Here is a 288,358-nt window from a genome sequence, read left to right on the forward strand (position 1 = left end):
ATGGCTTCCTGAAACATGCCCAGCTTTTCTTTAATTCAGTGGCACAGGTCCAGGGAAGGGACTGGATACAGGCCTGGATCGGAATCTTTGTTAGTTACCAGAGCTGGAGATTCTATTAAAAAATGGCTATTTTGCTGAAGATATTACATTTTCAACACTGGTTTCATTTTATACACATCTTTAGCACCTATAAAGGATAAATTTGACAAAAACTCCGCTTCTATTTCCTCAACATCTGTGTCATGAAAGGCTGCATTTCCCAAAGCATAGGATTAGCTAGGAGAGATCTTCTGTAGGGACTAGGTTACAAATGCTTTGGGAACCAAACACATGGGCATTTTGCCTAGTTCAAAACCGCTTACCATGGAATTCTCTTCTCAGATCATCAGAGACAATATTGCCTTAAACAACTGAAATACACTGTGATCAGATGCACTTCCTTCAGTTAGTTGGGGTTCTGCTGTTGTTCACCATTTCTGAGTGGAGATTTTAAATCACTGCTATTTCTTTGTTAGCCTGTCCAGTAAATTAGAGAGTTCTCTCCTGTTGATAGAACTGCACTTCAACTTTCTCCATGTCATCATGGAGGGATGGGGAAAAAGCAAAGCTGAAATCATAAATGAGGCCTTTAGCAAAGGGTCATTGTCTTAAATTCTTCAATAAATCTGAGCTACAGCCTATCAAACTGAACTAATATCCAATTGGGTGACCAAACAGCCTTCAGGAAAGATAGAAACCCGCATCACAGAGAGACAATACATGACAAAGAAAGTGTCAAGTGAAATTCCAGAGCAGGTTACATCTGATTATTCAGAATTGGGACAAGAGATTTTCCCACCACATTGTCCTCTGATCCATTCAAACCTGCTTCCCTCATCCCTGTCTCAATAGTCAGTTATGTTATTTACAAATTTTTTAGTATCCTAGCATGCTCATAATGAGGAAAAACAGCCCTCTTGCTAGAAGTGGCTTTACAATAGATGGAACCTGGAATTTAAACTCTAAATGATCACACTGTATTTGGAATCCATTTGAATTCCCCTTCCAGGTCTTTGACACTTTCATCTCCAGTCATAGCGACTCTGATATAGGATTAAAGAAGTCAAAACATCATCTGCAAGCACAGACAACGGAGAATGCTTCATCACATGACACTTTGAGAAGTGGATGGATAGAATGTGATGAAGATAAACTACTTGGCTAAGGCAAAGGTAACATTTCTGCAGTGAAGGGGAAGGAGGGAATCTTTGAGTCACCCCATCTCCTTCCAGTGTCACAGAAGCTGAAACTATACTTTTTTTCTGCCCCTGCTTCTCTTCATTTACATATAATTTGAAAAATTCCCAAGATAACTGCTCTTCAGCACAACCCAGAGCAACGTGAGAACAACTGACAAGGATACAATCTGTATCACTGGTGACTAACAATAACTTTGCAATAGGAGGAATGGTATAAACGTGATGCTCCCTGGTTCCTCATAGGAAGGGCACACTCCAATTACTTGTGGGACAATAGAAAGGACAAATAGGTCCATCTCAAAAGGCAAAAATGGGCCACTCATCTGGACAAGCTGAGGGATAACGGTGCTGCAAACAGTTCAAAGAGCTTTAAAAGTTACTATGTGGGAATCAGGAAAAGTATTAAAAAAACAAAGTATTGATAGCCCTAGAGGTTTTTACAATGTTGATCTCTCTTGCAGAGTCTCTGATGGCTAACATGGGATGAGTGCCAAGAGAAGGTTTTCCCACACTCATGGCATTCATAGGGCCTCTCCCCTGTGTGGATTCTCTGATGCTGAGAAAGGGCTGAACAATTAGTGAAGCATTTTCCACACTCACAGCATTTATACGGCCTCTCCCCCGTGTGAATTCTTTGATGGCTAATAAGGTGCGAGCTGCGATTGAAGGTTTTCCAGCATTCACTGCATTCGTAGGGTCTTTCCTCTGAGGATTGTTTGATGACGAATAAGGTGCGAGCTGCAACTGAAGGTTTTACAACACTCAAGGCATTCGTAGGGTCTTTCCCCTGTGTGGATTCTCTGATGAACAGAAAGGGCTGATATTTGAGTGAAGCTTTTCCCACACTCACGGCATTCATAGGGTCTTTCCCCTGTGTGGATCCTCTGATGTTTAGAAAGGGCTGAGCTGTGAGTGAAGCTTTTCCCGCACTCACTGCATTCATAGGGCCTCTCATCTGTGTGGATTCTCTGATGAACATAAAGGGCTGATATTTGAGTGAAGCTTTTCCCACAGTCACGGCATTCATAGGGCCTTTCCCCCGTGTGGATTCTCTGATGAACAGAAAGGGCTGATCTTTGAGTGAAGTTTTTCCCACACTCTCTGCATTCATAGGGCCTCTCATCTGTGTGGATTCTCTGATGAACAGAAAGGCCTGATCTTTGAGTGAAGCTTTTCCCACAGTCATTGCATTCGTAGGACCTGTCCCCTGTGTGGATTCTCCGATGTCTAGAAAGGCCTGATCTGTAAGTGAAGGTTTTCCCACACTCACGGCATTCATAGGGCCTCTCCCCCGTGTGGATTCTCTGATGTTGAGAAAGGGCTGAACTCTTAGTGAAGCATTTTCCACACTCACAGCATTTATATGGCCTCTCCCCCGTGTGAATTCTTTGATGGCTAATAAGGTTTGAGCTGCGATTGAAGGTTTTCCCGCACTCACTGCATTCGTAGGGTCTTTCCCCTCTGTGGATTGTTTGATGGCTAATAAGGTGCGAACTGCGATTGAAGGTTTTCCCACACTCAGGGCATTTGTAGGGCCTCTCTCCTGTGTGGATTCTCAGATGAACAGAAAGGCTTGATCTGTGAATGAAGTTTTGCCCACACTCAGTGCATGTATTTTTTCTCTTTCGCCTAAGGATTTCCTGTTGTGTTGTGGTTTCCATGAGGACCTTCTGAGTTCCCCAACAGGAAATAAATTTACCCAATTTCTCCTGGCTGGTTTCCTTGCTCTGTTTCTGGTCTGTGCTGAATCTCCCAGGAGTTTCCCTGCTCAGGACTCCTGGACACATTCCTTTTCGAGCTTTGTGATAATGCTCCGTGTTTATCCACTTGCTCAACATTTTTCTGCTGAGAATTCCACTCCTCTTTCTCACGGACCATTGCATCACCTGCTGTGACAGAGACAGACACCTCAAACAGGGATGGAACAGGAAAGACCAAACCAAAACAAGTGCTGGAGGGAGGTCAAATAAAAATCAGGAGCTGAACTCCCCCAAACTCTTCCCACAGACAATCCAGGAAGTTTCTAGAAAGTGTAGGGGACAATTTCCTGGTGCAAGTGCTGGAGGAACCAACTAGGGGAAAAGCTCTTCTTGACCTGCTGCTCACAAACAGGGAAGAAATAGTAGAGGAAGCAATAGTGGATGGGAACCTGGGAGACAGTGACCATGAGGTGGTCGAGTTCAGGATCCTGACACAAGGAAAAAGGGAAAGCAGTAGAACAGAGACCCTGGACTTCAGAAAACCAGACTTCGACTCCCTCAGGGAACTGATGGGCAAGGTCCCCTGGGAGAATAACATGACGGGAAAAGGAGTCGAGGAAAGCTGGCTGTATTTTAAAAATCCTTATTGAGGTTGCAGGAACAAACCATCCCGATGTGTAGGAAGAAAAGTAAATATGGCAGGCGACCAGCTTGGCTTAACAGTGAAATCCTTGCTCGTCTTAAACACAAAAAAACAGCTTACAAGAAGTGGAAGATTGGACAAATAACCAGGGAGGAGTATAAAAGTATTGCTCAGGCATGCAGGAGTTAAACTAGGAAGGCCAAATCACACTTGGAGTTGCAGCTAGCCGGAGATGTTAGGAGTAACAAGAAGGGTTTCTTCAGGTATGTTAGCAACAAGAAGAAAGTCAAGGAAAGTGTGGGCCCCTTGCTGAATGAGGGAGGGAACCTAGAGACAAAGGATGTGGAGAAAGCTAGTGTATTCAATGCTTTTTTTGCCTCTGTCTTCACAGACAAGGTCAGTTCCCAGACAGCTGTACTCTGCAGCACGCTATGGGGAGGAGGTGACCAGCTCTCTGTGGAGAAAGTAGTAGTTCGGGACTATTTAGAAAAGCTGGACGAGCACAAGTCCATGGGGCCGGATGCACTGCATCCGAGGGTGCTAAAGGAGTTGGCCGATGAGATTGCAGAGCCATTGGCCATTATCTTTGAAAAATCATGGCAATCGGGAAGGTCCCGGATGACTGGAAAAAAGCTAATGTAGTGCCCATCTTTAAAAAAGGGAAGAAGGAAGATCCAGGGAACTACAGGCCAATCAGTCTCACCTCAGTCCCTGGAAAAATCATGGAACAGGTCCTCAAGGAATCAATTCTGAACCACTTAAAGGAGGGGAAAGTGATCAGGAACAGTCAGCATGGATTCACCAAGGGCAAGTCATGCCTGACTAACCTAATTGCCTTCTATAATGAGATAACCGGCTCTGTGGATGAGGGGAAAGCAGTGGATGTGCTATTTCTGGACTTTAGCAAAGCTTTTGATACAGTCTCCCACAGTATTCTTGCCAGCAAGTTAAAGAAGTATGAGCTGGATGAATGGACAGTAAGGTAGATAGAAAACTGGCTAGAAGGTCGGGCTCAACGGGTAGTGATCAATGGTTCCATGTCTAGTTGGCAGCCGGTATCAAGTGGAGTGCCCCAAGGGTCGGTGCTGGGGCCGGTTTTGTTCAATATCTTCATTAACATACTGGAGGATGGTGTGGACTGCACCCTTAGCAAGTTTGCAGATGACACTAAACTGGGAGGAGTGGTTGATACACTGGAGGGTAGGGATAGGATACAGAGGGACCTAGACAAATTAGAGGATTGGGCCAAAAGAAACATGATGAGGTTCAACAAGGACAAGTGCAGAGTCCTGCACTTAGGACGGAAGAATCCCATGCACTGCTACAGACTAGGGACCAAATGGCTGGGCAGCAGTTCTGCAGAAAAGGACCTAGAGGTTACGGTGGACAAAAAGCTGAATATGAGTCAACTGTGTGCCCTTGTTGCCAAGAAGGCTAATGGCATTTTGGATTGTATAAATGGGCATTTCCAGCAGATCAAGGGATGTGATCATTCCCCTCTATTCAGCACTGGTGAGGCCTCATTTGGAGTACTGTATCCAGTTTTGGGCCCCACACTACAAGAAGGATGTGGATAAATTGGAGAGAGTCCAGCGGAGGGCAACAAAAATGATTAGGGGGCTGGAGCACATGACTTATGAGGAGAGGCTGAGGGAACTGGGATTGTTTAGTCTGCAGAAGAGAAGAATGAGGGGGGATTTGATAGCTGCTTTCAACTACCTGAAAGGGGGTTCCAAAGAGGATGGATCTAGACTGTTCTCAGTGGTAGAAGATGACAGAACAAGGAGTAATGGTCTCAAGTTGCAGAGAGGAGGTTTAGGTTGGACATTAGAAAAAAACTTTTTCACTAGTAGGGTGGTGAAGCACTAGAATGGGTTACCTAGGGAGGTGGTGGAATCTCCTTCCTTAGAGGTTTTCAAGGTCAGGCTTGACAAAGCCCTGGCTGGGATGATTTAGTTGGGTTTGGTCCTGCTTTGAGCAGAGGGTTGGACTAGACACCTCCTGAGGTCCCTTCCAACCCTGAGATTCTATGATTCTAAATAAGAGAGAGGAGGATCAATTCAGCCTTCACATCCCATCCAAATACGCAGGGGGAAGGGAGGAAGCTACTGCCTGGTGTCTGCTAGGATCTATAGGAAGCCATGGGTTATATTTACCCTGAGGATATGACCCCTGCTAGGGACAATAATGAACTGAGACACCTCCCCAAGGGCTTTGTAGGGCATCCCAGATGTTTCCTTCAGGCAGTTACAGATTCTGAGGTGGTTTAATGTTTCCTCACCTGTGCGGGGAGCTCTCAGGATCTCTCTTTCCTCTGAACCCTGGAGGTCTGGGACCCATGGCTCTTCCCCTTGTTCCAGCTGGGAGATCACATCAGGCTGGGTAACAGGAAACCCTGCTCAGATGAAAGAAAAAAGGAATTCAGTTGATTTCATAAGACTTTGTCATAAAAAACATTCTATTAATTTAACTTCAGTGCTTAGTGTGACCTGGTGGGCCAGAGGCAGGTCTCACTGAAAATGCCAAGATCAGAGCAGGCTGAAAAAGGGATCACCCACTTGGGTTATCGAGAAGCTGAAAAAAGAAATCACACGGCCCCCTTTATTGCATCCCAGTTCTCTGACTCCTAATGAGCACTTAGGTCCAGTACAGTGAGAGGTTATTTCAAAACTCTGCTCACATAAACAAAATGATCTTCTGACCCCAAAGGTCAGCCACGTTACCAGGTCAGTATAGGTTTGGATCTTACCCAAAATACCATACTGCCAGCCAATCCTTAGCATCTAAACTAAAGGTTTAAACAAAAGAAAGAAAGAAAGAAAGAAAGTTAAATGGGAAAGCAGTCAGATACATTCCAAAATGGATATATCAGGTTCTTAGCAGTATTGGTGAGTTGCCGGTGTGAAAATCTGCCTGGAACACATCCACAGCTTGGATGGATCATTCAGTCCTTTGTTCCAGGGTTCAGTTTGTAGAGAAGTTGCTCCAGAGGCAGGAAAGGGGATTGAAGACAAAATGGAGATGATGCAGCTGCCCTTTATATTTCTTTTGCTATGTGGCTTGTACTTCCTGTGTCCCAAACACAAGATTCACAGCATGTGGCATGGAAAAGCCTTCGAGTTCTCATTACACAGGTATACCCCGGCATGTCTTGCTGACTCAATAGGTGTATCCCCTTGGTCCTTTCCATGGGCTCATTGTACAGCTGATGACCCTCAATGGGCCATCAAACAGGCTAGGCAGTGTTGATGTCAATATGTCTGGGGGTGTCACCCAGAAACACTGCACAAGTCTGGAAATACAGATATACCCTACATATCTATAACTCACAATACAAAGGTGATACAGACATAGAAACAAAATTATCATACTTGGCAAATCATAACATTTCCCCTGACACCTTACATGGCATATCTAGCATGATTCATTTTAATTTGATAAGATTATATTATTTTATTATTAATACCAAAGTGTCTCACAATTCCATACAGTGTCACACTTGGTAAACCAGTGAATTTCCAGGACTAGTTCCCCAGGTCCTTGAAGATGCCGAACACTAGGCTTATGAGGGACTGAAATACCCACATATCTGCTGGGAACACACACACAGACACTGTGTCAGTCTATACCCCTATGTTCACTCTTCTAGAAAATTATGATCAATTTTGTACACAGTATGGCTTGTGAGGTATCATTTGAAAATGCATAATCTACTGAATATTATCCTCCTGTTAAAATGTATAGTAACACTGTATGTAAAGTTATGAGATTTTACAGTATGAGATTACGGAAAAAGTTACAATTCTGGGGAACACCCACAGAGCAGTTCCTCAGAGACAGCAAGGCAAACAGCTGGTCGAACAGCCATTCTCCTGCAGGGGGAAGGTGTGAAGACGACATTTACATTCCATCACAGGGACCTCTTGAAGCTGTTGTGGAAAACAACCACACGATTGATTTTGAATCAGCTCAGCCTGAGGCTCTTTTCTTGGTTAAACGTGCGCAGGGGCAACAGCTATTGGAATACTGTCCCCCTGAGCTAAAAACCACACAAGCCTTTTAAAGCTTAAAACCACAATCAATGGCACATACATTGCACATTAATTACCTTATTTGGAATATATTGCAAAATATGATGCAGGTCAAAAGCAAGCTGAACAAGCAGTTTTCCATATTCGCCTTTCCTGTTATTGTTATTCCTAGTCTAGTTCGTGGTTTGACTTTTCTAACACTTCCACTGTGGTTATGTTTCACAAGCTCAGTTACTGCAAATCAGTGTGTTTGGGGACTTTCCACTATACCTACTTAGGCCCCTTATGCACACAAAGCCATTAGTTCCCCAATCTGGGGGATTTTCCATTCCACTTTGCCTTTCTATGCCCTTTACACAGAGAAGCAAGCTCAGCTAATACTTCAGGCCTTCTAACTTGACCAAAGCTCTTTCTGTAGACTTTCCTCCCAATTCTCATATCTCCGACAGACAGCCTGGCACCATGACTCAGCTGAGAACTGAAGTTGTTTCTAGTACAAAGGACTGATTTATAAAAAGAGGTGAGGAAAATGCTTGAGACTCTCTCTCTCCCCTTTCCCTCTGCTCATGACAACTCCTGAAGAGCTGAACGTGGGAGGCAGGGGCAGGTTAGGGGGAGTCCTGGCTGAAAGGAAAACCAGCCTGTCTCAGCACATGGTGAGAGAAACATTTGCCTTGAATCCGTTTCAGCTGGTTAACTTAGATGTTAGTTTGTGTTTTATCTTTGCATTTCTTTTGTAAACAATTCTGAGCTTTATGCCTCATTATCTGTATCTTAAAATATTTTTTTGATAGTTAATAATCTTGTTTTATTCTTTATCTAACCAGTGTGATTGGATTAAAGTGTGTTGGAAACTCCATCTGGGATAACAAGGCTGGCGCATGTCATTTTCCACTGATGAAATGACAGACTTCATATGAGCTCCCATTGTTCAGTAGTGTGCTGGACAGCGAAAGATGCACATTTCTGGGGGAAGTCTGGGAGCAGAGAATTTTCTGGGGTTCTCCTGTGTTGCACTGTAACTCGTGAGTCACTGACTAGCAGCACTCAATACTGTGTAGCTGGGAGCGAGTTACATGCTGGAGACTGCGTGTGAACTGCCCAGGAGTGGCTGCTTTCACAGTAGAGCAGTGTAAAAGGCACCCCAGCCTGGGGAACTGAGGGGACACAGCTGTTCAACAGTCCAGGTTGCACTGTGCTTAATGTCACAGACACTCAATTTCAAAGAGTCTCCTAAAACACACAGAAAGTAAATCCATGTCCCAGAAATCAAAGACTCCAGAGAAAGGGCAAGTCTCCCCGGCACTGCTTCTTGCTCACAGAGAGGTCCAGAGACAGAGACAATGAGAGAGTCCTGGGGAAGCTGGAAACAGCAAGCATGGGCTGGTGGGGTTCAGTGGAGAAAGGGAACAGGAAGGGCAGGGATATCACTGAATGCAGGATCTCAGCAGTACTAGATGACAGGATAGCACATATTGCAGCCCATTGGAAAACATAATCCCAACTATACATACAGAATGATGGGGTCTAAATTAGTTGTTTCCACTCAAGAGACGGATCTTGGAGTCACTGTGGATAGTTCTCTGAAAACATCCACTCAATGTGCAGCGGCAGTGAAAAAATGTTGGGAATCATTAAGAAAGGGATAGATAAAAAGACAGAAAATATTATATTGCCTGTATATAAATCCATGGTACGCCCACATCTCGAACACTGTGTGCAGATGCATAGACAGCTGCAGCGGCACAGCAGCCAGCAAACAGAGCTGTAAACAGGGGAGTTTCAGAGGGAGTTTACTTGGGAGACTAAGAGACCTAGGCAGAGGAACTGACAGGCTAGTGAAGGGAGTGGGTGGTAGTCTGCCAGTGTTCTGGTGCCTTTTGGGGGTTTGTTTTGTTTTGTGTTTCTTGGACTAACAGGTTTTAGGTGGGAAGGCTATGACCGATACAGAGGCAGCAGGGAAAGACACAATGAGGATGACTGGATGTGGAAGCTGCGGCATGTACACGATCCTGGAGGGGGTACCTGAAAAGAGTTTTGTCTGCATGAAGTGCCACCTGATAGAGCTGATAAAGGTAATAGGTAATAAAGGTAATAATTGGAGATATACCAATCTCCTAGAACTGGAAAGGACCTTGAAAGGTCGTCGAGTCCAGCCCCCTGCCTTCACTAGCAGGACCAATTTTTGCCCCAGATCCTTAAGTGGCCTCCTCAAGGATTGAACTCACAACCCTGGGTTTAGCAGGCCAATGCAGGTGGAAACTCTGGTCAAGTTTAGAAGGGGGTTCGAGCAGATGATGGAGCAAAGACATGAGGAGGCTGAAGGGATAAGCTCAGACTTGCAGATGGCAGCAGGACCAAAGAACTCTGAGGGGAGACTGCTGGGTGAGGAAAGTGGACGGTGGAAGCATGTGACTAAGAGAACCAGGCAGAGGAAAAGACAGGCCAGTGACGGAGAAATAGAGCTCAGGGACAGGTTTGCAGAGCTGGAAAATGAAGAAGGGACACAGCAGGTGGTCACTGAAGGTGAGAGGGCAAGGAAAAAGAGAAGAGCTGCTAGTCCTACAGGAAGAGGGGAAGAGTCAATGGAGACAACACCAAATATGAGCCCCAGGAGGATATGGAAAGGGTTGCGGAGGATTGCAAGGGTGAATAGGAATCGAGAGGACTTGCAGCCAGTGGGAGCAGGGGATAGACCGGAGAATCACACTGTCATCAGGAAAAGGCAGGTCTACGTGATTGGGGACTCCCGACTGAGAAGAATAGACAGGCCTGTAACTAGAGCTGATCCAGAGAACAGAAGGGTGTGCTGTCTGCCAGGTGCTAAGATATGGGATGTGGACCTGAGTCTGAAAAGGATCCTAAGGGGAGCGGGAAAGAATCTGTTGATTGTCCTTCATGTGGGAACAAATGGTACGGCTAGATTCTCGCTGGAACGTATCAAGGGAGACTATGCCAGCTGGGGAAGACGCTTAAGGAAATCGAGGCTCAAGTGATCTTCAGTGGGATTCTGCCGGTTCCCAGAGAAGGACAACAAAGGTGTGAGAAGATTATGGCGACCAACAGATGGCTCAGGCAGTGGTGCTATAAGGAGGGCTTTGGGACGTACAGCCACTGGGAAGCATTCATGGATAGAAGACTGTTCTCTCGGGATGGACTCCACCTGAATAAGGAGGGAAATAGACTTCTAGGATGGAGGCTGGCACAACTGATTAAGAGAGCTTTAAACTAGGAATTTGGGGGAGATGTCCAGGTAATCTCCACACCAGAATTTAACATTGAGAGGGAAGAAAACAAAGTAAGAGAGGATACAGCCGTGGGCAGAAGAATGGACATAAGGAGGAAGGGTAGTGTAGATACCAGTCTAATAGGTGATGCTGGTGGTAGAATGTCTGTGCCTAACCCCCGGGGAAAGAATGTCAGTGAAGCCAAACAGCAGGAATTAAGATGTCTGTACACTAATGCGAGGAGCCTAGGTAACAAAATGGAGGGACTAGAGCTACTGGTGCAGGAAGTGAAACCGGATATTATAGGGATAACAGAAATATGGTGGAATAGTAGATCATGACTGGAGTACAGGTATTGAAGGGTATGTGCTGTTTAGGAAAGACAGAAATAAAGGCAAAGGTGATGGAGTAGCATTGTATATCAATGATGAAGTTAATTGTAAAGAAATAAGAAGTGATGGAATGGATAAGATAGAGTCTATCTGGGCAAAAAACACACTGGGAGAGAAAGCTACTAGAGCCTCCCCTGAGATAGTGCTTGGGGTGTGCTACAGACCGCCGGGATCTGATTTGGAGATGGACAGAGACCTCTTTAATGTTTTTAATGAAGTAAACACTAATGGGAATTGTGTGATCATGGCAGACTAACTTCCCAGATATAGACTGGAGGACAAGTGCTAGTAGTAGTAGTAATAGGGCTCAGATTTTTCTGGATGTGATAGCTGATGGATTTCTTCACCACACAGTTGAAGAACCAACAAGAGGGGATGCCATTTTAGATTTGGTTTTGGTGAGTAGTGAGGACCTCATAGAAGAAATGGTTGTAGGGGACAACCTTGGTTCGAGTGATCATGAGCTAATTCAGTTCAAACTAGAAGGAAGGATAAACAAAAATAGATCTGAGACTAGGGTGTTTGATTTCAAAAGGACTAACTTTAAAGAATTAAGGAAATTAGTTAGGGAAGTGGATTGGATTGAAGAACTTGTGGATCTAAAGGTGGAGGAGGCCTGGAATTACTTTAAGTCAAAGCTGCAGAAACTTATCAGAAGCCTGCATCCCAAGAAAGGGGGAAAAAATCACAGACAGGAGTTGTAGACCAGGGTGGATGAGCAAGCATCTCAGAGAGGTGATTAAGAAAAAGCAGAAAGCCTACAAGGAGTAGAAGATGGGCAGGATTAGCAAGGAAAGCTACCTTATTGAGGTCAGAACATGTAGGGATAAAGTGAGAAAGGACAAAAGCCATGTAGAGTTGAACCTTGCAAAAGGAATTAAAACCAATAGTAAAAGGTTCTATAGCCATATAAATAAGAAGAAAACAAAGAAAGAAGAAGTGGGACTGCTAAACATTGAGGATGGAATGGAGGTTAAGAATAATCTAGGCATGGCCCAATATCTAAATAAATACTTTGCCTCAGTCTTTAATAAGGCTAATGAGGAGCTTAGGGATAATGGAAGGATGACAAATGGGAATGAGGATATGGAGGTAGATATTACCACATCTGAGGTAGAAGCCAAACTCGAACAGCTTAATGGGACAGTCGGAGGGCCCAGATAATCTTCATCCAAGAATATTAAAGAAACTGGCACATGAAATTGCAAGCCCATTAGCAAGAATTTTTAATGAATCAGTAAACTCAGGGGTTGTACCGTACGACTGGAGAATTGCTAACGTAGTTCCTATTTTTAAGAAAGGGAAAAAAGTGATCTGAGTAACTATAGGCCTGTTAGTTTGACATCTGTAGTATGTAAGGTCTTGGGAAAAAAATTGAAGGAGAAAGTAATTAAGGACATTGAGGTCAATGGTAATTGGGACAAAATACAACATGGTTTCACAAAAGGTAGATTGTGCCAAACCAACCTGATCTCCTTCTTTGAGAAGGTAACGGATTATTTAGACAAAGGAAATGCAGTGGATCTAATTTACCTCGATTTCAGTAAGGCATTTGACACAGTTCCACATGGGGAATTATTAGTTAAATTGGAAAAGATGGGGATCAATATGAAAATTGAAAGCCGGATAAGGAACTGGTAAAAGGGGAGACTACAACGGGTCGTACTGAAGGGTGAACTGTCAGGCTGGAAGGAGGTTACTAGTGGAGTTCCTCAGGGATCAGTTTTGGGACCAATCTTATTTAACCTTTTTATTACTGACCTTGGCACAAAAAGCAGGAATGTGCTAATAAAGTTTGCGGATGACACAAAGCTGGGAGGTATTGCTAACACAGAGAAGGACCGGAATCTCATACAGGAAGATCTGGATGACCTTGTAAACTGGAGTAATAGTAATAGTGAAAAGTGCAAGGTCATGCATTTAGGGATTAATAATAAGAATTTTAGTTATAAATTGGAGACACATCAGTTGGAAGTAACAGAGGAGGAGAAGGACCTCGGAGTATTGGTTGATCACAGGATGATCATGATGTGATATGGCTGTTAAAAAAGCTAATGCAGTTTTAGGATGCATCAGGCGAGGTATTTCCAGCAAAGATAAGGAGGTGTTAGTACCGTTATATAAGGCACTGGTGAGACCTCATCTGGAATAACGTGTGTCGTTCTGGTCTCCCATGTTTAAGAAGGATGAATTCAAACTGGAACAGGTTCAGAGACGGGCTACTAGGATGATTCGAGGAATGGACAACCTGTCATATGAAAGGAGACTCAAAGAGCTTGGCTTGTTTAGCCTAATCAAAAGAAGGTTGAGGGGGGGGATATGATTGCTCTTTATAAATATATCAGAGGGATTAATATTAAGGAGGGAGAAGAATTATTTAAGCTTAGCACCAATGTGGACACAAGAACAAATGGATATAAACTGGACACTAGGAAGTGTAGACTTGAAATCAGACGAAGGTTTCTAACCATTAGAGGAGTGAAGTTCTGGAACAGCCTTCCAAGGGGAGTAGTGGGGGCAAAAGACATATCTGGCTTTAAGACTAAGCTTGATAAGTTCATGGAAGGGATGGTATGATGGGATAGCCTCATTTTGGCAATTGATCTTTGATTATCAGCAGGTAAGTATGCCCAATGGTCTGTGATGGGATGTTAGATGGGATGGAATCTGAGTTACTACAGAGAATTCTTTCCTGGGTGCTGGCTGGTGAGTCTTGCCCACATGCTCAGGGCTTAACTGATTGCCATATTTGGGGTCGGGAGGGAATTTTCCTCCAGGGCAGATTGGCCGAGGCACTGGAGGTTTTGCCTTCCTCTGCAGCGTGGGGCACAGGTCACTTGGAGGATTCTCTGCAGCTTGAGGTCTTCAAACCACAATTTGAAGACTTCAATAACACAGACATAGGTTAGGGGTTTGTTATAGAAGTGGATAGGTAAGATTCTGTGGCCTGGATTGTGCAGGAGATCAGACTAGATGATCATAATGGTCCCTTCTGACCTTAAAGTCTATGAGTCTATGATGTGGTCACCCCATCTCAAAGAAGTTTACTGGAGCAAATAGGAGATATTTGACACTGTGATACTGCTCCTGTGCGCTGTTCCCAAAGTGTTCTGCAGCACGGGAGGGTCTGTGACAATGTGTGTGTGTCTCACTGGCATATTGGGGTGATGCAGAAACACGGCAGAGTAGAGGTGGCATTGTGGGGCTGGCGTGAACTTTATCTCTTCATTTCCCCTTCCAAGAACTGAAGGGACAGGAACCCTTACCCAGCGAGGTCACATTCTCATAGTTCTCCTGCATGACGTCTCTGTAGAGGGCTCGCTGAGTAGGGTCCAGCAGAGCCCACTGCGTTCCTGGTGAAATACACAGCCACCTCCTCGAAGGTCACCGGCCCTGAAAGAGCAGGAGTCCAACATTCAGTACCTGTTGCCCCACTCACACTATTCGTGGAGGAGAGGAGCCAAACAAATGGAAGCTCTGGGTGGATCACAGGCAACAGAGTCCCACCCCCATCCCGTTCAGAGCATGCTGGAAACACCAGGGTGAGGGGACGAAGAGGAGCCCTCCTCTCTCCCAGCAGAGCCATCACCCACCTACTAGCCACAGACTGATACAGGAGATGGAGCCCCTAGCAGGGACCAGGAGCTCTCCTGGTCGGAAACCCAACACCCTCCTCCTTGTGAGGAGCTGGATGTGAAGGGCGGGCAGCTCCCTAAACCTCACTGCTGGGTGCCCCTTTGATATCTCACAGCAGCCACTGGTCAGTCAGGTCGGGCTCCAGCACTGGGAGTCTGGTCAGCTTTCCTAGCCCCATGTAGGAGGGTTATTTTCTGTTTCACAAATTAGGGTATTTCCACCTCCTAATCTCATGGGTCTGTTCCTAGAATCTAGGGCACTTAATAAACAACTCCCAGCAGGTTTGCCACACTCTGTCCTCCTCCCTTCCCACCCAGTGCATTTCCTGCCCCGCTCCAACCTCCAAACCAGACTGCACAACCCTTTCCATCTCCAGTGTATTTGCTGTCCCTCTTCTCCAGCAGGAACCCACCAGCAACCCCGATAATCTCTACCTGAGTTGGCTCCACTGCAGCCATTTCTCTTCCCTGTCTCACGCCAGGCTGGGATGAGCTGGAGCAAAACATGGACGCCATTCTGCAGCCTGTCTGGGGAGAAGGGCAGTTGTGGGGTTTCAGAACCGGTTTTAGTTAATTACACATCATGACAGACATCCTAGATTCCTGGGAAAATGCCTGATCTCTTTATTACAATGTAGACCTGGCCCCTCCTGCCAGGTTAAGCCCACAGAGAGATTTTTAACCTCCCTTCTCCCACCCCTCACCCCCAGTAACAAAGTCTCTGAACACAAGGCTAGAAAAGAGCAGAACCAAAGGAGTCACTGTGGGGGATTCCCTCAGACACTGACCCCACGGCAGCTACACCCCAGCAGGGGAATATGGAGTCAGGAACTGGCTTTTCCTCTCTGATCCTTGTTTTGTTCACTGGAAAGTGGTTCTGCCCAGGGATGCAGCAATACATGTGTCTGGGTGGATTAGAGAGATGGAAATCTCTCCCCCCTCATTTATCCCACTGCCCCTTTCAGACTCTCCTTCCCCTGTCCTCTCTCCCTGCCCCTCTGGCTGGGACAGTCCCATTCCTGGGGGCTTTGCTCTCCCAGGGCTGGATTTTCTCCTGGCAATTGCTACTGGAAGGAGAAATGAGGAGGGGCTGTTTGTGCAGAGTCACTTTCTTGCCAGTCCCCAGCACTTTCCCTGACGTCTTTCAGTTACCTGGAGACTCTGGCTCAGAATTTAGTATTAACAGGGCCCAGGGCTGCCCTAGGGGGCTAGGACCAGCTGGAGAAAGTCATCCCCTGGGCCAGGCAGAGAAGCAGCTTTAATTAAGGTCACTTCCCAGCACAGAACCCCGCTGGGGGAGCAGCAGCTGCTAAGCCTGGTCTCCCCGATCACAATGGAGGCTGCAGCGTCTGACCCAGGAAGCTGAACCCCAATATCCTGAGCAGAGAGGGACAGAGTGTTTGAGCAGCTTCCCTCCTTTAGCTCTCTGGGGAGAGCAGCTAATGAGAGCCCCTCCTCCCAGGGAGAATTGCTGATCTCATTCGCCCCACTGTCGATCCAGAGTCACTCCTTGTCTTTCCATACAGTGACTCTGGATTAACAATGGTCTCAGTGAAACCAGAGTTCAGAAAGAATGAGTCCAGAACGCTGTGGAAGAGACCATTGTGTGGCAGTGCTGACCCCCCTCCCACCTCCCTCACCCCCCAGATCTAGGACCAGGGCTGGGGTAACAAATTTTCCCTACGGAACCAGAAGTTCCTGCAGTTTTCAAGAGAGGAGAAATGCAAAATCTGTGATTTCACCTCACAGTGTTTGATAAGTGGACAGAAAGTTATCACGGTGACAGGGCCTGTGGCTGGGGAATGTCGGGCAGTGCTTGGAGCCAGGACTCTGGCACAAACTGATCAGGGAGAAGGATCATGGTTAGTAGCAGCCCCCAGTACCCAGACCCCACAGGCAGGGTCCCCAGACATCCCCACAGCCCCACCGGCCACAGTGAGAGCTGGCCACTGGCGAAGGGAGAGAAAATGGGGCACAATCGGGGGACAGGGAACTTCTCAGGGGTTGGGGAGGGGGTCACCTGGGCGCTGCTCGTGGCTCTCTAGGAGAAAGGGGGCAGGGCGGGGAGGGGGTCCCCACGGGAGGGGGCAGCGGTAAATCCGAGGGGATCTCAGCCCCCTTTCTCTCCCGCTCCTCGGGGTCACCTGCCCCGGGCCCTGTCCGGGCTGCACAGACATTTCCCCCCGAGCCCGGTCTCACCCCAGCCCCGCCCGGCCCCACGCAGGGACCCTGAGGTTAATGAAGGGCTCTCCCGCCGCGATCTGCGCATGCCCAGAGCCCCACCGGCACCAACCCTTCTCCGGCCCGAAAGAGGCTCCAACGGCCCCGCGCGAGCCAGGCAGAGCCCCAGCGCCCAACACTCCTTCGCAAACCGGCTCCGTCTCCCCACGTGACGTCACTTCCGCTTCGTGGAGAATCAGGAACTACAACTCCCAGCGTGCCCCGAGGGCGCTTCCACCTCCTCCCCGCAGCCCAGGTAAGGGAGGCCCCATCTCATCCCCGCTCCTCGCAGAGACCCCGCCCCCAGCCGGCGCCTCTCAGACCCGCCCCGCCCCAGGAGCAGCGGCCCCGCCCGGAGCCCCCCTCCCCGTGTGCCGGTCCCTGCCCGCGGCCGGGGCGCGTCCCCCTCGCGCCAGAGACCGCGACCCGCCAGCTGCCAGTCACCCGCCCCCTGTTGCTGCTGCTGTCCTCTGCCCAGCGCCCCCAGCTGCCAGTCACCCGCCCCCGCTGCTGCTGCTGCCCCTGCCCAGCGCCCCCAGCTGCCAGTCACCCGCCCCTGCTGCTGCTGCCCCCCTGCCCAGAGCCCCCCCAGCTGCCAGTCATCCGCCCCCCCTGCCCAGCGCCCCCCCAGCTGCCAGTCACCCGCCCCACTGCTGCTGCTGCCCCCCCTGCCCAGCGCCCCCCGAGCTGCCAGTCACCCGCCCGCTCCCCTGCTGCTGCTGCTGCCCCCACCGCCCAGCGTCCCCCCAGCTGCCAGTCATCCGCCCCCTGCCCAGCGCCCCCAGCTGCCAGTCACCCGCCCCGCTGCTGCTGCTGCTGCCCCTGCCCAGCGCCCCAGCTGCCAGTCACCCGCCCCTGCTGCTGCTGCCCCTGCCCAGCGCCCCCAGCTGCCAGTCATCCGCCCCTGCCCAGCGCCCCCAGCTGCCAGTCACCCGCCCCGCTGCTGCTGCTGCCCCTGCCCAGCGCCCCCAGCTGCCAGTCACCCCCGCCCGCCCAGCGCCCCCAGCTGCCAGTCACCCGCCCCTGCTGCTGCTCCCCGCCCAGCGCCCCAGCTGCCAGTCATCCGCCCCTGCCCAGCGCCCCAGCTGCCAGTCACCCCTGCCCTGCTGCCGCTGCCACCCCTGCCCAGCACCCCCCCAGCTGCCAGTCACCCACCCCCCCTGCTGCTGCTGCTGCCCCCCCGCCCAGCGCCCCCCCAGCTACCAGTCACCCTCCCCCCCTGCTGCTGCTGCCCCCGCCCAGCGCCCCAGCTGCCAGTCACCCGCCCCTGCTGCTGCCCCACCTGCCCAGCGCCCCAGCTGCCAGTCACCCGCCCCTGCTGCTGCTGCCCCCTGCCCAGCGCCCCAGCTGCCAGTCACCCCTGCCCTGCTGCTGCTGCCACCCCTGCCCAGCGCCCCCAGCTGCCAGTCACCCGCCCCTGCTGCTGCTGCCCCCGCCCAGCGCCCCAGCTGCCAGTCACCCCGCCCTGCTGCTGCTGCCCCTGCCCAGCGCCCCCAGCTGCCAGTCACCCCGCCCTGCTGCTGCTGCCCCTGCCCAGCGCCCCAGCTGCCAGTCACCCGCCCGCCCTGCTGCTGCTGCCCCACCTGCCCAGTGCCCCCAGCTGCCAGTCACCCTCCCGCCCTGCTGCTGCTGGTGCCCCCACTGCCCAGCGCCCCCCCCAGCTGCCAGTCACCCCCCCACCCTGCTGCTGCTGCCCCCACTGCCAGGGAGTTTTCCTGCTCCATACTCCCCTCACGTAGCCTCTTAAAGCACCTCCCCAAAGGGCTCCCTGCTGCCCCTGTGAAGGGTGGGGGTGGGGGGGGCAATTATTACTGTCTGTTTATGGAACTTTCATATACAATCTCGTCACACTGTCCAACTACTGTCACTTACTTGGTATAAAATCTCTTCAGAACCGGGTGCTTTTCTCTCATTATCAAATATTTCTTTTTAGACCTATTTCTTCCCCAGTTCTCAAGGATAGATTTAAAATATCCCGGGTGCGGTGCTGTAGTAGCCATGGTGAGCCCAGGATATTCGAGGCTGCCCCCGTGATTTATATACAAATGTTCCGTGTTATTCTCCATCCCATTCCTTATGGATCTGAACACGTTCGCTTTTCTGCTGGCAGCTGTGCAGTGAGTGGAGCTTTGCATTGATCTGGCTACAGCAGTGCTTCCCAACCTTTTTGTGGCCAGTAGCACATTCAGGTTTTCAGAAGAGTGTGGCGGGCGCCAACCATTTTTCAAGGCTTATTTTCTGTTTGTACATTAAATATACAAAAAAAGTCATTTAATATTACATAATATATGAATCCATAAGACAAAAACGGTAATTTTATATGTAAAAGGTATTAACTAAATTATTCGGCAATTACTCTTTCACCTTCCCATGTCAATTTGCTCTTTTTTATCTACAAAATATTTTACAAAATAAATATAAACAATTTTCATCTTCTTTATTTTTAAAAAAGTAAAACATTGCTGAACTGCTGGTCCAAATATATTTATTATCCTTCCTTTAACATAGACTGAAGCCTGCAGCCCCAGAGTTCTCTGTTCCCGGCCGGGGCTGGGCTGCAGCTTCTCTCCAGCTTCAAAGCCGCGACCCCGTGCCTGCCAAGGACAGAGAACGCCGGCGCCTGCAGCTCCAGAGAAGCCGGAGAGAAGCTGCAGTCCCACGCCTGCCAGGGACAGAGAGCACCAGCGTCCGCAGCCTGCAGCCCCGGAGAAGCCGGAGAGAAGCTGCAGCCCCGCGCCTGCCAGGGACAGAGAGCACCGGTGCCCGCAGCCTGCAGCCCCGGAGAAGCTGCAGTCCCGCGCCTGCCAGGGACAGAGAGCACCGGTGCCTGCAGCCTGAGTTCTCTGTCCCCGTTAGGCGCAGGGCCACAGCTTCTCTCCCCTGCTGGGCAGTAGGTGGGTGCACATAAATGCCCCAGCGGGCGCCATGGCGCTCGTGGGCACCGCGTTGGGAGCCACTGGTCTACAGCCACGTGCAGATCCCTTTCTTTAGTTGTGTAGCCGATATGTTCTGCTGACGCTGCTAGGTGTAATGCATGTTCAGTAGGGGTTTCTCCCTTACTAATGCTGCAGTGTCCTTCTCCTCTAGGTTAGTATATTAATGATCTCATTTTGGTGTCACGTGTGTCAGTTCGTTGCCATGGCACTCATGTGCTCAGACATCTGAGGGCTTGGCTACACTTACAAATTTGCAGTACTGCAGCAGGGTGTGAAAACACACCCTCTCCAGCGCTGCAAATTGCGGCGCTGCAAAGCGCCAGTGTGGTCAAAGCCCCAGCGCTGGGAGCGCGGCTCCCAGCGCTGTCCGTTATTCCCCACAGGGAGGTGGAGTACGGACAGTGCTGGGAGAGCTTTCTCCCAGCGCTGGCGCTTTGACTACACTTAGCGCTTCAAAGCGCTGCCGCGGCAGTGCTTTGAAGTGCTAAGTGTAGCCACAGCCTTAGGATGCTCTGCAGAAAAGCTCCTTGAGTGGGGTGATCCACAGGGAGTAGCTCAAACCTGCAAAGTGCCTGGCCAGGGGCAGGACATTGGCACAGCAAGGGAGGGGTGTGGCAGTGATATCACAAAGGCCTTTTGCAGGACCTCAGCCTATTGGTCCAAGGTGGTGGGGAGGTGGTGACCTCACAGAGAGATGCTGACATCAGCCAGGCAGGACAGGGGCGAGGGGCCAGGGAAACCTCAGAGACCCCTGTGGCTTTGCTTCAGCAAGTCTCCTTCTCCGGGTCTCTCTTTGAGGACTGAGGGAGTATTCGGGTTCACGGACTTGAGCACCAGGAGGAACCTCTTTCGAGTTTTCTCCTTCCCTTTCAGTGATTTTACTAGAAAACAGCCATCCCTGTTTAGAAGGTAAGAGCTTCCTCGAGGTTTGAAACCTGTTCAGTCTGATCCATCTGGTGGGAGTTGAATTCTAGGCATGGAAAACACAAGCTTAAGGAGGCAGAATTTTATTGCACACCTGGGATTTTGTCCCTTAGAATCATTGGGGACATTAGGGTTTGTCCTTTTTGTTTCACCTTTTCCTCCATCCCTCCCTCCCTCCTTTCGCTTCTTCTCTTGCTTCTTTTGTCCTTTCTCCTGTTCCCCTCCCAACACCAGGAGGTAGGATGGGGTGGGTGTGTGTGTTGCGGGGGAGGGCTTTGCAGCTCCCACTGTGGGAGGTCCACCCAAAAATGTGGGGCTGAAATAGTGCTCAGGCAGTCAGGACCAGATTAACCTTCTGTGGGTCCTGGTACCAAACATATTTGTAGGCCCCTATATAGTCACTGTGGGCCTGGTGGGGCAGTGCCATTGGTGCCATAGGATACCCGCTACTGAACCTCAGAGACATATTTCATTTTGATCACACACCTCTCCATGACTATATGCATTGCTATACACAGCTCCCTCAGCCCCCAGGTTTTCTTATTGAGCTGTACACCCATGTGGGTTTACCAGTGTCCACAGTGAGCAGAACTTTCATAGCGATCAAGGAAACTCCCCACAGATTTATCTCCTTCCTCATTCAGACCTTCTCTAGCCATGTCTCCAGTACCCACCCCCCCATGTCACCAATCACGGCATTGCTTGAACCTTGCAACGGCAGCACTAGGGACTCTAAATCCTCAGCCCTGGCCCTAGGCAGCTGCAGACTCTGCAGTTAGGCACTTCCCTCCTCTAGGCCATGGCTTTAAATACCTGCGATTCCCATCACCTGCAGCAGAGGCCACCAATTCCCATGCCCCCCTCAGCCAGCACCTAGTTGTGCAGAAAGTGAAGCCTGGATGATTTTGGAGGCTGGGATGCCAGGAGATTCCCGTCCCGGAGCAGCAGCTCTGCAACAAGCTCACATGCCCCCCCTCCGCTGTGAGACCAGGACCCTGTGAAGACAGTGGGGTTACCCCGTGTATAACCAGTTCTGGCCAAAGCCTGTTGAAGTGAGTCGGAGGCTTTTCATTGTCTTTAATGGGCTGTGTATAGACGCAAAGGCCCCATTCTAGACTCCAGGAGCAAAGTGCCTGCTGTGCAGCACTGGTTTACTAGTGTAACAGGAAGGTCTCACATCACCTAGTGAATAAGCAACACCTCCTACAGCACCTAACTTTTTCTGAGACGCTTCCCACCCAATTACTAAATGTGAACCTGCTTCCCTTACAAGGGCTGAACATATCAGGTGAGATGGTCACAAAAGAGATGGTGAGATGGTGATTCTGAGTTCAGCAGGGATTTTGGATGCGCACAGAACACAGACAGGACTGGTTCCCGCATGGTTACTGCAGTAAAGTGGAATAATTTTCAGCTTGTGTGATTGGAAGATGTCTGGATCCATCTTATAAGACTGTCCTACATAAATGAGGAAAACTTGAGGTGCCTTTATTATTCTTTTGTTCCATTCTTTGTTTCTATGGGGGATTTGCCAGTGCAATATCACTGTCTTCCTTTTAAACAAGCAAAACTTTAAAAAAAGGTAATGGCTGTTGAAAATAGCAATTCCAGCCCTAGTGAGCACTGGGAAGACCCCAGCATTTGTTGCTCAATTTTATCCTACTTTTTCTACAGCAAATGATAGTGGATCAGCATATTTGATTTGGGAGAAATGAAGTAACAGCTGCCCAAATTGAGCTTGAGCACTCCTGAATTTTGAGGGTGTTCAAATCTGGAAGGCAGGCGCTAGATTCCCTTTCTGAACATTAGCTAAATCTGGAAAGGAAAAGTCAATTTCTATTTTCATGGCTCAGAAGTGGAAATCCTCCTGTGCTGTTTCTGAAGCTGCCCAGGTCCTCTAGTAAAGCCTCCCCTCCCTTACTTACCATTTTAACTTCTGGTGGGATCCACATACCTCCCTTGCCAGGCTTCAGATAGAAGGGGACACTGTCCATTTAGTCCACCCAGTTCCTTCCTTGGGGGCTGCCAGGCGAGGTCACACCAGCATCCCTAAACCAGTCTGGGGAAGTCTTCTGAGGGTGCTACCTGGGCCAAAGCCTTCTACTCCTTGGGCACACTTGTTCCCCATTCACACTGCCACCCCCTTCTAGCAGCCAGCTCCCCAGCCACAGCAAGCTGCAGCGCATGGAGTCTCGCAGCTTCCCCCCTCCCTTTCCTGTTGATAGCAGCCAAGGGAATGCTGGGAAATGTAGTTCCTTCCCTGCTCCAAGGCAGGGAGCTGGCCAAGGAACTACAGCTCCCAGGGCCCCGTGGAGTCTCAGCTCCCATGCTGGATCCGGGCTGCTCTTTCTGCAGAGGGGAGGATGCGAGTGTTACAGGCCTGGAAAAGCCTTGGCGTTCTCGTTACACAGGCATTCCCCGGCATGTCTTGCTGACTCAATCCGTGTATCCCCTTGATCCTTTCCATGGATTCATTGTACAGCTGATGACCCTGGATGGGCCATCAAACAGGCTAGGCAGTGCTGATGCCAATAGATCTGAGGGTGTCACCCAGAAACACAGTCCACAGTCTGGAATACAGATATACCCTACGTATCTATATCTCACAATAGAAAGGTGATACAAACAAAAAAAATGATCATACTTGGAAAATTATAACATTTTCCCTGACACCTAATATGGCATATCTAGCACAATTCATTATTCAATATGATAAAATTGCAAAGTAATAATAATAGGAAGTGTCTCACAATTCCATGCAGTGTCACACTTAGTAAACCAGATCCTTGAAGATGCAGAACACTTTGCTTAGGAGGGATTGAAAAATCCACATATCTGCTGGGAACACACACACAGGCCCTGTGTCAGTTTGTAATCCTATGTTCACTCTTCTGGAAAATTATGATCAATTTTGTACACAGTATGGTTTGTGAAGTATCACTTGAAATCACATAATCTACTGAATATTATCCTCCTGTTAAAATGTGTAGCAACACTGTATGTAAAGTTATGAGATTTTACTGTAGGATATTACAAAAAGTTACAATTCTGGGGAACACCCACAGACCAGTTCCTCAGAGACAGCAAGGCAAACAGCAATTCGCTGGCAGGGGGAAGGTGTGAAGAAGACATTTACATTCTATCAGAGGGAGACCTGAAACTCTCATCTCCAACAGACAGCCTGTCACCATGACTCAGCTGAGAACTGAAGTTGTTTCTAATAGAAAGGACTGAATTATAAAAAGAGGTGAGGAAAATGCTTGGGACTCACTCTCTCTCCCCTTTCCCTCTGCCCATGACAAATCCTGAAGAACTGAACTTGGGAGGCAGGGGCAGGTTACGGGGGAGTCCTGGCTGAATGGAAAGCCAGCCTGTCTCAGCACATGGAGAGAGAAACATTTGCTTTGAATCCATTTTAGCTTGTTAACTTAGACGTTAATTTGTGTTTTATCTTTGCATTTCTTTTGTAAACAATTCTGACTTTTATGCCTCATTACCCTTAGCCACTGAAAAGATTTTTTTCCGGCAGTTAACAATTTTGTTTGATTGTTTTACCTAACCAGTGTGTTTGGATTCAAGTGTGTTGGAAACTCCATTTGGAATGACAAGGTTGGCACATGTCATTTTCCACTGATGAAATGACAGATTTCATATGAGCTCCCATTGTTCAGTAGTGTGCTGGACAGTGCAAGATGCACATTTCTGGGAGAAGTCTGGGAGCAGAGAATTTTCTGTTCTCTTGTGGGGTACTGTAATTCGAGAGTGAGTTACATGCTGGAGACTGTGTGTTACCTGCCCAGGAGTGGCTGTTCTCACAGTAAAGCAGTGTAAAAGGCACCCCAGCTTGGGAACTGAGTCTCACAGCTGTTCAACAGTCCAGATTGCACTATGGTTAATGTCACAGAAACTCAATTTCAAAGAGTCTCCTAGAACACATAGAAAGTAAATCCATGTCCCAGAAATCGAAGTCTCTAGAGAGAGGGCAAGTCTCCCTGGCACTGCTTCTTGCTGACAGACAGGTCCAGAGACAATGAGAGTGTCCTGGGCGGAAGTGGGGGACGGGCAGGTGACTGGCAACTGAGGGCTGGGGGAAACTGTGTTGGTAGTTTGGGGTCAGCGGGTGGGATTGGGAAACTCGGGTCTGGGCAGTCTCCATGGGGGACACGTGCTTTTCCATCCCCGCCTTGGCAGAGAACGGGCATCTCCTCCCATCCCCACTCCAGGGGCAGCCATGTGCTGGGGAATGACTCAGGGCAACAATTTCCCACCTAAACAAGGACAAATCGCTGCAGATAAAGGGGGATGGGGGAAGCTGCCCCACCAGAGAGATTTTAAATTGACACTTGAGAAGTAGAGAGAGACCAGGGGGAAATCAGGGGCGGTTAGAGAGCTCATCATTGGGGAGAATCTCCTGGATTTTCTAGCCACGTGTGATAAGGGGGGAAAAGGGTAAAAGCCGGAGCGACTTTGTTGGGGGGCGGACGGGGCAAAAACAGGGCAGGTTTCATTGAACTCACCTCCCCCCCCCCCCCAACGGGAATTTCCTGGCTGCACAAAACAGTTCAAATGTCCCGCCCCAATGACCTTCCCCGCCCTTCCCTTTAGCCCCCAGCCCCGCCCCCACCTGCCTGACCACCCGCCCATCAATTCCTTGCTCAGCCCCGCCCCCTGTTGCTCCTCGCCCTCCCAGCGGAACGTTCCGGCTGATTCGGGCGGGGGGAAGGGCAGCGGCTTCTGCAGCTGCTACTGAGCATGCGCAGTGCCCGGGAGCAGCACAGCGCTATGGGGAGCGATTTAATGCACCGCCTGACCCCGGCCCCATCCCAGCGGGGGCGGATCCTGCTGCGGCTCCGCTGGGGCCGAGGCGGCTCGAGGCTTCTCCCGGGTTCCCGGGGCAGAGTCACGTGCCCGCCCCCAGCGCCCCCGGGGTCTCTCACCCCCGGGGCTCCGGGCGGCTGGGGCGGCAGAGCCTGGGCTGCCCGGGGGCGGGGCCCAGCTGGAGAACCCCGGCCGGGCCCCGCACAGACACCCCGGGAGCAGCAGCGGCTCAGCCCGGGCCCGGCTCATGCGGAGGCGGCAGCAGCAGCAGCTTTGTTCTCCCAGCCCCAGCGGGGCTCGTACGGAGCATGCGCGATTTTACCTGCTGGAACCCTCCCTTCCCTGGGCTGGAGAGAGCGGAAGCGGCCCCGGGGCAGGCTGGGAGATGTAGTTCCTGACTCTCCCTGGAACGGAAGTGTTGTCAGCGGGGAAGCCGGAAACGGGCTGGCTCGCGCGGGGCCGTTGGAGCCTCTCCCGGGCCGGAGAAGGGTTGGTGCCGTTGGGGCTCTGGGCATGCGCAGATCGCGGCGGGAGAGCCCTTCATTAACCCCCCCGGGCCCTGCCCCGCTGGAGCCGCCCTGGGGCCGCCCCGGGCTCCGCCCGCCCCGCTGCGGAGCTGCAGCCTCCAGGCCCCGGAGCGAGCCCCGGGGGCGGGGCCGGGCGGTGACTCTGCCCCAGTGCCCGGGGACCCGGCATCTCGCAACGCCGGATCTGCTCCCGGGGCAGCGCCCGCGGGGGCTCGGAGCTGCTGCCCCGCAGGAGCCCAGCGCCCCCGGGCCCGGCCAGGCTCCGCCCTGGGGCCCTGCGGGGGGTGCCGGGGGGAGGGGCCCGGCCCACTGGGGTCCCTGCGTGGGGCTGGGGGGTGAGACCGGGCTGGGGGGGCGGGCGGGAAATGTCTGTGCAGCCCGGCCTTGGCGGGGGGGGGGCAGGTGACCCCCGAGGAGCGGGCAGAGAAAGGGGGGGGCTGAGATCCCCTCGGATTTACCGCTGCCCCCTCCCGTGGGGACCCCCCTCCTCCCCCGTCCTGCCCCCTTTCTCCCTAGAGAGCCACGAGCAGCGCCCAGGGTGACCCCCCCTCCCCCAACCCCTGAGAAGTTCCCTGTCCCCGATTGTGCCCCATTTTCTCTCCCCTTCGCCAGTGTCCAGTTCAGGTCTCAGGTTTGGGGGTTTCCCCCATTCCCACCTGCAGGGATTTGTCCTTGTGCGGGTGGGAAATGGTTCCCCCGAGGGATTCCTGAGCTGGGCAGAGGGTGAATGGGCAGAGGCTGGGGGGGCCCTGAGACAGGAACACCTCTGGGCTGGGCTGGGGGCCACTCTCTGCGGGCAACGGGGCCTGGGAAGGGCCAGGGAGGGGAGGGAGGAGCAAGTGTCCCCCCCATGGAGATGGCCCAGCCCCAGGTTTCCCCTCCCAGCTACTTCCCCTCCCCCAACCTGCCCAATCCAGAAGGCCCCCCCCCCCACCTGCTAGTCACATTCCCAGACCCCACTGCCAGCCCCTCCCCACTGATCCTGACTTTCTCACTCCAGCCCCCTCCTTTCCCCTGTGACAAGGCATCACCCAGGGCTCCCTGCCGGCCATGTGAGTGTGAGACAAGAAGAATCCCTCCCATTCTGTTGTTGATTCAATATCCCTGTATAATCCCCTCCAATTTCCCATCTTTTCTCTTGAACCTTTAAATGGTGACACAAAATCTCCCAGATGTTGGTGCTTCTCTTTTATATTGGCAAATATTTAGTTTGTGCCCCATTTTCTCCTCAGTTCTGAAATACTGAGATCTAATGCTCAAAAATCTTCCCGCTTTTCTCCCCAGGTGTGTGACTGAGATCAGGGCTCTTATCGTACTGAGCGTGGGCCTGTTCTGACAGCTGCTGCAGAGACCCCAACTGAGATCTGGGCCCTGTTCTGCCAGGTGCTGAAGAGACCCCAGGTGAGATCAGACCCCACTGTTGTGCCAGGTAAAACTGAGACCTGGACCGAGATCACGGCCCCCCTTGTCGCAGGCAGCGAGCGATCATGCGACCCAAAGCGCTGCCTCCATTGTGCTGGGCACTTCAGAGACCTCGACTGAGATCTGTGTCCCCGTTGGGTCTGGCACTGCACTGACCCCGACCCAGATCACGTTGCACCACTGTACTGGGCACTGCACAGACCCTGACAGGGATCTTGGCCCCACAGTTTCCCAAATGCTGCAGGGACCCCAAACAAAATCAGGGATCCTGTAATGCCAGGAGTTGCAGAGCCCCCGACTGAGATCAGGCTTCCTGTTGTACAGGGCTCTGCACAGACACTGACCAGGATCAGGGTCCCCATTGTGACAGGTGCGGAACAGACACCAAGGGTATCTGTACCCTGCCGTTAAAACCCCCCAGCTGGCCCATGCCAGGTGACTCAGGCTCACAGGGCTCAGGTGAAGGGGCTGTTTAATTGCAGTGTAGATGTCTGGGCTCGGGCTGGAGCCAGGCTGTAGGACCCTGCGAGGTGGGAGGGTGCCAGACCTTGGGCTGCAGCCCTAGCTGGACCATAGACACCACAATTAAACAGCCCCACAGCCTGAGCCGTGTGAGCCCAAGTCAGCGGGCACAGACCAGCCGCCGGTGTCTGACTGCAGTGTAGACATGCCCACAGGGACAGAGAGTCCTTGCCACAAAAAGCTCAAAGGCTAAATAGGCCAATGGTGGGAGGCGACTCTCCATTTTACAGATGGGGAAACTGAAGCTCAGAGAGCTGAAGTAATTTGCTCAAGTTTGCATGGAGAATTTGGGGCAAAACTGGGAACTGAACCCAGATTGTTTCAGTTCTTGCCTCTCCCCTTAACCCCAAGCCCAGTGTGTGTGTGTACAGCGTTGTTTTGGTCTGTGTTTGCCTTGCATTGGCTTCCAAGGGAGGCTGTGGAATTTCCTTCATTGTAGGTTTTTAAGGCCAGGTTAGAGATACACCAGTCTGGGAATGTCTAGGGATACTTGGTGTTAGGGGGCTTATTCCTTCACCCTCTCACTTCCCTGGTCCTTCTCCCATGAACAGAGAGCAGCAGTACCCCAAGTCCAAAGGCGCAAATAATTCGATGTTTATTGGGGTGAACTTCCAGCAAGCATGATTCCAGTTTCCTTCCTTACTGTCCCCCTTCCCAGCTCTGACACCACAGAGCCTTGCCTGTGTCCCTGTCCCTGTTCCCATCCCCTGTTCCCATTTCCCCCTTTAGCAAAACATGATCCCAATTCCCCCAGTCCCTGTTCCCATTTCCTTCCCCCCCCCATTACTTCCTGATTGACTGCAGACTATATAGTAAAACCTGAGTTTTGCTTAGCTATTTCTTAACCAATCATTTTACTGAAATTTAACTATCCAATCCTAACATATTGTAACATGGTTATTTAACCAATTATATTCCACCACCTTCATTGGTTTACACCCAACAAAATTAATTGTACAGCAGACAGAAACAATCACAGAACCAGACAGAGACCATGCAAATAAACATACAGAACAATACAGAAGTGAGGATTTCACAACTACATTCATACAGACATAAGGGTTTTCCAGCTGTGTCTATTGATAAGTGAGTTTTTGCCAGACAGGACGCTATCAAACCAGGTTTCCTTTTACATCTTCTAGGCTCTTCTCTTTCTCTGGAGGTGACAGGAATATCAGGGCAGGATTGTATTCCTAACAGACCAATAGCACCTTATTTCAATGTGACTAGTTTGGAATGTGAGGATGTGACCAGACACTTCCCAGCGTATGGCTGCCTAACTACATCTTGGCTGAAGGCCTTAGCCTGTCGCAGTAAGAGAAGGCCATTCCACAGACAGTGATCTTTGATTCCTTCTTTTATACCTCTATAACTAGCGAAGTGATAAGAATACACCTACATTCTTACAGTCCAGGCCTTTGCAGACAGGCCTGAATAGCTCTATCCTAACACTCCACCCCCTTTTTTTTTTCTTTTTCTTTTGAGATCCTCCTGCCCAGGTATCCCTGGAAAAGCACAGGACAGATGGCGACACATTTTCTGATAGGGCCAGGCATCAAGGTGGAAGGTGTCGATATTCCATTTGTCCCACTGCCCCTTGTGTAGTCCCGTGCCCTGCACCTTCTCTCATACGGGCATACCACACCTAGTCCAATTAGTGTCCCAGACTTCCCATTAGATTGGGCCCGGGTTGTCTTGCACACTGCGGGGTGGGAAGGGCTTACTACGTTACTTATAGGTTATCTGCACATGCAGCGTGACACAAGTGCTGTTAACAATATACAATGCACAGCAACACCGAGTCCTGACCACTGCAGTATGGTCCCACGTCCGAGCCACGACCGAAACACTGCCTCTCCTCCTTCGACAGGGTCAGGATCTTAATGTGTCCCGTTGCTGGCAGCTGCAGCAAGCTGCCCCTGCAGGTTTTACGTGCTTTTGTCCATATTATAAGTCCATTGAATGTCCACAGAGAAATGGGTTATTGTCCAAGCCAACGTAACCACTTGGTATGGAATCAGGCGGTATGCCCCGGTTCAGTTATTCACAGCAATAAGATTTACAGATCCATTTGTGCACCAAAGTCCAGATAGCAGCATGTAGATGTGTGTAGTTTGGTTGGGGCTGGTGTAATTGTGCCCCCAGAAATATGTACATTTCCAGCAAAACCCCTCCTACACAGTACACCCAATTGTCCACCCCTTGCCACAGGACATGGATCCTGCTCCTGCATAGTCATAGGAGAGGGGCACGGCCAAACATTTCCTTTGATGTGCACCATTTTTCACACCCCTCCATTGATTCCCAGTGAGCTCCTCCCCTGCTGATTATTCCCATAGGGCTTGTAGGGCCCACCTTAGTTGCCGTTCTATTTCCAGGCACCATAGTAGCCATTACACAGGTGCTGGCATCCCAGTTGAGCATTTTGCATTCCCATACACATCTCCCCCTCCCCCCAGGTCAGCCTTTTGGAGCCATCCACATCATGCTAGCAGCAAGACCAACACCACAGACAAACAACACAAAACATAGATCCATTGTATTCTGGGTTATTCTTCCGCTGGCGCCAGCATGGTTGTAGAGTGTCTGAAAAACAAAAGAAACAATTTCCACCCCCCTGGTGGGGACAGATTATTTCTTAATAATAATACCAATTCCTTTTACAAATTTCCTTGCTAATTGCAGGAAAAACAGAAAAATTACCTCCAGGCTGTCCTTGTTTTGTTCTAGAGTCAGGCTAGTGACTTATCTCACTCACTGATCATTGATGAAATTTATGAGGTGGCGTGCCTCAGTTTCCCACAGCTTCAGATTTCTGCTCTGTACACACACACACTCTCTCTCTCTCTCTCAGGGTTAACCTGTCTCCCTTATTTTCAGGTTTGGCTTGTTTTTCCACCTCCCTTTTCTGGAGGGCCATAATCTGAGTCTTCTAGTATCTATTGGGTTTCCTGATGGAAGCCCGCCCTCTGCCAATGGATTCCCAGCCTAAGGGGAGGATCTACAGGACCTCAGAACCCCACTAATTTCAGGGGACAACTCATAAAAGAACAGTACTTTGTGTGCTGACCAGATGTGTTCATTATTCTCAGGTTCTTTGTGCTGCAAATTGCAGTTTCCTCCTTCCCCCATCAGCTGGGTAATTTGCATCCACACAGAGTCTTTCTTGGCTTGCCTCTGGATTCAAAGCTATCAGCAGCTCAGAGACTGTTTCAAAAGGGACACATTTCCGATCTTCTGGAACTGGAAGGGACCTCAAAAGGTCATCAAGTCCAGCCCCCTGCCTTCACTAGCAGGATCAATTTTTGCCCCAGATCCCTAAGTGGCCCCCTCAAGGATTGAGCTCACAACCCTGGGTTTAGCAGGCCAATGCTCAAACCACTGAGCGATCCCTCTAGACATTGCCTGAGACTTCCAAGAACTCCACCATCAAAACCAGGGAAAGAAAAGCCTTCTCATGCTTTCTTTCTCCATCGTAAAGAAAGAAAAAGGTGTACAGACCCACTTGCTCAAAAATACTCTGCAGGTCACCTGTAAGGTAGTGTAGCAGTGCGGCACTCACCTGCGGCGCCTCCTGCTGGTCGTCTCAGGGAATTAGCTCATCCAGCCCTTGAAGCTCCCTCTGCAGGCCAGTGGCCCCTATGTCCCTCCTGGACCCAGTGCCCGTTTTCTTTGGGGTGCTGCCCCCTGGCAATACCCCCACCAGTCTCTATGGGTCTCCCGCCTCTGGGAAACCCTCAACCTCTATCCCCACTTCCACCAGGGTTCTTATTACTGTTCACTTTCCTCTTCTGCTTCAAAACACTGCTCAGAAGATCTGAAAAAGCAGCACAATCTACTAGGGCTCCTTTGGAGCCCTACCAGGATATTAATTAAGTGCCATGTTTTGTTTGCATTTATTTTACCCCTTTTCCAATATACACTGCACCCCGCCCCCCCCACCTGCTAGTCACATTCCCAGACCCCACTGCCAGGCCCTCCCCACTGATAGTGACTTTCACTCCAGCCCCTCCTTTCCCCTATGAAAAGACATCACCCAGGGCTCCCTGCCGGCCATGTGAGTGTGGAGCAAGAAGAATCCTCCCATTCTGTTGTTGATTCAATATCCTTGTATAATCCTCCAATTTCCCATCTTTTCTCTTCAACTGTTAAATGGTGACACAAAATCTCCCAGATGTTGGTGCTTCTCTCTTATATTGGCAAATATTTAGTTTGTGCCCCATTTTCTCCTCAGTTCTGAAATACTGATATCTAATGCTCAAAAATCTTCCCTTTTCTCTCCAGGTGTGTGACTGAGATCAGGGCTCTTATCGTACTGAGCATGGCCCTGTTCTGCCAGGTGCTGCAGAGACCCCAACTGAGATCTGGACCCTGTTCTGCCAGGCACTGAAGAGACCCCAGGTGAGATCAGACCCCACTGTTGTGCCAGGTAAAGGGATCTAAGAATTGCAAAGCTGAATGAAAGATGAACAAACAGAACCATTTGACTGTTGGCCCAGAGCTGGTAGAATGTTACCTAGTGACGGTCGGCTGTAATGACCGGGTTCCCTACAGCGTTTTCTGGTGGGGCGGATAAAGCAACGACAAAGAGCCAAATGCGCGTTTTAGGGCGAAAGGGCTCGTCAGGTGTTTGCTCTCTAAGGAGCATGTCACCGGCCAGGGCCTGCAGTCTGTCAGGAGAGGTGCGCTGGGGGGTATTTAGGAATCTGAAAATAAAAGGTGAAGACGGCTGGGTCACAATATCCAATGAAATCTTGCAAACAATTATACAAATGGACCCTACTGCTGTTAAAACAACATGGTATTAATACTGATTCAAAACTGACATTAAAATTAGGAGAGAAACGCATGGGAAATGAACTGACACCTACTTACCATTTCTTAATGCCTAAAATTTTGACACTCCCTCACAGCATCTTTTTTTTCAAAGCGATGCACAGCACACAGTCAAGTTAATGAATGGAAGCACACCCATTATTGACTGCTTTGTGCTGCATGAGCATCTGATTAAGCACCTAATTACAACTGTACCACTGTAAGTGGAAATGCATCAACCCAGCTTAGCTCCAAGGTGTTTAGATGTGAATGAAAAGTTTCCAAGGCTTTGGCTACACTTAGCGCTGGGAGAGAGCTCTCCCCACGCTGTCCGTACTCCACCTCCCTGTGGGGATTAACGTACAGCGCTGGGGCCCTGATCACACTGGCGCTTTGCAGCGCCGCAATTTGCAGCGCTGGAGAGGGTGTTTTTTCACACCCTGCTGCAGCGCTGCAAATTTGCAAGTGTAGCCAAAGCCCAAATGGGTCACTTGCTGGAGGATTCTCTGCAGCTTGAGGGCTTCAAACCACAATTTGAAGACTTCAGTAACTCAGACATAGGTTAGGGGTTTGTTATAGAAGTGGATGGGTAGGATTCTATGGCCTGCTTTGTGCAGGAGGTCAGACTAGATGATCATAATGGTCCCTTCTGACAAAGTCTATGAGACTACATGGCAGAATGGTTAATGAAGAAAATACACTGAAATGCCTCTACCCAGTCCTGTTGACTTCTTCTCCCAACCCCCCCATGAGTTCTGGTCTCTTGGTCAACTCAGCTCCCAGTCCCCCATCAGCTGTGCCCTCTCCCAACCTAACCCATTTCTACTGCAATTCTTCACCCTCCTCATCCAGGCAGGGGGTTGGCGCCGCAGCCCCTAAGGTACCTGCGTTAATCACTGTCTCTCATACTGGGGCTATTTAGATTTCAGGGAACGATTCAGAATTACTGACTCTGGGAGGTGGGAGAGAGGAGAGGCTGAGAGAGCGTTTGCTCTTACGGCCACGTTCAACTCTGGTAGCCTCCATGTTACCTCATCCTCCCCCTTCCCCCATGTGTCTCTGCTCATGTCAGTGTGTCACCTGATCATAATGCCACTGGCTTCAGCAGAGCTCCTAGACAGGAGCTACATCACGAGGGGGTTACAGTACTGAGAGTAAAATACATCACAGGGAGGGTGTAATTATCCTGAAGTGAAACATTCCAGTCTAGGAAGTGAAAGACTTCAAGTACTTCATTACTTAAAATTATGCTTGAAAGGATTGGATTTTTATGAATAAATTGCAGCAAATGTTAATTTCACTGTACACACACACACACGAAAAAATATTTATATAGGTAATATACAGAAATGCTTCTGGAGAAAGTGGAGTTTGATTTAAGGATATTTACACTGTATATTTTGGGTGTGACATTGACAATTTCTCTTTGAACAGTTCTATGATTTGGCTTTTGGAATCTCAACAGTTACTGTTATTAAATAATTGTTGTCTGACGACCCCCATAACTTCCCACAGCTCTGAACATTAAAATTGTAAACATTGAAAAAAGGGCTTAAAAATAAAGATCGCTATCTATTGAAATTAAAAGAAAGAAATAGACACAATGAATTTTGTCAAACCCACTTAACAGCAATTGCAATATGCTAGGGGATGGAAATTCACAACTAAGGCACCAACCTTAATTCTGCCCTTTAGTAACACCAGGCAATTGCTGTAGGGCTACGAATTAGGCATTTTAGTGTATATCGTTCCAGCTTACAAATTGGTATGATCTAAAGACACATGAGATCTTTTCCTCAGGATATCACCGTCACTGGGTTGTTTCTCTTAGTGGTAATTCCCAGAAGTGAACAGATTAGTAACATTATCAGTTATGAAGTGGCCATTTCAGATTCCTGAGGAGTGTTGTATTTTGCACTAGGGGCCAGGTCCTTGGAGAGACGGAACCTTGGTTTCATTTTAACTTCTCCATGCTCAGCAGCTCCTGGAATTTGGTTCAAAGTATTTACATGTTTCCCTGCCCTGTTCTTAAAAGTGCTGCTTTAGAAAGTGAGGAAGGGCAGGAACTGACTGCAGGATCAGTAGCCGAGTCCCTTAGATATTTATAGCTCATCGGAAGCAGGACGGGGTTTGGTGGGTGTCTGGGGATTTAATAATAAACACACAAATATCATTGTTCTTAGTGAATTTTCATCTTCTAATTCCCATAACCCACTAATTATCCCTGGCTGCCCCCGGGAGTCTGGGGAGAGAGAACTAGTGAACTCCTGTGGCCAGTGTGGAACCGAAGGCACAAGGATCTTTCAGTGGCTGGCTAAAAGTCACCCAGAGTGAATTTCACTTCACTGGATAAAGCCCTAGTTGCTGAGCTCTGTAGAGGGGTGGGGAGGTGAATTCCATCCCCCATTCTTGAGAATGGACTCCCCTCCAATTCTCACCCTGATCTCAGACACTACCCCAACCTTCCCCTGCAGTGATGGACCCACTTGATGCTGCCAGAGCCATCTGCCATGGGAGCTAGAGAGGACAGAGGCCCAGCTCCAGAACTGCTACCCATGCCCACAGCCCCCAGGCTCTGCTGGAGTTGCCCTATATCTTCCTTACGACTAACCCAGGCCAAGCAGCTGGGGATCTCTTCCTTTTGCCTAGAAACTTTGCCCCCCCAGAGTCCAAGCAGCATACAGATAATCAGTTCCTTCTTCTACAAGGGTTCGCCAGGGCTCGACCCTCCGGGGCGGTGGGGAACCACACCGGCTCACTACCCACAGTTGATCCCGGGGAATTAGTCCGGCCATGGGGGTCTCCCTCGGTAGCCCTTGCTGTAACCGGCAGAAACCTGGTCAGCCCGGCCCCGGCTCAGGGCGGGGCAACAAACACTGAGTCAGGGGCTCAGGCCCTCAGGCAGGGCTGAGCAGTAACAATAGGTCCCAGCCTTTTCAGGCCAGGGAGAGGGAGAGTCTTCCACCCAGGAGTTGGGTGGCAGGGGGGACGCAGGCCCTCCCACTCCACTGCATCCCAGCCCGGGGCACTAGCAGCAGAAGACCCAGTGCGTAGTCAGTGGGGATCCTGGCCGCAACACACCGACATAGGCTCTGGTAGTGCTGCAGCCAGACTGGGATTGGCTGCCCCCGGGCTATTTCCACACTCCCCCTCGGGCCCAAACTGGGTCTTGGTGTTGGCCTCTGGGGGATCCAGGAGCATGGGTTCTTCGGGGCAGGGGTTGATCGGCAGGCCTGGCAACTCCTCTGGATAGCGGGCACAGGGCCGGTCTGGCCAGTCTGGGCGGCCGCCTTGGGCTGCGGGGGTTTCCTAGTCATGGGTTCCACTAGGGACGTCTGTTCTCTCCGGCGGCTGGGCTCCTAGTGAGCTCTGAGGGCCGGCCTTTATAGTTCTGGGTCGCCGCCTGACCCTCTGAGGGGTGAGCTCAGCGCTCCCTAGCTCTGCCCACTCCAGCCTCCGGATGGGCTCTTCCCCCTCTGGGGCGGCGGGGAGCCACACCGCCTCACTACATTTCTGTATGGGGTTTTTTACCCCCTTCCTGCCATGTGATCTGATCTGTAAACTCAGCTACTGGGAAGTCAAGAGCACAACAACAGTCTTGTGTCGTCTTTAACATCCCGTAATGGTCCATCTGGTGTTGATGGACCTTTCCTCCCAGGCAGGGTGTAATGGATTCTGTTGCCAATCAGCACTTCACATAGGTAAAGTCTCTCTCCTCTGGTGATTTACAGAGCCACAGAGGCTCACAATACAACTAGTCAGATATTATCCCAGGCAGCAACTCACAAGCATTTAATGAAGTCTAAACACATTCTTATAATTCTAATACCTCTTAACAATACTAACACAGGTGAGTCAGACTGATTCCAGCGATGCGTTTGTCCCTGTTCAATGAAGACATGGGGGCTTTTGCAAGAGCTAACACCTCATCTGCCAGTGTCACAGGCAGGCTGGGCAGGGATGGTGTCTCTAGCCTCTGTTTGCCAGAAGCTGGGAATGGGTGACAGGGGATGGATCACTTGATGGTTACCTGTTCTGTTCATTCCCTCTGAAGCACCTGGCATTGGCCACTGAGCTAGATGGACCATTGGTCTGAGGCAGTGGGCTCTTCTTATGTTCACAGTCTGTATGAGGCTGTGGGACTCGCTGGGGAGCCACAGAAAGGAACAAGATGTGCTGAGGCAAGAAGGCCCAGTCTCAGCACCCCCGGGGTCACGCTTGTCAAAAGCTAAAACTAGGCCCAGCCCTTGAAAGGGGCACTCCCAGGAGAGACTGTATAAAGGCTGGAGCATCAAACAGCTTTGTAAACCTGAGAGAGCTGCCTTGGGGACAGTGACAGGGAGAATCCCCAGAGTGACTCCTTTGATTCTGCTCTTCTCTGGCCTTTGGTTCTTAGAATCATAGAACTGGAAGGGACCTCGAGAGGTAGCTAGGCCAGTCCCCTGCCTTCAAGGGAGGACTAAGTATTATCTAGACCATCCCTGACAGGTGTTTGTCCAGCCTGCTCTTAAAAATCCCCAATGATGGAGATTCCAGAACCCCCCTAGGCAATTTATTCCAGTGCTTAACCACCCTGACAGTTAGGAAGGTTTTTTTTCCTAATCTCCATCCTAAACCGCCCTTGCTGCAATTTAAGCCCAGTGCTTCTTATCCTATCCTCAGAGGTTAAGAACAACAATTTTTCTCCCGCATCTTTGTAACAACCTTTTATGTACTTGAAAACTCTGATCATGTCCCTTCTCAGTCTTCTCTTCTCCAAACTAAACAAACACAATGTTTTCAATCTTCCCTCCTAGGTCATGTTTTCTAGATCTTTGATCATTTATTTTTGCTCTTCTCTGGACTTTCTGCAATTTGTCCAAATCTTTCCTGAAATGTGGCCCCCAGAACTGGACACAGTACTCCAGTTGTGGCCTAATTAGTTCGAAGTAGAGTAGAAGAATGACTTCTTGTGTCTTGCTCACAGTACTCCTGCTAATATATCCCAGAATGTTTTCTTTTTTTGCAACAGCGTTACACTGTTGACTCATATTTAGCTTGTGATCCACTATGACCCCCAGATCCCTTTCCGCAGCACTCCTTCCTAGGCAGTCATTTCCCATTTTGTATGTGTGCAACTGATTGTTCCTTCCTAAGTGGAGTACTTTGCATTTGTCCTTATTGAATTTCATCCTATTTACTTCAGACCATTTCTCCAGTTTGTCCAGATCATTTTGAATTTTAATCCTGTCCTCCAAAGCACTTGCAGCCCCTCCCATTTTGGTATCATCCGCAAACTTGATAAGTGTAACACAGAGACTCTGCTACTGGGAGGGTTTCAGAGGGTGTCAGAGGGTTACACCCTGGTAGGAGGGGGCTAGACCTGTACTGGGATAAGGTCACTCTGTGCTTCAGAGTGTGGCAGAACCTAGAATGTCTATTAGCAGGGAAAAATCCTGGGGGGAATCGGCTTGTGGAATGGACAAAAGCCCTGTCTGAATTCTCTCACATTGCCCTTCTCGCCCTGGCAGGCTACAAAATAACGTCCATGTTTGTTCCAGATTATCCCATCCTCCCATGGGGAAGGAAATGGCTGCAATGGAGCTGGCTCAGGTAAGAGGTTATCAGGGAGCTGGTGGTGGGCTCTGCTTGGAGGGAAAGGAGCAGTAAAGGCATAGGAAGGTGGTAGCTGCTACAGGTGGTGGGAGGCAGGAAATACCAGGATGTTACAATCTCGCTGGGACTTGTGTAGTCTAGGGTGTGATGGGTTGTCACCCCGGGGTGCAGTCTGGGGAGCTTCTGGGAACCGCTGTGCCCTCTAACCCTCAAGCTAGGCTGGCCCTTCTCACACTGCTTTGCTGGAGATTCAGCCAGCCTCTCCAGGGCCTGTTATCACCCAACACGACAGCAGGTGGCGCCATACACCCAACTAAGCTACCTGAGTGCTTTACCTAAGCCGCTCAAGGACAGATAGACGACAGCAGCCAATTTCCCAGCTCCCCAACCTTGCACACTTGCTGTAGTATAAATTCAGAATTGTATCATCTTATAGTGCACCGGGATCTCTATAATGTCAGCTCATTAATATAATTTGCCTTCCCCTTGATACGGGAAAGATGTGCACGGCGAGCTTGTGCTAACCCAGCTCAGATTTTCCCCAGACACTTCACTCAAAATACTTAACACTGGTTAAGATAAAGCATAAAACGAGTTTATTAACTGCAGAAAGATAAAGTGATTTTTGTTAGAAGAATAGAGGAGCAGGTTGACCCGGAAGCAGATACGAGTACAGCCTTCTTTATTGCGATGCTTGTTCCCCTCGACCCAATTGTGGAGAAAGCACTGGATTAGTTACATCACACTCCTTTTATCTAACTTAGTATGTACACGCCTACATCCATTACAACACCCCCAAAACCCTTATTAAGTAATAGAAACACCCATACTGTTAGTATACCCACCCCTATCTGTTAGTCACAGGATTATGCATGTTATACAGACATTTTTACCTTGAAAATACAGTACTTTGTATTAATGTGTTGCTACAAATTTCCTTAATCAGCAGTTCTCGGGAGGGAGGAAGAGGCCATAAGCCAGGGCTTGTTTATGTAGCTGGGAAAGGAAGGGAGGGGGAGGTAACATTTCTTTTACCTTCTTTCACACAAAGGACATTCATTCTGACAACTACATTTCTCATGCAGCTGCATCCTTATCAATTCTTACAAGCAACAGGGAAAGGAAAACTATGGCAGCTTATTTATTAAGCAAAGAATTCCTGCCTGCTTATGCCTTTGTCCCCTAATCCCATGTCTGCACATTAGCAGTTCCCTGCTCTTTTACTGAACCATAACATGTCCCAACAATTCTAAGTGGTAGCAAACAGATCAAAGCAGATTACTAAGCAAATAACCAAAACCTCAAACTAAGCCTAACATACTAGATGGATAGAATCTGAATTAGCAATTTCTCACCCTGACTGATGGCACAAGCAGTCCCCCAAGTTTCCATACACAAGCTAGAAATCCATTTACCCTGGGAGCAGCACTTCCCCCACTTCAGTCTTTGTTCCTCAGGTGTTTCCAGGAGTTCTCTTGTGTGGGGAATGAGGCCAAGAGATGACGTCACACCCCACCTTATGTAGCTTTTCCATATGGCAGGAACCCTTTGTTCCAAACTCAGTTCCCAGTCCAGTTTGTGGAAAAATAGAGGTAACAAAATGGAGTTTAGTGTCATGTGGTCTGGTCACATGCCCCTAGCATGGCCTGCTGAGTCGTAGTAGCCATGACACATAGACTGGCTGAAACATTCACAGGAAGGCTAAGCTCTTCCACAGTCCATTGTCTTTGTTGATGAGCCATCAGCAGTGTCTGGCTTCTTCATTGTTGTACCTGAAAGGCTCGTTGTGGGTGTTACCCAGAGTAAGCACCTTTGAAATACAGATACATAGTTGTAGAGGAGTCAGACTCACCCCTGCGGCGCCTCCTGCTGGTGACTACCGGGAATTAGCTCAATTTCCAGCCTGGAGCGCCCTCTGCAGGCCAGTGATCCGCCTGTCCTCTGGCCGCGAGTCCCTCCCTGGACCCCAGTGCCTCTGGTAACTGGCTCTCCCCCTCCCAGGGGAATTCCCACCCCACTATCCCCACTTTGCCTCAGTATTGGCTACTGCCCAGTCTCCATCTAGCCCCTGTTCACTGGGGCAGGCTGCAGTATCAGCCACTCATCATAGGCAAAGGGGTTTGGACCTGCTGCCTTTGCCTACCCATGGGCTGCCACTTGCCAGCCCCAGGACCTCTTGGCCTAATGCTAGGCCGCAGCCTGGGGCTTTCCAGGTGGGAGCTCCTCTGCCTTTCCCCAGCCCTGCTCCACTCCAAGTCCCTTGTCTAGCTCCGTGCAGCCAGGCCCTTCTCCCTCTACAGCCAGAGAGAGACTGACTGGGCTCCTGGCTCACTGCCTCTTATAGGGGCCAGCTGGGCCTGATTGGGACCTGGCCACAGCTGAGCCTGCTTCCCCCAATCAGTCCAGGCTTCTTGCCCCAGCCCCAGCCCTCTCCTGGGCTGTTTTAAGCCCCGAAGGGCAGGAGCAGGGGACCACCCTGAGACAATAGTCAATATTCATAACTTCAGAGATAAACGTGCTCTGTGCACACAAATAGGAGAATCCTATTCAGCAAATCATAACGTTTCCAGTGACACTGCACATGACACATCTTGCACATAAAGAACAGGAGGACTTGTGGCACCTTAGAGACTAACAAATTTAGTCCACAGCCCACTTCTTCGGATGCATAGAACAGAACATATATTGAGGAGATATATATATAGATAGATAGATATAGATATACACACACACACACACACACAGAAAGCATGAAAAGGTGGGAGTTGTCTTACCAACTCTGAGAGGCCAACTAAGTAAGAGAAAAAAACTTGTGAAGTGATAATCAAGATAGCCCAGCACAGACTCTGAAACCCTGTCATCTTGCACATAATGCATCATAATTATGACCTAATCCTATTATAATTGTACTGTTGCCGGCACAGAGGGCCCAAGGAGGCAACAGCGGGGTTCGTTGTCCGGTGTGCTTCGCACCAATGAACACACCAGGGTGGAGAAGCAGACAAAGTTTATTTGAGATCTCAAAGCGGTGCAAGGAGACTGGCACGTCTCAAATCAAGCGCCCAGATACAAGCCGCTTTCCCTTCTTATACTCAAGTCGTTTGTTTCAGCTTAGTTTCCCCCCCCCACTTTCTTCCCCCCTCCCCCGTTTCCTTCCTCCCCCCTGTAGCAGCTACAGTAAGCAACCTTGGCCGCTGCAAAGGTAGCTTGTTAGCAAATTTTCCCAGACCTGTTATCTTGTCCTTCACAGAGGCATGTAGGCTTCCCTTATCACTACCGCTTCAGACTGCCTTGAGCTGTTAGCTGACTGTTACACATTTTGTTTTGCAGCTACTTAGGTTGGTTAAAGTTCATCATGGAGGAGCCTTGGTTCACTTAGGCCTAGAGCAGGGGGGGCTTCATCGACACTCGTGGTGTTCCACCCCCCCCCCCCCCCCGAGTTACCTAGAGTTATGCCTAGTGACACCAACATGTGTGTGTGTGAATGTGTGTGTGTATAGGTATTAGGTATAATGTGTGTGTATAAGGATTAAAATATTAGTTATTAGTCATAAATTATCATAATAAATGTGGCATCTTTGTCTTGCCCCATGAAAAGATCCCGTGTAGTTTTGTCTGTACAACAAAACAGCACCCACTGTGTGCGGGTATTTGATCCTGCTCAAGTAGTCCCCACTGTATAACACTATCGTTCAGAGGTTCCTGTTGCACACAGTTCCTGGGGTAAGCTTTATGTCTTTGTGCATTCCTTCAATAAGCCACTAACATTGTCTGGCCTCCTCCAACAGAGCACCTTTGAAATACAGAGACATGGTTAATATTTCTAGCCTCAGGTACAAACGTTACATGCATACAGGTTGGATTAACACAGTCAGTAGGTCTTAAGTTTTGCAATGATACCTCACATCAGCCATCTTGCATAAAGTATATATTAGCTATGTCATATCCAGATCATAAGCATATTTTCATAAAGACTGTAGAGTATAACGTATGTTTGCTGATCTGCAAATAGGAAAGGAGCATGCACCTTTGGGTGCAAACGCTCATGACAATAGTGCAGAGCCATGCAAGCTCCATGGTTCTGTGTGAGATGGCAGACAGTGAGGAGGGCCAGGCAGGTTTGTGGGTTTAGAAAAAAACGGTGTAAACATTATGTATACGTTTATGTAGGGGACACATATAACATTAGTGGCTAGTTAACAATGCGTTCTAAGAAGTTGGATCCCATGGCCACAACCACCCCTGACTAAGCTGTTTGGTACCCAGCATACACTGCCAAACCAAAGTGTCCCAAAATGCAGTGGGTGGACAGAGGGAGATCTATTCATGGTGCACCTCACTCTGAATCTATACAAGTGGTTCTGGTGAGTACCCTGACGGCTGAGGCAAGGAGTCCAGGAGGCATGCGCACCAGTGACATAGTAACCGTAAAAACAACAAGGAGTCCGGTGGCACCTTAAAGACTAACAGATAAGGTGCCACCGGACTCCTTGTTGTTTTTGTGGATACAGACTAACACGGCTACCTCCTAATACGTGGCATAGAAACCGTAGTGACTCTGTGCTGACATAACTTGAGTTAACCCACCCTTAAAGTGTAGATATGGCCTTAGGTATATTAAATGTTTGGGAGAGGTAACAGGAACAGTCTGGGGTAGACAAAGATTCATTCAGATGTTTCGGCTCAAGGCATTGGAACTGGCCTTACTGCACCCTACAGGCTCAGGAACAAAGAGGCACAAAAAAGATCTCATTTATTTATTACAATGTCTTGACTCAAGGGTGTATCACTCGTGATTTTAGAATTCTTGTGGTTGTCAAGGTATCTTGGGGTTGTAGATGCATGTTCATTATATTTTGAAAGGCAAAACTATGAATGGGTTGAACAAAGAATTAGATCAGTCCCTCAGGATAAGTAGACTGGCTATTAGCCAAGATCATCAGGGATGCAGGCCCATGCTCTGCATGTCCCTAAACCGTCCTTTGATTGCCAGATGCTGGGAGTGGGCAATGGGATGGTTCACGGCGTCATTGCCTGGTCTGATCATTCCCTTAGAGGCACCTGGCATTGGCCACTGCCACAAGACAGGATACTAGATTAGGCGGACTATTTGTCTGACCCATGATGGCAGTTCTAACTTTCTGCAAAAATTACAATAGATTTTTTTTCCAGGGAGAAAGACATTATAGGCGATAGTATCCTGTCTTTATTGAATATTTGAGAATCAAGCTGTACACAACGGCATGTGGAAAAACACTAAGGGCTAGACTGAGGCAAAATAACAGTTGCAAAAATGCAATCCCCAGTGGTGGATTGACTCAAAACAAAGTTTTGACACTAGGCCAGAAATTCTGTCAGCTCTAAAATGAGAAGAAAAAATTAAATTTAAAAATTCAGGGAATTCAGGTTATCCCAGCAGCAGATAAAACAACTTAGGAAACTGCTTGGAGACTCTATGCGTTCAGATACAGTGAGAAGGGATTCTTTGTTTCTGAGGGGATCTGTGTAAAATGCTTTACTGAATTAAGTCTCAGGGATTATCTACACTGGCAGGCTAAAGCGCTCGAACTCGCTGGCTCAGGGGTGTGAAAAATCACACACACACACACATATCCCAAGCGCAGCAAGTTTCAGCGCTTTAAGCGCTAGCGTGGACAGGCTCGGCTCCCAGTGCTCAGAGCGCATCCCCTCGTGGAGGTGGATTACCAGGCGCACCGGCACCCACCGCAGCGCTCTGAACTGTGTAGTGCAGACAGAGCCTCCGTAGGTTGGATCAGACAGAGGGGAGCTGCACTGGCTAGGCAGGGGGATGCCTGTGTCTGTAAGAACCAGCCCTGGGAAGCCCCTGCCGAGCGGTGCTGTCTGGGGGAGGGGAAATTAAAATAAAAAAAGCTGCTTTGCCCCCCACCGTTTTTGCAAACACTGGGGTCACTGCTGCCCCCTGTGTCCCGCCTGTGCTGGGTTTTGCCCTTAGTCACCCTCTGCCAGAGCCTCACTCCTGGGCTTCACTCCTGCTCCTCCCCCCAGCCCTGGTTTTGTCCTTTACCCCTCTCCTGCCCCTGCCTCCAGCTGCCTGACCCCCCAGCCCGGGCAATTCCCGCCCCCTGCTCAGCCCCGCCCCTGTCACTCCCCCCGCCCCGCTCCCGCCCCTGGAACGAGCAGAATGTTGAGCTGATATGGGCAGGGGGAAGGGCAGCGGCTTCAGCGGCTGTCACTGAGCATGCGCAGTGCCCGGGAGCGGCGCATGGCTGCAGGAGGCGCGTTAATACGCTGCCCGGGGGCTCCTTAGTCTGATGGTTCAGCAGCCCCGCCCCGCCCCCGCTTTTCCCCTGGGGGGCCCTGCCCCCTCCTGCCCCCTCCGGGCTGAGGTGGGTCCCCGCGTGTCCCATCCCCCTGCGTGGGGCCCGGGGGCGGGGCCAGGCCCAGGCCTGGGGAGGAGCCGCCCCTTCCCGGCCCGGCCCCCGCCCCCGCCCCTTTGTGCGGCAGCAGGGCCGGGGCCGGGAGCGCAGCGCGGGGCTGTTGCAGCACCGTGGGGCAGCGCGGTGGGGCCGGGGCAGCACGGGGACACGGGGCGGACACGCTCCTGCCGGGAGGCCGGGCCCGGCTGCCTGGTTCGCCCCTGCCCGGGGTCCCCGAGCTCCGCGCGGCCAGAGTGGGGCTGCGGGGCAGTGGCGGGGCCGGGGCGACGGAGCCCGGGAGCGGCTGGGCCCGGAACGCGGCTCGGCTGCAGAGCCCGGGGCGGGGGGGGAATCTGGGTTGTTCAGGGCGGGGGGGGGAGCTGGGAGTGCGTTGGGGGGATCAGAGCCGGCTGGGGGGGGGGCGGGGGATGGGGGCTGTGGGGAGCTGGGAGTTTGGGGTGTGCTGTGGGGATCAGGGCTTGGGGGGAGCGGCCGGGGATGGGGCTGTGGGGAGCTGTGAGTTTGGGGTGCACTGGGGGTCAGGGCTGGGAGCGGCTGGGGATGGAGGCTGTGGGGCTGCTGGGAGTTTGGGGTGCACTGGAGGGTCAGGGCTGGGGAGCGGCTGGGGCTAGGGGAGGTGGGAGTTTGGGGTGTGCTGGGGTCGGGGCTGGGGATGTTTGGGGGCTCCATGTTCAGATCTGGCCCTGAGCTTTGGGGCTGGCGCTGGGGAAAGTGGGGCAGTGTCTGAAGTTGGCTGCTTGGGATGTGGGTGAGGCCCCGGGGAGCTGGGGGTTGGGCTGCACCCCTGTCCCTGCAGCCTGGGGCCCTGCGTTTCCTCTGGAAAAGCTGCTCCTTGTTTCACCAGCTCCTCTCAGTCTGAGTCCCAGGGACCCTGCACAGGCGTCTGCAGGGCAGGATGGGCCCTGAAATCTGGCAGCTGGGAGGTTTGCAGCAGTTTCTAACCCTCCCTCCCCTGCTTCTTCCAGGAGGCCCCACAAAAGCATCTGGCCCCTCTGGGAAAAGAGAGAGAAGCAGCCAAAGCCGAGGAGGAGCGGCAGAGCGAGGAGCTGCTGGTAGGTGCCCAGAGCCCCCCGCCACTTAGGTTTGCCGGGCATAAGAATGACCTGGTGAATGCAGGGCCCACCCTGCCAGCCTCAGCCAGGGACCCATCCCCGCTGGAGCCCAGGGAGCCTGCAGGGTCAGACACGGGGGTAACGTGATGCCCTTAGGATGCAGGAGGCTGCTGGGCAGGAGAGGGTCAGTCTGTGTTAGCCCAGAGGCCCTGCCCACGGGCTGTCTGGATGTCACAGTGACCAGGGATCCTTTCTAGCTCCTGGGGGGATGGGGAGGAAGGAGATGAAATGTGGGCTGCAGAGATGGAGGATTTGGCTCAGTGCACGTTGATGAGGTTTTGGGGAGAAGTGTCCCTCCTGTAGGTGATGTACAGCTCACCCCGGTCCTGATCCCTCCTCCCTTCCTGGGATAAATGAACTTCCCATCCCCCACCACCAGAGATCTTGTGTTCTGGTAAATAACTCTGCCACCCGCCCCCAGGTGCATTTATGATTTTCTCCTGTTATGGAGCAGATGAATTTCAATGTTGATAAATGCAAAATAGTGCACATTGGAAGAGATAATATCAAATGCACATAAAATGATGAGGTCTAAATTAGCTGTTACTGCTCAAGAAAGAGATTTTGGAGTCACTGTGGATAGTTCTCTGGAAACATCCACTCAATCTGCAGCAGCAGTCAAAAAAGCAAACAGAATGTGGGAAATCATTAGGAAAGGGATAGAGAGTAAAACAGAAAATATCCTATTGCCTCTATATAAATCCATGGTATGTCCACATCTTGAATACTGTGTGCAGATCTGGTCGCCCCATCTCAAAAAAGATACATTGGAATTGGAAAAGGTTCAGGGAAGGTCAGCAAAAATGATGAAGGATATGGAACAGCTTCCACATGAGGCGAGATTAATAAGACTGAAGCTATGGCTACACGCCGCAGCTTTTAGCCACACGGCTGTGCCGCTACAGCCGTTCTGCTGCCAGGCGCGCAGTGTAGCTGCTCTTTGTTGGCAGGGGAGAAGTGCCAGTGTAGACAAAGCCTGAGACTGTTCACCTTGGAGAAGAGACGACTAAGGGGGGATATGGTAGAGGTCTATAAAATCATGACTTGTGTGGCGAAAGTAAATAAGGAAGTGTTATTTCCTCCTCATAACACAAGAACTAGGGGTCATCCAGTGAAATGAATAGGCAGCAGGTTTAAAACAAATAAAAGGAAGTATTTCTTCACCCAACACACAGTCAACCTGTGGAACCCCTTGCCAGGGGATGTTGTGAAGGCCAAGACACTAACAGGGTTCTAAAAAGAACTAGAGAAGTGCATGGAGGACAGGTCCATCAGTGGCTATTAGCCAGGATGAGTGGGATGGTGTCCCTAGCCTCTGTTTGCCAGAAGCTGGGAATGGGCGACAGGGGATGGGTCACTTGATGATTCTCTGTTCTGTTCATTCCCTCTGGGGCACCTGGCATTGGCCTCTGTCAGAAGACAGGATACCGGGCTAGATGGGCCTTTGGTCTGATCCAGTCTGGTCATTCTTATGTTCTGTGTTCCCCCGTTACTGAGCCGCCCTCTCCCTGATGCAGAAACAGACGGAAGCCGAGAGGCAGAAGATCGTCTGGGAGTGGCAGGAGCTGCGAGGGTTTCTGGAGGAGCAGGAGCAGCGGCTGCTGTCCCGGCTGGAGGAGCTAGAGAGAGCCATTGTCCAGCGAAGGGATGAGGGCGTCTGCAGCCTGTCCTGGCAGATTTCCCTGCTCAGCGGAAGGGGAGGAGAGAAGGGGCAGCAGCCGCTGAGCCAACCCCTGCAGGTCAGGCTGTCATTGCAATGATCATATGCAGCGTTTCTCTAGGCGCTTCTGAGCCCTAGACCCCAAAACACTTTACAGAGTGGGGTCAGGGGCATTATCCCTATGGGACAAATGGGGAAAGTGAGGCAGAGGGAGGGGCAGAGCCCTGCCCAAGGTCACCCAGTGAGTCTGGCAGCGGCGCCAGGGATGGGCCCTGGGAGTCCTGGATGCTGCAGCCCCAAGACCTTCTCTCCTGGAAATGTCTCTCTGCATTTGCACTTGGAGGGTGAAATCCCCTCCCCCACCATGCTGAGGTCCCGAGCCAGGCCCAAGGCCCCTGTCACTGCAGGTTAATGGGTTTAGTGGGGCCAGGGGCCTTCTGGGTCTCTCAGCACTGGGGGGAATTTGATTCTCAATGCAGAGAAATATCTTCTGCCTGTAAAGTGCCCGGGGAGAAGATTTCCACAGTGGGACCTGCCCGCAGGGTTTGCTGGGGCTGGTAGGGGGGCAGCTGCTCTGGGAATGTAAACCTAAAATTCCCCTACTGCCCGAGGCCTCAATGGTGACCCCTGCAGAGCAGGAGGCCTCCTCACCCAGGGACTCTCCCCCTGACGGCCTCCTCTTTCTCTCCTTTTTAGGGTGCTGGGAGCACTGGGGGCAGGTAAGTCCTGGGCTCCATTTCGCTCCCCTTCATGGGCCGCTAGGTTTGATAACTGCACTGAATAGGAAGCTGCCCCCTGCCCTGGGAGCGTGTGAGTCTGTCTCCCCTAGTGGCTGACTCGGGCAGGAGACAAGCCGGTTACTGTCTGGTCGCTCATGAGGTCACAGCAGGGCTGCTAGACCCAGGGCCGATGGGACAGACCAGACCTGTCTCCTGGACTGACGTGGCCGCGTCACGTACTCAGAGAGCGCAGAATCTCAGCTTTCGCATTTGTTACAGTGAGTTGCCGGCCCTCAGCACCTCTCCAGTGTAAACGGAGACAGTGTTGCCTTGCTGGGGCTGCCAGCAGCCTGAAGCCGTAGCTCTGAGAGCGTGAACTCTCCTGTCCCCTGTTAATGTCATCGGGGTGTCAACTGAAATGGCAGCACTTTGATGTGAACATTTAAACGTTCCCTGGCTGATCACTCGAGCAGGTGGAACGGGGAGAGGGTGGGAGTGAAGCCTTTGTGGGGTGGGAATAGGGGGTTGCTGTAGGGAGGGAAGAACAGAGGAGAGACACAAGGACAAGGAAGCGAGAGAGAAATGGAGAAAGGAGGGTGGGAAAGGCAGGGAAACACAGGGAAGAACCAGCAGGGCCTACAGGGGTGTCCGGGAAGGGGCTGTTTTCCTCCTGAGTGACACTGAGTGTGACAGACAAAGACTTGGCAAAATACTAAGAACTAAAATTTTATTTCCCATACGAAGGGCAGATTCCCCCTTGTTCTTCGCACGTGGGTATCCCATGGAGAGCAGTGGGTGTTCTGCTGTGAATGGAGCAGGGCACAGAGTCCTAACCCGATGCCCTGGCCACTGGCCGTAACGGACAGGGCAGTGTGGCCCTCTCTGCCAAATGAGCTGGACGCCCCAGGGTTCCTGCTTCAGCTGAAGGGTTCGGGGGTTTTGGCATTAAAGGACCCACGTTCAGTCCTGCTGGAGCCCTGGGCTCTGTCTGTGGCCACTGTCAGCATGTAGGACCTGCCCACTCTCTGGTCTGTTTCTCCTCCTTTCCACATAATCCCCGTGCTGGTGCCCCTTGTTCCTGCAGTAAACCAGCGTAGGGGTGGCTCTGCCCCAGAACCAGAGCGTCCTGAGAAAGCCCCTGAACAATGTCTCCGTTCCTTGCTGTAGTGTCTCCCCACTTCCCGTCTCTCTGGGGAGCACAGGGCTGAGGTGACTCACCCTGACATTGACTATCTCAGGCTACAAAGCTCAGATCCAGGTTTTGTGAAGTTTGGGGTTGCTGGGCTCAGGGTCTGGGGCTCAGGCCTATTTCTCACCCCTCCTTTCCCCAGCAGGGAGGACGGACGTTTCGGAAGCCAGAGCCGTCGTTTGGAGCTGGAGAAGAGACTCAGCGATTTCTCTCTGCTAAGTGCCCTGCTGCAGGAGGTGCTTCTGGGATTCAAAGGTGAGTTGGAGTCTGGGGGTGGCGTCTCCTCTGGTTAGAGCGACCCTGACCCTGGGAAGGAGTCGAGGACTCTAGTGATGTCACTGATCCTGGGCTCCATCTCACAGCCCAGCTCAGCGAGTCGCCTTCCCATGGAGCAGCCCTGTGGGGCTGGCTCTGCCTGCAGCGGCTGCGTTATCGGCCTCTGATCTCTGTCACCATCTTGTCGTTAACAGCAGTTCCATTAATAAGCAATGGGGTTTCTCCATGAATGTGAGGGCCTGAATTTTCACCTCTCCGTCTTCTCCTTCCCTAGAGACGCTGCGACGGAGCTGGGGAGCGACACAGGTGCGTGTCTGTCTCTGACTGGCCAAGGGGAGATTTCAGCCCAATAACCATGTTAACGACAGGGGATTGCAGCCTCCAGCACCTGGAAGCCGTGTAGCAATGGGAAGCGATGTTACTTTGTTCTTGCACCACTGTATTTTCTACTGACTTGTCTCTTAAATATTTTAGCTCAGGGATCAGCAACCTTTGGCACGCGGCTCACCAGGGTAAGCACCCTGGCAGGCCAGGCCGGTTTGTTTACCTGCGATGTTGGCAGGTTTGCCCGATCGCAGCTCCCACTAGCCACAATTTGTCACTCCAGACCAAGGGAGGCAGCAGGAAGTGGCAGGCAGCACATCCTTCAGCCTGCCGCTTCCTGCATCCCCATTGGCCTGTGACGGCAGACCGCGGCTAGTGGGAGCTGCAATCGGCCGAACCCGCGGATGTGGCAGGTAAAGAAACTGGCCCGCCCACCAGGGTATGTGGATTGGAATTTCCTCAAGGTCCTTTAAGTGTTTCTTGATTGGGCACTTGATTTGCAAATTCCTTTCTGAAGAAGCTGACCTAATGCTTTACTAAGGCTACTTCAGAATCAAAACACATTGATGTACAAGAACGTAGCCAATATTCATAACTTTGACTGCAAAAATGATACACCCACACAGATAGTATCATCATCATCAGCAGCAAATTATAATCTTTTCATAGGCATCTTACACGACAACCGTTGTACAACATTTGCTGCAAATATAGAACAGTGGTTGCACCAATGAACTACACAGCCACAGGTTATATTAATAACATCACAGCCAGGGCTGGTGTTAGGGGGTAGCAAACAGGGCAACTTCCTGGGGCCCCAGACCCCCACAAAGCTACATTGCTTCAGCCCTGGGTGGTGGGGCTCAGGGGCCCAGACTTCAGCCCCATGCGCTGGGACTTCAGCTTTCTGCCCTGGGCCTCAGCGAGTCTAATGCCGGCCTTGCTTGGCAGCTCCCTGAAAGCTGCTCACGGCCCCCCCAGGGGCCCCAGACCCTGGTTGAGAACCCCTGCCTTACCCCACGAGTCACAGCAACGTTCAGGTTACTGCCAGGCCCAAAGGACCAGTCACTTCCGTAGGTCAAATGACTCTTAGATCTCCCAACACAGACAACACTTGTAGCCAGTCCTGTCACAACCTGTATTAAGATTTATTTGAAAGGAAATGAGAGTTGTTTACAATGTTAAAGCAGTGTGACAAAGCTCTGTCCTTGTCTCCATGGGCCCTGCATTTCCTGGTGGATTTCGCTAGCCTCAGGCTCACTGTGACCCTCCACGTAGCCCTTCTCTCTAGGGAGAAGTGTCACAGCCCACTGAGCCATTTTCATCATAAGCCAGTGAGGGAGGGGAGGCAAAGCTACCCTCCCTTGCAAAGTCTCTGTTGTCTCCCAGTCTCAGTGATTAATCAGGGGAGCAAAGGGGGAGGCCAGGACCCCCCTCTACTCTAGGCTCCAGCCCAGGAACCCTAATAGTATCAGCTGTGGTATCTGACCTTTTAGAAACAGGACACACACAATTCCCTGTTCTACTTCCCCACAGCAGCCCCACTTCCTCAGGCTCCACTTCACCCTTACCTCAGGGCTTCCTTCCTTGTGTCTGATCTGGTGTGTACTGATCAGTCGCTCCCACAGCTCCTGTTCTGCACACCCACCTGCCTAACTGGGAGCTCTTTAACTAGTTTCAGCCAGCCCCTGATTGGCTTCAGGGTCCCAATCGACCTAGCTGTCTCCACAGCTTTCTGGAAGGATGTTAATTGGCCCCAGGTGTCTTGATTAACCTGGAGCAACTGTCATTTGGTTACCATGGTAACAGGGATTTGTTTAGCCTGGGGCTAACATACCTGTTTCTCACTACTTTCCTATAGCCAGCTGGCCTTGCCCTGTCACAGCAGCTAATCATCCAGATGCAGACAAATTACAGTCTTAAATTTCAAAGGTAATAGAAGCTTCTCTAATAAGCAAGCTCTGCATCGTCTTTAGGACTAACCCGGCTAAGCAGCTGGGGATCTCGTGCTTATGCCTAGGAACTTTGCCCCCCAGAGTCCAAGCAGCATACAGCTCATCAGTTCCTTCTGTGTGGGGTTTTTCATCCCCTTCCTGCCATGTGCTCTGAGCTGGAAACTCAGCTAATGGGAAGTCAAGAGCACAACACCAGCCTTGTGTCTTCTTTAACATCCCATAATAGTCTCTCTGGTGTGGATGGACCTTTCCTGCCAGGCAGGGTGTAATGCATTCGGCTGTCAATCAACACTTCACCTAGGTAAAGTCTCTCTCCTGTGTGGTGATTTACAGAGCCACAGAGGTTCACCATGCAACTAGTCAGATGTTAACCCAGGCAGCAACTCACAAGCATTCAATAAAGTCTAAGCATGTTCTTAGAATCCTAATACCTGTTTTAACAATACTAACACAGGTGAGTCAGACCGATTCCACTGTGTGTTTGTCCATGTTCAATTAAGACATAGAGGCTTGTGTAAGAGCTAACACCTCGTCTGCCAGTGTCACAGGCAGGATGGGCGGGGATGGTGTCTCTCGTCTCTGTTTGCCAGAAGCTGGGAATGGGTGACAGGGGATGGATCATTTGATGGTTACCTGTTCTGTTCATTCCCTCTAGGGCACCTGGCATTGGCCACTGAGCTAGATGGACCATTGCTCTGATGCAGTGGGCCCTTCTTATGTTCACAGTCTGTATGAGGAGTATCTACTCATTGGGACTCACTGGGGAGCCACAGAAAGGAACAAGATGTGCTGAGGCAAGAAGGCCCAGTCTCAGAGCCCCGGGTCACACTTCCCAAAAGCTAAAACGAGGCCCTGCCAATGAAAGGGGCACTGCCAGGAGAGACTGGATAAAGGCTGGAGCATCCAACAACTTAGTTAACCTGAGAGAGCTGCCTTGGGGACAGTGACAGGGAGAATCCCCAGAGTGACTCCTTTGATTCTGCTCTTCACTGGCCTTTGGTTCTTAGAATCATAGAACTGGAAGGGACCTCGAGAGGTCATCTAGGCCAGTCCCCTGCCCTCAAGGCAGGACTCAGTATTATCTAGACAATCTCTGACAGGTGTTTGTCCAGCCTGCTCTTAAATATCCCCAGTGATGGAGATTCCACAACCTCCTGGGCCATTTATTCCAGTGCTTAACCACTCTGACAGTTAGGGAGTTTTTTTTCCTAATCTCCATCCTAAACCGCCTTAAATCCATTGCTTCTTGTCCTATGGTCATGTCTCCTCTGAGTCTTCCGCAGTTTTTTTCAATCTTCCCTCATAGGTGATGTTTTCTAGATCTTTAATCATTTTTGTTGCCCTTCTCTGGACTTTCTCCAATTTGTCCACATCTTTCTTGAAATGTGGCCCCCAGAACTGGACACATTACTCCAGTTGAGACCTAATCAGTGCGGAGGAGAGCGGAGGAATTTCTTCTCGTGTCTTACTTACAATACTCCTGCTAATACATCCCAAAATGATACTTGCTTTTTTGCAACACTGTTGACTCCTATTTAGCTTGTGGTCCACTAGGACCCTCAGATCCCTTTCCGCAGCGCTCCTTCCTAGGCAGTTATTTCCCATTTTGTATGTGTGCAACTGATTGATCCTTCCTAAGCGATGTACTATGCATTTGTCCTTATTGAATTTCATCCTATTTACTTCAGACCATTTCTCCAGTTTGTCCAGATCATTTTGAATTTTAATTCTATCCTCCAAAGTCCTTGCAACCCCTCCCAGCTTGGTATCGCCCGCAAACTTGATAAGTGTAAGAGAGACTCCGCTCCTGGGAGGGTTTCACCATGTGTCAGAGGGTTACACCCTGGTGGGAGGGCGCTAGGCCTGTACTGGGATAAGGCCACTCTGTGCTTCACAGTGTGGCAGAACCTAGAGTGTCCATTAGCAGGGAACAATGCTGGGGGGAATCGACATGTGGAAAGGACAGAAACCCTGTCTGAATTCTCTCACATTGCCCTTCTCACCCTGGCAGGCTACAGAATAACATCCACATTTCGCCCCAAATCATCCCCTCCTCCCAGGGTGAAGAAAATGGCTGCAATGGAGCTGACTCAGGTAAGGGATTCTCAGGGAGCTGGTGGTGGGTTCTGCTTGGAGGGAGAGAAGCAGTAAATGTATAGGAGGGTGGGAGCCAGTGATGAGCTGCCAAAATATTAACAACAGGTTCCCTCCTCCTCACCACACGAGGGGTCATGCCCCCCTCCCGGGGGGTCATGCCACATCCAACCCCCTGTGTTCCTTGACACCCCCCCCCCGGGACCCCTGACCCATCCCCTCCTTCCCTGTCCCCTGACTGCCCCCTGCCACCCCATCAAACCCCTCCTCTCATTCTTGATGCCCCCCTGGAACCTCTGCCCCATCCAAACACCCCTTCTCTGTCCCTGACTGCCCCCAGCACCTCATCCAACCCCTGCTCCTTCCTGACTGCCACCCAGGACCCCCATTCAACCCCCTTGTACCCTGCCCTCTGACCGCCCCGACCCCTATTCAGCCCCCCACAACCCACCGAACACCCCCTCCCTGTTCCCTACCCCCTTACCACACTGCCTGGGGCCAGGACCGCAACTGGCGCCACAGGATCAGACTCTCCGATCCGGGCTGGAGCCACTCGGCCGGGACCGGTGCTGCAGGGCCCGTGCTGGGCCGGATCGGAGCCGCTCGGCCGGGATCAGCCCGAGCCAGGGGTGCTTGGCCGGGGCCAGGGGGAGCCGCTCAGGTGGAGCCGGACTGGGCCGTGTACGCGGTTCCCCCCCCCCAGCCCGGCTTACCTGCCTGATGCTTGTTTCAGGCTTCCCGCAAATATTTGATTTGTGGGAAGCAGGGGAGGGGGAGGAGAAGGAGGGTGGAGCGTTCGCAGGAGAGGGGGAGGTGAGCTGGGGCCAGGGGCCGGGTGGACAGCTGCCCGAGCCTTTGTTAAATTTAAAAGCTTTTTCAGAACCGGTTGTCCTGGAACAACCAGTTCTAAAAAGGCTTCTAAGTTTAACAACCGGTTCATGCGACCCGGCTAGAGCTCACCACTGGTGGGAGCTGCTAGAGGTGGTGGGAGGCAGGAAATATCTTGGGTGGAGAAAGGGAGGGGACAGGATGTGACAAACCTGCTGAGACTTGTGTAATGTAGGGTGTGATGGGTTGTCACCCCGGGGTGCAGTCTGGGGGGCTACTGGGAACCGCTGTGCCCTCTAACCCTCAAGCTGGGCTGGCCCTTCTCACACGGCTTTGCTGGAGATTCAGCCAGCCTCTCCAGGGCCTGTTATCACCCAACACGACAGCAGGTGGCGCCATGCAGCCAACTAAGCTACCTGAGTGCTTTGCCTAAGCCACTCAAGGACAGATAGAGACAACAGCCAATTTCCCAGCGATAAGTGATAGCAAACAGATCAAAGCAGATTACTTAGCAAATAACCAAAAACTCAAACCAAGCCTAACATACTAGATGGATAGAATTTGAATTAGCAGTTTCTTACCCTGACTGATGGTACAAGCAGTCCCCCAAGTTTCCATACACAAGCTAGAAATCCCTTTACCCTGGGACCAGCACTTCCCCCAGTTCAGTCTTTGTTCCTCAGGTGCTTCCAGGAGTTCTCTTGTGCAGGGAATGAGGCCAAGAGATGATGTCACACCCACCTTCTGTAGCTTTTCCATATGGCAGGAACCCTTTGTTCCAAACTCAGTTCCCAGTCCAGTTTGTGGAAAAATACAGGTACCAAAATGAAGTTCATTGTCATGTGGTCTGGTCACATGTCTTTGTTGCTGAACCATCAGCACTGTCTGGCTTCTTCATTGTTGTACCTGAAAGGCTCGTTGTGGCTGTTTCCCAGAGTAAGCACATTTGAAAGACAGATACAGAGTCAATATCCATAACTTCAGATACAAACATGATCCATGCACATAGGTAGAATAATCATTCAGCAAATCATAACTTTTCCAGTGACACCGCACATGACTCATCTTGTACAAAATGCCTCATGTCCTAATCATATTATAATCCTGTCACTATGCTGAATATGGGCTGTAGTGTCAGCTAGGGCCTAATTTCAAGGCACAGGAGTTGGGAATGAAACTTCCGTCTTTGTGGAACAGGAAATAACCCCCCAGCCAAGGATGGGAAAACTTCCCAGACTCCCAGTGCTGGAGCCTGAACCTACTGACACTTCATTAGGTACCCCCCACCCCCAGTCTTTGTGGCAACTGCAAACGTTATCGGTGATGATTTTATATTCTCTTCCAGGTCATTGATAAGAATGTTAAATAGCACAGGGCCAAGATCCAATCCTTGCGGGAACCCGCTAGAAAGAAATCCACTCGACTGTGGTTCCCTATTTAAAATCCCAGTTTTTAATCTATTTAATGTATGCCGTGTGTATTTTGTACCTTTCTAGTCAAAATATTGTGCTGAACCAACTCATATGCCTACATATATTACATCAGTACCGTTAGCTGCAACCAAACTTTTGATCTCATCCAATAAAGCTATCCAGTTAGTTTGATAGGATCTATTGTGTCTAAACCTTTTTAATGGGTACTAATTATATTACCCTCCTTTCTTTATTAATGAAATCCAGTATTGGCTGCTCCATTCTCTTGCCCAGTATCGATTTCAGACTGACACACTTGTAATTAGCTTGGTCATCTCTTTTACACTTTTTAAATATTGGCACAGCATTAGCTTTATTCCAGTCTTCTGGAAGTTCCCAAGTGTTTCAAGTCCTAATTAAAATCAACATTAACAGTCCACCATGCTCCTCCAGCAGGTCTTTCAGAACTCTAGTTATCTGGACCCACTGATTTAAACACATCTAACTTTAGTAGCTGCTGTTTAACATCCTCGTGAGTTACTTTTGGAATGGAAAGACTGTCAGCGTCAACATCTTATGATATGAGTTACATCATCTGTTTTTCTGCAAATCCAGGAGAGAAATATTTTGTACTTTTAAAAACTTCCTTCTTATTTTCATTGGTTGATCATTGATTTCTGTTAGCTTCCCTTGCCAACTTTCTACAATTCTGACCTTTGAACTTAGATTCTTTACTATTGAGTTCCCTTTTCTTCCATATATTTTATTTGGAGAGTGTTGGGATTCCTACCAGGGAGCCACCAGCAGGGTCCAGAGCCAGCCCCATCTTTTATATTAAGCTCTGGCTAGTAGGTACGTGATAAATGTGATGACCCTGCCTCCGTCTGTCAGCTGGGAGACACAAAGGTTCTCTCTTTCTACCCTCTGATGCCATCTGGCTGCTCTAAGCAAGGTGGGGTGGGACTCTGTTAACATGTGCCTCCCAGAGCTTCCATTTCCCTGGTGCTGCTGTTCTGTGAGTAGTGGGGCTGTGAGTGGGGCAGCAGGTACTGAGTGTTGGACTCTTGCTCTTTCAGGGGCCGGTGACCTTCGAGGAGGTGGCTGTGTATTTCACCAGGGAGAGGGGGCTCTGCTGGACCCTGTTCAGAGAGCCCTCTACAGGGATGTCATGCAGGAGAACTATGAGACGGTGACCTCACTGGGTAAGGAGTCCTGTCCCCTGGGTCATTAGAAGCTGTGGGGTCTCTAAAGAAGCTGAGCAGTAATAACTTTATACCTTTATTCATCATCCAGGTTTTGACAAGTTTCTTTGTCCCCTTTTTTCCTTATCTCCCATACACTAGCAGGCAGCAGGGAGGGAGGAGGTTGTGAGACGAGGAGGGAACACAAGAAGCTCCCAAGGCGCCGGGAGGTGGTGCCAGCTGCCAGGAATGGGAAGAAGGAGAGGGGAGTGTGGAGGAAGGGCACCCAGGAAGTGGGGTGGGTGGGTCAGTGGGAGGGAGGAGAGGTTTGGGGATCTAGAGCTGTGGGGGATCCCAGACCTTTAACCCCTAATCCCGACCCAAACCTCAGGTAAATCCCAGACTTCAGCATAACCACTCTCACAAAGCCTCAGCTTAATATAAGACCCTGAACTGTAGCAAGCTTAGGCTACGTTTACTAAATCGAATCACTAAATCGACCACGGCTAGATCGATCTCAGAGCGTCGATCCCGGCTGTAGTGTCGACCTGCCCTTAATAACCCATTTATCTATGTTCACCTCCTTGCCCCTCCACGCATGGTCCAAGCTAATAAGCAATTCTCTGGTCATGACATCTTACCTCTAGGGAGTATGAAATTGCCCACAAGACGTGAGACTGGGTCATAGATTGTAAAATCAGGTCGGGGTCAAGAAGAGTGAGAGTTTGCAGAGAGTTTTGTCCCCCCTCTCCCCATCTGCAGCAGCCACAAGCTGTCTCCCTCCCGGCTCCTTGGATCTCTGAGCCTGTCCCTCCTGAGGCTGCGTGGCCCAGTTCTTGTTTCTGATCTTCTCCTTTTCCGGAAGAATTAGAGGCTGTTGCTCCTGAATGTTAGTGTGTAATTCCCCAGCCTTCTCCTCCCACTGGGGGAGTTTAATTCTCCCTCCCATTACCCCTGAGTCACTAGATTTCCTAATTCCCCAAAATGTGCTTTTGCAGTGTCACAGTTCAGGGATAGCGAAGCCTTTCACCTGCCTCCATGGTCTGCTCAAGGAATGGCCTGTCAGGTATCAGGCCTCTAGCCAGCCCCTCTCTATGGGCAGGGACCCACATGCCTCTCCTTTTTGACCAGGGTTTGAGGATTGCAGCTTGTCCTCCACTGTGTTCACTGGACTAACGTCCAGTTCCTGTGCTTTGCTTTCTCTCCAGGGGCTGTGAGCAGTTTGTCTGAGACAGATGTGGGACTTTTGGTGATACTTGTATGATGCCAATACACACCTCAGTTTCCTGCTGTGATTGGTATTGCTGTGATTCTAAAGAGCAGGAGACATGAGGTGTTTTGTCACGTATCTGTCATGGGGTGATATGAATGGGTCATTAAGGACTGGCTGGGAGTAACCTACATCAATGGAATACCCGACAGAGACAAGGGAATGATTGTCACCCAGGGCCGCCCAGAGGATTCAGGGAGCCTGGGGTCTTCGGCGTGTCCCCTTATCCGCTCTCACACGACAGAGCTTTTTCCGCGTTTGCCGCTTACCTGCTCTGACACTGCAGAGCATTTAGCCTGTGTCCCCTGCACCCCCTCCTGTTTTACTCAGTTATATCGTAATATTCTCAGCTATGTCTTTGCTTAACCAATCATTGTACTGAAATTTAATTAACCAATCCTAACACATTGAAACATAATTCTCTAACCAATTGTATCCCACTACCTAATTAACTTACACTAGCAAAATTAATTGTACAGCAGAGAAAAACAATTAGAGAACCAGACTGATTAACATTGTAAAAGTGGTGGCCATAAAGATAGAACAATACAGAAATGAGGGTTTCACAACCACAAGCATTGAGAAGTGATTTCTTGCCAGACAGGCTGCTGTCAGACTAGGTTTTCATTAACCATCTTAAGATCTGTTTCTTTATCTGGTGGTGATGGGTGCTATCAGGACAGGATCATCTTCCTAACAGCCCAATAGCACCTCATTTCAGTGTGACTGGTTTGGGATGTGAGGATGTGACCCTTCGCTTTCCAGCTTATGGCTGCCCCTGCTGCTTAGCCAAAGGCCTTAGCCTAAGAACAAGGCCTCAGATGGTCACAGTAAGAGAAGGCCCAGTCACAGGCAGACTGTGATTTTGATTATTTGTTTTCACACTCCTGTAAGTAGCTAAGTGATAAAAATACCCCTAAGTTCTTAAACTATAGGCTTTACAGGCAGGCCTGAATATCTCTATTCTAACAGTGGGGTCTATCCCTCCCCCCATTCTGTGTCTGTCTTGTGTATTTAGATTGTAAATTCTTCAGGGCATGGGCCATCTACTATTCTGTGTTTGTACTTGTCCTAGCACAATGGGGACCCACTGTTAGTTGGTCCTTAGGCACTAAGGTAATGAATATGATTTATAATCATAATAACTCTCCTGCCACTTTGAGCCAAGGAAGCTGGCCTTGGGATGTTACTGCTTAAAAATGAGCATGGACTATTCTTTGTGACAAGTATCCCACAAATTCCACTGACCTCCCTGGTTTTCTTTGCCTACAGTAGGGTTTCCAGTTTCCAAACCTGATGTGATCTCCCAGCTGGAACGAGGGGAAGAGCCGTGGGTCCCAGACCTCCAGGGCTCTGAGAAAGAAGTGCTTCCAAGAGCTGCCTGCACAGGTGAGGACTTGGTTAAACCAACTCAACAACTGTGTGGGAATGCAGGAAACATTCGGGATGCCCTACAAAGACCCTGTGAGCTCTCCAAGTTCAGGATTGTTCCCTGCAGATGTGGAATCATTATGGCAGATGTCACTCATGGCTTCCCTCCTATTCTGACTGACAACTGGCAGCAGGTCGCTCCCCGATCTCTCTTTCCCCTGAGTGTTCTCATGAGATGCAGACCAAAACTGATCCCTTCCTCTCTCCTCTGGGGAAGGTTTTGGGGAAAATCAGCTCCTGATAGGTTTGATTTCTCCCACACATATTTTGGATTCTTCATCCCTTTTTCCATTCCTCTCTCTGTGATTTTCTTTCTTTCCGGTGCAGGTAGTGATCTATGTCTGGATTCTCTCTGTCTCCCATCAGGTGAAGGGATGGTGAGTCAGAATGAGGAGGAGAAACCCCAGCAGGAAGATGCTGAGCAAGGAGAACCACATGGAACTTTATCAGGAAGATCCAAAGGGCATGTTTCCGGGAGTTATGCACTCCCAGAAAAAACAAAAGCCTGTGAGACTCAGGGGAGCCCAGAGGGAAACTTTAGTAGCCTCTCAGACCTGATAACAAGGGACAGTATCAACTTGGAAGAGACACGCTACACATGCCATGAGTGTGGGAAAAGCTTCAATCGGAGCTCTGCCCTTATCAGACATCAGAGAATCCACACAGGAGAGAAACCTTATGAATGCTCTGAATGTAGGAAATGCTTCATCGATAGTTCAACCCTCATCTCACATCAGCGAATCCACACAGGAGAAGCGCCCCACACATGCTCTGAGTGCGAGAAAAGCTTTAGTCGGAGCTCACACCTTATCACACATCAGAGAATCCACACAGGGGAGAAGCCCTACACATGCTCTGAGTGTGGGAAAAGCTTTAGTGGGAGCTCTGCCCTTATCAGACATCGTAGAATCCACACAGGAGAGAAGCCGTACACATGCTCTGAGTGTGGGAAAAGCTTCAGTCGGTGCTCAGACCTTCTCACACATCAGAGAATCCACACAGGGGAGAAGCCCTACACATGCTCTGAGTGTGGGAAAAGGTTCAATCAGCGCTCAAACCTTCTCACACATCAGAGAATCCACACGGGAGAGATGCCTTACACGTGCTCTGAGTGTGGGAAAAGCTTTAGTGGGAGCTCTGCCCTTATCAGACATCGTAGAATCCACACAGGAGAGAAGCCGTACACATGCTCTGAGTGTGGGAAAAGCTTCAGTCGGTGCTCAGACCTTCTCACACATCAGAGAATCCACACAGGGGAGAAGCCCTACACATGCTCTGAGTGTGGGAAAAGGTTCAATCAGCGCTCAAACCTTCTCACACATCAGAGAATCCACACGGGAGAGACGCCCTACACATGCTCTAGGTGCGGGGAAAAGCTTCGGGCGGAGCTCTCACCTTATCGTACATCAGAGAAACCACACAGGGGAGAAGCCCTACACGTGCTCTGAGTGCGGGAAAAGCTACAATCAGCGCTCAAGCCTCCTTAGACATCAGAAAATCCCCATGACCAAGAACTGTAATAAATCCCTTGACTAGGGTTGGCCAAAAATTTTTTTTTAAAAAAATCACATTTGCTCATTCCCACATAGTGATTTTTGTACCATCTTCACCGTGGTGTGTCAGCTCCACCAGATCAGTTCCCTGCTTCTGCCTTTTGCAGCTCACCCTTCTTTGGGGTCAGGCCTGTGATCTTTTCTATCAACTCCTTTCCTTTTGAGTCACAGGAGTGTGTGTCCCTCCAGCCAGGAATATTCATCCCTCCAGGTGGCGGGAGAGAGGTTTGATCCCAACAAGCTACACTGAGGCAAAAACTACCCGTGCCTGACATCCATTAGGACTGTACATGGCGTTGGCTGCTCAAGTTAGTGATCTTAATGTGAAAAATTGTAGTGCAGATGCCACCCAGGTGCAGTGGTTGCCATTAGCTTTCCCCTTGACCTGACCTAAACTCCATCACTTTTCCTTTTCTAAACAAACCCTGAGCATCACGGTTATACTGTCCCCCCATTTCACAGCAATTGTTAGTCATCGAGTTCTCCGTTGGGGAACAAATTGTTTCATTCCCAGTTGCTCTGATGTTGCTGCAGGTTGTGCTGGGGAGCAGATATTTTTATTATCAATTTCCGCACTTAAACTATATTGAACTATAACAAAGAGCAGGAACAGGGCAGGGATAGGGAGAAATGTCATTTCACCCGTTGCAACAACAGACGTAGTTAGGGTAAGTCAGAGGGATTCCCTTATTCCCCGTCACCATCCTCCTTCAATCCATGCTAGAACCTAAGAATCCTTTTCCTTTCCCCCGTTGTGGGATGGGAGACTTCCAAAAGTGCTCCCTGTGCTATAGCACATGGCTAAGCTCAGAGAATAAATCCCCAATAGCCCCTGAGCTTTGCTTTTTGAATTCTGTATTTCCAATTACTTCAAGCAGATAGACACACACACAAGACACAGAGGAAACTGAATTATTTGAGCTATCAACATTTCCACTTTCCCACAGCATGTTAGTTCTGAAGGTTGTTTTAATTTGTTTATTTTCTTGGAACCAGAAATGGGGAAAGAGACACTGGAGTCAATGGAATTACAGCAGGAAGGGATAAGTCTCATGATTCGTCACTAACCAAAGGCTTTGTGAACAGAGCGATAATGTTACTGAATGGTCTGGCTAACCCTGCAGTTAGAAACAATCAGCTCTATGGGTGGTAAATTGACAGAGGCTCTGCTGCTGATCATGAAATAGAAGCACATTACCTTTAAACAGCTGCTATTTCAGTGCCTCTGGAAGTACAGAAAACAAAGATCTGTGTTAAAGGAAAGTTGCCATTTCTCAGAGCCCCAATTTCTGTTGTGTGTGTACAGGAAGGTTTGAATGTGTAGCAGGTAGTTTAGTAAAACTTAACTATTTTATGTGTGTAACAGGCTCCTGCCCACCTCCAGCAGAGGTTTCAGTCACATACGATGGCAACTTACCGAATGTCACACAAATTAGCCCATCCCTCCCCATATCCAGTCTCTGACGGGAATGTTCGAATGAGGCAGAGAACTGGGAAAGTATCGCAGTAGGAATACATTAACAAGTGGGATTAATCAGAGCTGGGCTGCAGACAGAGCCTGTTCTAGAGCTGGTGAAGTGACAGGGACACACTCCCGCTCGTGCTGACTCTGAAATAACAGCAGAACCAGATAGAAGAGAATGAACTCATGGGCAGCTGCCCTGTCAGTGCATCACTCACCTGGCAGGTGTTACACAAAACGCAGCACTTCCCCCCACTGCCACCACTTCATTATACTGTCCATGGGGCTGTTTGTCCTGCAGGACTTTGATCTCTCCAGGTGGTCCATGGTGATTCATAACAGAGCCATTAGGGGAGCAGGAGTCATCCCAATGGAAATCTCTCCACTTCTTTCTCAGTGTTACCTTCTTAGCCCTGGCTTTGGAGATGACCTTAGCCTTATCCTGTCTTGATTTTAGGTAGGATTTTGATCACCTTCTGGGGCTTGGCAGCTTAGAACTTTTGAGGGCTTTTCTCTGCCTTTTTGGTCCCCGCTGCAGTCAGTACATTCTAGACATGGGCATGGTGACCTTCCTGGGGATCTTGACAGCTTTAGCCAGCTTCTTGGTGGCTATTTTCCTGCTCACAGCCACTGTCTTCTTCTCATGCCTTGTCCTGGGGGCCCAGCTGCTGGTTGAATGGGAAGGAGCCAAAGCGCTGGTGACTTTAGCCCGCACCAAGTGGCCTTTGCTCATCAGACTCCTGAACCCCAACTGGATGTGGTTCTTGTTCTTCTGCACAGCACAGCCCTGGAGAGGAGGGATCTGCAAATGTACATTCATATGATCCCTTTGTTTAATTGATGAAAACATAAACTAGACACTTAGAGGCTAGGAACTGATTTCAGCTGATGGACAGGTTTGCTAGGTTTTTATGCATTTGGACAGTGAAATGTTGAGTGTTACATTCATTTCAAGCATCCCCGTATAGTGGAGCTCCTGAACATAATGGAGAATGGAAATGAAAATGTTTTCCCTTTTTTCAAAAATAAAAATAAAAAAATAAGAGGCTTATTAGAGAGCACTTGGATTTGAAGCAGGGACCGCTTGATCTGCAGTCAAACACTCTACCACTGAGCTGTACCCCCATGAGAGCAGATGCTCTCCCCATTCTAGCTGAAGCACATCAGTGATTCCAATAGGAGGGGCAGGTTCTCTCTGGGCACAGAGATTTTTTGGGGAGTTGGTGGCTCCTTTCTTTCCTCACCCTGGAGTAAACTCAGCTTTTTATTCCATGGTACATGTTTTATGGATTAACAACAGCAGCTTGAAGAAAGAGGAGAGTGAATATCTCACTCTCAGGGCTGACGGTGGCCACGTCCCCTCTGTCTGACCATTGCCATTGCAGGAGAGAAGGTTTCAATGGAATTGAATGCCCTGACTCAGACTAGAGTCACAGAAAGGTTTTGCTGTTCATTGAACAGCAAAGGAAATTGTGTCTCTGTGTGAAACTGAGGAGGGACATGAAATGCCCACAGGGTGGCGCAATGCCCTAAGCTAAGGCAGGAGGGTGAAGGAATGAGGCTGAGGAATGACTGAAGTGGACTCACCTGGGATTGAAATGACATTTGTTTGTGTCGGGTAGTGAGAAATGTGACATTAATTCAGATGCAGAGTTGAGGTTTCTTTAGCTCCTTGTAGAACGTGAACTTGATTTCCTAGAAGGGAGAAAGGGAAAGTCTGGGGCGGCCTTTAGTCCCTGGCTGGAGCAGTGTATGAAAAAAGCTCCAGAGACGCAGCTGGCAATTACAGGCCACTGAGGCTAACGTCAGTACCAGGCACATTGGGTGGAATTGTAGAGCCCAATGATTAGACCCATCGGTGAATGGAATTTGCTGGGTGTAGCGGGTGGTTACCTGCTCCTGCCCTGCGGGCAGAAGCAGCCCAGAAGAGGGCTGGGGCTGGGGCAAGGAGCCTGGGCTGATTGGGGGAAGCAGGCTCAGCTGTGGCCATGCCCCAGTCAGGCCCAGCTGGCCCCTATCAGAGGCTGTGAGCCAGGAGCCCAGTCAGTCTCCCTCTGCTTGTAGTGAGAGAAGGGCCTGGCTGCAGGGACCCAAGCAAGACACCTGGAGTGGGAGCAGGGCTGGGAAGGGCCAGAGGAGCTGGGAGCTCTGGCCTGGAAAGCCCCAGGCTGCAGGCCTGACTATAGGCTGAATAGGTGCAGGGCTGCAATGGGGCAGCCCAGGGGGAAGCAGAGGCGGCAGGTCCAAACCCCTTTGCCTGTGATGAGTGGCTCACACTGCAGTCTGCCCCAGTGAATGGGGCTGGATGGAGACTGGGCAGTAGCCAAGACTGAGGTGAAGTGGGGATAGTGGGTGGGGTTCCTGGGAGGAGACCCAGAACTGGGGTACTGCCAGGGTAAAGGGGCACTGGGGTCCTGGGAGGGACAGGGGGCCAGCTGCGGTAAGGCAGATCACCGGCCTGCAGAGTGTGCTCTGACGGCTGGAGAGCTAATTCCCAAGACGACCAGCAGGAGGTGCCGCTGGGTGAGTCTGCCCCTGCTTACATTGGGGAAGAATGAACATGGTTTTTGTAAAGGAAAATCATGCCTCACGAATCTACTATAATTCTTTGAGGAGTCAACAAGCATGTGGATAAAGGTGATCCCGTGGATATAGTATACTTAGATTTTCAGAAAACCTTTGACAAAGTCTCTCCCCAAAGGCTCTGAAGCAAAATGGGATAAGATGGAAGGTCCTCTCTGGATTAGGTAACTGGTTCAAAGACAAGAACGAAAGGGTCTGATTTTCAGAATGGAGAGAGGTAAACAGTGGTGTCCCCCTCGGGTCTGTACTGGGACCAGCACTGTTCAACATACTCCTGAGTGATTTGGAAAAAGGGGTAAACAGTGAGGTGGCAACATTTGCAGATGATGCAAACCAACTGAAGTTAGTTACGTCCAAAAGAGAGTGCAAAGTGTGACAAAGGGATCTCACCAAACTGAGTGACTGGGCAGCAAAAAGGCAGATGAAATTCAATGTGGATCAATGCAAAGTAATGCACATGGGAAAACATGATCCCAATTCTACATCTAAACTGATGGGGTCTAAATTAGCTCTTACAACTTAAGAAAGAGATCTTGGAGTCACTGTGGATACTTCTTTGAAAACATCTACTCAATGTGCATTGGCAGTCAAAAAAGCCAACACAATGTTGGGAAGTCATTAGGAAAGGGATGGCTAGCGAGACAGAAATATAATATTGCCTGTCTATAAATCTGTGGTCTGCCCACATCTTGAATACAGGAGCTGGTCCCCCATCTCAAAAAGATATATCGGAATTGGGAAAGGCTCAGAAAAGGGCAACCAAAATGATTGGGGTGTGGAACAGCTTCCATGTGAGGTGAGATTAGTAAGACTGAGGGGAGTTTTCAGCTTGGAAAAGAGACGACTAAGAGGGGGCTAGGATAGAGGTCTATAAAATGATGACGGGTTTGGAGAAAGTAAATAAGGAAGTATCAGAGGGTAGCTGTGTTAGTCTGGATCTGTAAGGAAGTGCTATTTACTCATAACACAAGAACTAGCGGTCACCCGATGAAAGGAATAGGCAGCAGGTTTAAAATAAACCAAAGGAAGTATTTCTTCACCCAACACACAGTCAACCTGGGGAAATTTTGCCAGAGGATGCTGTGAGGGCCAAGACTATAACAGGGTCCACCAAAGAACTAGATAAGTTGATGGAGGACAGGTCCATCATTGGCTATTAGCCAGGATGGGCAGGGATACAAAACCATGCTCTTGAAGTGTCCCCAGCCTCTGTTTGCCGGCAGCTGGGAATAAGCGATGGGATGGATCGCTTGATGATTCCCTGTTCTGTCGATTCCCTCGCGGGCACCTGGCATTGGCCACTGAGGGAGGATAGGATTCTGGGCTGGCTGGATCATTGGTCTGATCCAGTATGGCCGTTCTTATGACCAATAGAGGCAGTCCCCGACAGCAATATTTATATTTGGTGCACTGAAACGGCCAACTTTCCAAAGCTGACCAAAATGATTAGTGAAAGTGTTTTGGAGAAAAACACTAAACAGAACAATGCGAATGAAAACTGGGAGCTATTGTTTAAGGAGCTTGTTAGATGGGGCATAAGCCACATTGCCTAATTAGCTGAGCTTGCAATGGCCTTCCACTCAACTCGCTGACATTTCTCCGTCTGCAAATGTGGTACCCATTTTAAAACCTAGATCCAATCAATTACAACATGTCCGGGAAGATTCTAGGCATCAATGATCTGATCATTGGATTGATAGCGGTAAACAAGAGCTTCCCATAAGGCTCCCTCCCTCCCTCTTCCCAAGAGCCACCCTCATCCTCTCTCCCCTTTCTGCTCCCGCATCCTCTGCAAACTTTCGAAGACAGATGCCTCGTGATGGCCTTTGCTCGTGGGGATGTTGCCTCTTGGTCAGAGTTTCGGCCCTTTTGGGGGGAAGGATGCAGCAGATGGCAGGGGGGGTTACCCAGGGCCTTCCATGGGCTCAGGCCACTCAGACCCAGGCCACTCTGAGGGCAACACTTCTTACCACCCCGCTATTGTCCTAAGTTCACAGTTTATCACAGGAAGCTCTGAAGGGTGTCAACTCACTGCTTGGTACCTCTTCTCAGCTGGGCGTGGCATGGCAGCTCTCTCCTTGGGGTGGCAGCTGCCTCTGTTATGCTGACAGATCCAGGCTGGTGACGCGGTGGTGGGCGGGATTGAACCGGGGACCTCTGGAGCTTAGTGTGTGGGCCTCTACAGCATGAACTAAAAGCCACCCGGCTGTTAGCGAAGGCTGTATTGAAGACATGTTTTATTGCTCCCTCTAAGTGATCTCGGTGCCACTAGCTGGGTCACCCCACCACACCCTGGAGGTGTGTGGGTTACATACTTCCCCTAGCTGAGGAAGCGCATCCTGAGCTTCAGAGAGTTCCCAGCTGTAACCCCGGACGACCCCTGTAACAATGCGGCCTCTGGCAGGACACTGCTGAGAGTATCAATTCAGGACAAATTGCTTGGAGCAGGGCAGTCACAGCCCGAGACTGGGTGCCCTTTACTATTAAAGCACGTCACACCAGCCATGCAGAGAGGACTTTGGTTTCACCCCACTGGCCAATCGGACGTCATAAAAGCAATTCCCTCAGCTATTCCAGTTTCCTTCTATCACCACCAGCTCCGCTCCTTATGGGGATGAATGGTTATGAAAACCAATACCCCAGTAAAAGAAAACGGGTTCTCTCAAAGGACCAAGCCCCAGATGCAGGTCAATAGACGAGTCAGATCTTACCCACAAATCACGCTTTTGCAAACCTTTTAGCGTTGTTATGGAAAAATTGATCCATGTGTTGTGTTTTCAGTCAGATCAGTCTGAGGCCTTTTATTGATTAGAAGCACGCAGGGGAGAACCGTTATGGAAACGGCCTCCCCGAAGCTGGTTACAGACAGCCTTATAAAGCTTAAAACCACAATCGTAATATGCAAGTTACATACATCATTTCCTTATTATTTTGCTAGGAAAATATTGCAAAGTTAATGCTGATTGGAGCAGGAGTAAATTTCTTCCATATTAGGCTTTTCCTGTTATTACTTATCTGTTCTATGCGGTTACGTGTTGACAGTAGGGGATGTTACAAAATTGTTTTTCAGTCGGGGACTGTTAGGACTTTCCACTGTCTCCTCCGTGCCCCCCTGCTTGGCTTGTCTGGCCGGCCCTGGCAGCCTGACATGAGGCCTGGGCCTACAAGGCCTTGGATAACACTGGATTTTCCCTTACAGCATCTAAAATATAAAGGTTTATTCATAAAAAGAAAGAAATATTGATGAGAGTTAAAAATTTTAAAGGAATTAATTACACACAGTAATGGCAAAGTTCTTGGTTCAGGCTTGTAGCAGTGATGGAATAAACTGCAGGTTCAAATCAAGTCTCTGGAGTCCATCCACAGCTGGGATGGGTCATTCAGTCCTTTGTACAGAGCTTCAGTTTGTAGCAAAGTCCCTCCAGAGACATGAAGCAGGACTGAAAATAAGATGGAGATGAGGCATCAGCCTTTTATAGCCTCTTGCCATGTCGTCTTTGATTTCTTTGTCCCAAGGACACTCTTATCCAGCACGTGGCATAGAAAAACCTTAGAGTTCTGTCCATAGGCAGGTCCCTGCAGACCTTGCTGAGTCACAAGGCGTATCTGCCTTCTCTCAGTGGGTCGATTGTAGAGCTGATGGTCCTTAATGGGCCATCAAGCAGGCTAGGCAGAACTGACACCAACTTCTCTGGGGTGTTCCCTGGAAGCAGAGCACAAGTTTGAAATACAGGCAGCATAGAGCCAATATTCATAACGTCAACTACAAAAATGATACACATCTAGAGATAGCATCATTATAATCAGCCAATCAGAACCTCTCCATAGACCCCTTACACGACAACCTTTCTACAATATTGGCTGCAAATATAGAACAGTGGTCGCAACGGTGATCTGTACAGTTACAGATTATGTCAATAACGTCACAGGAGGTGACACGGCATCAGTGAGACATACTGGAATACTGTCTCCAATTTTGGTGTCTTCATTTGAAAAAGATGTTGTGAAATTGGAGCTGGGGCAGCAAAGAGCCACCAAATGTTCTGAGGGCTGGAGAAAAATGCCTTCTAGTGAGCTATTGAAAGAGCTCAATCTGTTTAGCTGATCAAAAGAAGATTGAAAGGTGACTTCATTGAAGTGTTGAGGTGCCTTAATGGAGAGAAAAGATTGGGTATTAAAGGGCTCTTTAATCTAGCAGAGAAAGGCATAAGAAGACCCAATGGCGGGAAGGTGAAGAGAGACAAATTCATATTACAACTAAGGCACAAATATTCAACAGCGAGGATGATTCACCACAGGAACAAGCTACAAAGGAAAGTGGTGGATTCTCCATCTCCTGAAGTCATTTAATGAAGACTAGATGCCTTTCTGGAATGTGTTTGCCCCCAAAGTAGCTCTTGTGTCATACAGGAGGCCTGTGATATGCAGGGGGTCAGATTAGATGCTCTAATGGTCTCTTCTGGCCATAAAGTCGACTAATTTCTAAAAAACTGATGGTAGCATTGGGAGCAGCATCTGATATTTCCCTGTCTAGCCGGCTTGCTGCCTAGAACGAACGCTCCTTGAGTGGGGTGATCCACAGGGAGTAGCTCAAACCTGCAAAGTGCCTGGCCAGGGGCAGGACATTGGCACAGCAAGGGAGGGGTGTGGCAGTGACATCACAAAGGCCTTTTGCAGGACCTCAGACGATTGGTCCAAGGTGGTGGGGAGGTGGTGACCTCACAGAGAGATGCTGACATCAGCCAGGCAGGACAGGGGTGAGGGGCCAGGGAAACCTCAGAGACCCCTGTGGCTTTGCTTCAGCAAGTCTCCTTCTCCAGGTCTCTCTCTGAGGACTGAGAGAGTATTCGGGTTCACGGACGTGAGCGCCAGGAGGAACCTCTTTCGAGTTTTCTCCTTCCCTTTTAGTGATTTTACTAGAAAACAGCCGTCCCTGTTTAGAAGGTAAGAGCCTCCTGGAGGTTTGAAACCTGTTCAGTCTGATCCATCTGGTGACAGTTAAATTCTAGGCATGGAAAACACGAGCTTAAAGAGGCAGAATTCTATTGCGCACCTGGGATCTTGTCCCTTAGAATCACTGGGGAGATTAGGGTTTGTCCTTTTTGTTTCACCTTTTCCTCCATCCATTCCTCCCTCCTTTCTCTTCTTCTCTTGCTTATTTTGTTCTCTCTCCTGTTCCCCCCCTTGAGGACTGAGAGAGTATTCGGGATCACGGACGTGAGCGCCAGGAGGAACCTCTTTCGAGTTTTCTCCTTCCCTTTTCGTGATTTTAATAGAAAACAGCCGTCCCTGTTTAGAAGGTAAGAGCCTCCTCGAGCTGTGAAACCTGTTCAGTCTGATCCATCTGTTGCATCCATCTCTTTGTCTTTTGCTTCTTTTGTCCTTTCTCCTGTTCCCCTCCCAACAGCAGGAGAGGTAGGTGTGTGTGTGTGTGTGTGTGTGTGTGTGTTGCGGGGGAGTGCTCTGCAGCTCCCACTGTGGGAGGTCCACCCAAAAATGTGGGGCTGAAATAGTGCTCAGGCAGTGATCCCCACCAGTGACCTGGGCCATCCTTTGGGCTCTCTGGTGAGAACCCTCAGCCTCCCGTCCTCAGTCTCTACCCTGATGGGCTGAGCAGGGGGTTATTGACAGGGAGGAGACTCAGGTCCTTGTTGGTCTCTTTTAAGACCAAGGAAATAAGTCAGAACCAGTTCTATGTTTGACAAATTTTGCTGCTTCTCTACATTAATGGTCTCTGAGTTGTTCATGATTCTCTCTAACATTGCAGTTCTCCTCAAATACTTGCTGAATAATTACTGTCACTGTTGTTGGTCTGGAGCTCATCACAGAGCACTTTATTCAGGTCATTCAATCTCTGAAATTCAAGATCTGATGGTTAGTTTGCAAAAGCAGCAAAGAGTCCTGTGGCACTTTATAGACTAACAGATGTTTTGGAGCATGAGCTTTTGTGGGTGAATACCCACTTCGTCGGATGCATGTAGTGGAAATTTCCAGGAGCATGTATATTGAAAATCAGGGCTCTTGGGTCCTATTCCCAACTCTGCCACTGACTGGCTGTGTGACGTAAGACAAGTCAATTCTCCTTTCTCAGCCTTGGCTTCTCCCTCTTTCGAGTAGGGATAATAATGATCCGCTCTTGACTACCTCATGGTGGGTGGAGGCAGGGCCGGCTCTAGGTTTTTTGCTGCCCCAAGGAAAAAAAAATTTGTCTGCCCCCACCCCAGCCCTGGGTCCCCCCCCCCACAACCCTTGTTGCCCGAGCACTGGGCTCCGCCGCCCCCACCCGCACCCCCTGCCACCCCAGCCCTGGGCTCTCCTCCACACACCCCATGCTGCCCCAGCTCCGGGCTCCCCTTCCCCACCAGTGCTCCCCACCCACACCCTCTGCTGCCCTCGCTCTGGGCTCTGCCCCGCCCCCACCGGCACCCTCCTTCCGCCCCAGCCCTGGGCCACTGGTAACTTGCTCCCAGGGTGGGTCATTCAGCAGGAATTTTAGATGTGCACAGAACACAGACAGGACTGGTTCCCGCATGGTTACAGAACTGCAGTAAAGTGGAACAATTTTCAGCTTGTGTGACTGGAGGAGATCTGGATGCATATTATCAGACTGTCCTCCATAAATGAGGAAAAGTTGAGGTGCCTTTATTATTCTTTGTTTCTATGGGGAATGTGCCAGTGCAATGTCACTGTCTTCCTTTTAAACAAACAAAACTAGAAAAAAAATGGCAATGGCTGTTGAAAATAGCAATTCCAGTCCTAAAAAACCACTGGGAAGCATTTCTTGCTCAATTTTATCTAGTAGGATGCCCCTGGAACAATGGGAGAGAGAAACCTGCATCACTGAAAGTGCAGCCATGGAGACACCATACAGCAGCCTTCCCTAGCAGGGGCAGGGGGGCGAGAAGGGACATCATCCGAGCTCCCTGCATCCAGGTCACTTTCCTCAGCCGGGCTGCGTCAGGGGAGGGCAGAGAGCAGCAGCTTCTGATGCTCCCCTCACAGCCCAGCCCAGGTGGGGAAAGTGACCAGGACGCAGGGAGCACATAGTGTTGCTCCTCGCTCCCCCCCACCTTCTGTGGGGCCACGGAGGAGCATTGGGGCAGGGGAGAGCAGTGAGCACCTTTGCACGGCCACACGGTGCCCTTTGACCCCCTGGAGCCCTGGGCGGCTGCCGGGGGCCCCACCCCTAAGGCCGGCCGGGCTCCCCAGCACGAGCAGCAGAGACACAGGGAGACTGGCCACCCACTGAGCAGAGGTAGCCTGGGCGGCTCGTCATGGAGGCTCGGTGGGGGGGGGGGCTCAGCCTCCCCAAACCTTGCGATGCCAAGGGGACAGTGGGGCCCATGACTAGGGGCCCTGGCCAAATGGGCCCCCCTGGGAAAGTCTCCCCCATGGGGGCCCCAGGGCTGGAGGAGCTCCCACTCCCTGCTACGGCCCGGGGGCTGCAGCAGGGGCACAGAGCTTCTCTGGTCTCGGGGCCGCAGCGGGGCCGGGGTAAAGGAGTGACAGGGTGGGGCCAGTGGGGTACGGGGTGGAACAGAGGTGACCGTGGGTGGGGCCGTGGGTGCAAGGGGGCGGAGCCACACACAGAAGTGGGGGGGGCAGGGTTCCGGTGCTGGGGCCCCACTTGTTCTCCCTGTCCCTGGGCTTTGGCATCACCAGCCCCTGCTTAGCGAGTAGGGGTCAGTGGTCCCCAAAATGTGGGGCGTGACTCCTAGGGGGACACAGAGGAAGATTGATGGGGGCACCTCAGGGCCTGAGCCAGACCCCATGGAGGGCAGGGAGGGAGCCCCACTCAGCTCCACTCTGTCCCAGCTCTTACCCAACCCCACCCTCAGCCAGGGCCCCTGGCTCCCAGCCCGGCCTCCACCCCCTGACCCCTGTCCGCACCCCGCTCCCCAGCAAGCACCGGCCCCACACCCAGCCCCCGTTCTCAACCGCGGCCTCCGAGGGGCCACAGCCATGGACACGAGGGCGCAGTGTGAAATGTTTGGGGACCACTGGGTTAGGGTGACGTCCTCAATCACTTCTCTGCAGTCCAATGAAAGCGATTCCTCCCCCCCCACCCCTCCGTCAGGATGGCCTAGGTACGTTCTGCTGCCCTTCACTCATACAGGAAGGAGAATAACATTTCATTCCACTCAATCCTAAAGTGATTTGTTACCCACCACCCTCCCAAACTGGTCATTTTGGGGAAGTGGCCCCATCATGCTGCATAGCTAGGCAGAGTAGGGGTGTCTATGCAAACATGGCCTGTTCCTGAAGTCTTCCCACAGCTACTCACTAGATGTGAGGGGGGAGCTCATTCAGCCCCTGCTTATGCTTAGTATTTAAAACTCCTTAGTACCCTATCTCTGCCTGCCTTAGATTTCTCCTCCTGTCCATGTTTTAGCAACTCAGATGAGGTGGCTGAGTGGTTAAGGTGATGGACTCCTAGTCCATTGTGTTTTGCACGCATGGGTTCAAATCCCATCCTCATCGGATACATTTAGTCTTCACTCTCCTTTATAGACAACCATCTTCCCCCCTTGGTACAATGACAGATCAAACAAAAACCTTCTCAGAATATCAGCTGCCTCCCCCCCTTGCTTCAAATAAAATGTCTAAATCCCAGATTTCTAAAAAAATTCTCTAGTCCTGCATTTCTTAGTTTTTATCTCAAAAGGAACAGCCTCATAATCTCCCCCAAACACCCTGGGACCTCCCCAGATAATTAACATACCCCCAACCTGAGCAAGGCCACAACAGTGAACCAGACCTAGTGGCTAGGCCAAGCTGTTCTGAAGGAGGCAACTCAACCATTTTCTCCCTGCTTCCCTTGGCAAAGTCTAACTGAGAAAACAAAATTCCCCAAACTGAAAATTTTCTGCTGAAAAACCACTACTAGTCTGTTTGGGGACTTTGGTTTGAATGTACTATTATTATTCTCCTCTGATTTCTGAATCAGTTTTGTCATCCAGGTGTGTTTCCAGCTGTTGAGTTGTGGGGGAGAGAGGCCAACTCATGATGTCTCTACCCCCCCTTTCATAGTTTCTTCCAACTGGCTAGGAAGTACCTTTGCTAGGATGTGAGCCAAGCAGTGTCCACTGTCGCTGTGCTATCTCGGAGAAGTCTGCATTGTACACGGTTCCTGGGATAGTCCTTGGCAGTGTGGAGCCCAGCAGCGGGTCTGGCTCCTCCCTTGTCACACCTGTGGAAGCAGGGAATGCTTCAATAAGGATTTGAAGGGGATTTTAATGCGTGTCAGTCAGTTAGCAAGAGTCAGGCCATACTGTAACCCTAATGACGTGAGACTTGTAGGAGCAAAGATAGTGCGAGGCGAGAGGACAGGAACTGTGTACAAAGTTATTACGACCTTGCAATCACTAACCAAAATGCAGGCTTGTTTTCTTAGGAGTGAGACAATAAGATAAGCCTTTCTGCTATGTATAAACAAAATGTATTTGTTGCTTTACTGTCTCCATGATTGCTAGAAATTGTCTGTAACAAAGGTATAAAGGCTTGATGTAATTGTTTACCAGTTGAGAGACCTGTCTGGGACTGAGGCGACCCTGTGTCCTATGGCACTCTCTCCTCCATTGTAATTACTGGAGAAATAATAAAGTATTTGATTTTGCTGCACCCAAACAAAAGCGAGAACTGAGTTTTTCTCCGACAATTTGGGGCTCGTCCGGGATGGCAACGCCCACGGACCCACAGACGGCTACTACGGATCATTCCCCTTTGAACCCCATGGCGCCACATGAGAGGTATGAGACGTACCCTGAGAGTCCATCTCTCCTGGGATAAAGAGGGCAGCAGGGCTGGCCTGGACCAGCTGACCTCATGAAGCTAAAGCTGAGAGGCTAAAAACTGTGGTGCAGATATTTGTGTTCACACTGAAGCCTGGGTTGGAAACCTCACCCGTCGTGGGGTCTCAGAGGTTGGGCTCAAGACCATCTGTCTGCACTGTAATTTTATACTCTTGCAGCCCAAGCCCCATAACCCTGAGTCAGCTGACCCGGGCTTTGCGACAGGTGCCCTGGGTGTTTTAATCGCAGTGCAGACATAACATTAGGCTACGTCTCCAGTGCAATGAAACACCCACGACTGGCCTGTGTCACATTAATCTGGTCATGCGGCTTGGGCTGTAAAGTTGCAGTGTCCGTGTCTCGGCTCAGGCTCCGTCCCCTGCTCCAGGAGCCCAGAAGGTTGGGAGGTTTAGCAAGTGGAAATGGTAAAACCGCAGGGAGTATTACCCTGGACTCATGGCATTTCTCCATTGGTCTGTCTGCTCTGGGGCAGGGACAGAAACACGTCCTGCTGCTTTTGTTATTTCAAAGGGCGGTTTAGGATTTTCATTCTCAGACACGGTGCACAAAACAGGACTCCACCCTCGGCATAAACTAAACGAGCTGCCCACAGATTCTGACAGCCACAATGAGCATTTGGTGTGATTGCTCAGACCTGCCCCTGTCCCAGAGGGACGGGGTTGTCTGAGAGGGGACTGGACCACTGACCTATCAGCTCCTAACTCCCAAACTTTCAGTAACTCTATCCTCAGTGTCTGTGAGTGTAATTTAAACCATAAGAAAAACCACACTAGGCTAGACCGACGGTCCATCTAGCTCTGAATCTTGTCTTCTGACAGTAGCCAGTACCAGGTGCCCCAAAAGCAACTCAATAAGGTACCACTGGAACTTGAACCCAGGATCTCCTGTATACAAAACAGTGGTTTTAGCCAGCTAAGCCATGGTGCCTAGAGTTGCTGAAGGGATCATGTCTGCACACACCTGACTCTCTGCCAACCTCCATCTGGGCCTGACAAGCTTTGCTGGTGTTTGAATTCAGTAAAGCAGAGGAGCAGGGGAAGTTTTACTCCCAAGGTTCTTTGGACAGGTCTACACTACAAAATTAGATCGGTGTAACTACATTACTCAGGGTGTAAAAATTTACCTCCTAAGCAATGCAGTTATATCAGCCTAACCCGGTGCAGATAGCGCTGTGCCAACAGGAGGGCTTCTCCCATCAACATAGCTTGGGGAGGGGCTTGGTTAGTGAAGATGAAGAGAATAGGTGGCCCATGGCTCTTGCATTTGGGGAGGCTGGGTGTGAGCGCTGGAAGCTCCCTAGAAGTGGGGGGCCCATTGGTGCCAACCATGGCACTGCCCTCCCCCTTCTCCTCTCTCTGAGGCCCCACCTGTGCTCCCCCCTTGCTCCTGTTTGGCCACTTCCCACCCCCGCTCTTCCTCTTTGGCTGAGGATGGCTGAGCCACCTCTCGCTCGCTCCTCTCCTCCCCCAAGGCCTTCCTGCCTGCTGCTCGTGCCTCTCCACCACCTACCACAAGGTCTGCCCGCCAGCCGTCACCGCTCTGACCCATCCCTGCAACCCACCCTGCCCACCACCCACACCTCTGTCCCTCTCCCCTGAGACCTGCCCTGCCCACTGCCCCCACCTCCGAGACCTGCTCTGCCCACCGCTCGAACCTCTCTGCCCCACCCCAGAGACCCACCCTGTCCACGTCTTTCTTCGGTCGTCTGTTGTTATTCCATGAGTTATCAAGGATGGAATAAAAAGCTGAGTTTACTCCAGGGTGAGGAAAGAAAGGAGCCACCAACCCCCCGGCATTGCTGCTTTAGTTAAAGTGTTTTAACTAAACAGCTATTGAACGTCCTCCCTATGCCCCTTGTGTCCCCAGAGCACATCCATGCTAGCAGTTCTTGGATGGCAACAGAGAGCAGTGCACTGTGAGTAACTATCCCACTGTGCAACTGGCTGCAGGGTGTTTTGGGAAGGGTTTGCAATGCCTCACGGGCTGGTACAGCATCACATGATGCAGGTTTCTCTATCCCACCGTTCCATGGGCATCTTACTAGATTACCAGCTGCTTTTCAACTGCAGTGTGGAGACTGTGTGTGGGGGGGGAGAGACAGTGTGTGGCCTGGTCTACACTAGGCGTTTAAACCGGTTTTAGGAGCATAAAACCGATTTAACGCCTCACCCGTCCACACTGAGAGGCCCTTTATATCGGTATAAAGGGCTCTTTAAACTGGTTTCTGTACTCCTCCCTAACGAGAGGAGTAGCGCTAGTATTGGAATTACCATATCGGATTAGGGTTAGTGTGGCCGCAGATCGACGGTATTGGCCTCCGGGTGGTATCCCACAGTGCACCACTGACCGCTCTGGACAGCAATCTGAACTCGGATGCAGTGGCCAGGTAGACAGGAAAAGCCCCGCGAACTTTTGAATATTTCCTGTTTGCCTAGCGTGGAGCTCAGATCAGCACGTGTGGCGATGCAGTTAAAAATCAAAATAAAGAAAGAGCTCCCGCATGGACCATGCGGATGTGATCGCTGTAAGGGCAGGCAAATCTGTTCTATCAGCGCTCCGTTACAGAAGACGAAATTCAAAATCATTTTAAAAAAATCTCCAGACAGACGCCATAGCAGGGGCTCAGCGCACTGCAGCGTGACAAACGTAACGGAAAGCCAAAGAATCAAATGGACGCTCATGGACTGGAGGACTCAAGCTATCCCACAGTTCCTGCAGTCTCCGAAAAGTATTTGCATTCTTGGCTGAGCTCCAAATGCTTCTAGGGTCAAACACAGTGTCCGCGGTGGGTCAGGGCATAGCTCGGCAATTTACGCACCCCCCTACCCACCCCAGAAGTGAAAGGGAAAACAATCCTCTCTTGACTCTTTAACATGTCACCCTATCTTTACTGAATGCTGCAGATAGACCCGATCCTGCAGCACTCAACACCAACATCCTTGCTCCCACCTCCCCCGCTATGGGTGGCTGATGGTGCAATATGACTGGTATCCGTCCTCATCATCATGAGCTTTTTGGCACGTGGTGCAGTGCAAAAGGTCTGGTAACTGTGCCGACTAGCATCTGTCAGGTCCCCCAATGTCATGTGCACCTAATTTTTCATGGTAGATGGTGCAGTATGGTTGATAACCGTCTTCATCATAGCAACAGGGGGCTGAGCTTCATCAGCCCCCACCCTTCATGTGTAAAGAAAAGATTCAATTGCCCCTGGACTAGCAGCAGGATGCTGGGCTCCTCTCCTCCACACTCCTTAATGTCCTGTCTGGACTATCATAGCAGCTGGAGGCTGCCTTCCACTCATTTATCACTAACAAGTCACTGTGTCTTATTCCTGCATTCTTTATTACTTCATCACACAAGTGGAGGGACACTGCTATGGTAGCCCAGGAAGGCTGTGGGAAGAACGGAATCAACAGGTGGGGTTGTTGCAGGAGCACCCCCTGTGAATAGCATACAGCTCATCATTCCTGCAAGATCTGACACAGAGCAGCTGTGCTCTCTGGTTCTATGATACAGTGGTTCTCTAGTACACTTGCCCATATTCTAGGCAGGACTGATTCTGTTTTTTGATACCATAAAGGAGGGATTGACTCAGGGAGTCATTCCCAATTTTAACTTTGCGCCCCTGGCTAAGAGCAGCCAGGGGCACTTATGACAGCAACAGATGGCGCAGTGCAAAAGGACTGGTAACCATGATCATCTTTTTACCAATTTATGGATTGGTAGATGGTACAGTATGGTTGGTAACCATCTCTACTGTCATGCAAAAGCAAAAGCATGCTGCTGTGTAGCGCTGCTGAATTGCCTCTGTCAGCGGCATCTAGCACACATACGGTGACAGTCACAAAAGGCAAAACAGACTCCATGATTGCCATGCTATGGCATCTGCCAGGGCAATCCAGGGAAAAAAGCCGCGAAATGCTTGTCTGCCGTTGCTTTCCCGGAGGAAGGAGTGAATGACGACATTTACCCAGAACCACCCGCGACAATGATTTTTGCCCCATCAGGCACTGGGATCTCAACCTGGAAATAAGGCTGCGGGAACTGTGGGATAGCTAAAGAATAGCTACCCACAGTGCAACGCTCCAGAAATCGACGCTAGCCTCGGACCGCGGACGCACACCACCGAATTAATGTGCTTAGTGTGGCCACGCGCACTCGATTTTATAAAATCTGTTTTACAAAACCGGTTTATGCAAATTCGGAACAGTCCCGTAGTGTAGACGTACCCTGTGTGTTGGGAAAGAGTGAGTGTGTTGAGATAGGTAGGAGCAGATCATTATTATCCCTACTTGAAAGAGGGAGAAGCTAAGGCTGAGAAAGGAGAATTGACTTGTCTTAGGTCACATGGCCAGTCAGTGGCAGAGTTGGGAATAGGACCCAAGAGCCCTGATTTTCAAACTAACGATTGGATCTTGAATTTCAGACATTGAATGACCTGAATAAAGTGCTCTCAGATGAGCTCCAGACCAACAACAGTGCACATGAATTATTCAGCAAGTATTTGAGGAGAACTGCAAGGTTAGAGAGAATCATGAACTGCTCAGAGACCATTAATGCAGAGAAGCAGCAAAATTCATCAAACATAGAAGTGGTTCTGACTTACTTCCTTGGTCTTAAAAGAGAACAACAAGGACCTGAGTCTCCTCCCTGTCAATAACCCCCTGCTCAGCCAATCAGGGTAGAGACTGAGGATAGGCGGCTGAGGGTTCTCACCAGAGAGCCCAAAGGATGGCCCAGGTCACTGGTGGGGATCATTGCCCGAGCACTATTTCAGCCCCACATTTTTGGGTGGACCTCCCACAGTGGGAGCTGCAGAGCACTCCCCGCAACACACACACACACACACACACACTCCTGGTGTTGGGAGGGGAACAGGAGAAAGGACAAAAGAAGCAAGAAATGAAGAGAAAGGAGAGAGGGATGGATGGAGGAAAAGGGGAAACAAAAAGGACAAACCCTAATGTCCCCAGTGATTCTCAGGGACAAAATCCCAGGTGCGCAATAAACTTCTGCCTCCTTAAGCTCGTGTTTTCCATGCTTAGAATTCAACTGTCACCAGATGGATCAGACTGAACAGGTTTCAAACCTCCAGGAGGCTCTTACCTTCTAAACAGGGACGGCTGTTTTCTAGTAAAATCACGAAAAGGGAAGAAGAAAACTCGAAAGAGGTTCCTCCTGGCGCTCACATCCGTGAACCCAAATACGCTCTCAGTTCTCAAAGAGAGACCTGGAGAAGGAGACTTGCTGAAGCAAAGCCACAGGGGTCTCTGAGGTTTCCCTGGCCCCTGGCCCCTGGCCTGCCTGGCTGATGTCAGCATCTCTCTGTGAGGTCACCACCTCCCCACCACCTTGGACCAATAGTCTGAGGTCCTGCAAAAGGCCTTTGTGATGTCACTGCCACACCCCTCCCTTGCTGTGCTAATGTCCTGCCCCTGGCCAGGCACTTTGGAGGTTTGAGCTACTCCCTGGGGATCACCCCACTCAAGGAGCATTTGTTCTAGGCAGCAAGCCGGCTAGACAGGAAAACATCAGATGCTGCTCTCAATGCTACACTCAGTTTTTCAGAAATTAGTTGACTTTATGGCCAGAAGAGACCATTAGAGCATCTAATCTGACCCCCTGCATATCACAGGCCTCCTGTATGGCACAAGAGCTACTTTTGGGGCAAACACATTCCAGAAAGGCATCTAGTCTTCATGAAATGACATCAAGAGATGGAGAATCCACCACTTTCCTTGGTAGCTTGTTCCTGTGGTCAATCATCCTCACTGTTGAATCTTTGTGCCTTAGTTGTAATATGAATTTGTCTCTTTTCACCTTCCAGACATTGGGTCTTGTTATGCTTTTCTCTGCTAGATTAAAAAGCCCTTTAATATCCAATCTTTTCTCTCCATTAATGCACTTCAACACTTCAATGAAGTCACCTTTCAATCTTCTTTTGATAAGCTGGACAGGTTGAGCTCTTTCAGTAGCTCACTAGAAGGCATTTTTCTCCAGCCCTCAGGACATTTGGTGGCTCTTTGCTGCCCCAGCTCCAATTTCACAACATCTTTTTCAAATGAGGACATCAAATCTGGAGGCAGTATTCCAGTATCAGTCTCACTGATGCCGTGTCACCTCCTGTGGCGTTACTGACATAATCTGTAACTGTATAGATCATCGTTGTGACCACTGTTCTATATTTGCAGCCAATATTGTAGAAAGGTTGTCATGTAAGGGGTCTATGGAGAGGTTCTGATTGGTTGATTATAATGATGCCATCTCTAGATGTGTATCATTTTTGTAGTTGATGTTATAAGTATTGGCTCTGTTCTGTCCATATTTCAAAATTGTGCTCTGCTTCCGGGAAACACCCCAGCCAGACAAGTTGGTGTCAGTTCTGCCTAGCCTGCTTGATGGCCCATTAAAGACCATCAGCTCTACAATCGACCCACTGAGAGAAGGCAGATACACCTTGTAACTCAGCAAGGAATGCAGGGACTTGCCTATGGACAGAACTCTAAGGTTTTTCTATGCCACGTGCTGGATAGAGTGTCCTTGGGACAAAGAAAGCAAAGACCACATGGCAAGAGACTATAAAAGGCTGATGCCTCATCTCCATCTTGTCTTCAATCCTGCTTCATACCTCTGGAGGGACTTTGCTACAAACTGAAGCTCTGTACAAAGGACTGAATGACCCATCCCAGCTGTTTATTGAACCTGCAGTTTATTCCATCACTGCTACAAGCCTGAACCAAGAACTTTCCCATTACTGTAAGTGAAGGGTTAAAATCCATGTGCATGTTATATAACAACCTGGTCTATGGATTGTGGCAGCTCTTTTCCAGACCCAAAATCCAGACTATGGTCTAGCCCACTATGACTGTTTTGATGGTTTAAATTACACTCACAGGCACTGATGATATTACTGAAAGTTTGGGAGTTAGGAGCTGGTAGGTCAGTGGCCCAGTCCCCTCACAGATGACCCCGTCCCTGTGGGACAGGGGCAGGTCTGAGCTCTCACACCAAATGCCTCATTGTGGCTGCCAGAATCTGTGGGCAGCTCGTTTAGTTTATGCCGAGGGTTGAGTCCTGCTTCGTGCACCATGTGTGAGAATGAAAATCCTAAACCACCCTTTGAAATAACGAATGCAGCAGGACGTGTTATTGTCCCTGCCCCAGAGCAGACAGACCGATGGAGAAATGCCATTGAGACCAGGGTAATACTCCACTGCCGTTCTGACATTTTTTACTTGTTACACTCCCTCCCAGCCTTATGAGGTATCAGAGCCTGGTATTGAGCCTGAGCCGAGATGTCTACACTGCAAATTTACCACCCCACAGCCCAAGCCCCAGGAGCCTGAGCTGGTATGGGGCAGCTCTGGGTGTTTCATTGCAGTGTGGACATAAGCCTATTGTGTTTCATTTCTTAGGTTCTGCTGCCATCGTGTGGCCATTTCCTTCCCCTCCTTTCTGTCCAAAGCGCAGAGCCCAGTTCCTCCAGGGAGAGAAGGACGTCTTCCTTCTTTCCTTCCTCAACAGCCCCTTCCCTGGAGAGTCCTTTGCTGGGGTCTGGGTGGGGAACAGCTGTTTCTGAGGATTAATTTCATATTAATGGTGTTGATCCATAGATTTTACAGCCAGACTAGATCACTAGGTACCTCTGCTCTGACCTGATTCAGAACAGAGTCCAGAGAATTTTACCCAGTGACTCCTACATCCACCCCAAGATCTTCTGGCTGAAGGAGGAGGGTTCATTCAGAAAGTCATCGTGTTTGGGTGTAAAGGTGTGAAATGATGGGGAAATTGGCCCCTCTTTCAAGTTTAAATGTTGTCACTTCTACACCTAGACCGGGGTGGCCAACCTGAGCCTGAGAAGGAGCCAGAATTTCCCAGTGTAACTGCCAAACCTGCACCTTTGTATGCAACTACTGAGTCAATTGTGAACCTTCCCATCATTGTCCTTTGCTCTTAACCCTGAGGCTATTGCCCCATCATGGGGCCATTTCCCGCCTCTCTTTCATACAGAAGCACAATTTTCTTTGCACAGACACAGGAACAGCAAGATCTTTCTCTGTCCCTTGTGCAAAGCAGGGGGCCAAATTCCATGGAAACAATGGACAAGCAGGGGGCTCTGGGCACATCCAGCCCTGGCCGTGAGATGTTCCCTCCCCTCTTTCTTTATGCTGCTGCTGCTATTTCATGGATTGTCTGGGATGGGGAAAAAGCTGAGTTCACTCCAGGTGGAGGGGAAAAGAACCCTGAAAATCTCAGGACCCAACCCCTGCTACCAGGATCACTGAGGTGCTGGGAATCTGCCTGGGAAAGGGACTGTGTGAATTGTCAAGGTAGGGAATGAATAACAATCTACAACAAGATCCATCTCATTAAGCACTGACACAGGCTAATCCTGCTGGCAATAGAAGGGAAACTGGGAGCCATTCTTTGCTGTTCAGCCATGGAAACAGTGACCCAATTGCACTGCAGTGAATGTGCTGGGGAAGGCTGGACTTCACAGGCAGGTGGAAATAGTAGATCCTAGAAATACCTGGAGCTTCCCACACCACTGCTGCCACCAGGGTGAGGTGTTGAGCTGCTCACAGCATCCCCCACTATGACCTTGCAGCAGGGGATTGCTGCACCCCCAACCCAATGCAGGGGAGAGGGCTGAGTGTATCTCTGCACCCTGAGACCAGGGCACCCACACTCTGTGCCCCACACATAGAATCTGGCCCTGCTGAAAAGTGACCCCTATGAACAAGTCACCTCCAGGAGAGCAGGATTGGTCCTCAGAGAGGGGAACGGGCTTCTCGTGAAGCTTATAGGTCACTGGATGCTCTGGAAACAGGAGGGCTCTGAGTGTAACCCATAGCAAACACAACCTGCTAGGGGATGTAGCTCAGTGGTTGAGCATATACTTTGCATGTACAAGGCCCTGGGTTCAATCCCCAGCATCTCCATGATCATTTTTTCACACTGCTGCTTTGCTCATGCCCAGAGGGGATGTGGCCCACCAGTCTCCCTGCACCAGTTTCAGTCCTGCTCAGTGAGGGGCAAGTGACAATTGCATGGAAGGTCGGGGGGGGGGGGCGGTTCTGCTCCGAAGTCACCTCGGTACATTTAAGATTCCCACCCGCTGTGCTGCTTGGGACAATGGTAGATGAGAAGGGCGAATCCTCCAGCACTGGAGGGAAAGGTCCCATCTGCACAGACTGAGAGGCAAGGAAACAGAGGGCAGTCAGTGCTCAGGGAGGAGAGGGGTCAATGATTTACTCCCAGCAGGGGACACTGTCTTTTTGAGTATCAGAGGGGTGGCCGTGTTAGTCTGGATCTGTAAAAGGCGACAGAGTCCTGTGGCACCTTCTAGACTAACAGACGTATTGGAGCATGAGCTTTCGTGGGTGAATCCCCACTTCGTCAGATGAATGGAGTGGGAATTCTGTGCCTGGCTTGCCAACTACAAAAGCAGTTTCTCCTCCCTTGGTGATCACACCTCAACTGCTAGAAGAGGGTCTCATCCTCCCTGATTGAACTAACCTCCTTATCTCTAGGCTGATTCTTGCCTGCATACTTATACCTGCTCCTGCAAATTTCCACTACATTCACCTGACGAAGTGGGATTCACCCACGGAAGCTTATGCTCCAATACGTCTGTTAGTCTGTAAGGTGCCACGGGACTCTTTGTCTTTTTGAGGCGAGTGCTGCTGGCTTGGGATGGTGCTGACGATGGATAGAAAAAAGGCTGGAGTCAATGGCAGATGGGACCACAGAAGGGGAAGGGGAATGGCAGCCCCACAGAAGGTCCTGGGTGCTCAGATGCCCCCCGTTATTGCACCCAGGCCTGTCCTAGAGAGAGAAAAGACATAGAGGGACCCAGCCCCCCTACAGTGATCCCATGGACAAGAACCTGGTTAGGAGTGGGGTGAAGGTTCCCTCTGGGCAAAGGGGAGCTGAAATCCCTCTGCGTCCTGGAATTTAAGCAATGAAAGCTTCAAACCCTGCACGGGTGTGGGCTGAGGTGCATCAGCAGAAGATTGGGCTGGACAGGGGTGGCAGGTTTGTATAATTTTGGTGGTGCCCAGAATGGGACCAAGTCCTGCCCCACACACCTGTGTAAGGCTCTGGGAAGGAGTTTGGTTGTGGGAGGGAGAGGGGTTGGGCTCTGGGAGAGTTTGGGTGCAGGGTCTGGGCTCAGTCATGGGGTTGGGGTGCAGGAGGCAATGTGGGGGGCAGGCTCTTGGAGGGAGGTTGGGTGCAGGTGTGGGGTCTGGGCTGGGGCAGGGGTTGTAGGAGAGGGTGAGGGGTGCAGCATTTACCTCAGGCATCTCCCGAAAGCAACCCGCAGCCCCTAAGCTGGAGGGCCGGGGGCGTCTCTGCGCATCGCTGCCCGCAGACTCCACCCCTGCAGCTCCCATTGCCACAGTTGGCAGAGTTGGCAGTTGGGGCGGGGGCAGCATGTGGAGACCCCACCACCACCACAGTTGTTCTTCTCACAGCTGGCTGATGGGGGGCAGCAGGGGATCTCCCAAATCTGGGGGAATCTCTCTGTGCCCCACTGTTAGGTCTCCATCCTGTCTCCCCCTAACCACGCACACCACTCCCCTCCCCATTATCAGTGTTTTAGAGAGAGCCCTCCCTCCCTTTATGGGATACAGACTCTCTGTGACAGAGACTGACTGGGGATCCTCTCTGCATGGCCCCAGTGGGGAAGGAAAGAGACTGGGGGAGGGGGAGAAGATGGGCAGAAGGAGTCTAATGGGGCAAAGCCAGAATAGAGGAGATTTTCTTCCTGTTAAAATGTACTGGAGTCTCATTGCTGAAAAGCCACATCTTGAGTTAAGTTTGAACCAGCAGCCTTTCAATTACCAGGCAAAGGTGTGAACCACAGAGACTGATAACTGCCTGCTTCCCAAATGTGTTTAAAAAACATCTTCAGGGGTGCAACTGGTTAGTGCAGAGGGGCTATCTGTTGGGGTTATGAGTTCAAGCTTTCTCTCAAGCCCTTGTTTCTCTTACCTGTGTGGTTTGTTTTGCCTAATTCATACACAAAGTGCTATACTAGAAAAAGGAGAGTAAGTTCTAAAATGTAGAGGTGGGTGCATACTTTAGAAACATCGCCCCTGTGCTGCCATTAGTTCCAGCAGATTGTTCACTGGAAGGGCAAATTGATTTCTTTGCTGCTGAGAAAGATGCCAGGACAGGTCTGTGGGCACCAGATCTCTCTGCTTCTTCCAGCTCCTTCCCTGCCCCAGTCACTGCTGTAGGAGGGTCCTATATGCACTGAGCCTAAACATTTTCCTGGGCCTTCTTAGCATAGTTGGCAGCATGTCAGTCTCATACTCAGTAGGTCCTGAGCTCACACCTCAGAAAAGACAATGGTTTTCTGCTCCCTGCTTCAGATTTTCTAAAGGAAATCAGAGAAAAGAAGCTATAGGAGAGTGGTTCCTAGACACTCTAACACACACAGATTTTTCTAAGGCATTAACTTTTCCTTCTCTGTGGAGTTTGTATTCTCCATAGAGCAAAATAAAACAAAAACATGCAAGTCTAAGACTAATACAGTATGAAACTCACTACAGATAAAATCTCACCCTCAGAGATCTTCCAACAAGCTTTTTTGCAGACTAGACTTATTTCTTGTCTGGGCCCAATCTTTGCACCTGGTATAGTCCTTGTTCCAGCTCAGGTGGTAGCTAGGGGATTTCTCATGACTGCAGCCACCTTTCTTCTGTTCCACCCCCTTATACAGCTTTGGTACAAGGCAGGAATCTTTTGTCTCTCTCCTGGGGAAAAGCCCCAGGTTTAAGATGGATTCCTGTACCAGGTGACATGGCCACATGCCCTGTGAGACCCCAAGCCTTCATTGTTCCTGGCCTGACTCACAGATGGTGCAGGACAGAGCCATCTCCAGTCAATTGTCCTGGTTAATGGGAGCCATCAAGAGTCCAAACCACTGTTAATGGCCCACACTTTGCATCATTACAACAGGACCTCAGAGTTATAGCTCATATTTCTAGCTTCAGATACAGGAATGATCGGTTCATACAAATAGGCTGAACACACACAGTAGATAATAAGCTTTGTAATGATACTGCACAAGAGACCTTTTGCATGAAGCATGTTCCAGTTACATTATATTCACACTCTAGCATATTTTCATAAAATCATCAACATCACAGCAGGGAAATGGTTTTACTGCGGCACCTGGGAGCAGTTGAGTTTCATGTTCAGGCTCTGCTATGAGTTCCTCCAGGTTTCCCATAAGCACACAGGGCCCTTAGCGGGTACTCTCGATACAGGAATGGCCCAGATACAATGAAGTGATGGGAATTGCATTTTCCTTTTTAATTTTTGAATTTCCAATGACATTTCTGTTTGTGATTTTGTTTTGCTTCGTATAACTGTGTTTTCTCAGGGACTTGATATTTACCAGGCTAACTAACAGCTAATAACGGGAGACTTCCAAGCAGGGCGTGGGCGAGCGGAAAAGAACTGTAAGAGATGCTGGTTTTCGACCTTGTGTTAGATAAGAATAGAATGCAGATTGTAGCAGAAATTGCTGAGAGAAGTAAGCTATCAGAAAGGAATATGTACAAACAAAATGCAGTTGTTGCTCCTTACTGTATGTCACAAAAGGTATAAATGCTTGCCTTAATTGTTTATCTAACCGAGACGTACCTCGGGAGGGGAAACTCTGCCTGTCTGTACTCTCCCGAATAACTGCAGTTGCTCGAAATAAACGGGCATAATATAACAACATTTAACATCTCTGTGGTGGGAAGAACATCTCAACAGCCCAACACTGTGGCATTTGATTTCAAAAAGGAGAACTATACAAAAATGAGGGGGTTAGTTAAACAGAATTTAAAAGGTACAGTGACTAAAGTGAAATTCCTGTAAGCTGCATGGACACTTTAACGACACCATAATAGAGGCCCAACTTAAATGTATACCCCAATTTAAGAAACACAGTAAAAGAACTAAAAAAGACCCACCGGGGCTTAACAACCATGTAAAAGAAGCAGTGAGAGACAAAAAGACTTCCTTTAAAAAGTGGAAGTCAAATCCTAGAAAGGAGCATAAACATTGCCAAATTGTAGCTGACAAATCTGAGGAACTGTCACAGACTGAAGTGTCACTAGAGGAGGTTTTGGAATTAATTGATAAACTCAACATTAACAAGTCACCAGGACTAGATGGCATTCACCCAAGAGTTCTGAAAGAACTCAAATGTGAAGTTGCGGAACTATTAACTATGGTTTGTAACCTGTCCTTTGAATCGGCTTTGGTACCCAATGACTGGAAGTTAGCTAATGTAACGCCAATATTTAAAAAGGGCTCTAGAGGTGATCCCGGCAATTACAGACCAGTAAGTCTAACATCGGTACCGGGCAAATTAGTTGAAACAATAGTAAAGAATGAAATTGTCAGACACATAGAAGAACATAAATTGTTGGGCAAAAGTCAACACAGTTTCCGTAAAGGGAAATCACGTCTTACTAATCTATTAGAGTTCTTTGAAGGGGTCAACAAACATGTGGACAAGGGGGATCCAGTGGACATAGTGTACTTAGATTTCCAGAAAGCCTTTGACAAGGTCCCTCACCAAAGGGTCTTACATAAATTAAGTTGTCATGGGATAAAAGGGAAGGTCCTTTCAAGGACTGAGAACTGGTTAAAAGACAGGGAACAAAGGGTAGGAATAAATGGTAAATTTTCAGAATGGAGAGGAGTAACTAGTGGTGTTCCCCAAGGGTCAGTCCTAGGACCAATCCTATTCACCTTATTCATAAACGATCTGGAGAAAGGGGTAAAAAGTGAGGTGGCAAAGTTTGCAGATGATATTAACTGCTCAAGATAGTTAAGACCAAAGCAGACTGTGAAGAACTTAATAAAGATCTCACAAAACTAAGTGATTGGGCAACAAAATGGCACATGAAATTTAATGTGGATAAATGTAAAGTAATGCATATTGGAAAAAATAACTCCAATTATACATAAAATATGATCGGGACTAATTTAGTTACAACAAATCAGGAAAAAGATCTTGGAGTCATCATGGATCGTTCTCTGAAGATGCCCACGCAGTGTGCAGAGGCGGTCAAAAAAGCAAACAGGATGTTAGGAATCATTAAAAAGGGGATAGAGAATACGACTGACTATATTATAACCCTTGTATAACTCCATGGTATGCCCACATCTTGAATTCTATGTACAGATGTGGTCTCCTCATCTCAAAAAAGATATACTGGCATTAGAAAAGGTTCAGAGAAGGGCAATTAAAATGATTAGGGGTTTGGAACGGGTCCCATACGAGGAGAGATTAAAGAGGCTAGGGCTTTTCAGCTTGGAAGAGGAGACTAAGAGGGAATATGATAGAGGTATATAAAATCATGAGTGATGTGGAGAAAGTAGATAAGGAAAAGTTATTTACTTACTCCCATAATACAAGAACTAGGGGCCACCAAATGAAATTAATAGGCAGCAAGTTTAAAACAAATAAAAGGAAGTTCTTCTTCACACAGCGCACAGTCAACTTGTGGAACTCCTTGCCTGAAGAGGTTGTGAAGGCTAGGACTATAACAGTGTTTAAAAGGGAACTGGATAAATTCATGGAGGTTAAGTCCATTAATGGCTATTAGCCAGGATGGGTAAGGAATGGTGTCCCTAGCCTCTGTTTGTCAGAGGATGGAGATGGATGGCAGGAGAGAGATCACTTGATCATTATCTGTTAGGTTCACTCCCTGGGCTGCTTCTGCTCTACAACTATAATTGTCTTTTTACACCAAAATCACTAACTTGAGCACCCCAATTCCATGTACAGTCCTAGTGGATGTAAGGCACAGGTAACTTTTGCCTCAGGGTAGCTTGTTGGCATCAACCCTCTCTCCCCCACCTGGAGCTGATGAAATTCCTGGCTGGAGGGACACACACTCTTACAAGTCAAAAGGGAAGGAGCTGATAGAAAAGATCACAGGACTGACCCCAAAGAAGGGTGAGCTGCAAAAGGCAGAAGCAGGCAACTCATCTGGCAGAGCTGAGAGACCACAGTGAAGATGGTGCAAAGATCACTATATTGGAATTAGCAAATCTGTTTTGTTTTTTTTTTAATCTTTGGGAAGCCCTAATAAAGGCATTTCTTACAGTTCTCTCCGATTTGGATTTTCTGATATCTAATAGGGAATGACATCTGATTGAAGCTTTTCCCAAATGCAGAGCATGTGTAGGGTCTCTCTCCACTGTGGATTCTACGATGTCTGACAAAGTCTGAGTGCTCAATGAAACTTTTCCCGCACTCAGAGCATGTGTAGGGGATCTCTCATGTGTGGATTCTCTGATGTGTGATAAGGCTTGAGCGCCGATTGAAGCATTTCCCGCACTCAGAGCACGTGTAGGGCGTCTCCCCTGTGTGGATTCTCTGGTGTGTGATAAGGCGTGAGCGCTGACTGAAGCTTTTCCCGCACTCAGAGCACGTGTAGGGCGTCTCCCCTGTGTGGATTCTCTGATGTGTGATAAGGCTTGAGCGCTGACTGAAGCTTTTCCCGCACTCAGTGCACGTGTAGGGCGTCTCCCCTGTGTGGATTCTCTGATGTCTGATAAGGTGTGAGCGCCGACTGAAGCTTTTCTCGCACTCAGAGCACGTGAAGGGCGTCTCCCCTGTGTGGATTCTCTGATGTCTGATAAGGTGTGAGCGCCAATTGAAGCTTTTGCCGCACTCAGCGCAAGTGTAGGGCTTCTCCCCTGTGTGGATTCTCTCATGTCTGATAAGGAGTGAGCGCTGACTGAAGCTTTTCCCGCACTCGTGGCCTGTGTAGTTTGTCTCTTCCAAGTTGATTCTCTCATGTGTAATAAGGTCTGAGAGGCTACTGAAGTTCTCCTCTGGCCTCTGCTGAGTCTCAGAGGCTTTTACTGTTTCTCGGAGTGCACAACTCCTGGAAACATTCCCTTTGGGTCTTTCTGATAACGTCCCATGTGGTGCTCCTTGCTCAGCATCTTCCTGCTGGGGTTTCTGCTCCTCATTCTCACGCACCATCCTATCACCTGATGGGAGACAGAGAGAATCCAGACATAGGTCACTCCCTATGCCTGAGAGAAAGGAAATCTCAGAGACAGGAATTTAAAAAGGGATGAACAAACCAAAATATGTGCAGGAGAGATCAAACCTATCAGGAGCTGATTTTCCCCAGAGGAGAGAGGAAGGGATCAGTTTTGGTCTGCATTTCACCAGAACATGGAGGGGGGAAAGTGGGATCAGGTAGGGATCTGCTGCCAGTTGTTAGTCAGGATAGGTGGGAAGCCATGAGTGACATCTGCCTAATTATTCCACATCTGCAGGGAACAATCCTGAACTTGGAGAGCTCACAAGGTCTTTGTAGGGCATCCCGAATGTTTCCTGTATTCACGGACAGTTTTTGACTTGCTTTAACCAAGTCCTCACCTGTGCAGGCAGCTCTTGGAAGCACTTCTTTCTCAGAACCCTGGAGGTCCAGGACCCACGGCTCTTCCCCTCGTTCAAGCTGTGAGACCACATCAGGTTTGGAATTTAGAAACCCTATGCCAGACAAAGAAAACAAGGGAGGTCGGTGGAATTTGTGGGATACTTGTCACAAAGAATAGTCCATTGTTTTAAGCTCAGATCATTTTTAAGCAGTAACATCCCAAGACCAGCTTCCTTGGCTCCAAGTGGCAGGAGAGTTATTATTATTATTAATCATACGCATTACCTAAGTGCCTAAGGACCAACTAACAGTGTGTCTCCATTGTGCTAGGCACAGTACAAATGCAGAATAGTAGAGGGCCCATGCTCTGAAGAATTTACAGTCTAAATAGACAAGACAGACACAGCATGGGCGAAGGGGTAGAACCCTCTGTTAGAATGGCGATATTCAGGCCTGCCTGCAAAGCCTTCCCCACACACTTAGGTGTATTTTTATCAGTTAGCTAGTTACAGGAGTATGAAAACAAAGAATCAAAATCACAGTGTGCCTGTGTCTGGGCCTTCTCTCACTAGGACAGCCTGAGGCCTTGTTCTTAGGCTAAGGCCTTTGGCTAAGCAGCAGGGGCAGCCATAAGCTGGGAAGCGAAGGGTCACATCCTCACATCCCAAACCAGTCACACTGAAATAAGGTGCTATTGGGCTGTTAGGAAGACAGTCCTGTCTGGATCTTAAGATGGTTAAAGAAACCTTAATTTGATAGCATTCTGTATGGCAAGAAATCACTTATCAATGCTTGTGGTTGTGAAACCCTCATTTCTGTATTGCTTTATCTTTATGGCCACCACTTTTACATTGTTAATAGGTCTGGTTCTCTCGCCTGTATAATTAATGTTGCCAGGTGTAAGTTAATTAGGGTAGTAGTTTATAATTGGTTAGAGCAGGAGTAGGCAACCTATGGCGGCACACGAGCTGATTTTCAGTGGCACTCACACTGCCCAGGTCCTGGCCACCGGTCCAGAAGGCTCTGCATTTTATATTAATTTTAAATGAAGCTTCTTAAACATTTTAAAAACCTTACTGACTTTACATACAATAGTTCAATTATGTATTATAGACTTATAGAAAGAGACTTTCTAAAAACGTTAAAATGTATTATTGGCACATGAAATCTTAAATTAGAGTGAATAAATGAAGACTCCGCACACCACTTCTGAAAGGTGGCCGACGCCTGGGTTAGAGAATTATGTCACAATATGTTAGAATTGGTTAGTTAAATTTCAGCACAATTATTGGTTAAGGTATAGCTGAGAATATTACTCTATAAATGGGGTCAAACAGGAGGGGGGAAGGAAATTGGAATAATAGAATATCAGGGTTGGAAGGGACCTCAGGAGGTCATCTAGTCCCACCCCTGCTCAAAGCAGGACCAATCCCCAACTATATCATCCCAGCCAGGGCTTTGTCAAGCCAGGCCTTAAAAACCTCTAAGGAAGGAGATTCCACCACCTCCGTGGGGAACTCATCCCAGGGCTTCACCACCCTCCTAGTGAAATAGTGTTTCCTAATATCCAACCTAAACCTCTCCCATTGCAACTTGAAATCATTACTCTTTATTCTGTCATCTGCTACCACTGAGAACAGTCTAGGCCTGGTCTACACTGGAAGGGGGGGCTTCGATCTAAGGTACGCAACTTCAGCTACGCGAATAGCGTAGCTGAAGTCGAATACCTTAGTTCGAATTACTTACCCGTCCTCACGCCGCGGGATCGGCGTCCGCGGCTCCCCGTCGACTCCGCCACGCCGTTCGCGGTGGTGGAGTTCGAGTCGACAGGAAGCGCGTTCGGAGTTCAATATATCACGTCTAGATGAGGCGTGATATATCGAACTCCGAGAAATCGATTGCTACCCGCCCGATCCGGGTAGTGAAGACGTACCCCTAGATCCATCCTCTTTGGAACCCCCTTTCAGATAGTTGAAAGCAGCTATCAAATCCCCCCTCATTCTTCTCTTCTGCAGACTAAATAATCCCAGTTCCCTCAGCCTCTCCTCAGAAGTCACGTGTTCCAGTCCCCGAACCATTTTTGTTGCCCCCCGCTGGATGCTTTCCAATTTATCCACAGCCTTCTTATAGTGTTGGTCCCAAAACTGGACACAGTGCTCCAGATGAGGGCCCCTGAATGTTGGTTAGGGGCAGGAACAGGGACACAGGCAAGGCTCTGCAGCATCAGAGCTGGGAAGGAACAGACTGTATCGGCGTATAGAGATAAGCCCGACTGGTGTGAAGGGCGTCGAATATGTAATCTTATAGGTGTAAAAATTGTACAGACTATACCAGCCTGTGACATCATCAGAAGTGCCCATTTGTGCCTGGGTAGGGGCCCTGCTCTGGGAGGGAGGATGCAGCAAGGACTCAGGATCGGTGGCCGGGGTCGCTGTGCATAGAAGATGGGGAGGTTATGTGAGGAGGGGGGTAATGAGTGGGAGAGGGAGGTCAACAGTTAAAATAATAATAGTTGGGAAAAAAATTGTATAATAAAGTGAAACTGAACAGAAATAAAACTGGAATGGAGGCTCTACAGCAACAAGGCTTCGGTAGGGATTCGGGGTTAAAGGTCTGGGATCCCCCACAGCTCCAGACCCCCAAACCTCTCCTCCCTCCCACGGACCCACCCACCCCCCGTCCAGGGTGCCCATCCACACTCCCCTCCCCTTCGTCCCATTACTCTCAGCCAGCACCACCTCCCGGCACCTTGAGAACTTCTTGTATTTTCTCCTCGTCTCTCACAGCCTCCTACCTCCCTGCTGCTTCTTAGCTCTAACCCTGCACACACCCGCCCCATGTCCTGGCATATCTACTACCCCCCGTCTCCGTCCCTCCCACGGCTCGCTTATCCCTTCAGCCATGGGATCCTGAACGGCAACATTACACGCTCTCCTAAAAGAGCTCATCTGACTGTCACACAAGCCAGGCATGAGTCACACACCTATTTACTCAATTTAGAATTCTACAGGCAGCATATTTTCCTCTTAAAATGAGGAAAAGGCATGAAAGCTGCAGTTATTAATGTAGTTATGAATGTATTCAATAAGGATACATTCAATGCAATTTTAAAATGACTGACAGCACCAAAAAGGCACATATCCAAAAATGATACTAGTGGGTGGGAGATAAGGCAAAAAAAGGGGGGGGCAAGGAAACTTGTCAAAACTTGTATGACGAACAAAGGTATACAGTTATTACTGCTCAGGTTCTTCAGAGACCCCACAGCTTCTAATAACCCAGGGGACAGGACTCCTTACCCAGCGAGGTCACCGTCTCATACTTCTCCTGCATGACATCCCTGTAGAGGGCTCTCTGAACAGGGTCCAGTAGTGCCCATTCCCCCTTGGTGAAATACACAGCCACCTCCTCGAAGGTCACTGGCCCCTGAAAGAGCAAGAGTCCAACACTCAGTACCTGCTGCCCGACTCACAACCCCACTGTTCACAGAACAGCAGCACCAGGTAAATGGAAGCTCTGGGAGGCACATGTTAACAGAGTCCCACCCCACCTTGCCTAGAACAAACAGGCGGCATCAGAGGGTAGAAAGAGAGAACCTTTGTGTCTCCCAGCTGACAGACAGAGGCAGGGTCTTCACGTTTATCACATACCTACTAGCCAGAGCTTGATATAGGAGATGGGGCTGGCTCTGGACCCTACTAATGGCTCCCTGGTAGGAAACACTCCCCAAATAAAATATAAGAAAGAAAAGGGAAGTCAGTAGTAAAGAATATTAGTTAGAACAGGGGTAGGCAACCTATGGCATGGGTGCTGAAGGCAGCACGCAAGCTGATTTTCCGTGGCACTCACAATGCCCGGGTCCTGGCCACCAGTCCGGGGGGCTCTGCATTTTACTTTAATTTTAAATGAAGTTTCTTAAACATTTTAAAAGCCTTATTTACTTTACATATAACAATAGTTTAGTTATATATTATAGACAGAGAAAGATCTTCTAAAAATGTTAAAATGTATTACTGGCACTCAAAACCTTAAATTAGAGTGACTAAATGAAGACTTCTGAAAGGTTGCTCACCCCTGAGTTCGAAGGTCAGAATTGTAGAAAATTGGTAAGGGAAGTGTGACGTTACTGATATAAATTGGGACCATATAGAACATGGGTTGCAACCAAGGTCCTGTAGTGGCACCAAATCTGATGTAAAGGGGGTCATATGAGGTGTCTAAGACCAGGTTATGGGTTGCTGGTTATGATTATGCTGTCTGTATGTATGTATCATTTTGTAGTTGAAGTTATGAATATTGGCTCTATACTGTCTGTATTTCAAGCTGGTGCTGTGCTTCTGGGAGACATCCCAGACAAGCTGGTGTTAGCTCTGCCTAGCCTGCTTGATGGCCCATTAAGGACCATCAGCTACACAACTGACCCATGGAGAGAAGGCAGACACCCCTTGTGACTCAGCAAAGTATGCAGGGTCTGGCCCATGTGACCCCAGACTCCATTTTGCTGTAATTTTCCACAGTAAGGACAAAGAGGTTCTTACACCTGGAAAAGCCTATATAAGGCTAATGCCTCATCTCCATCTTTTCTTCAATCCTGCTTCTACCTCTGGAGGGACTTTGCTACATGCTGAAGCTCTACACAAGGGACTGATGACCCATCCCAGCGGGGGATGTTCTCCAGAGACTTGATTTGAACCTGCAGTTTATGCCACCACTGCTACAAGCCTGAACTAAGAACTTTGCCATTACTGGATGTAATTAATTCCATTTAACCAATGCTACCTCTCATCTCTACCTTTTTCCTTTTATGAATAAACCTTTAGATTTTAAAGGATTGGCAACAGCGTGATTTGTGGGTAAGATCTGATGTGTATATTGACCTGGGTCTGGGGCTTGATTCTTTGGAATCGAGAGAACCTTTTTCTTTTATTGGGGTGTTGGTTTTCATAACCATTCCTCCCGGGACAGGTGGCACTGGTGGTGATACTGGGAGACTGGAGTGTCTAAGGAAATTGCTCGTGTGACTTGTGGTTAGCCAGTGGGGTGAAACCAAGTCCTCTTTGTCTGGCTGGTTTGGTTTGCCTTAGAGGTGGAAAAACCCCAGCCTAGGGCTGTGACTGCCCTGTTTGAGCAAGTGGTCCTGAATTGGCACTCTCAGTTGGGTCCGCCAGAACCGCCTCGTCAAGGAAGCTATCAGAAATCAATGACCAATCAATGAAAATAAGAAGGAAGTTTTGAAAAGTATATTAATCCTAACAATGGTAGTGATAAATTACTAGACGGAAATGGCAGAATTATCAAAAATAATGCAGAAGAGGTAAAAGTGTTCAATAAGTGTTCTCTCCTGGATTTGGAGAAAAACAGATGCTGTACTTGTATCATAAGATGTTGACGACGACACTCCTTCCATTCCAACAAGAACTCACAAGGACATTAAACAGGAGCTATTACAGTTAGACATGTTTAAATAAGCAGGTCCAGATAACTTGTATCCAAGAGTTTTGAAAGACCTGGTGGAGGAGCGTGGTGGACTATTAATGTTGATTGTAATTAGGACTTGGAACACAGGGAAAATTCCAGAAGACTGGAATTAAGCTAATGCTGTGCCAATACTAAAAAGTGTAAAAGAGATGACCCAGCTAATTACAAGAGTGTCAGTCTGATATCAATACTGAGCAAAATAATGGAGCAGTCGATACTGGATTTTGTTAATAAAGAATTAAAGGAAGGTAATATAATTAGTACCTGTTAACAAAGGTTTAGAGAAAATAAGGATATCCTTATTAGATGAGATCAAAAGTTTGGTTGCAGTTAATATTATTGATGTAATATATCTAGACTTCTGTAAGGCATATGACTTGATTCAGCACAATATTTTGACTAAAAAACTAGAATGATACAAAATAAACACGGCATACATTAAATAGATTAAAAACTGGGATTGTAAATGGGGAACCATGGTCAAGTGGATTTATTTCTAGCGGGTTCCCACAAGGATTGCTTTTTGCCCATGTGCTATTTAACATTCTTATCAATGACCTAGAACAGAATATAAAATAATCACGGATGAAGTTTGCAGTACCACAAAGATTGCGGGTGGTGGTAACTAATGAAGTGGCAGTAGATTCAGGCTCCAGCACTGGGAGTCAGAGAAGTTGTCCCAGCCCTGGCTGGAGGGTTATTTCCTGTTCCACAAAGAGGGGAAGTTCCATTCCCAAATCCCTTGAAATTAGGCCCTATCTGACACTACACCCCCATATTCATCATAGTGGTATGGTTATAATATGATTAGGACATAATTATGATGCATTTTGTGCAAGATGCGTCATGTGCTGAATATGATTATCCTATTTGTGTGCATGGATCATGTTTGTATTTGAAGTTATGGATATTGACTCTGTATCTGTATTTCAAATGTGCTTACTCTGGGTAACAACCACAACAAGCCTTTCAGGTACAACAATGAAGAAGCCAGACAGAGCTGATGGCTTATCAACAAAGACAATGGACCGTGGAAGAGCTTAGCCTTCCAGTGATTGTTTCAGCCAGCCTATGAGTCATGGCTACTATGACTCAGCAGGACATGCTAGGACATGTGACCAGACCACATGACAACAAACTCCATTTTGGTACCTGTATTTTTCCACAAACTGAACTGGGAACTTAGTTTGGAACAAATGGTTCCCGCCATATGGAAAAGCTACATAAGGTGGGGTGTGATGGCATCCCTTGGCCTCATTCCCCACATAAGAGAACTCCTGGAAACACCTGAGGAACAAAGACTGAACTGGGGGAACTGCTGGTCCCAGGGTAAAGGGATTTCTAGCTTGTGTATGGAAACTTGGGGGACTGCTTGTACCATCAGTCAGGGTGAGAAATTGCTAATTCAAATTCTATCCATCTAGTATGTTAGGCTTAGTTTGAGTTTTTGGTTATCTGCTAAGTAATCTGCTTTGATCTGTTTGCTATCACTTAGAAGTGTTGGGATACGTTAGGGTTCAGTAAAACAGCTGGGAAGCTGCTAATGTGCTGACATGCATTGGGGACAAAGGCATAAGCAGGCAGTAATTCTTTGCTTAACAAATAAGTTGCCATATTTTTTCTCTCTCTGTTGCTTGTAAGAATTGACATTGATGCAGCTGCATGAGAAGTGTAGTTGCTGGAATGAATGTCCTTTGTGTGAAAGAAAGTAAAAGAAATGTTATCTCCCCCTTCCCCTTCCTTTCCCAGCTACATAAACAAGCCCTGGCTTATGGCCCCTTCCTCCCTCCCCGAGAACTGCTCATTGATCCTTCCTCCATACCCCGAGAACTGCTGTTTAGGGAAATTTGTAGCAACACGTTATTGCAAAGAACGGTATTTTCAAGGTAAAAATGCCTCTATGATATGTGTAATACTGTGATAGTGGATGGGGTGGGTATACTAATTGTATGAGTGTTTCTACTACTTAATAAGGGGTTTTGGGGTGTTGTAACGGATGTAGGTGTTTACATACAAATTTAGATAAAAGGCATGTGATGTAACTTATCCAGTACTTACTCGATAGTTGGGTCAAGGGGAACAAGTAACACAATAAAGAAGCCTGTATTCATATCCGCCTCTGGATCAACCGGCTCCTTTTTTGTTCTAACAATAATTACTTCAAATCTACCTTTCTGCCATTAATAAACTTGTTTTATGCTTTATCTTAATCAGTGCATTTTGAGTGAAGTGTTTGGGGAAAAGCTGAGCTTGGTTAGCACAGGCTTGTGGTGCACATCTTTCCCATATCGAGGGGAAGGCGAACTATATTAATGAGCTTACATTATACAAACTCCACCAGAGAGGTCCTTTGGGGCCATCTGCCTGTCCCAAGTCAGGGTAAAGGAGGAGGGTTGGGCGTGGGGCTAGCAACTCCACCCTGTAAAAATCAGCTTGCTACAGAAACGCCAACAATAGAGTTAACAGAGACTTTTAGCCTGGAAAAAGAAGGGTCTTCAACTCGAAGATGCATGACGCTGGGTGGTGAAAGCCGCGAGGAAGCCACTAAGCCGATCACCCTTCTTGCAGCCAGGAGGATTACCATCGGCACATGGAACGTGAGGACCATGTACGAGTCAGGAAAGACGGCGCAGGTTGCAGCAGAGATGAGGAGCAACAACCTGACCCTACTAGGCATTAGCGAGACAAGATGGACACAAGCTGGACAGAGACGACTGTTGACAGGAGAGCTGTTGCTGTATTCAGGACATGAAGAGAGTGACGCACACCACACACAGGGAGTAGGCTTCATGTTGTCCAAGCAGGCACAGAGAGCACTGATTGGTTGGGAGGCACATGGTCCCAGGATCATCACAGCATCCTTCAGAACTAAAATGAAGAGGATTAAGATTAATGTTGTTCAGTGCTACGCTCCAACCAATGACAGTGAAGAGGAGGACAAAGACTACTTTTACAACAGACTCCAGAAAATATTAGAGACTCTCCCAGACAAAGACATTACCATCCTTATGGGAGACTTTAATGCCAAAATTGGACCTGATAACACAGGATACGAACAAGTCATGGGGACCCACGTTCTGGGAGAGATGAGTGAGAATGGAGAGAGATTTGTGGATCTGTGTGCACTTAACAATCTGGTCATAGGAGGCAGCATCTTTCCTCACAAGCGGATCCACAAGAGTACCTGGGTATCGCCAGCAGGCATGACAGAAAACCAGATCGACCATGTCTGCATTAGCAAGAAGTTCAGAAGATCCTTGCAGGACGTTAGAGTTAGAAGAGGAGCAGGCGTGGCGTCCGACCATCACTTAGTGGTGGCCAGATTGAAGCTGAAGCTGAAGAAGAACTGGATAGGCGCGTCAGACAGAAGAGCGAAGTACAACGTCAACCTTCTGAAGGACCATAAGACCAAGGAAGATTTTGGATTGACGCTGAAGAATAAGTTTTCAGTACTACAGGATCGGTCTGAGGAAGAGGAAGACAGTGTACTCAACAGATGGCAGAAAGTGAGAGACACACTTAGGTCAGCATGCCAGGAAGTGCTTGGAATTAAGAAACACCAGCAGAAAGAGTGGATCACAGCAGAGTCCTTGACAAAGATAGAAGACAGAGAAGAAGAAGGCAGCAGTCAACAACAGCAGGACTAGAGCAGCAAAGGCCAAAGCTCAAAAAGAGTATGCTGAAGCCCACAGAGCAGTGAAGAGGAATATTAGGAAGGACAAGAGAGATTATGTGGATGGACTGGCAGCAGAAGCAGAGCAGGCAGCATACAGCGGTAACATGAAACAGCTGTACGATACTACCAAGCGACTGTCTGGAAAGTTCAGCAAGCCAGAACGTCCCGTTAAAGACAAACAAGGAAAGTCTATAACAGGAATAGAACTACAGATGAACAGATGGGCGGAGCACTTTGAGGAACTCCTGAACAGACCAGCACCACCAAATCCACCAGACATTGACCCAGCCAACGAGGACCTCCCAATCAATTGCGATAAACCAACCAGAGACGAGATCTGAAAAGCCATCACCATGATGAAGAACAGGAAGGCGGCTGGACCTGACGATATCCCAGCAGAGGCCCTGAAAGCAGACCTGGATGCCTCAGTGGAAATGCTGTACCCCCTCTTTGAGAAAATATGGGAAGAAGAAGTGATTCCGGCTGACTGGAAAGAGGATATCTCATCAAAATCCCCAAGAAAGGAGACCTCAGCAACTGTGCCAACTATAGAGGAATCACACTCCTGTCGGTGCCAGGGAAGGTCTTCAACCGAGTCCTCTTAGAGAGAATGAAGGATGCCGTCGATCCACAGCTACGAGATGAACAGGCAGGTTTCCGGCAGAACAGATCATGCACGGACCAGATAGCAACGCTCCGCATCATAGTCGAGCAGTCTATGGAGTGGAACTCCTCGTTGTACATCAACTTTGTTGACTATGAGAAAGCATTCGATAGCGTGGATCGAGAGACCCTCTGGAAGCTCCTTCGGCACTATGGCATCCCAGCAAAGGTGGTCAACCTGATCAAGAATTCATACGACGGCATACACTGTAGAGTGATCCATGGAGGGCAGCTCACAAACAGCTTCCAGGTGCGAACCGGAGTCAGACAAGGATGCTTGTTGTCACCACTTCTCTTTCTCGTCATCGATTGGATTATGAAGACTTCCACTTACAAGCGTAGGAATGGAATCCAATGGTCATTGTGGACCCAGCTTGATGACCTGGACTTTGCCGACGACCTTGCACTCCTTTCGCACAGTAAACAGCAGATGCAAGAGAAGACCAACGTAGTGGCAGCCACGTCATCACAGGTTGGCCTCAACATCCACAAGGACAAGACCAAGATCCTTAGGATCAATTCCATCAGCAACGACCCAGTCACACTGAATGGAAGCCCCCTGGAAGAAGTGCAGTCCTTCACCTACCTAGGTAGCATCATCGACCAGCAGGGTGGCACAGACGCAGACATCAAAGTAAGGATTGGTAAGGCAAGATCAGCCTTCTTACAGCTCAAGAACATCTGGAGCTCCAGAGAGCTGTCTTTGGCAATAAAGATTCGACTGTTCAACTCCAACGTGAAATCAGTCTTACTGTATGGAGCTGAAACCTGGAGGACAACCAAAACAACCACCAGGAAGATCCAGACCTTCATTAATAGCTGCCTCAGAAGGATTCTCCAGATCCGCTGGCCAGACACCATCAGTAACATCCACCTCTTGGAGAGGACCCATCAACTCCCAGCAGAGGAAGAAATTAGAAGGAGAAGGTGGGGCTGGATAGGACATACACTACGCAAGCAGCCAACCAACATCACCAGACAGGCACTGCAGTGGAACCCCCAAGGCAAGCGGAAAAGAGGCCGCCCAAGAAATACCTGGCGATGCGACCTTCAGGTTGATAGCAAAAAAATGGGCTATACCTGGAACCAGCTAGAGCGAATGGCCCAGGATAGAAGACTATGGAGATCTGTTGTTGGCGGCCCATACCCCGGTTGGGGTGACGGGCATGAATGAATGAATGAATTACATTATACAGATCCCTGTGCACTATAAGATGGTATAATTCTAAATTTATACTACAGCAGGTGTGCAAGGTTGGGGAGCTGGGAAATTGGCTGTTGTCGTCTATCTGTCCTTGAGTGGCTCAGGCAAAGCACTCAGGTAGCTCAGTTGGATGCATGGCGCCACCTGCTGTCGTGTTGGGTGATAACAGGGCCTGGAGAGGCTGGCTGAATCTCCAGCAAAGCAGTGTGAAAAGGGCCAGCCCAGCTTGAGGGTTAGAGGGCACAGCGGTTCCCAGAACCATCCCAGACTGCACCCCGGGGTGACAACCCATCACACCCTAAATTACATAAGTTTCAGCAGGTTTGTCACATCCTGTCCCCTCCCTTTCTCCACCCGAGATATTTCCTGCCTCCCACCACCTCCAGCAACTCCTACCCTCCTATGCATTTACTGCTCCTCTCCCTCCAAGCAGAACCCACCACCAGCTCCCTGAGAATCCCTTACCTGAGCCAGCTCCATTGCAGCCATTTCCTTCCCTTTGGGAGGATGAAATGATCTGGAGCAAAACGTGGACGTTAATCTGTAGCCTGCCAGGACGAGAAGGGCAATGTGAGAAAATGCAGAAGGGGCTTTTGTCCATTCCACATGCTGATTCCCCCCTGATTTTTCCCTGTTAATGGACACTCTAGGTTCTGCCACACTGTGAAGCACAGAGTGACCTTATTCCAGTACAGGCCTAGCCCCCTCCCACCATGGTGTAACCCTCTGAGACACGGTGAAACCCTCCCAGTAACATCCTCTGTTATACTTACCAAGTTTGCAGACAATACCAAGCTGGGAGGGGTTGCAAGTGCTTTAGAGGATAGACCAGGGAGGGAGAGCTCAGTGGTTTGAGCATCGGCCTGCTAAAACCAAGGCTGTGAGTTCAATCCTTGAGGGGGCCATTTAGGGATTTGGGGAAAAAATCTGTCTGGGGATTTGTCCTGCTTTGAGCAGGGGATTGGACTAGATACCTCCTGTGTTCCCTTCCAATCCTGATCTTCTATGATTAAAATTCAAAATGATGTGGAGAAAAGGCCTGAAGTAAATAGGATGAAATTCAATTAGGACAAATGCAAAGTGCTTCATTTAGGAAGGAACAATCAGGTGCACACGTACAAAATGGGAAATTCCTGCCCAGGAAGGAGTACTGCGGAAAGGGAGCTGGGGGCCATAGCGGATCACAAGCTAAGTATAAGTCAACAGTGCAAAAGGCAAACATCATTCTGGGATGTATTTGAGGGAGTACTGTAAGCAAGACACAAGCAGTAATTCTTCCACTCCACTCTGTGCGGATTAGGCCACAACTGTAGTACTATGTCCATTTGTGGGTGCCACATATGAGGAAAGATGTGGACAAATTGGAGAAAGTTCAGAGAAGAGCAACAAAAATGATTAAAGGTCTAGAAAACATGACCTATGAGGGAAGATACGAAAAAATTGGGTTTGTTTAGTCTGGAGTAGAGAGGACATGATAATAGTTTTCAAGTACATAAAAGGTTGTTACAGGGATGTGTAAGAAAAAATTGTTCTTAACCTCTGAGGATAGGAGAAGAAGCAACGGACTTAAATTGCAGCAAGGGCAATTTAGGATGGAGATTAGGAAAAAACTTCCTAACTGTCAGAGTGGTTACACTCCAGAACAAATAGCGTAGGGAAGTTGTGGAATCTCCATCATTGGGGATTTTTAAGAGCAGGCTGGACAAACACCTCAGGGATGGTCTAGATAATACTTAGTCCTGCCTTGAGGGCAGGGGACTGGCCTAGATGACCTCCCAAAGTCCCTTCCAGTTCTATGATTCTATGAAAAAAGGCCAGAGAAGAGCAGAATCAAAGGAGTCACTCTGGGGATTCTCCCTGTCACTGTCCCCAAGGCAGCTCTCTCAGGTTTACAAAGCTGTTTGATGCTCCAGCCTTTATACAGTCTCTCCTGGCAGTGCCCCCTTCATGGGCTGGGCCTAGTTTTAGCTTTTGGGAAGCGTGATCCCGGGGGCTCTGAGACTGGGCCTTCTTGCCTCAGCACATCTTGTTCCTTTCTGTGGCTCCCCAGCGAGTCCCACAGCCTCATACAGACTGTGAACATAAGAACGGCCCACTGCCTCAGACCAATGGTCCGTCTAGCTCAGTGGCTAATGCCAGGTGCATCAGAGGGAAAGAACAGAACAGGTAACCATCAACTGGCCATCCTGTCACCCATTCCCAGCTTCTGGAAACAGAGGCTAGAGACACCATCCCTGCCCAGCCTGCCTGTGACACTGGCAGATGAGGTGTTAGCTCTTACACAAGCCTTTGTGTCTTAACTGAACATGGACAAACGCACAGTGGAATCAGTCTGACTCACCTGTGTTAGTATTGTTAAAACAGGTATTAGGATTATAAGAACATCTTTAGACTTCATTAAATGCTTGTGAGTTGCTGCCTGGGTTAATATCTAACTAGTTGCATTGTGAGCCTCTGTGGCTCTGTAAATCACCACACAGGAGAGAGACTTTACCTAGGTGAAGTGCTGATTGGCAACCGAATGCATTACACCCTGCCTGGAAGGAAAGGTCCATCCACACCAGAGAGACTATTATGGGACGTTAAAGAAGACACAAGACTGTTGTTGTGCTCTTGACTTTCCATTAGCTGAGTTTCCAGGACAGAGCACATGGCAGGAAGGGGATGAAAAACCCCACACAGAAGGAACTGATGATCTGTAGCTGCTTGGACTCTGGGGGGCAAAGTTTTTACGCATCAGCAAGAGATCCCCAGCTGCCTAGCCGGGGTTAGTCCTAAAGAATGTGCAGAGCTTGCTTATTATAGAAGCTTCTATTACCATTTGAAATTTCAGATTGTAACTCATCTGCATCTATAGGATTACCTGCTTTAACTTTGTAAACAACTCTCCTTTCCTTTTAAATAAATATTAATACAGGTTATGACAGGACTGGCTACAAGTGTTGTCTTTGTTGGAAGATCTAAGAGTCATTTGACCTAAGGAAGTGACTGGTCCTTTGGGACTGGCAGTAACCTGAACATCGCTGTGATTCATAGAATCATCAAATCTCAGGGTTGGAAGGGACCTCAGGAGGTCATCTAGTCCAACCCTCTGCTCAAAGCAGGACCAAACCCAACTAAATCATCCCAGCCAGGGCTTTGTCAAGCCTGACCTTAAAAACCTCTAAAGAAGGAGATTCCACCACCTCCCTAGGTAACCCATTCCAGTGCTTCACCACCCTACTAGTGAAAAAGTTTTTCCTAATGTCCAACCTAAACCTCCCCCTCTGCAACTTGAGACCACTACTCCTTGTTCTGTCATCTTCTACCACTGAGAACAGTCTAGATCCATCCTCTTTGGAACCCCCTTTCAGGTAGTTGAAAGCAGCTATCAAATCCCCCCTCATTCTTCTCTTCTGCAGACTAAACAATCCCAGTTCCCTCAGCCTCTCCTCATAAGTCATGTGCTTCAACCCCCTAATCATTTTTGTTGCCCTCCGCTGGACTCTTTCCAATTTATCCACATCCTTCTTGTAGTGTGGGGCCCAAAACTGGACACAGTACTCCAAATGAGGCCTCACCAGTGCTGAGTAGAGAGGAATGATCACATCCCTCGATCTGCTGGAAATGCCCCTACTTCTACAACCCAAAATGCCATTAGCCTTCTTGGCAACAAGGGCACACTGTTGACTCATATTCAGCTTTTCGTCCACCGTAACCCCTAGGTCCTTTTCTGCAGAACTGCTGCCCAGCCATTCGGTCCCTAGTCTATAGCAGTGCATGGGATTCTTCCGTCCTAAGTGCAGGACTCTGCACTTGTCCTTGTTGAACCTCATCATATTTCTTTTGGCCCAATCCTCTAATTCGTCTAGGTCCCTCTGTACCCTATCCCTACCCTCCAGCATATCAACCACTCCTCCCAGTTTAGTGTCATCTGCAAACTTGCTGAGGGTGCAGTCCACACCATCCTCCAGATCGTTAATGAAGATATTGAATAAAACCGGCCCCAGCACCGACCTTTGGGGCACTCCACTTGATACTGGCTGCCAACTAGACATGGAACCATTGATCACTACCCGTTGAGCCCGACCATCTAGCCAGTTTTCTATCCACCTTACTGTCCAGTCATCCAGCCCATACTTCTTTAACTTGCTGGCAAGAATACTGTGGGAGACTGTATCAAAAGCTTTGCTAAAGTCCAGAAATAGCACATCCACTGCTTTCCCCTCATCCACAGAGCCGCTTATCTCATCATAGAAGGCAATTAGGTTAGTCAGGCATGACTTGCCCTTGGTGAATCCATGCTGACTGTTCCTGATCACTTTCCCCTCCTTTAAGTGGTTCAGAATTGATTCCTTGAGGAGCTGTTCCATGATTTTTCCAGGGACTGAGGTGAGACTGACTGGCCTGTAGTTCCCTGGATCTTCCTTCTTCCCTTTTTTAAAGATGGGCACTACATTAGCCTTTTTCCAGTCATCCAGGGCCTCCCCCAATCGCCATGAGTTTTCAAAGATAATGGCCAATGGCTCTGCAATCTCATCGGCCAACTCCTTTAGCACCCTTGGATGTAGCTCATCCGGCCCCATGAACTTGTGCTCGTCCAGCTTTTCTAAATAGTCCCGAACTACTTCTTTCTCCACAGAGAAAAAAGGCAGTCAGCTGCGAACCAGCTGAGCAGCAAACAGCAGAGAGGCAAACAGAAGGAGTTTGCCTGGGAGCTGACTGAGCAGAGAGATACGCTAAGTGCTGCATTAGGGCGACTGCGCTGGTGAGTATCTGAGTGTCTGTTGAGGGGACAGTTTGGCAGTTTGACCGTGTGCTTGATTATTTGATTGCTTGTTTGAACAGTGTGATTTGGGAGTGCTTTGTTCCAGCTGGGCCTGACTGTTATAAAAAGGCAGTCAGCTACGAACCAGGGGGTAAGGCAGTGGGGTAAGGCAGGGGTTCTCAACCAGGGGTCTGGGGCCCCCTGGGGGGCCGTGAGCAGCTTTCAGGGGGCTGCCTAGCAAGGCCGGCATTAGACTCGCTGAGGCCCAGGGCAGAAAGCTGAACTCCCAGCGCATGGGACTGAAGTCAGGGCCCTGAGCCCCACCACCCAGGGCTGAAGCCAAAGCCTAAGCCAGGGGTCTTAAACTCAAATGAGCATGAGGGCCACATGGGGACTAGTGCATTGAACCAAGGGCCGCATCACTGACACCCCCGCTTTGCTGCCTCTGGCCCCGCCCCCACTCCACCCCTTCCCTGCCCCAATCCAACCCCTACCCCGAAGTCCCCACCCCAACGCTGCCCCGAGGGGGTGCAGAAATGGAGCAGGGTGCGGCGGGGGCTCAGGGCAGGGAGTTGAGGTGCAGGTGCTGTGCAGGGTGAGGCAGGGAGTTCAGGGCAGGGCATTGGCGGGTGGGATGCAAGAGGATGAGGGGTGTGGCAGGGGGCTCAGGGCAGGGAGTGCAGGAGGGGTGTGGGATGAGGCAGGGGGCTCAGGGCAGGAAGCTGGGGTGCAGGAGGGGTGTGGGATGCGGCAGGGGGCTCAGGGAAGGGAGCTGGGGTGTGGGAGGTGGCAGGGGGCTCAGGGGCGGGAGCTGGGGTGCAGGAGGGGGGTGGGATGGGGCAGGGGCTCAGGGAAGGAGCTGGGGTGCAGGATGTGGCAGGGAGCTCAGGGCAGGGGTTGGGGTGCAGAAGGGTGTGGGATGTGGCAGGGGCTCAGGGCCGGGAGCTGGGGTGCAGGAGGGGGGTGGGAGGGGGTAGGGAGCTCAGGTCCGGGGGGTGGGGTGTGGGATGCGGCAGGGGGCTCAGGGCAGGGGTTGGGGGGCAGGAGGGGTGTGGGATGTGGCAGGGGGCTCAGGGCAGGGAGCTGGGGTGCAGGAGGGTGTGGAATGTGACAGGGGCTGAGGGAAGGGGTTGGGGTGTGGGATGCGGCAGGGGCTCAGGGCAGGAGCTGGGGTGCAGGAGGCGTGTGGGATGATGCAGGGGGCTCAGGGAAGGGAGCTGGGGTGCAGGAGGGGTGTGGGATGAGGCAGGGGGCTCAGGGCAGGGAGCTGGGGTGCCGGAGGTATGTGGGATGTGGCAGGGGGCTCAGGGCAGGGAGCTGGGGTGCAGGAGGGATGTGGGATGCGGCAGGGGGCTCAGGGCAGGGGTGCAGGAGGGTGTGGGATGTGGCAGGGGGCTCAGGGCAGGGGCTGGGGTGCAGGAGGGGTGTGGGATGCGGCAGGGGCTCAGGGCAGGGGGCTGGGGTGCAGGAGGTATGTGGGATGCGGCAGGGGCTCAGGGAAGGGAGCTGGGGTGCAGGAGGGGTGTGGGATGCGGCAGGGGCTCAGGGAAGGGAGCTGGGGTGCAGGAGGGGTGTGGGATGCGGCAGGGGGCTGAGGGCAGGGAGCTGGGGTGCAGGTGTGTGGGATGCGGCAGGGGGCTCAGGGCAAGGGGCTGGGGTGCAGGAGGGGTGTGGGATGTGGCAGGGAGCTCAGGGCAGGGAGCTGGGGTGCCGGGGGGGGGTGTGATGGGGCAGGGGGCTCAGGGCAGGGAGTTGGGGTGTGGGATGCGTCAGGGGGCTCAGGGCAGGGGGTTGGGGTGCAGGAGGGGTGTGGGATGAGGCAGGGAGCTCAGGGCAGAGGGATGGGGTGCAGGAGGGGTGTGGGATGTGGCAGGGGGCTCAGGGCAGGGAGCTGGGGTGCAGGAGGGGTGGGGGATGTGGCAGGGGGCTCAGGGAAGGGAGCTGGGGTGCAGGAGGGATGTGGGATGCGGCAGGGGGCTCAGGGCAAGGAGCTGGGGTGGAGGAGGCATGTGGGATGCGGCAGGGGGCTCAGGGCAAGGAGCTGGGGTGCAGGAGGGGTGTGGGATGCGGCAGGAGGCTCAGGGCAGGAGCTGGGGTGCAGGAGGGGTGTGGGATGTGGCAGGGGCTCAGGGAAGGGAGCTGGGGTGCAGGAGGGTTGTGGGATGCGGCAGGGGGCTCAGGGAAGGGAGCTGGGGTGCAGGAGGGGTGTGGGATGAGGCAGGGGGCTCAGGGCAGGGAGCTGGGGTGCAGGAGGGGTGTGGGATGCGGAAGGAGGCTCAGGGCAGGGAGCTGGGTGCAGGAGGGGTGTGGGATGCGGCAGGGGCTCAGGGCAGGAGCTGGGGTGCAGGAGGGTGTGGGATGCGGCAGGAGGCTCAGGGCAGGGAGCTGGGGTGCAGGAGGGGTGTGGGATGCGGCAGGGGCTCAGGGCAGGAGCTGGGGTGCAGGAGGGGTGTGGGATGAGGCAGGGGCTCAGGGCAGGGATCTGGGGTGCAGGAGGGGTGTGGGATGTGGCAGGGGCTCAGGGCAGGGGTTGGGGGTGCAGGAGGGGTGTGGGATGTGGCAGAGGGCTCAGGGAAGTGAGCTGGGGTGCAGAGGGGTGTGGGATGTGGCAGGGGGCTCAGGGAAGTGAGCTGAGGTGCAGGAGGGGTGTGGGATGAGGCAGGGAGCTCAGGGCAGGGAGCTGAGGTGCAGGAGGGGTGTGGGATGAGGCAGGGCGCTCAGGGCAGGGAGATGAGGTGCAGGAGGCGTGAGGGAGGAGGCAGGGGGCTCAGGGCAGGGAGTTGGGGTGCAGGAGGGGTGTGGGATGAGGCAGGGGCTCAGGGCAGGGCGCTGGGGTGCAGGAGGGGTGTGGGATGAGGCAGGGGGCTCAGGGCAGGGAGCTGGGTTCCCTGTTCCCGGCCAATGGGAGCTGTGGGGGGCGGTGCCTGGAAGGAGGCAATGCAGGAGCCCTCTGCCTCTTTCCCCCTCCCCCGGCCGGGAGGGGCGAGCTGCCAGCTGCTCCAGACAGCGGCACGGGGCTCGCAGCGCCACGGGGGCCATCCCGCGGGTAGGCAGAGGGGAGCTTGGCAGCCACACCCCAGAGCCCCGCAGGCCGCATGCAGCCCGGGTGTTTGAGACCCCTGGCCTGAGCGATGGAGCTTTGTGGGGGCCCATGTGGCATCCCCCCTAACGCCAGCTCTGGTTACTGTGGGCCACGTGGGCCGTGGAGTTTTTATAGCATGTTGGGGGGTGGGGGGCCCCCAAAAGAAAAAGGTTGAGAACGCCCAGTGCAAGGGACCATCTGTCACAAAGGTGAGCTCACCTGCGTGGTGAGATATACGGGATCACCCAAGGGGACTGTCTGTGGTTCCACGTTGATGCTGTTACAGAGCCTGAAGCGTTTACACTGGATACTTGGTTGGTGAAATCTCCATACAGACCTCACACCCAATTTGGGTTTGTTCCCTGCTTCTCACCAGTCTGCCTGAGGCCAGTGCTCGTGCTCTCCAGTCACTGGGGACAGCGCTACAGAGACTAACGGGCACAACGCCACCAGCAGCAATTGGCAGCACTGCAGAACAGGCTTCACAGGGACACAGTGTGGGCCAAAGGGTCTGTGGTCTCCACCAAACCCCCGTTCTCCTCCAGGGCACGTCAGCATCCCGGCAACCTTCTAGGAGGGTCCAGGCTGCCACCCATCTCCAGCACAGCAGCGCCCGCGCCCCATCACCCGCCTTGTCTCCTCAGAGGTGAGTGACGGAGGGTGCACAAGGGGTCCGGTTCGGGGAGGGATAACAAAACACACCCTCTGGGGTCATCCCTCAGGAAGTGACGGTGACAGGCCCTGTGGTGGCAGTAAAGGGGGAGGGGAGGGCGTGGGAGCAGCACCCTCAAAGGCAATGCTGGAGACCCAGTAAACTCTGAAGGGGACTGAGAGTCTCCCAGGGCCCCATATCCTGTTGGGATCTGTCCAAAGTCCCCCCCACTTCTTTTCTTTCATTCCTTTATTTACCCTTGTTTGCTGACAGTCGACTCTTGTGCTGTTTCACCTGGTGCCCCGAGAGAGGAAGACAGGGCCCCGCGGCCTCAGGCAGGGTTGACAGCTTAGAACAGGGGTCCCCAACGTGGTGCCTGCGGATGCCACAGCGCCCACCAGGGCGTCTAAGTGCACCCGCATACTGGTCGGTGAACCGAAATTCAGCGGCATTTTGCTGGCAACGCCTCTGGGTGTGTCCCCTGGGTCAGGAGAAGTCAGTGTCCAGCCCTGTGGGGCTGTGCTCCTGGCTCATCCCTCCAGCACTCACTGCTGCCCCTCCCTGACCAGCTGCACTGTTCAGCCAGCCCCAGACCTCAGGGAGGTCACTTCCCCCCGCCCCCACCACCTCAAACCTTCAAACTGGGACATGGTGCACCAGTGCCAATCAGAGTGCACTAGTGTAAATTCTGTCTACACTAAGGGTTTGCACCAGTGCCTAAAACACCAGGGTGGCAGAGACCTTCAGAAACAGCAGTACGGTGGCACTAGAACCTATTTCTAGCTCGGTCACAGACAGCCTGGGTGACCTTGGACACGTCAATGTTTCTCCTCCCAACTTCAGTCTCTTTACTCAGCTGCCACTCACTGGGGTCTCCTCTCTCTCCAGAGCTGCTCACCACTACAGTCTGTGTGGGTGTCCCCAGAGCTAAGGCAGTTCAGCTCTGGAATAGTCTTACAAGGGGGGCTGGGGAGTCTCTGTCCCTGGAAGTTTTTAAGAACAAGTAGGACAAAGCTCTGTCAGAGATAATCTACAGATACTTGGTCCTGCCTCAGCAGAGAGCTGGACTTGATGACATCCTGAGGTCCTGTCCAGCTCTACGTTTCTAGGATGCCATGAAATATATACGTATAAAACACAACATCCAGAGTAAAACCCACCACAACATAATGTCAGGAAACTCAGAAAAAAAAAGGAAAAAAGAAACAACAAAAGCCACAGCATAAAATGACAATACAGAGGAAAAGAAAACACGATGCAAACTAACACACCCTAGGACAATATTACACAACGAAAAAAAAGAAAGAGCTCTTCTCAAACCAGCACAACACAGGCACCAAACATGCCGAGACAAAACAATGCACCATAAAACTGCTACACAACATGGTGCGATCACAGTTCCAAATGGCACCATGCAAAACAGCTCAGTGTAGAACAGGACACAGCACAAAAGAGAATTATTTCAGTGTAGGCCTGGAAGGGATCTTGAGACGTTGTCTCCTCAAGCCCCCTGTGACGAGTCAGGACCAAGTATCCCTAGACATTCCCAGACTGGTGTCTCTCTAACCTGGTCTTAAAGACCTCCAATGAAGGAAATTCCACAGCCTCCCTTGGAAGCCAATGCAAGGCAAACACTGACCAAAACAACGCTGTACACACACACACGCTGGGCTTGGGGTTAAGGGGAGAGGCAAGAATTCAAACAATCTGGGTTCAGTTCCCAGTTTTGCCCCAAATTCCCCATCCAAACTTGAGCAAATTACTTCAGCTCTTTGAGCTTCAGTTTCCCCATCTGTAAAATGGAGAGTCGCCTCCCACCATTGGCCTATTTAGCCTTTGAGCTTTTTGTGGCAAGGCCTCTCTGTCCCTGTGGGCATGTCCACACTGCAGTCAGACACCGGCGGCTGGCCCGTGCCCACTGACTTGGGCTCACACGGCTCAGGCTGTGGGGCTGTTTAATTGTGGTGTCCATGTTCCAGCTGGGGCTGCAGCCCAAGGTCTGGCACCCTCCCACCTCGCGGGGTCCTACAGCCTGGCCCCAGCCCGAGCCCAGACATCTACACTGCAATTAAACAGCCCCTGAGCCTGAGCCTGAGTCACCTGGCATGGGCCAGCTGGGGGGGTTTAACAGCAGGGTAGAGATACCATTGGTGTCTGTTCAGCACCTGTCACAACGGGGACCCTGACCTTGGTCAGTGTCTATGCAAAGCCCTGCAGAACAGGGGCCTGACCTCAGTCGGGGACTCTGCAACTCCCAGCATTGCAGGATCCCGGATTTTGTTCGGTTTCCCTGCAGCATCTGGCAAATTGTGGGGGCAGGATCTCTGTCAGGGTCTGTGCCGTGCCCAGTACAGTGGTGGGGCACAATCTGGTTCGGGGTCAGTGCAGTGCCAGACCCAACGGGGACACAGATCTCAGTTGAGGTCTCTGAAATGCCCAGCACAATGGACGCAGCAGTTTGGGTCACAGTCATGCGCTGCCTGGCACAAGGGGGGCCATGATCTCGGTCTAGGTCTCAGTTTTACCTGTCACAACAGTGGGGTCTGATCTCACCTGGGGTCTCTTCAGTGGCTGGCGGAACAGGGCCCAGGTCTCAGTTGGGGTCTCTGCAGCACAGGGCCATGCTCAGTACGATAAGAGCCCTGATCTCAGTCACACACCTGGAGAGAAAAGTGGGAAGATTTTTGAGCATTAGATATCAGTATTTCAGAACTGAGGAGAAAATGGGGCACAAACTACATATTTGCCAATATAAGGGACAAGCATCATGTGGGGAGATTTTATGTCACCATTCAACCACTCAAGAGGAAAGAGGGGAAATTTGAGGAGATTATACAGCGATATTAAATCAACAACAGAAGGGGATGGATTCTTCTTGCCTCACATTCACATGGCCGGCAGGGATCCCTGGGTGATGTGGCTTTCACAAGGAAGAGGAGTGGGGCTGGAGTGAGGTCACTGGCTATGGGGAGGGGCTGGCAGTGGGGTCTGGGAATGTGACTAGTACAGGGGTCAGCAACCTTTCAGAAGTGCTGTGCCAAGTCTTCATTTATTCACTCTAATTTAAGGTTTTGCGTGCCAGAAATACATTTTAATGTTTTTAGACTGTCTCTTTCTGTAAGTCTATAATATGGAACTAAATTACTGTTGCATGTAAAGTAAATGAGGTTTTTTAAATGTTTAAGAAACTTCATTTAAAATTAAATTAAAAGGCAGAGCCTCCCTCGGACCGGTGGCCAGGACCCAGGCAGTGTGAGTGCCACTGAAAATCAGCTCATGTGCCATAGGTTGGCTACCCCTGGACTAGCAGTTGGTGGGGTGAGGGGGGGCTGCTGGGTTGGGCAGGTTGGGGGAGGGGAAGTAGCTGGCACTGGGAAACCTGGGGCTGGGCCGTCTCCATGGGGGACACTTGCTCCTCCCTCCCCTTCCTGGCCCTTCCCAGGCCCCGTTGCCAGCAGAGAGTGGCCCCCCCAGCCCAGCCCAGAGGTGTCCCTGTCTCAGGGCCCCCCCAGCCTCTGCCCATTCACCCTCTGCCCAGCTCAGGAATCCCTCGGGGGAACCATTTCCCACCCGCACAAGGACAAATCCCTGCAGGTGGGAATGGGGGAAACCCCCCAAACCTGAGACCTGAACTGGCCACTGGCGAAGGGGAGAGAAAATGGGGCACAATCGGGGGGGGGACAGGGAACTTCTCAGGGGTTGGGGAGGGTCACCCTGGGCGCTGCTCGTGGCTCTCTAGGAGAAAGGGGGCAGGACGGGGAGGAGGAGGTCCCCACGGGAGGGCAGCGGTAAATCCGAGGATCTCCGCCCCCCGTTTCGCTCCCCGCTCCGCGGAGGTCACCTGCCCCCCCCCCCCGGCCAGGTCCGGGCTGCACCGACATTTCCCTCCCGCCCCCAGCCCGGTCTCACCCCCTGGCCCCGCCCGGCCCACGCAGGGACCCCAGGGTTAATGAAGGGCTCTCCCGCCGCGATCTGCGCATGCCCAGAGCTCCAACGGCACCAACCCTTCTCCGGCCCGGGAGAGCCTCCAACGGCCCCGCGCGAGCCAGGCAAAGCCGTAGCGCACAACGCTCCTTTGCAGCCCGGCTCCGGCTTCCCCGATGACATCACTTCCGCTTCCGGGAGAGTCAGGAACTACATCTCCCAGCCTGCCCCGGGGCCGCTTCCGCTCTCTCCGCAGCCCAGGGAAGGGAGGGTTCCAGCATCTGTTACTGCGCATGCTCCGTGCGAGCCCCGCTGGGGGCGGGAGAACAAAGCTGCTGCTGCCGCCTCCGCGTGAGCCGGGCCCGGGCTGAGCCGCTGCTGCTCCCCGGGGGGGGTCTGTGCGGGGGGGGTTTCTCCAGCTGGGCCCCGCCCCCCGGGCAGCCCCGGGCTCTGCCCGCCCCAGCCCCGCCCGGAGCCCCCGGGGAGTGAGAGACCCCGGGGGGGGCGCTGGGGGGGCGGGCACGTGACTCTGCCCCGGGGAACCCGGGAGAAGCCTCGGAGCCGCCTCGGCCCCAGCGGAGCCGCAGCAGGATCCGCCCCCCCCCCCCGCCCGCTGGGATGGGGCGGGGCCCGGCGGGAGCGGTGCATTAAATCGCTCCCAATGGCCCTGTGCTGCTCCCGGGCACTGCGCATGCTCAGTAGCAGCTGCTGAAGCCGCTGCCCTTCCCTCCTGCCCGTATCAGCCGGAACGTTCCGCTGGGAGGGGGCGGGGGCTGAGCAGGGAATTGATGGGGGTCTGGCAGGTGGGGGCAGGGCTGGGGGCTAAAGGGAAGATCCGGGCGGGGGGAGCTCATGGGGGCGGGACGTTTGAACTGTTTTGTGCAGCCAGGAAATTCCCGCGGGGGGGGGGGAGGTGAGTTCACTGAATCCTGCCCTGTTTGTGCCCCGTCCGCCCACATACAAAGTCTCTCCAGCTTTTCCCCTTTTCCCCCATTATCACACGTGGCTATAAAATCCAGGGAGATTCCCCCCCCCCAATGATGAGCTCTCTAACCACCCATGATTTCCCCCTGGTCTCTCTCTACTTCTCAAGTGTCCATTTAAAATCTCTCCGATGTGGCAGCTTTTCCCCCCCACTTTATCTGCCGCGATTTGTCCTCATTTAGGTGGGAAATTGTTGCCCTGAGTCATTCCCCAGCACATGGCTGCCCTGGTGTGGGGATGGGAGGAGATGCCCGTTCTCTGCCAGGGCGGGGATGGAAAAGCACGTGTCCCCCATGGAGACTGCCCAGACCCGAGTTTCCCAATCCCACCCACTGACCCCAAACTACCAACACAGTTTCCCCCAGCCCTCAGTTGCCAGTCACCTGCCCGTCCCCCACTTCCGCCCGCTTCCTTTATCCAGGGAGCCTTCCAGCCATCCCCTCCCCCCTTAAATCAGCTCCTCACAGGCTCCCTGCTGCTCATGTGAATGGTGGCAGTGGGGGGGAACCATCACTTTGTGTTTATATATTGGATAGTCTCATAAAATGCAGTCAAACAGTCTCCCTTTTCCCTCTAGTTATTTAATAGCAACATAAAATCCCCCTCAGATCTTGGTATTTTTCTCTCATGTTATCAATTGCTTAGCTTGTGGCTTCTTTTCTCTGCAAATCTCAAAGACTGATATAAAATACTCTAAACATTTGCCCCACTTTTCTTTAGTTGTCTAATTTTAAGTGAATATCCCCTGAGATTTTTTCCCTTGTCTCTCTCATGATAAAATACAAAGAAAATCTCAGATTGACACCTTTCCTCAGATTCTTGAACATGGATATAAAATGTTTGCAAATGTTGCCCATTTCCTCTTTATTCATTTATCAAATATTGATGTGAAACACTCAGATTTTGCCTCCTATCAACCACTGATATAAAATTCCTCTGATTTTCCACTTTCCTCTCTATAATTTGCAAAATGGATCCAAAATCTCTCAGATTTCCACCCTTTCTCTTTCATTTCTGAACGTTGCTCTCAAAGCTCAGGATTTCCCTCTTTCTATATCATTATCAAATGTTAGTTAAAAATCCTCTCGGGTTTGGGGCTGTTCCCCGTGTTTCTAAATCCCACCAACTTCTTCCTTCGAGGGAACCTGTTGCCCTGAGTTCTTCTCCATCCTGGATGTTGTAGGGGGTTAAATTGCCCAGAGATCATCTTTCCCGTCTCCTTTGAGAATCATTTGTTCCCTCCTTTACCTCTGTTAAAATGTTTGCCGAAGAAAGAGACCAGCCAGATATTTAATACCCATCAAAGCCAGAGGTCTCTCCCTGTTTGGGGATCAGTGGTTCCCAGCTGGTAACGGGATAGTTGGCTGGACCCTTTTCTTTTCTCCAGCTGGCATGGGATGAGGAGGTCACTCTGAGTGCAGTGTGGGTCCAGAAGTATCGTAAACCCCATGACAAATGGTCTCTGTGATGTAGCCATCTCTGGGGTGGCTCCATGGTGACCATTATTTGCTAGTGACAGGGCATGGACATGTCTTACCTCTCTGCTGAAGGGCAGGCGGGGGTCCTAGGAGGGCAGTGGGAATCCCAGGAAGGCAGTGAGTTCCTAATTGGGGTCCCTCGCTGGTGGGGGCTCTTGGTGGGATTCCCAGCCTGGCAGTGAAGATCTGGTGGGGGTTCTCTGGCCGGTGGGGCTCTGAGGGGTATCTGGGATCTCTCTGGCCAGGGATTCTGGGAGTTGGGTCCCAGGAAATATCTGGTGGGACCCTGGCTGGGGGGATCTGGGTTCTGGGTACTGGGGGTGTTGGGGCCCCTGGATGGAGGCTCTGGGGGCTGCTACTAACCATGTTCCTTCTCTCTGATCAGCTTGTGCCAGAATCCTGGCTCCAAGCACTGCCCGACATTCCCTGGCCAGGCCCAGTCACCGTGATAACTTTCTAGCCACTTATCAAACACTGTGAGGAGAAATCACAGATTTTGCATTTCTCCCCTCTTGAAAACTGCAGGAACTTCCAGTTCCATTGGGAAAACTCCTGCCCGATTCCTTGTCCTAGATCTGGAGGGTGAGGGAAGTGGGAAGGAGTGCTACACTATGGCACTATCTTCCACAGCATTCTGGACTCGTGAGCTCTCTCCTGCCGTCCATCACCCCCCTCTGACAAACAGAGGCTAAGGACACCATTCCTTAGCCAGCCTGGTTAATAGCTATTAATGGAGTTAACCTCCATGGATTTATCCAGTTCTCTTTTAAACCCTGTTATATTCCTAGCCCTCACAACCTCCTCAGGCAAGGAGTCCCACAGGCTGAGTGTGCGTTGTGTGAAGAAATACTTCCTTTTGTTTGTTCTAAACCTGCTTCCTATTAATTTTCATTTGGTGATTCCTAGTCCTTGTGTTATGAGCAGTAAATAACACTTCCTTATTCACTTTCTCCACGTCAGTGATGATTTTATAGACCTCTCTCATATCCCCCCTTTGTCTCTTTTCCAAGCTGAAAAGTCCCTGTCTTTTTAATCTCACCTCATACAGAAGTTGTTCCTTACCCCTAATCATTTTTTTTGTTCTTTTCTGAACCTTTTCCAATTCCAATATATCTTCTTTGAGATGGGGAGACCACATCTGCACGCAGTATTCAAGATGTGGGTGTACTATGGATTTATAGAGAGGCAATATGACATTTTCTGTCTTATTATCTATCCCTTTCTTAATGACTCCCAACTTCTTGTTTGCTTTTTGACAGCCACTGCAGGTTGAGTGGATGTTTTCAGAGAACTATCCACAGTGACTCCAAAATCTCTCGAGTGGAAACATAATTTAGACCCCATAATTTTATGTATAGTTGAGATTGTTTTCCAATGAGCTGCACTATGTGTTATCCTGACATCTAGTACTGCTGAGATCCTGCAATCAGTGATATCCCTGCCCTTCCTGTTCCCTTTCTCCCCTGAACCCCACCAGCCCATAGTTACAGTTCCCAGCTTCCCCAGGACTCTCTCATTGTCTCTGGACCTGTCTGTCAGCAAGAAGCAGTGCCAGGGAGACTTGCCCTCTCTCTAGAGACTTCGATTTCTGGGACATGGATTTACTTTCTATGTTCTAGGAGACTCTTTGAAATTGAGTTTCTGTGACATTAACCATAGTGCAATCTGGACTGTTGAACAGCTGTGAGACTCAGTTCCCAAGCTGGGGTGCCTTTTACACTGCTTTACTGTGAGAACAGCCACTCCTGGGCAGGTAACACACAGTCTCCAGCATGTAACTCACTCTCGAATTACAGTACCCCACAAGAGAACAGAAAATTCTCTGCTCCCAGACTTCTCCCAGAAATGTGCATCTTGCACTGTCCAGCACACTACTGAACAATGGGAGCTCATATGAAATCTGTCATTTCATCAGTGGAAAATGACATGTGCCAACCTTGTCATTCCAAATGGAGTTTCCAACACACTTGAATCCAAACACACTGGTTAGGTAAAACAATAAAACAAAATTGTTAACTGCCGGAAAAAAATCTTTTCAGTGGCTAAGGGTAATGAGGCATAAAAGTCAGAATTGTTTACAAAAGAAATGCAAAGATAAAACACAAATTAACGTCTAAGTTAACAAGCTAAAATGGATTCAAAGCAAATGTTTCTCTCTCCATGTGCTGAGACAGGCTGGCTTTCCATTCAGCCAGGACTCCCCCGTAACCTGCCCCTGCCTCCCAAGTTCAGTTCTTCAGGATTTGTCATGGGCAGAGGGAAAGGGGAGAGAGAGAGAGAGTCCCAAGCATTTTCCTCACCTCTTTTTATAATTCAGTCCTTTCTATTAGAAACAACTTCAATTCTCAGCTGAGTCATGGTGACAGGCTGTCTGTTGGAGATATGAGTTTCAGGTCTCCCTCTGATAGAATGTAAATGTCTTCTTCACACCTTCCCCCTGCCAGCGAATTGCTGTTTGCCTTGCTGTCTCTGAGGAACTGGTCTGTGGGTGTTCCCCAGAATTGTAACTTTTTGTAATATCCTACAGTAAAATCTCATAACTTTACATACAGTGTTGCTACACATTTTAACAGGAGGATAATATTCAGTAGATTATGTGATTTCAAGTGATACTTCACAAACCATACTGTGTACAAAATTGATCATAATTTTCCAGAAGAGTGAACATAGGATTACAGACTGACACAGGGCCTGTGTGTGTGTTCCCAGCAGATATGTGGATTTTTCAATCCCTCCTAAGCAAAGTGTTCTGCATCTTCAAGGATCTGGTTTACTAAGTGTGACACTGCATGGAATTGTGAGACGCTTCCTATTATTATTACTTTGCAATTTTATCATATTGAATAATGAATTGTGCTAGATATGCCATATTAGGTGTCAGGGAAAATGTTATAATTTTCCAAGTATGATCATTTTTTTTGTTTGTATCACCTTTCTATTGTGAGATATAGATACGTAGGGTATATCTGTATTCCAGACTGTGGACTGTGTTTCTGGGTGACACCCTCAGATCTATTGGCATCAGCACTGCCTAGCCTGTTTGATGGCCCATCCAGGGTCATCAGCTGTACAATGAATCCATGGAAAGGATCAAGGGGATACACGGATTGAGTCAGCAAGACATGCCGGGAATGCCTGTGTAACGAGAACGCCAAGGCTTTTCCAGGCCTGTAACACTCGCATCCTCCTCTGCAGAAAGAGCAGCCCGGATCCAGCATGGGAGCTGAGACTCCACGGGGCCCTGGGAGCTGTAGTTCCTTGGCCAGCTCCCTGCCTTGGAGCAGGGAAGGAACTACATTTCCCAGCATTCCCTTGGCTGCTATCAACAGGAAAGGGAGGGGGGAAGCTGCGAGACTGCATGCGCTGCAGCTTGCTGTGGCTGGGGAGCTGGCTGCTAGAAGGGGGTGGCAGTGTGAATGGGGAACAAGTGTGCCCAAGGAGTAGAAGGCTTTGGCCCAGGTAGCACCCTCAGAAGACTTCCCCAGACTGGTTTAGGGATGCTGGTGTGACCTCGCCTGGCAGCCCCAAGGAAGGAACTGGGTGGACTAAATGGACAGTGTCCCCTTCTATCTGAAGCCTGGCAAGGGAGGTATGTGGATCCCACCAGAAGTTAAAATGGTAAGTAAGGGAGGAGGCTTTACTAGAGGACCTGGGCAGCTTCAGAAACAGCACAGGAGGATTTCCACTTCTGAGCCATGAAAATAGAAATTGACTTTTTCCTTTCCAGATTTAGCTAATGTTCAGAAAGGGAATCTAGCGCCTGCCTTCCAGATTTGAACACCCTCAAAATTCAGGAGTGCTCAAGCTCAATTTGGGCAGCTGTTACTTCATTTCTCCCAAATCAAATATGCTGATCCACTATCATTTGCTGTAGAAAAAGTAGGATAAAATTGAGCAACAAATGCTGGGTCTTCCCAGTGCTCACTAGGGCTGGAATTGCTATTTTCAACAGCCATTACCATTTTTTTAAAGTTTTGCTTGTTTAAAAGGAAGACAGTGATATTGCACTGGCAAATCCCCCATAGAAACAAAGAATGGAACAAAAGAATAATAAAGGCACCTCAAGTTTTCCTCATTTATGTAGGACAGTCTTATAAGATGGATCCAGACATCTTCCAATCACACAAGCTGAAAATTATTCCACTTTACTGCAGTAACCATGCGGAAACCAGTCCTGTCTGTGTTCTGTGCGCATCCAAAATCCCTGCTGAACTCAGAATCACCATCTCACCTGATATGTTCAGCCCTTGTAAGGGAAGCAGGTTCACATTTAGTAATTGGGTGGGAAGCGTCTCAGAAAAAGTTAGGTGCTGTAGGAGGTGTTGCTTATTCACTAGGTGATGTGAGACCTTCCTGTTACACTAGTAAACCAGTGCTGCACAGCAGGCACTTTGCTCCTGGAGTCTAGAATGGGGCCTTTGCGTCTATACACAGCCCATTAAAGACAATGAAAAGCCTCCCACTCACTTCAACAGGCTTTGGCCAGAACTGGTTATACACGGGGTAACCCCACTGTCTTCACAGGGTCCTGGTCTCACAGCGGAGGGGGGGGCATGTGAGCTTGTTGCAGAGCTGCTGCTCCGGGACGGGAATCTCCTGGCATCCCAGCCTCCAAAATCATCCAGGCTTCACTTTCTGCACGACTAGGTGCTGGCTGAGGGGGGCGTGGGAATTGGTGGCCTCTGCTGCAGGTGATGGGAATCGCAGGTATTTAAAGCCATGGCCTAGAGGAGGGAAGTGCCTAACTCCAGAGTCTGCAGCTGCCTAGGGCCAGGGCTGAGGATTTAGAGTCCCTAGTGCTGCCGTTGCAAGGTTCAAGCAATGCCGTGACTGGTGACATGGGGGGGTGGGTACTGGAGACATGGCTAGAGAAGGTCTGAATGAGGAAGGAGATAAATCTGGGGAGTTTCCTTGATCGCTATGAAAGTTCTGCTCACTGTGGACACTGGTAAACCCACATGGGTGTACAGCTCAATAAGAAAACCTGGGGGCTGAGGGAGCTGTGTATAGCAATGCATATAGTCATGGAGAGGTGTGTGATCAAAATGAAATATGTCTCTGAGGTTCAGTAGCGGGTATCCTATGGCACCAATGGCACTGCCCCACCAGGCCCACAGTGACTATATAGGGGCCTACAAATATGTTTGGTACCAGGACCCACAGAAGGTTAATCTGGTCCTGACTGCCTGAGCACTATTTCAGCCCCACATTTTTGGGTGGACCTCCCACAGTGGGAGCTGCAGAGCCCTCCCCCGCAACACACACACCCACCCCATCCTACCTCCTGGTGTTGGGAGGGGAACAGGAGAAAGGACAAAAGAAGCAAGAGAAGAAGCGAAAGGAGGGAGGGAGGAAAAGGTGAAACAAAAAGGACAAACCCTAATGTCCCCAATGATTCTAAGGGACAAAATCCCAGGTGTGCAATAAAATTCTGCCTCCTTAAGCTCGTGTTTTCCATGCCTAGAATTCAACTCCCACCAGATGGATCAGACTGAACAGGTTTCAAACCTCGAGGAAGCTCTTACCTTCTAAACAGGGACGGCTGTTTTCTAGTAAAATCACTGAAAGGGAAGGAGAAAACTCGAAAGAGGTTCCTCCTGGTGCTCACGTCCGTGAACCCGAATACTCTCTCAGTCCTCAAAGAGAGACCTGGAGAAGGAGACTTGCTGAGGCAAAGCCACAGGGGTCTCTGAGGTTTCCTTGGCCCCTCGCCCCTGTCCTGCCTGGCTGATGTCAGCATCTCTCTGTGAGGTCACCACCTCCCCACCACCTTGGACCAATAGGCTGAGGTCCTGCAAAAGGCCTTTGTGATGTCACTGCCACACCCCTCCCTTGCTGTGCCAATGTCCTGCCCCTGGCCAGGCACTTTGGAGGTTTGAGCTACTCCCTGTGGATCACCCCACTCAAGGAGCTTTTCTGCAGAGCATCCTAAGGCTGTGGCTACACTTAGCACTTCAAAGCACTGCCGCGGCAGCGCTTTGAAGCGCTAAGTGTAGTCAAAGCGCCAGCGCTGGGAGAAAGCTCTCCCAGCGCTGTCCGTACTCCACCTCCCTGTGGGGAATAACGGACAGCGCTGGGGCTTTGACCACACTGGCGCTTTGCAGCGCCGCAATTTGCAGCGCTGGAGAGGGTGTGTTTTCACACCCTGCTGCAGCGCTGCAAATTTGTAAGTGTAGCCAAGCCCTCAGATGTCTGAGCACACGAGTGCCATGGCAACGAACTGACACACGTGACACCAAAATGAGATCATTAATATACTAACCTAGAGGAGAAGGACACTGCAGCATTAGTAGGGGAGAACCCCCTACTGAACATGCATTACACCTAGCAGCGTCAGCAGAACATATCGGCTACACAACTAAAGAAAGGGATCTGCACGTGGCTGTAGACCAGTGGCTCCCAACGCGGTGCCCACGAGCACCATGGCGCCCGCTGGGGCATTTATGTGCGCCCACCTACTGCCCAGCAGGGGAGAGAAGCTGTGGCCCTGCGCCTGACGGGGACAGAGAACTCAGGCTGCAGGCACCGGTGCTGTCTGTCCCTGGCAGGCGCGGGACTGCAGCTTCTCCGGGGCTGCAGGCTGCGGGCACCGGTGCTCTCTGTCCCTGGCAGGCGCGGGGCTGCAGCTTTTCTCCAGCTTCTCCGGGGCTGCAGGCTGCGGGCACCAGTGCTCTCTGTCCCTGGCAGGTGCGGGGCTGCAGCTTCTCTCCGGCTTCTCCGGAGCTGCAGGTGCCGGTGTTCTCTGTCCTTGGCAGGCACGGGGCCGCGGCTTTGAAGCTGGAGAGAAGCTGCAGCCCAGCCCCGGCCGGGAACAGAGAACTCTGGGGCTGCAAGCTTCAGTCTATGTTAAAGGAAGGATAATAAATATATTTGGACCAGCAGTTCAGCAATGTTTTACTTTTTTAAAAATAAAGAAGATGAAAATTGTTTATATTTATTTTGTAAAATATTTTGTAGATAAAAAAGAGCAAATTGACATGGGAAGGTGAAAGAGTAATTGCCGAATAATTTAGTTAATACCTTTTACATGTAAAATTACTGTTTTTATCTTATGGATTCATATATTATGTAATATTAAATGACTTTTTTTGTATATTTAATGTAAAAACAGAAAATAAGCCTTGAAAAATGGTTGGCGCCCGCCACACTCTTCTGAAAACCTGAATGTGCTACTGGCCACAAAAAGGTTGGGAAGCACTGCTGTAGACAGATCAATGCAAAGCTCCACTCACTGCACAGCTGCCAGCAGAAAAGCGAACGTGTTCAGATCCACAAGGAATGGGATGGAGAATAACACGGAACATTTGTATATAAATCACGGGGGCAGCCTCGAATATCCTGGGCTCACCATGGCTACTACAGCACCGCACACGGGATATTTTAAATCTATCCTTGAGAACTGGGGAAGAAATAGGTCTAAAAAGAAATATTTGATAATGAGAGAAAAGCACCCGGTTCTGAAGAGATTTTATACTAAGTAAGTGACAGTAGTTGGACAGTGTGACGGGATTGTATATGGAAGTTCCATAAACAGACAGTAATAATTCCCCCCCCACCCCCGCCACCCTTCACAGGGGCAGCAGGGAGCCCTTTGGGGAGGTGCTTTAAGAGGCTACGTGAGGGGAGTATGGAGCAGGAAAACTCCCTGGCAGTGGGAAGGAGGCAGCAGCAGGGTGGGCAGGTGACTGGCAGCTGGGGGGGCGCTGGGCAGGTGGGGCAGCAGCAGCAGGGGGCAGGTGACTGGCAGCAGGGGGCGCTGGGCAGGGGCAGCAGCAGGGGCGGGTGACTGGCAGCTGGGGCGCTGGGCGGGGGCAGCAGCAGGGGGCGGGTGACTGGCAGCTGGGGGCGCTGGGCGGTGGGGCAGCAGCAGCAGGGCGGGGGTGACTGGCAGCTGGGGGCGCTGGGCAGGGGCAGCAGCAGCAGGGCAGGGGGTGACTGGCAGCTGGGGGCGCTGGGCGGGGCAGCAGCAGCAGGGGGCGGGTGACTGGCAGCTGGGGGCGCTGGGCGGGGGCAGCAGTAGGGCAGGGGTGACTGGCAGCTGGGGGCGCTGGGCGGGGGCAGCAGCGGGGTGGGGCGCTGGGCGGGGGCAGCAGCAGCGGGGCGGGTGACTGGCAGCTGGGGGCGCTGGGCGGGGGGCAGCAGCGGGGGCAGCAGCGGGGCGCTGGGCGGGGTGGGGGCGCTGGCGCCGCAGGACCAGGCCGGTGGAACCTGGGGCCGGACAGTCTCCAGGGGCACTTTCCCTCGGTCCCTTCCCGGCCTCGCTGCGGGCAGAGCCCGGCCCCGCCTCCCCACAGGCCGCTGCGTCTCGGGCCCCGCGAGCTGCTCCCGGGGTCTCGGGCTCTGGCGCGAGGGGGACGCGCCGCGGCCGCGGGCAGGGACCGGCACATGGGAGGGGGCGGGGCTGGGGGCTCCGGGCGGGGCCGCTGCTCCTGGGGCGGTGACGGGGGCGGGGCGGATTCTCCGCGAGGGGCGGGCATGAGATGGGGCCTCCTTTACCTGAGCTGCGGAGGGCGGAAGCGCCTCCGGTGCAGGCTGGGAGATGTAGTTCCTGACTCTCCCCGGAGCGGAAGTGACGTCGGCAGAGGAGCCGGAACCGGGCTGTGAAGGAGCGTTGGGCGCTGCGGCTCTGCCTGGCTCGCGCGGGGCCGTTGGGGCCTCTCCCGGGCCGGAGAAGGGTTGGTGCCGGTGGGGCTCTGGGCATGCGCAGATCGCGGCGGGAGAGCCCTTCATTAACCCCCCCGGGCCCGGCCCGGGCCCTGCCCCGCTGGAGCCGCCCTGGGGCCGCCCCGGGCTCCGCCCGCCCCGCTGCGGAGCTGCAGCCTCCAGGCCCCGGAGCGAGCCTCGGGGGCGGGGCCGGGCGGTGACTCTGCCCCAGTGCCCGGCCGGGGACCCGGCATCTCGCAGCGCCGGGATCTGCTCCCTGGGGCAGCGCCCGCGGGGGCTCGGAGCTGCTGCCCCGCAGGAGCCCAGCGCCCCAGGCCCGGCCAGGCTCTGCCCTGGGGCCCCGCGGGGTGCCGGGAGGGCCCGGCCCCACTGGGGTCCCTGCGTGGGGCTGGGAGACCGGGCGGGGGCTGAGACCGGGCTGGGGGCGGGAAATGGCGGGGGCAGGTGACCCCGAGGAGCGGGGAGAGAAAGGGGGCTGAGATCCTCGGATTTACCGCTGCCCCCTCCCGTGGGGACCCCCTCCTCCCCCGTCCGGCCCCCTTTCTCCCTAGAGAGCCACGAGCAGCGCCCAGGGTGACCCCTCCCCAACCCCTGAGAAGTTCCCTGTCCCCCCCCCGATTGTGCCCCATTTTCTCTCCCCTTCGCCAGTGGCCAGTTCAGGTCTCAGGTTTGGGGGGTTTCCCCCATTCCCACCTGCAGGGATTTGTCCTTGTGCGGGTGGGAAATGGTTCCCCCGAGTGATTCCTGAGCTGGGCAGAGGGTGAATGGGCAGAGGCTGGGGGGGCCCTGAGACAGGGACACCTCTGGGCTGGGGGGGCCACTCTCTGCTGGCAACGGGGCCTGGGAAGGGCCAGGGAGGGGAGAGAGGAGCAAGTGTCCCCCATGGAGACGGCCCAGCCCCAGGTTTCCCAGTCCAGCTACTCCCCAGCACCTGCTGGCCCTGTGAGTGTGAGGCAAGAAGAATCCATCTCATTCTGTTGTTGATTGAATATCCCTGTATAATCCTCTCCAATTTCCCCTCCTTTCTCTTGAACTGTTAAATGCTGACGTAAAATCTCCCAGATGTTGGTGCTTCTTTCTCACATTAGCAAATATTTAGTTTATGCCCCATTTTCTCCTCAGTTCTGAAATACTGATATCTAATGCTCAAAAATCTTCCCACTTTTCTCTCCAGGTTTGTGACTGAGATCAGGGCTCTTATCGTACTGAGCGTGGCCCTGTTCTGCCAGGTGCTGCAGAGACCCCAACTGAGATCTGGGCTCTGTTCTGCCAGGCACTGAAGAGACCCCAGGTGAGATCAGACCCCACTGTTGTGCCAGGTAAAACTGAGACCTGGACCGAGATCACGGCCCCCCTTGTGCCAGGCAGCGCATGACTGTGACCCAAACCACTGCCTCCATTGTGCTGGGCACTTCAGAGACCTCGACTGAGATCTGTGTCCCGTTGGGTCTGGCACTGCACTGACCCGACCCAGATCACGCCCCACCACTGTACTGGGCACTGCACAGACCCTGACAGAGATCCTGGCCCCACGTTTTGCCAGATGCTGCAGGGGCCCTAAACAAAATCCGGGATCCTGTAATGCTGGGAGTTGCAGAGTCCCCGACTGAGGTCAGGCCCCTGTTGTGCAGGGCTCTGCACAGACACTGACCAGGATCAGGGTCCCCATTGTGACAGGTGCTGAACAGACACCAAGGGTATCTCTACCCTGCCACTAAAACCCCCAGCTGGCCCATGCCAGGTGACTCAGGCTCACGGGCCCAGGCGAAGGGGCTGTTTAATTGCAGCGTAGATGTCTGGGCTCGGGCTGGGGCCAGGCTGTAGGACCCTGCGAGGTAGGAGGGTGCCAGACCTTGGGCTGCAGCCCCAGCTGGAACATGGACACCACAATTAAACAGCCCCACAGCCTGAGCTGTGTGAGCCCAAGTCAGCGGGCACGGGCCAGCCGCCGGTGTCTGACTGCAGTGTGGACATGGCCACAGGGACAGAGAGGCCTTGCCACAAAAAGCTCAAAGGCTAAATAGGCAATTATTCACAGCAATAAGATTTATAGATCCATTTGTGCACCAAAGTCCAGATAGCAGCATGTGTATGTGTGTAGTTTGGTTGGGGCTGGTGTAATTGTGCCCCCAGAAATATGTACATTTCCAGCAAAACCCCTCCTACACAGTACACCCAATTGTCCACCCCTTGCCATAGGGCATTGATCCTGCTCCTGCATAGTCATAGGAGAGGGGCACGGCCAAACATTTCCTTTGATGTGCACCATTTTTCATCGCCCCTCCATTGATTCCCAGTGAGCTCCTCCCCTTCTCATTATTCCCATAGGGCTTGTGGGGCCCACCTTAGTTGCCGTTCTATTTCCAGGCACCATAGTAGCCATTACCCAGGTGCTGGCCTCCCAGTTGAGCATTTTGCATTCCCACACACATCTTCCTCTCCCCCCAGGTCAGCCTTTTGAAGCCATCCCCCACCCACCTCATGCTAGCAGCAAGACCAACACCACAGACAAACATCACAAAACATAGATCCATTGTATTCTGGGTTATTCTTCCGCTGGCACCAGCATGGTTGTAGAGTGTCTGAAAAACGAAAGAAACAATTTCCACCCCCCTGGTGGGATCAGATTATTTCTTAATAATAATACCAATTCCTTTTACAAATTTCCTTGCTAATTGCAGGAAAAACAGAAGAATTACCTTCAGGCTGTCCTTATTTTGTTCTATAGTCAGGCTAGTGAATTACCCCACTCATTGACCATTTATGAAATTTATGAGGTGGCGTGCCTCAGTTTCCCACAGCTTCAGATTTCTGCTCTGTACACACACACGCTCCTTAGGGTTAACCTGTCCCCCTTATTTTCAGGCTTGACTTGTTTTTTCACCTCCCTTTTCTGGAGGGCCATAATCTGAGTCTTCTAGTAGCTTGTTTGCTGACCAGATGCATTCATTATTCTCAGGTTCTTTGTGCTGCAAATGGCAGTTTCCTCCTTCCCCCATCAGCTGGGTATTGCATCCACACAGAGTCTTTCTTGGCTGGCCTCTGGATTCAAAGCTATCAGCAGCTCAGAGACTGTTTCAAAAGGGACACATTTCACTTCCACCAGGGTTCTTATTACTGTTCACTTTCATCTTCTGCTCCAAAACACTGCTCAAAAGATCTGAAAAAGAAGCACAATCTACTATGGCTCCTTTTGGAGCCCTAACAGGATTTTAATTAAGTACCATGTTTTGTTTGCATTTCTTTTACCCCTTTTCCAATATACACTGCACCCCCCACCACTTGCTAGTCACATTCCCAGACCCCACTGCCAGGCCCTCCCCAGTGATAGTGACTTTCTCACTCCAGCCCCACTCCTTTCCCCTGTGAAAAGACATCACCCAGGGCTCCCTGCCGGCCCTGTGAGTGTGGGGCAAGAAGAATCCGTCCCATTCTGTTGTTGATTCAATATCCTTGTATAATCCCCTCAAATTTCCCATCTTTTCTCTTCAACTGTTAAATGGTGACACAAAATCTCCCAGATGTTGGTGCTTCTCTCTTATATTGGCAAATATTTAGTTTATGCCCCATTTTCTCCTCAGTTCTGAAATACTGATATCTAATGCTCAAAAATCTTCCCGCTTTTCTCTCCAGGTGTGTGACTGAGATCAGGGCTCTTATCGTACTGAGCGTGGCCCTGTTCTGCCAGGTGCTGCAGAGACCCCAACTGAGATCTGGGCCCTGTTCTGCCAGGCGCTGAAGAGACCCCAGGTGAGATCAGACCCCACTGTTGTGCCAGGTAAAACTGAGACCTGGACCGAGATCACAGCCCCCCTTGTGCCAGGCAGCGAACGACTGCGACCCAAACCGCTGCCTCCATTGTGCTGGGCACTTCAGAGACCTCGACTGAGATCTGTGTCCCCATTGGGTCTGGCACTGCACTGACCCCGACCCAGATCACGTCGCACCACTGTACTGGCTGAAGGCCTTAGCCTGTCGCAGTAAGAGAAGGCCATTCCTCAGACAGTGATCTTTGATTCCTTCTTTTATACCTCTATAACTAGCTAAGTGATAAGAATACACCTACATTCTTAAAGTACAGGCCTTTGCAGACAGGCCTGAATATCTATATCCTAACACTTGGTTCTGCCTCAGCACAGGGGGCTGGAGTAGACGACCTCTCAAGATGCCTTCCAGGCCTACATTGAAATAATTCTCTTTTGTGCTGTGTCCTGTTCTACGCTGAGCTGTTTTGCATGGTGCCATTTGGAACTGGGATTGCCCCATGTCGTGTTGCATAGTTTTATGGTGCATTGTTTTGCCTCACCTTGTTTGGTGTCTTTGTTGTGTTGGATTGAGTTGAGCTCTTTTGCATTGTGTACTTTTATCCTAAGGTGTGTCAGTTTGCTTTGCGTTGCTTTCTTCTCCTTAGTATTGTGTCATTTTATGCTGTGCAGTGTAGTTTTTTGTTGTTGTTTTTTGAATGGCCTGACACCATGTTTTTATTTGGTTTCATCTTGTTGTTTTTTATGTATCTATATTGCATAACATCATAGAAATGTAGAGCTGGACAGGACCTCAAGATGTTGTCATGTCCAGCTCTCTCTGCCAAGGCAGGACCAAGTATATGTAGATTGTCTCCGACAGAGCTTTGTCCTACTTGTTCTTAAAAACTTCCAGGGAAAGAGACTCTCCAGCCCCCCTTGTAAGACTATTCCAGAGCTGAACTGCCTTAGCTCTGGGGACACCCACAGAGATTGTAGTGGTGAGCAGCTCTGGAGAGAGGAGACCCCAGTGAGTGGCAGCTGGGTAAAGAGACTAAAGTTGGGAGGAGAAACATTGACGTGTCCAAGGTCACCCAGGCTGTCCGTGACCGAGCTAGAAATAGATCCCAGTTCTAGTGCCAGCGTACTGCTGTTTTGGGCACTGAAGGTCTCTGCCACCCTGGTGTTTTAGGCACTGGTGCAAACCCTTAGTACAGACAGAATTTACACTAGTGCACTCTGGCACTGGTGCACCATGTCCCTGTTTGAAGGCTTGCAGGAGATGGGGGACGGGGGGCAGTGACCTCCCTGAGTCCTGGGGCTGGCTGAACTGTGCAGCTGGTAAGGGAGGGGCAGCAGTGAGTGCTGGAGGTATGAGCCAGGAGCACAGCCCCACAGGGCTGGACACTGACTTCTCCTGACCCAGGGGACACCCCCCAGCTGTGTTCAGGGACTGCAGCTGAGCTGCCTGCCAGGACAGCCTGTGCATCCATGGACAAACCACCTCTTCCTGCAGCCTAATACAAAGGGGTCTGGGGACCTTTCCAAGCTGCGGGTGACGGGACTCTGGCGTTACCGGGGTGTGTTCCTGGCTCTGTCCCTGACCTGCTTGGTGACCTGGGGGAAGTGACAGCCCCTCTCTGTTTTCCTCCTCCCTGTTGTCTACTTGGATTGTGATCTCTTTGGGGCAAGGACTGTCCCTCTCTGTCTGTGCAGTGCCCAGCACAATGGGGCTGCTGATCTCAGTCAGGTTCTCTGCCATGTGCTGCACGATGGGGCCCTGATCTCCATCAGTGTCTGTGCAACGCAAGGCACAGTTGATAGACTCACAGACTTGAAGGGCAGAAGGTAGAGGTGTATTTCAGATGAGGTCTCATCAGTGCCTTGTATAACAGTACTAACCCTTTCATGTGTCTGCTGGAAATACCTCACCTGATGTATCCTAGGACTGCATTAACCTATTTCACGGCTGCATCACACTGGCAGCTCATAATTATCCTGCGATCAACCAATACACCCAGGTCTTTCTCCTCCTCTGTCACTTCCAATTGACAAATCACCGGCCAGGGCCTGCAGTCTGTCAGGAGAGGTGCGCTGGGTTGTATTTAGGAATCTGAAAATAAAAGGTGAAGACGGCAGGTTCACAATATCCAATGAAATCTTGCAAACAATTATATAAATGGACCCTACTTCTGTTAAAACAACATGGTATTAATACTGATTCAAAACTGACATTAAAATTAGGAGAAAGCATGAGAAATGAACTGACACCTACTTACCATTTCTTAATGCCTAAAATTTTGACACTCCTCACAGCATCTTTTTCAAAGCGATGCACAGCACACAGTCCAGTTAATGAATGAAAGCACACCCATTATTGACTGCTTTGTGCTGCATGAGCATCTGATTAAGCACCTAATTACAACTGTACGCTGTAAGTGGAAATGCATCAACCCAGCTTAGCTCCAAGGTGTTTAGATGTGAATGAAAAGTTTCCAAGGCTTTGGCTACACTTAGCACTCCAAAGCGCTGCCGTACTCCACCTCCCTGTGGGGATTAATGTACAGCGCTGGGGCTCTGATCACACTGGCGCTTTGTAGCGCCGCAATTTGCAGCGCTGGAGAGGGTGTTTTTTCACACCCTGCTGCAGCGCTGCAAATTTGCAAGTGTAGCCAAAGCCCAAATGGGTCACTTGCTGGAGGATTCTCTGCAGCTTGAGGGCTTCAAACCACAATTTGAAGACTTCAGTAACTCAGACGTAGGTTAGGGGTTTGTTATAGAAGTGGATGGGTAGGATTCTATGGCCTGCTTTGTGCAGGAGGTCAGACTAGATGATCATAATGGTCCCTTCTGACCTTTAAAGTCTGAGTCTACATGGCAGAATGGTTAATGAAGAAAATACACTGAAATGCCTCTACGCAGTCCTGTTGACTTCTTCTCCCAACCCACCCCCCTCATGAGTTCTGGCCTCTTGGTCAACTCAGCTCCCAGACCCCCATCAGCTGTGCCCTCTCCCAACCTAACCCATTTCTACTGCAATTCTTCACCCTCCTCATTCAGGCAGGGGGTTGGCGCTGCAGCCCCTAAGGTACCTGCGTTAATCACTGTCTCTCATACTGGGGCTATTTAGATTTCAGGGAACGATTCAGAATTACTGACTCTGGGAGGTGGGAGAGAGGAGAGGCTAAGAGAGCGTTTGCTCTAACGGCCACGTTCAACTCTGGTAGCCTCCATGTTACCTCATCCTCCCCCATGTGTCTCTGCTCATGTCAGTGTCACCTGATCATAATGCCACTGGCTTCAGCAGAGCTCCTAGACAGGAGCTACATCACGAGAGGGTTACGGTACTGAGAGTAAAATACATCACAGGGAGGGTGTAATTATCCTGAAGTGAAACATTCCAGTCTAGGAAGTGAAAGAATTCAAGTACTTCATTACTTAAAATTATGCTTGACAGGATTGGATTTTTATGAATAAATTGCAGTAAATGTTAATTTCACTGTACACACACACAGATGAAAAATATTTATATAGGTAATATACAGAAATGCTTCTGGAGAAAGTGGAGTTTGATTTAAGGATATTTACACTGTATATTTTGGGTGTGACATTGACAATTTCTCTTTGAACAGTTCTATGATTTGGCTTTTGGACTCTCAACAGTTACTGTTATTAAATAATTGTCTGACGACCCCCATAACTTCCCACAGCTCTGAACATTGAAATTGTAAACATTGAAAAAAGGGCTTAAAAATAAATATCACTATCTATTGAAATTAAAAGAAAGAAATATACACAATCAATTATGGCAATCCCAATTAGCAGCAATTGCAATATGCTAGGGATGGAAATTCACAACTAAGGCACCAACCTTAATTCTGCCCTGTAGTGACACCAGGCAATTGCCGTGGGGCTACGAATTAGGCATTTTAGTGTATATCGTTCCAGATTACAAATCGGTATGATCTAAAGACACATGAGACCTTTTCCTCAGGATAGCACCGTCACTGGGTTGTTTCTCTTAGTGGTAATTCCCAGAAGTGAACAGATTAATAAGATTATCAGTTATGAAGTGGCCATTTCAGATTCCTGGGGAGTGTCTTATTTTGCACTAGGGGCCAGGTCCTCGGAGAGACGGAACCTTGGTTTCATTTTAACTTCTCCATGTTCAGCAGCTCCTGGAATTTGGTTCAAAATATTTACATGTTTCCCTGCCCTGTTCTTAAAAGTGCTGCTTTAGAAAGTGGGAAAGGGCAGGAACTGACTGCAGGATCAGTAGCTGAGTCCCTTAGATATTTATAGCTCATCAGAAGGAGGACGGGATTGGTGGGTGTCTGGGGATTTAATAATAAACACACAAATATCATTGTTCTTAGTGAATTTTCATCTTCTAATTCCCATAACCCACTAATTATCCCTGGCTGCCCCGGCAGTCTGGGGAGGGAGAACTAGTAAACTCCTGTGGCCAGTGTGGAACTGAAGGCACAAGGATCTTTCAGTGGCTGGCTCAAAGTCACCCAGAGTGAAATTCACTTCACTGGATAAAGCCCTAGTTGCTGAGCTCTGCAGAGGGGTTGGGAGGTGAATTCTACCCCCATTCTTGGGCATAGACCCCCCACTCCAATTCTCACCCTGATCTCAGACACGACCCCAACCTTCCCCTGCAGCGATGGACCCACTTGATGCTGCCAGAGCCATCTGCCATGGGAGCTAGAGAGGACAGAGGCCCAGCTCCAGAACTGCTCCCACAGCCCCAAGCTGTGCTAGAGTTGCCCTGACTTTCCAATCTGCAGATCAGTCCAGGTGTCCCCAGCCCGTGCACCCACCACACACAAACTTTGTCACAACAAACATCCCAGGATTGGGAAAGACCATCTGGGGCTGGCTGCAGTCTCCCGTTGCTGCTGTGAGGGGAATGGGGTGGTCCCTCATAGAGGATACAAACATACCCAGGGGCAGAAGGGAAATGTAGTTTCTTCCAGGGGTTTGAAATGTTTGGTTTAGAGTCCTGAGCTCTGTCTTCCTGTTTGTCTCCTCCTGCCACTTTCAGATCTCTTGGAGAGACAAGGTGGGTGAGGTAATTGTTTTAGAACCAATTAAAAATACCTCTTTGCTATCCTGGGACCAACATGGGTACAACAACTTTCCCCGTTGTACCCCCTCCCCATCTCACCTCCCCCTCAGCTGAGACTGTCCCATGTGATAGGAAAATAAGGGTTCAGTCCTGTCGCTGGATTGGGTCTTGCCAGCACTAACGGGAGTGAAAGCCTGTGTGCATTAATGACAGCAGCAGCTCTGGGACTCGACACATAGGGAGAAGAGATGGGAGGGAGCAGGTTGTGTTTGTGCCAAGTGTGAGTTACTCGTGTGGGAATTCTGCACCGCTGCGTATGCACAGAATTCACGTCCAGCGCAGAATTTCTTTTTTTTTTTGGCTTGAAGAAGATACGTTCTGCCTGAGAAGTGCTACAGTTCTGCCTTTCACCCACCAGAGGCCTCTGTGGCACCAGAACAGGCAGCATCCAGCTGGGTTCATCTTGGTGGGAATTTGTTGCCCCGAGCTATACCCCAAATGGGAGGAGAGTTAGTGGGTGCAACTGGGGAGAGTCCTGAGACACTGCTGCCGCTAGGGGTGGGGACAGGGTGGTCATTCTCGCCTCGCAAGAGGATGTGGAAAGGGCACAGGAGGAGCAAGTGTCCCCTATGGAGACTGCCCAGCCCCAGGTTATCCAGTCCCAGATGCTTCTTCCCCCAACATGCCCCAAACCTCTTCACCCCTCCAGCCATCAGTTACCAGGCTTCCCTCGCTGCGAGCCCTTCCTGACTGCAGAGACCCTCTGAGCCAGTCGTGTGTCAGGGCTCAGCCCTCTGGCTGCGTCCTCAGGGCACTTTCTTCCTCTCTCGGGGCACCATGCCACAGGGGCCCCACAAATTTACATTGCTCAGGCTTTGGCTTCAGCCCCGGGTGGTGGGGCTCAGGGCCCTGGACTTCAGCCTCATGCGCTGGGACTGGAGCTTTCTGCCCTGGGCCTCAGTGAGTCTAATGCTGCCCTTGCTTGGCCCCTGCCCTGAAACCTGCTAGAGGCCCCCAGGGGGCCCAGGACCCCTAGTTGAGAACCACTGCCTTACCCCACGAATCACAGCCATGTTCAGGTTACTGCCAGTCATAGAATCTCAGGGCTGGAAGGAACCTCAGGAGGTATCTAGTCCAACCACCTGCTCAAAGCAGGACCAATCCTCAACTAAATCATCCCAGCCAGGGCTTAGTCAAGTCTGACCTCATGCCAAAGGACCAGTCACTTACTGAGGTCAATTGAATCTTAGATCTCACAACAAAGACAATACTTGTAGCCAGTCCTGTAATAACCTGTATTAAGACTTATTTAAAAGGAAAGGAGAGTTGTTTACAAAGTCAAAGCAGGTAATCCTATAGATGCAGATGAGTTACAGTCTTAAATTTCAAAAGGTAATAGAAGCTTCTATAATAAGCAAGCTCTGCATATTCTTTAGGACTAACCACGGCTAATCAGCTGGGGATCTCGTGCTTATGCCTAGGAACTTTGCCCCCCAGAGTCCAAGCAGCATACAGATAATCAGTTCCTTCTGTATGGGGCTTTTTATCCCCTTCCTGCCATGTGCTCTGAGCTGCAAAGTCAGCTAATGGGAAGTGAAGAGCACAACAACAGTCTTTTGTCGTCTTTCACATCGCATAATAGTGTATCTGGTGTTGATGAACCTTTCCTGCCAGGCAGGGTGTAATGCATTCAGCTGTCAATCAGCACGTCATCTAGGTAAAGTCTCTCTCCTGTCTGGTGATTTACAGAGCCACGGAGGCTCACAATGCAACTAGTCAGATATTAACCCAGGCAGCAACTCACAAGCATTCAATAAAGTGTAAGCGCATTCTTATAATCCTAATACTAACACAGGTGAGTCAGACTGATTCCAGCGATGCGTTTGTCCCTGTTCAATGAAGACATGGGGGCTTTTGCAAGAGCTAACACCTCATCTGCCAGTGTCACAGGCAGGCTGGGCAGGGATGGTGTCTCTAGCCTCTGTTTGCCAGAAGCTGGGAATGGGTGATGGGGTGGATCATTTGAGGATTCCCTGTTCTGGTCATTCCCTCTGAAGCACCTGGCATTGGCCACTGAGCTAGACGGACCATTGGTCTGATGCAGTGGGCAGCTCTTATGTTCTTATGTCCACAGTCTGTATGAGGAGTATCTACTCATTGGGACTCACTGGGGAGCCACAGAAAGAAACAAGATGTGCTGAGGCAAGAAGGCCCAGTCTCAGAGCCCCGGGTCACGCTTGTCAAAAGCTAAAACTAGGCCCAGCCCATGAAGGGGCACTCCCAGGAGAGACTCTACAAAGGCTAAAGCATCAAACAACTTAGTTAATCTGATACCTTGGGGACAGTGACAGGGAGAATCCCCAGAGTGACTCCTTTGATTTTGCTCTTCACTGGCCTTTGGTTCATAGAATCATAGAACTGGAAGTGACTTTGGAAGGTCATCTAGTCCAGTCCCCTGCACTCAAGGCAGGACTCAGTATTATCTAGACCATCCCTGAGGTGTTTGTCCAGCCTCCTCTTAAAAATCCCCAATGATGGAGATTCCACAACTTCCCTACGCTATTTGTTCTGGAGTTTAACCACTCTGACAGTTAGGAAGTGTTTTCCTAATCTCCATCCTAAATTGCCCTTGCTGCAATTTAAGGCCATTACTTCTTGTCCTATCCTCAGAGGTTAAGAACAATTTTTTCTTCCACATCCCTGTAACAACCTTTTATGTACTTGAAAACTATTATCATGACCTCTCTACTCCAGACTAAACTAACCCAATTTTTTCAATCTTCCCTCATAGGTCATGTTTTCTAGACCTTTAATCATTTTTGTTGCTCTTCTCTGAACTTTCTCCAATTTGTCCACATCTTTCCTCATATGTGGCACCCACAAATGGACACAGTACTCCAGTTATGGCCTAATCCACACAGGGTGGAGTGGAAGAATTACTGCTTGTGTCTTGCTTACAGTACTCCCTCAAATACATCCCAGAATGATGTTTGCCTTTTGCACTGTTGACTTATACTTAGCTTGTGATCCACTATGGCCCCCAGCTCCCTTTCCGCAGTGCTCCTTCCTGGGCAGGAATTTCCCATTTTGTACGTGTGCACCTGATTGTTCCTTCCTAAATGAAGCACTTTGCATTTGTCCTAATTGAATTTCATCCTATTTACTTCAAGCCTTTTCTCCACATCATTTTGAATTTTAATCATAGAATATCAGGGTTGGAAGGGACCACAGGAGGTATCTAGTCCAATCCCCTGCTCAAAACAGGACAAATCCCCAGACAGATTTTTTCCCCAAATCCCTAAATGGCCCCCTCAGGGATTGAACTCACAGCCTTGGTTTTAGCAGGCCGATGCTCAAACCACTGAGCTCTCCCTCCCTGGTCTATCCTCTAAAGCACTTGCAACCCCTCCCAGCTTGGTATTGTCTGCAAACTTGGTAAGTATAACAGAGGATGTTACTGGGAGGGTTTCACCGTGTCTCAGAGGGTTACACCATGGTGGGAGGGGGCTAGGCCTGTACTGGAATAAGGTCACTCTGTGCTTCACAGTGTGGCAGAACCTAGAGTGTCCATTAACAGGGAAAAATCAGGGGGGAATCAGCATGTGGAATGGACAAAAGCCCCCTCTGCATTCTCTCACATTGCCCTTCTCGTCCTGGCAGGCTACAGATTAACGTCCACGTTTTGCTCCAGATCATTTCATCCTCCCAAAGGGAAGGAAATGGCTGCAATGGAGCTGGCTCAGGTAAGGGATTCTCAGGGAGCTGGTGGTGGGTTCTGCTTGGAGGGAGAGGAGCAGTAAATGCATAGGAGGGTAGGAGTTGCTGGAGGTGGTGGGAGGCAGGAAATATCTCGGGTGGAGAAAGGGAGGGGACAGGATGTGACAAACCTGCTGAAACTTATGTAATTTAGGGTGTGATGGGTTGTCACCCCGGGGTGCAGTCTGGGATGGTTCTGGGAACCGCTGTGCCCTCTAACCCTCAAGCTGGGCTGGCCCTTTTCACACTGCTTTGCTGGAGATTCAGCCAGCCTCTCCAGGGCCTGTTATCACCCAACACGACAGCAGGTGGCGCCATGCATCCAACTGAGCTACCTGAGTGCTTTGCCTGAGCCACTCAAGGACAGATAGACGACAACAGCCAATTTCCCAGCTCCCCAACCTTGCACACCTGCTGTAGTATAAATTTAGAATTATACCATCTTATAGTGCACAGGGATCTGTATAATGTAAGCTCATTAATATAGTTCGCCTTCCCCTCGATATGGGAAAGATGTGCACAACAAGCCTGTGCTAACCAAGCTCAGCTTTTCCCCAAACACTTCATTCAAAATGCACTGATTAAGATAAAGCATAAAACAAGTTTATTAATGGCAGAAAGGTAGATTTTAAGTAATTATTGTTAGAACAAAAAAGGAGCCAGTTGATCCAGAGGCGGATATGAATACAGGCTTCTTTATTATGTTACTTGTTCCCCTTGACCCAACTATCGAGTAAGTACTGGATAAGTTACATCACATGCCTTTTATCTAAATTTGTATGTAAACACCTACATCCGTTACAACACCCCAAAACCCCTTATTAAGTAGTAGAAACACTCATACAATTAGTATACCCACCCCTATCCACTATCACAGTATTACACATATCATAGAGGCATTTTTACCTTGAAAATACCGTTCTTTGCAATAACGTGTTGCTACAAATTTCCCTAAACAGCAGTTCTCAGGGTATGGAGGAAGGGTCAATGAGCAGTTCTCGGGGAGGGAGGAAGGGGCCATAAGCCAGGGCTTGTTTATGTAGCTGGGAAAGGAAGGGGAATGGGGAGATAACATTTCTTTTACTTTCTTTCACACAAAGGACATTCATTCCAGCAACTACACTTCTCATGCAGCTGCATCAATGTCAATTCTTACAAGCAACAGAGAGAGAAAAAATATGGCAACTTATTTGTTAAGCAAAGAATTACTGCCTGCTTATGCCTTTGTCCCCAATGCATGTCAGCACATTAGCAGCTTCCCAGCTGTTTTACTGAACCCTAACGTATCCCAACACTTCTAAGTGATAGCAAACAGATCAAAGCAGATTACTTAGCAGATAACCAAAAACTCAAACTAAGCCTAACATACTAGATGGATAGAATTTGAATTAGCAATTTCTCACCCTGACTGATGGTACAAGCAGTCCCCCAAGTTTCCGTACACAAGCTAGAAATCCCTTTACCCTGGGACCAGCAGTTCCCCCAGTTCAGTCTTTGTTCCTCAAGTGTTTCCAGGAGTTCTCTTGTGTGGGGTGTGACATCATCTCTTGGCCTCATTCCCCACCTTATGTAGCTTTTCCATATGGCAGGAACCATTTGTTCCAAACTCAGTTCCCAGTCCAGTTTGTGGAAAAATACAGGTACCAAAATGGAGTTCGTTGTCATGTGGTCTAGTCACATGTCCTAGCATGTCCTGCTGAGTCATAGTAGCCATGACTCATAGGCTGGCTGAAACATTCACAGGAAGGCTAAGCTCTTCCACGATCCATTCTCTTTGTTGATAAGCCATCAGCTCTGTCTGGCTTCTTCATTGTTGTACCTGAAAGCCTCGTTGTGGGTGTTACCCAGAGTAAGCACCTTTGAAATACAGATACAGAGTCAATATCCATAACTTCAAATACAAACATGATCCATGCACACAAATAGGATAATCATATTCAGCACATGACACATCTTGCACAAAATGCATCATAATTATGTCCTAATCATATTATAACCATACCACTATGATGAATATGGGGTGTAGTGTCAGATAGGGCCTAATTTCAAGGGATTTGGGAATGGAACTTCTCCTCTTTGTGGAACAGGAAATAACCCTCCAGCCAGGGCTGGGACAACTTCTCTGACTCCCAGTGCTGGAGCCTGAATCTACTGCCACTTCATTAGTTACCACCACCCGCAATCTTTGTGGTACTGCAAACTTCATCCGTGATGATTTTATATTCTGTTCTAGGTCATTGATAAGAATGTTAAATAGCACACGGGCAAAAAGCAATCCTTGTGGGAACCCGCTAGAAATAAATCCACTTGACCATGGTTCCCCATTTACAATCCCAGTTTTTAATCTATTTAATGTATGCCGTGTTTATTTTGTATCATTCTAGTTTTTTAGTCAAAATATTGTGCTGAATCAAGTCATATGCCTTACAGAAGTCTAGATATATTACATCAATAATATTAACTGCAACCAAACTTTTGATCTCATCTAATAAGGATATCCTTATTTTCTCTAAACCTTTGTTAACAGGTACTAATTATATTACCTTCCTTTAATTCTTTATTAACAAAATCCAGTATCGACTGCTCCATTATTTTGCTCAGTATTGATATCAGACTGACACTCTTGTAATTAGCTGGGTCATCTCTTTTACACTTTTTAGTATTGGCACAGCATTAGCTTAATTCCAGTCTTCTGGAATTTTCCCTGTGTTCCAAGTCCTAATTACAATCAACATTAATAGTCCACCACGCTCCTCCACCAGGTCTTTCAAAACTCTTGGATACAAGTTATCCAGACCTGCTTATTTAAACATGTCTAACTGTAATAGGTGCTGTTTAATGTCCTTGTGAGTTCTTGTTGGAATGGAAGGAGTGTAAATCGTCAACATCTTATGATACAAGTACAGCATCTGTTTTCTCCAAATCCAGGAGAGAACACTTATTGAACACTTTTACCTCTTCTGCATTATTTTTGATAATTCTGCCATTTCCGTCTAGTAATTTATCACTACCATTGTTAGGATTAATATACTTTTCAAAACTTCCTTCTTATTTTCATTGATTGGTCATTGATTTCTGATAGCTTCCTTGACGAGGCGGTTCTGGCGGGACCCAACTGAGAGTGCCAATTCAGGACCACTTGCTCAAACAGGGCAGTCACAGGGGTTTTTCCACCTCTAAGGCAAACCAAACCAGCCAGACAAAGAGGACTTCGGTTTCACCCCACTGGCTAACCACAAGTCACACGAGCAATTTCCTTAGACACTCCAGTCTCCCAGTATCACCACCAGTGCCACCCGTCCCGGGGAGGAATGGTTATGAAAACCAACACCCCAATAAAAGAAAAAGGTTCTCTCGATTCCAAAGAATCAAGCCCCAGACCCAGGTCAATATACACATCAGATCTTACCCACAAATCACGCTGTTGCCAATCCTTTAAAATCTAAAGGTTTATTCATAAAAGGAAAAAGGTAGAGATGAGAGGTAGCATTGGTTAAATGGAATTAATTACATCCAGTAATGGCAAAGTTCTTAGTTCAGGCTTGTAGCAGTGGTGGCATAAACTGCAGGTTCAAATCAAGTCTCTGGAGAACATCCCCCGCTGGGATGGGTCATCAGTCCCTTGTGTAGAGCTTCAGCATGTAGCAAAGTCCCTCCAGAGGTAGAAGCAGGATTGAAGAAAAGATGGAGATGAGGCATCAGCCTTATATAGGCTTTTCCAGGTGTAAGAACCTCTTTGTCCTTACTGTGGAAAATTACAGCAAAATGGAGTCTGGGGTCACATGGGCCAGTCCCTGCATACTTTGCTGAGTCACAAGGGGTGTCTGCCTTCTCTCCATGGGTCAGTTGTGTAGCTGATGGTCCTTAATGGGCCATCAAGCAGGCTAGGCAGAGCTAACACCAACTTGTCTGGGATGTCTCCCAGAAGCACAGCACCAGCTTGAAATACAGACAGTATGGAGCTAATATTCATAACTTCAACTACAAAATGATACATACATACAGACAGCCTAATCATAACCAGCAACCCATAACCTGGTCTTAGACACCTCATATTGACCCCCTTTACATCAGATTTGGTGCCACTACAGGACCTTGGTTGCAACCCATGTTCTATATGGTCCCAATTTATATCAGTAACGTCACACTTCCCTTACCAATTTTCTACAATTCTGACCTTCGAACTCAGGGGTGAGCAACCTTTCAGAAGTCTTCATTTATTCACTCTAATTTAAGGTTTTGAGTGCCAGTAATACATTTTAACATTTTTAGAAGATCTTTCTCTGTCTATAATATATAACTAAACTATTGTTATATGTAAAGTAAATAAGGCTTTTAAAATGTTTAAGAAACTTCATTTAAAATTAAATTAAAATGCAGAGCCCCCCGGACTGGTGGCCAGGACCCGGGCATTGTGAGTGCCACTTAAAATCAGCTTGCGTGCTGCCTTCAGCACTCGTGCCATAGGTTGCCTACCCCTGTTCTAACTAATATTCTTTACTACTGACTTCCCTTTTCTTTCTTATATTTTATTTGGGGAGTGTTTCCTACCAGGGAGCCATTAGTAGGGTCCAGAGCCAGCCCCATCTCCTATATCAAGCTCTGGCTAGTAGGTATGTGATAAACGTGAAGACCCTGCCTCTGTCTGTCAGCTGGGAGACACAAAGGTTCTCTCTTTCTACCCTCTCTTTCTACCCCGAATCCCTACCGAAGCCTTGTTGCTGTAGAGCCTCCACTCCAGTTTTATTTCTGTTCAGTTTCACTTTATTATACATTTTTTCCCCAAATATTATTATTTTAACACTTGACCCCTCTCCTCACATAACCTCCCCATCTCCTATGCACAGCGACCCCGGCCACCGATCCTGAGTCCTTGCTGTATCCTCCCTCCCAGAGCAGGGCCCCTACCCAGGCACAAATGGGCACTTCGTTGATGATGTCACAGGCTGGTATAGTCTGTACAATTTTTACACCTATAAGATTACATATTCCGAAGCCCTTCACACCAGTTGGGCTTATCTCTATACGCCGATACAGTCTGTTCCCTTCCCAGCTCTGATGCTGCAGAGCCTTGCCTGTGTCCCTGTTCCCGTTCGCCCCCTAACCAACATTCATGGGACCTCATCTGGAGCACTGTGTCCAGTTTTGGGCCCAACACTATAAGAAGGATGTGGAAAAATTGGAAAGCATCCAGCGGGGGGCAACAAAAATGGTTAGGGGACTGGAACACGTGACTTCTGAGGAGAGGCTGAGGGAACTGGGATTATTTAGTCTGCAGAAGAGAAGAATGAGGGGGGATTTGATAGCTGCTTTCAACTATCTGAAAGGGGGTTCCAAAGAGGATGGATCTAGAGGTACGTCTTCACTACCCGCCGGATCCGCGGGTAGCAATCTATTTCTCGGAGTTCGATATATCGCGTCTCATCTAGACGTGATATATTGAACTCCGAACGCAACCTCCTGTCGACTCCGAACTCCACCACCGCGAACGGCGGTGGCGGAGTCGACAGAGGCAGCGGACGTCGATCCCGCGGCGTGAGGACGGGTAAGTAATTCGAACTAAGGTATTCGACTTCAGCTACGCTATTCGCGTAGCTGAAGTTGCGTACCTTAGATCGAACTCCCCCCCCAGTGTAGACCAGGCCTAGACTGTTCTCAGTGGTAGCAGATGACAGAATAAAGAGTAATGATTTCAAGTTGCAATGGGAGAGGTTTAGGTTGGATATTAGGAAACACTATTTCACTAGGAGGGTGGTGAAGCCCTGGGATGAGTTCCCCACGGAGGTGGTGGAATCTCCTTCCTTAGAGGTTTTTAAGGTCAGGCTTGACAAAGCCTTGGCTGGGATGATATAGTTGGGGATTGGTCCTGCTTTGAGCAGGGGTGGGACTAGATGACCTCCTGAGGTCCCTTCCAACCCTGATATTCTGTTATTCCAATTTCCTTCCCCCCTCCAGTTTGACCCCATTTATAGAGTAATAGTCTCAGCTATACCTTAACCAATAATTGTGCTGAAATTTAACTAACCAATTCTAACATATTGTGACATAATTCTCTAACCCAGGCGTCGCCACCTTTCAGAATTGGTGTGCTGAGTCTTCATTTATTCACTCTAATTTAAGATTTCATGTGCCAATAATACATTTTAACGTTTTTAGAAAGTCTCTTTCTATAAGTCTATAATACATAATTGAACTATTGTATGTAAAGTCAGTAAGGTTTTTAAAATGTTTAAGAAGCTTCATTTAAAATTAATTAAAAATGCAGAGCCTTCTGGACCGGTGGCCAGGACCTGGGCAGTGTGAGTGCCACTGAAAATCAGCTCGTGTGCCGCCATAGGTTGCCTACTCCTGCTCTAACCAATTATAAACCACTACCCTAATTAACTTACACCTGGCAACATTAATTATACAGGAGAGAGAAACAATTAGAGAACCAGACCGATTAACAATGTAAAAGTGGTGGCCATAAAGATAAAGCAATACAGAAATGAGGGTTTCACAACCACAACCATAGATAAGTGATTTCTTGCCATACAGAATGCTATCAAATTAAGGTTTCTTTAACCATCTTAAGATCCAGACAGGACTGTCTTCCTAACAGCCCAATAGCACCTTATTTCAGTGTGACTGGTTTGGGATGTGAGGATGTGACCCTTCGCTTCCCAGCTTATGGCTGCCCCTGCTGCTTAGCCAAAGGCCTTAGCCTAAGAACAAGGCCTCAGGCTGTCCTAGTGAGAGAAGGCCCAGACACAGGCACACTGTGATTTTGATTCTTTGTTTTCATACTCCTGTAACTAGCTAACTGATAAAAATACACCTAAGTGTGTGGGGAAGGCTTTGCAGGCAGGCCTGAATATCGCCATTCTAACAGAGGGTTCTACCCCTTCCCCCATGCTGTGTCTGTCTTGTCTATTTAGACTGTAAATTCTTCAGAGCACGGGCCATCTACTATTCTGCATTTGTACTGTGCCTAGCACAATGGAGACACACTGTTAGTTGGTCCTTAGGCACTTAGGTAATGCGTATGATTAATAATAATAATAACTCTCCTGCCACTTGGAGCCAAGGAAGCTGGTCTTGGGATGTTACTGCTTAAAAATGATCTGAGCTTAAAACCATGGAATATTCTTTGTGACAAGTATCCCACAAATTCCACCGACCTCCCTTGTTTTCTTTGTCTGGCATAGGGTATCTAAATTCCAAACCTGATGTGGTCTCACAGCTTGAACGAGGAAGAGCCGTGGGTCCTGGACCTCCAGGGTTCTGAGAAAGAAGTGCTTCCAAGAGCTGCCTGCACAGGTGAGGACTTGGTTAAAGCAAGTCAAAAACTGTCCGTGAATACAGGAAACATTCGGGATGCCCTACAAAGACCTTGTGAGCTCTCCAAGTTCAGGATTGTTCCCTGCAGATGTGGAATAATTAGGCAGATGTCACTCATGGCTTCCCACCTATCCTGACTAACAACTGGCAGCAGATCCCTACCTGATCCCACTTTCCCCCCTCCATGTTCTGGTGAAATGCAGACCAAAACTGATCCCTTCCTCTCTCCTCTGGGGAAAATCAGCTCCTGATAGGTTTGATCTCTCCTGCACATATTTTGGTTTGTTCATCCCTTTTAAAATTCCTGTCTCTGAGATTTCCTTTCTCTCAGGCATAGGGAGTGACCTATGTCTGGATTCTCTCTGTCTCCCATCAGGTGATAGGATGGTGCGTGAGAATGAGGAGCAGAAACCCCAGCAGGAAGATGCTGAGCAAGGAGCACCACATGGGACGTTATCAGAAAGACCCAAAGGGAATGTTTCCAGGAGTTGTGCACTCCGAGAAACAGTAAAAGCCTCTGAGACTCAGCAGAGGCCAGAGGAGAACTTCAGTAGCCTCTCAGACCTTATTACACATGAGAGAATCAACTTGGAAGAGACACACTACACATGCCACAAGTGCGGGGAAAGCTTCAGTCAGCGCTCAATCCTTATCACACATCGGAGAATCCACACAGGAGAGATGCCCTGCACGTGCGCTGAGTGCGGGAAAAGCTTCAGTTGTTGCTCAAACCTTATCAGACATCAGAGAATCCACACAGGGGAGACGCCCTACACGTGCGCTGAGTGCGGGAAAAGCTTCAGTCGGCGCTCACACCTTATCAGACATCAGAGAATCCACACAGGGGAGACGCCCTTCACGTGCGCTCAGTGCGGGAAAAGCTTCAATCGGCGCTCACACCTTATCAGACATCAGAGAATCCACACAGGGGAGACGCCCTACACGTGCGCTGAGTGCGGGGAAAGCTTCAGTCAACGCTCACACCTTATCACACATCAGAGAATCCACACAGGGGAGACTCCCTACACGTGCGCTGAGTGCGGGAAAAGCTTCAATTCGCGCTCAAACCTTATCACGCATCAGAGAATCCACACAGGGGAGACGCCCTTCACGTGCGCTGAGTGCGGGAAAAGCTTCAGTCAGCGCTCAATCCTTATCACACATCGGAGAATCCACACAGGAGAGATGCCCTACACGTGCTCTGAGTGCGGGAAAAGCTTCAGTCGGCGCTCACACCTTATCAGACATCAGAGAATCCACACAGGAGAGCAGCCCTACACGTGCGCTGAGTGCGGGAAAAGCTTCAGTCAGCGCTCAACCCTTATCAGACATCGTAGAATCCACAGTGGAGAGAGACCCTACACATGCTCTGCATTTGGGAAAAGCTTCAATCAGATGTCATTCCCTATTAGATATCAGAAAATCCAAATCGGAGAGAACTGTAAGAAATGCCTTTATTAGGGCTTTCCAAAGATTTGTTTTAAAAAATCACATTTGCTAATTCCAATATAGTGATCTTTCCACCATCTTCACTGTGGTCTCTCAGCTCTGCCAGATGAGTTGCCTGCTTCTCCCTTTTGCAGCTCACCGTTCTTTGGGGTCAGTCCTGTGATCTTTTCTATCAGCTCCTTCCCTTTTGACTTGTAAGAGCGTGTGTCCCTCCAGCCAGGAATTTCATCAGCTCCAGGTGGGGGAGAGAGGGTTGATGCCAACAAGCTACCCTGAGGCAAAAGTTACCTGTGCCTTACATCCACTAGGACTGTACATGGAATTGGGTGCTCAAGTTAGTGATTTTGGTGTAAAAAGACAATTATAGTTGTAGAGCAGAAGCAGCCCAGGGAGTGAACCTAACTGACAGTGATCAAGTGATCTCTCTCCTGCCATCCATCTCCATCCTCTGACAAACAGAGGCTAGGGACACCATTCCTTACCCATCCTGGCTAATAGCCATTAATGGACTTAACCTCCATGAATTTATCCAGTTTTCTTTTAAACCCTGTTATAGTCCTAGCCTTCACAACCTCTTCAGGCAAGGAGTTCCACAAGTTGACTGTGCGCTGTGTGAAGAAGAACTTCCTTTTATTTGTTTTAAACCAGCTGCCTATTAATTTCATTTGGTGGCCCCTAGTTCTTGTATTATGGAAGTAAATAACTTTTCCTTATCTACTTTCTCCACATCACTCATGATTTTATATACCTCTATCATATTCCCTTAGTCTCCTCTTTTCCAAGCTGAAAAGCCCTAGCCTCTTTAATCTCTCCTCATATGGGACCCGTTCCAAACCCCTAATCATTTTAATTGCCCTTCTCTGAACCTTTTCTAATGCCAGTATATCTTTTTTGAGATGAGGAGACCACATCTGTACATAGAATTCAAGATGTGGGCATACCATGGAGTTATATAAGGGTAATAATATCGTCAGTCTTATTCTCTATCCCCTTTTTAATGATTCCTAACATCCTGTTTGCTTTTTTGACCGCCTCTGCACACTGCGTGGGCATCTTCAGAGAACTATCCATGATGCCTCCAAGATCTTTTTCCTGATTTGTTGTAACTAAATTAGTCCCGATCATATTTTATGTATAATTGGAGTTATTTTTTCCAATATGCATTACTTTACATTTATCCACATTAAATTTCATGTGCCATTTTGTTGCCCAATCACTTAGTTTTGTGAGATCTTTTTTAAGTTCTTCACAGTCTGCTTTGGTCTTAACTATCTTGAGCAGTTTAGTATCATCTGCAAACTTTGCCACCTCACTTTTTACCCCTTTCTCCAGATCGTTTATGAATAAGTTGAGTAGGATTGGTCCTAGGACTGACCCTTGGGGAACACCACTAGTTACCCCTCTCCATTCTGAGAATTTACCATTAATTCCTACCCTTTGTTCCCTGTCTTTTAACCAGTTCTCAGTCCTTGAAAGGACCTTCCCTTTTATCCCATGACCGCTTAATTTATGTAAGAGCCTTTGGCGAGGGACCTTGTCAAAGGCTTTCTGGAAATCTAAGTACACTATGTCCACCGGATCCCCCTTGTCCACATGTTTGTTGACCCCCTCAAAGAACTCTAATAGATTAGTAAGACATGATTTCCCTTTACGGAAACTGTGTTGACTTTTGCCCAACAGTTTATGTTCTTCTATGTGTCTGACAATTTTATTCTTTACTATTGTTTCAACTAATTTGCCCGGTACCGATGTTAGACTTACTGGTCTGTAATTGCCGGGATCACCTCTAGAGCCCTTTTTAAATATTGGCGTTACATTAGCTAACTTCCAGTCATTGGGTACCGAAGCCGATTCAAAGGACAGGTTACAAACCATAGTTAATAGTTCCGCAACTTCACATTTGAGTTCTTTCAGAACTCTTGGGTGAATGCCATCTGGTCCCGGTGACTTGTTAATGTTGAGTTTATCAATTAATTCCAAAACCTCCTCTAGTGACACTTCAGTCTGTGACAGTTCCTCAGATTTGTCACCTACAATTTGGCAATGTTTATGCTCCTTTCTAGGATTTGACTTCCACTTTTTAAAGGAAGTCTTTTTGTCTCTCACTGCTTCTTTTACATGGTTGTTAAGCCCCGGTGGCTCTTTTTTAGTTCTTTTACTGTGTTTCTTAAATTGGGGTATACATTTAAGTTGGGCCTCTATTATGGTGTCGTTAAAGTGTCCATGCAGCTTACAGGAATTTCGCTTTAGTCACTGTACCTTTTAAATTCTGTTTAACTAACCCCCTCATTTTTGTATAGTTCTCCTTTTTGAAATCAAATGCCACAGTGTTGGGCTGTTGAGATGTTCTTCCCACCACAGAGATGTTAAATGTTATTATATTATGCTGTTTATTTCGAGCAACTGCAGTTATTCGGGAGAGTACAGACAGGCAGAGTTTCCCCTCCCGAGGTACGTCTCGGTTAGATAAACAATTAAGGCAAGCATTTATACCTTTTGTGACATACAGTAAGGAGCAACAACTGCATTTTGTTTGTACATATTCCTTTCTGATAGCTTACTTCTCTCAGCAATTTCTGCATTCTATTCTTATCTAACACAAGGTCGAAAACCAGCATCTCTTACAGTTCTTTTCTGCTCGCCCACGCCCTGCTTGGAAGTCTCCCGTTATTAGCTGTTAGTTAGCCTGGTAAATATCAAGTCCCTGAGAAAACACAGTTATACGAAGCAAAACAAAATCACAAACAGAAATGTCATTGGAAATTCAAAAATTAAAAAGGAAAATGCAATTCCCATCACTTCATTGTATCTGGGCCATTCCTGTATCGAGAGTACCCGCTAAGGGCCCTGTGTGCTTAAGGAAACCTGGAGGAACTCATAGCAGAGCCTGAACATGAAACTCAACTGCTCCCAGGTGCCGCAGTAAAACCCTTTCCCTGCTGTGATGTTGATGATTTTATGAAAATATGCTAATGAGTGTGAATATAATGTAACTGGAACATGCTTCATGCAAAAGGTCTCTTGTGCAGTATCATTACAAAGCTTATTATCTACTGTGTGTGTTCAGCCTATTTGTATGAACCAATCATTCCTGTATCTGAAGCTAGAAATATGAACTATAACTCTGAGGTCCTGTTGTAATGATGCAAAGTGTGGGCCATTAATAGTGGTTTGGACTCTTGATGGCTCCCATTAACCAGGACAATTGACTGGAGATGGCTCTGTCCTGCACCATCTGTGAGTCAGGCCAGGAACAATGAAGGCTTGGGGTCTCACAGGGCATGTGACCATGTCACCTGGTACAGGAATCCATCTTAAACCTGGGGCTTTTCCCCAGGAGAGAGACAAAAGATTCCTGCCTTGTACCAAAGCTGTTTAAGGGGGTGGAACAGAAAGAAAGGTGGCTGCAGTCATGAGAAATCCCCTAGCTACCACCTGAGCTGGAACAAGGACTATACCAGGTGCAAAGATTGGGCCCAGACAAGAAATAAGTCTAGTCTGCAAAAGAAGCTTATTGGAAGATCTCTGAGGGTGAGATTTTATCTGTATTGAGTTTCATACTGTATTAGTCTTAGACTTGCATGTTTTTGTTTTATTTTGCTCTATGGAGAATACAAACTCCACAGAGAAGGAAAAGTTAATGCCTTAGACACTCTAACACACAGATTTTTCTAGGAACCACTCTCCTATAGCTTCTTTTCTCTGATTTCCTTTAGAAAATCTGAAGCAGGGAGCAGAAAACCATTGTCTTTTCTGAGGTATGAGCTCAGGACCTACTGAGTATGAAACTGACATGCTGCCAACTATGCTAAGAAGGCCCAGGAAAATGTTTAGGCTCAGTGCATATAGGATCCTCCTACAGCAGTGACTGGGGCAGGGAAGGAGCTGGAAGAAGCAGGGAGATCTGGTGCCTACAGACCTGTCCTGGCATCTTTCTCAGCAGCAAAGAAATCAATTTGCCCTTCCAGTGAACAATCTGCTGGAACTAATGGCAGCACAGGGGGGATGTTTCTAAAGTATGCACCCACCTCTACATTTTAGAACTTACTCTCCTTTTTCTACTATAGCACTTTGTGTATGAATTAGGCAAAACAAACTACACAGGTAAGAGAAACAAGGTCTTGAGAGAAAGCTTGAACTCATAACCCCAACAGATGGCCCCTCTGCACTAACCAGTTGCACCCCTGAAGATGTTTTTTAAACACATTTGGGAAGCAGGCAGTTATCAGTCTCTGTGGTTCACACCTTTGCCTGGTAATTGAAAGGCTGCTGGTTCAAACTTAACTCAAGATGCGGCTTTTCAGCGATGAGACTCCAGTACATTTTAACAGGAAGAAAATCTCCTCTATTCTGGCTTTGCCCCATTAGACTCCTTCTGCCCATCTTCTCCCCCTCCCCCAGTCTCTTTCCTTCCCCACTGGGGCCATGCAGAGAGGAGCCCCAGTCAGTCTCTGTCACAGAGAGTCTGTATCCCATAAAGGGAGGGAGGGGTCTCTCTAAAACACTGATAATGGGGAGGGGAGTGGTGTGCGTGGTTAGGGGGAGACAGGATGGAGAACTAAGTGGGGCACAGAGAGATTCCCCCAGATTTGGGAGATCCCCTGCTTCCCCCCCATCAGCCAACTGTGAGAAGAACAACTGTTGGGGTGGAGGGTCTCCACATGTTGCCGCTGCCCCAACTGCCAACTGTGGCAATGGGAGCTGCGGGGGTGGAGTCTGTGGGTAGCAGTGTGCAGAGACGCCCCCGGCCTTCCAGCTTAGGGGCTGCGGGTTGCTTTCAGGAGATGCCCGAGGTAAATGCTGCACCCCTCACCCTCTCCTGCAACCCCAACCCCCTGCCCCAGCCCAGACCCCACACCTGCACCCAAACTCCCTCCAAGAGCCTGCCCCCCACACCCACTCCTGCACCCCAACCCTCTGACTGCCACCCCTGTCCAGCCCAATCTTCTGCTGATGCACCTCAGCCCACACCCGTGCAGGGTTTGAAGCTTTCATTGCTTAAATTCCAGGACACGGAGTGATTTCAGCTCCCCTTTGCTCAGAGGGAACCTTCACCCCACTCCTAACCAGGTTCTTGTCCATGGGATCACTGTAGGGGGGCTGGATCCCTCGGTGTCTTTTCTCTCTCTAGGACAGGCCAGCGTGCAATAACTGGGGGCATCTGAGCACCCAGGACCTTCTGTGGGGCTGCCATTCCCCTTCCCCTTCTGTGGTCCCATCTGTCATTGACTCCAGCCTTTTTTCTATCCATCGTCAGCACCATCTCAAGCCAGCAGCACTCGCCTCAAAAAGACAGAGTCCAGTGGCACCTTACAGACTAACAGACGTATTGGAGCATAAGCTTCCGTGGGTGAATCCCACTTCGTCAGGTGAATGTAGTGGAAATTTGCAGGGGCAGGTATAAGTATGCAGGCAAGAACCAGTCTAGAGATAACAAGGTACTTCAATCAGGGAGGATGAGACCCTCTTCTAGCAGTTGAGGTGTGATCACCAAGGGAGGAGAAACTGCTTTTGTAGTTGGCTAGCCAGTCATAGAATTCCCACTCCATTCATCTGACGAAGTGGGGATTCACCCACGAAAGCTCATGCTCCAATACGTCTGTTAGTCTAGAAGGTGCCACAGGACTCTGTCACCTTTTACAGATCCAGACTAACATGGCTACCCCTCTGATACTCAAAAAGACAGTGTCCCCTGCTGGGAGTAAATCATTGACCGCTCTCCTCCCTGAGCACTGACTGCCCCTCTGTTTCCTTGCCTCTCAGTCTGTGCAGATGGGACCTTTCCCTCCAGTGCTGGAGGATTCGCCCTTCTCATCTACCATTGTCCCAAGCAGCACAGCGGGTGGGAATCTTAAACATACCAAGGTGACTTAGGAGCAGAAACACTCCCCCGCAGATCTTCCATGCAATTGTCACTTGCCCTTCACTGAGCAGGACTGAAACTGGTGCAGGGAGACTGGTGAGCCACATCCCCTCTGGGCATGAGGAAAGCAGCAGGGTGAAAAAATGATCATGAAGATGCTGGGGATTGAACCCAGGGCCTCATACATACAAAGTATGTTCTCAACCACTGAGCTATATCCCCTAGCAGGTTGTGTTTGCTATGGGTTACACTCAGAGCCCTCCTGTTTCCAGAGCATCCAGTGACCTATAAGCTTCACGAGAAGCCCATTCCCCTCTCTGAGGACCAATCCTGCTCTCCTGGAGGTGACTTATTCATAGGTGTCACTTTTCAGCAGGGCCAGATTCTATGTGTGGGGCAGAGAGTGGGTGCCCTGGTCTCAGGGTGCAGAGATACACTCAGCCATCTCCCCTGCATTGGGTTGGGGGTGCGGCAATCCCCTGCTGCAAGGTCATAGTGGGGGATGCTGTGAGCAGCTCAACACCTCACCCTAGTGGCAGAAGTGGTGTGGGGAGCTCCAGGTGTTTCTCGGATCTGCTATTTCCACCTGCCTGCAAACTCTAGGTTTCCCCAGCACATTCACTGCGGTGCAATTGGGTCACTGTTTCCATGGCTGAACAGCAAAGAATCACTCCCAGTTTCCCTTCTATTGGCAGCAGGATTAGCCTGTGTCGGTGGTTAATGAGGTGGATCTAGTTGTAGATTGTTATTCGTTCCCCACCTTGACAATTCACACAGTCCCTTTCCCAGGCAGATTCCCAGCACCTCAGTGATCCCGGTAGCAGGGTTGGGTCCTGAGATTTTCAGGGTTCTTTTCCCCTCCACCTGGAGTGATCTCAGCTTTTTCCCTATCCCAGACAATCCATGAAATAACAACAGGGGCATAAAGAAAGAGGGGAGGGAACATCTCACGGACAGGGCTGGATGTGCCCATAGCCCCCTGTTTGTCCATTGTTTCCATGGAATTTGCCCCCCTGCTTTGCACAAGGGACAGAGAAAGATCTTGCTGTTCCTGTGTCTGTGCAAAGAAAATTGTGCTTCTGTATGAAAGAGAGGCAGGAAATGGCCCCATGATGGGGCAATAGCCTCAGGATTAAGAGCAAAGGACAATGATGGGAAGGTTCACAATTGACTCAGTAGTTGCATACAAAGGTGCACGTTTGGCAGTTACACTGGGAAATTCTGGCTCCTTCTCAGGCTCAGGTTGGCCACCCCGGTCTAGATGTAGAAGTGACAACATTTAAACTTGAGAGAGGGGCCAATTTCCCCATCATTTCACACCTTTACACCCAAACACGATGACTTTCTGAATGAACCCTCGTTCAGCCAGAAGATCTTGGGGTGGATGTAGGAGTCACTGGGTAAAATTCTCTGGACTCTGTTCTGAATCAGGTCAGAGCAGAGGTACCTAGTGATCTAGTCTGGCTGTAAAATCTATAGATCAACACCATTAATATGAAATTAATCCTCAGAAACGGCTGTTCCCCCCACAGACCCCAGCAAAGGGCTCTCCAGGGAAGGGGGCTGTTGAGGAAGGAAAGAAGAAAGATGTCCTTCTCCCTCTGGAGGAACTGGGCTCTGCGCTTTGGACAGAAAGGAGGGGAAGGAAATGGCCACACGATGGCAGCAGAACCTAAGAAATGAAACACAATAGGCTTATGTCCACACTGCAATGTAACACCCAGGGCTGCCCCATACCAGCTCAGGCTCCCAGGGCTTGGGCTGTGGGGTGGTAAATTTGCAGTGTAGACATCTCGGCTCAGGCTCAGTACCGGGCTCTGAGACCCCACAAGGCTGGGAGGAGTTTAGCAAGTAAAAAAGGTAGAACGGCAGTGGAGTATTACCCTGGTCTCAATGGCATTTCTCCATCGGTCTGTCTGCTTTGGGGCAGGGACAATAACACGTCCTGCTGCTTTTGTTATTTCAAAGTGCGGTTTAGGATTTTCATTCTCACACATGGTGCACGAAGCAGGACTCAACCCTCAGTGTAAACTAAATGAGCCGCCCATAGATTCTGGCAGCCACAATGAGGCATTTGGTGTGATAGCTCAGACCTGCCCCTGTCCCAGAGGGTCGGGGTCATCTGTGAGGGGACTGGACCACTGACCTATCAGCTCCTAACTCCCAAACTTTCAGTAACTCTATCATCAGTGCCTGTGAGTGTAATTTAAACCATCAAAAGAGTCATAGTGGGCTAGACCATAGTCTGGACTTCGGGTCTGGAAAAGAGCTGGCACAATCCATAGACCAGGTTGTTATATAAAATGCACATGGATTTTAACCCTTCACATACAGTAATGGGAAAGTTCTTGGTTCAGGCTTGTAGCAATGATGGAATAAACTGCAAGTTCAAATCAAGTCTCTGGAGTACATCCCCCGCTGGGATGGGCCATTCAGTCCTTTGTCTAGAGCTTCAGTTTGTAGCAAAGTCCCTCCAGAGGTATGAAGCATGATTGAAGACAAGATGGAGATGAGGTATCAGCCTTTTATAGTCTCTTGCCATGTGGTCTTTGCTTTCTTTGTCCCAAGGACACTCTATCCAGCACGTGGCATAGAAAAACCTTAGCGTTCTCTCCATAGGCAGGTCCCTGCAGACCTTGCTGAGTCACAAGGCGTATCTGCCTTCTCTCAGTGGGTCGATTGTGTAGCTGATGGTCCTTAATGGGCCATCAAGCAGGCTAGGCAGAACTGACACCAACTTGTCTGGGCTGTTCCCCGGAAGCAGAGCACAAGTTTGAAATAATGACAGAACAGAGCCAATACTTATAACGTCAACTACAAAAATGATACACATCTAGAGATGGCATCATTATAATCAGCCAATCAGAACCTCTCCATAGACCCCTTACACGACAACCTTTCTACAATATTGGCTTCAAATATAGAACAGCGGTCGCAACGGTGATCTATACAGTTACAGATTATGTCAATAACGTCACAGGAGGTGACACGGCATCAGTGAGACTGATACTGGAATACTGCCTCCAGTTTTGGTGTCCTCAGTTGAAAAACATGTTGTGAAACTGGAGCTGGGGCAGCAAAGAGCCACCAAATGTCCTGAGGGCTGGAGAAAAATGTCTTCTAGTGAGCTATTGAAAGAGCTCAACCTGTTTAGCTTATCAAAAGAAGGTTGAAAGGTGACTTCATTGAAGTGTTGAAGTGCCTTCAGGGAGAGAAAATATTGGCTATTAAGGGGCTCTTTAATCTAGCAGAGAAAGGCATAACAAGACCCCGTGGCTGGAAGGTGAAAAGAGACAAATTCATATTACAACTAAGGCAAAAATATTCAACAGCGAGGATGATTCACCACAGGAACAAGCTACCAAGGAAAGTGGTGGATTCTCCATCTCTTGATGTCATTTAATGAAGACTAGATGCCTTTCTGGAATGTGTTTGCCCCAAAAGTAGCTATTGTGTCCTACAGGAGGCCTGTGACATGCAGGGGGTCAAATTAGATGCTCTAATGGTCTCTTCTGGCCTTAAAGTCGACTAATTTCTGAAAAACTGAGTGCAGCATTGGGAGCAGCGTCTGATGTTTCCCTGTCTAGCCGGCTTGCTGCCTAGAACGAACGCTCCTTGAGTGGGGTGATCCACAGGGAGTAGCTCAAACCTGCAAAGTGCCTGGCCAGGGGCAGGACATTAGCCCAGCAAGGGAGGGGTGTGGCAGTGACATCACAAAGGCCTTTTGCAGGACCTCAGCCTATTGGTCAAAGGTGGTGGGGAGGTGGTGACCTCACAGAGAGATGCTGACATCAGCCAGGCAGGACAGGGGCGAGGGGCCAGGGAAACCTCAGAGACCCCTGTGGCTTTGCTCCAGCAAGTCTCCTTCTCCAGGTCTCTCTCTGAGGACTGAGAGAGTATTTGGGTTCACGGACGTGAGCACCAGGAGGAACCTCTTCCAAGTTTTCTCCTTCCCTTGTAGTGATTTTACTAGAAAACAGCCGTCCCTGTTTAGAAGGTAAGAGCCTCCTGGAGGTTTGAAACCTGTTCAGTCTGATCCATGTGGTGACAGTTGAATTCTAGGCATGGAAAACATGAGCTTAAGGAAGCAGAATTTTATTGTGCACCTGAGATTTTGTCCCTCAGAATCACTGGAGACATTAGGGTTTGTCCTTTTTGTTTCACCTTTTCCTCCCTCCCTCCCTCCTTTCTCTTTGTCTCTTGCTTCTTTTGTCCTTTCTCCTGTTCCCCTCCCAACACCAGGGGGTGGATGGGTGGGTGGGTGTGGCGGGGGGAGTGCTCTGCAACTCCCACTGTGGGAGATCCATCCAAAAATGTGGGGCTGAAATAGTGCTCAGGCAGTCAGGGCCAGATTAACCTTTTGTGGGCCTCAGCACCAAACATATTTGTAGGCCCCTATATAGTCACTGTGGGCTCTGAGTGTGGGCCTGGTGGGGCAGTGCCATTGGTGCCTTAGCATACCCGCTACTGAACCTCAGAGACATTTTTCATTTTGATCACACACCTCTCCGTGACTATATGCATTGCCCTACACAGCTCCCTCAGCCCCCGGGTTTTCTCATTGAGCTGTACACCCAGGTGGGTTTACCAGTGTCCACAGTGAGCAGAACTTTCATAGTGATCAAGGAAACTCCCCACAGATTTATCTCCTTCCTCATTCAGACCTTCTCTAGCCATGTCTCCAGTACCCCCCACGTCACCAGTCACGGCATGTGGTCCTAGTCTCAGCTCAGAGTTCTAAAGCCAGCAGACACCTGATCAGTTCTGACAGATCCCCCCCTCAGCCCCCATCCTGCCATGTGAGCCAGCCACCTGCAAACACCATCTCCCCAAAGTCAGGACTTAGCCCTTGGGAATCTGAAGCCACCAGCCTCTCTCCCTCTGCTCCCATCTACATGCTAGTCTGCTACCTGGTCACCACCACCTCTCCCCATGCTTGTTTCCTTTCCACTTTGGACATGCTCCCACCCAGCTGGAAGCTCCCTCTGCCAGCCTGACCTGCTCCCTCCTTCCCTGTTCCCCTTGACATTCCTGTCCTACTGGTGACCTCTGTTCCTTGAGGTGAACTCCAGTGTCTTTAGCTGCTCTAGCTTAATGGCCCCCAGTAGTCACAGAGCCACTTGTAGCTTCTCTGGCTACAGCCATGGGGCCAGTTCCCAGAGGCCAGCCTTAGCCAGCTGCAGCTACTAGCCGCAGGAGGGGTGGCAATGCCAGGGCTGAGCCTACTTGAACCTTGCAACAGCTGCACTAGGGACTCTAAAACCTCAGCCCTGGCCCTAGGCAGCTGCAGACTCTGGAGTTAGGCACTTCCCTCCTCTAGGCCATGGCTTTAAATACCTGAGACTCCCATCACCTGCAGCAGAGGCCACCAATTCCCACGCCCCTCAGCCAGCACCTAGTCGTGCAGAAAGTGCAGCCTGAGTGATTTTGGAGGCTGGGGTGGCAGGAGGTTCCCATCCCTGAGCAGCAGCCCTGCAACAAGCGCAGAGTTGGGACATTAGCTGTTACTGACAAGGCTTGTCTGTGTCCTTTTATTATCTCATTGTTAAGTGTAAGAAGTATAAACTGTTCAATAGGTTCCATTAGTTGGTTAATAAGATGTTTATGAGGTAAATCACTGGCTTTACAATAAGATCCAATCTGGAGCATATGAACTATTGACCCCTGGACTCCAGCTCTGAGAGGGGACTTGTTTACCGTCAGGGGACAGGCTCAAACCAGTCCAAACCGGTTTTTCCCGCCAAAACCAGCCCTCAGCGTTCCATCTCCTCAGCACTTTTCCCGCCACAGAAGTGATATAAGGACGTGCTCAGCGCCTGCGCGGGGTCCCCCCCCCAGCGACGGCCCCTCCACGGTCGGGTCTTCCCAGCACTCCCGAGCCGGAGAGTGACGAGCCCCCTCGGTCCCGCCGTGAGACTGAGGAACAGGAGGCCTGTCACCCCCATTCCTGCCGTCCTGCATCCCTGGTGTCCAGCCTCCCACGGAGCCCCCCGGGGAGTGAGAGACCCCGGGGGCTCTGGGGCTGGGCTGGAATGTGACTGTGCCCCGGGGACCGGGGGAGAAGCCTCCGCGCTGCCTCAGCCCCTGTGGGTTTTGGGGGCAGAGACTGGGGCCTGGTGGGGATCCCCTGTGGTGTGGGGATGGGGTGTCAGGCAGGGAGGAGAAGCTGGAGTTGGGGGAAGGTCAGTGGGACGCGGGGGGGGGTTGAACTGTCTCTGTGCAGCCAGGAAATTCCCCGGGGGGGGGGAGTGGCGGGCGGGCGAAGGGGGGAGGGGGGTTAATTGGATCCTGTCCCTGTTTGTGCCACTTGCCTCTCACCCCCGATACAAATTCTCTCTAGTTCTGCCCCTTTTCTCGCTCAGTGTCTCACACGGGGCTATAAAATCTGGGGCGATCCCCCCACATTCCCCTCCAATGATCAACTCTCCCGTCTCCCCCGATTTTCCCTGTTCTCCCCATGAGTCTCAAATGTCAGTTTAAAATCTTCTCTAGTGAGGGGCATTTTCCCACCCGTTTTATCTGCAGCGATTTGTCCTTGTGTAGGTGGGAAATTGTTGCCCTGAGTCATTCCCCAGCACATGGCTGCCCCTGGAGTGGGGGTGGGATGGCTCAGTGGTTGGAGCACTGGGCTGCTAAACCCAGGGCTGGGAGCTGACTCCTTGCGGGGGCCATTTGGGGATTTAGTTGGGGATTGGCCCTGCTTTGAGCAGGGGGTTGGACTAGACACCTCCTGAGGTCCCTTCCAGCCCTGATAGTCTATGAGATGCCGGTTCTCTGCCAGGGCAGGGAAGGGAGGCGCACGTGTCCCCCATGGGGACTGCCCAGACCCCCGTTTCCCAATCCCAGTTGTTGCCCCCTAACTACCAGCACAGTTGCCCCCAACCATCAGTTGCCAGTCACCTGTCCCTCCCCCACTGCTGCCCCCTTCCTTTATCCAGGGACCTTTCAGCTCCCCCTCCCTTGCCCTTTTAATCAGCTCCTCAAAGGGCTCCCTGCTGCCCATGGCAATGGTGGGGGTGGGGGAACCATCACTTTGTGTTTATGTATTGGACAGTCGTATAAAATCCAGTCCAACAGTCCCCCTTTTCCACTAGTTCGTTAACAGCAATATAAAATCCCCTCAGATCTTGGTGTTTTTCTCTCATGTTATCAAATACGCAGTTTGTGACACATTTGCTTTGCAAATCTCAAAGATTCATATAAAATACCCTAAACATTTGCCCCACTGCTCTCTAGTTGTCTATTTCTAATTGAATATGCCCTGAGATTTTCCCCCTGTCTCTCTAATTATAAAATACTAAGAAAAGTTCAGATTTACACCTTTTCTCAAATTCTTGAACATGGATATAAAATGTTTGCAAATGTTGCCCATTTCCTCTTTATTCATTTATCAAATATTGATGTGAAACACTCAGATTTTACTTCCTATCAACAACTGATATAAAATCCCTCTGATTTTCCACTTTCCTCTCTATAATTTGCAAAATGGATCCAAAATCTCTCAGATTGGGAACTCTTTCATTTCTGAACGTTGCTCTCAAAGCTCAGGTTTTGCCTCTTTCTGTGTCATTATCAAATGTCAGTTAAAAAACCTATCGGGTTTGGGGCTGTTCCCCGTGTTTCTAAATCCCAGCAACTTCTTCCTTCGAGGGAACCTGTTGCCCTGAGTTCTTCTCCATCCTGGAGGTTGCAGGGGGTGAAATTGCCCAGAGATCATCTTTCCTGACTCCTTTGTGAATCATTTGGTCCCTCCTTTACCTCTGTTAAAATGTTTGCCAAAGAAAGAGACCAGCCAGATATTTAATACCCATCAAAGCCAGAGGCCTCCCCCTGTTTGGGGATCAGTGGTTCCCAACCAGTTACAGAAGAGTTGGCTGGACCCTTTTCTCCAGCTGGCACGGGATGAGGAGGTCACTCTGAGTGCAGTGTGAGTTGAGAAGTATCCCAAACCCCATGGCAAAAGGCCTCTGTGTGGGGTTGCTTCCCGCAGTGCTAAGATGCAGCCACCTCTGGGGTGGATCCAGGGTGGCCATTATTTGGTAGTGACAGGCCATGGACATTTCTTATCTATTTAGTCCCTCCAGGCCTTCCATACTCCAGTTCCAGAGACATCCCCCAGGGCTCCCTCTGCCTGTGTGACTGGCCAGCAGGGGGCGGTGGTCACTTTCTATCCACTTCTCAGGCACTGTGAGGTAACAGTGTTGTGGGGTGGGGGTGGGGCTGTGGGGGGAGATAGCAGCTGAAGGGGATTGTGGTGGGGAGGCCTCGGGGGGGCTGGGCAGGGGGTACCCTAGTGAGGTTGGTGGGTTCTGGAGATTTGGGGTTTCAGGGGGTGGGTGTGATGTGCCCAGCCCTGAGGCTGTGGGTCCTGGAGGTGGGTATCGCTGGGGGCCTGGTGGCTGCAGAACAGCCGGGGTGGGCGTCTCTTCGGGAGGTGGGACAGGGGGTTAGAGGGAGCCTGGTGCTGTGCCAGGGGCTCTGTCTGGGCTTCCCCGGCAGACTCCTGGGATCGCTGCCGTGCCCAGTGCACAGAGTGTGTGTGGGAGAATCCCCGGCGCTAGGCCAGGGGGTGCCCCTGTAAAGCATCAGGGGATCCCGCAGGGGGGAGGAGGGGGTACCAGGCAAAGGGCAGGGCAGATCCTGCTGGAGGGTGGGGGCGGGGGATCCTAGGCAGGCAGTGAGGGACTGAGTTCCCAGTGGGGGTCCCTTTTGGGGGGTCTCTGGCTGTTGGGGTCTCTTGGTGGGGGGAACCCTTTGGGATTCCCAACCTGGCAGGGATGGTCTGGTGGGGTTCTCTGGCTGGTGGGGCTCTGAGGGGTATCTGAGCTCCCTAGCCAGGGACTCTGGGGGCTGGGTCCCAGGGAATATCTGGGTGGGGGTGGCTGGGGCTCTGGGGGCTGCTCCTGACCTCGCTTCTTCTCCCTAATTAGCTTATGCCAGAATCCTGGCTCCAAGCACTGCCCGACATTCCCCGGCCAGGCCCAGTCACCGTGAGGTGAAATCACAGATTTTTGCTCTTCTCCCCTCTTGAAAACTGCAGGAACTTCCAGTTCCATTCTCCTAGATTGTCCAGTCCTTGTACTGGATCTGGGGGTGAGGGAGGTGGGAAGGGGGTCAGCACTGCCGCACAATGGTCTCTTCCACAGCGTTCTGGACTCATTGTTTCTGAACTCTGGTTTCATTGAGACCATTTTTAATCCAGAGTCACTGTATGGAAAGACAAGGAGTGACTCTGGATGGACAGTGGGGCAAATGAGATCAGCAATTCTCCCTGTGAGGAGGGGCTCTCATTAGCTGCTCTCCCCAGAGAGCTAAAGGAGCGAAGCTGCTCAAATACTCTGTCCTTCTCTGCTCAGGATACTGGGGTTCAGCTTCCTGGGTCAGATGCTGCAGCCTCCATTGTGATCTGGGAGACCAGGCTTAGCAGCTGCTGCTCCCCCAGTGGGGTTCTGTGCGGGGATGTGACCTGAATTAAAGCTGCTTCTCTGCCTGGCCCAGGGGATGACTTTCTGCAGCTGATCCTAGCCCCCTAGGGCAGCCCTGGGCCCTGTTAATACTAAATTCTGAGCCAGAGTCTCCAGGTAACTGACAGACCTCAGGGAAAGTGCTGGGGTCTGGCAAGAAAGTGACTCTGCACAAACAGCCCCTCCTCATTTCTCCTCCCAGTAGCAATTGCCAGGAGAAAATCCAGCCCTGGGAGAGCAAAGCCCCCAGGAATGGGACCTTCCCAGCCAGAGGGGCAGGGAGAGAGGACGGGGAAGGAGAGACTGAAAGGGGCAGTGGGAGAAATGAGGTGGGGGAGAGATTTCCAGCTCTCTAGTCCACCCAGACACATGTATTGCTGCATCCCTGGGCAGAACCACTTTCCAGTGAACAAAACAAGGATCAGACAGAGGAAAAGCCAGTTCCTGATTCCATATTCCCCCTGCTGGGGTGTGGCTGCCGTGGGGTCGGTGTCCCTGGGAATCCTCCACAGTGACTCGTTTGGTTCTGCTCTTTTCTAGCCTTGTGTTCAGAGACTTTGTTGCGGGGTGAGGGGAGGGAGAAGGGAGGTTAAAAATGTGTCTGGGCTTAGCCTGGCAGGAGGGGCCAGGTCTACATTGTAATAAACAGATTGAGCATTTCCCAGCATGGCAGAATCTAGGGTGTCTGTCTGCAGGGAAAGGGCCTGGGGGAATTCTGATGTGAAATTAACTAAAACCGGTTCTGAAACGCCCACAACTGCCCTTCTCCCCCAGACAGGCTGCAGAATGGCGTCCATGTTTTGCTCCAGCTCATCCCAGCCTGGCGTGGGACAGGGAAGAGAAATGGCTGCAGTGGAGCCAACTCAGGTAGAGATTATCGGGGGGTTGCTGGTGGGTTCCTGCTGGAGGAGAGGGAGAGCAAATACACCGGAGATGGAAAGGTTTGCACAGTCTGGTTTGGAGGTTGGAGCGGGGCAGGAAATTCACAGCGTGGGGAAAGGAGGAGGCCAGGGTGTGGCAAAGCCGCTGGGAGTTATTTAATAAGTGGCCTAGATTCTAGGAACAGACCCAGGAGGTTGGGAGGCGGAAATGCCCTAATTTGTGAAGAAAGAAAATAGCCCACCTACATGGAGCTAGTCAAACTGACCAGACTCCCAGTGCTGGAGCCTGACCTCACTAACCAGCGGCTGCTGTGAGATATGAAGGAGGCACACATGAGTCAGGCTTATTGGAGCTGCCTCTCCCTTCATATCCCGCTCCTCACAATGAGGAGGTTATTGGGCTTCCTACCAGGGAGCTCTCGCTGGACCCTGCTAGGGGCTCCATCTCCTGTATCAGTCGGTGGCTAGTAGATGTGTGATGGATCTGCTGGGAGAGACAAGGGGCTCTCTCTTCGTCCCCTCTTCCTGGTATTTGCTGGATACGCTGAGCGGGGTGGGGGTGGGACTTTGTTGACTGCGATCCACCCAGAGCTTCCATTTGATTGGCTCCTCTCTGCCACAAATAGTGGGGCTGTGAGTGGGGAAAGAGGTCCTGAGTGTTGGACTCTTGCTCTTTCAGGGGCCGGTGACCTTCGAGGAGGTGGCTGTGCATTTCACCAGGGAAGAGTGGGCTCTGCTGGACCCCGCTCAGAGAGCCCTCTACTGGGATGTCATGCAGGAGAACTATGAGACTGTGACCTCACTGGGTAAGGGTTCCTGTCCCCTCGGTTCTTGGAAGGGGAAATGAAGAGATAAAGTTCACACCAGCCCCACAATGCCACCTCTACTCTCTCCTGTTTCAGCATCACCCCAATATGCCAGTGACACACACACACTGCCACAGACCCTCCCCTGCTGCAGAACACTTTGGGAACAGAGCACAGGAGCCATATCACACAGTGTCAAATAGCTCCTGTTTGCTCAAGTGAAACTGGGGGTTAGGTCTGGCATAACTGTTCCATACCCCTAATCATTTTTGTTGCCCTTTTCTTAACTTTTTCCAATTCCAATATATCTTTTTTTGAGATGGGACGACAACATCTGCATGCAGTATTCAAGATGTGGGTGTATCAGGGATTCATTTGCTGTTTTTACAAATATGATATATGATATTTTCTGTCGTATCTATCCCTTTCTTAATTATTTCCAACATTGTTCGCTTTTTTTCACTGCTGCTGCACATTGAGTGGATGTTTTCAGAGAACTATCCACAGTGACTCCAAGATCCATCTCTTGAGTGGAAACAGCTAATTTAGACCCCATCATTCTGTATGTATAGTTGGGATTATTTTTTCCAATGGGCTGCACTATGTGCTAACCTGACATCTAGCACTGCTGAGATCCTGCATTCAGTGTTATCCCTGCCCTTCCTTTTCCCTTTCTCCACTGAACCCCACCGGCCCATGCTTCCTGTTCCCAGCTTCCCCAGGACACTCTCTCTGTCTCTGAACCTCTCGGTGCGTCCTTGAATGCTGGCTGGGAGTATCCAGACAGGGGAGCTCCAGCAGCAGAACACTGAATCTCACCCAGGATTACAGATGACACAACTCCTCACTGCTCTGGATTGCACCCCAGCATGTGAAAATGGCCTAGGTTGGTAGTGACATTTCTTGAGACATGCAGAGTCTTGCTCCCATATCACCAGGTGTGATAACAATAACAGGAAAGGCCGAATATGGGAAACTGATTGTTCAGCTTGCTTTTGACCTGCATCATATTTTGCAATATATTCCAAATAAGGAAATTAATGTGCAACGTATGTGTCATTGTTTGGGGTTTTAAGCTTTAAAAGGCTTGTGTGATTTTTAGCTCAGGGGGACAGTATTCCAATAGCTGTTGCCCCCTGTGCACTTTTAACCAAGAAAAGAGCCTCAGGCTGAGCTGATTCAAAATCAATCGTGTGGTCGTTTTCCACAACAGCTTCAAGAGGTCCCTATGATGGAATGTAAATGTCTTCTTCACACCTTCCCCCTACAGGAGAATGGCTGTTTGACCAGCTGTTTGCCTTGCTGTCTCTGAGGAACTGCTCTGTGGGTGTTTCCCAGAATTGTAACTTTTTCAGTAATATCATACAGTAAAATCTCATAACTTTACATACAGTGTTACTACACATTTTAACAGGAGGATAATATTCAGTAGATTATGCATTTTCAAATGATACCTCACAAGCCATACTGTGTACAAAATTGATCATAATTTTCTAGAAGAGTGAACATAGGGGTGTAGACTGACACAGTGTCTGAGTGTGTGTTCCCAGCAGATATGTGGGTATTTCAATCCCTCATAAGCACAGTGTTCGGCATCTTCAAGGACCTGGGGAACTAGTCCTGGAAATTCACTGGTTTACCAAGTGTGACACTGCATGGAATTGTGAGACACTTTGGTATTAATAATAAAATAATATTATAATCTGATAAAATTGCAATGAATCATGCTAGATATGCCATGCCAGTGAAAATGTTATGATTTTCCACGTATGATAATTTTGTTTCTATGTTTGTATCACCTTTGTATTGTGAGTTATAGATATGCAGGGTATATCTGTATTTCCAGACTTGTGCAGTGTTTCTGGGTGACACCCCCAGACATATTAGCATCAACACTGCCTAGCCTGTTTGATGGCCCATTGAGGGTCATCAGCTGTACAATGAGCCCATGGAAAGGACCAAGGGGATACACCTATTGAGTCAGCAAGACATGCCGGGGTATGCCTGTTTAATGAGAACTTCAAGGCTTTTCCATGCCACGTGCTGTGAAGCTTGTGTTTGGGACACAGGAAGTACAGGCCACATGGCAAAAGGAATATAAAGGGCAGCTGCATCATCTCCATTTTGTCTTCAATCCACCTTCCTACCTCTGGAGCACCTTCTCTACAAACTGAACCCTGGAACAAAGGACTGAATGACCCATCCAACCTGTGGATGTGTTCCAGACAGACTTTCAAGCCAGCAACTCACCAATACTGCTAAGAACCTGATATATCCATTTTGGAATGTATCTGACTGCGTTCCCATTTAACTTCTTTCTGTCTTTCTTTCCTTTAAACCTTTAGTTTAGATGCTAAAGGATTGTCTGGAAGGATGGAATTTTGGGTAATATCCAAACCTATACTGACCTGGTGATGTGACTGACCCTTTGGGGTCAGAAGAACACTTTGTTTATGTGAGCAGAGTTTTTAAATAACCTCTCACTGTACTGGACCTAGCTGCTGATTAGGAGCCAGAGAACTGGGATGCAATAAAGGAGGCTGCGTGATTTCTTTTTTCAGCTTCTCGATAACCTGTGTTTGTGACTGATCGGTGAGTTTAACTTCAGTGTTAACCACCATTTTTGGGAGCATCTACTCTCCCTTTTTCAGCCTGCCCTAACTTTGGCATTTTCAGTGAGAACTGCCCCTGGCCCACCAGGTCACACTAAGCACTGAAGTTAAAGTAATAGAATGTTTTTTTATGCCCAAGTCTTATGAAATCAACTGAACTCCTTTGTTTTCTTTCATCTGAGCAGGGTTTCTAGTTTTCCAGCGTGATGTGATCTCCCAGCTGGAACAAGGGGAAGAGCCATGCGTCCCAGACCTCCAAGGTTCAGAGGAAAGAGAGATCCTGAGATCTCCCTGCACAGGTGAGGAAACATTAAACCACCCAGAATCTGTAAGTGCCTGAAGGAAACATCTGGGATGCCTAACAAAGCCCTTGGGAGGTCTCTCAGTTCATTATTGTCCCTAGCAGGGGTCATATCCTCAGGGTAAATATAGATCTTTGAGTGCTTGCTCATATCCATTCCAGTAAGTGTGAGCATGCCGCGTGCACACTTGTCAGAAGATTTTTACCCTAGCAACACTCGGTGGGTCAGCGCCGCTATAGCACCGGATATATACCCCTGCCGACCCATCCGCCCCTCAGTTCCTTCTTCCCGCCCGTGACGGTCGTTGGAACAGTGGAGAGTGGCTTTGCTGACCTCCACATCCCTAGCTTCTCGTAGTTATTTACTCTTTATCGTGTATATAGTTCAAGTTCTTGTAGTTATAGTTAATTCTAGTATGTATTTTCATAGTTACTGTATATAGTTAAGCGGGGGATTGGGGGAGTAGCCCCCTTTCCTCCGACCCGGTGCAGGCTCATGCCCAAGGCACCGGGATTTAAACCCTGCTCGGCGTGCCAGAAGCCGATGCCGGTGGGGGATCCTCATGACTGCTGCCTAAAATGCTTAGGAGAATCCCACCTGACAGACAAGTGCCGAATTTGCAAGTCGTTCAAGCCAAGAACGAAGAAGGAGCGGGACTTCCGACTAAAGCAGCTCCTTATGGAATCGGCCCTTAGTCCTGCGGTGCCGGCACCGTCCACCCAACCCGCATCGGTGAGGAGTGCACCTTCGGCACTGGATCGCTCCAGTATCAAAAAGGACTCCCGGCACCGGCTCCCCGGCACCGCTCCCTTTCCCCGACTGGGAAACGATGTACTGCTCTGACCCCATCCTCGCAGAAGGAGTACACATCAAAGTCCATCCGTCGGACCCCAGTAACTGCTGCAGCACCGCCAACACCGGCACCGCAGTTGGCAGATCCTCCTAGTGCGGCACCGTCGATTCCGGTACCGCAAGGGCCATTGAGTCTGGTGCCACATAGCTCCCAGGCTCATGCTGTGGTCGAGCTCACTCTCCCTTGTACACCGGAGACTTTCTCAACGGCAAGAGAGCTCATCGCGCTGATGGAGTCGATGCAGCCTCAACCCCCAGCACCGCCGGTGCAGGTTATCCAATCCATTGGCAAGCCGGCCCTCATAAGGCCTCCTTCTGTCGGTTCACCGGAGAGACGTCTTTCCAGGTCGCGGTCTTGGAGATGTTCCCGCTCCCACCGTTCCCGATTCCGGCACCGCTCGCAGTCCCGGCACCGCTTTCCGTCACTGTACCGGTCGTACTCGCGGAGACGTTCAAGATCTCAATCACCAGACAGATACTCCCAGTACCGATCATGCACTCGGTACCGATCTCAGTACCGTGCGTCCCACAGTCACTCCTGGCACAGGGACTCGAGATCCTGGTCGACCTCCCGGCACCGGCACGGTAGAAAGTCCCGGTCTCGTTTGCAGCACCGACAAAACCAGTACCGCTCACCGGTACCGCCCCATGACCGCACATCATCAGCAGCGGTACCTTACCAGGGTCTCTCGGCCCCACCGTGGCCGTTGAGACACATGTCAATGTCGTCCCAGGCTGGGAGTGCTTCTTACCTCCAGGACTGGGCATCTGATATTCTGTGCCACCATCCAGAGGCACAAAGCCAGGAGCAAGGTCCTCATCAATGGGCCTTTTGGACTCCGTGGGCATATCACGAGGCCCAAGGTGCCCCACTTGTGGCTCAGTGCTCTGGCCCCTCAGAACACAGGGTTCCTGAAGCGATAGTAAGCTGTCCTCCTCCCGCAGGCACGGACGAGGATCCACTTCAATCTGCAGACCCTAAGATTCCACCGGAGGCAGATGGTGCTCCGCTGGTCCATGACCCACCTCAGGACCCATTGGTACCGGGCTTCTCCTCCTCCTCCTCTTCTGATGAGGCAGTGGCAGGAACATCCTCCTCTGGTCCTCCGCCTATTGACCTCCGGGCCCATCAAGACCTCTTGCGGAGAGTAGCACAAAACATGAATTTGCCAGTGGAGGAGGTTGCTGAAATAGAGGACCCTGTCGTAGACATATTATCGGCGGATGCGCCCCTTCGAGTGGCTCTCCCGTTCATCCGCATTATTCAAGCCAATGCAGACACAATTTGGCAATCCCCAGCTTCTATTACACCTACAGCTAGGGGAGTAGAGAGAAAAAATATGATCCCCACCAAGGGGTACGAATATCTCTACACCCACCCACCTCCCTGCTCCCTGGTTGTCCAATCCGTGAACAAACGGGAGCATCATGGCCAGCAAGCACCGGCTCCTAAGGCGAAGGAGGCTAGGCGCATGGACCTCCTAGTCTGTAAGGTCTACTTGGCTGGAGGCCTCCAACTTAGGGTGGCAAACCAACAGGCCCTCCTAAGTCGTTATAATTTTAATACGTGGGTGTCTGTGGGGAAGTTTGCAGAACTCCTTCCCCAGGAGTCCTGCGCAGAGTTTACAGCCCTACTAGAGGAGGGTAAAAAAGTGGCGAGAACTTCCCTCCAGGCCTCTCTGGATGCAGCGGACTCGGCAGCCAGAACGCTCGCATCTGGGGTAACGATGAGACGCATCTCCTGGCTACAAGCTTCAGGCCTTCCCCCAGAATAGCAGCAGACAATTCAGGATTTGCCTTTTGAGGGCCAGGGCCTTTTCTCGGACAAAACCAACCCCAGGTTGCAGAGCCTCAAGGACAATCGAGTCATAATGCGCTCGTTGGGTATGCACACACCAGTGACCCAACGTAGGTCCTTCAGGCCCCAACCATACCGCCCTTATAACCAGCCTAGGCCGCGTCAGGATACGACCAGACGGCGCGGCAGGGGGAATCGGCGGAGACAGTCTGGCCCTCAGGGAAACCAAAGTCAAGCGCCCCCTAAACCACCTACGGGGCCAAAACAAAACTTTTGATGGGACGTCCGAGGACGGCCCACCAGTTTCCCTGCCGGATCCTTCTCCCTCCTTCTTCAACCGCCTCTCCCATTTCCTCCCTGCCTGGTCCCAGCTGACCTCCAACCGTTGGGTCCTCCGCACGGTGGAAACGGGATACCGCCTCCAATTTGTTTCTCCACCCCCATCCCACCCTCCCTACCCGTCCCTCTTCAGGGTCCCCTCTCACGAGCAATTTCTCTTACAAGAGGTCCATGCGCTCCTAAATCTGGGAGCCATAGAGGAGGTGCCAGAGGGCATGAGGGGTAAGGGGTTCTATTCCCGCTACTTTTTAATCCCCAAGGCAAAGGCGGGTCTACGACCAATCCTGGACCTGCGAGAACTCAACAAATTCATGATAAAGCTCAAGTTCCACATGGTATCCCTGGGGACCATCATCCCATCCCTGGATCCAGGAGACTGGTATGCTGCCCTTGATATGAAGGACGCGTATTTCCACATCGCCATTTACCCGCCGCACAGACGGTATCTCCGTTTTGTGGTCAACCAACAGCACTTCCAGTTCATGGTGCTTCCCTTCGGTCTTTCTACGGCCCCAAGAGTCTTCACCAAATGTATGGCCGTAGTAGCTGCCTCCCTCTGCCGTCATCGAATACACGTCTACCCGTACCTCGACAATTGGCTCATTCAAGGGACTTCCCAGTTGCAAGTATCACAGCACCTGTGTGTCGTCAAAGACCTCTTTGGGAGGCTCGGCCTTATGATCAACGTAGAAAAGTCTACCCTGACTCCAACGCAGAGAATAGACTTTATTGGAGCAGTTCTGGACTCCAATCTGGCCAGGGCCTGCCTTCCTGTGCCACGGTTTCAGGCAATGTCTTTGATCATTCGAAGTTTTCAATCCTTCCCGACAACGTCAGTGCGCACCTGCCTCGGCCTATTAGGTCACATGGCATCCTGCACCTTTGAGACCAAGTACGCGAGGCTGCGACTTCGGTGCTTCCAAACCTGGCTTGCTTCTCTATACCATCCACACAGAGACAATATAGACTTGGTGATCACTATCCCCAGGACGGTTCTCGACTCCCTCACTTGGAGTCCACTGTAGTTTGCGCAGAGATGCTGTTCCACCCTCCTCAGCCCTCGGTGGCACTAACCACAGACGCATCATCTCTGGGTTGGGGTGCCCATCTCGGGAACCTTCACACTCAAGGCCTCTGGTTGCCCCAGGAGCTGGCCTTGCATATCAACGTGAGGAAGCTGAGGGCAGTCTGTTTAGCATGCCAGGTGTTTCGGGTCCATCTCCAAGGCCGCTGTGTATCCATGTTCACGGACAACACAATGACCATGTTTTACATAAACAAGCAGGGCGGGGCACGCTCCTCCCTACTTTGCCAAGAAGCCACTCACCTGTGGGACTTTTGCATAGCCCACTCAATCGATTTGGTAGCGTCTTTTCTCCCAGGAGTCCAGAACACTCTGGCAGATCGCCTCAGCAGATCCTTCCTGTCTCATGAGTGGTCAATCCGTCCCGACGTCATCCATTCCGTTTTCTGGAGGTGGGGCCTTCCCCGCATAGACCTCTTTGCCTCCCGAGAGAACAGGAAATGCCAGGTGTTCTGCTCCTACCAAGGGCGCTTCCCGGGCTCCCTCTCAGACACATTTCTGATCCCGTGGAAGAGGCACCTACTCTATGCCTTCCCACCGTTTCCGCTCATTCACAGAGTCCTATTCAAGCTCCGCAGGGACAGAGACAACCTGATCCTCATTGCTCCAGCATGGCCGAGGCAGCACTGGTACACCCTGTTGTTCGACCTCTCAGTGGCGGATCCGATTCCCCTGCCACTGTGGCCGGACCTCATAACACAGGACTTCGGCAGGCTTCACCACCCAGACCTGCAGTCCCTTCATCTCACTGCATGGCTCCTGTATGGTTGAACCAATCGGAGTTGTGCTGCTCTGCTTTGGTACAACAGGTCCTCTTGGGAAGTAGGAAGCCTTCCACTGGGACGACTTATCTCGCCAAGTGGAAGCGTTTCCGGTGCGATCAGAATAACTTGGTCCCAGGACAGGTTTCCATCCCTACTATCCTGGATTACCTCTGGTCCCTCAAAGAGCAGGGCCTGGCGGTCTCTTCTATAAAGGTTCATCTGGCAGCTAGTTCCACCTTCCACCCAGGCAAAAGTGACTGTTCAATTTTTTCTCACCCCATGGTTTCCAGGTTCCTTAAGGGACTGGAACGGTTGTACCCCCAAGTCCGTTGCCCAGCCCCCACCTGGGATCTAAACCTGGTGTTGACCAAGCTTATGGGGGCCCCCTTCGAGCCTATGGCCACATGTTCCCTGCTCTACCTTTCCTGGAAGAAAGGTCACTATCACCTCTGCGCTATCACCTCAGCGAGGCGAGTCTCGGAGCTTCGTGCCTTGACGGCTGATCCCCCTTATACGTCTTCCATAAGGACAAGGTACACCTGCGGCCACACCCCTCTTTCCTCCCTAAGGTGGTGTCTGCTTTTCATGTCAATCAAGACATTTTCCTCCCAGTTTTTTTCCTGAAGCCGCACTCATCGCGCCGGGAACAACAACTACATACTTTGGATGTCCATAGGGCTCTCGCCTTTTATATAGAGAGAACAAAACCCTTCCGGCGTTCACCCCAGCTCTTTGTAGCGGTGGCAGACCGCATGAAGGGTATGCCAGTCTCTTCCCAACGGATCTCATCTTGGGTAACATCCTGCATCAGAACGTGCTACAAACTGGCTCACGTTCCCTCTAGCCATCTCACTGCCCATTCTATGTGGGCACAGGCCTCTTCTGCCGCCTTTCTGGCTCATGTCCCCATCCAGGAAATACGTAGGGCGGCTACCTGGTCATCGATTCACACCTTTGCCTCACACTGCGCATTGGTCCAACAATCCAGAGACGATGCAGCCTTTGGCTCAGCAGTTTTGCATTCTGCGACGTCTCACTCTGACCCCACCGCCTAGGTAAGGCTTGGGAGTCACCTAACTGGAATGCATAGGAGCAATCACTCGAAGAAGAAAAGACGATTACTCACCATTGTAACTGTTGTTCTTCGAGATGTGTTGCTCATATCCATTCCAAACCCGCCCTCCTTCCCCACTGTCGGAGTAGCCGGCAAGAAGGAATGGAGGAGCGGATGGGTCGGCAGGGGTATATATCCAGTGCCATAGTGACGCCACTCCAGGGGGCACCCAGCTGACCCACCGAGTGTTGCTAGGGTAAAAATCTTCCGACGAGCGTGCACGCGGCGCGCGCGCACCTAACTGAAATGGATATGAGCAACACATCTCAAAGAACAACAGTTACAACGGTGAGTAACCGTCTTTTTCAGTGTGCCTGGTTTGGGATGTGAGGATGTGACCCTTCGCTTCCCAGCTTATGGCTGCCCCTGCTGCTTAGCCAAAGGCCTTAGCCTAAGAACAAGGCCTCAGACGGTCACAGTAAGAGAAGGCCCTTACAAATACACACAGTGATTTTGATTCTTTGTTTTCATTCTCCTGTAAGTAGCTAAGTGATAAAAATACACCTAAGTTCTTAAACTATAGACTTTACAGGCAGGCCTGAATATCTCTATTCTAACAGTGGGTTCTACCCCTTCCCCCATTCTGTGTCTGTCTTGTCTATTCAGATTGTAAATTCTTCAGGACATGGGCCATCTACTATTCTGTGTTTGTACTTTGCCGAGCACAATGGGGACCCACTGTTAGTTGGTCCTTAGGCACTAAGGTAATGAATATGATTTATTATAATAACTCTCCTGCCACTTGGAGCCAAGGAAGCTGGTCTTGGGATGTTACTGCTTAAAAATGAGCTGGGGGTTAAAACCATGGAATATTCTTTGTGCCAAGTATCCCACAAATTCCACTGACCTCCCTCGTTTTCTTTGCCTGCAGTAGGGTTTCCAACTTCCAAACCTGATGTGATCTCCCAGCTGGAACGAGGGGAAGAGCCGTGGGTCCCGGACCTCCAGGGCTCTGAGAAAGAAGTGCTTCCAAGAGCTGCCTTCACAGGTGAGGAATTGGTTAAACCAACTTAACAACTGTGTGGGAACGCAGGAAACATTTGGGATGCCCTACAAAGACCCTGTGAGCTCTCCAAGTTCAGGATTGTTCCCTGCAGATGTGGAATCATTATGGCAGATGTCACTCATGGCTTCCCTCCTATTCTGACTGACAACTGGCAGCAGGTCCCTCCGCAGTCTCGCTTTCCCCCGAGTGTTCTCGTGAGATGCAGACCAAAACTGATCCCTTCCTCTCTCCTCTGTGGAAGGGTTTGGGGAAAATCAGCATCTGATAGGTTTGATCTCTCCCCCACATATTTTGGATTGTTCATCCCTTTTACCATTCCTCTCTCTGAGATTTTCTTTCTTTCCGGCAAAGGGAGTGACCTGTGTCTGGATTCTCTCTGTCTCCCATCAGGTGATGGGATGGTGAGTCAGAATGAGGAGGAGAAACCCCAGCAGGAAGATGCTGAGCAAGGAGAACCACATGGAACTTTATCAGGAAGATCCAAATGGAATGTTTCCGGGAGTTATGCACTCCCAGAAAAAACAAAAGCCTGTGAGACTCAGCAGAGGCCAGAGGAAAACTTTAGTAGCCACTCAGACCTTATTTCAAGTGACAGAATTAACTTGGAAGACACACGCTACATGTGCCATGAGTGCGGGAAAAGCTTCAATTGGAGCTCTGCCCTTATCAGACATCAGAGAATCCACACAGGGGAGACGCCCTACACATGCTCTGAGTGCGGGAAAAGCTTCAATCAGAGCTCAGACCTTATCAGACATCAGAAAATCCACATGAGAGAGAACTGTAATAAATCTCTTGACTAGGGCTTCACATCTTCACTGTGGTCTCTCAGCTCCCCCAGACGAGTTACCTGCTTCTGCCTTTTGCAGCTCACCCTTCTTTGGGGTCAGTCCTGTGATCTTTTCTATCAACTCCTTTCCTTTTGAGCCAGGAATGTTCATCAGCTCCTGGAGGTTTGATCCCAACAAGGTACACTGAGGCAAAAAGTATCTGTGCCTGACATCCACTAGGGCTGTACATGGCGTTGGCTGCTCAAGTTAATGACCTTGATGTAAAAAGACAATTACAGTTGTAGAACAGATGCAGCCCAGGTGCAGTGGTTGGCATTAGCTTTCCCCTTGACCTGACCTAAACTCCATCACTTTTCCTAGTCTAAACAAACCCTGAGCATCACAGTTATACTGTTCCCCCATTTCAAAGCCATTGTTAGTCATTGAGTTCCCTTTTTGGAAATAAATTGTTTCATTCCCAGTTGCTCTGATGTTGCTTCAACTTGTGTTGGAGAGCACATATTTTACTACCATTTTTCTCACTTAAAATATATTGAACTATAAGAAAGAGCAGGAACAGGGCAGGGATAGGAAAAATTGTCATTTCACCCTCTGTAAAAACGATAAATCAGAGGGATTCCCAACGAGAGGCGTACAGCTTTCTGCACCGGGACTACATCCCTGTGGTGCCAGTGTAGACACCCTGGTCGATTACAGTGCTGTGATTGGCCTCTGGGAGGTGTCCCACAATCCCTGTTCTCGCCTCTCTGGTCTTTGGTTTGAACTCTACTGCACTCCCTCAGGTGACCAACCGTGAACCCCACCCCTTAAATTCCTTGGGAATTTTGAAAGTCCCACTTCAACAGAGACTAATTATGGTTACAGACCCATCCTGAAATTAGAGCAGGATATTGTAAAGCTTTATCTCACAGTAAAGTAGCACAATTCAAACCTGTCGGCACAGAGGAGAAAGCACTCCTTCAGTTCACATTTATTGCTAATCTCACTGACAAACTTCCTTTTCTCGGTGCTGCTCCAGGTGTTTTCCCTCTGTTCCCTTCCAGCTGTGGTGATGGGACTGCAGCAGCTCCCCAGGGCCAGCTTTGCTCTTTCACTTACATCCTTCACTTGTTTGGACAGAGCTGTGTCTGCCCCCAGTTTAATTCACATCTGAGACCTCAGGTACCAGCAGATCGTTACAAAGGCTAAATTCCCATCACCATCAGTGGCAGGTTATCCTGGGCTGCCAGGGCTGCAGGATTTAGCCCATGATTGGTCAAGGTGCTACAGCAGCTGCACTCTTACATTGTGAGTCCTGCAGCTTCATACCAAACTGCTCTGCCACAGTCTGCAGGGGGGCCTGACTTGCTGAGAATCTGGCAGAAGAGAGACTCTGGAGTAGAGAAGGAAAATGTCCTCAGCAGTCACAGCCGGCAGGAGCAGGGAAGGTTCGGTTTGTTTTTAAACTCCTCTCCCTGCTCAAGCCTTGTGGCTCTTCTCTGAACGCTCTGCAATTTATCAGGGACAACAACCAACCAAACAAACAAACCAACCAACCAGGCTGTTCTGCCCAATGTAACAGTCTATTGCCTTTCAAGGTTGACAATAAATCAGCTCATTCTATTCACCCAAGAGTTCCACTTTAAGGGCTTTTTGTTTTCTAATTCCAATCAAATCCTGTGCAACAGCATCATCTGATCATTTCACATTCACATATTCAAAAAGTGGGCAGGTCTAAGTCTTTCCTCCTACACCAACATGAAAAAAATCAGTGACAGAAAATGCCCTAAAGCGCCTCTGCTGCCTTGCACAACAGCCTGGGGAAATACACGAGGGGAAGTGCTTTCCTCTCTCCTCCTGACACCGGGTAACATTTCTGTCTGTCCTTGAGATCCTGCCACAGGGACAAGGCTTGAGGATGCAAATGACATGTTAAGGCTTCATTGGTTTGCACGTTCCTTTACTCCTTCATTAGTGATAAGGGTGCCTGAGCGTGAAATAATCCAGCTCTGACTTTCACACCAGAGGCTATTTCCAGGCTCGCAATAAAAAAACAAAACCTTCTTTCTAACCTGAGCAAGTTGAATCGAGTCGTTGCGAGATGATAAATCCAGAGCCCCAGGCTGACTTTCCTTCATCACATGTTTTTAGAGTAGATCACATTGACTGGGTGGGGCTCCTGCTGGGAAGTGTCTGAGACATCAGAGCGCTGCAAACCCTGCAGCCACCACCTCAATCCAGGGCCTGTTCCAGCCCTGAGTCTGGGCTACCGCGATCCCTCCCCCAGAGCAGGGCGCCCACAGATTACAGCCTGGAAATAGGCGTGTGAGACTAACTCCTGCTTTCCCTGATAGGGCCTCCCCTAGACCAAGTGGCGTCCCAGGCAAGACGTGTCTTCAGTGCCCCCCACCCCCACTCCATGTTAAACCATTGAATACCTTATTTTTATTGCATTTGTAGCTCATTTCATGATTTCGATGCACAGTTTGGATGCGGGATTTTCTCTATCATATAAGACAATAAATGTTCATGCTAAGATGTGTAAAAGGGTATTTATTAATGCCATATATAAGCAAGTGAAATAATCATTTCTTTTAAGAATATAGAAACTTTTAATTTTGACAGTAACTGAAATGTACTAACATCTAGCAATGGAGCACTCACCAGCACAGGGTGGGCCGGTATTAAATAGTGTTACAGTCGGAGACAGACAGCGTTAGGATGTTAACCCCAGGCCCTTTGTTCAAAGGTCACTTCTCTTGCCTTTCCCCCATGAACTGAAGCACAGCATTTGAGAGATCCAGAGACTAGTTGATGACGTTTCCAAGGGCTAAAATAGCAAGCGATGTCCATCTTGCATTGTCCATTGTTGACTGGAGAGATGGTTTATGGAGAACAAACTTCAAGGTGAGAAGCAGCAGCCCAAAAAGGCCCACTGAAGTAGCTCAGTTGGGAGAGCATTAGACTGAAAGTCTAAAGGTCCTTGGTTCAATCCCAGGCTTCAGCAGGCTGTTTTATCCCTCTTCCTGCAGCAGTGGGCTCTTTCCTGGAAGCCCAGCACTGCCTCTACTCAATGCGAGTCCCTCATTTTTCGGCTTCACTGCAGGAAAAGGCAGCATTGGCTTCTGCACCCAGTTGGCCCACTGGACCTTTCTTTCTTCTCTTGCTGCTTCTCAGCAAGGGGAAGAAAAAGAAGCTCCCCTTCAAGCTAGAGTCACAAAGGTGATGTAAGGACGACTTCCTGATCCCTGGCTCCAGTCCTCTGCTCTTCCAGCTGACCCATCAGAGAGCTGCTGCCAGTTTCTCCAGGTTCGCCCATCAGTGTGTGCCAGGGTGAGCACCACCAAAGTGCAGGGAATTTGAGGGCAGGGCAGGGCACTGTAATGGAGTTTCTGTAGTGTAGTGGTTCTCACATTTGCCTAACCTGCATCAAGCAGGCTAGGCAGAACTGACACCAACATCTCTCAGGTGTTCCCTTTAAGCAGAGCACAACTTTGAAATACGGGCAGCATAGAACCAATATTCATAATGTCAACTACAAAAATGATACACATTTAGAGATAGTATCATTATAATCAGCCAATCAGAACCTCTCCATAGACCCCTTACACAACAACCTTTCTACAATATTGGCTGCAAATATAGAACAGCAGTCGCAACGGTGATCTATACAGTTAAAGATTATGTCAGTAACGTCACAGGAGGTGACACAGCATCAGTGAGACTGATACTGGAATACTGCCTCCAGTTTTGGTGTCCTCGTTTGAAAAAGATGTTGTGAAATTGGAGCTGGGGCAGCAAAGAGCCACCAAATGTTCTGAGGGCTGGAGAAAAATGCCTTCTAGTGAGCTATTGAAAGAGCTCAACCTGTGTAGCTGATCAAAAGAAGATTGAAAGGTGACTTCACTGAAGTATTGAAGTTTCTTAATGGAGAGATAAGATTGGGTATTAAAGGGCTCTTGAATCAAGCAGAGAAAGGCATAACAATACCCAGTGGCTGGAAGGTGAAAAGAGACAAATTCATATTACAATTAAGGCTCAAATATTCAACAGCGAGGATGATTCACCACAGGAACAAGCTACCAAGGAAAGTGGTGGATTCTCCATCTCTTGATGTCATTTCATGAAGACTAGATGCCTTTCTGTAATGTGTTTGCCCCCAAAGTAGCTCTTGTGTCATACAGGAGGCCTGTGATATGGAGGGGGTCAGATTAGATGCTCTAATGGTCTCTTCTGGCCATAAAGTCGACTAATTTCTGAAAAACTGAGTGTAGCATTGGGAGCAGCGTCTGATGTTTCCCTGTCTAGCCGGCTTGCTGCCTAGAACGAACGCTCCTTGAGTGGGGTGATCCCCAGGGAGCAGCTCAAACCTCCAAAGTGCCTGGCCAGGGGCAGGACATTGGCACAGCAAGGGAGGGGTGTGGCAGTAACATCACAAAGGCCTTTTGCAGGACCTCAGCCTATTGGTCCAAGGTGGTGGGGAGGTGGTGACCTCACAGAGAGATGCTGACATCAGCCAGGCAGGACAGGGGCGAGGGGCCAGGGAAACCTCAGAGACCCCTGTGGCTTTGCTGCAGCAAGTCTCCTTCTCCAGGTCTCTCTCTGAGGACTGAGAGAGTATTCAGGTTCACGGACGTGAGCGCCAGGAGGAACCTCTTTCGAGTTTTCTCCTTCCCTTTTAGTGATTTTACTAGAAAACAGCCGTCCCTGTTTAGAAGGTAAGAGCCTCCTGGAGGTTTGAAACCTGTTCAGTCTGATCCGTCTGGTGACAGTTGAATTCTAGGCATGGAATACACGAGCTTAAAGAGGCAGAATTTCATTCCGCACCTGGGATTTTGTCCCTTAGAATCACTGGAGACATTGGGGTTTGTGCTTTTTGTTTCCTCCTTTTCCTCCATCCCTCCCTCCCTCCCTTCTCTTCGTCTCTTGCTTCTTTTGTCCTTTCTCCTGTTCCCCTCCCACTGCTGTGTGTGTGTGTGTGTGTGTGTGTGTGTGGCGGGGGAGTGCTCTGCAGCTCCCACTGTGGGAGGTCCACCCAAAAATGTGGGCCTGAAATAGTGCTCGGGCAGTGATCCCCACCAGTGACCTGGGCCATCCTTTGGGCTCTCTGGTGAGAACTCTCAGCCTCCCGTCCTCAGTCTCTACCCTGATTGGCTGATCAGGGTATTGATCAGGTTATTGACAGGGAGGAGACTCAGGTCCTTGTTGTTCTCTTTCAAGACCAAGTAAATAAGTCAGAACCAGTTCTATGTTTGATAAATTTTGCTGCTTCTCTGCATTAATGGTCTCTGAGCAGTTCATGATTCTCTCTAACGTTGCAGTTCTCCTCAAATACTTGTTGAATAATTCCTGTGCACTGTTGTTGGTCTGGAGCTCATCTGAGAGCACTTTATTCAGGTCATTCAATGTCTGAAATTCAAGATCTGATGGTGAGTTTGAAAATCGGGGCTCTTGGGTCCTATTCCCAACTCTGCCCCTGACTGGCTGTGTGACCTCAGACAAGTCAATTCTCCTTTCTCAGCCTTAGCTTCTCCCTCTTTCAAGTAGGGATAATAATGATCCGCTCCTACCTACCTCACGGTGGGTGGAGGCAGGGCCGGCTCTAGGTTTTTTGCTGTCCCAAGCAAAAAAAAATTTTGGCTGCCCCCTCCCCAGCCCTGGGTTCCCCCCTGCACCTCCCTGCCACCCCAGCCCTGGGCTCTGCCCCCTCCACCCACACCCCCTGCCACCCCAGCCCTGGGCACTGCCCCCTCCACCCACACCCCCTGCCACCCCAGCCCTGGGCTCTGCCCCCTCCACCCACATCCCCTGCCACCCCAGCCCTGGGCTCTCCCCCCACACACCCCTGCACTCTCCTTCCGCCCCAGCCCTGGGTCACTGGTAACTTGCTCCCAAGCTGGGTCACTCAGCAGGAAATTAGATGTGCACAGAACACAGACAGGATTGGTTCCCATATGGTTACAGAGCTGCAGTAAAATGGAACAATTTTCAGCGTGTGTGATTGGAAGATATCTGGATGCATATTATAAGACTGTCCTCCATACATGAGGAAAAGTTGAGGTGCCTTTATTATTCTTTTGTTCCACTCTTTGTTTCTCTGGGGAATTTGCCAGTGCAATATCACTGTCTTCCTTTTAAACAAATAAAACAAAAACAAACAAAAAGGCAATGGCTGTTGAAAATTGCAATTCCAGTCCTAATAACCCCTGGGAAGCATTTCTTGCTCATTTTATCCTACTTTTTCTACAGCAAATGACAGTGGATCAGTATATTTGATTTGGGAGAAATGAAGTAACAGCTGCCCAAACTGAGCTGGAGCACTCCTGAATGCTGAGGTGTTCAAATCTGGAAGGCAGGTGCTAGATTCCCTTTCTGAACATTAACTAAATCTGGAAAGGAAAAGTCAATTCCCGCTTCCATGGCTCAGGAGTGGAAATCCTGCTACGTGCCTGGTGCTGTATCTAGAGCTGCCCAGGTCCAGCAGAGCCTCCCTTCCCTCACTTTTCATTTTAAATTCTAGTGGGATCCACGTACCTCCCTTGCCAGGCTTCAGCTAGAGAGGGGCCCTGTCCATTTAGTCCCCCCAATTCCTTCTTTGGGGGCTGCCAGGTGAGGTCACACCAGTATCCCTCAGCCCGTCCGGGGATGTCTTCTGAAGGGGATGTCTGGGCCAAAACTTTCTAGTCCAAAAAGTTGGTGGCTGGAGGGGAGGCTCCATTTTCAGCAGTTTAATGTTTGGTGCTGCAGTGAGTGACTGCTGGGTGCAGTGATATAGTGACCCCTGGGTCTTTGAATGAGGCTTTACACTTTGTTTCTGTGGGGCCGGCGGTGCTGGGGAAGGAGGGTTTGTTTCTGTGGGGCGGGCGGCGCTGGGGAAGGAGGGTTTGTTTCTGTGGGGCGGGCGGTGCTGCGGGGGGGTTGTTTCTACAGGGATGGGTGGCACGGGGGGGTGTTTCAAGGGGGCTGGGTGGCACAGTGGGGCGCAATTTTATATTCTTGCCTTGGGTGTAAAAATAGCTAGTTACATCTCTGGGACCCCATATTGCACTAGGTGCTGTACAATCCCTGGCCAGCACTGGGACACCGAGGGGGTTCCCCTCAATTTCTCTGAGCCTCTGCTGCCCAACTTCTTCTGACTCCATCTGGATCACACCTCCCCTTGCAAAAAACCCACCTATCCAAACAGTCCTTCTTTCCCTGCCCCCTGATTCCACTTTCACACCCTGTGACCATCTCCTATCTTTGTGCCTCCCTCCAGGTGAGCAGAGATGGAAGCAACTTCAGCCACTGGAGCCAGCCCCAGCGAGCGCTGGAGCCCCGGGGGTTACAGACACAGGAAGGGAGCAGCTGGGGGTGGGGGGTGCTGGGAAGTAGGAGGCAGGAGAACAAATCCCAGGGGCGGAGCAGCTCCTGGGGGCGGGGCTCTGGCACAGGCCGGGGCGGGGCAGCTCCTGGGGCGGGGCTCTGGCACAGCCCAGGCGGGGCAGCTCCTGGGGCGGGACTGTGGCACAGCCCAGGGCGGGGCAGCTCCTGGGGCGGGTCTCTGGCACAGCACGGGGCGGGGCAGCTCCTGGGGCGGGGCTCTGGCACAGGCCGGGGCGGGCAGCTCCTGGGGCGGGACTGTGGCACAGCCCGGGGCGGGGCAGCTCCTGGGGCGGGGCTCTGGCACAGCCCGGGGCAGGGCAGCTCCTGGGGGGGGGGCTCTGGCACATGCCGGGGGCGGGGCAGCTCCTGGGGGCGGGGCTCTGGCACAGCCCGGGGGCAGGGCAGCTCCTGGGGGCGGGGCTCTGGCACAGCCCAGGGGCGGGGCAGCTCCTGGGGCGGGGCTCTGGCAGAGGCCGGGGCGGGGCAGCTCCTGGGGCGGGGCTCTGGCACAGCCCGGGGCAGGGCAGCTCCTGGGGCGGGGCTCTGGCAGAGGCCGGGGCAGGGCAGCTCCTGGGGCGGGGCTCTGGCACAGCCCGGGGCGGGGCAGCTCCTGGGGCGGGGCTCTGGCACATTGTGACGCAGGAGCCCGGGCCCAGCAGCTGCTCCTGGTGGCCACGTGCTGCCAGCAGCGCTGGAGCCGCCCGGGCCGGAGCGGAGCCGCTGTTCTCAGCTGCAGCAGGAGCTGCCCCGGCCCCGCTGGGCTCCAGGTGGGGACAGAGCCTGGGGCCCGGGGCTCCCCTGGGTGCGGCTGTCGGGGCGGGAGGGGAGAGGCCGGAGCTGCAGGCGGGGCAGGGCGGGGGGTTGATCGGTCTCTGGGCACCAGGGGAGCCCCGGGGCAGAGTGTGTGTGTGAGTGTCCCGGGCCCAGGCGTGCGCAGGGGGGGAGCCCCGGCACCCCAATGCCCTGAGCCCCGGCTGGGGAGGCTGCTCCCCCCTCCCGTGGGGGCTCCGGGGGGAGGAGGCTGCGGCGGCTGCAGGCGGGTGCTCGGCCCCCCCAGAATGACCCGCTGCCGGCAGCTTGTGGTGCCTCCTCCGCGGAGCTTTTCCCCGGGGGCGGCCTGGGCGCAGCTGCGATCAGCTGTTTGCTGGGCAGGCTCCGCTCCGCTGCTCCCCCCCCCCCCGCTCCTGGGGGGCTGAGTGAGCCCCCCCCAAACAGCCCCAGGGGTCAATGGGGGGGCGGGGCCAGCAGCAGCAGAGCCCCCCCGCTCCCCTGGGGCTGCCCTGTCCCGCTCGGGCTGGTGGCTCTGCCAGGGCCCCCACGTGAATCGCTGCTCCCTGCCCGCCAGGCTCCGCTCCGGCCACAGCAGCGGCGGGTGCCCCGGGGGGAGAAGCTCCAGATACTGGCAGAAGCCGCGGGGCGGGGGGGAGAGGAGCCCAGCTGGGCTGGGGGGAGGGGGAGGGGGCGGAGAAGCCCCGGGCCCCTGCAGGAGCTGCACTGCGGGGGGGTGGAGGGGGCGAGGAGCCACCCTGGGGCGGGGGAGGAGAAGCCCCGGGCCCCTGCAGGAGCTGCAGTGGGAGGGGGAGAGGAGCCGCCCTGGGGCAGGGCGGAGAACCCCGGACCCTGGCAGAAGATGTGGGGCTGAAGTCCCCAGCTCGGGAGCCCCAGCCACCTTAGTGGCAGAAGTTGCAGGGCTGAAGCCCTGACCCTCCTCTGTGTGGAGCTGGCCTGAGTCCCTCTCGCTCCCATCCCCCCTGTGGAGCTGGCTCTCACTCTCCGGCTGTGGAGAAATTCACCCAAATCTCCCCCTGTTGGTATCTCCATTCCCCCCCCCCCATCACCCAGCCATGAATGGATTTAGCCCAGGAGGCAGGGTCAGTGTTGGCCCCATTGGGCAGGTGGGATCTAGGGCATAAGGAGGTGAAGTGACTTTCCCAAGGCCAAGCAGGGAGTCTGTGGCAGAGCAGAGACTCAAACCCAGAACACCTGAGCCTGAGTCCTGTGCCTTAACCACTAGGCAACTTTCCCCCCGAAGGAGAGGGAACCTCCTCCGCCACTTTGAGTGTGTGGGTTGGAGCAGGCACTAGACAGGGCTGCCAGGAGGTGGGGAGGGGGGTTGGATAGTTGGGGGGGTGATTAGAGGGTGGGGGTCTCTGGAGGGGCGGTTAGGACAAGGAGCGGGGGCTGCATGGGTTGAGGGTTCGGGGTGCCTGTTTGGGGGTGGAGCGGGGTCAGGGCGTGCAGGGAGCAGAGGTAGTTGGATGGGTCGGGGGTCCTGTCAGGGGGCGGTGTTACCAGATTTGCCCATTACTTTGGGGTACGCTCATTTATTCAGGTTACTTTTCTGGGGAGGGGATTCTGTAATTCTATCAATGTGCTGCTTGTGTCACGTGTGTGTTCATATGGAGCTCTACTCCTCCCTTCTGCACGTCCCCTCTCAATGGCGCTGTCCTGCAGGATCTGGGTTCCCTAGGGCTGGGTTTCTCCCGCCCCAAAACCGGATGAGCACCCGAGCACCCACCCACCCACCCCTACAGTAACAGAGCAAGTCTGAGCGGACCGGGTCAATCAGCACTGCCACGCTGACCCCGTATCTGCCCCTGGACTCACTGAGCTGGATGAAGCTGTTACCCATATGTGTCCCAGATTCAGCACGTCCCTGTCCCCACTCTCACATCACAATTGTACTGGCAGGAACCACCTTGATGAGCAAACCCCACAGGATTCTGGGCGCTGCAGGGATCTGTAGCTTAGGTAAGAGACGCGTTGCTGCAGAGTGACTGGGGGAAGCTAAAAACACAAAAGAATGAGGTTCAGCAAGAGAGAGAGAAGCAGCCAGCTGAACCATGCAGGTTATGTATTGAATACTGGTGATCACTGCACAAGGAGCCTAAACCAACCTAACATCCACTATTAAAGGTTAATAGCTACGGTAGAAAGGAAAACAGAGCGAGAGAGAAAGTGGGGGGGGGGGGTCTCAGCCACTCCATGAGGCTTGAAATGGTCGGGGTTCCCAGGTGATGCTGGTAGCTCAGGGTCCTGAGGGCTGGAGACAGGCAGAGCCCCCAGCACGATCAGCCAGGAGAAGATGGAGTCCAGTGGAACTGATGCCTAGTTTGAATCTAAGCATCAGCACCCTGACTGGAGGGTGAGTGGGGATTTTTGTAGAGAAAATACAGTGGTTCAAGGGAGAACAATGCATTTGTTTATAGGTAAGGCTGATGACTCAAGGGTTTTCTGTAGACTAGACAATAGGAGCTGATCACTCTTGGCTATGGGTGGTGTTTTCTTCTAGGGAGCTCACAATGCAACTAGGCGGCTTCACTATTTGGACATCAATTAAGGATCCATTGCTACAATTGGTCTGATAATTGCTTAGCTGGGTGTGGGCAGGGGTAGGTTCATTAGCATCTGGAGCAGAGATTCCCATGATGCAGTGCTTCCCTGCTTTTTCTGGTCCCAGAATTCAGTGTGGTTCTCTGTTCTCCATTCTGTATGTAAATTGAGATGGCTTCCTGTCCCATCTTTCATGCAGATGAGGCTAGGAGAGTTGTCTCCGCTCTCCATTCTGTATGCTAATGGAGATGTCTTAATCTTGTCACCCTTGTCAGGAGGGGTCTAGGTGTGTCTCCCAACGCCCTTCACTGCTCTCTGCAAGTGTTTTTCTCTGATGGGTTTTGGTTTAAGCGGAGGCTGGGGGGTGTCTTTCATGAGTCAGGCTGGATACTGCACCCTGCTTCCCCAAGAACACAGAGGTGTCTGGGATCAGCGGGGAACGGTTGGATGGGGCGTGGGAGTCCCGGGGGTCTGTCTGGGGGCAGGGGTGTGGATAAGGGTCAGGAGGACAGGTAGGGGGTAGGGTCCTAGGGAGGCAGTTATAGTGGGGGGGGGTCTCAGGAGTGGGAAGTCAGGGGACAAGGAGCGGGGGGGTTGGAGGTTCTGAGGGGGGCAGGAAGTGGGAGACAGTGGATGGGGTGGGGCTAGGGGGGGCTCCCTGGGTGCACACCCTAATGAAATGTGCTGCACACGCCTATGGTCACAGGGGTGAGCTACTCGCATCCTTTACCTGTTTGTGCCATTTCTTTCCGTCTCAAAACCTGAGAACAATTCTCTCTAGTTCTTCCCATTCTCTCTCCCCTCCCCACACGTGGCTAGAAAATCCAAGGAGATTCCTCGTTTCCCTAAAATTATTGACTCTCTAGTCTCTCATTTTCCCTAGTTTCTCCATAATTCTTAAATTCTCCTCAGCTTTGGGATGTGAACCCAGCCCGTTTGATCTGCAGCAATTTGTCCTTGGGTAGGTGGGAATTTGCTGTCCTGTGTCACTCCCCCAACGTGGGTGGTGGTTAGTGGGTGCTGGCTGGGGGAGCCCGCAGACACGGCTGCCTCTGGGGGGGAGATGGGGGGGCCGATCTCTGCCAGCGACAGGACATGGCCGCACAGGAGGGGAAGGGAGGAGCCAGTGTCCCTATGGAGCCTGCCCAGCCCCTTTGGTTCTGCTCCTTTCCAGCATTTTGTTCAGAGACTTTATTACTGGGGAGGCTGAAAAATCTCCCTGTGGGCTTAGCCTGGCAGAAGGGGCCAGGTCTCCCCTGCAATAAAGAGCTGGAGCATGTTCCCAGCATGGCAGAGCCTAGGCTGTGTCTCTGCAGGGAAAGATCCTGGGGGAATCGTGATGTGACATGAACTAAAGTCTGTTCTGAAACCCCCGCAACTGCCCTTCTCGCCCTGCCAGGCTGCAGGATGTCGTCCATGTTTCGCTCCAGCTCATCCCATCCTCCCATGGGACAGGGAAGGGAAATGGCTGCAGAGGATCCCGTCCAGGTAGGGGTTATGGGGGGGTTGCTGGTGGGTTCCTGCTGGAGGGGAGGGACAGCAAATGCACCGGAGGAGGGAGGCTTGGGCAGTCTGGTTTGGAGGTTGGGGTTTGCCAAAAAATTCCCAGGGTGGAGAAGGGGAGGAGGCCAGGGTGTAGCAAACCTGTTGGGACTTGTTCAATATGCGGCTTCCATTCTAGGAACAGACCCACGAGGTAAGCGGGTGGAAATGCTCTAATTTGTGGGACAGGAAACAACCCCCCTAGGTGGGGCTAGGAAAACAGACCAGACTCCCAGGGCTGGAGCCCGACCTGATTAACCAGCGGCTGCTGTGAGATGTGAGGGGCACCCACCAGGGAGGCTGGGGGGGTTCTTAACCTTTTTCTTTCTAAGGCCCCCAACGTGCTATAAAAACTCCACGGCCCTGCATGTGCCTGGTTCTCTGCATATAAAAGCCAGGGCTGGCGTTAGGGGGTGGCAACCAGGGCAGTTGCCTGGGGCCCCATGTGACAGGCCCCCCCCGCAAAGCTAATTGCTCAAGCTTTGGCTTCAGCCCCTGGTGGCAGGGCTCATGGCCCCAGGCTTCAGCCCCAGGCAGGGAGGTTTGGGCTTTCTGCCCTGGGCCCAAGCGAGTCTGACACGGGCCCTGCTTGGAGGCCCCCCTGAAACCTGCTCGCAGCCCCCCAGAGGCCCAGGGACCCCTAGCTGAGAACCACGGCCTGAGGGGATGTGCCCCTCCCCCATACCCAGCTCCAGGGCTGGCCTTAGAGAAAATGGTGCCTTGGGTGAACTTGTATTTTGGTGTCCCCCATCCCCCCTGGCCCTCACGGGCTCCCCACCATCACGTCCAGACCCTGGTGCCTCCCTCTAGTGCTTGATTTTATTGAAAGAGGCGCCAGAGCTCAGCCATGGCACAAATTCAGCACCGGCAGGGCGGCCTCACAGCAGCGGCTGCTGGCCGAGCGCCCAGCTCTGAAGGCCATGCCACCTCCAGCAGCAGCGCAGAAGTGAGGGTGGCCTGGTGTGTGGTGTATTGTGCAGCCTTTGATTTTATGTAAAGTGCAGTTTGTAATGTGGCATTACACCTCCGCGGGGTCGGCTCTGGTGGCGACAGTTTCAAGCTTAACAGAGTGAAAGTTGCCTCTGCTACTTGCTTCAAATGTACAGTCTCTAGGAACACACACAGACCAAGGGTAGTGACCACACAGACATTCACAAGCACAAGGTCTAGTCGGTTTAACAAGTTTTATTAAAGTTACAGTCAAGGTTATGATGCCCCAAGCGCACAGAAATTCTATAAAGACCTTTGCAAAAGTTACAACTCTAGTTCTACTCACATCCTGAACAACAGTATTAGGGTCTGATGTGTCTCTCATGGATTGATCATCAGTAGAGGGATGGTTCCTGCTGGAGTTTTCCCCAGGGAGCTCAATTTTCCTGCTCTGGGCACCCCCTTTTTATAACGTGTTTCTGATTATACCTCATTAGCATTGACACACAACCTGTGTCCTGTGGTTAAGGCACATTTGGAAACAGAGGTGCCTTTCCAGAATTTTTTTATTTAAAATTAATCTTCCGGCTAATTTTTCACCCTGTTCCCACTTGGTACCTCTTTTCCCATCATCTTAGGGCATCGGGTTATTCCTTGGCCATTTACTTCTGTCAGCATTTCTTAGCTCCAAGGCCTGAAATAGCGAAGCTAAAATCTTGCAGGTCTCAGCCTACAGGCCTTGCCTGTCAGCCCTATTTACGTAGATACCTAATACGTGATTATTCTCGCTACAGACTGATCAATCGATTCTCTGTTTAGCACACAGTGATTCCATGTGACATAACGTGTTAGTTATTTATAACACCACACAATAAATGAATGGTAAACTAAAATCACTGGCTGCCGTTCCCACCCTTACTCCTACACTGCTGCTGTGGCCTGTGGTGCCCGGCGCTCTGCCTGCAGCTCAAGACAGGCTTTGAGCTCTCACACAGGGGCTGCATCTTGCCAGAGCCCCAGATACCCTGCAGCCCTGTGGCCGCTCCTGGCTCACCAGGGGCCATTTCAGATTTTGGGGCAGGGGAGCAACTTTAACTGTGATCCCAGGGGCTACTGTTGCACCTGAAAACTGTAGGTTTTTTGCAGAAAATAACTTAGAAATTCGCTGACGAGCTCTGTATCTAATTGTTATATAAAGAAAGATAAATATATACTGACTCCAATTACAGCCACGTATTAAATTTAAAAGTAAATTTAGAACAATCAGGAGATAATACAGCAAGATATTCCCTATCCCAAGCCTTGAGGTATCAGTTCTGGAGCTTTGACGCAGGTATCAGAAACACAAGTTTGATACTTTGCACCCTCTCTTTAGTAGAGAGAAAAGTAAAATCTGCTTCCTTTCTCTATTTTTATAACAGACACACTCTGTGTTACTGCCATTATCTCCTCTATTTTAGTCAATTGTTTTTCACTCCACGGACAACGTATTTACTTAATTTTATATACATGATTAAGGTTTTTTCTCTTTAATTAAGAACAGGAAATTATTTTTCTAGTTATTTTGGCATTTATGTTTACTGATCACAATCATTTATGTGACTCACTAACATTTGACTCCATCACTGCTATTAGTATCATACTTGGAACTGCATTTATTTTCATAGAAACTTTAAGTTACTTTCCAGATATTACTGTACCATGAAGTTTGGGGGAGATGGGGCCCTGCACCTCCCCCACTTCCTGCCATTCACCATGACTCTCAGCCAGCCAGTAAAACAGAAGGTTTGTTAGATGACAGGAACACAGTCCCAAACAGAGCTTGTAGGTACAGACAACAGGACCCCTTGGTCAGGTCCATCTTGGGGAAGGAGGGGGCCAAACCCAGTTCTGGCCTCCCTCCATTTCCCCAGCCAGCTCCAAACTGAACCCCACCCCCCTCCAGCTGGATCCTCCAGCCACACACCCCCGGCTCCTCCTCCAGACTTTGTCCAGTTTCCCGGGCACAAGGTGTCACCTGGGCCCATCCCCCCCGGGCTCAGGTTACATGCTCAGCTATTGTCCCTCAAGTGAAGTCACACCCCAATGCAGACAGTCCCAGTAAAACTCCCCCGCAACTTCCCCAGGTCAATCCTCACCACTCCCTGCTTCATCACAGACTAAAAATACAGTCTGAAGATAAATGATCTTCATCTGCACAGTGTCTGAAGTTTTGAGTTTAGCTGATGTTTTTTTTAAACGAGCCCTGCTAAGGTAAGTATATGCAAAATGTACATTCTATTATTCAATGCAAAATGTACAGTCTGTTATTTGCTAGTACCATTTAAATAATGAATGACAAAGCACAATACGGCAATAACAGTAATAATGATAATTACTCCAGCCAGGCCAGGTGAGGTATTTTAGAACTCGTTACTCAAAGAACTGAATTTAAGCATAAGACAGAAATAAAATGATGAAAGGCACAGAGCAGTTAAAAAGCTAAAATACCAGCACTGTCATCCTGACCGAATGTGAAAGAATAAAATTACAGAGACTATATGTACTTTGCACATTTTGACAGAAGGTAAAAGGAAGTAACAACAGTAACTGACGTGTCTGTGGTGGGGTGAGTGTGTGTGGGGGGGGGGGGGAGTGTGAGACACACCTGCTGTCACTCCCAGCCCAGCGGCACTCACTAGTCTGAAGGCTCGTTCACACGGCAGCAGGGGCCAGCAGCCGCCACTCCTGACCCAGAGGCAGCAGCACAGAATCTTGTCCCCCCACCTCAGCTCAGCAGAGACTGGGCACAGAGGCAGGAGGGTGGGGCCACACACCCCCTCCCCCCCCCCGCACAGCACAGCACACAGGAGGCTCCTGGGAGCAGCTTGGCCGGGGCAGCTCCAAGGGGGGGTGGGGGGCAGGGCTGCAGGAAGAGCTGCAGGGGCAGACAGCTGAAGAGAAGTGGGGGGAGGAGAGACAGGACACCCCTGCTGGAGGAACCCCCTCAGCAAGGCCCCCCTGGACCGTCATGTCGTCTGCTCCCCACTAAGTCTGGCCCCGTCCAGCTCTTCACAATGAGAACAGCGCTGGGCTCCCTGCCAGCGAGCTCTCCCTGCACCTGCCAGGGCCTCCATCTCCTGTGTCCATCTGTGCCTAGTGGGGGGGGGGGGTGGATCTGCTGGGAGAGACAAGGGGCTCTCGCTTCGTCCCCTCCCCCGGCGTTTCCTGGCTGCTCTGAGCGGGGTGGGGGTGAGACTCTGACTGTGAGGCACCCAGAGCTTCCATTTGATCGGCTCCTCTCCCCCATGAGTGTGGGGCTGTGAGTGGGGCAGCAGGTACTGAGTGTTGGACTCTTTCTCTTTCAGGGGCCGGTGACCTTCGAGGAGGTGGCTGTGTACTTCACCGGGGGAGAAGGGGCTCTGCTGGACCCCGCTCAGAGAGCCCTCTACTGGGATGTCATGCAGGAGAACTGTGAGACGGTGACCTTGCTGGGTAAGGAGTCCTGTCCCCTCAGTTATTAGAAGCTGGGGGGTCTCTGAAGATCCAGAGTAGTAATAACTTTATACCTTTATTCATCATACAAGTTTTCTTCCCCCCATTTTTTTGCCTAATCTCCCACCCACTGGGATAATTTTTGGACATTTTGTTGCTGTCAGTAATTTTAAAATTGCATTTAATGTATCCTATAAGGATACATTCATAACTACATTAATAACTGTACCTTTCATGCCTTTTCCTCATTTTAGGAGGAAAATACGCTACCTGTAGAATTCTAAATTGAGTAAATAGGTGTGTGACTCATGCCTGGCTTGTGTGACAGTCAGATGAGCTCCTCTTTTAATAGGAGAGCGTATAATGTTGCCATTCAGGACCCCACGGGTAAAGGGAGAACAGAGCTGTGGGAGGGGAGGAGAAGGGGTGGAGTAGATAATTCTGGGGTGCCAGGACGTGGGGAGGGTGTGTGCAGGATTAGAGCTAAGAAGCAGCAGGGAGGGATGAGGTTGTGAGAGACGAGGAGGGAACACAAGAAGCTCCCAAGGTGCCGGGAGGAGGTGATGGCTGAGAGTAATGGGAAGAAGGGGAGGGGAGTGTGGGGGAAGGGCACCCAGGAAGTGGGCTGGGTGGGTCAGTGGGAGGGAGGAGAGGTTTGGGGATCCCAGACCTTTAGACCCAAATCCCTGCCCAAGCTTTAGAGCCCACACTCCAGTTTTCTTTATGTTCAGTTTCACGTCATTATACATTTCCCCCCCAAATATTATGTGGAATCATTAGGTAGATTGACTTCCCACGTATCCTGACTAACAACTGGCAGCAGGTACCTCCCCGATCTCACTTTCCCCTGAGAGTTCTGGTGAGATGCAGACCAAAACTGATCCCCTCCTCTCTCCTCTGGGGAGGGGCTTGGGGAAAATCAGCTCCTGATAGGTTTGATCTCTCCTGCACACATTCTGCTTTGTTCATCCCTTTTTCCACTCCTCTCACTGAGATTTTCTTTCTTTCTGGCGCAGGTAGTGACCTGTGTCTGGATTCTCTTTGTCTCCCATCCGGCGATGGGCTGGTGAGTGAGAACGAGGAGGAGAAACCCCAGCAGGAAGACACTGTGCAAGTAGATGCAGATTGGATGTTATCAGGAAGATCCAAAGGGAATGTTTCCAGGAGTTGTGCACTCCCAGAAAACACAAAAGCCTGTGAGACTCAACAGAGGCCAGAGGAAAACTACAGTAGCCACTCAGCCCTTATTCCACGCAACAGAATCAGCATGGAAGACACATGCTACACGTGCCATGAGTGCGGGAAACGGTTCAATGGGAGCTCACACCTTATCAGACATCAGAGAATCCACACAGGTGAGAAACCTTATGGATGCTCTAAGTGTGGGAAACGCTTCACTCATAGTTCAACCCTCATTTCACATCAGAGAATCCACACAAGGGAGATGCCCTATACGTGCGGGACAAACTTCAAGCGGCGCTCTACCCTTATCAGACATCAGAGAATCAACATGGGTGAGAAACCTTATGGATGCTCTGAGTCAGGCCTGCACAACTTGTAAAGCAGCGATGGCCATATTACTCCAAAGAAAACAGCTGAGGGCCAAAACCCCCCAGCCCTGCGGAAACAACCCCACCCCCAGCACCACCTGGCCCTGTGATATACCAATCTCCTAGAACTGGAAGGGACCTTGAAAGGTCATCAAGTCCAACCCCCTGCCTTCACTAGCAGGACCAATTTTTGCCCCAGATCCCTAAATGGCCCCCTCAAGGATTGAACTCACAACCCTGGGTTTAGCAGGCCAATGCTCAAACCACTGAGCTATCCCTCCCCTGCAATGGAAATAACCCCTCCTTCCCCAGTGCTGAAACAGCTGTGGGCCAAAAAGGAAGGGGGGGGATACTTTATTAAGAATTTTTCAATTAAATCAAACAAAAAATTTTTATGAATCATGGAAAAATGAAAAACATCTTTTCCGTTGAAAGAAAACATTTGTACTTTTCTACTTACCTTGCAAATTGAATGAGAGAGATTACATCTCTTTTCGGCAACAAGCTTCTCGTATTCAGGGGTCATATTTGACGTGGATATTTTCGTAATGTTTTCCAAATGGTCGTCAGTCAGAGAAGAACTTTGTTTTTATTCATGTTGGGAAATGTTCACGTATGTGCATGCTTCCAAAAATGCTGAATGTTTTCAGTGCAACTTCAATAAGATTCTTATATTTTTCATTGTCCAGCCTTTTGTAGAAGTCCCGCAGGCTGCTTTCTCTGTGCTTATTTCGGTAAACTGCCCAACATGGAAGTTCAATAACCTTCAACTGCAAATCTAGTGGCACTTTCTCTGGATCCACAGGAAAAGGATCTTCAATCCCCTTCAATTGGATGTCGTCTTCTTTAGATAAAGTAAGTCTTCTGTCAAATTCTTTAATCAAAAGATGAATGTGCTTTGCATATTTTTCTCCTAATTCGGCATGTTTGTGCTGAGGGATACACTGTGCACAAGTGACACATTTCACCTTTTGACAGCTGACTTCTGAAAAGTTTCAATTTCATTTTGAAAGCTTTCACTGCTGCACACAGTTGAAATAGAAGTTGATTTTTTTCCCTGAAGTTGTATGTTGAGATCATTCAGGTGGCTGTAATAGCACAAAAGAAAAAGAGATCTTGAATCCAGGACTCATTTTCAAGCTCTGGGAATTTTATTGGCCCATTTTCTAGGAATTTTGCTACCTCCTCTTTCAAAGCAATGAAACGGCGGAGCACTCTTCCTCGACTCAGCCACCTCACTTCAGTATGGTAGATCAAGTTGCTGCACTCAGTGGCTACCCCTTCAAGAAAGGCTCGAAATGTCCTATGTTTTAGTCCTCTAGAACAGATGTAGTTTACAATGGAAACTACCACTGACATTACAGGCTCAAATGTTAACACTTTGCCACACAAAACCTGCTGGTGCAAATGCAGTGATGTTTGGTTATTTGTCTCCCGATAAATTCTTCAAGAAGACTAACTGCTCCAACATTTTTTCTGCACATTGCTGGAACACCATCAGTACAAATGGCCACCAAGCTTGTGAAATCTAATCCCGACGTATCATTCATGCACTTTATCACTTCCCTGGAGATTTCTTTTCCGGTTATGCAACCCGTCATGAAGCACATGCCAGCAAGTTCTTCTGTAACTTCAAAGTTTTTATCAGTACCTCTAATAAAAATAAGAAGTTGGGTGATGTCTTTTAAATCGGTGCTTTCATCCATAACTAGGGAGTAAAAGCAGAATTCACTGACTCTCTGCTTTAACCGATGACTTAGATTGGTAAAAATTTCAGCTATTCTTCTCTGTACAGTCATGCGTGATAGACTGACATTCTCAGATATTCCCCTCTTTTCTGGACATAACTCAAATACACTTTTTTTTTTTAAAAACTCGCCTTCTGTGAAGCATTTCCCAGCAGCAGCAATTTCCTTAGAAATTTGAAAGCTTCCTTTAGTAATTGTATCATTCTCAGTATGTAAGTATTTATTCATCCATTCAGTGTTGAAAACGCTGAGCTCTGATTCTCTTTTTCTTTTCATTCATGGTAGCCCTTACAAAGCTCAAGATTTCGTTGAATAAATTCACACACAAGGGAAACACAGTCACACACAAAGAGAAGAGATCTCTCACGGTGCATGGCACACTAGCAAGGCACTGATGGTATCTGAAAGCCTGTAGAGGGGGAAAGAAACAACGCACATAGGGTGACCATTTCACAGCAGTAAAATAGGACCCATCCCCTCCCTGCTCTGTCCCACCATCACACCCCTCTTCACCCCCCAGCCGGCTTGCTGCGTCCTCTCAGTCAGTCCCCCACCCACCACTCACCTCTTTTCACCTCCTCCCTCCCCTGCCAGAAACCCCCATCCCTGCTCCTAGAATCTCTGCTAGCTCACTGCATGTCTCTTTGCCCACCCGCCCACCTCTGACTCGTGCCCCACCCCGCCCCGAAGTATAAACCCTCATTCGAAGACCCAGGGGTCACTATATTACTGCACACAGCAGTCAATCAATGCAGTTTTAGATAAATCTCTGCATTATGCATTTTTGTATAACTTGTATATGACTTTGTATTGAACCTTGGTAATATGTTATAGCGAGCCCCTAAGGTAAAAGAAAAATGCCTTCTTGCTAGAAGTAAAATAAGATCTTCCCCCCACTTTGTAATCAATTGCCCTGTTGAATGAATGAGGTGTGAATGAGGAAGGCAGCACCTCCAGACAGCTGCAACCCTTTGAGAGGGGCTGGGAGCCAGACCAAAGATTCATATTACAACTAAGGCACAAATAGTCAACAACGAGGATGATTCACCACAGGAACAAGTTACCAAGGAAAGTGGTGTATTCTCCAACTCTTGATGTCATTCAGTGAAGACCAGATGCCTTTCTGGAATGTGTTTGCCCCAAAAGTAGCTATTGTGTCATACAGGAGGCCTGTGATATGCAGGGGGTCAGATTAGATGCTCTAATGGTCTCTTCTGGCCATAAAGTCGACTAATTTCTGAAAAACTGAGTGCAGCATTGGGAGCAGCATCTGATGTTTTCCTGTCTAGCCGGCTTGCTGCCTAGAACGAACGCTCCTGGAGTGGGGTGATCCACAGGGAGTGGCACAAACCTCCAAAGTGCCTGGCCAGGGGCAGAACATTAGCACAGCAAGGGAGGGGTGTGGCAGTGACATCACAAAGGCCTTTTGCAGGACCTCAGACTATTGGTCCAAGGTGGTGGGGAGGTGGTGACTTCACAGAGAGATGCTGACATCAGCCAGGCAGGACAGGGGCGAGGGGCCAGGGAAACCTCAGAGACCCCTGTGGCTTTGCTTCAGCAAGTCTCCTTCTCCGGGTCTCTCTTTGAGGACTGAGAGAGTATTCGGGTTCACGGACGTGAGAGCCAGGAGGAACCTCTTTCAAGTTTTCTCCTTCCCTTGTAGTGATTTTACTAGAAAACAGCCATCCCTGTTTAGAAGTAAGAGCCTCCTGGAGGTTTGAAACCTGTTCAGTCTGATCCATGTGGTGACAGTTGAATTCTGGGCATGGAAAACACGAGCTTAAGGAGGCAGAATTTTATTCCGCACCTGGGATTTTGTCCCTTAGAATCACTGGGGACATTGGGGTTTGTCCTTTTTGTTTCACCTTTTCCTCCCTCCATCCCTCCCTCCTTTCTCTTTGTCTTTTGCTTCTTTTGTCCTTTCTCCTGTTCCCCTCCCAACAGCAGGAGAGGGGTGTGTGTGTGTGTGTGTGTGTGTGTGACGGAGGAGGGCTCTGCAGCTCCCACTGTGGGAGGTCCACCCAAAAATGTGGGGCTGAAATAGTGCTCGGGCAGTGATCCCCACCAATGACCTGGGCCATCCTTTGGGCTCTCTGGTGAGAACCCTCAGCCCCCCATCCTCAGTCTCTACCCTGATTGGCTGAGCAGGGGGTTATTGACAGGGAGGAGACTCAGGTCCTTGTTCTCTTTTAAGACCAAGGAAATAAGTCAGAACCAGTTCTGTTTGATGAATTTTGCTGCTTCTCTGCATTAATGGTCTCTGAGCAGTTCATGATTCTCTCTAACCTTGCAGTTCTCCTCAAATACTTGCTGAATAATTACTGTCACTGTTGTTGGGCTGGAGCTCATCAGAGCACTTTATTCAGGTCATTCAGTGTCTGAAATTCAAGATCCGATGTTTAGTTTGAAAATCAGGGGTCTTGGGTCCTATTCCCAACTCTGCCACTGACTGGCTGTGTGACCTCAGACAAGTCAATTCTCCTTTCTCAGCCTCAGCTTCTCCCTCTTTCAAGTAGGGATTATAATGATCCACTCCAACCTACTTCACAGTGCATGGAGGCAGGGTCGGCTCTACGTTTTTTGCCGCCCTAAGCAAAAAAAAATTTGGCTGCCCCCATCCCAGCCCTGGGCTCCCCCTCACACCCTCCTGCTGCCCGAGCCCTGGGCTCCCCCCAACCTGCACCCGCTGCCGCTGCAGCTCTGGGCCTCCCCACACCTGCATCCCCCTGCCACCCCACCCCTGGGCTCTTCCCTCTCCCAACATAAGAACATACATAAGAAAGGCCGTACCGGGTCAGACCAAAGGTCCATCTAGCCCAGTATCTGTCTACCGACAGTGGCCAATGCCAGGTGCCCCTGAGGGAGTGAACCTAACAGGCAATGATCAAGTGATCTCTCTCCTGCCATCCATCTCCATCCTCTGACGAACAGAGGCTAGGGACACCATTCTTACCCATCCTGGCTAATAGCCATTTATGGACTTAGCCACCATGAATTTATCCAGTCCCCTTTTAAACATTGTTATAGTCCTAGCCTTCACAACCTCCTCAGGTAAGGAGTTCCACAAGTTGACTGTGCGCTGCGTGAAGAAGAACTTCCTTTTATTTGTTTTAAACCTGCTGCCTATTAATTTCATTTGGTGACCCCTAGTTCTTGTATTATGGGAATAAGTAAATAACTTTTCCTTATCCACTTTCTCAACATCACTCATGATTTTATATACCTCTATCATGTCCCCCCTTAGTCTCCTCTTTTCCAAACTGAAGAGTCCTAGCCTCTTTAATCTTTCCTCATATGGGACCCTCTCTAAACCCCTAATCATTTTAGTTGCTCTTTTCTGAACCTTTTCTAGTGCTAGAATATCTTTTTTGAGGTGAGGAGACCACATCTGTACACAATATTCGAGATGTGGGCGTACCATGGATTTATATAAGGGCAAAAAACCCACACCCCCTGCCATTCCAGCCCTGGGCTCCCCACCCACATCCTGTGCTGCCCCAGATCTGGGCTCTCCCCTTCCCCCCCACCAATGCTCCCCAACCCACACACCCCCTGCCGCCCCAGGCCTCGGTGCTCCCCCCCGCCACCTGCACCCTCCTTCCACCCCAGCCCTGGGTCACTGGTAACTCGCTCCCAGGATGGGTCATTCAGCAGGAATTTTGGATGTGCACAGAACACAGACAGGACTGGTTCCCATATGGTTACAGAGCTGCAGTAAAATGGAACAATTTTCAGCTTGTGTGATTGGAGGAGATCTGGATCCATATTATAAGACTGTCCTCCATAAATGAGGAAAAGTTGAGGTGCCTTTATTATTCTTTGTTTCTATGGGGAATTTGCCAATGCAATATCACTGTCTTCCTTTTAAACAAAGAAAACTAGAAAAAAATGGCAATGGCTGTTGAAATTAGCAATTCCAGTCCTAATAACCCCTGGGAAGCATTTCTTGCTCAATTTTACCCTTCTTTTTGAACAGCAAATAACAGTGGATCAGTATATTTGATTTGGGAGAAATGAAGTAACAGCTGCCCAAATTGAGCTTGAGCACTCCTGAATTTTGAGGTGTTCAGATCTGGAAGGCAGGTGCTAGATTCTCTTTCTGAACATTAGCTAAATCTGGAAAGGAAAAGTCAATTTCTGCTTCCATGACTCAGAAGGGGAAATCCTCCTACGTGCCTGGTACTGTATCTAGATGTAAGTGGGGGAATGGTCCTGCTATTGTGGGGAACTTTCCAGGCTTCTGCACTACCCCGGTGAAGTGGGCTGGCCAAAGGATCTGAGTCCTCGCTCCCACTTCCTTTACCCAGAGGTCTCCCTGCCCTTGAGGACTCCCCTTCCACTCTCCTGTCTGGCAGAGTCCTTGTAACCCCAACAAGGCTGGGCCCAGGATTCCTGGGGGACTCGACCCCCAACCCTGCTGTGATCACCCAGGACAGGGGCTAGGGTGTCCCTCTCTTTGCACTGCGCACCTCCCTGACCCACTGATCAAATCATTCAATTTAAAGCAAATACAAATTATTTAATTAACAATAACATTTAAAAAATAAGAAAAAATGGGAAAGGTTAAAGGAAAACACATCACCCCGCTCTGTGGCAGGGACCATCACAAAAAGTGTCTCTGGACATCAGGGCACTTCACAGTCTGTTCCTTGTAGGTCCCAGGCCGCCTCCTCAGGCCCTGGCTGTGCTGCAGGGAGGCTGCAGGTTGGACACTTGCTCTGGCGGTGGCCACACACTCTCAGGCTCTGGGTGGCAGGACCCTTCTGCCTAGCATCACCCCCACCGTCAGGGTTACGATCCCCCTCCAAGTCTGGCCTGCAGGGCCTCTTGGCTGAGGCATCTCCCTGTGCTGGGCCCACTGCCCAGGGTCCCCCTCGCTCTCCCCAGCTGCTCACCGCACCCAGCTCCGGACTGCTCCAGCTCCGCTCTGCCTCAGCACGGCTGCTCCTGCTGCTCTGCCTTCAGCTCCCTGGGCTGCTTGTCTGGCCTCTCTGGCTCCAGTTGTTACAGCTCTGCTCCCAGGGCAGGGCTGCTCTCTCTGGGCTGTGCTCTGGCTTTGGGGCTGCAGCTCTGCTACCATCAGCTCAGCTTGGGTCCCCTGCTTTCTCCTTAGCTCGGCCCCACTCCATGTGACTCAGACAATTCCAGCTCACAGGGAGGATGGGACCCCCCTGGCCTCCTGACTCCTTGAATAGCCTGCCCGCCCTGTCAATCAGGCTGACCTGGAGCATTGGCCTCTCCACATTGTTCCTGGGGACTGTCAGTGTCAGGTTCCTGATTTCCCATCGACCCCTCCCTTTTTAGTGCTGGGAGCTAGCAACCAAACCCCCCACTGAATGTTAGTAAGGGGGCAACAGTCCCCTTACATAAAGCATCTAAATCCCCTGGGCACAGCTCGCCAGGGCACAGCTTGGGAGCTGCACTGGGAATAGATCCTGCAGGAAATCCCTTCCCCCCTCTGCTAGCTTGTGTTTTGTTACAGCCCTGGAAATAATCCCGCTGCCTGCACGTGTTCCGCAGAGAACAGAGGAGCAAATTCTCTCCCTGTTCCCCCTTCCACAGCCATTAAAGGAAGGAATAAACCCCCAGCAGCGCCCTGCCCCACAGAGTCCCCCCCTGTAAGGAGAGAGATGTGCAGTGACTAGGGCTCCAGCTCAGGGTCACCAGGTTTATATAACTTTTGGTGATGCCCAGAATTGGTCCAAGTCCTGCCTGTCCTTCCTTGCCCCCCCCCCAAAGCTGTGGGAGGGAGTTTGGGTACATGAGGTGCAGGATCTGGGATGGGCAGGGGGTTGGGGTGCAGGGGAGGCGGGGGGCGGACCCTGGGAGGGAGTTTGGATGTGGGCTCTGGGCTGGGGCAGGGAGTTGGGGGGCAGTGGTGGGCTCTGGGAGTTTGGGTGTGGGCGGGGTGTGGGATCTGGGCTGTGGCAGAGGGTTGGGGTGTGGCACCTATCTTGGGCAGCTCCCGAAAGTGACCCACACCCCCATCTGGCAGCAATTCCTACATGGAGGAGGCCCAGGGGGGGTGGGTCTCCTGGCACCACTGCCCGCTGGCACCACCCCTGCAGCTCCCATTGCCGCAGTTCCAATGACAGAGTTGGCACTTGGGGTGGGGGCAGCGTGCGAGAGACACACCCCACGGGGGCCGCAGGGATGTGCCAGATGCTTCTGGGAGTGGTGCGCCATGCGGAGCGAGGGTGGGCAGGAATCCACTTTAGTCCCGCTGTGCTGCCGGTAGTGGTGGCAGGAGCCCCCGGGCCCTTTCAAATCGCCCGGGGCCAGCTGCTCAGGCTTTCTGACTTCCTGATGGGGAAGCAAGGGGAAGGCACATGTGCCCCTCATGAGCAGTTCTGGGGAGTCTTTTTGGGGCTCCTAAAGTAGGCAGCAGAGAGGTGCAGCCTCACCACCAAGTCTGTTTCACTGGAGGAGAGTGGGGGCTGCAGGGTGATCTCCCACCTCCGTGCATCCAGCAGCCTGTGCTCCCCACTGCAGTGCTGGGGCCTCCACATTTATTTATTGACAAATAAAATTTGCAGAATTTTAAAATATTGTGCACAGAATTTTTTTGGTGCAGAATCTCCTCAGGAGTGAGACTGACTCAGGGAACCTCCTTGGATTGTCACTGCTTGGTGAACCACTCAGCCACCACACCAATGCACAGAGAGTGCCAAGCCCCACTGCTATGTGGGGCTGGGGGCTGGGGTCGGGTCATCCACATTCAGACTGTGCGCTCCCCCCGCTACAAACCGCTGCTGATTTCCCAGTTAGGACATTAGCTGTTACCGATAAGGTTTGTCTGTGTGGTTTTTTTAATCTCATTGTTAGGTGTAAGAAGTATAAACTGTTCAATAGGTTCAATTAGTTGGTTAATAAGATGTTAATTGGATCCTGTCCCTGTTTGTGCCACTTGCCTCTCGCCCCCGATACAAATTCTCTCTAGTTCTGCCTCTTTTCTCTCTCAGTGTCTCACACGGGGCTATAAAATCTGGGGCGATTCCCCCCCATCCCCTCCAATGATCAGCTCTCCCGTCTCCCCTGATTTCCCCCGTTCTCCCCATGAGTCTCAAACGTCAATTTAAAATCTTCTCTCGTGAGGGGCATTTTCCCACCCACTTTATCTGCAGCGATTTGTCCTTGTGTAGGTGGGAAATTGTTGCCCTGAGTCATTCCCCAGCCCATGGCTGCCCCTGGAGTGGGGGTGGGATGGCTCAGTGGTTGGAGCACTGGCCTGCTAAACCCAGGGCTGGGAGCTGACTCCTTGCGGGGGCCATTTGGGGATTTAGTTGGGGATTGGCCCTGCTTTGAGCAGGGGGTTGGACTAGACACCTCCTGAGGTCCCTTCCAACCCTCATATTCTATGAGATGCCTGTTCTCTGCCAGGGTAGGGAAGGGAGGCGCACGTGTCCCCCATGGGGACTGCCCAGACCCCCGTTTCCCAATCCCAGTTGTTGCCCCCTAACTACCAACACAGTTGCCCCCAACCATCAGTTGCCGGTCACCTGTCCATCCCCCACTGCTGCCCCCTTCCTTTATCCAGGGACCTTCCAGCTCCCCCTCCCTTGCCCTTTTAATCAGCTCCTCAAAGGGCTCCCTGCTGCCCATGGGAATGGTGGGGGTGGGGGAACCATTACTTTGTGTTTATATATTGGACAGTTGTATAAAATCCAGTCCAACAGTCCTCCTTTTCCACTAGTTCGTTAACAGCAACATAAAATCCCCTCAGATCTTGGTGTTTTTCTCTCATGTTATCAAATACGCAGTTTGTGACACATTTTCTTTGCAAATCTCAAAAATTCATATAAAATACCCTAAACATTTGCCCCACTTCTCTCTAGTTGTCTATTTCTAATTGAATATGCCCTGAGATTTTTCCCCTGTCTCTCTAATTATAAGAAAAGTTCAGATTTACACCTTTTCTCAGATTCTTGAACATGGATATAAAATGTTTGCAAATGTTGCCCATTTCCTCTTTATTCATTTATCAAATATTGATGTGAAACACTCAGATTTTACCTCCTATCAACAACTGATATAAAATCCCTCTGATTTTCCACTTGTCTCTCTCTAATTTGCAAAATGGATCCAAAATCTCTCAGATTTCCACCCTTTCTCTTTCATTTCTGAACGTTGCTCTCAAAGCTCAGGTTTTGCCTCTTTCTGTGTCATTATCAAATGTCAGTTAAAAATCCTCTCAGGTTTGGGGCTGTTCCCCATGTTTCTAAATCCCAGCAACTTCTTCCTTCGAGGGAACCTGTTGCCCTGAGTTCTTCTCCATCCTGGAGGTCGCAGGGGGTGAAATTGCCCAAAGATCATCTTTCCCGTCTCCTTTGTGAATCATTTGGTCCCTCCTTAACCTCTGTTAAAATGTTTGCCAAAGAAAGAGACCAGCCAGATATTTAATACACATCAAAGCCAGAAGCCTCCCCCTGTTTGGGGGGTCAGTGGTTCCCAACCAGTTACAGAAGAGTTGGCTGGACCCTTTTCTCCAGCTGGCACGGGATGATGAGGTCACTCTGAGTGCAGTGTGAGTTGAGAAGTATCCCAAACCCCATGGCAAATGGCCTTGGTGAGGGGTTGCTTCCCGCAGTGCTAAGATGCAGCCACCTCTGGGGTGGATCCAGGGTGGCCATTATTTGGTAGTGACAGGCCATGGACATTTCTTATCTATTTTGTCCCTCCAGGCCTTCCATACTCCAGTTCCAGAGACATCCCCCAGGGCTCCCTCTGCCTGTGTGACTGGCCAGCAGGGGGCGGTGGTCACTTTCTATCCACTTCTCAGGCACTGTGAGGTAAGAGTGTTGCTGGGTGGGGGTGGGGTGGGGGGGAGATAGCAGCTGAAGGGGATTGTGGTGGGGAGGCCTCGGGGTGGCTGGGCAGGGGGTACCCTAGTGAGGTTGGTGGGTTCTGGAGATTTGGGGTTTCAGGGGTGGGTGTGATGTGCCCAGCCCTGAGGCTGTGGGTCCTGGAGGTGGGTATCACTGGGGCCTGTTGGCTGCAGAACAGCCGGGGTGGGCGTCTCTTGGGGAGGCGGGACAGGGGTTAGAGGGAGCCTGGTGCTGTGCCAGGGCTCTGTCTGGGCTTCCCGCAGACTCCTGGGATCGCTGCCCTGCCCAGTGCACAGAGTGTGTGGGGAGAATCCCCAGTGCTAGGCCAGGGGTGCCCCTGTAAAGCATCAGGATCCTGCAGGGGAGGAGGGGTGCCAGGCAAAGGGCAGGCAGATCCTGCTGGAGGGCGGGGGGATCCTAGGCAGGCCGTGAGGGACTGAGATCCCAGTCGGGGTCCCAGGTGGGGGGTCTCTGGCTTCTGGGGTCTCTTGGGGTGAGGGGGGGTAACCCTTTGGGATTCCCAACCTGGCAGTGACGGTCTGGTGGGGGTTCTCTGGCCGGTGGGGCTCTGAGGGGTATCTGAGGTCCCTGGCTACAGACTCTGGGGGCTGGGTCCCAGGGAATATCTAGGGGGCGGGGGCTGACTGGGGCTCTGGAGGCTGCTCCCGACCTCGCTTCTTCTCCCTGATTAGCTTATGCCAGAATCCTGGCTCCAAGCACTGCCCGACGTTCCCTAGCCAGGCCCAGTCACTGTGATAACTTTCTAGCCACTTATCAGACACTGTGAGGTGAAATCACAGATTTTTGCTCTTCTCCCCTCTTGAAAACTGCAGGAACTTCCAGTTCCATTGTCCTAGATTTTCCATGAACTTCCAGTCCATTGTCCAGTCCTTGTCCTGGATCTGGGGGATGAGGGAGGTGGGAAGGGGGTCAGCACTGCCGCACAATGGTCTCTTCCACAGGATTCTGGACTCATTGTTTCTGAACTCTGATTTCATTGAGACCATTTTTAATCCAGAGTGACTGTATGGAAAGACAAGGAGTGACTCCAGATGGACAGTGGGGCAAATGAGATCAGCAATTCTCCCTGTGAGGAGGGGCTCTCATTAGCTGCTCTCCCCAGAGAGCTAAAGGAGGGAAGCTGCTCAAACGCTCTGTCCCTCTCTGCTCAGGATATTGGGGTTCAGCTTCCTGGGTCAGACGCTGCAGCCTCCATTGTGAGCTGGGAGACCAGGCTTAGCAGCTGCTGCTCCCCCAGCGGGGTTCTGTGCTGGGAAGTGACCTGAATTAAAGCTGCTTCTCTGCCTGGCCCAGGGGATGACTTTCTCCAGCTGGTCCTAGCCCCCTAGGGCAGCCCTGGGCCCAGTTAATACTAAATTCTGAGCCAGAGTCTCCAGGTAACTGACAGACCTCAGGGAAAGTGCTGGGGACTGGCAAGAAAGTGACTCTGCACAAACAGCCCCTCCTCATTTCTCCTCCCAGTAGCAATTGCCAGGAGAAAATCCAGCCCTGGGAGAGCAAAGCCCCGAGGAATGGGACTGTCCCAGCCAGAGGGGCAGGCAGAGAGGACGGGAAGGAGAGACTGAAAGGGGCAGTGGGAGAAATGAATGGAGGGAGAGATTTCCAGCTCTCTAGTCCACCCAGAGACATGTATTGCTGCATCCCTGGGCAGAACCACTTTCCAGTGAACAAAACAAGGATCAGACAGAGGAAAAGCCAGTTCCTGACTCCATATTCCCCCTGCTGGGATGTGGCTGCCGTGGGGTCAGTGTCCGAGGGAATCCCCCACAGTGACTCCTTTGGTTCTGCTCTTTTCTAGCCTTTGTGTTCGGAGACTTGTTACAGGGTGAGGGGAGGGAGAAGGGAGGTTATAAATATCTCTGTGGGCTTAGCCTGGCAGGAGGGGCCAGATCTACATTGTAATAAACAGATTGAGCATTTCCCAGCATGGCAGAATCTAGGGTGTCTGTCTGCAGGGAAGGGACCTGGGGGAATTCTGATGTGAAATTAACTAAAACAGGTTGTGAGACGCCCACAACTGCCCTTCTCCCCCAGACAGGCTGCAGAATGACGTCCATGTTTTGCTCCAGCTCATCCCAGCCTGGCGTGGGACAGGGAAGAGAAATGGCTGCAGTGGAGCCAACTCAGGTAGAGATTATCGGGGGATTGCTGGTGGGTTCCTGCTGGAGGAGAGGGACAGCAAATACACTGGAGATGGGAAGGTTTGCACAGTCTGGTTTGGAGGTTGGAGCGGGGCAGGAAATGCACAGTGTGGGGAAAGGAGGAGGCCAGGGTGTAGCAAACCTGCTGGGAGTTTATTTAATAAGTGGCCTAGATTCTAGGAACAGGCCCAGGAGGTTCGGAGGTGGAAATGCCCTAATTTGTGAAGAAAGAAAATAGCCCACCTACATGGAGCTAGTCAAACTGACAGACTCCCAGTGCTGGAGCCTGAGCTCACTAACCAGCGGCTGCTGTGAGATATGAAGGGGGCACCCATAAGTCAGGCTTATTGGAGCTGCCTCTCCCTTCATATCCCGCTCCTCACAATGAGGAGGTTATTGAGCTTCCTACCAGGAGCTCTCCTGACCCTGCTAGGGGCTCCGTCTCCTGTATCAGTCGGTGGCCAGTAGGTGTGTGATGGATCTGCTGGGAGAGACAAGGGGCTCTCTCTTCGTCCCCATACCCTGGTATTTGCTGGATACTCTGAGCGGGGTCAGGGTGGGAATCTGTTGAGTGGGATCCACCCACAGCTTCCATTTGATTCGCTCCTCTCTGCCACAAATAATGGGGCTGTGAATGGGGAAAGAGGTACTGAGTGTTGGACTCTCGCTCTTTCAGGGGCCGGTGACCTTCGAGGAGGTGGCTGTGCATTTCACCAGGGAAGAGTGGGCTCTGCTGGACCCCGCTCAGAGAGCCCTGTACTGGGATGTCATGCAGCAGAACTATCAGACTGTGACCTCGCTGGGTAAGAGTTCCTGTCCCCTCGGTTCTTGGTAGGGGAAATGAAGAGTTAAGGTTCATGACAGCCCCACAATGCCACCTCTACTCTGTCCTGTTTCAGCATCACCCCAATATGCCAGTGACACACACACACTACCAGAGACCCTCCCCTGCTGCAGAACACTTTGGGAACAGAGCACAGGAGCCGTATCGCACAGTGTCAAATAGCTCCTGTTTGCTCAAGTGAAACTGGGGGTTAGGTCTGGCATAACTGTTCCATACCCCTAATCATTTTTGTTGCCCTTTTCTGAACCTTTTCCAATTCCAATATATCTTTTTCTGAGATGGGGCGACAACATCTGCATGCAGTATTCAAGATGTGGGTCTATCATGGATTTATTTGCTGTTTTTACAAATATGATATATGATATATTCTGTCATATCTATCCCTTTCTTAATTATTTCCAACATTGCTCGCTTTTTTTCACTGCTGCTGCACATTGAGTGGATGTTTTCAGAGAACAATCCACAGTGACTCCAAGATCCAGCTCTTGAGTGGAAACAGCTAATTTAGACCCCGTATAGTATAGTTGGGATTATGTTTTCCACTGGGCTGCACTATGTGCTATCCTGACATCTAGCACTGCTGAGATCCTGCATCCAGTGATATCCCTGCCCTTCCTGTTCCCTTTCTCCACTGAACCCCACCAGCCCATGCTTCCTGTTCCCAGCTTCCCCAGGACTCTCTCGCTGTCTCTGAACCTTTCTGTCAGCAAGAAGCAGTGCCAGGGACAGTTGTCCTCTGTCTGGAGTCTTTGATTTCTGGGACATGGATTTACTTTCTCTGTGTTGTAAGAGGCTCTGTCATAATGAGTGTCTGTGACATTACCCAGAGTACAATCTGGACTGTTAAATAGCTGTGTCCCCTCAGTTCTCCAACCTGGGGTGCCTTTTCCATTGTTTTACCGCGAGAACAGCCCCTCTTGGCCAATTAACACACATTCTCCAGCATGTTACTCACTCCCAGCTACACAGAATTGAGTGCTGCTAGATAGCCACTCATGAATTACACCTCAGGAGAAAACCAGCAAATTCTCAAGTGCCCAACTCTCCCCCAGAAATGTGCATCTTGCACTGTCCAGCACGCTACTGAACAATGCAAGCTCATATGAAGTCTGTCATTTCATCAGTGGAAAATGGCATGCACCAGCTTGTTATCCCAAACGGAGTTTCCAACGCACTTTAATCCAAACACACTGGTTAGATAAACAATAAACCAAGATTGTTAACTATCGAAAACTAAAACTAGGCCCAGCCGATGAAAGGGGCACTCCCAGGAGAGACTGTATAAAGGCTGGAACATCAAAGAACTTTGTAAACCTGAGAGAGCTGCCTTGGGGACAATGACAGGGAGAATCCCCCAAAGTGACTCCTTGGATTCTGCTCGTCTCCGGCCTCTGATTGTTCCTTCCAAAGTGGAGCACTTTGCATTTGTCCCTACTGAATTTCATCCTCTTTCCTTCAGCTCATTTCTCCAGTTTGTCCAGATCATTTTGAATTTTAATCCAATCCTCCAAAGCACTTACAACCCCTCCCAGCTTGGTATTGTCCGCAAACTTGATAAGTGTAACAGAGAGACTGTTACTGGGAGGGTTTCACCATGTGTCAGAGGGTCACGCCCTGGTGGGAGGGGGCTAGACCTGTACTGGAATAAGGTCACTTTGTGCTTCACAGTGTGGCAGAACCTAGAATGTCCATTAGCAGGGGAAAACCTGGGGGGAATCGGCTTGTGGAATGGACAAAAGCCCCGTCTGAATTCTTACACCTTGCCCTTTTCACCCCAGCAGGCTACCGAATAACGTCCATGGTTTGCTCCAGATCATCCCGTCCTCCCTGGGGGAAGGAAATGGCTGCAATGGAGCTGGCTCAGGTACGGGATTATCAGGGAGCTGGTGGTGGGTTCTCCTTGGAGGGAGAGGAGCAGTAAATTCATAGGAAGCTGGGAATTGCTAGAGGTGGTGGGAGGCAGGAAATATCTTGGGTGGAGAAAGGGAGGGGACAGGATGTGACAAACCTGCTGACACTAGTGTAGTTTAGGGTGTGATGGGTTGTCACCCCCAGGGGGCAGTCTGGGGGGGCTTCTGGGAACCTCTGTGCCCTCTAACCCTCAAGCTGGGCTGGCCCTTCTCACACTGCTTTGCTGGAGATTCAGCCAGCCTCTCCAGGGCCTGTTATCACCCAACACGACAGCAGGTGACGCCATACACCCAACTAAGCTACCGGAGTGTTTTACCTAAGCCACTCAAGGAGAGAGAGAAAACAGCCAATTTCCCAGCTCCCCAACCTTGCACACTTGCTGTAGTATAAATTCAGAATTATCCCATCTTATAGTGCACAGGGATCTCTATAATGTCAGCTCATTAATATAGTTCACCTTCCCCTCGATATGGGACAGATGTGCACAGCGAGCTTGTGCTAACCAAGCTGAGATTTTCCCCAGACACTTCACTCAAAATACGCTGGTTAAGATAAAGCATAAAACAAGTTTATTAACTGCAGAAAGGTAGATTAAGTGATTATAAGTGATAACAAACAGATCAAAGCAGATTATTTATCAAATACCGAAACTCCAACTAAGCCTAACATACTATCTGGATAGAATTTGAATTAGCAGTTTCTCACCCTGACTGATGATACAAGCAGTCCACCAAGTTTCCATACACAAGCTAGAAATCCCTTTACCCTGGGACCAGCACTCCCCCCACTTCAATTTTTGTTTCTCAGGTGTTTCCAGGAGTTCTCTTGTGTGGGGAATGAGACCAAGAGATGACGTCACACCCCACCTTATGTAGCTTTTCCATATGGCGGGAACCCTTTGTTCCAAACTCAGTTCCCAGTCCAGTTTGTGGAAAAATACAGGTACTAAAATGGAGTTTAGTGTCATGTGATCTGGTCACAGGCCCTGCTGCGTCATAATATCCATGACTAATAGGCTGGCTGAAACATTCAGAGGAAGGCTAAGCTCTTCCACAGTCCATTGTCTTTGTTGATGAGCCATCAGCACTGTCTGGCTTCTTCATTGTTGTACCTGAAAGGCTCGTTGTGGGTGTTACCCAGAGTAAGCACATTTGAAATACAGATACAGAGTCAGTATCCATAACTTCAGATACGAACATGGTATGTGCACACAAATAGGATAATCATATTCAGCAAATCATAACTTTTCCAGTGAAACCACACATAATGCATCTTGTACAAAATACATCATAATTATGTCCTAATCATATTATAACCATACCGCTATGATGAATATGGGGTGTAGTGTCGGGGCCTAATTTCAAGGCATAGGAGTTGGGAATGGAACTTCCCCTCTTTGTGGAACAGGAAATAACCCTCCAGCCAGGGCTGGGACAACTTCCCAGACTCCCAGTGATGGAGCCTGAATCTACTGGCAATTCATTAGTTACCACCAACCCCAATCGTTGTGGCAACTGCAAACTTTATCAGTGATGATTTTATACACTTTATACATTTTTATTTTGTATCATTCTAATTTTTTTAGTAAAAATATTGTGCTGATCAAGTCATATCTTTACAGAAGTTTAGGTAAATTACATCAATACTATTAGCTGCAACCAAACTTTTGATCTCATCCAATAAGGATATCCCGTTAGTTTGATAGGCTCTATTTTCTCTAAACCTTTGTTAATGGGCACTAATCATATTACCCTTCTTTGATTCTTTATTAATGAATGAAATCCAGTATTGGCTGCTCCATTATCTTCACGAGTATAGATGTCAGACTTCAGGTCTTTTAGAAAGTCTTGGATACAAGTTATCCGGACCCGCTGATTTAAACATGTCTGATTTTTAATAGCTGCTGTTTAATGTCCTCATGACTTCTTGTCGGAATGGAAAGAGTGTCGTTGTCAACATCTTATGATACGAGTACATCATCTGTTTTTCTCCAAATCCAGGAGAGAAATATTTATTGAGGACTTTTACCTCTTCTGCATTATTTTTGATAATTCTGCCATTTCTATCTAGTAAAGTTTGCACTTAATATACTTTTAAAAACTTCCTTCTTATTGTCATTGATTGGTCAATTATTTCTGATAGCTTTCTTTATCAATTTTCTACAATTCTAACTTTCTAACTTCTGTTCTTTACTATTGACTTCTCCTTTCTTCCATATATTTTATTTGGAGAGTGTTGGGATTCCTACCAGAGAGCCACCAGCCGGGTCCAGAGACAGCCCCATCTCCTATATTAAGCTCTGGCTAGTGGGTATGTGATAAATGTGATGACCCTGCCTCCGTCTGTCAGCTGGGAGACACAAAGGTTTTCTCTTTCCGCCCTCTGATGCCTCCTGGCTGTTCTAGGTAAGGTGGGGTGGGGCTCTGTTAACATGTGCCTCCCGGAGCTTCCATTTCCCTGGTGCTGCTGTTCCGTGAATAGTGGGGTTGTGAGTGGGGCAGCAGGTCCTGAGTGTTGGACTCTTGCTCTTTCAGGGGCCGGTGACCTTCGAGGAGGTGGCTGTGCATTTCACCAGGGAGGAATGGGCTCTGCTGGACCCCGCTCAGAGAGCCCTGTACTGGGATGTCATGCAGCAGAACTATGAGACGGTGACCTCGCTGGGTAAGGATTCCTGTCCCCTCTGTTCTTGGAAGGGGAAATGAAGAGTGAAGGTTCATGCCACCCCCACAGCACCATCTGTACTCTAACCTCTACTCTGTCCTGTTGCAGCATCCAGGGCCGGCTCCAGGCACCAGCCTACCAAGCACGTGCTTGAGGCAGCACCTTGGGAGGGGGCGGCAATCGGGGTTTGTTTTTGTTGTTTTTGGTTTGGCCAGGCGGCGCTGGGGGCAGGGCGGGGACATGGGCGGCGCGATGCGGCGCTGGGGGGGCGGGGACTTGGGCGACGCAACGTGGTGCTGGGGGGGCGGGGATTTGGGCGGCACGACGCGGCGCTGTGGGAGATGGGGACTTGGGGGATGCGACGCGGCGCTGGGGGGGCAGGGACTTGGGGGATGTGACGCGATGCCCAGGGAGGGGTCGGGCGGCGCTCGCGGGCGCAGGGCAGCGCTCCTTTTTTTTCCCTTGGGGCGGCAAAACTGTTAGGGCCGGCCCTGGCAGCATCACCCCAACATGCCAGTAACACACACACACTACCAGAGACCCTTCCCTGCTGCAGAACACTTTGGGAACAGAGCACAGGAGCCATATCGCAGTGTCAAATATCTCCTCTTTACTCAAGTAAAACTGGGGGTTAGGGTCCAGCATAACGAACAGAAGCTTCCTACCCCCGGCCTTCTCTCAAACCCTGAGCCTTCTCTACCCAAACCAGAAAGTGCTTGGGGTGTAACAAGCAGGCGACTGGAGTCAGAGCTGCCGATCCAGGGTTACTTATCACACAGACACTCAGTGCGTCCTTGAATGCTGGCTGGGAGTATCCAGACAGGGGAGCTCCAGCAGCAGAACACTGAATCTCACCCAGGATTACAGATGACACAACTCCTCACTGCTCTGGATTGCACCCAGCATGTGAAAATGGCCTAGGTTGGTAGTGACATTTCTTGAGACATGCAGAGTCTTGCTCCCATATCACCAGGTGTGATAACGATAACAGGAAAGGCCGAATATGGAAAACTGATTGTTCAGCTTGCTTTTGACCTGCATCATGTTTTGCAATATATTCCAAATAAGGAAATTAACGTGCAACCTATGTGTCATTGTTTGGGGTTTTAAGCTTTAAAAGGCTTGTGTGATTTTTAGCTCAGGGGGACAGTATTCCAATAGCTGTCACCCCCTGCTCACTTTTAACCAAGAAAAGAGCCTCAGGCTGAGCTGATTCAAAATCAATCGTGTGGTCGTTTTCCACAACAACTTTAAGTGGTCCCTGTGATGGAATGTAAATGTCTTCTTCCCACCTTCCCCCTGCAGGAGAATGGCTGTTTGACCAGCTGTTTGCCTTGCTGTCTCTGAGGAACTGGTCTGTGGGTGTTCCCCAGAATTGTAACTTTTCAGTAATATCGTACAGTAAAATCTCATAACTTTACATACAATGTTACTACACCTTTTAACAGGAGGATAATATTCAGTAGGTTATGCGTTTTCAAATGATACCTCACAAGCCATACTGCGTACAAAATTGATCATAATTTTCTAGATGAGTGAACACAGGGGTATAGACTGACACAGTGTCTGTGTGTGTGTTCCCAGCAGATATGTGGGTATTTCAATCCCTCATAAGCACAGTGTTCGGCATCTTCAAGGACCTGGGGAACTGGTCCTGGGAATTCACGGGTTTACCAAGTGTGACACTGGATGGAATTGTGAGACACTTTGGTATTAATAATAAAATAATAATATAATCTGATAAAATTGCAATGAATTGTGCTAGATATGCCATGTAAGGTATCAGTGAAAATGTTATGATTTGCCAGGTATGATCATTTGTTTCTACATTTGTATCACCTTTGTATTGTGAGTTATAGATATGTAGGGTATATCTGTATTTCCAGACTTGTGCAGTGTTTCTGGGTGACACTCCCATACATATTGGCATCAACACTGCGTAGCCTGTTTGATGGCCCATTGAGGGCCATCATCTGTACAATGAGCCCATGGAAAGGACCAAGGGGATACACCTATTGAGTCAGCAAGACATGCCGGGGTATGCCTGTGTAATGAGAACTCCAAGGCTTTTCCATGCCACGTGCTGTGAAGCTTGTGTTTGGGACACAGGAAGTACAGGCCACATGGCAAAAGGAATATAAAGGGCAGCTGCATCATCTCCATTTGTCTTCAATCCCCCTTCCTACTTCTGGAGCAACTTCTCTACAAACTGAACCCTGGAACAAAGGACTGAATGACCCATCCAAGCTATGGATGTGTTCCAGACGGACTTTAAAGCCAGCAACTCACCAATACTGCTAAGAACCTGATATATCCATTTTGGAATGTATCTGACTGCGTTCCCATTTAACTTCTTTCTGTCTTTCTTTCGTTTAAACCTTTAGTTTAGACGCTAAAGGATTGTCTGGAAGGATGGAATTTTGGGTAATATCCAAACCTATACTGACCTGGTGATGTGGCTGACCCTTTGGGGTCAGAGGAACACTTTGTTTATGTGAGCAGAGTTTTTAAATAACCTCTCACTGTACTGGACCTAGCTGCTGATTAGGAGCCAGAGAACTGGGATGGAATAAAGGGGCCATGTGATTTCTTTTTTCAGCTTCTCGATAACCCGTGTGGGGGATCAGAAGCACAGTTGGTGACTGGTCGGTGAGTTTAACTTCAGTGTTAACCAGCAGTTTTGGGAGCATCTGCTCTCCCTTTTTCAGCCTGCCCTAACTTTGGCATTTTCAGTGAGAACTGCCCCTGGCCCACCAGGTCACACTAAGCACTGAAGTTAAATTAATAGAATGTTTTTTTATGACCAAGTCTTATGTAATCAACTGAACTCTTTTGTTTTCTTTCATCTGAGCAGGGTTTCTAGTTTTCCAACTTGATGTGATCTCCCAGCTGGAACAAGGGGAAGAGCCATGGGTCCCAGACCTCCAGGGTTCAGAGGAAAGAGAGATCCTGAGATCTTCCTGCACAGGTGAGGAAACATTAAACCACCTCAGAATCTGTAAGTGCCTGAAGGAAACATCTGGGATGCCCAACAAAGCCCTTGGGGAGGTTTCTCAGTTCATTATTGTCCCTTGCAGGGGTCATATCCTCAGGGTAAATATAGTTCATGGTTTCCTATAGCTCCTAGCAGACACCAGGCAGTAGCTTCCTCCCTTCCCCCTGCGTATTTGGATGGGATGTGAAGGCTGAATTCATCCCCCTCCTCTCTCCTACTTGGGGGAAGAGTTTGGGGGAGTTCAGCTCCTGATTTTTATTTGACCTGTCCTCAGCACTTGTTTTTGTTTGGTCTTCCCCTTTCCATCCCTGTTTGAGGTTTCTGTCTCTATCACAGCAGGTGATGCAAAGGCATGTGAGAAAGAGGAGCAGAATTCTCAGCCTGAAAATGTTGAGCCAGTGGGTAAAAACAGAGCATTATTGCAAAGATCGAAAAGGAATGTGTCCAGGAGTCATGAGCAGGGAAAATCTTGGGAGATTCAGCACAGACCAAAAACAGATCAAGGAAACCAGCCAGGGAAGAAAGTGGATAAATTTATTTCTTCTTGGGGAACTCAGAAGATCCTCATGGAAACCACAACACAGCAGGATATCCTCAGGCGAAAGAGAAAAAATACATGCAGTGAGTGTGGAAAAACCTTCTCTCACAGCTCAGCCCTTTCTAGACATCAGAGGATCCACACAGGGGAAAGGCCCTATGAATGCACTGAGTGCGGGAAAACCTTCAATCGCAGTTCGCACCTTATTAGGCATCAAACAATCCACGAGGAGAGAGGCCCTATGAATGCCGTGAGTGTGGGAAATGCTTCACTAGCAGCTCAAACCTTTCTCAACATCAGAGAATCCACACAGGGGAGAGGCCCTTTGAATGCCGTGAGTGTGGGAAATGCTTCACTAGCAGCTCAAACCTTTCTAAACATCAGAGAATCCACGCAGGGGAAAGGCCCTATGAATGCCGTGAGTGTGGGAAAAGCTTCACTCAAAGATCAGACCTTTCTAGACATCAGAGAATCCACACGGGGGAGAGGCCCTTTGAATGCCGTGAGTGTGGGAAAAGCTTCACTCAAAGATCAGTCCTTTCTAGACATCAGAGAATCCACATAGGGGACAGGCCCTATGAATGCACTGAGTGCGGGAAAACCTTCAATCGCAGTTCGCACCTTATTAGGCATCAAACAATCCATGGAGGAGAGAGCCCCTAGGAATGCCGTGAGTGTGGAAAATGCTCCACTAGCAGCTCAAACCTTAGATTTAATTTACCCTGGTTCCTCAACTGTTGCTACAGCTCTACTACCCATCAGTCCAAAGACTGAGAGAAATGGAGAGTTCCAACCATTGTCCTTTTAGTATCTTATTGTTCCTCTCTCTGTTTTTTGTGCTGGCCTTTCTATTCTATCATTTTCTGCCTTTGTTTAGTTGGTAACAGTTGGTTTCATCACTCACGTTTGTTTGTTTAAATCTCTATCCGTTGTGAAATAAATTTTTTGCTTTTTCGATAACTGTACTCAAGTGCTGTGTGAGATACAGTAGCAATGGTCCACAGTAAAACTAGTAACCTGGGATACTTGGGCAAGAGAGGATCTGGGATTTCACCAGGTATCTGGTGATCCGGGCTGGACCCCAGAGGGGGACACATTGAAGGAACTCAAGGGTTAAGGTGGCTGCTGTAACTCAGAGGAGGGTCCTTGAGTTCCAGCAGGCTGGTGAGTTTGGTCACTAACATCCAGCTGCCAAATGCAAAACTCCCTCTTCCTTGTGGCAGGTGGCAACAAGGAGACTCACAGCCCTTAGCACCCTGAGAAGAGTCACAATGTGTCTCTATGTTGATCCACCTGTCAAGTTCACACAGGAAAAGCTCCCGATTGTCGGGTTACATCATCCGTATGCTGCCTTGGTGGAAAGTTACAGCAGCAGGACAACAAGAATAGAGGAGTTAGATAAAGTTGTTATGAGAAAGTAGGGAACTGCCAGAGCGAGGCAAATGCCAGGTGGCCTAATTGGGATCAGATAAGTTGCATGGGAAATGGGAAACCAGTAAGCAAAGGGCCATGCATGTGAAAAGTGTGTGTATCAGACAAAGAACCAATCAGCAGCAATGTAATGTTGGTGTGTCTGACGTTTGCTAATATGGAGAAGCCTATATAATATGATGCATTGTAAATAATAAATGATTCAGCTTGCAATCATATTGGTTGTTGTGCTTTATCCGGCCCGCATGCAACGCAACAAATGGTGACCCCGACGTGATTCGTATCGAATGAAAGTGTCGGTGGCCTGACCCAGGCGGAGAAGCCTGAGCCCAGAGGCGGGGAGTGCTTATCCGACGTGACTCGTATCGAGTGATGATAGTGTCGGGAGCCTGAGCCCAGAGGCAGGAAGAAAAGGAGGCGCACCTGAGCTCAGTGTCGAGCGGCTAGGAGCCGCAGGGCGTCCGAAAAGGAGGCGCACCTGAGCTCAGTGTCGAGTGGCGGCCGCAGGGCGTCCGAAAAGAAGGGCGCACCTGAGTTCAGTGTCGAGCGGCTAGGAGCCGCAGGGCGTCCGAAAAGAAGGGCGCACCTGAGCTCAGTGTCGAGCGGCCAGCCGCAGGGCGTCTGAAAAGGGAGGTGCAGCCGAGCCCAGAGGCGAACGGCCAGGAGCCTGAGCCCAGAGGCGAGCGGAGGAGCTGCAGCGGGGAGTGCTGGAGAAGCCCCCGGGCGTCCGAAAAGAGAGACGCACCTGAGCCCTGAGGAGAGCGGCTATAAGCCGCGGAGGAGAAGGGCAGAGCAGCTAACGTGAGTACCGCTGTATCAGCTGAAGAAAAGATAACACAGAAGCTTTATTTGCACATTATGAACCGACAGGGGGAAAAGATTTCCCCTGCTGCACTGATTTACTTATTAAGAAGAGAGGGGGAGTTGGGGAGGCTCCTCCTGACCGGCCTTCGGGCACAGGACGAGGAGGTGCTCCGCTGGAAGCGAGCCCTGGACGGGAAAACTTTGGAGTGCATGGCGCAGGCAGAGGCTCGTGAGCAGGCAAAGGCTCGTGAGGAGGTGCTCCGCTGGAAGCGAGCCCTGGATGGGAAAACTTTGGAGTGCACGGCGCAGGCAGAGGCTCGTGCCGTGGCCCCGGAGGTCGTTCGGACCTACAAGCAAGTAAGTTGTTTTGGCAGCAGCCCGGAGAAGGCGTCCCACGCTGGCTGGTCTGAGGCGGGGACAGTGCCGGGAAAACCGTTATGCTTCTTCGGTATGAGCAGCAACAGCTGGGTGTTCTGACACAGGATTTACAGATTAAAAGAAGCCAAGCAGGAAAGAAAAGGAACAGGATGATTTAATTGAAGAAAAGCTCATTCTTTTCTCGCCCCAGTCAAGGACACTAAGACTTGGCGAACAGCCCAGACTAAGAGAGCTTGACTGGGCCCAAAAAAGCTAATGAGAGCTGCAAAATCCTGCCAGGCACTAACGGACTGTGTTAGCTGTCTCCTTTTACAGGTATGGAAGAGCTGCCCAAAGATCCTAGCAGCCCTGCCATTTTTGCAACCAGGAGACTGACTGCTGGGACCCATGATTTTATTGCAAAAGACCCCTTCACATCAGGAGAATTTTTCTACTGATGATTGGCCTAATTATTTTTTAGTTCCATTGTGCTTTTAAACAGCAGGAAAAAAGGACAAGGTAACGTGCTGGCTAATTTCTCCCTTGTCCGCTGCAGCCCCCACGTCCTGATTATTTCCCCCGTAGAAGCTGAATCACGACGGTGGTGGAAAAGAAGAAAAAACACTCACGTTGTTGATATTGCCAAAGATCAGAAATTCCTGACTAAAAAGACATTGAGAACTGACCCTGGTGAAGAAATGAAGAATTGTACACTGGCAGGAAGAAATTTGGGACTCCTGCTGAGAAATGTGATGTTAATTGGATTTTGGGATTTATTCTACAGGCTGCGCCCTGTGTTTTGGATAAAATTTTTAGCATATATTGCCCTCCCTAATTGGATTGTAATGATATTACCCCCCCCCATTACTACCCCGGTTTTTTAGAGTTTAATTGTTTTTTGTTTTTAAAGTTTGAGAAAACTCAGCCAAAAGGTTTGTTGAGTATTCTCAAGGGGGGAATTGTGGGTTATTAGGCATGGATTTAGGTAATTTGGGAGAATGGCTTTGAATTTATGTGACCCAAAGTACCTTTATGTAAAGTGCTTTTGTTAGCCGTTTTAGACTTTTTGTAAATTTTGTGTTATGTGCTGATTATTGGTAGCTGTAAGATTGTTTGATATTAGATGTAGCCCCCATGGTGGGAAAGTATAGATAATTGCTTGCAGTAGAGATTAGAAGGGTGGGGGCTAGTTAAGAAGTACACCCTCCTAGATAAATTGATAGTGAAATAAGTTGGTGTTCATGTAAGGAACGGTTTAGCAAGAGGAAAAAAGGATCGGGCCCAGGCGGCGGGCAACAGACTACAAGCTTGAAAAACTGGTTGATAACCTTGAGGGTGTAGTTGATAGAAAAGGTAATTAACTACAAGCAAGTAATGTTAGGCAGAGTAAAAAGTTAACTCTGTGGTTGCTGGAGGGAATAGCAGTTGAATTTTGTAAAGATGCTAAAGGGAAAAGTTTTTGGTGTTTTTGAAATGTTTGTAAATAAATTTAGGCAAAGAAATTAGTTTGCAATTGTTTGGCCATAAATAATTTTGTTGCATTAATTGAAGATTGTATATTGTGCTATGTAATTGTAATTGTATTAGGCTACGAGCATATAAGTGGTGATTTTTTTTTTTGTGTTTAAAAGTAGAAGTTAATAGTAAGAACCCTTAAGCTGTGAATAGTTTTGAATTTAGAAGTAAGCCAGGATGCAATTGTATTACTGTAAATGATTTAATTGCTGAAGTGATTCCCCTGTTTTGCCTGAAATTAATAGGGTATTTGTGTATTTTAAGTAATGATTGATTGCCCAGTAGGGGTATATTTGTTTTTGTTTTTTAGATATTTAGAGAATTGATGTTAGCTGTATAGTATTTAATGTACCATGCATTTATTTATAGAGTTTACATTTATGTTTTATGTTGTATGTTTGTTTGTGATGTGTGTTTCTGGCCAGAATTGCTGTGGTGGTGTTAAAATGTTTGTGGTTTATGTTGTGTTTTTTTTTTTAGGACCCCCCCCCCTCAGTGTCAGTTTGATCACCTGACATATGAGGGATGATTGGTAATAGAAATTTGTCACAAGATGGTGTGCAATAGAGTATGGGGGAATCCTGCAGATTTTACACCATTTATTTGTTTTATTTTTGTTACTTTATGTTTGTTGTGTTTGATGTTGTTGGTGTTGTATGTTATGAATTGCATGGTTATAGGTGAGCTCTGTAGCATAAGATATATTATTTTTTTTTTGTTGTTTGTTTGTTTTGCATGCCTTTTGCTATAAAGTTTGAAGAGGTTTATTGGATGTTTTTTTTTTAAGAAAAGAGGGGGAGATGTCGGGTTACATCATCCCTATGCTGCCTTGGTGGAAAGTTACAGCAGCAGGATAACAAGAATAGAGGAGTTAGATAAAGTTGTTATGAGAAAGTAGGGAACTGCCAGAGCGAGGCAAATGCCAGGTGGCCTAATTGGAATCAGATAAATTGCATGGGAAATGGGAAACCAGTAAGCAAAGGGCCATGCATGTGAAAAGTGTGTATCAGACAAAGAACCAATCAGCAGCAATGTAATGTTGGTGTGTCTGACGTTTGCTAATATGGAGAAGCCTATATAATATGATGCATTGTAAATAATAAATGATTCAGCTTGCAATCATATTGGTTGTTGTGCTTTATCCGGCCCGCATGCAACGCAACATGCAGGTGGGGGGGGAGGCCCAGAGCTGGGGCGGCAGGGGGTGCAGGTGGGGGCGGCACAGCCCAGGGCTCGGGCAGCAAGGGTTGTGGCGGGAGCCCAGGGCTGGGGTGGGGGCAGCCACATTTTTTTTCCTTGGGGCAGCAAAAAACCTAGAGCTGGCCCTGCCTCCACCCACCGTGAGGTAGGTAGGAGCGGATCATTATTATCCCTACTCAAAAGAGGGAGAAGCTAAGGCTGAGAAAGGAGAATTGACTTGTCTGAGGTCACACAGCCAGTCAGTGGCAGAGTTGGTAATAGGACCCAAGAGCCCTGATTTTCAATATACCTGCCCCTGGAAATTTCCACTACATGCATCCGACGAAGTGGGTATTCACCCACGAAAGCTCATGCTCCAAAACATCTGCTAGTCTATAAGGTGCCACAGGACTCTTTCCTGCTTTTACAAACTAACCATCAGATCTTGAATTTCAGACATTGAATGACTTGAATAAAGTGCTCTCAGATGAGCTCCAGACCAACAACAGTGCACAGGAATTATTCAGCAAGTATTTGAGGAGAACTGCAATGTTAGAGAGAATCATGAACTGCTCAGAGACCATTAATGTAGAGAACAGCAAAATTAATCAAACACAGAACTGGTTCTGACTTATTTCCTTGGTCTTGAAAGAGACCAACAAGGACCTGAGTCTTCTCCCTGCCAATAACCCCCTGCTCAGCCAATCAGGTTAGAGACTGAGGATGGGAGGCTGAGGGTTCTCACCAGAGAGCCCAAAGGATGGCCCAGGTCACTGGTGGGGATCACTGCCCAAGCACTATTTTAGTCCCACATTTTTGGGTGGACCTCCCACAGTGGGAACTGCAGAGCACTCCCCCGCAACAGATGGATCAGACTGAACAGGTTTCAAACCTCCAGGAGGCTCTTACCTTCTAAACAGGGACAGCTGTTTTCTAGTAAAATCACTAAAAGGGAAGGAGAAAACTCGAAAGAGGTTCCTCCTGGCGCTCACGTCCGTGAACCCGAATACTCTCTCAGTCCTCAGAGAGAAACCTGGAGAAGGAGACTTGCTGCAGCAAAGCCACAGGGGTCTCTGAGGTTTCCCTGGCCCCTCGCCCCTGTCCTGCCTGGCTGATGTCAGCATCTCTCTGTGAGGTCACCACCTCCCCACCACCTTGGACCAATAGTCTGAGGTCCTGCAAAAGGCCTTTGTGATGTCACGGCCGCACCCCTCCCCTGTTGTGCCAATGTCCTGCCCCTGGCTAGGCACTTTGGAGGTTTGAGCTACTCCCTGGGGATCACCCCACTCAAGGAGCGTTCGTTCTAGGCAGCAAGCCGGCTAGACAGGAAAACATCAGATGCTGCTCCGAATGCCGCACTCAGTTTTTCAGAAATTAGTCGACTTTATGGCCAGAAGAGACCATTAGAGCATCTAATCTGACCCCCTGCATATCACAGGCCTCCTGTATGACACAAGAGCTACTTTGGGGGCAAACACATTCCAGAAAGGCATCTAGTCTTCATTAAATGACATCAGGAGATGGAGAATCCACCACTTTCCTTGGTAGCTTGTTCCTGTGATGAATCATCCTCGCTGTTGAATATTTGTGCCTTAGTTGTAATACCAATTTGTCTCTTTTCATCTTCCAGCCATTGGGTCTTGTTATGCCTTTCTCTGCTAGATTAAAGAGCCCTTTAATTCCCAAATCTTTTCTCTCCCTGAAGGCACTTCAACACTTCAATGAAGTCACCTTTCAATCTTCTTTTGATAAGCTAAACTGGTTGAGCTCTTTCAATAGCTCCCTAGAAGGCATTTTTATCCAGCCCTCAGAACCTTTGGTGGCTCTTTGCTGTCCCAGCTCCAATTTCACAGCTTTTTCAAATGAAGACACCAAAATTGGAGGCAGTATTCCAGTATCAGTCTCACTGATGTCATGTCACCTCCTGTGACGTTATTGACATAATCTGTAACTGTATAGATCACCCATGCGACCACTGTTCTATATTTGCAGCCAATATTGTAGAAAGGTTGTCGTGTAAGGGGTCTATGGAGAGGTTCTGATTGGCTGATTATAATGATGCTATCTCTAGATGTGTATCATTTTTGTTGTTGACGTTATGAATATTGGCTCTATGCTGTCTGTATTTCAAACTTGTGCTCTGCTTCTGGGAACATCCCAGACAAGTTGGTGTCAGTTCTGCCTAGCCTGCTTGATGGCCCATTAAGGACCATCAGCTGTACAATCGTCCCATTGAGAGAAGGCAGATACGCCTTGTGACTCAGCAAGGTCTGCAGGGACCTGCCTATGGACAGAACTCTAAGGTTTTTCTATGCCACGTGCTGGATAGAGTGTCCTTGGGACAAAGAAAGCAAAGACCAAATGGCAAGAGACTATAAAAGGCTGATGCCTCGTCTCCATCTTGTCTTCAATCCTGCTTCATACCTCTGGAGGGACTTTGCTACAAACTGAAGCTCTGTACAAAGGACCTAATGACCCATCCCAACTGTGGATAGACTCCAGAGACTTGATTTGAACCTTTATTCCATCACTGCTACAAGCCTGAACCAAGAACTTTGCCATTACTGTGTGTAATTGATTCCTTTAAAAATTTTAACTCTCATCTCTATTTCTTTCTTTTTATGAATAAACCTTTAGATTTTAGATGCTGTAAGGGAAAATCCAGTGTTATCCAAGGCCTTGTAGGCCCAGGCGTCATGTCAGGCTGCCAGGGCCGGCCAGACAAGGCAAGCAGGGGGGCATGGAGGAGACAGTGGAAAGTCCTAACAGTCCCCAACTGAAAAACAATTTGGTAATATCCCCTACTGTCAACACGTAACCGCATAGAACAGATAAGTAACAACAGGAAAAGCCTAATATGAAAGAAATTTACTCCTGCTCCAATCAGCATTAACTTTACAATATTTTTTTAGCAAAATAATAAGGAAATTATGTGTGTAACTTGCATATTACAATTGTGGTTTTAAGCTTTATAAGGCTGTCTGTAACCAGCTTCGGGGAGGCCGTTTCCAAAACGGCTCTCCCCTGCATGCTTCTAATCAATAAAAGGCCTCAGGCTGATCTGACTGAAAACACAACACATGGATCAATTTTTCCATAACAATGCTAAAGGATTTGCAAAAGCGTGATTTGTGGGTAAGATCTGACTCGTCTATTGACCTGCATCTGGGGCTTGGTCCTTTGGGGTCCTTTGAGAGAACCCGTTTTCTTTTACTGGGGTAGTGGTTTTCATAACCATTCATCGCCATAAGGAGCGGGGCTGGTGGTGATAGAAGGGAACTGGAATAGCTGAGGGAATTGCTTGTATGACGTCCGATTGGCCAGTGGGGTGAAACCAAAGTCCTCTCTGCATGGCTGCTGTGACGTGCTTTGAAGGGCACCCAGCCTCAGGTGCTGACTGCCCTGCTCCAAGCAATTTGTCCTGAATTGATACTCTCAATAGCGTCCTGCCAGTGGTTGCATCGTTACAGGGGTCGTCCGGGATTACAGCTGGAAACTCTCCGAAGCTCAGGATGCGCTTCCTCAGCTAGGGAAGTCGTAACCCCACACCTCCAGGGTGTGGTGGCGTGTCCCAGCTAGTGGCACCGGGATCACTTAGAGGGAGCAATAAAACATGTCTTCTATACAGCCCTCGCTAACAGCCGTGTGGCTTTTAGTTCATGCTGTAGAGGCCCCCACACTAAGCTCCAGAGGTCCCCAGTTCAATCCTGCCCACCACCGCGTCACCAACCTGGATCTGTCAGCATAACAGAGGCAGCTGCCACCCCAAGGAGAGAGCTGCCACGCCACACCCGGCTGAGAAGAGGTACCAAGCAGCGAGTTGACACCCTTCAGAGCTTCCTGTGATAAACGGTGAACTTAGGACAATAGCAGGGTGGTAAGAAGTGTTGCCCTCAGAGTGGCCTGGGTCAGAGCCCATGGGAGGTCCTGGGCTCCCCCCCTCACGCCATCTGCTGCATCCTTCCCCCCAAAAGGGCCGAAACCCTGACCAAGAGGCAAGATTCCCCACGAGCAAAGGCCATCACGAGGCATCTGTCTTCAAAAGTTTGCAGAGGATGCGGGAGCAGAAAGGGGAGAGAGGATGAGGTTGGCTCTTGGGAAGAGGGAGCCTTATGGGAATATCATGTTTACCATCAACCCAATGATCAGATCATTGATGCCTAGAATCTTCCCGGACATGTTGTAATTGATTGGATCTAGGTTTTAAAATGGGTACCACATTTGCAGATGGAGAAATGTCAGCGAGTTGAGTGGAAGGCCATTGCAAGCTCAGCTAATTAGGCAATGTGGCTTATGCCCCATCTAACAAGCTCCTTAAACAATAGCTCCCAGTTTTCATTCACATTGTTCTGTTTAGTGTTTTTCTCCAAAACACTTTTACTAAACCTTTGGGTCAGCTTTGGAAAGTTGGCCCTTTCAGCGCACCAAATATAAGTATTGCTGGTGGGGACTGCCCTCTATTGGTCACAAGAACGGCCATACTGGATCAGACCAATGGTCCAGCCAGCTCAGAATCCTGTCCTCCCACAGTGGCCAATGCAAGGTGCCCGCGAGGGAATCGACAGAACAAGGAATCATCAAGCGATCCATCCCCATTCCCAGATTCTGGCAAACAGAGGCTGAGGACACTTCAAGGGCATGTTTCTTTATCCCTGCCCATCCTGGGTAATAGCCAATGATGGACCCATCCTCCATCAACTTATCTAGTTCTTTGGTGGACCCTGTTATAGTCTTGGCCCTCACAACATCCTCTGGCAAAGTTTCCCCAAGTTGACTGTGTGTTGGGTGAAGAAATACTTCCTTTGGTTTGTTTTAAACCTGATGCCTATTCATTTCATCGGGTGGCCCTAGTTCTTGTGTTATGAGGAGTAAATAGCACTTCCTTACAGATCCAGACTAACACAGCTACCCCTCTGATACTTCCTTATTTACTTTCTCCAAACGCATCATCATTTTATAGACCTCTATCCTAGCCCCCCCCTTCGTCATCTCTTTTCCAAGCTGAAAACTCCTCAGTCTTATTAATCTCACCTCACATGGAAGCTGTTCCATACCCCAATCATTTTGGTTGCCCTTTTCTGTGCCTTTCCCAATTCAGATATATCTTTTTGAGACGAGGGACCAGCTCCAGTATTCAAGATGTGGGCATAACACAGATTTATAGACAGGCAATATTATATTTCTGTCTCACTAGCCATCCCTTTCCTAAGGACTTCCCAACATTTTGTTCACTTTTTTGACTGCCAATGCACATTGAGTAGATGCTTTCAGAGAAGTATCCACAGTGACTCCAAGACCGCTTTCTTAAGTTGTAAGAGCTAATTTATACCCCATCAGTTTAGCTGTAGAATTGGGATCATGTTTTCCCATGTGCATTACTTTGCATTGATCCACATTGAATTTCATCTGCCTTTTTGCTGCCCAGTCACTCAGTTTGGTGAGATCCCTTTGTCACATTTTGCACTCTCTTTTGGACGTAACTAAATTGAGTTGGTTTGTATCATCTGCAAATGTTGCCACCTCACTGTTTACCCCTTTTTCCAGATCACTGAGGAGTATGTTGAGCAGTGCTGGTCCCAGTACAGACCCCAGGGGGACACCACTATTTACCTCCCTCCATTCTGAAAATCAGACCCTTTCTTTCTTGCCTTTGAACCAGTTACCTATCCCAGAGAGGACCTTCCATCTTATCCCATTTTGCTTCAGAGCCTTTGGGGAGAGACCTTCTCAAAGGTTTTCTGAAAATCTAAGTATACTATATCCACGGGATCACCTTTATCCACATGCTTGTTGACTCCCTCAAAGAATTATAGTTGATTTGTGAGGCATGATTTTCCTTTACAAAACCATGTTCATTCTTCCCCAATGTAAGCGGGGCAGACTCACCCAACGGCGCCTCCTGCTGGTCATCTTGGGAATTAGCTCTCCAGGCATCAGAGCACCCGCTGCAGGCCGGTGATCTGCCTTACCTCAGCTGGCCCCCGTCCCTCCCAGGACCCCAGTGCCCCTTTACCCTGGCAGTACCCCTGGCAGTAGCCCCACAGTTCTGGGTCTCCTCCCAGGTGAACCCCCACCCACTATCCCCACTTCACCTCAGTCTTGGCTACTGCCCAGTCTCCATCCAGCCCCCGTTCACTGGGGCAGACTGCAGTGTGAGCCACTCACCACAGGCAAAGGGGTTTGGACCTGCCGCCTCTGCTTCCCCCTGGGCTGCCCCATTGCAGCCCTGCACCTATTCAGCCTATAGTGAGGCCTGCAGCCTGGGGCTTTCCAGGCCAGAGCTCCCAGCTCCTCTGGCCCTTCCCCAGCCCTGCTCCCACTCTAGGTGTCTTGCTTGGGTCCCTGCAGCCAGGCCCTTCTCTCACTACAAGCAGAGGGAGACTGACTGGGCTCCTGGCTCACAGCCTCTTCTAGGGGCCAGCTGGGCCTGACTGGGGCATGGCCACAGCTGAGCCTGCTTCCCCCAGTCAGCCCAGGCTCCTTGCCCCAGCCCTCTCCTGGGCGCTTCAAGCCCCGCAGGGCAGGAGCAGGGGACCACCCGCTACACCCAGCAAATTCTGTTCACCGATGGGTCTAATCATTGGGCTCTACAATTCCACCCAATTTGCCTAGTACTGACGTTAGACTTAGTGGCCTGTAATTGCCAACTGCGTCTCTGGAGCCTTTTTCATACACTGCTCCAGCCAGGGACTAAAGGCCGCCCCAGACTTTCCCTTTCTCCCTTCTGGGAAATCAAGTTCAAGTTCTACAAGGAGCTAAAGAAGCCTCAAACCTGCATCTGAATTAATGTCGCTTTTCTCACTGCCTGACACAAACAAATGTCATTTCAATCCCAGGTGAGTCCACTTCAGTCATTCCTCAGCCCCATTCCCTCACCCTCCTGCCTTAGCTTAGGGCATTGCGCCACCCTGTGAGCATTTCATGTCCCTCCTCAGTTTCACATACAGACACAATTTCCTTTGCCGTTCAACGAACAGCAAAACCTTTCTGTGTCTCTAGTCTGAGCCAGGGCATTCAATTCCATTGAAACCTTTGCTCCTGCAATGGCAACGGTCAGACAGAGGGGACGTGACCCCCTTCGGCCCTGAGAGTGAAATACTCACTCTCCTTTTTCTTCAAGCTGCTGTTGTTAGTCCATAAAACATGTATCATGGAATAAAAAGCTGCATTTACTCCAGGGTGAGGAAAGAAAGGAGCCACCAACTCCCCGAAAAATCTCTGTGCCCCAGAGAGAACCTGCCCCTGCTATTGGAATCACTGATGTGCTTCAGCTACAATGGGGAGAGCATCTGCTCTCAGGGGGTTATAGCTCAGTGGTAGAGTGTTTGACTGCAGATCAAGTGGTCCCTGCTTCAAATCCAAGTGCCCTCTAATAAGCCTCTTTTTATTTTTTTATTTTTGAAAAAAGGGAAAATATTTTGATCTCCATTATGTTCAGAAGCTCCACTATATGGGGATGCTTGAAATGAATGTAACACTCAACATTTCACTGTCCAAATGCATAAAAATCTAGCAAACCTGTCCATCAGCTGAAATCAGTTCCAATCCTCTAAGTGTCTAGTTTATGTTTTCATCAATTAAACAAAGGGATCAAATGAATGTACATTTGCAGATCCCTCTTCTCCAGGCTGTGCTGTGCAGAAGAACAAGAACCACATCCAGTTGGGGTTCAGGAGTCTGACGAGCAAAGGCAACTTGGTGCGGGCTAAAGTCACCAGCACTTTGGCTCCTTCCCATTCAACCAGCAGTTGGGCCCCCAGGACAAGGCATGAGAAGAAGACAGTGGCTGTGAGCAGGAAAATAGCCACCAAGAAGCTGGCTAAAGCTGTCAAGATCCCCAGGAGGTCACCATGCCCATGTCTAGAATGTACTGACTGCAGCAGGGACCAAAAAGGCAGAGAAAAGCCCTCAAAAGTTCTAAGTTGTCAAGCCCCAGAAGGTGATCAAAATCCTACCTAAAATCAAGACAGGATAAGGCTAAGGTCATCTCCAAAGCCAGGGCTAAGAAGGTAACACTGAGAAAGAAGTGGAGAGATTTCCATTGGGATGACTCCTGCTCCCCAATGGCTCTGTTATGAATCACCATGGACCATGCTGTGTTTTGTGTAACACCTGCCAGGTGGGTGATGCACTGACAGGGCAGCTGCCCATGAGCTCATTCTCTTCCATCTGCTTCTGCTGTTATTTCAGAGCCGGCACTAGCGGGAGTGTGTCCCTGTCACTTCACCAGCTGTAGAACAGGCTCTGTCTGCAGCCCAGCTCTGATTAATCCCACTTTTTAATGTATTCCTACCGCGATACTTTCCCATTTCTCTGCCTCATTCTAACATTCCGGTCAGAGACTGAATATGGGGAGGGATGGACTAATTTGTGTGACATTCGGTAAGTTGCCATCGTATGTGACTGAAACCTCTGCTGGAGGTGGGCAGGAGCCTGTTACACACACAAAATAGCTAAGCTTGACTAAACTACCTGCTACACATTCAAACCCTCCTGTACACACAAAACAGAAGTTGGGGCTCTGAGAAATGGCAACTTTCCTTTAACACAGATCATTGTTTTCTGTACTTCCAGAGGCACTGAAATAGCAGCTGTTTAAAGGTAATGTGCTTCTACTTCATGATCAGCAGCAGAGCCTCTGTAAATTTACCACCCGTAGAGTTGATTGTTTCTAACTGCAGGGTTAGCCAGACCATTCAGTAACATTATCGCTCTGTCTACAAAGCCTTTGGTTAGTGATGAATCATGAGACTTATCCCTCCCTGCTCTAATTCCACTGTGTCATAGGTTTGTTCCCCACTTTGAACTTTAGCGTCCACAAGATGGGGACCTGCATGGACTCCTCTAAACTAAAATCCTAGTTTAGATCTGGTAAAGCTGCCACCAGCCAAGTTTTTAGCGTCTGGCACACTTCCTGTTCCCCCAAACTTTCCTGGGGAACACAGATCCAAACTCCTTGAATCTTAACACAAAGAGGGATTCCCTATCCCCCTTCCCTTCCCCTCCCCTAGTCCTTGGGAGAGATACCTTGATTCAAGCTTATTGAATCAAAGAAAGAGGGATTCACTTTTTTCCCCCTCCTCTTCCCCTGAAAATCCAAACAAGGGGAAAAAATCAATCAAGTTCTAAAAAGAAAACATTTTATTAAAAGAGAGAAAGTAAGTACACTATCTCTGTAACACCAGGATGAAAAATATACAGGGTCTAGCTTATCAACCTGGAGAGGCTTTCCTCCCCTTCTTTCTCAGAATAATCAAAGTAACAGCAAACAGAAATAAAGATATTTCTTCAGCAAACATACAATTGCAAATGTAGAAATTAATTATAAGACTAAACCGCCTTTCTAATACTTCAGGAAAACTTGGAGAACTTGGAGATATGTCTGGCCTCTCTTAGATCCAAAAGAGAACGGCAACCCCAACAAAGAACACAAAGACGTCCCTCCCCAGAGATTTGAAATTCTCTTATCCCTTGATTGGTCCTCTGGTCAGGTGTTCATCAGGTTACTGAGCTTGTTAACCCTTTACAGGTAAAAGAGACCTTAACCCTTAACTATCTGTTTATGACACACTGACTCCAGTGCTCTTTTCCCAGTTCTGGTTCCAAGAAAATAAACAAATTAAAACAACCTTCAGAACATGCTGTGGGAAAGTGGAAATAATTCAGTTTCTTCTGTGTCTTGTGTGTGTCTATTTGCTTTGTGTGTGTGACCGGTGGGGCTTTTGTTTGCTCCTGGCAGGTTCAACCCTGTCAGATTTCTCTGTGGGAGGGGCCAGAGAAAACAGACACCCTGGCCTTCCAGGTTGGGATTAGGCAAAGGAATAACAACCCTGTCCCAGAAAAACAAAAATGTTACAGAAAAGTGGTAGGAACAGTGCTAGAGAAACTGGTAAATAATCACAATGCCCAGGCTTGAAGTAATCGGAAACACAGAATTCAAAAAGCAAAGCTCAGGGGTTATTGGGGTTTATTCTCTGAGCTTAGCCATGTGCTATAGCACAGGGAGCACTTTGGGACGTCTCCCATCCCACAACGGGGGAAAGGAAAAGGATTCTTAGGCTCTAGCATGGATTGAAGGAGGATGGTGATGGGGAATAAGGGAATCCCTCTGTCTTACCCTAACTACGTCTGTTGTTACAATGGGTGAAATGACATTTTTCCCTATCCCTGCCCTGTTCCCAGGGGCGGCTCTAGAAATCAGGCTGCCCCAAGCAGCGCGGTGCGCTGCGCCGCCCTTCCCCGGTCCCGCGGCAGGTCCCCTCTTCCCGCGGCTCCGGTTGAGCTCCCGCAGGGATGCCTGCGGCAGATCAACCGGAGCCCGGGAGGAGCGGACCTGCCGCAGGCATGAGTGCGGCGGGTGCCGTGGTCCCGCGGCTCCGGTTGAGCTCCCGCAGGCATCCCTGCGGGAGCTCAACCGGAGCCGCGGGAAGAGGGGACCCGCCGCAGTCATGCCTGCGGCAGGTCCACCGGAGCCAAATGCCGCCCCCCGGGAAAGGGCCGCCCCACGCGCCTGCTTGGCGCGCTGGTGTCTAGAGCCGCCCCTGCCTGTTCCTGCTCTTTGTTATAGTTCAATATATTTTAAGTGTGGAAAACGATAATAAAAATATCTGCTCCCCAGCACAACCTGAAGCAACATCAGAGCAACTGGGAATGAAACAATTTGTTCCCCAAGGGAGAACTCAATGACTAACAGTTGCTGTGAAATGGGGGAACAGTATAACCGTGATGCTCAGGGTTTGTTTAGACTAGGGAAAGTGATGGAGTTTAGGTCAGGTCAAGGGGAAAGCTAATGCCAACCCCTGCACCTGGGCTGCATCTGCACTACAAATGTTTACATTAAGATCACTAACTTGAGCAGCCAACGCCATGTACAGCCCTAGTGGCTGTCAGGCTCAGGTAGTTTTTGCCTCAGTGTAGCTTGTTGGGATCAAACCTCTCCCCCACCTGGAGCTGATGAACATTCCTGGCCGGAGGGACACACACTCCTTCGACTCAAAGGAAAGGAGTTGATAGAAAAGATCACAGGACTGACCCCAAAGAAGGGTGAGCTGCAAAAGGCAGAAGAAGGCAACTGATCTGGTGGAGCTGAGAGACCTTGGTGAAGATGGTGCAAAAATCACTATGTGGGAATTAGCAAATGTAATTAAAAAAACAAAACTTTGGCCAGCCCTAGTCAAGGGATTTATTACAGTTCTCTCTCCTGTGGATTTTGTGATGTCTAATAAGGTGTGAGCTCTGAATGAAGCTTTTCCCACACTCAGAGCACGTGTAGGGCATCTCCCCAGTGTGGATTCTCTGATGTGTAATAAGGTTTGAGCGCCGATTGAAGCTTTTCCCGCACTCAGAGCACGTGTAGAGCGTCTCCCCTGTGTGGATTCTCTGATGTGTGATAAGGTGAGAGCTCAGCCTGAAGCTTTTCCCGCACTCAGAGCACGTGTAGGGCGTCTCCTGTGTTGATTATCTGATGTCTGATAAGGTGAGAGCTCAGCCTGAAGCTTTTCCTGCACTCAGAGCATGTGTAGGGCTTCTCCCCAGTGTGGATTCTCTGATGTGTAATAAGGTTTGAGCGCTGATTGAAGCTTTTCCCGCACTCAGAGCATGTGTAGGGCATCTCCCTTGTGTGGATTCTCTGATGTGTGATAAGGTTTGAGCTCTGCTTGAAGCTTTTCCGCACTCAGAGCACGTGTAGGGCATCTCCCCTGTGTGGATTCTCTCATGGCTGATAAGGTCAGAGCTCAGCCTGAAGCTTTTCCTGCACTCAGAGCACGTGTAGGGCTTCTCCCCAGTGTGGATTCTCTGATGTGTAATAAGGTTTGAGCGCCGATTGAAGCTTTTCCACAGTCAGAGCATGTATAGGGTGTCTCCCCAGTGTGGATTCTCTGATGTGTGATAAGGGCAGAGCGCCGATTGAAGCTTTTCCCACACTCAGAGCATGTGTAGGGCGTCTCCCCAGTGTGGATTCTCTCATGTCTGATAAGGTGTGAGCTCCGCCCGAAGCTTTTCCCGCACTCAGAGCAGGTGTAGGACGTCTCCCCAGTGTGGATTCTCTGATGTGCAATAAGGTTTGAGCGCCGATTGAAGCTTTTCCCGCACTCATGGCACATGTAGCGTCTCTCTTCCATGTTGATTCTGTTGCGTGGAATAAGGGCTGAGTGGCTACTGTAGTTTTCCTCTGGCCTCTGCTGAGTCTCACAGGCTTTTGTGTTTTCTGGGAGTGCACAACTCCTGGAAACATTCCCTTTGGATCTTCCTGATAACAGCCAATGTGGATCTACTTGCACAGTGTCTTCCTGCTGGGGTTTCTCCTCCTCGTTTTCACTCACCAGCCCATCGCCGGATGGGAGACAGAGAGAATCCAGACATAGGTCACTCCCTGTGCCTGAGAAAAAGGAAATGTCAGAGAGAGGAATGAAAAAAGGGATGAACAAACCAAAATATATGTGGAGAGATCAAACCTATCAGGTGCTGATTTTCCCCAAAGCCTTCCACAGAGAAGAGAGGAAGGCATCAGTTCTGGGTCCTCATTGCACCATAATTCTCAGGGAAAGTGAGATCGGGGAGGGACCCGCTGCCAGTTGTCAGTCAGAATAGGAGGGAAGCCATGAGTGACATCTGCCATAATGATTCCACATCTGCAGGGAACAATCCTGAACTTGAAGAGCTCACAGGGTCTTTGTAGGGCATCCCAAATGTTTCCTGCATTCCTAAGCAGTTGTTGAGTTGTTTAACCAAGTCCTCACCTGTGACGGCAGCTCTCGGGACCACTTCTTTTTCAGAGCCCTGGAGGTCCGGGACCCACGGTTCTTCCCCTCGTTCCAGCTGCGAGATCACAGCAGGTTTGGAAATTGGAAACCCTACTGCAGGCAAAGAAAACAAGGGAGGTTAGTGGAATTTGTGGGATACTTGTCACAAAGAATATTCCATAGTTTTAACCCCATCTCATTTTTAGGCAGTAACATCTGTAGCCCTCAGGATTCATCTGCTTGCCTGCATCAATATCTCTTTTCTTATAAGTACAGTATTGTGATAGGTTTATTAATTCATATTAAAAATATATTTGGCTGTAATGCAAGAAACCTACAGGCCAAAAACCTGCATTTTAAGTTAAAGCAAAGTTAGCATAGCTATATCCTGTGCCCTTTCATCCAGAAAAGGAAGTGTTTTTCCTATACCCAAATAAAGTGCCTACGCTTAGGTCTAAGACTCTTTACCTAGACCAACAGACAATGAAGAATAGCAAAGGGGATTTTTCAAAGTTGTACTCACAGGCTTAACAAGTACCCCACAAGTGCGCAGATACCTGCCATCCATACGCACATACATACTAGCCTATGGACTAAGCGCACCTATCATTTCTATGGGGAAGACTGAAATTTGGGCATAAAAGGAAGGATTTCCGGCATTTATTTCCAAAAAAAGAGGTAACCTACCTCGCTATAAAAAGAGGTAACATATCTCTTTTTACCCGCACCTTGACCTCCTCCTCCTTCTCTAAGCTTCACCATCTTCAACTACGTATTCATGCTATCCATCTACGACAGCTATTAACCAGTAATAGGCCACACTTATTTTCTTTTCAAACTTTAAGTTCAAAACTTTATTTTAATTTGTGTATTAGATTATTTAGTTGAGCTAAAAAGTAAATTCCAAAGTAGCTTTGAGAGCTACATTAGTTTCCCTTGCAAGAGCTGTGAAACCACAACCGCCAGAGGTGAGGCCAACACCAGTTTATCAAAACAGGGTGTGAATATTAACCAAAAGTTTGCAGCACATAATATTGTATCATCATATGCATCTCCTGAATAACAGTAATACAATTGTAACTCTGTAATTCTACCTGTTTTACAATTTACTTACTATTTCATTGAGTATAATAAAAAGTCGTTACGACTATATCTGTCTCACTGTGAGCTTCCTGTCATACCCCCGAAGGTCCCTTTATCAATTCTGTGGAACCTGATTCGAAACACGAACTTTTATCTTCTGATCAAACAAATTGGTGAGCCTAAACCCATATTAATTAATATAAATGATTAATTATTATTATTAATTAATTAAAATAATTACAATACACATTAAATTAAGTTGATAAATCAAATTAACATTACTCTCACACCCCAAATAAGGCTACGCATCCCAAGGCCATCTTCCTTGGCTCAAAGTGGCAGGAGAGTTACTATTATAACAAATCATATTCACTACCTTAGTGCCTAAGGACCAACTAACAGTGGGCCCCCATTGTGCTAGGCAAAGTGCAAACAGAGAACAGTAGATGGCCCGTGCCCCGAAGAATTTATAATCTAAATCAGGGATAGGAAACCTGCGGCAGCGAGCTGATTTTCAGTAGCACTCACACTGCCTGGGTCCGAGGGGGGACTCTGCATTTTAATTTAATTGTAATTTAAAATTAAGCTTCTTAAACATTTTAAAAACCTTATTTACTTTACATACAACAATAGTTTAGTTCTATATTATAGACTTATAGAAAGAGACCTTCTAAAAACGTTAAAATGTGTTACTGGCACACGGAACCTTAAATTAGAGTGAATAAATGAAGACTCGGCACAGCACTGCTGAAAGGTTGCTGACCCCTGATCTAAATAGACAAGACAGACACAGAACGGGGGAAGGGCTAGAACCCACTGTTAGAATAGAGATATTCAGGCCTGCCTGTAAAGCCTATAGTTTAAGAACTTAGGGGTATTTTTATCACTTTGTCTTTATACCCCTGTCACTAGCTAAGAATCAAAATCTCAGTCTGCCTGTGTCTGGGCCTTCTCTCACTAGGATAGGCTGAGGCCTTGTTCTTAGGCTAAGGCCTTTGGCTAAACAGCAGGGGCTGCCATAAGCTGGGAAACATAGCGTCACATCCTCACATTTCAGTGTGACTGGTTTGGGATAAGGTGCTATTAGGCTGTTAGGAAGTCAATCCTGTCCTGACAGTGCCCATCACCAGCAGATAAAGAAACAGATCTTAAGATGGTTAAAGAAAACTTACTTTGACAGCAGCTGGTCTGGCAATAAATCCCTTATCAATGGTTGTGGTTATGAAACCCTCATTTCTGTATTGTTTTATCTTTATCGCCACCACTTTTACCTTGTTAATCAGTCTGGTTCTCTAATTGTTTCTGTCTGCTGCATCATTAATTTTTCTAGGTGTAAGTTCATTAGGTAGTGGAACATGCTTGCTTGGAAATAACCCCAATAAACATCGCATTATCTGTGCTTCAGATTTCTGGTCTTTTGCTGCTTGCTGTCTGCGTGACAAGAACCAGGAAGTGGGAGGGTGAAGGGAAAACCCTCTAACAAACGGACATGACCTGATACCCAAGAGGTAAGCCTTTAAGGAAGGTTTTAATACACTTTGGAACGGATCAGGGATTCCCATGAGGACTGAGAGGGAGCGATGGTAAACACGCATTTAGATCCTTTTCTTGTTTTATATCTTTTCCCCATAAGGCTGAACCTGTGGCACTGTCATGGATCCATAGGATCTGTGCAATGCCCTGGCTTTTAAACCGTCCTTGGGAGGTGCCTCTTGAGTGCACTACACCCCCAAGGGGTCCCACTCTTCCTCAAGGACAGGCCATTTAGCTTCAGCACCTGAGAATGAGCCACTTCCTCGGTGTCCTTCCTCCACACTCCCCTCCACTTCTTCCCATTACTCTCAGCCAGCACCACCTCCCGGCACCTTGGGAGCTTCTTGTGTTCCCTCCTCATCTCTCACAACCTCATCCCTCCCTGCTGCTTCTTAGCTCTAACCCTGCACACACCTCCCCTTATCTGGGCACCCCAGAATTACCTATTCCCCCTTCTCCGCCCCCCCCACAGCTCTGTTCTCCCTTCATTCGTGGGGTCCTGAATGACAACATTATACGCTCTCCTATCAAAAGAGGAGCTCATTTGACTGTCACACAAGCCAGGCAAGAGTCACACACCTATTTACTCAATTTAGAATTCTACACGTGGCATATTTTCCTCTTAAAATGAGGAATACGCATGAAAGCTACAGTTATTAATGTAGCCAATAAGGATACATTAAGTGCAATTTTTAAATGACTGACGGCACAAAAAAGGCACATGTCCAAAAATGATACTAGTGGGTGGGAGATAAGGCAAAAAACAGGGGGGCAAGGAAACTTGTCAAAACTTGTATGACAAATAAAGGTATAAAGTTATTACTACTCAGGTTCTTTAGAGACCTCACAGCTTCTAATAACCCAGGGACAGGACTCCTTACCCAGCGAGGTCACCGTCTCATAGTTCTCCTGCATGACATCCCTGTAGAGGGCTCTCTGAGTGGGGTCCAGCAGAGTCCCCTCTTCCCTGGTGAAATACACAGCCACTTCCTCGAAGGTCACCGGCCCCTGAAAGAGCAAGAGTCCAACACTCAGTACCTGCTGCCCCACTCACAACCCCACTATTCACAGAACAGCAGCACCAGGGAAATGGAAGCTCCAGGAGGCACATGTTAACAGAGTCCCACCCCACCTTGCCTAGAACAGCCAGGAGGCATCAGAGGGCGGAAAGAGAGAACCTTTGTGTCTCCCAGCTGACAGACGGAGGCAGGGTCATCACATTTATCACATACCCACTAGCCAGAGCTTAATATAGGAGATGGGGCTGTCTCTGGACCCTGCTGGTGGCTCCCTGGTAGGAATCCCAACACTCTCCAAATAAAATATATGGAAGAAAGGGAAGTCAATAGTAAAGAATAGAAGTTAGAAAGTCAGAATTGTAGAAAGTTGGCAAGGGAAGCTATCAGAAATCAATGACCAATTAATGAAAATAAGAAGGTAGTTTTAAAAAGTATATTAAGTACAAACTTAATCCCTAACAATGGTAGTGGTAAATTACTAGATGGAAATGGCAGAATTATGAAAATAATGCAGAAGAGGTAAAAGTGTTCAATAAATATTTCTCTCCTGGATTTGGAGATGTAAGTCATATAAGACATTGACGCTGACAGTCTTTCCAGCCCAACAATAACTCACGAGGATGTTGAACAGCAGCTATTACAATTAGACATGTTTAAATAAGCAGGTCCAGATAACTTGTATCCAAGAGTTTTGAAAGACCTGGTGGAGGAGTGTGGAGGACTGTTAATGGTGATTTCAATTAGGACTTGGAACACTGGGGAAATTCCAGAAGACTGGACTAAAGCTAATGCTGTGCCAATATTTAAAAAGGGTAAAAGAAATGACCCAGCTAATTACAAGAGTGTTAGTCTGATACTGGGCAAGATAATGGAGCAGCGAATATGGATTTAATTAATAAAGAATTAAAGGAGGGTAATATAATTAATACCAATTAACAAAGGTTCAGAGACAACAGATCCAATCAAACTAACGGGATATCCTTATTGCATGAGATCAAAAGTTTGGGTGCAGCTAATAGTAATGATGTAATATACCTAAACTTCTGTAAGGCGTATGACTTGGTTCAGCACAACATTTTGACTAGAAAACTAGAAAGATACAAAATAAACACAACATACATTAAATAGATTAAAAACTATGATTGTAAATGGGGAACCATGGTCGAGTGGATTTCTTTCTAGGGGGTTCCCACAAGGATTGGATCTTGGCCCTGTGCTATTTAACATTCTTATCAATGACCTGGAAGAGAATATAAAATCGTCACTGATAACGTTTCCAGTTGCCACAAAGATCGGGGTTGGTGGTAACTAATGAAGTGTCAGTAGGTTCAGGCTTCAGCACTGGGAGTCTGGGAAGTTTTCCCAGTTCTGGCTAGAGGGTTATTTCCTGTTCCACAAAGAGGGGAAGTTCCATTCCCAACACCTGTGCCTTGAAATTAGGCCCTGACACTACACCCCACATTCAGCATAGTGGTATGATTATGAAATGATTAGGACATAATTATGATGCATTTTGTGCAAGACGCATCATATGTTCAGTGTCATTGGAAAAGTTAGTATTTGCTGAATAAGATTGTCCTATTTCTGTGCATGTATCATATTCGTATCTGATGTTATGGATATTGACTCTGTATCTGTCTTTCAAATGTGCTTACTCTGGGTAACATCCACAATGAGCCTTTCAGGTACAACAAAGAAGCCAGACAGTGTTCATGGCTCATCAACAAAGACAATGGACCGTGGAAGAGCTTAGCCTTCCTGGGAATGTTTCAGCCAGCCTATGAGTCATGGCTACTATGACTCACCAGGCCATGGTAGGGCCTGTGACCAGACCACAGGATACTAAACTCCATTTTGGTACCTCTATTTTTCCACAAACTGGACTGGGAACTGAGTTTGGAACAAATGGTTCCTGCCATATGGAAAAGCTACATAAGGTGGGGTGTGACATCATCTCTTGTCCTCATTCCGCACACAAGAAAACTCCTGGAAACACCCGAGGAACAAAGACTGAACTGGGGGATATGCTGGTCCCAGGGGAAAGGGATTTCTAGCTTGTGTATGGAAACTTGGTGGACTGCTTCTATCATCAGTCAGGGTGAGAATTTGCTAATTCAAATTCTATCCAGATAGTATGTTAGGCTTAGTTTGAGTTTTTGGTTATTTAAGTAATCTGCTTTGATCTGTTTGCTACCACTTACAGCTGGGAAATTGGCTTCTGTCTTCTATCTGTCCTTGAGTGGCTTAGGTAAAGCACTCAGGTAGCTTAGTTAGATGCATGGTGCCACCTGCTGTCATGTTGGGTGATAACAGGCCCTGGAGAGCCTGGCTGAATCTCCAGCAAAGTAGCGTGAGAAGGGCCAGCCCAGCTTGAGGGTTAGAGGGCACAGCGGTTCCCAGAAGCTCCCCAGACTGCACCCCGGGGTGACAACCCATCACACTCTAGAGTACACAAGTCTCAGCAGGTTTGTCACATCCTGTCCCCTCCCATTCCACACCCTAGATAGTTCCTGCCTCCCACCCTCCTATACCTTTACTGCTCCTCTCCCTCCAAGCAGAACCCACCACCAGCTCCCTGAGAATCCCTTACCTGAGCCAGCTCCACTGCAGCCATTTCCTTCCCCCTGGGAGGAGGGGATGATTTGGGGCGAAACGTGGACGTTATTCTGTAGCCTGCCAGGGCGAGAAGGGCAATGTGAGAGAATTCAGACAGGGTTTCTGTCCTTTCCACATGTCGATTCCCCCCAGCATTTTCCCCTGGTAATGGACATTCCCGGTTCTGCCACACTGTGAAGCACAGAGTGACCTTATTCCAGTACAGGCCTAGCCCCCTCCCACCAGGCTGTAACCCTCTGACACATGGGGAAACCCTCCCAGTAGCTCTGTTACACTTATCAAGTTTGTGGACGATACCAAACTGGGAGGGGTTGCAAGTGCTTTGGAGGATAGAATTAAAATTCAAAATTATCTGGACAAACAGGAGAAATGGTCTGAAGTAAACAGGATGAAATTCAATAAGGACAAACCCAAAGTACTCCACTTAGGAAGGAACAATCAGTTGCACACATACAAGACAGGAAATGACTGCCCAGGAAGGAGCACTGCAGAAACGGATCTGGGAGTCACAGTGGATCACAAGCTAAATATGAGTTGTCATAAACAGATAGTTAAGGGTTAAAGTCTGTTTTACCTGTAAAGGGTTAACATGCAGTACCTGGTGACCACCTGACCAAAGGACCAATCAGAGACGAGATAATTTCAAATCTCTGTGGAGGGAAGCCTTTGTCTGTGTTCTTAGTGAGTTCTCTTTTTGAATCTAACAGAGACAGTCATGTCTCCAAGTTCTGCTGGAGTAGTTTCTACTAATTAATAGTGAGTATTAATTAGAAAGGCGAATTAGTCTTATGATTTGATTTCTATATTTGCCATTGTGTGTTTGCTAAAGGAAATGCTTTATTCCTGTTTGCTGATATTGCTTTTTACTGAGAAAGGGGGAGGGGGGATTCTCTCCAGAGATTGATAAGGTTATTCCCTATGAGTGTCCAGCTTGGGCTCATAGAGATTCTGTATTTTCTTTTTAGTCTTTAATAAATTCTTTTCTTTTCTTTGGACTTGGTTAATTCCTTCCCTTGGGGAAATTCAGGGGAAGGGGAGGGGGAAGTGGGCTGCTTCCCTGTGTGTAGAGATTCAAGGCGTTTGAATCCAGGCATCTCTCTTTGGAGCAGGCTGGAGAGAGGGGAGGGGGAAGGTTCCTCCTCTGTGAATTGATCTGTGTTCCCAAGGGGGGAAACAGGGGTGTCCCGGCCCACGGAATTGACCGGGTGGTGGCAGCCGAAGGGGAGACCTACCCTAGGATTTTGGGGTGGGGGGAAGACATGCGGGTCCTCACTTTGAAACCGCCCAGTTTCAAGTGAGGGTAGACTCTGACATGGTGGCAGTGGTGTTTCGGACCCAGAGAGAGGCAAGGCTTTTCTACCAGAGGCACTCTGAGGCAGTTTCAGGGTTAGAAGTATTTTCAGTTTTTTGCAGGGCTTTCTGTTACAAAGCCTCCTGTGGAGCGGTACTTGCGTCCATTGTGATACGAGGTACCACTCAGGATTCCTGAGGTGGGGGGAAGGGCTCGCCAAAGTTCATTCCCATCCAACAGGAAAAACAGGTTTGGGGGGGGGAGACAGAAACCCTCCAGCCAGGTTTTTTTTTCTCCCTGTGTCTTTTGAAAGGATCAGGAGAACAGATCCCTGAGGAATAGACCAGATTTTTCTCAGGGGTATTGTTAGCAGCAACCTTTCAGCTGGGCTGCTGAGTACAGCAACTCAGAGCAGAGGCAGTTTACAGTTTCAGCCAGGTTGGCTGGAGGCAATTTAGTTTTCCAGCAGGCTTTCTTGGAAGCATATTTTCGTTCTTGTTACTTGGACAGGCAGCTTGAGGAAAAGGCAAGTTTCAAGCAGTTTTCAGGGTTAGGAGGAGTTTTTTTCTCTGCTGGCTATGCTGAGGAAAAACTCTTCCCTAGAGGTGTGTCCTTCCTTTGTGATATCAGCTATCACTCAGGATTCCTAAGGTGGGGGGAAGTGCTCGACAAAGTACATTCCCATCCAACAGGGAAAACAGGTTTGCGGGGGGAGACAGAAACCCTCCAGCCAGATTTTTTTTCCCTGTGTCTTTTCAAATCCTCTGGAGCCAGGGAATACAAATCTCTGAGAGGATTTACTACACTTTTCTGCAGGTACTAAGTAGCACCAGCCGGTCAGCTGGGCTTATTAGGAAGATTGTTTTTTTGGAAACAGATTTTCAGCTGGGTTTAGCTGAGGCATAAGGTTTCTAACAGGCTGTGTTAGAAAAGGATTTTTTTCCTTCTTCTTTTCTTTTTTCTCCTTTTTTTTTGTTTCTGTCTGCTTAAAAACAGCTAGGAAAGAGGTGCAAAGTTTTCTAGGAGGCTTGTTAGAAAGGACCCCCACTGTGAGGTACTTAGCAAGTGCTAGAAACAGGACAAACCAGTTTTTTTGGTCTTCTCAGTATATCAGCAAACAGCAACTACACATTTGCAAATGAAAAGGTTTTGTTTCTTTTCTATTCAGTCTCTCGGGAATAGAAAGGGTTAGGAATTGGGGAAACTAGTTCACTGACTGCACAGGGGTGTGGCCAGCACCAAAAAGCAACACCAGCAAGCCACACATAAAATTCACTGACTGCAGAGGGGTGTGGCCAGCACCAGAAGGCACTGTTCCCCATCCCAAGAAATTTCCCACCTACATGGCAGGTGAGGACACTAAGGCCTTCTTCAAAAAGGTTAAAAGGACCTGCCATGGGTACAGCATCCCTGAAGACCAGTACAAGGACTGGTCAGGAAAAAGGACTTTTGCTGTCTATTACAATTATTCCATCCCCATGCTACTGGGGGAAGACTTGGCCAACCATGTGCAGCTGGCCAAGAGGGGGGGAGTGGTCACCCGCGGCCAGGCCAAACAAGCAGGCACTCCCATCCCTGTTCCTGAGCCATCCACCAGGACCCTGTCTGTGTTACCAGAGACCCAGACAGAGGTGGTGGAACCGGATCCCATGCCAACAACTACAGCAGCCATAGTACATCCAGTCCCAGGACCGGAACTGGAAAAGCAACCAGCGGCAAGACCAGCGCCAGCACTGACGCCAGCGCTTGCAACTCCACCGCCAGGGGGCGCCAACGGGCCTAAACTGGCAGAAGCAGCAGACAACTCTACCCAAGAGGCTCAGCCAGAGCCTGAAATATCACCTTGTGCACCAGCGAAGAGCGGTCCACAGTCAATGGAAACAACCTCATCACCTACATCGCTCCCAAAGGAACTGGTGTCTCCCGCCTCAAGGGAACAGTTCCAGACAGAGCAGGAAGCCGATGACAGCCTTAAGAAAGCTTGGGCGGCGGCACGAAGCAACCCACCGCCTCTCAGCTCTTCTACCCAATTCCAGGTTGTTGTAAAACAAGGACTTTTATATAAGGACATTCTTTCTGGTGAACACCAGGAAGGCCAGCATCCTCAAAGACAGTTGGCAGTTCCAACTAAGTACTGGGACAAGCTCTTAAGCTTGGGCCCTGACATCCCAGTGGGCATTCTGGGGTCAACAAAGCAAAAACAGGTTAAAAACATTCCTTCCACTGGGAGGGGATGGGCAAGGACGTTGCCAAGTATGTCCGGTCAAATGCATGCAAAGTGTTCTTCAATGTCAAATATTTTGTTGTTTACATACTTAGTAGTATATGTAATAGTGCATGTGTTTTGTTTATCTGTTTATTTTACAGTTCTAGGAGGAAATCACCACCAGTAGTTCCCACTGTTGGCGATTTGGGGGGCGTGTCATAAACAGATAGTTAAGGGTTAAAGTCTGTTTTACCTGTAAAGGGTTAACATGCAGTACCTGGTGACCACCTGACCAAAGGACCAATCAGAGACGAGATAATTTCAAATCTCTGTGGAGGGAAGCCTTTGTCTGTGTTCTTAGTTAGTTCTCTTTTTGAATCTAACAGAGACAGTCATGTCTCCAAGTTCTGCTGGAGTAGTTTCTACTAATTAATAGTGAGTATTAATTAGAAAGGCGAATTAGTCTTATGATTTGATTTCTATATTTGCCATTGTGTGTTTGCTAAAGGAAATGCTTTATTCCTGTTTGCTGATATTGCTTTTTACTGAGAAAGGGGGAGGGGGGATTCTCTCCAGAGATTGATAAGGTTATTCCCTATGAGTGTCCAGCTTGGGCTCATAGAGATTCTGTATTTTCTTTTTAGTCTTTAATAAATTCTTTTCTTTTCTTTGGACTTGGTTAATTCCTTCCCTTGGGGAAATTCAGGAAGGAGGGGAAGTGGGCTGCTTCCCTGTGTGTAGAGATTCAAGGCGTTTGAATCCAGGCATCTCTCTTTGGAGCAGGCTGGAGAGAGGGGAGGGGGAAGGTTCCTCCTCTGTGAATTGATCTGTGTTCCCAAGGGGGGAAACAGGGGTGTCCCGGCCCACGGAATTGACCGGGTGGTGGCAGCCGAAGGGGAGACCTACCCTAGGATTTTGGGGTGGGGGGAAGACATGCGGGTCCTCACTTTGAAACCGCCCAGTTTCAAGTGAGGGTAGACTCTGACATGAGTCAACAGTGTTACACTGTTGCAAAAAAAGCAAGTATAATTCTGATCTGTATTAGCAGCAGTATTGTAAGCAAGACACGAGAAGTAATTCTTCCACTCTACTCCACACTGATTAGGTCTCAACTGGAGTATTGTGTTCAGTTCTGGGTGCCACATTTCAGGAAAGATGTGAACAAATTGGAGAAAGTCCAGAGAAGAGCAACAAAAATGATTAAAGGTCTAGAGAACATGACCTATGAGGAAGACTGAAAAAACTGTGTTTGCTTAGTCTGGAGAAGATATGATCAGCTTTCAAGTACATAAAATTTTGTTTCAAGGAGGAGGGAGAAACATTGTTCTTCTTAACCTCTGAGATGGAAGAAAACTGGGGAAGACTCAGAGGGGATGATCACAGTTTTCTAGTACATAAAAGGTTGTTACAAAGATGTCGGAGAAAAATTGTTCTTCTTAACCTCTGAGGACAGGACAAAAATCAATGGGCTTAAATTGCAGCAAGGAAGGTTTAGGCTGGACATTAGGAAAAACTCCCTAACTGGCAGAGTGGTTAAGCACTGGAATAAATTGCCTAGGGAGGTTGTGGAATCTCCATCATTGGGGATTTTTAACAGCAGGCTGGACAAACACCTCCAGGGATGGTCTAGATTAGGGGTGGCCAACATGTGGCTCTTTAGAATTTAATATGCGGCTCCTTGTATAGGCACCAACTCCGGGGTTGGAGCTACAGGCACCAACTTTCCAGTGTGCTCGGTGTGCTCACTACTCAGCTACAGGCCCTGCCCCCAGTCCACCCCTTCCCACTCCCTTTCCTGAGCCTCCATTCCTGCAATGCCCTTGCTCCATTCCCCCCCACCAAGTGTCTTGCATAGTGTGAAGAGCTGATCGGGAGGTGCGAGGAGGGAGGGGGAGGTTCTGATTAGTGTGGCTTCCCATGGGTGGGAGGCGCTGGGAGCAGGGGTGGAGCTGATGGGGGCTGCTGACGTATTACTGTGATTCTTTGCCAATGTACATTGGTAAACTCTGGCTCCTTCTCAGGCTCAGGTTGGCCACTCCTGGTCTAGATAATACTTCGTCCTGCCTTGAGGGCAGGGGACTGGACTAGCTACCTCTCGAGGTCCCTTCCAGTTCTGTGATTCTATGAACCAAAGGCCAGAGACGAGCAGAATCCAAGGAGTCACTCTGGGGATTCTCCCTGTCACTGTCCCCAAGGCAGCTCTCTCAGGTTAACTAAGTTGTTTGATGCTCCAGCCTTTATCCAGTCTCTCCTGGCAGTGCCCCTTTCCTGGGCTGGGCCTAGTTTTAGCTTTTGGGAAGCATGACCCCGGGGCTCTGAGACTGGGCCTTCTTGCCTCAGCACATCTTGTTCCTTTCTGTGGCTCCCCAGCGAGTCCCAATGAGTAGATACTCCTCATACAGACTGTGAACATGAGAATGTGTTTAGACTTCATTGAACGCTTGTGAGTTGCTGCCTGGGTTAACATCTGACTAGTTGCATTGTGAGCCTCTGTGGCTCTGTAAATCACCACACAGGAGAGAGACTTTACCTAGGTGAAGTGCTGACTGGCAACCGAATGCATTACACTCTGCCTGGCAGGAAAGGTCCATCCACACCAGAGACACTATTACGGGATATTAACGAACACACAAAACTGTTGTTGTGCTCTTGATTTCCCATTAGCTGAGTTTCCAGCTCACAGCACATGCCAGGAAGGGGATGAAAAACCCCATACAGAGGGAACTGATGATCTGTATGCTGCTTGGACTCTGGGGGGAAAAGTTTCTAGGCATAAGCACGAGATCCCCAGCTGCCTAGCCAGGTTAGTCCTAAAGAATATGTAGAGCTTGCTTATTATAGAAGCTTCTATTACCTTTGAAATCTAAGACTGCAACTCGTCTGCATCTATAGGATTACCTGCTTTAACTTTGTCAACAACTCTTGTTTCCTTTTAAATAAGTCTTAATACAGGTTGTGACAGGACTGGCTACAAGTGTTGTCTTTGTTGGGAGATCTAAGAGTCATTTGACCTAAGGAAGTGACTGGTCCTTTGGGACTGGCAGTAACCTGAACATTGCTGTGATTAGTGGGGTAAGGCAGTGGTTCTCAACCAGGGGTCTGGGGCCCCCTGGGGGGCCGTGAGCAGCTTTCAGGGGGCTGCCAAGCAAGGCCGGCATTAGACTCGCTGAGGCCCAGGGCAGAAAGCTGAAGTCCCAGCGCATGGAGCTGAAGTCCAGACAGGGCCGGCTTTAGGAAGTGCGGGGCCCAATTCAAACAGTTTCGAAAGGGCCCCGGCAGGGATGACCCCCCCCCCAAAAAAATGTAAAAAAGCACGTGGGGCTTGTACTCACCGGGCGGTGCTCCAAGTCTTCGGTGGCACTTGGGCGGGTCCTTCACTCGCTCAGGTCTTCGGCAGCACTGAAGGACCCGCCGCCGATGTGCCGCCGAAGACCCAGAGCAAGTGCAGGACCCACCCCTGAAGTGCTGCCAGGTGAGTAAAAATTAAAAAGTTGTCTCTAGCCAGGGAAGAGATTCTCACTGGATGCGGGCCTCTTAGGCGCTGGGCCCGATTCGGTGGAATTGGCCTGAAGCCAGCCCTGAGCCCCACCACCAGGGCTGAAGCCAAAGCCTAAGCAATATAGCTTTGTGAAGGCCCCTGTGGCGTGGGGCCGCAGGCAGTTGCCCTGCTTGCTGCCCCTAACGCCAGCCCTGGCTGTTATATGCAGAAAACCAGTTATTGTGGCCCACATGGGCAGTGGAGTTTTTATAGCCGGGGGGGGTGGGGCTCGGCTCAGAAAGATATATGGGATCACCCAAGGGGACTGTCTGTGTTTACACTGGATTCTTGGTTGGTGAAATCTCCATATAGACCTCACGCCCAATTTGGGGTTTGTGCCCTGCTTCTACCAGTCTGCCCGAGGCTGGTGCTCGTGCTCTCGAGTCACTGGGGACAGCGTTACAGAGAGAGGGCTGTGACTTCCCCACGGTCACTGAACAGGTCTGTGACGGAGCCAGGAACAGACCCTGTTAGCTCCAGAGCCCCGTCACCCGCAGCTTGGAAAGGTCCCCCGAGCACACTGTATTAGGCTGCAGGAAGAGGTGTGCAGGGACTGCAGCTGAGCTGCCCTGCCAAGACAGCCTGTGCATCCCTGGACAAACCACCTCGCTGGGAGGTGTCCCCTGGGTCAGGAGAAGTCAGTGTCCAGCCCTGTGGGGCTGCGCTCCTGGCTCATACCTCCAGCACTCACTGCTGCCCCTCCCTTCCCAGCTGCACTGTTCAGCCAGCCCCAGGCATCTGTGAGGTCACTTCCCCCCACCCCCACCTCAAACCTTCAAACTGGGACATGGTGCACCAGTGCCAATCAGAGTGCACTAGTGTAACTTCTGCCTACACTAAGGGTTTGCACCAGTGCCTAAAACACCAGGGTGGCAGAGACCTTCAGAAACAGCAGTACGGTGGCACTAGAACCTATTTCTAGCTCGGTCACGGACAGCCTGGGTGACCTTGGACACGTCAATGTTTCTCCTCCAAACTTCAGTCTCTTTACCCAGCTGCCACTCACTGGGGTCTCCTCTCTCTCCAGAGCTGCTCACCACTACAGTCTGTGTGGGTGTCCCCAGAGCTAAGGCAGGTCAGCTCGGGAATAGTCTTACAAGGGGGGCTGGGGAGTCTCTTTCCCTGGAAGTTTTTAAGAACAAGTAGGACAAAGCTCTGTCAGAGATAATCTACAGATACTTGGTCCTGCCTCAGAGAGAGCTGGACTTGATGACATCTTGAGGTCCTATCTAGCCCTGCAGTTCTATGATGTGATGCAATATATACACATATAAAAACACAACATACAAAATAAAACCCACCACAACATAATGTCAGGCAATTCGGGGAGAAAAAACACAACCTACACTCCACAGCATAGAATGACAATACAAAGGAGAAGAAAGCAACACGATGCAAACGATGACATCCTAGGACAAAAGTACACAATGGAAAATAGCTCAACTCAAACCGACACAGCACAGGCACCAAACAAGCTGAGGCAAAACAATGCACCCTAAAACTGCTACACAACATGGTGCGATCACAGTTCCAAATGGCACCATGCAAAACAGCTCAGCGTAGAACAGGACACAGCACAAAAGAGAATTATTTCAGTGTAGGCCTGGAAGGATCTTGAGAGGCGTCTACTCCAGCCCCCTGTGCTGAGGCAGGACCAAGTATCCCTAGACATTCCCAGACTGGTGTATCTCTAACCTGGTCTTAAAAACCTCCAGTGAAGGAAATTCCACAGCCTCCTTTGGAAGCCAATGCAAGGCAAACACAGACCAAAACAACGCTGCACACACACGCTGGGCTTGGGGTTAAGGGGAGAGGAAAGAATTCAAACAATCTGGGTTCAGTTCCCAGTTTTGCCCCAAATTCTCCATGCAAACTTGTTCGACACCGGCGGCTGGCCCGTGCCCGCTGACTTGGGCTCACACAGCACAGGCTGTGGGGCTGTTTAATTGTGGTGTCTATGGTCCAGCTGGGGCTGCAGCCCAAGGTCTGGCCCCCACCCACCACGCAGGGTCCAACAGCCTGGCCCCAGCCCGAGCCCAGACATCTACACTGCAATTAAACAGCCCCTTGGCCTGAGCCCTGTGAGCCTGAGTCACCTGGCCTGGGCCAGCTGGGGGTTTTTAATGGCAGGGTAGAGATACCCTTGGTGTCTGTTCAGCACCTGTCACAATGGGAACCCTGATCTTGGTCAGTGTCTGTGCAGAGCCCTGCACAACAGGGGCCTTATCTCAGTTGGGGACTCTGCAACTCCCGGCATTACAGGATCCCAGATTTTGTTTAGGCCCCTGCAGCAACTGGCAAAATGTGGGAGCAGGATCTCTGTCAGGGTCTGTGCAGTGCCCAGTACAGTGGTGGGGCGGGATCTTCATTAGGGTCAGTGCAGTGCCAGACTCAACGGGACACAGATCTCAGTCGAGGTCTCTGAAGTGCCCAGCACAATGGAGGCAGCGGTTTGGGTCGCAGTCGTTCGCTGCCTGGCACAAGGAGGGGCGATCTCGGTCCAGGTCTCAGTTTTACCTGGCACAACAGTGGGTCTGATCTCAACTGGGGTCTCTTCAGCGCCTGGCAGAACAGGGCCCAGATCTCAGTTGGGGTCTCTGCACCGCTTGGCAGTACAATAAGAGCCCTGATCTCAGTCACACACCTGGAGAGAAAAGGGGGGAGATTTTTGAACATTAGATATCAGTATTTCAGAACTGAGGAGAAAATGGGGCACAAACTAAATATTTGCCAATATAAGAGAGAAGCACCAACCTCTGGGAGATTGTGTGTCACCATTTAAAGGCTCGAGAGAAAAGATGGGAAATTTGAGGGGATTATACAAGGATATTAAATCAACAACAGAACGGGACGGATTCTTCTTGCCCCACACTCACATGGCCGGCAGGGATCCCTGGGTGATGTCTTTTCACAGGGGACAGGAGTGGGGCTGGAGTGAGAAAGTCACTATCAGTGGGGAGGGGCTGGCAGTGGGGTCTGGGAATGTGACTAGCAGGTGATGGGGTGGGGGGGCGGCTGGGTGGGGCCGGTGGGGGGCGGGGAAGTAGCTGGACTGGGAAACCTGGGGCTGGGCCGTCTCCATGGGGGACACTTGCTCCTCCCTCCCCTTCCTGGCCCTTCCCAGGCCCCGTTGCCAGCAGACAGTGGCCCCAGCCCAGCCCAGAGGTGTCCCTGTCTCAGGGCCCCAGTCTCTGCCCAGTCACCTCTGCCCAGCTCAGGAATCACTCAGGGGAAAGATTTCCCACCCGCACAAGGACAAATCCCTGCAGGTGGAAATGGGGGAAACCCCCAAACCTGAGACCTGAACTGGCCACTGGCGAAGGGGAGAGAAAATGGGGCCCGATCGGGGGTACATGGAACTTCTCAGGGGTTGGGGAGGGGGTCACCCTGGGTGCTGCTCGTGGCTATCTAGGGAGAAAGGGGGCAGGACGGAGAGGAGGGGGTCCCCACAGGAGGGGGCAGCGGTAAATCCGAGGGGATCTCAGCCCCACCCTTTATCTCCCCGCTCCTCGGGGGTCACCTGCCCCCCCCCGTCCGGGCTGCACAGACATTTCCCCCCGCCCCCCCCAGCCCCGGCGCACCCCGCAGCCCCGCCCGGCCCCACGCAGGGACCCCAGCAGGGCCGGGCTCCTCCGACCGGCACCCCCCGCGGGGCCCCAGGGCACAGCCTGGCTGGGCCCGGGGGCACTGGGCTCTGCGGGGCAGCAGCTCCGAGCCCCCTGCGGGTGCTGCCTCCCCCCCAGGGAGCAGATCCTGGCGCTGCGAGATGCCGGGTCCCCCCCGGGCACTGGGGCAGAGTCACCGCCCGGCCCCGCCCCGCCCCCGGGGCTCGCTCCGGGGCCTGGAGGCTGCAGCTCCGCAGCGGGCGGGCGGAGCCCGGGCGGCTCAGCGGGCAGGGCCCGGGCCGGGCACGGGGGGGTTAATGAAGGGCTCTCCCGCCGCGATCTGCGCGTGCCCAGAGCTCCAACGGCACCAACCCTTCTCCGGCCGGGAGAGGCTCCAACGGCCCCGCGCGAGCCAGGCAGAGCCGCAGGGGCCCGCGCGTTGCAACTCGGCTTGGTCTCTCCCCAATGTCACTTCCGGTCCAGGAGAGTCAGGAACTACATCTCCCAGCCTGCCCCGGGCGCCCGCCTCTCCAGCCCAGGTAAGGGAGGTCCCGGGTCCAGCCAGACCCTCCCCACCGCTCATCCTTTCCCGGCCCCGCCCCTCTCGCAGCCGGTGCCTCTCAGACCCCGCCCTTTCCCGGGAGTGGCAGAGTGGGGGCTTGTGACCCCACGTAATAACCGCCCCCACAGCCCAACCCCAGCCCTGACCCCGCCCCGGCAGCAGCGTGTCCGCCCCACGCGTGTTCCCGGCCCCACTGCGCTGCCCGCGGGCTGCAGGGCTGGAGCAGCCCTCGCCGCGCTCCCGGCCCCGCCATAGTCCCCTGCCGGGCCGGGAGGGTGGGAAGGGGCGGCTCCTCCCCGGGCCTGGACCCGCCCCCGGGCCCCACGCAGGGGGTGGGACCCGCGGGGACCCGCTTCAGCCCGGAGGGGGCAGGAGAGGGGTGGGGGCTCCCCAGGAGAAAAGCGGGGGCGGGGCTGGTGCAGCAGCTCCCGCCCCAGCCCCTGCATTGGGTGTCAGCTGGATCCCAGCCGCTGCAGCCCGCCCCGGCGAGCGCTGCAGCCCGGGGGAGAGGCGGGGTTGCGGGGCACGGGAAGGGGCTGGAGCGGCTGGGAACGGGGAAGAGGGCGGGTTGCAGGGAACGGGGGGTGTTGCGGGGCACAGGAAGGGGCTGGAGCAGCTGGGAGCCGGGGGTGTTGCAGGGCACAGGAAGGGGCTGGAGCAGCTGGGAGCCGGGGTGCAGGGCACAGGAAGGGGCTGGAGCACCTGGGAGCGGGGTTTGAAGGGCACAGGAAGGGGCTGGAGCAGCTGGGAGCCGGGGTTGCAGGGCACAGGATGGGGCTGGAGCAGCTGGGAGCCGGGGGGGGGGGGGGTTGCAGGGCACAGGAAGGGGCTGGAGCGGCGGGTGGGGTGGTGGGGGAGGATTGCAGGGCACAGGAAAGCATTAACCCCTCCGTGCCCGGCCGGGGGGGGTGGGGGCTTCTCCGGCTGCAGTGGAGCCAGCTCAGGTAGGGGTAATTGGGGGGTTGCTGGTGGGTTCCTGCTTGCGGGGGAGGGGCAGGAAATACTGAAGAGGTGGCAACTTCTGGGGAGTTAGGGCTGGAGGGGGCAGGGAATACCCTGCGTGAGAAAGGGGAGGGGGACAGAGTGTGACAAACCTGCTGGGACTTGTTAACTGGGCCTAGATCCTCAGAACAAACACTTGGGTGGTGGGGGAGAAAATTCCCTAATTTGTGAAACAGGAAATAGAGAAACCAACCCCCTGGGCAGGGCTGGGAAAACTGACCAGACTCCCAGTGCTGAATCCAGGGGCTGGTGTGACATGGAAAGGGGGCACCCACCAGGAGGTGTAGGGAAGATGTCCCAGCCCCTCACATCCAGCAGCTGGCAGTGGGGAGGGTGTTGGGTTCCCCACCATGGGGTTGTATCAGCCTCTGGCTAGTAGGTGTGTGATGGATCTGCTGGGAGAGACAAGGGGTCGCTCTTTGTTCTCTCACCGTGATGCCCCCTAGCTGCTCTCAGGACTGGGGGGCACAACTTTTCTAAACTGAACCAACAGTTCCTGCAGTTTTCAAAAGAGGAGAAAAGCAAAATCTGTGATTTCACACTCACAGTGTCTGATAAGTGGATAGAAAGTTACCACAGTGACAGGGCCTGTGACTGGGGAATGCCGGGCAGTGCTTGGAGCCAGGACTCTGACACGAGTTGATCAGAGAGAAGAATCATGGTTAGTAGAAGTTCCCACAGCCAGGGTCCCACCAGATATTCCCTGGGACGCAGCCCCCAGAGTCCCCAGCCAGGGACCCCAGATACTCCTCAAAGCCCCACCGGCCAGGGAATCCCCACCAGCCCATGACTGTCAGGTTGGGAATCCCAAAGGGTTCCCCCCACCAAGAGCCCCCAGCAGCCAGGGACCCCCCCCAAAAGGGACCCCACTGGGAACTCAGTTCTTCACTGCCTGTCTAGGACCCCCTCCCCACTACCAGGATCTGCCCCGCTGTTTGTCTGGGACCCCCTCCACCACCCAGCAGGACCCGCTGATGCTTTTCAGTGGGACCCTCACTCTGCTTCCTGGCATCCCCTGACCTAGAGCTGGGGACCCCCCCCCCGTTCTGTTCATTGGGTATGGCAGCGATCCCAGGAGCCAGCTGGGGAAGCCCAGACAGAGCCCCTGGCACAGCACCAGGCTCCCGCGAACCCCCGGTCCCGCCTCCCAAGAGACGCCCACCCCAGCTGTTCTGCAGCCACCAGGCCCCCAGCGATACTCACCTCCAGGACCCATAGCCTCAGGGCTGGGCACATCACACCCACCCCCTGAAACCCCAAATCTCCAGAACCCACCAACCTCACTAGGGTACCCCCTGCCCAGCCACCCAGAGGCGTCCCCCACCACAATCCCCCTTCAGCTGCTATCTCCCCACACAGCCCCACCCCCACCCAGCAACACTGTTACATCACAGTGCCTGAGAAGTGGATAGAAAGTGACCACCGCCCCCTGCTGGCCAGTCACACAGGCAGAGGGAGCCCTGGGGGATGCTTCTTTAACAGGAGAATGGAAGGCCTGGAGGGCAAGAAAGGTAAGAAACTTCCATGGCCTGTCACTAGCAAATAATGGCCACCATGGATCCACCCCAGAAGTGGCTGCATCTTAGCACTGCGGGAAGCAACCCCTCCTGAAGAGCATTTGTCATGGGATTTGGGAAACTTCTGGACCCACACTGCACTCAGAGAGACCTCCTCATCCCGTGCCAGCTGGAGAAAAGGATTCAGCCAACTCTCCTGTTATCAGCTGGGAAACACTGATCCCCAAACATGGGGAGGCCTCTGAATTTGATGGGTATTAAATATCTGGCTGGTCTCTTTCTTCGGCAAACATTTTAACAGAGATAAAGGAGGAAGAAATGATTTTCAAAGGAGACGGGAAAGATGATCTCTGGGCAATTTAACCCCCTGCAACAACCAGGATGGAGAATGACTCAGGGCAACAGGTTCCCTTGAAGGAAGAAGTTGCTGGGATTTAGAGACATGGGGAACAGCCCCAAACCGGAGAGGATTTTTAATTGACATTTGATGATGACATAGAAAGAGGGAAAACCTGAGATTTGAGATCAGTGTTCAGAAATGAAAAAGAAAGGGTGGAAATCAGAGGGATTTTTGGATCCATTTTTGTAAATTAGTGAAAGGAAAGTGGAACATCAGAGGGATTTTATATCAGTTGTTGATATGAGGTAAAATCTGAGTGTATTTCACATCAATATTTGATAAACGAATAAAGAGGAAATGGACAACATAAGGACACATTTTGTATCCATAGTCAAGAATCTGAGAAAAGGTGTAAATGAGATTTTTTTTTTTTAGTAATTTATAAATAGAGACAAGGAAAAACTCAGGGCATAGTCACTTAGAAATAGACAAAGAGAGAAAGTGGGGCAAATTTTTAGGGTATTTTATATGAATCTTTGAGATTTGCAGAGAATACATGTCACAAGGTAAGCAACTGATAACAAGAAAATTAATTCATCTACACGAGTTCCAATCAACACTCCTGAGGTGAATTTTGGGGAGGATATTGTGTGTCGAGCCAATGAAGAGTAATACATTTTTGTAACTCTCCTTTGTGCTGCATAAAGTATTTCTTTCCACACAAATTAAAGCCCAATTGTAAGTAAAGTATCTTGCTTATAAAAGGTGCCTGTTCCAGAATTCTCTTTCCTACAGGGCTACGGTGCTTTGATTCCTGACCTCTCTCTGAGTGTTACTGGTGTGTGATGCTCACAATACTTCAGAAGAAAAGTTCTCTTATTGCTGAGTGTCATTTGCATGAATAAAAAGTTACTGATTTCCTCAAATCACACAGAATAAAACCCACCACAACATAACGTCAGGCCATTCAGGGAAAACACCAACCCCCCCCCCCCACACACACACGGGGGGGGGCAGGTGTTTATCCGGGATAATAGCTTCGCGGTTCCCAGCCGGGGCTGACGGGGGGGGGGGGAAGCGGTGCCGCCCCGTGGGACCCGGGCACAGGGTCGAACTGGGCGGGGCCCCCCGCCCGCCCCGGTCCGGCGGCCGCAGCGGAGGCGGGAGAACGGGGGTTGGGACGTTTTAGATCCGGGTCTGAGAGTTGGGGGGAAAACGGGTCACAGACTCCGCCCCAGGCAGCGGGGAGACAAACCCCCAGCGCGGGGGGGGGCGGGGTGCGGGGGCCCCGGGGGGGGATTTTACGGGACGCTCCAGCGCCCGCGGGCAGTGACGGTTCCCCCCCATCACACGGGCCGCAGGGAGCCCGGGGGGGAGGGGGCGGCAGTGGGGGAGGGGCAGGTGCGAGACACGGACACACACTCACCTTCCCTTCCCCCCCCACCGCTACGGGGGCCGCACCGGGACCCCCCGCCCCGCCCCAGCTCCCGGCCCGGCCCAGGGCGGGGGGGGGTCTCGGGCCCAGGTGTCTGTTCCCCGCCCCCCGCTCGGCTCTTACCGGTTCCGCCGCGCGCCCGGAGCCTCCCCCCGCAGCGGCCGGAAGTGACGCAACCCGCGGGGGACGGGGAAGGAGTCACGTGACGGGTCCGGTGTAGCGACAGAAACAGCCCCCGCTCCGGATTCGCTACCTGGGCTGCACTGAGCATGCGCAGCCGCACGGAGCATGCGCAGTAACCGCCGCTGTCGCCGCTGCCCGCTCTCTGCCCTCACCGCTCCCGGCGCTTCGCTGCCCGCTCCGCGGGGGGGTGAAAAGCCCCAGGGGGCAAATCGCAGCGGGGGGGAGGGGCTGCCAGGGTCTGAGCGGGGCAGAAATTCACTGGCGGGGGTCGAGCTGCTGCAGGGGCGGCGGGGAGGGGCCGGGGGCAATGGGGGAGCCGCTGCCAGACCCTGTGCGGGACAAACCCCGTTTGGGGAACAGGGCCCTCGGGCCGAGCCCCGCTGCGCGCGCAGATCCGGGGGCCGGGCGGGGGCACCGGCTGTCTCGGTTCTGCCGCGTGTCAGCCCGGGGGCGGGTTCCCGGGGCTCCAGGCACCGCCCCCTGTCCGAGCCCCGACCCCGCAGCGCCGCTCGGTCTGTGCCAGCGCTGCGGGGCGGCCCCTGCTCGGCCGGGAGCCCGAGTGCGGGACACACCGGCCAGACCCCGCCCCCGGCTCTGCCTCCCACCCCGGGACTGTGGGAAAGTGTCTGTGTCCGTGTGAAACCCCGCAGCCCTTCCTGGTGCAGCGCCGAGCTGCCAACTCCCCCCCCCAGCCCGCGTGTCCGCCCCCCCTGCACCCCCATCCCCTGCCCCAGCTCAGAGCCTGCCCCCCTCACTCAACCTCCCCATAGCCTGCAACCCTCCTGCCCCCCAACTCCCCAGAGCCCGCGTGTCCGCACCCCCTGCACCCCAATCCCTGCCCCAGCTCAGAGCCTGTCCCCTCCTCAACCTCCCCATAGCCTGCACCCCTCCCGCCCCAACTCCCCAGAGCCCGCGTGTCTGCACCCCTGCACCCCAATCCCTGCCCCAGCTCAGAGCCTGCCCCTCACTCACCTCCCCATAGCCTGCAACCCTCCCGCCCCAACTCCCGAGCCCACGTGTCCGCACCCCCTGCACCCCATCCCCTGCCCCAGCTCAGAGCCTGCACCCCTCACTCAACCTCCCCATAGCCTGCAACCCTCCCGCCCCAACTCCCGAGCCCGCGTGTCCGCACCCCCTGCACCCCATCCCTGCCCCAGCTCAGAGCCTGCACCCCTCACTCAACCTCCCCATAGCCTGCAACCCCCGCCCCAACTCCCCCGAGCCCACGTGTCCGCACCCCCTGCACCCCATCCCTGCCCCAGCTCAGAGCCTGCACCCTCACTCAACCTCCCCATAGCCTGCAACCCCCGCCCCCAACTCCCCAGCCCGCGTGTCCGCACCCCTGCACCCCATCCCCTGCCCCAGCTCAGAGCCTGCACCCTCACTCAACCTCCCCATAGCCTGCACTACTCCCGCCCCAACTCCTCCCAGAGCCCGCGTGTCCCCTGCACCCCATCCCCTGCCCCAGCTCAGAGCCTGCCCCTCCTCAACCTCCCATAGCCTGCAACCCCCGCCCCAACTCCCCCAGCCCGCGTGTCCGCACCCCTGCACCCCATCCCCTGCCCCAGCTCAGAGCCTGCCCCCTCCTCAACCTCCCCATAGCCTGCAACCCCATCCCCAACTCCCCAAACCCGCGTGTCCGCACCCCCTGCACCCCATCCCCTGCCCCAGCTCAGAGCCTGCCCCCTCACTCAACCTCCCCATAGCCTGCACCTCCTGCCCCAACTCCCCGCCGAGCCCGCGTGTCTGTACCCCCTGCCCCCATCCCCTGCCCCAGCTCAGAGCCTGCACCCTCACTCAACCTCCCCATAGCCTGCACCCTCCCGCCCCAACTCCCCAGCCCGCGTGTCCGCACCCCTGCGCCCCATCCCTGCCCCAGCTCAGAGCCTGCCCCCTCACTCAACCTCCCAGAGCCTGCACACCTCCGCCCCAACTCCTCCCAGAGCCCGTGTGTCCACCCCTGCACCCCATCCCCTGCCCCAGCTCAGAGCCTGCCCCTCACTCAACCTCCCATAGCCTGCACCTCCCGCCCCCAACTCCCCAGCCTGCGTGCCTGCACCCCCATCCCTGCCCCAGCTCAGAGCCTGCCCCCTCACTCAACCTCCCCATAGCCTGCAACCCTCCCGCCCCCAACTCCCTCCCAGAGCCCGCGTGTCTGCCCCCCCTGCACCCACATCCCTGCCCCAGCTCAGAGCCTGCACCCCTCACTCAACCTCCCCATAGCCTGCAACCCTCCCGCCCCCAACTCCCTCCCCGAGCCCGCGTGTCCACAACCCCCCAGCATCCCCATCCCCAGCCCCCAGCTCAGAGCCTGCACCCCTCACTCAACCTCCCCATAGCCTGCCCCCCTACCGCCCCCCACCCCCACCCAGAGCCCGCGTGTCCCCACCACCCCAGCACCCCCAACCCCGGCCCCAGCTCAGAGCCTGCACCCTCACTCAACCTCCCCATAGCCTGCAACCCTCCTGTGACGGAGCAATTCTGGCGGGACCCAACTGAGAGTGCCAAATCAGGACCAATTGCTTAAACAGGGCAGTAACAGCCCTAGGCTGGGGTTTTTCCACCTCTAAGGCAAGCCAAACCAGCCAGACAAAAGGGACTTTGGTCTCACCCCACTGGCTAACCACAAGTCACACAAGCAATTTCCTTAGACACTCCAGTCTCCCAGCATCACCACCAGTGCACTCGTCCTGGGGATAAATGGTTATGAAAACCAACACCCCAATAAAAGAAAAAGGTTCTCTCAATCCCAAAGGACCAAGCCCCAGACCCAGGTCAATATACACATCAGATCTTACCCACAAATCACGCTGTTGCCAATCCTTTAGAATCTAAAATCTAAAGGTTTATTTACAAAGGGAAAAAGGTAGAGAAGAGAGGTAGAATTGGTTAAATGGAATCAATTACATACAGTGATGGCAAAGTTCTTAGTTCAGGCTTGCAGCAGTGCTGGAGTAAACTGCAGGTTCAGATTAAGTCTCTGGAACATCCCCCGCTGGGATGGGTCAGTCAGTCCTTCGTGCAGAGCTTCAGTTTGTAGCAAAGTCCTTCCAGAGGTCAGAAGCAGGATTGAAGACAAGATGGAGATGAGGCATTAGCCTTATATAGACTTTTCCAGGTGTAAGAATCCCTTTGTCTTCACTGTGGAAAATTACAGCAAAATGGAGCCTGGAGTCACATGGGCCAGTCCTGCATACTTTGCTGAGTCACAAGGCGTGTCTGCCTTCCTCCATGGGTCAATTGTGTAGCCGATGGCCCTTAATGGGCCATCAAGCCAGCTAGGCAGGGCTAACATCAGCTTGTCTGGGATCTTTCCCAGAAGCAGAGCATAATACAAAATACAGACAGTATAGAGCAGGGGTCTCAAACTCAAATGACCCGAGGGCCGCATGAGGACTAGTGCATTGGCCCGAGGGCCGCATCACTGACACGCCCCCTTGCTGCCCCGGGCCACACCCCCCATCCAACCCTTCCATGAGGCCCCGCCCCTGCCCTGTCTCTTCTCCACCTCCTCCCCTAAGCGCGCGGCTCCCCGCTCCTCCCCCCTCCCTCCTGGAAAGTGCTAAGCGCCACCAACAGCTGTTTGGTGGCTTGGCGGCGGGAGCCTCCGCTTTTCTCTTGGGGGCCCCTGCGGAGCCCGGGGCAAATTGCCCCCTTTGCCCCCCCCTCTGGGCGGCCCTGCCCCGCCACGGGTCTTTGGGGCACTTAGGCGGCGGGTCCCGAACGGAAGGGCCCCCGCCGCCGAGCGGGGCTGCGCCGGCGGGTCCCTCTTTCCCCACCCGGCCGGTCCGCTTCCCACCCGGCCCAGGCGGGTCCCGCTTCCCTCCCCACCCCGGCCCGGCCCGGCGGGTCCCGCTTCCCTTCCCCGGCCCGGCCCGGTGGGTCCCGCTTCCCCTCCCCACCCCCGGCCCGGCGGGTCCCGCTTCCACCCAGGCCCGGCTCCGCTTCCCCCTTACCCGAGCGCGTCTCGGCGAGGCCTGAGCTTCGTCCGCTCAGAGCCGCGTGGTGAGGGGCGGGGCGGGGAGCGCCACGCCGAGCGCAGCGCTCAGCCCAGAGCTCCCAGCCCCGCCCCCTCCCCACGCGGCTCGGAGCGGGGCGGGGCTCAGGCGCTCGGCCGGAGACTCGGCGCTCTATGCGCCACGGCTCCAGGAGAAGGGCGGAGACGGAGCCTCCGCTTTTCTCTTGGGGCCCCTGCGAGCCCGGGGCAAATTGCCCCCTTTGTCCCCTCTGGGCGGCCCTGGGGAGCTCCGCGGGCCGCGGGAAAGGCTCCATGGGCCGCATGTTTGAGACCCTGTTCTATATGGTCCCAATTTATATCAATAACGTCACACCTCCCACCCCCAACTCCTCCCAGAGCCCGCGTGTCCGCACCCCCTGCACCCCAATCCCTGCCCCAGCTCAGAGCCTGCACCCCTCACTCAACCTCCCCATAGCCTGCAACCCCCGCCCCAACTCCCAGCCCGCGTGTCCGCACCCCCTGCACCCCATCCCTGCCCCAGCTCAGAGCCTGCACCCCTCACTCAAACTCCCCATAGCCTGCAACCCTCCCCCCCCCCAACTCCCTCCCAGAGACTGCACCCCAAAAACGGGCCGGATTAAACGGTTGGGAGCCTGGTGCTAAACATATTTGTGGGTCCCCATGGGGGAAATGGGGACATGGGGCAGGGGGGCAGAGTCCTCAGAGCGAGGGGCTGGCCTGGGGCAACGGGAGATGGGTCATGGCACAGCAGGGACAGCCCCACTCCCCCCAGCCCAGTACAAGGGCACTGTTTACAAACCGGGAGCTGCCAGACCCACCCTGTCTAGCCCAGCCCTGCACTGCCATCGTGCTTCTTCCCCTTGGGGGCGGGCCCATGCTGCACCATGCTACCCCCTACGCCCGGCGCCGCACCCCCCAGAGACCCCCACAAACCCCCCTGCCTGGCACCCCTCCAACTCCCTACGCCTAGCGCCGCACTACCCAGAGACCCCCACAACCCCCTGCCCGGCGCCCCTCCGACTCCCTATGCCCAGCGCCACACCACCCAGAGACCCCCACAAACCCCCTGCCCAGCACCCCTCCAGCTCCCTACACCCAGCGCCGCACCACCCAGAGACCCCCACAAACCCCCTGCCCAGCACCCCTCCGGCTCCCTACGCCCAGCGCCGCACCATCCAGAGACCCCACAAATCCCCCTGGCCAGTGCCCTCCCAGATCACTCCCCCACCCACTCAGAACCCCCCCCAGATCCCCTCACTGCCCAGTGCCCCCCCAGCTACAGACCCCCACAGCCCTCCCACAACTGCACAGTGCTCTGCACCTCCCCACCCAGAGGGTAGGTCCATACTTACCCGCCGGGTCGACGCGGAGAGTTTGACTTCTCGGAGTTCGAACTATCGTGTCTAATCTAGATGCGATAGTTCGAACTCCAAACGCGCTCCCGTCGACTCTGGAACTCCACCACCGTGAACGGCGGTGGCGGAGTCGACCGGGGAGCCGCAGAGTTCGATCCCGCGGTGTCTGGACAGGTAGGAAATTCGAACTAAGGTAGTTCGACTTCAGCTACGCTATTCGCATAGCTGAAGTCGCGTACCTTAGTTCGACCCCCCCCCCGCGTAGTGTAGACCAGGCCAGAGTCCCCCCAGAGATCCCCTCACTGCCCTGTGGCCCCCCACTGCCACAACTGCACAGTGCCCCACACAGACCCCCCACACTTCCCAGTGCCCCTGACACACACAGATCTCCCCCACTGACAACCCCACAACACACACAGATCTCCTCACCCCCCGTGCCCAGCACCTACCCAGACCCACAAGAGACCTTCTCCCACACCTAACCCCAGCCACAGTAGCCGGCCCTGATGGGAGGTGACTGTGGCTGCCAGGCTGAGCTGGCAGCGCAGCCAGAGCTGGTTCTGGGGCAGGAGAACTCCAGCCCCTTGGGAGTGGTGGAAGCAGCCAGGCTGGAGCAGGAGCAGAGCAGCCCCGGGCCAGGCACCCTCAGGACCCCGCTGAGCCTCCCCCCCCCCCCGCCCCCGACTGGGCCCTGAGAGTGGCTGCGACGGGCCCAGCCTCGGCACCAGTCCCAGGTGGCTCGTCCCCCGGGGGAGGCAGGTGAGCCCCACAGGTCCCAGGCAGTGGAGACAGCTCAGAGCTGGAGCAGTGCTGGGGAGCAGGGCAGATCCCTGAGACGTGACTCCCGAGATGCCACCCAGCCCACCCACACCCATTGGCCCTGTGGCCAGCAGCCCTGCTGAGCCACATGGTGGCCCCCAGCTGCTGGGTGATGAGCCCTCTACAGCAGTGGCATAGCCAGGTTCTAACACCAGGGGAGCAAACACATAAAAAGAGGCACCACCCAACATATCAAATTACTAATTACATACGTTTAAATTTGTTATATACATATTTATTTTGTACTTAAAAAAAAAACCCCAGACTGATCCAGCCCCAAGACGATTTGCACAGCCGGCATTTTGCAGGAGAACTTTAGATTATACTTAGATATACTTTTGATTCGACAGAATACAGTAGCTTATAATTGTCACAGGTTTAAAAAAAATACTGGCCATTTTTTCCAGTTACTAATTTAATTTTAAAATCAATCAGTGAAATGAACTTTATTTATAATAGATCATAATACTAAAGTCACCAAAAAGGCATAACAAATACAAGTTTTATGAGAATTGGTGAGCAAAGATCTCATAGCTCTTCAGGGTTGGACAAAGCAGTAATTTCCCTTAAAGTAGCTATGACACAGGTTGGCAGTCTAACATTTTTGAAACACTGAGTACTGAAAGTTAGACTATTTAACCAATTTAAGCTGTACACACACACACACACCCCTTCCTGCTTTCCTATCACCAGTTCTGTTACTACAGGAATGAAATCTAGACATCCTTTAAAAGGACAGTTACCTGTTCCGTAACTGGTGTTCTTTGAGATGTGTTGCTCGGTCTATTCCACAGTAGGTGTGCGTGCTTGCCACATGCACTGGTGCCGGAAATTTTGGAGCACCGCTGCAACCCCTGGAGAGGCGCCTCTATAGCGCTATAAGGAGCTGCGCACTCCCCACCCTCAGTTCCTTCTTGCCAGACAACTCCGACAGAGGAAGGAGGCTGGGATGTGGACTAGACAGGAGCAACACATCTCGAAGGACGCCAGTTACGGAACAGGTAACTGACCAATCTTCATCGAGTGACCGCTCCTGTGTATTCCACAGTAGGTGACTCCAAGCTATATCTGATGGAGGTGGGTAGGAGTTTAAGGGTTATCAGGACAGAGTACCACCCTACCAAACCCGACGTCATCCTGTGCTTGGGAGACGATCGCATAGTGCAAGGTAAAAATGTGGACAGATGACCATGTGGCAGCCCTACATGTCCTGGATAGGGATGTGGGTGACATAGGCGGCCGACGAGGCTTGCGCTCTCGTAGAATGCACCTTCACTATAGGCGGTGGGGTAACCCCTGCCAAGTCGTAACACGTGCGTATGCACAAGGTGATCCAGCAGGAAATGCGCTGGATGGAAACTGGGTGCCCCCTAATCCGCTTGGCCGACACAACGAATAGTTGCAAGGACTTCCTGAACTGCCTGGTTCGGTACAGGTAGAAGGCCAGCACATTAGCCAGGAGGAAGCAGATCGTGAGTGTTTTCAACCACAAACCCCATCCCTCCAGATTTGCAACCATCCCTGGACCAGTGACAGGTGCATAACCATACCGTGACCAGTGACAGGTGCATAGGCAGCCAAGTCCTTGGAAATAAGCAAGGAGGAAGCCAGTGGAAAAAATGAATGGGGCCACTCTGATTATCACCTTGGGGTCAGGGGAGTGCTCTGTACCCCTAAACCTTACCTCCCTTTTCACGTATTCACACACAAAAAAGTGAAAGAGTGCGCCTCAATCATCCAATAGGTCAATTTGGCACATTAGCCAGGAGGAAGCAGATCGTGAGTATTTTTGACCACAAACCCCATCCCTCCCAATTTGCAACCATCCCTGGACCAGTGACAGGTGCACAACCATCCCCGGACCAATGAAAATGGCCACTCTGGTTATCACCTTGGGGTTAGGGGTGTGCTCTGTACCCCCAAACCTTACCTCCATTTTCACGTATTCGTACACAGAAAAGTGAAAGAGCATGCCTCAATCTTCCAAAAGATCAGGATTTGGCAACCTTTCAGAAGTGCTGTGCCGAGTCTCTCTGATTTAAGGTTTCACATGCCAGTAATACATTTTAATATTTTTAGGTCTCTTTCTATAAGTCTATAATATATAACTAAATTATTGTTGTATATAAAATAAATAAGGTTTTTAAAATGCTTAAGAAGCTTCATTTAAAATTAAATTAAAATGCAGAACCCCAGACCCTGCAATAGGTCAATGTGGCACATTAGGCAGGAGGAAGCAGAATGTGAGTATTTTCGACCACAAACCCTGTCCTCCTGATTCGCAACCCCATGGACCAGGTGGCAGCAAGTCCTGAGCAGGGGCCCAGATGGTCACATTGTGCGGCAGAAGCTGCACCTAGTTGCAAAACGGGAGGGTTGCACAATGTGTCGTCACACCGCCCCCAGGGAAAAGCTCAGCGGAGGAGGCACCACAAGCTGCCGGCAGCGGGTCATTCCCGGGGGGGCTGAGAACCCGCCTGCAGCCTCCGCAGCCTCCCTGCCCCCCGGAGCCCCCACGGGAGGGGGGGGAGCAGCCTCCCCAGCCGGGCTCCCATGCGCACGCCTGGGCCCAGGACACTCACAAACACACACTCTGCCCCGGGCTCCTGGTGCCCAGAGACCGATCAACCCCGCCTGCCCCACCGCCTTCCCGCCTGCAGCTCCGGCCTCTCCCCTCCCCTCCTGCCCCGCCAGCCGCACCCAGGGGAACCCCAGGCCCCAGGCTCTGTCCCCACCTGGAGCCCAGCGGGGCCGGGGGCAGCTCCTGCTGCAGCTGAGAACAGCGGCTCGCTCCGGCCCGGGCGGCTCCAGCGCTGCTGGCAGCACGTGGCCACCAGGAGCAGCTGCTGGGCCCGGCTCCTGCGTCACAATGTGCCAGAGCCCCGCCCCAGGAGCTGCCCGCCCCTGGGCTGTGCCAGAGCCCCGCCCCAGGAGCTGCCCCGCCCCGGGCTGTGCCAGAGCCCCGCCCCAGGAGCTGCCCTGCCCCGGGCTGTGCCAGAGCCCTGCCCACAGGAGCTGCCCCCAGGATTTGTTCTCCTGTTTCCTTCTTCCCAGCACCCCGTGCTCCCAGCTGCTCCTTCCTGTGTCTGCAAACACCCCCGGGCAGGCTGCAGCGCTCGCTGGGGCTGTCTCCAGTGGCTGAAGTTGCCTCCATCTCTAATCACCTGAGGCGGGGGCGGAGCGGAATGAAGAGAGGAGATGGGCCCAGGTGTGAAAGCAGAATTAGGGGCAGGGAAAGAAGCACTGTTTGGAAAGGCTCCTGGGTGATCCAGATGGAGTCAGAAGTTGGGCAGCAGAGGCTCAGATAAATTGAGGGGAACCCCCAGGGACATAATAGCAGGTGAGGGAGGGGGGCTGAGGAGGCGAGTGGGTGGGCAGTGGCGAGGGGGCGGGTGAGCCGGCAGAGAGCCAATATTCATAACTTTAACTACAAAAATGATACACATCTAAAGATAGCATCATTATAATCAGCCAATCAGAACCTCTCCATAGACCCCTTACACGACAACCTTTCTACAATACTGGCTACAAATATAGAACCGTGGTCGCAACGGTGATCTGTACAGTTACAGATTATGCCAATAATGTCACAGGAGGTGACACGGCATCAGTGAGACTGATACTGGAATAGCCTTCAGTTTTGGTGTCCTCATTTGAAAAAGATGTTGTGAAACTGGAGCTGGGGCAGCAAAGAGCCACCAAATGTTCTGAGGGCTGGAGAAAAATGCCTTCTAGTGAGCTATTGAAAGAGCTCAACCTGTTTAGCTTATCAAAAGAAGATTGAAAGGTGACTTCATTGAAGTGTTGAAGTGCCTTCAGGGAGAGAAAAGATTTGGGAATTAAAGGGCTCTTGAATCGAGCAGAGAAAAGCATAACAAGACCCAATGGTTGGAAGATGAAAAGAGACAAATTCATATTACAACTAAGGCACAAATATTCAACAGTCAGGATGATTCACCACAGGAACAAGCTACCAAGGAAAGTGGTGGATTCGCCATCTCCTGATGTCATTTAATGAAGACTAGATGCCTTTCTGGAATGTATTTGACCCCAAAGTAGCTATTGTGCCATACAGGAGGCCTGTGATATGCAGGGGGTCAGATTAGATGCTCTAATTGTCTCTTCTGGCCGTAAAGTCGACTAATTTCTGAAAAACTGAGTATAGTATTGGGAGCAGCGTCTGATGTTTCCCTGTCTAGCCGGCTTGCTGCCTAGAACGAACGCTCCTTGAGTGGGGTGATCCACAGGGAGTAGCTCAAACCTCCAAAGTGCCTAGGCAGGGGCAGGACATTGGCACAGCAAGGGAGGGGTGTGGCAGTGACATCACAAAGGCCTTTTGCAGGACCTCAGACTATTGGTCCAAGGTGGTGGGGAGGTGATGACCTCACAGAGAGATGCTGACATCAGCCAGGCAGGACGGGGCGAGGGGCCAGGGAAACCTCAGAGACCCCTGTGGCTTTGCTTCAGCAAGTCTCCTTCTGCAGGTCTCTCTTTGAGGACTGAGAGAGTATTCGGGTTCACGGACGTGAGCGCCAGGAGGAACCTCTTTCGAGTTTTCTCCTTCCCTTTTAGTGATTTTACTAGAAAACAGCCATCCCTGTTTAGAAGGTAAGAGCCTCCTGGAGGTTTGAAACCTGTTTAGTTTGATCCATGTGGTGACAGTTGAATTCTAGGCATGGAAGACACGAGCTTAAGGAGGCAGAACTTTATTCTGCACCTGGGATTTTGTCTCTTAGAATCATTTGGGACATTAGGGTTTGTTCTTTTTGCTTCTCCTCTTCCTCCCTCCTCTTTTTCTCTTGCTTCCTTTGTCCTTTTACCTGTTCCCCTCCCAACACCAGGGGTGTGTGTGTGTGTGTGTGTGTGTGTTGCGGGGGAGTGCTCTGCAGCTCCCACTGCGGGAGGTCCACCCAAAAATGTGGGGCTGAAATAGTGCTCAGGCAGTGATCCCCACCAGTAACCTAGGCCATCCTTTGGGCTCTCTGGTGAGAACCCTCAGCCTCCCGTCCTCAGTCTCTACCCGATTGGCTGAGCAGGGGGTTATTGACAGGGACAAGACTCAGGTCCTTGTTGTTCTCTTTTAAGACCAAGGAAATAAGTCAGAACCAGTTCTATGTTTGATGAATTTTGCTGCTTCTCTGCATTAATGGTCTCTGAGCAGTTCATGATTCTCTCTAACATTGCAGTTCTCCTCAAATACTTGCTGAATAATTACTGTGCACTGTTGTTGGTCTGGAGCTCATCTGAGAGCACTTTATTCAGATCATTCAATGTCTGAAATTCAAGATCCGATGGTTAGTTTGAAAATCTGAGCTCTTGGGTCCTATTCCCAACTCTGCCACTGGCTGGGTGTGCGACCTCAGACAAGTCAATTCTCCTTTCTCAGCCTTAGCTTCTCCCTCTTTCGAGTAGGGATAATAATGATCCGCTCCTACCTACCTCACAGTGGGTGGAGGCACGGTCGGCTCTAGGATTTTTTCTGCCCCAAGCAAAAAATATTTTGGCTGCCCCCACCTCAGCCCTGGTATCCCTCAGCACATGCTCCTGCTGATCGAGCCCTGGGCTTCCCCCCACCCACAGCCCCCTGCCACCCCAGCCCTGGGCTCCCCCCCCCCCCACCCCGTGCCAACAACATAGGTTTGTTCCCAGTCTGCCCAGGCTGAGCTGCTCCCGTTTATACTCCGTCTCCAGTCGGAGCATGCCCAGAGAGGGTGAGGGGGTGTGGCCTCTTCAGCCCACAGGGTGCGGTTAACCCTAGCAGTGCCAGGTCAGGGTTGATACACCTCATCCCAGACAGCATTTCCCAAATTTGGGGATTAGCTAGGAGATCTCTTCAGGAGTAACCTCCTGTAGGGACTGGGTCACAAATACCTTGGGAACCAAATACCTGGGCGTTTTCCTAGTTCCGAATCACTTGCTGTGGAATTCTATCCCTGGATCATCTGAGACAATATTGACTTAAACAACTGAACTACCCTGCGACCATGTGCACTTACTTTGGTCAGTTGCACCCATTTGGAGTCTGCTGCTGTTCACCTTTTCAGAGTGGAGATTTAAACATACGACTGTTTCTTTGATAATATGTCCAACAGCTTGGACTATTCTCTCCTGTTGACTCAACTTCATTTGAATTTTCTCCATGTCATCATGCAGGGATGGGGGGAAAACTAACCTGAAGTAAAAATGGTAATTTGTCTGAAATTTCCCAAAAAATCTGAGCTGCATTCTGTCAAACAAAACTAACATGCAGTTATATGACCAAGGAGCCTTCATGAAAGATAGAAAACCCATATCACAGAGAGGTAGAAGACACTTTCATTTTAATTTAAAGTGAAATTCCAGACTAGGTTACATCTGATGTCTCAGAATCAGGATGAGAGATTCTCCCATGATCCACTGAAACCTGCTTCTCCCAGCGCTTTCTCACGCATCCGACGAAGTGGATATTCACCCACGAAAGCTCATGCTCCAAAAGTCTGATAGTCTACAAGATGCCACAGGATTCTTTGCTGCTTTTACAGATTCAGACTAACACGGCTACCCCTCTGATACCTCTCTCATTAGTGTTATTTACAGGAGTTATAGCACTTTCATAACGGGAGAAAAAACAACCAACCTTCCCAGAAGCGGCTTTGCCATTGAGGGAAAAGGGGATTTGAACGGTGCTTGGGATCCATTTGAAATCCCCTTCCAAGTCTGACACTTTCATCTCCTGCCAGACTGACTCTGATTTAGGATCAAAGACGTACAATAACCATTCACAAGCATTGACATCCAAGAACATGAACCCACAATACAATAAGGGAAGCGAAGGAATACTAAGTTGTGAACAGTGCATGGCTCAGGCACAAGTTAACAGTTCTGGGGTGATGGGGAAGGATGGAATGTCTGAGTCGCCCCATCTCCTTCCAGTGTCACAGAGCCTAAAACGACCCTTATTTCCCTGACACTGCTCCAGCTCTTCATCATATTTAAATATATTTTAAATGAGGAAAAAAAAAGTCAACAAAATAACTGCTGTTCTGCACAATCCAGGGTAATGTGAGAACAACTGGGAATGAGACAAACTCTCCTCAAAGAGGAACTTGACGTCTCTAACAATAACTTTGCACTGGGAGGAGGAGTACAAATCTGAATCTCCAGGTTTGTTTAGACAAGGAAATGTGACGGTGATTAGGTCAGATCAGGAGGAAATGTGCTAGATAACCCCACTGACTATCCATAGCCCATGTCTTTACTGCAAGAATAGCTGTCTTATTACATCAGGAAAGTGAACTCAAGCTAGCTAACTCCACGGCAACCACAGTGATGAGACCCAGGTAGATTTTATCTCAATGTAGCTGGTTGAAGACACCCATCTCCCCCACCTGGGGTGATGACATTCCTGGTAGAAAAGACACCCACTCCTATGACTCGCAGGACAATGGAGTTGATACAAAGGACCACAGGATCCACCCCAAAGACGGGCGAGCTTCAAAAGTGGGCAACTCATGTGTGGGAGCTGAGGGACTACAATGTGCAAAAGATGCAAACAGCCTTAACACTCACTACCTGGGAACTGTCAAAAGAATTAAAGAAAAAATCTCCTGACAGCTCTAGAGAAGGTTTTTATGAAGTTTATCTCCTTTACAGATTCTCTGATGTTTAGAAAGGCCTGAACTATGAGTGAAGCTTTTCCCACACTCGCAGCATTCATATGGTCTCTCTCCGGTGTGGACTCTGTAATGTGTAACAAGGGTTGAGCTCCGAGAGAAGCTTTTCCCGCACTCACTGCATTCATAGGGTTTCTCTCCTGTGTGGACTCTCTGGTGAGAGATAAGAGAGAAGAGGTGAGTGAAACTTTTCCCGCACTCACTGCATTCATAGGGTCTCTCTCCTGTGTGGATCCTCTGATGCATAGTAAGGTTTGAGCTCCGAGAGAAGCTTTTTCCACACTCGCAACATTCATAGGGTCTCTCTCCTGTGTGTGTTGTCTGATGAGAGATAAGGGCTGATCTCTGAGTAAAGCTTTTCCCGCACTTGCAGCATTTGTAGGGTCGCTCTTCTGTGTGGATTCTCTGATGAGAGTTAAGGGTATATCTCTGAGTGAAGCTTTTCCCGCACTCACGGCATTCATAGGGTTTGTCTCCTCTGTGTATTCGCTGATGCCTACTAAGGGCTGAGGTACGATTGAAGCTTTTCCCACACTCACAGCATTTGTAGGGTGTCTCTTTCCTGTGGATTATCTCATGTCGAATAAGGGCTGAGCGGTAGTGGAAGTTTTTCCCACACTCACTACACGTAGTCTCTCGCTTTTCCGTGAGGATTTTCTCCTGGGACATAGTTTCCTTGAGGTCCCTGTGAGTTCCCTGACAATTAATGGGTTCATCCACTCTCTCCTCTGAGTGGTTTCCCTGCTCTCTCTCTGGTCTGGGGTAACTTTCACCAGCTTTTCCCTGCTCACGGGGGCTGGACACACTCCCTTTGGCTCTTCGCAGTAATTCCCCATGCGCTTCGGCGAGCTCAGCATCTTCCTGGTGAGGATTCTGCTCCTCGCTCTCCCTCACCACCCCATCACCTGCTAGAAGAGAGGAGAAATCTCAGAATTGGGGATGGAAAGGCAGAGAACAAACCCAAGTGCTGGAGAGAGAGAAAATAAAAATCAGGGACTGAACTCCCCCAAACTCACCCCACAGGGGACAGTGGAGGGGATCAATTCTGCTCCCCACCCAGGACCGGCCTTTAGGGGGGGGGCGTACGGATGCCCCACCCAAGGGGGTGCCGGGCGCAGGGTTTGGATTCCCACCTGACCTGCTGCCGAGAGGCTCGCTGGGCTGATGAAAGCGGCACAGGGAGCAGATAAGCAGCAGTGTGGGGGAGTGGGAGAGACCCAAGCTGCAGGGGGAAATTGGACGACCAGCCGTCAGAGTCAGGTGACTGCTCCGGAGCAGAGGGGCCCCTCTCCGCCCTGCTCCACGTGTGCAGCTGCTGCTGTTCCTGTCCCACCAGCCCCCCGTTCACCCCCGGAGTCGCCCCGTCCACCCCCGACTGGGAGCATCCTCCTGACTGCTCTGCAGGGGGGAGGTGCTGACTGATGGCAGGGTGATCCCCTCCCCCCAACCCAGGTACCCGATTTCCACTGAGCTGGGGTGATGGGACAGGGGGAATCTGCATGTGCTGCTGCCTCTCTGGGGCCGGAGCTGCCGGCAGCTGCTTCTGTCTGAACAAGCCTAGTTCAGGCTCCCGACCCTGAGAACTTTCTTAAAGAGACAGCGCGCTCACTCACTCAGGCACATACTACCTTCACACACACACACACACACAGTCCCCCCCAACACACACACCAGGGCTCCCTGCATCCAGGTCACTTCCCCACCTGGGCTGTGCTGAGACATCAGGAGCAGCTGCTCTCCTGCCCTCCCCTTACACAGCCTGCAGGGAAAGCGACCTGGGTGCAGGAAGCCCTGATGTCGCTCCTTGCTCCCCTCTCCCAGCCCCCCAGGGCTGTGTGGGGCGGGGGAGCAGCAGTCCAGTGGGGGAGCGAGCAGCAATGCCAGCTGCTTTGTGCATCCAGGTCAGGTTCCCCACTTGGGTGCAGAAGGGGGATGCCGGGGTTAGAGACAAAGGGGGCACAGTGCAGGGGTTGAGGGCACAGGAGAGTGGTGCAGGGGGTAGCAGTGAAGGGGTGCATAGAATCATAAAATATCAGGGTTGGAAGGTACCTCAGGATGTATCTAGTCCAACCCCCTGCTCAAAGTAGGACCAGTTCCAAACTAAATCATCCCAGCCAGGGCTTTATCAAGCCTGACCTTAAAAACCTCTAAGGAAGGAGACTCCACCTCCCTAGGGAACCCATTCCAGTGCTTCATCACCCTCCCAGTGAAATACTTTTTCCTAGTATCCAACCTAGTCCTCCCCCACTGCAACTTGAGGTCATTACTCCTTGTTCTGTCATCTGCCACCACTGAGAACAGTCTAGATCCATCCTCTTTGGAACCCTCCTTCAGGTAGTTGAAAGCAGTGATCAAATCCCCCCTCAGTCTTCTCTTCTGCAGACTAAACAATCCCAGTTCCCTCAGCCTCTCCTCATAAGCCATGTGCTCCAGCCCACTAATCATTTTTTGTTGCCCTCTGCTGGACTCTTTCCAATTTTTCCACATCCTTCTTGTAGTGTGGGGCCCAAAACTGGATACAGTACTCCAGATGAGGCCTCACCAATGTCGAATAGAGGGGAATGATCTGCTGGCAATGCCCCTATTTACAGCCAAAATGCCGTTAGCCTTCTTGGCAACAAGGGCACACTGTTGACTCAGCCAGCTTCTCATCCACTGTAACCCCTAGGTCCTTTTCTGCAGAACTGCTTCCTAGCCATTCGGTCCCTAGTCTGTAACAGTGAATGGGATTCTTCTGTCCTAAGTGCTGGACTCTGCACTTGTCCTTGTTGAACCTCATCAGGTTTCTTTTGGCCCAATCCTCTAATTTGTCTAGGTCCCTCTGTATCCTATCCCTACCCTCCAGCGTATCTACCACTCTTCCCAGTTTAGTGTCATCTGCAAACTTGCTGAGGGTGCAGTCCATGCCATCCTCCAGATCATTAATGATTGCGGCACAGGAGTGGAGTGCAAGGTCTGGGGTGAAGGGGGCACAGTGCAGGGGTTAGGGGCTCAGGAGGGGGTAGGTGTTGTGGTGCACGGGGGGCAGAGGTTAGGAATGAAGGGGTGTAGGGATTAGGGGTGCAGGAGGGGGAGCAGACATTTGGGGCAAAGGGACACAGTGCAGAGGTTGGGGGGAAGGGAACGTGGGTTGCCTAGGGAGCCCATGGGAGCCAGGGGCACCAAAATGCAAGTTTGCCCAAGGTGCCACTTCCCCAAGGCCGGCCCTGCCCACATCCCATCCAAACACTCAGTAGGAAGGGAGGGAGCTCCAGCCAAGGTGTCAATCATCATCTGTAGGAAGCCAGGAGTGAGATCTGCTGGGGACTGTCCTGAGCTCACAGAGTCTGTGTGGGGAATCCCAGCTGGTTCTCTCAGGCACTTACAGTTTCTGGGTTGGTTTGATGGTTTCTCACCTGTGCAGGGACTTCCCAGGATCTCGCTTTCCACTGAACCAGGGAGAGCCAGGACCCACGGCTCTTCCCCTCGTTCCAGCTGGAAGCTCACAGAGGGTTGGGAAACTGGAAACCCTGCTCAAGGGAAAGAAAACAAAGGAGATCAGGGGAATTCATAGGCCATTTATCATCATAAAAAACATTCTATTAGTTTAACCCCAGTCCATTTTAAACAATAAAATCACAGGGCCAGCTCCCCAGGTGCTCAAAGGTGCAGAACACTCTGCTTAGGAGGGATTTAACTATCCCCATCTTTGCTGGGAACACACACAGCCAGACACTCATTATCAAAGAGGCTCCTAAAAAACAGAGACTGGAACTGCATTTCCCAGAAAGTGAAGACTCCAGACAGAGGGCAAGTGTCCCTGGCACTGCTTCTTGCTGACAGACAGGTCCAGAGCCAAAGAGAGAGTCCAGGGGAAGCTGGGAACAGGAAGCATGGGCTGGGGAGGTTCAGTGGAGTATGGACCTGGAAAAAAAATACTAATAATTGGAGATATACCAATCTCCTAGAACTGGAAGGGACCTTGAAAGGTCATTGAGTCCAGACCCCTGCTTTCACTAGTAGGACCAATTTTTGCCCAGATCCCTAAGTGGCCCCCTCAAGGATTAAACTCACAACCTTGGGTTTAGCAGGCCAATGCACTGAGCTATCCCTCCCCCAGGAAGGGCAGGGATATCACTGAAGGCAGGATCTCAGCAGCATTAGATGTCAGGAAAGCACATCCTGCGGCATTAGGGAACCTACTGAGTCAGGTATAAAGGGAGGGAGCATAAAAAACACTGTGTGTGGAGAAAGCTGGCAAATTAGATGATGCAGCTCAAGAGCCACAGACCAATTCTTCTGCCAAAGGAGAATGTGAAAAAGAAGAATCAGGCCATGTGACTTCAGGAGGGACAAATTTGAAGATCCAAAGAACATGCAGAGAAGAGAGACGGCGGCTCTTGCAGGTGGGGATGGAAAAGGAAGAGTCTCCGTGGTTCATGGAGCCAATTAGTTCGTTTTATTATTCATTGATCATTGTTATGGTGATCTCATATGTTATTTCAGATGTAGTCACTGTGTACGCAATAGATTTAAGTTGTAGGTATAGACAGAAGTAAGACAGGTAGAGCCCTGCATGGATACAAAATTTATATCCACATCCGATCTGCGATCCGCAAAAACGGCCCATGGAGATCTGCAGATTTTCAGGGTTCTAGGAACAAAATTTGTACCTGCAGCCGATCCACAAAAATGGTCCGAATTCTCCACCAGGAGACATGATCAAAGCAAAGGGCTAAGGCAATGAATCCTAAAATCTTCTAATATAGGCTGGAAGGGACCTCAAGAAGTCATCTACTCCATTCCCATCGCCCTGCGGCAGGATCAGGTGTAAATATGCCAGAAGTTTGTCTGACCTGTTCTTAAAACCCTCCTGGGACAAGAATTCCACCACCTCTCTTTGTAATCCATTCCAGCACTTCCCTATCCTTATCGCTGGAAAGGTTTTTGTATTACCCACCCTCAACCTCCCTTGCAGCAGATCAAGCCAATTACTTCTCCTCCTACCTTCAGTGGACGTGACGAACAATTAATCACTGCTCTCTTATAACAACCCTTGACATATTTGAAGACTGTTCTCAGTTCCCCACTCACTCTTTTCTCAAAATTAAACATGCCCAGTTCTTTCAACCTTCCCTCATAAGTCATGTTCGAGGACCAGGAGGGCGCTTTTTCCTTCTGAATGGAGATGCGCAAGGTGAGGTCAGAGAAAAGGATGTTGGAGTAACTGAGACAGGAGAGGATGACTAAGAGCTCTAGCTGCGCGGATGGATAGGAAAGGCCAATTGTTAAGGATGTTATGCAAAAAGAAAATGCAAGGTGTAGGCACAGCCTGGATAGGAGGCCCCAGAGGGAGCTCCGTGACGAAGGTATTGCACAGTTATGGGCCTGAGTGACAGGCAGCACAATGGTGCTGTCTGCGGCGGTAGAGAAAGAAGGTGGGGGGAGGGCTTGGGGGAAATATTAAGAGCTTTGCTTCAGCTGTTGATCTTTAGCTGATGGCTGGACATCAGGAGGAGATGAGAGAGAGAGAGAGAGAGAGAGAGGGGCCGGGATTTCAGTTGCGACAGAAGGAGACAGGCCAGGAGCAGAGAGGCAGAACTGGGAGTTAGGAGCACAGAGATGGTAGCTGAATGTGTGTGTGCGGATGAGATTCCCCAGAAATAAGGTGCAGAGGAAGAAAAGAAGAGGCCCAAGGACAGAGCCCCGTGGAACCCAAACAGAAGGCTGGAACGGGGGTCAGCCGGCTCATTCTAAAGACACTCTAATGCAGCGACTGGAGGAGGAGGAGGATGTGACTCATCATGGACCTCTTGATGCCACCCTCTCTAAACCCCTAATCATTTTAGTTGCTCTTTTCTGAACCTTTTCTAGAGCTAGAATATCTTTTTTGAGGTGAGGAGACCACATCTGTACACAGTATTCGAGATGTGAGCGTACCATGGATTTATATAAGGGCAATAATATATTCTCAGTCTTATTCTCTATCCCCTTTTTAATGATTCCTAACATCCTGTTTGCTTTTTTGACCGCCTCTGCACACTGCGTGGACATCTTCAGAGAACTATCCACGATAACTCCAAGATCTTTTTCCTGACTCGTTGTAGCTAAATTAGCCCCCATCATGTTGTATGTATAGTTGGGGTTATTTTTTCCAACGTGCATTACTTTACATTTATCCACATTAAATTTCATTTGCCATTTTGTTGCCCAATCACTTAGTTTTGTGAGATCTTTTTGAAGTTCTTCACAATCTGCTTTGGTCTTGACTATCTTGAGTAGTTTAGTATCATCTGCAAATTTGGCCACCTCACTGTTTACCCCTTTCTCCAGATCATTAATGAATAAATTGAATAGGATTGGTCCTAGGACTGACCCTTGGGGAACACCACTAGTTACCCCTCTCCATTCTGAGAATTTACCATTAATTCCTACCCTTTGTTCCCTGTCCTTTAACCAGTTCTCAATCCATGAAAGGACCTTTCCTTTTATCCCATGACAGCTTAATTTACGTAAGAGCCTGTGGTGAGGGACCTTGTCAAAGGCTTTCTGGAAATCTAAGTACACTATGTCCACCGGATCCCCCTTGTCCACATGTTTGTTAACCCCTTCAAAGTACTCTAACAGATTAGTAAGACACGATTTTCCTTTACAGAAACCATGTTGACTATTGCTCAACAGTTTGTTTTTCTATGTGTCTGACAATTTTATTCTTTACTATTGTTTCAACTAATTTGCCCAGTACCGACGTTAGACTTACCGGTCTGTAATTGCCGGGATCACCCCTAGAGCCCTTTTTAAATATTGGCGTTACATTAGCTAACTTCCAGTCATTGGGTACCGAAGCCGATTTAAAGGACAGGTTACAAACCTTAGTTAATAGTTCCGCAACTTCACATTTGAGTTCTTTCAGAACTCCTGGGTGAATGCCATCTGGTCCCGGTGACTTGTTAATGTTGAGTTTATCAATTAATTCCAAAACCTCCTCTAGTGATACTTCAATCTGTGACAGTTCCTCAGATTTGTCACCTACAAAAGCCAACTCAGGTTTGGGAATCTCCCTAACATCCTCAGCCGTGAAGACTGAAGCAAAGAATTCATTTAGTTTCTCCGCAATGACTTTATCATCTTTAAGCGCTCCTTTTGTATTTTCATCGTCAAGGGGCCCCACTGGTTTTTTAGCAGGCTTCCTGGTTCTGATGTACTTAAAAGACATTTTGTTATTACCTTTGGAGTTTTTGGCTAGCCGTTCTTCAAACTCCTCTTTGGCTTTTCTTATTACACTCTTGCACTCTTGTCCATGTTCCGGCTGGGGCTGCAGCCCAAGGTCTGGCACCCTCCCACCTCGCAGGGTCCTACAGCCTGGCCCCAGCCCGAGCCCAGACATCTACACTACAATTAAACAACCCCTTCGCCTGAGCCCGTGAGCCTGAGTCACCTGGCATGGGCCAGCTGGGGGGTTTTAGCGGCAGGGTAGAGATACCCTTGGTGTCTGTTCAGCACCTGTCACAATGGGGACCCTGATCTTGGTCAGTGTCTATGCAAAGCCCTGCAGAACAGGGGCCTGACCTCAGTCGGGGACTCTGCAACTCCCAGCATTGCAGGAACTCTGATTTTGTTCGGGTTCCCTGCAGCATCTGGCAAATTGTGGGGGCAGGATCTCTGTCAGGGTCTGAGCAGTGCCCAGTACAGTGGTGGGGCGTGATCTGGGTCGGGGTCAGTGCAGTGCTAGACCCAACAGGGACACAGATCTCAGTCGAGGTCTCTGAAATGCCCAGCACAATGGAGGCAGCAGTTTGGGTCACAGTCATGCGCTGCCTGGCACAAGGGGGGCCATGATCTCGGTCCAGGTCTCAGTTTTACCTGGCACAACAGTGGGGTCTGATCTCACCTGGGGTCTCTTCAGTGCCTGGCAGAACAGGGCCCAGATCTCAGTTGGGGTCTCTGCAGCACAGGGCCACGCTCAGTACAATAAGAGCCCTGATCTCAGTCACACACCTGGAGAGAAAAGTGGGAAGATTTTTGAGCATTAGATATCAGTATTTCAGAACTGAGGAGAAAATGGGGCACAAACTAAATATTTGCCAATATAAGGGACAAGCATCATGTGGGGAGATTTTATGTCACCATTCAACCACTCAAGAGGAAAGAGAGGAAATTTGAGGGGATTATACAGCGATATTAAATCAACAACAGAAGAGGATGGATTCTTCTTGCCTCACATTCACATGGCCGGCAGGGATCCCTGGGTGATGTGGCTTTCACAAGGAAGTGGAGTGGGGCTGGAGTGAGGTCACTGGCTATGGGGAGGGGCTGGCAGTGGGGTCTGGGAATGTGACTAGTACAGGGGTCAGCAACCTTTCAGAAGTGCTGTGCCGAGTCTTCATTTATTCACTCTAATTTAAGGTTTTGCGTGCCAGTAACACATTTTAATGTTTTTAGACTGTTTCTTTCTGTAAGTCTATAATATAGAACTAAATTACTGTTGCATGTAAAGTAAATAAGGTTTTTTAAATGTTTAAGAAACTTCATTTAAAATTAAATTAAAATGCAGAGCCTCCCCCGGACCGGTGGCCAGGACCAGGCAGTGTGAGTGCCACTGAAAATCAGCCATAGGTTGCCTACCCCTGGACTAGCAGTTGGTGGGGGGGCTGCTGGGTTGGGCAGGGTGGGGGAGGGGAAGTAGCTGGGACTGGGAAACCTGGGGCTGGGCCGTCTCCATGGGGGACACTTGCTCCTCCCTCCCCTTCCTGGCCCTTCCCAGGCCCCGTTGCCAGCAGAGAGTGGCCCCCCCAGCCCAGCCCAGAGGTGTCCCTGTCTCAGGGCCCCCCCAGCCTCTGCCCATTCACCCTCTGCCCAGCTCAGGAATCACTCGGGGGAACCATTTCCCACCCGCACAAGGACAAATCTCTGCAGGTGGAAATGGGGGAAACCCCCCAAACCTGAGACCTGAACTGGCCACTGGCGAAGGGGAGAGAAAATGGGGCACAGTCGGGGGAGGGCAGGGAACTTCTCAGGGGTTGGGGAGGGGGTCACCCTGGGCGCTGCTCGTGGCTCTCTAGGGAGAAAGGGGGCAGGACGGGGGAGGAGGGGGGTCCCCACGGGGGGGGCAGCGGTAAATCTGAGGGGATCTCAGCCCCCCCCTTTCTCTCCCCGCTCCTCGGGGGTCATCTGCCTCCCCCCCCGCCCATGTCCGGGCTGCACCGACATTTCCCGCCCAATTCTGGGGAGTTAGGTCTGGAGGGGGGCAGGGAATACCCTGGGTGAGGATAGGGAGTGGGGACAGAGTGTGACAAACCTGCTGGGACTTGTTAACATGGGCCTAGATCCTCAGAACAAACACTTGGGTGTTGCGGGAGAAAATTCCCTAATTTGTGAAACAGGAAACAGACAAAGCAACTCCCTGGGCAGGGCTGGGAAAACTGACCAGACTTCCAGTGCTGACCCCTCAGCCTGCTAGCCAGAGGCTGGTGTGACATGGAAAGGGGGCACCCAGCAGGGAGGTGTAGGGAAGATGTCCCGGCCCCACACATCCAGCTGCTGGCAGTGGGGAGGGTGTTAGGGTTCCCTACCATGGGGCTGTGCCTGGACCCTACTGGGGGCTCCATCTCCTGTATCAGCCTCTGGCTAGTAGGTCTGTGGTGGATCTGCTGGGAGAGACGAGGGGCTCTCACTTCGTCCCCTCACCGAGATGTCTCCTGGCTGCTCTCAGCAGTGTGGGGATAGGACTCTGCTGACTCTCTCAGAGCTTCCATTTGATTGGCTCCTGTCCCCCATGTATAGTGGGGTTGTGAGTGGGGCAGCAGGTACTGAGTGTTGGGCTCTTGCTCTTTCAGGGGCTGGTGACCTTCGAGGAGGTGGCTGTGTATTTCACCAGGGGTGAGGGGGCTCTGCTGGACCCCGCTCAGAGAGCCCTCTACTGGCAGGACATGCAGGAGAACTGTGAGAATGTGACCTCGCTGGGTAAGGATTCCTGTCCCTTCGTTTCTTAGAAGGGACAATGCAGAATTAAGGTTCATGCCACTCCCCCAATGCCACCTCTGCTCTGCCCAGTTTCAGCATCACCCCGACATGCCTGAGACACCCACACTAGCCCTCTCCCCTCCCCTGTTACAGAGCACTCTGGGAACAGAGCAGTGCAGCAGAATGTCTAACATGTTCTTCTCTTTGCTAAGATAATATTCGAGCTCAACTCCATCATAGCAAACAGCAGCTTCCTCTCCCTGGCTGCTCTCCAGTACTGGACCTCCTGCACACAGGCCAGCTGAGACTTGCACAGTGTTACTACCCCCTCGCCCTCAACCTGACTTTTCCTTGTGAGTCACTGCCTTCACTTACCCCTCACTAAGCCCCACAGATCACTCGAACATACGCCACCGGGGTGCTGACAACCCCCATGGCAAGAACACACCCTTGGGCACCTTTGCTGACAAAGTTAGAAAAACCAATGTGAAAACCAGAACCTCAGGTTTAGACTCATTCATTTATAATATTAAATCTTCAATTCTAGTGTCACAATCAATACAATTGCTTCAGCCTGATAGTTGCCCAAAGGGAAAACTTAACGTCTTTCCAAGGGGAGTGGAGAGAAAACACTTTTCAGAGTCCAAGAGAGACAAGGCGGGTGAGGGTAAGAGCTTGCAGAGGACCAACCTCTGTTGGTGAAAGAGACAAGCTGTGGAGCTAACCCCACACACTTCTTCAGTTCTGTGTAGCCTGGAAGGTCGTCTCTTCCATAACCAGCAGTTAGAACATAAGAACAGCCACACTGAGTCAGACCAGTTCATCTAGCCCACTCTCCCGAAAGTGGCCAATGCCCGGCGCCCCAGAGGACCCCAGGGACCAACATGGATACAACACCACCACAAACAAGGTTAAAAGTCAATGCACGTGAGAGAAGCATCTTGTGTTTCATTCCTTATGTCCTAGTCCCATCATGTGGCCATTTCCTTTTCTTCCTTTCTGTTAAAAGCTTTGGTGTTTTGCACAGAAACATTATTTCCCCAGGAGAGACCCAGGAGAGGGGGCTGCATTCCTGTACCAAACAGTCACTGGAAGGGGGCAGACAAAGGCCTTTAGGACGAGGCATCCGTCACTGTCAAAAGATCATCTCCCTCCTGCAGGTCACTGGCAGCCTGAATTTGTTCCTTATCCTCCCGGAGTCTGGGGGTTGGAATCAGCACTACCCAGCCCCTCCGTATGTAGCAGGAACAAACACAAACCTGATCTTTAAAACAAGCTGTTCCCTTCTTTCTCAGGGAAGATTTTTCTGTGATTGAAGTTGAGCTTCAGTTCCCCTCTCCTAGGGGCGGGGCAGGTGTGGGGCCAGCTCCCAGTAAGATCTGTTTTTACCTTTGCCCCGTTTCAGTCACTCTGGGATGGTAACTCTGCTCCCAGCTGTCAGGCAGCTTCCAGCCCATCCAACCTGCTCACTACGTCCATGGTCATGTGTCACCCCCTTTGCCAGCACACAGAGCCTGAAGGAAAGCTACTCCTGCCAGATGCATTGGTGATATAGTGGTGTGCATAGGTGCCTTCCAAACAGTTGATCTCGGTTTGATTCCCAGCCAATGCAATAATGGCTTTTCTCTTCTGTTGTTTCCTCATCTGGAAGTGGTTTAATTTCACTCACATTGTGTTACAATCACATTATCTATAGAATGAGACAATAAATGTGTCAAAGTCCAGCAGGTCATACAGGATGGAGGCACACAAGGGGCTGGAATGTGTCATCTGAGAAAGACAGAACACTTGGAAACCTGCATCTCCCATCCCCTGGCCTTGCGTGTTATGATTCCAGCTGCGTGAGCTGTTTGTAGGATGTTCTGGCATGATGGGGAAATAAAGTTTTGAGTCAGTTTTTGCTCCTGCAGGTTCCTTTGCTGTTACAGTTATAATGACATGAACAAAAGGGAAGCAAAATAAACATAAACCCCAAATTGCAATACAGGTGGGGAAAGGGAAGATCACGGTTAAGCCAAACACGTCAAAATAAAAATTAATACTGAAAAAGGGGAGGGGGGAAGAGATCAGGTATGTGGAGATCCCCTTGATATTTCAACGCACATTGTTAGAATCTAAGTTCAGACTTGACACTGGAAAACCTGCAACTTCCTGTCTCTCTGAACACCTGTGATGAGCAAGATGGAGTTGGGACACCTGTTCTGGTTCAATCATTTATTGTCTCTCTGTTCTCTCCTTCTTCTCCCCCCAATTCCTCGTCTCCAATGTCTCTGCCTTTCTCCTCTTGCTCCCTCACCCCTGCCCTTTCCAGGAACTCACACTCTACAGCATTTAGGACAAGCCAGAGCTCCCATGTTCTGCACATGATCCTGTGTCAGAGGACGTGGGACCCCGGTCAGAACCAGTCACCTGATCAATATGACCCTTTATGGGCGACTTCTCTGCCTACTCTGCAATTTACACACACCCCCACTGAAGGGGGTGGGGTACAGCTCTGACTGAGAGGCCCCACAGGAGAAACTTCAGCCCAAAGACAAATTTGTGTGAAATGCTGAGAAGTGAAGAGCCCCCTTCCCTTCCCCCCAAATCCCCAGAACTCTAGTGTCACCCCCATGGCACCAGCACAGGGAACCCAGTGAGATGGGGTTACATAATACAAGGGGGGAGGCAGCAGGGAGAGAGGTGACAGGGACTCTCTCTTTTTCCTTCTCTCGTCACTTTCTGTTCTTCTCTTTCCTTCCAGGAACTGCAGTCACAGCAGGGAAGGGTTTGTCTCCGTATCTGTCACGGAGGTGGTGGAAGTGATGGATTCTGTGACTTCCTGCCACCTCTGTGACTTCTGCAGTGGCCACAGTGGCTGACTCCAGGGCCACTCAATCAACTGGCTCCAGGGGCCGCCCAAGCAGCGGCCAATGCGGCTGGCCTGGGGACCACTTGACCAGTGGTCCCGAGGGCAGCAGGAGCAGCCACAGCTTGGTGGCCTCTGGCAGCACTTCTGGGGTGGCCAGAGCAACAGCTGGCCCCCTGGGGCTCCCCCCTGCCCTAGCAGCAGCTGGAGTGGCAGCGACTCTCAGGGCTTCTCCCCTGGTAGCTGGTGCTCATTAGCCATCAAATAAATCAAAACACTTCCCCCTGCAAGTGGATTTAGCCCGGGACCCTCAGAGTCAGCAGCTGTTATGCCCCCACTGAGCTCTCTGGCCAGGTGTCCTAGTGCCGGGAGCCTCCGATGTAGATCCTAAAATAGCGTTTTTGCACCAGGGGGGCTGAAATTTTGGACCAGACATTGTAGCTCCACCGTTATTTTACTGAATTGCTTCAAAACAGCAAGTGTAGAAAGTCTCCTAAGTGCCAGGCTCTCTGCCATGGAAACAGCTGCCCCTGCTCTGCAGGAGTCTGTGCGTTCCACCCAGCAACGTACACACCTGCTCCGCACTAAAGGGGGGTCAGACAGTGACGGTAATGCAAATCTTCCGACTAGTAACCCAGGTCCCTTTCTTTAACCCAGGATGTGCCAGTCACCTGTTAGCCATGGCATTATCTTCATCTTCAAATACCTCTCAGGACATTTAACAGAGGAAGTGAAACCCCCTCCCCCGAATGGCTCCCTGTTGAGGTGTTGTACCATACCTGCCCCTGGAGACTGTCTGGTTTTATACTCTTAGAGCTTTTTCTCGTCAAACCCCTTATTCCAATCTCTGGGCCAACCTCCGCATTTCAGAGTTTAGAATTTACTCTCATCACCCTCCTATGGCACTTTCCATGTGAATTGGGCAAAGGAAGTGGGGGAAGCTCCGTGGCTAACGAAAACCAATGCTCTGGGTGAGGCCTGAACTCACACCCACAGCTGTATTTCCCCCTGCATGAGCCACTATAGGTGCTTCTTAGACAAACTTGGGCTGTAGGTGGTTATGTGTGTCTGTGCTTCCCCACTTTGGCTGCTCTGTGAAAAGCTGATGGTTCAAGCAGAAGCTGGTGGGTTTTTGTTTTGTTTTAAGCAATTAGAGTCTAGTACATTTTAACAGGCAGAAAATGTCCTATTCTGGTCTAGCCCCATTTGACTCCTTCTGTCCATCTTCTTCCTTCCCCCTCAGTGTCTTTCCTTCCCCATTGGGGACATGCAGAGATGACCCCCAGTCAGTCTGTGTCACAGAGAGTCTGTATCTCCTAAGGAATGTGGGTGAAAGATTCCAGCTGAATTAACTCCGCTCACCTGGGTTAGAAACATTTGTTTCTTTCGAGCAGATAGTGGGAAATGGGACATTAATTCAGACCCAGGAGGCAAGGCAGAGGCTTCATGATCTTGATCTCCAGGAAGGGAGAGAGGATCCCCAGGAAGGAACAGAGCTTCCTTTAGTCTCAAGCTGGGGTCTCCTGGAAGTTGGAAAAGACCCTTGGTCACTGAGGATCTCATGGGATCGTGCTGCTCCAGAGGCTCGAGAGTCCTGGGTGCGGGGAGGGTGTCACTGCACAGTCTGAAATGGAAGGGAGGACCCTGGAAGGGAGGGGGAGGAACAGAAAATGGAGAGGAATTAAACAGAATAAACGCCTCTTCTCTCTCCCCTCCCCAACCCAGCAAGAACTGTTATCAGTGGGGAAACTCCCCACGATGAATGGCAGAGACCACAGAGACATTTGCCTCATGCTGAGAAGTAAGGTGACCAGACACTAAGTGTGAAAAATCAGAGACTTTCACCAGATGTATTGGTGGTATGGTGGTGAGCATAGCTGCCTTCCAAGCAGTTGATCTGGGTTTCATTCCCAGCTAATGCAATGATGTGATGATTCCTCCACTAGGAATTGGTTTAATTTCAGTCATGTTATATCAGTTTATCAATGGAATGAGAGAATCAGTGTCCCAAATCCCAACAGGTCATTAAACACCCAGTGGAGGAAGAAAGGGGTGGGACTATATAATGAGCAGTTGGATTCATCCTGGTATTACAATGCTTGGTTTATTTTATTTTTTTAATTTCCTTTACTTCCCTCTCCCTTTTAGACTCAGAGCCTTTAAGGTCCGAAGGGACCAGTGTGATCATCTAGACTGACCTGCTGCACCTTGCAGGCCAAAAGACCCCACCCACCCACTCCTGTAATAGCCCCGGGAGGGGAGGCAGCTCCCTGCTCTGCCCCTACCCCAGGCAGCACATGGAGGCCCTCTGCTCCCCTCCCCAATGCGTGTGCAGAGATGTGCCAGCAGCACTGAGGTGTCTCCATGCCCACTCTGCCTCCGTCCCTCTGTGCCGCTCCCAGAAGTGGCTGGCATGTCCCAGCATCCCCTGGGGTGGGGGGGAGTGTCTCCACATGCTGACCCTGCCCTGAGCACCAACTCTGCAGCTCCCATTGGCCAGGAACTGTAGCCAATGGGAGCTCTGGGGGCAGCGCCTGCAGACAGCAGCACATGGAGAGCCCCTGGCCCCACCCACCTAGGAGCTGCTGCCAGAGGGTTGTGTGTACCGGTCACTTTGGGAGCTGCACCCCCACTCCTGCACCCCACCCCCACCCCCAGCGCAGAGCCCACACCCAAATTTCCTCCCAGAGCTTTGCTTGTCTTCCTTTCACCAGAACCATCCTTCTTCTCCTGGGCTGCAAGTAGCCATCCCTGGGAAGCCAAGAGGCAGGCACAGGATTCTGCAAGGTAAGTGTCCCCCAGCACCGCGATGGACGGTGTGATGAAGGTAAGTCTTCCTGAGGCACAATGAACTGCAATGCAGCAAACCACTGGCCAGGCGAAGGGCAGTCACTGGAGGTACAAGCTTGTGAGTGACTCCTGAGCACATGGCCCCTTCCCCTTTTAAGGACCTGCTCCTCATGGCCTGCGACTGGAGATGACTTGGCTGCATCTGGTGGGTCACACTCCACCTCAGCCAGTGTCCATGTAGTGTCCATGCTCTGGGTGTGTGATCGCTGCCTAATTAGAGTCCCAGACACCTTGTCTATCTAGGAGCTCTTCTGATCTTCCAGCCGTTCAACCAGCCCATTCATCCCACAAGCATTGCAGGAGGGAGCGGGAGGGAGAGGGGGAAAGCCACTTCACAGGCATTCAGAGAGGGAGAGGAGACAAAAATGGGAATGGGGGAAGTATAACAGACCTATTGAGCATAGAAATCACTGCTGCTCCTACAACAGCAGGGACAGGCCACTCGGAGTTGGGAAAAATTAAGCCATCATGTTTCTGCCTGGTTTTGAACCAGGGACCTTTTGCATGTTAGGCAAATGTGATAACCACTACACTACAGAAACTCTATTACAGGGCTTTGCCCCTCCCTTCATAAGAACAGAAGAATGGCCAGACTGGGTCAGACCAAAGACCCATCCAACCCCATATCCTATCTGCCAACAGTGGCCAATGCCAGGTGCCCCAGAGGGACTGAACCTAACAGGTAATGATCAAGTGATCTCTCTCCTGCCATCCATCTCCTCCCTCTGACAAACAGAGGCTAGAGACAACATTCCTTACCCAGGCTGCCTAATAGCCATTTATGGACTTAACCTCCATTAATTAATCTGCAAAAATAATGAGTACTTATGGCACCTTAGAGACTAACAAACTTATTTGAGCATAAGCTTTCGTGGGCTAAAATCCACTTCATCAGATGCATACAGTGGAAAATACAGCAGGAAGATATATATACTCAGAGAACATGAAAAAATGGGTGTTGCCATCCACACTATAATGAGAGTGAGCAGTTAAGGTGAGCTATTATCAGCAGGAGAAAAAAACCTGTAGTGACAATCAGGATGGCCCATTTCCAATAGTTGACAAGAAGGTGTGAGTAACAGTAGGGGGACAAATAAACATGGGGAAATAGTTTTACTTTGTGTAATGACCCACCCACTCCCAGTCTTTATTCAAGCCTAATTTAATGGTGTCCAGTTTGCAAATTAATTCCAATTCAGCATCTCTCGTGGGAGTCTGTTGTTGAAGGTTTTTTGTTGTAATATTGCAACTTTTAGGTCTGTAATCGAGTGACCAGAGAGATTGAAGTGTTCTCTGGCTGTGTTTGAATGTTATAATTCTTGATGTCTGATTTGTGTCCATTTATTCTTTTATGTAGAGACTCTCTGGTTTGACCAATGTACATGGCAGAGAGGCATTGCTGGCACATGATGGCACATATCACATTGGTAGATGTGCAGGTGAATGAGCCCCTGATGGCATGGCTGATGTGATTAGGTCCTATTATGGTGTCCCCTGAATAGATATGTGGACAGAGTTGGCAATGGGCTTTGTTGCAAGAATAAATTCCTGGGTTAGTGTTTTTGTTGTGTGGTTGCTGGTAAGTATTTGCTTCAGGTTGGGGGGCTGTCAGTAAGCAAGGACTGGCCTGTCTCCCAAGATCTGTGAGAGTGAGGGATTGTCCTTCAGGACGGGTTGTAGATCCTTGATGATGCACTGGAGAGGTTTTAGTTGGGGGCTGAAGGTGACGGCTAGTGGGGTTCTGTTACTTTCTTTGTTGGGCCTGTCCTGTAGTAGGTGACTTCTGGGTACTCTTCTGGCTCTGTCAATCCGCTTCTTCACTTCAGCAGGTGGGTACTGTAGTTGTAAGAACGCTTGATAGAGATCTTGTAGGTGTTTGTCTCTGTCTGAGGGGTTGGAGCAAATGCGGTTGTATCTTAGAGCTTGGCTGTAGACAATGGATTGTGTGATGTGGTCTGGGTGAAAGCTGGAGATGTAGGTAAGTATAGCGTTCAGTATGTTTCCGGTATAGGGTGGTATTTATGTGACCATCACTTATTAGCACAGTAGTGTCCAGGAAGTGGATCTCTTGTGTGGACTGGTCCAGGCAGAGATTGTAGGTGGGATGGAAATTGTTGAAATCATGGTGGAATTCCTCAAGGGTTTTCTTTTCCATGGGACCAGATGATGAAGATGTCATCAGTGTAGCACAAGTAGAGTAGGGGCATTAGGGGACGAGAGCTGAGGAAGCGTTGTTCTAAGTCAGCCATAAAAATGTTGGCATACTGTGGGGCCATGCGAGTACCCATAGCAGTGCCGCTGACTTGAAGGTACACATTGTCCCCAAATGTGAAATAGTTATGGGTGAGGACAAAGTCACAAAGTTCAGCCTCCAGGTTTGCTGTGACATTATCGGGGATACTGTTCCTGACGGCTTGTAGTCCATCTTTGTGTGGAATGATGATGGAGCGTCGGCACAGCCAGACAATCCTGCTGTCAGGGTGCCAATGCCTGAGATGATGGGGCATCCAGGATTTCCAGGTTTATGGATCTTGGGTAGCAGATAGAATAACCCTGGTTGGGATTCGACTGTCTTATTGCCAAGGGACAGAGAAACTCGGCCAGCCGCAGGGGGTGCATAACACCGCCCTAGTGTGGGGGTGACAGCGCCTCCAAGATCCTGACACCCCTATTGGTTCCACTGCTGGTTGTTTTCCTTTTCCGGTGGGACTTTGGGCAAGTTGCTCCCCCCTCTAGGGCTCCGTCAACAGCAGGCAAATGGGGATTTCGTACCTTCCCGCTATTGGAAAGTGCTGGGAGAATCCCCCAGCCAAAGCTGCTCTGACAGCGCTAAGCAGCATCTGACCATTCAAGGTCGGAGCGCACTGCCCAGGAGGAGGAGTGTTTGGCTCTGGGGTTTCACTTCAGCCCAGTCTAGAGAGAGAGGCCCAGCCATGGGGTTTGGCTCAAGAAGACCAAGTCTCCAATTTGTTACGGGTGTTTTGAATTCCAATCCTGAGCTCCAAAGTGCTTGGTGTCATTTGCACATTTTAGAAGCATGCTCTCCACTCCATTTTCCAAATCATTCATGAAACTATTGAATAGTACCGGACCCTGGACTGATCCCTGCCGGACGCACTAGCTGCCCCCTCTCCGTTGGGCAGCCAAACCTGGAGAGGGGCCCTTGGAGTCTGGGCTTTCA

The 288,358-nt window shown here is 50.4% G+C and overlaps 2 protein-coding genes and 3 non-coding genes across 5 annotated transcripts; 3 read left to right on the top strand and 2 right to left on the bottom strand.

Annotated features, from left to right (window-relative positions):
* Window positions 1-1,877: 1,877 nt before the first annotated feature.
* On the bottom strand, window positions 1,878-2,941 carry LOC120381987 (zinc finger protein 551-like). Its single transcript, XM_039500149.1, has one exon. It carries the CDS (start codon window positions 2,897-2,899, stop codon window positions 1,919-1,921), a length of 981 nt encoding a protein of 326 aa, XP_039356083.1. The 5' UTR covers window positions 2,900-2,941; the 3' UTR covers window positions 1,878-1,918.
* Window positions 2,942-50,748: 47,807 nt separating this feature from the next.
* Window positions 50,749-148,045, top strand: LOC120381587 (zinc finger protein 271-like; the record flags this gene model as incomplete). Its single annotated transcript, XM_039499746.1, has 3 exons — window positions 50,749-50,783; window positions 61,081-61,869; window positions 147,484-148,045. Coding segments are annotated over exons 1-3 (1,386 nt in total), but the record flags the coding sequence as incomplete, so codon positions are not given.
* TRNAR-CCU lies at window positions 74,513-74,594 on the top strand. The gene has a single exon. It is a non-coding gene; the product is annotated as a tRNA-Arg (tRNA).
* On the top strand, window positions 84,796-84,867 carry TRNAA-UGC. The gene has a single exon. It is a non-coding gene; the product is annotated as a tRNA-Ala (tRNA).
* Window positions 148,046-285,646: 137,601 nt separating the features above from the next.
* On the bottom strand, window positions 285,647-285,719 carry TRNAV-AAC. The gene has a single exon. It is a non-coding gene; the product is annotated as a tRNA-Val (tRNA).
* Between the last annotated feature and the right edge of the window lie 2,639 nt (window positions 285,720-288,358).

The sequence above is a fragment of the Mauremys reevesii genome, linkage group 14, assembly GCF_016161935.1.
Source record: "Mauremys reevesii isolate NIE-2019 linkage group 14, ASM1616193v1, whole genome shotgun sequence".
NCBI classification, from domain to species: Eukaryota; Metazoa; Chordata; order Testudines; family Geoemydidae; genus Mauremys; species Mauremys reevesii.

Excerpts from the sequence above, each read along its gene's own strand:
- LOC120381987 (XM_039500149.1), bottom strand. The coding sequence starts at position 2,899 with ATGGAAACCACAACACAACAGGAAATCCTTAGGCGAAAGAGAAAAAAT.